Here is a 288,358-nt window from a genome sequence, read left to right as displayed (position 1 = left end):
ATTACACAAATATATAATGAGCAGGATTCACTAAGAACGAGAGGGAGAAAGGTAGAAAAGATGGGTAGGAAATGTGTCGTATAAATCAAAACAGTTGACAGGTTACAAAAGAGAACGTGCGGAGGCGATATTAACTATTTCATAATTCAAGTCATTTAAAAATATCTCGACGATGGAGAAAGTTTTACTGAATTGGATCATATTGTCTGTCTATAATTTTTTTTTCTAAATTATATCTTTTGTTTGGAATTTACCTTTTACTTCTTAATATAAGATTAGATCTGGCTTCCTTAACATCCCGAATAAGACTTCATTTTTTTTCATATATGTAACTTTTAGTTATATCAAATAATTTATTTATTTATTTATATTTTAATAAGTTTATATATTTAAGCTTATGAAGTAGTTGTTATTTTATCTTTTATTTTGTTCATATATATATATATATATATATATATATATATATATATACATTGCCAGACACACATATATGTGTGCATACATACGTACACATGCATACACGCACACATATATTATGCTTTCAATTTTTATGTAAGTAAATTTTTATATAAGTGTCAATGTATTTATTTTTATTATTATAATTTATTTATTAATTATTATAATCCATAATTATTATTTACTATTGGGCTTATACAATTTATTTATTTATGTTTTAAAATATAAAGGTTGAATTTTTATCTAAAAAAAAAGTCCAAGGTTTTTCAAAGGATTTAAGGAATTCATCTTGGTTCACCTCTAATCTTTACAGTCTTTTCTAATATTTAGTGTTTTGTTTAGGATCGCAGTTTATCTTTATAGAAACGATATTGCTTCTTAATGTTTTGAATATCTTTCCAGTATGTGCGATAAATTATATTAATATATGTAAGGGAATAAGTACAATAACTTATTAAATCGATATATCACGTGTGAGGGTAGTACTGCAAAAAATGTATTAGAGAAAGTACCAAACGGCTTTGAGTATTTATTTTATTGTGTGTATATATATATATATATATATATATATATATATATATACATATATATAAGTGCGTGTGTGTATACATAGAAAAAAGGCTAAAAATCAACTCTTTCATAAGTTTAACTATTTTTACATATAATAATATAAATTAATAAATAAATAATTGATTTGCTATAACTATATATATATATATATATATATATATATATATATATATATATATATATATATATATATATATATGAAAGAAAATAAATTAAGTCAAATCCGGGATATTAAGAAAGCCAGATATAATTTAGAAATAAATAAATCAATAAAAATTAAACAACAGACATCGAGTAGACAAATAATATGACCCAATTCAGTTCTACATCGCCCAAACATTCTTAAATGACTTGAATTATGAAATAGTTAATATCGCCTCCTGACATTCTCTTTTGTCAGTTGTCAACTGTTTTCATTTGTACGACTTCTTATCTACCCCTCCTTTCTCCTATTCTCCTCTTATTGAATTTATCTCCCCTTTTATATATGTATGTTATCCTTTCCTTCCTATCACTCTCTCTCTCTCTCATCCTCTTCCAAACTATCCTTTTACCGCTTGCCTTGTTAAAAATTTGTTTTTTTTAATAAATGTAAATCCATAAAGATCATTAACCTTGCTTAACGCCAGGCATGACAAGGCTAATTTACTCTCCTTTAAAATTGCAAATGGTATTGCACGTTTTTATTTATTTTTTTTTTTTTGCCTGATGAGATCACTTAAGATCGAAACGGCCTACATATTGGAGCATTAAAAAATAGACATTCTAATTTGCTATCATTGATTGAGCACTGCAACAAACCTTGACACTAATATTCTCTGTTGCTCGTGTTACATTTCGCAGGCACATGCAGTTTGACATGCAATAGTTAAAGAGATGTTTAACTGTAACCGTAGAGTGAAAAAAACAAAAAACAAAGCGGAAACATCTTCTATTAAGGTATAGCATCTGGATTATTACTTATCTATAAAATCAGCTCGTTGTTTCTCAATGCGCATGACTTTATTGGAAACACCTATAATTCGAAGCCGTCTAGCTGGCTAAAAAATAAGAAAATAACATATTACTATTTTTCAGTGTTAGAGTTAATTCCGTATACAGAAACAGGGAAACATAATTGTCTATATCGACCCTAAAATAACGTTCGGAACGTAACACTTCCAGCGCTTGAGATACTAAAAACATTACATAAAAATAAACTCATATAATAAACAAAGGTGATTCAGACAAACTTTTGAAACCCACTTGAGATATTCTCATTTGGCTTTGTGCCATATATTTCATAGTTAAGGCCAAGAAAGAACATAAAGACCGCGATACATATATAATTAGTTCTGAGTTGGTGATGAATGTATAATAGGACTTGGTTAAACCGTTTAATAATACAGAAAGCAACCACGAACACAAAGAAGTTTAACATATATCTATAGGCAAAAATAAAACAATCAATAGGCACCCATCATTTTTGACGTAATTAATGAAAGCTCGACGCCTCTTTTCACACATACGTTTCAGTTTAATTGTAGCCAGAAGGCAGTCATCAATATCCAAAACTAAGATATATATAGATATACATATATATATAAATATATATATGCACATATATATATATAGATACATATATATGTGTATATATATAGAGAGAGAGATAGATACATATATATACGGAGATAGAGAGAGAGAGAGAGAGAGAGAGAGAGAGGGAGAGAGATGGGGGAGATAGAGACGTAAACGTATGTTTGGTGTTTTTTAGTAGCGGCGAAATATAAATTACAATAAATCACATAAAAGTATTTTATGACATAAATCTTCAGGTTACTATGAAGAATATTTTTTAATATACATATATATATATATATATATATATATATATATATATATATATATATATATATATAGTAATTCATCAAATATATATGGCGATTAAGATACACTGAATATTCGGCGTTTCATCCACTCTAGGATTCGTTAGGCTTATGCACGAATTCTGTGGTTGTCTATCGTTTTTATATGTTCCTCTTCTGTTGAGTATTTTAGTTAGCCAATCAGCTTTCTAGTATCCACCGCGCCCCTTCCTATCAGCCAATGGGCATTCATTTTATCGAACAAAGGATCTGTTTTATAACTAGGTTAGTGGTTTTTAGGCAGACATTTTCTTTTTTTTATATAAATATACATATGTGTACATACATATATGAATATATATATATACATACATATACGTGTGATCGTTTATGTATATTCATGTTTATTTATTTGTTTATTTTCTATTGTTTTTGTTAGTTTTAAAACTATTTTGTATCGCTATCCTGGAGTAAATTTTATTTTGTGAACACAGTTATTTGCTATGTCTCTTCTACAGTGTAATAGATTTGGGGGTTTTCAAAGTACAGGATAGCACATTTTTCATGAAGGCATAATTTACATGGGTCGTCTAAATGACTACACGTGGTAGCTTGTCTTATTTTCCATTCGATTACCGGCGAATGTCCGCTTTCTTTGAGTTCCCAGTATTTATTCGCTAGTGTTGTTTTTTATACGGTGTTGTTTATTGCTGAATGTACGATTGTGGTCATAGTATCGGGATTTGAAATCTAAGGAAGTCATGCCTACATAATATTTCTTGTTATCCGGATTTTCTTTCGCAAATATTATTGCCTGATAAACTACGCTTTTTGTTAGACATTTATTTTTAACTGGGCAAAATGTGCGGTGTCTACAGTTGCATTTATTGTTCGTTATTAGTATTTTTATTTAAAGTATGGTTGTTCTTGTCCGGGGTTGGTTTGTTGTGGATGTTATTATTATTATTATTATTATTATTATTATTATTATTATTATTATTATTATTATTATTATTATTATTGTTATTATTATTATTATTTCTGCTAGTGTTAGTTTTATTTTTGTCATGGTGTCTACTTTTTTATTGTATATTTATATACACTCACAAGAATATTCGATACTACTGATATCCTCCTATATAGAGATGACGGACTAGCTATAATAAAAAAAAACTCCAAAAAAGTCAAGGGAGAAAACTTTAAGAAAATCATACACAAGGAAATGAAAACATAGGCCTAAAACAGACGTATCAGCTAACAGAAAAAAAAAACTTCCTGGACGTCACGTTAATCTTAGATAAAAACACATGTGAACCATACTTAAAGATAACGCTACTTATTGAAAAACACTTTCCCGCAACAAACCCCTTACACAAAATCTTCAATAAAAATACTTGAAATTATCCTACAGTTTTTGCGAAAATTTAGAGATGATGATTACAGCACATAATAACAAAATCCTAAATATAAACAATGTAAACAACTACAAAATAAACAATAAAAAGTAGACACCATGACAAAAATAAAACTAACAGTAGCAGAAATAATGATAATAATAATAATAATAATAATAATAATAATAATAATAATAATAATAATAATAATAATAATAATAATAATAACAAACAACCCCGGAGAAGAACAACCATACCATAAATAAAAAAATACTAATAACGAACAAGATAAATGCAACTGTAGACACCGCAGACTTTGCCCAGTTAAAAATAAATGTCTAACAAAAAGCGTACTTTATCAGGCAACAAAATTTGCGAAAGAAAACCCGAATAACAAGAAATATTACGTAGGCATGACTTCTTTAGATATAAAAACACGATACTATGACCAGAAAAGTACATTCAACAATACAAAAAACACCGTATAAAAAACACTAGCGAATTAATACTGGGAACTCAAAGAAAGTGGACATTCGCCGGTAGTTGAATGATAAATAATAAGACAAGCTACCACGTGTAGGCATTTAGACGACCCATATAAATTAGGCCTTCATGAAAAATTTGTCATCCTGTACTTTAAAGAACCCCAAAATCTATTAAACTGTAGAAGAGGAATAGCAAATAACTGTGTTCACAAAATAAAATATACTCCAGGATAGCGATACAAAATAGTTGTAAAACTAACAAAAACAATAGAAAAAGAACAAATAAATAAATAAAATAAACAGGAATATACATAAACGATCACACATATATGTAAATATATATATATGTATATATATATATATATATATATATATGCATATATGTATGTACACATATGCATATTTATATAAAAAAAGAAAAAAAACCAAAATGTCTGCCTAAAACCACTAACCTACTTGTAAAACAGATCCTTTGTTCGATAAAATGCATGCCCATTGGCTGATAGGAAGCGGCGCGATGGATACTAGAAAGCTGATTGGCTAACTAAAATCTTCAACAGAAGAGGACAATATAAAAAACGATAGACAACCACAGAATTCGCGCATAAGCCTTACAAATCCTAGAGTAGATTACACGCCGAATATTCAGTGTAGCTTAATCGCCATATATATTTTATAAATTACTAACTAGTTCTACCTACGTATTGAGCACTTTTGAAGTAAATACTTAAAGTGTTCGCATAAATCTATGATTTCGTATATTAATTTCATGTGAGTAAATGAAGTAATTATATATATACATATATGTACATGCATACATGTATATATATATATATATATATATATATATATATATATATAATTTAAAGGAGATTAGAACAATAGTCTAAAGAGCTGAGTGTATTTTAATGTAACAGTGAAATTACTAGTTTAATTAAAATACAGGAAATAGAAAGAGCTCGTTGTAATTTAGATATATCATAAGCTCGATAGTTAAATGTCCTAGAGCTAATTCAATATTAAGTAATGTGATTTATAATTTAAAATTTAAAAATCAAATTTTAATTAAATTAAAAATCAGTTTCATAAGAAGGAACAACAACAAAATCAATTATCTGTACGTTTGTTTCGGAAAACAATGCTTTTTATTGTGGTATACATCAAGTTATGTAGAATAATTATATATAGTTTTTTGGTAAGCAAGGTCTCCTCATCAGCAAATTTAGGAGGGGTTTTATTGAATTTAAAAGACACCATAAATAAACCTAGCATTAAATTTCAATAAGATAGAAAGCTATAGCAAACATCTAAATGACGACTTTAACCAAAGTTCCTGATTTCAAAAAAAGAAAAATTAAAAGATTAATCTGCCTTACGATCGTACAGATAATTGATTTTGTTGTTGTTCCTTCTTATGAAACTGATTTTTAATTTAATTAAAATTTGATTTTTAAATTTTAAATTATAAATCACATTACTTAATATATATACTTATATTTTATATATATATATATATATATATATATATATATATATATATATATATATATATATATATATATAATTAAAATATAATTTCGGGCATACGGTCTCACGTTTCCAGCGTATGTGACGTAATCTACGGTTCCAATTTAAACAAATGCTACACCTTAATAAAGCTGCAGTTCAGCAATAACGCGTCAACTGTTTTCTTGCAAGAGCATTATTATGTTTGGTCTATCTGAGTAAACATGAAAATTAAATATCTCCGAAATATAAATTAATAGTTTTATAGTTTGAGGTTTTCATTAAATGATTCAATCATCAAATGTTTCCCTTTATAAATGATCGTATCATTTGCAATTTCCAGACGTGGGTTAGGAACCAGTTACTTCATAATGTATTGCCAAACAAGCTGAACTAAATATATATGTTTTATTTAACTTGCACAGTACCGCTTTGAAATAGGAGACTACAATCAGGGACATATGTTGCAAGGATATTATAAAGGGAGATGAGTAGCAAGATGTCTGTTCGCATTATACTTAAAGTTCTGCATGCCAGTACAGTTGGGAAAGCAGAGTTCCTGGATGGATTCCAGAGCCTAGCAGTTCTGGGGAAGAAACTATTAGAGTAGAAGGCTTTCTTACACCTAGAGATCTCAACTGTGTATGGGTGGGAGTTAGCTGTTGTCTGGCTGGTCCGGGTTATTTACGTCAAGGATTTACAAGTGCTTGTAAATCGTCAGAGAGTTCACCATTTAAATACTTGTGGAACATGCAACGGTTTGGAGCATATCGTCGATGGAACGGAGGCTAAAGCTTAGAAAACAGTTCAGGATCTATCAGGAGTAAGAGATTAGTAGCAGATGCACCAGCTCAAGTGTGACAACTGTACTCCACACATGGACGCATGGTGGCCTTATAGATGTACAGGATACTGTCCAGCGTAAGTAGCTTTCTAGCACTGTAGAGAGAGAGAGAGAGAGAGAGAGAGAGATAGAGAGAGAGATAGAGACCACATTCTTAGCAGCCGCCTCTGCAATGCTCTCAATGTATCTGATTCAACTCTTGTTCCCTGTGAAAGTTAAACCGAAGAGTGTAAAAGAACCATTTTCCGGTAATATGTTTTGGTCATTGCTTTTGGTGGTAAAGAAAGGTTTTTGTAATTATTGAAGGAAACAAGGTTAGTCCTGGTAGCATTGAATGTGACCATTCGTTTTTCCCCATTCAACAAAAAATGTAAGGTCTTCCTCGTGTGTTTCTGCGATTTCCATAGATATATGTTCATTTGTATTCCCCACATGAATGTTATAGGGTATGGTGCCATTAGCTAATATACTGATCTCAGAGAAAATATTATCAGGCATATCATTTATGAATATTAGTAATAATTAAGATCTAAGAATAAACACCTGAAGTACTCCTGCATTTATATCATATTGTTTAAATGTATGACCGTCGAAGACAACCTGGATTCTTCTTTTACTTAAGTATTTAATTACTTAATGTATTCTCATATGATCTGATTTTCCTGAGAAGACCTTCGTGCTTACTCTGCCCCCTTAGGTATATCTAGGGCTACCGCTCTAGCCTCCACTAATTTGTCTAGTGAATGGTATATACGTTCAGAATTTGTCTAGTGAATGATATATACGTTCAGAATTTGTCTAGTGAATGATATATACGTTCAGAGATTACAATTATGATATTAGCTGTTGAACGTGCTTGTCTACATCCATATTGGCGTTCGGTCGGAAGTTTTACAGCTGTAAGGTGATGGACTAGAGTTTGATTAATTATGCACTAAAATATTATGAAGAAAAGCGGGAGGAGGTTAATGGGGCGATACTTTGATGGCGCAGTTATTTCGCTAGAATCCTTGAGACTTTCTACGACAAAATCCGTTTACCAGCATTCAGGAAAGCAAGATTCCTTAAACCATTTGTAGTAAAAATTGGAGGATACTAACGCAAACTTAGTGGAGCAATTTTTTATAGCACAATCGAGATGAGATCAGGTTTACATGCTTTCGAGATGGCTAATCTTTTTATGATACCATGCACCTGAAAAGAGGTGATTTTCAGATATCCATGCGTTCACACTGGAAAGTTAGAGAGAAAGCGGTTTGTCGGGTCCGATGTAGCGTTTGAGGCAAACAGACTGCCAAGCAGTTTAGCCTTCTCGGGTGCTTTGCAAACTACCTCATGATTGTTTGATAATGAGGGATATAATCGTATTTGTGAAACCCTCAATAGAAGATAATAAATGTTCAATTTCTCTTTATATATATATATATATATATATATATATATATATATATATATATATATATATATATATATATATATATATATATGAATAGGTTAGCCAAATAAATGTGGAGCTGGAAACTAGATCAATGGTTCTGAACAATTTCGTTCTTGTTATTAAGGTGATGGCGTTTGATCAACACAGCTGGGGTGCAATGATTTAATATAATATTTTGTCTTTAATCTGCATGGATTAAAATACCATAGTAAGCTTATTTCCGCCCTGACCACGTTTTGCGGTACATTTTATATTGAGTACAATATAAAAAAAAATCAATAGAGAGTTAGAACTCTAATAATATTTACGAGATCTAAAAAAAATATAATATCATATTTAAACTTAATTTCCAATCGGGCAACGTCGGGCGGTTTGCTAGTTTTATATAATTTTACGTGGTATTTGGGAACGGCGAAATGTTATTGTTGCTCATTTTGTATTTACCTAGTCTCAAATATATACAGCTTTAATATTTTATACGTTTTCACAATAGATCATATCGTGTCTATTTTCTCCTTCTGCTTTAATTTATCTAAATGCATGTCACCTTGCAAATGTAAAGCTGGGTATTTCTATGAAGAATAATTTCCCGAATTATTCAGTAGTTATATTATTTGGAAAAAATCTGAACACGTGTTGTACTTATACATAGAAACAATATATCTGATATAATATAAATTATTCTACATATTAATTTAGGAAATATAGATAGCTTTGCTGTTATTATATAGCTTATTTTGATCGATGTAGCATGGCCAATCCCCTTTAAATAATGAGAGTTAAATTTTATGTTGTAGTTGTTTTTAGAGCTACCTATTTGCGTGATATTATATGATTCAAACAAATCCCGAGCCACACAATGCAAACGCATTTTATACACACTTTAAAACTATTTAATCAACAGTGTCCTTATATCTGGATTAACACGACTGCTTTTCACAGTCTCTAGTCAGCGATCGTTGTTGAAGGATACAAATGGACATGATGGTATCTAAAGAATTGTTAATTTCAATTAATACCAATTTGCTACAATTTTGAAGTATTTGATACATTCTCCCCATTTTATTTTTATATTTCTCTTAAGCAAACAGAAAAAATATGTTACATATGTTGGTTTTAGCCCTTTGTTTATCAATGTAATCGATAGACAAAGCCCACTGTGCATCCCACAATATAGATGTCAACACCTTGCTTGCTAATATTTGCATCTTGTGGACTTATGGACATTTTCAGATGACTGCTGTCAACTTAGCTTAAAATCGAATTACATCATTAGCAAAACCTTAGATTTATATTCAATATGTTTCATATATTGGAAAAATATACAAATCAATAATGTTTGAAAGAAAACAATTGTATTTTGTATCGATTCATACTAAGAAATGTGTCCCGGTCTCCATTATCACCAAGTAATAACTCGAACTATACTCGATTATGAGGCACAGGCAATCGAATCCATATTTATTGTAAACATTAGGTATACTTGCTATAAAAATGCAGCTTAAAGTAAATGAGATAGCATAATGTTTATAAGAAAATGTTTTTGTGTGAAACCTTTATAAACTATACCTAAAATCGTCCAAGATTTTGCATATTTTACAGATTGTAAACAAACGCTGTAATATCTTGGAGCATAATTTTCCTCATTTATCATCAGTACATCTGTTTCGAAATATGTTTCTATTCTGCTATCTCAGGCATATTAAATTTACGATAAGTTAAAAGGGTTTCGAAACGTTTTAATTAATAATTTACAATAAAACTACAGAATTCGGCAATCTATGCGTTTAAAAGGATGTGTGTTCCTGCAACCACGTTTAAATTATGAAAGTGATTTGGTAATTTTTTCTTCGACAACGCAGTGGCTGATGAAAATATTTCGCACATTGCTTTGTTTAAAAAGTGTTATCTATATAGAAACGCAATGGTGTATTATTAAAACGTTTGCATTGTATAACTATTTGTAACTTTAGCTTTAGATAAATAACTCAAATTAAAAAAAATACACGCGTCATTTAATAGTGATTCATCATAGAAAATACACTGGATTATACATTAATGGCGTCATTTATATGTAACGGTTTGGTTACGCTAATGATAGATTTGAAAACTTGTGTAGGCTCCACTAACATAATCGTTGCCAGTCTATTTACGTATTTCTGATATTCGTTCGATACGATAGATACGGTTGAACTTTTTGTTTTACTTTTCTAAGTTTAAAGATGAAAAGCAGTTCACGGAATGAAAAGAAGCATCAAGTTAGAATTTCATCATTTCAAATTTTTTGAGATGAAAATATGAAACCGAACAAATACTGTTTTTCAAAATAACAAATTGATTTTCTATAAAATCCATCCTCGCACAAGAATTATATTTTAATGACGAATAGTTTATTAATGTATAGTTTATATATATATATATATATATATATATATATATATATTTATTTATACATATATATATATATACATACATATATATATATATATATATAGGCGTTGCAGAATGTGAGTGATTATATATAATGAATTCCGCAGCCAAACAACATCGCAACTCACAAGAGCCATGACAGTCAACGAACCGGAAGTCCAAGAATAATCGTGTTCGCCCTCATTTGAGCTTATCAGTTTGACACATCAGAACTCAGTATTCGAAACCGGAGCGTTTTGCATGCGAGGCAAGCCCTCTGCCAACTGCGAAAACACCCAGCACACAAAACATTCTCTTAACTAACACAGATCAAGCAAACCGCGGGAGATCCGACTATGAAATGGACCTACTTCGTCTCAACAATAGACGCGATCATCCAACCAGCTAATAACCGAAAACCGATGTCTCACAAGTACATGTTTCAACTCGAAATGACGATGCTATCCAGCAATGATAACCTACCGAATAATTAATGATAGGATTTTCAGAATGTGAGAGATTATGCATAATAAATTCTACAGCCAAACAAGATCCCTATGCCACACAAGAACAATATGGCTCTTGTGGGCTTAGACGTTGTTTGGCTGTGAAATATATATATATATATATATATATATATATATATATATATATATATATCAGATTTAAACGCATGCGTAAGGATTAAATGCACGCTGACTTGTTCATTTCAACTTTTGGGTCTTATTTACCAACTTCTTTTAGACCACATCTTAAGTTATAACATTATATAATTATAAACATACTCGCCAAGCAATTCTACAGCACGAAAAACCATAAAACTAAAAATCATAACAGCCTATGAAGCAGGCATATTACAAATATCAAGTAATCACAATAAGGAAGATTTCTAATCAAAAATATATACACCTAACGTACTATACGGCATGCATATATGTTATCAATGCTTATATTAGATACTTAGTGTTTATTGTATATTTTGGATAATATTATTATTATTATTTATAATAATAATAATAATAATAACAATAATAGTAATGATGATGATGGTGATGATGATGATGATGATGATGATAATAATAATAATAATAATAATAATAATAATAATAATGTACTTTCCTTAATACGCCTTTATAGCACAGTCCAGTTTAATACACACATTTTGGTATGTATACATTTACTTGCCGGCAAATCATGGAAGTTAATTATTGAATATACGACCCGAAAGTGTTTTATTGTATTGTTCTATTTCAAACTAAAATATCTATAATGTTCAACGATTGCATTCGATAATTATCATTTGAATTTATTTAGATTAGTTTTCATGCAGAGGTACACGTTTTCTGTAATTATGTTGTAAAAATGGGGAATAATATAACCACGTTATTTGAAATTAATTAACATAAATAAATTCACATTGATAAAATTAAAAATAAAAAGAAAGTATATGACACTTAGTATGAGTTTGTTATAGTAGTGCGCACGTCTTTCAGAAAATATGAAGAAATGTCGAGACGAATTTATTTTATTTTTGTAAATTTTGATTTGTCTATTTCTGATAAATTCCTGGTTGCCACTATTTTGACAGGCTGATTTATTTCCTACCAAACTTATTCACACAATTTACTTACCAAGCTTTGTTTGCTTTCAAGAAGATATGTCAATGCGGTACGGTTATGGCCAGTCATTTATTGGAAATATTTTCAAGTCCGTCGGCAACGTTATTTACTTAATGTTTTTAGCATTTTGATAAAATCACCATAAACTTTGATATATTTAACGATGAGAAAACATTGTTAGAACGCCATCTCCTGCCAGACAAATACAGCTTGTCAGCAAACTCTTCTAATTAGACATTTCGTTTAATTTATAGTTTATTAGAAACACGTTAATTATTGATACATCTTTTTTTAATTAACAACCATAACATATTTAATATTCTTTAAGGATGTAATTTCAATCTAAGAATTATTTCAAGATACTCTTATGAAATATACATATCTTTTTCTCTTTTCGTTTGCCTAATTTTTTAAAGTGAATCGAAATATATTATTTGTTTTACAAATCTAAGGAAATAGTAATTATACATAGTTTCATGTTCGTAATTTACAGATAAATAAGGATATGGCGGAAGAAAAATGATTTTTTTATTCGGCAACGATAATAATTAATAATCGAATTTCTTTCTTGAACGTATAATTTAAATGTGCGAAACTTACGCAACATAAGACTATAGTGAACTGCATCATCAATGCCTATTTCATCAATCTCTGTATAAGCCAGAAAAAAACTTATTATATAAAACACTAAGAGGATGGGAACCTTGTAACACTATTGCTTTTCCAGTATTGTGATATTTCACGCTATGTAATCGTTACGAACCTGAAAATAAACACGGGAATATATATATATATATATATATATATATATATATATATATATATATATATATATATATATATATATTGCGTATAGCGAGTTTTTAGATAAGATAAATCATTGGTACCGCCGGTTTCAAGCCCGATAAAAGGACCGTTTAAGGTATCCTTATCAAGCTCTCTTCAGCCAATATTCGTCTCTGAGATAAATCATTGGTACCATCGGTTTCAAGCCCGATAATAAGGACCGTTTAAGGGATCCTTATCAAGCTCTCTTCAGCGAATATTAGACGAATATTGGGTTATCTCCATGTTTAACGCACCGATTTCGTAGTTCAGAAAGAAAGTTAATCTGAAATAAAATATCTAGAGAAGTTTGAAGACTGCATCGAAAGCGGGAGTTGTTTCCATTCAAGAAGGTAGCAAATTATGTCCTGACTAATCTACGAATTCCTATTAATTTCCAAAACTGCTAAGCAAATTTCACAGAACGAGTAGAATTATCGATTTTAAGCAAGGAACGTTCGATAATTACAATCATTAGGTAAAACATATCTTGAGCTGTATATTTAGCTACATTAGACGAATTGTATGTAGAAAATGAGTGATATAAACATCCACAGTATATTAAACCCATGCTCCTTTCCAGTTTTTTCACTTACTTAAAATTGTGCTTTTTCAAAATAGTTCAGTTAGTACAATATTAGTCACTGAACGATATTATTTTAGAACATCTTAAGAAAGATTCGATTGGCCACATACCACAACTCAAGCTAGTTATGATTTCTTTCGCTATGGTCAAATAATTTTACGCGTAAGTTTCTGGATATTTGAGATAAACCCACTTCCTCCGAAGAAACTGGTCGCCACCAAAAATGTTCTACGTGATATGCACATTTCATGTACACCCCCACACACATACACACACACCCACACAAATGAATACCGTTATTAATATATTTAAAATTTACTATCGGTTATTACTGACATTGATAAAATATGCAATGATTGCCAAAATTTTATCATTGCATTACAGTGTGTAGTTTAAATAAATAACCGCATATATATATATATATATATATATATATATATATATATATATATATATATATAAGTGTTACTTTCGGATTAATTTGATTGCTTTATAGATACTATAATGTTCCATTTGTTATAGGGTTGCTTACATGGCAGAAGTGTGCAAGGAAATAGTGGAATATACCAGAAGTGTGGGGGAAAGGCAAGATTATAATATAAATAATGTATATAAATAAAAATTAAAATGAACAATAAGAGCAAAAAGTAAAGAAAGAGTAAATATAAGAAGAATATAAAAATACTATTTTCTTATAATAAATAATATCGAATGACTTGAATAATGTGCATTAGTCTAGAAAAGACCACAATGCATAGGTTGAGAGAAATCTAAAGTAGTTCTAGCCTCACAAATGCATAACATGATGAAGTTAATAAAAAAAAATGAACCGAAAAATAGAAAAGAAAATGAGAAAACTAAAGAACAAGTAAGTATACCATTCTTACGTAGCCATACTGGACTAGGTTTCTTGGAGTATTTGGTAATATTAATATTCACATATATGAGGTATAGTATGACAAATGTATGACGCGTTTATTCAGAGAAAATATTGCTCTGGTCTCATGATCAAACACCATTTATTGCCATCACCAGACACGTAGCAATTTAAGAAACATCAATTTAAATCCATATACATTTCACCCAAGCAAAATTTGAAACAAAGCGTTTTACTTCGATTCGTTTGCGATGACGATAATGCAATATTTATCGCCGGGAAGTTAAATGTAATACACATCTGTATTTAATAAAAAAATTCAAATGCATCAATTCCGGAATGGAACGCACACTGTAGTCAAGTATCCGTTTAAAATATTCGGTCATTTTTTTCGCGATTTATATTTCAGTCGAAATTTTAACTGAAACTGTGTTATCGTCCATAATTTTATTTCGCTCGATTTACTGCATGCTTTTATCCAGACTAAGTAGATATGTGAAAATCTTCGACTATGAAAGGAAATTAGAAGGAGAACGTCAGCGATTGTAATGCAAGTTTAAATACATCGTAAAATGGTGTCTTATCATTTCAATAATAAAGCTGCTGCAACGTGCGAATTTGACGATAAAACATGTTGCAGTAAAAGTAATAATTGAATAATTGTTTAAACATAAAATATTTATGTAAACTTTATTCTTGACCTAGCAGATAAGGGGCGCATATCTTTATATAAAATGCATATATTTATACATGTTGATATCGCATGAATAATAATGCTCATGTATTACTATGTTCAAATTTGAACTTCATGCTGAATATCAACACTAGTGAAAGATGTATTTGCTTTAAACTATAATTATATTCAAGTGCAACCTGCTAAATAAATCTGATTTAAAAAAGTCTAGTTTATGCGCTTCGTTAAAACACCGTGCATTAGTTTGAATATCTCTATCTCTACTATTATATAAAAATCATTTCGTTTTTATGTGAGAGCCTTCCTCATATCTCCCGACACAGCCGATCCTTTCTTTTAAAAATGTAACAAAAAGAGAAGTTATATATGGCAGTGTACATAGATATGTTTTAGTGTGGAAATCTATCCAATAAGTATCGATAATCGAGAAAAAATCGATTTAAAAATAGTTCTGTATCCGTATAGATCATGAAAGGACTTTACAGGGGCATATTTTACGTTACACGGGCTAATGCGGAAGAACACCAGCATATTATGGGAAACTTAATTCTCGGCAAATAACGCCTTTAAAACAGAACTATTATCATTAGGAAATATAGCTAAGTGTTACAGTATTCGACTTAAGTCTGAATGGACACCTGTTGACGCCCGGGTGTTACTCATTGTTTTATTTTTATTAATTTCTTATTAATGAGCAAAATTTACGATAAAAAGAAGGAATATTATTTAAAATCGCTACAAATGTTTCTTTGTTTACATATATTTAAAAACATCATTAATCAGAAGCACTTTCTCAAGTCATTCTCGTAAAACGCAAGTATCAACTGATCTAACATTTTACACACACGCAGCCGGAATTTGATGAACGACATTATCATTTTAATTTTTTTTTTTATATTTTTTGCGAATTATTCCATCGATAAAATGATCGATAAAATCGGGCCGACCTCGAATAACAACTAAGAGGTAGGATAGTCTGGAGAAGTGTCCATCAAAGACTCGAATTGCCAAAGATCTTACAAAGAAGGAAATGGATAATGTAAACTTGAAAAATTTACAGGCAATGTTTAAGGGTAAGGATGTTAATTTGGTCAAAGTCTCATTCGGGGAAATAACAGGCAGATGATTATGGTTCTAGTTGCCAGGTTGGTTGCGGTAATGTTGCGCGTAAGAAAATGAGTGACAGCGCTGGACAGTAATATCGTTTTCAAGTTGTTTCCACAGATGTCGAACGTGACCCTCGTCAAAATCACGTGAGGCCGAGATGATACCAGTCAGAGTATATGCGGACTTCGTAGAAAAAACCACCTTGAACACCGAATCAAGGAGATGAACTAATGAAACAAATGAAATTGACTTTGATTTATTTTAATGATTGCTTTTACAAGAGAATGAACCGAGAGACAGTTGTATATGAACTTCGAACCCAGATAAGACAGGTGCCGTAGTGAATTAATTTAAAGAATATAAAATGCGAATAGTCGTCCTTGGATAGGCTGACAGCATGTTTTTTTTTTGCCGGAAAATAAACGGTAAGAACTTTACCGAAAAGCAAATTTTAACTCACGAAAAAAAAAAACAAGCTCTAAGGGGACGTAATTGAAAAAAGGAGAAATACCTTCTGATAGATTGATTGTATATTTTTTACAAGAACATGAACTGAGTAATTGGATTTTAGAACTTTTGTACGAACTATGATTGAACTAAACCGTTAACCCCATATCATACAATGCAATGGTCCAAGGGGAGATAGTGTGGAAAAAAATCTAAGTAAAAGTCACTTAATCGTCCTTGATTAGACCTCTTCGCTTTAATGATGAAGTAGACAAGAATGCATATATGTAACCCTTTCTTACATGGACATATAAGAACTAGAAAAGGATAATATATAATTCCTTCTTGCCTGGAAATATAAGAATTGTTGCATGATTTTTGCATGTTGCATAAACTTTAATTCTTTTGCAGGTGGACTGATAGTCGACGAAAAAACCTGTGCAAACTTGTTGGAGTTGCTAAGCAATGAGGTATCGATTAACGTTGTCAAGCACTAAAACGCTATGAGGCTGACAAAGGATGTGTCAGTGACAAGGGTGAATTGGAGACTGGGTGAGCTAAGCGGGAGAGGATTACACAACCACATGGGATGGTGGAAATTTACATCAATAACGTGGGTAAAACAATCCCGGATAATTCTCGGTTGTCTTGCTAATTAGTTAGTTTATGACTCAAAGTAAAAGACGTAAAAAAAATCAGCTGAGCAAATTTGAGATTGATACGATTTTGATACTAATAATGTTTCTCTAATCAAACAAGCTATTTCGAGATATGGTAGTGAATTATTGTTTGGAGTTTTAATGAAGGCGGGTATGGACTCGATGTCAAGGTTTTAGAGTTTCCCCATGTGAGAAATGTCTAATCGCCGATTAAACATGATGGAAAATTATTAATCTGCACAAATGTTTTTATCAAATTGGCCAATGATGGGCGAATTCAATTTTGACGTTTCGAAAATTAATTGACTGAATGAAAACACACCCCGTCAACAAGAGTACGGAGCGTGTTTTTTGGAGTTGAATTGAGACATGTTGTAAGGAGTTGAGATGAACCGGCCTTCATCTTATGCTGAACTTCACGATCACCGAACAAAAGCGCATAGATTTTTTTTCTGGGCGAACTCTTAAAACACAGCGTTGTTGAAAAATAGAAACATTGAATATTTTTTTTTTCAGTTAACTTTTCTGTAAAATAGCATATATTGTTTTTAAGAGATAATTTAATAACGAATCTTTATAAAATCAAGAATTTACTAACTGGAGATTATTTTATTCGGAGGAGCGTGCAATAAGTTATACGAAACTTGGCACAGTTATTAGTCTTTCTCTACATAGGAAGCACCCAGAGTTATGTATTTCTCCCATCGTTTGCTGCAGCTCTGGAGACCGTTCTTGTAGAACACCCCAGGTTGGTCCTCTAACCACGACGTGACTTCAGAAATCAAGGCTGCATCATCTGGGAAACGCTTTTCTTTCAAAAACAACTTCATGGCTGGGAAGAGGTGAAAGGCAGAGGGTGTAATCAGTCTTTTGAAAAACTTTCACTCATCTTCTTGGCACATCTCCAAATTCATCCTCGAACACTCGGCGCGTTTTCGCTTCTAGAATGGTGTGAGCAACCTTGGAATCCATTTGGCAGACACCTTATGCATATGCATATGGTCATGAATGATTGTTTCCACAGACCCTGCACTAATCTTGACATATTGGGTTATTTGCCGAATAGTAATGCGCCGATCTTCCAAAATGGCAGCTTCAACTTGACGGACAGATGCCTCATCAATGGCAGAAGGGTGGGGCGATCAGGTCTTGGAGCTGTTTCCACAGACTTCCGGCCATGTTACAATTCACGATGCCAGCGTTTTACAAGGTCATATGATGGGGCATTATCACCATAAGTTTATTTCATTTCATCAAAAGTCTCCTGTGGTGTGCGTCCTTTCAAATACAAAAATACATGATCACTGCTGGACATTCAACAGGCTCCATTTCACACGTGACTCAGTTCAAACACCTGTAAAACAGAAACCACAATTAGTTCAGAGCTGTAATTTGCCACATAACCTTTAGAGATATAAATAATTGTACATGCAACATTTCGGCTGGATCAGACAGCTGGAAGTGGGTAAGGGGCATTACTTATTGCACGGCCCCCCGTAAAATAGCAAATATATTTTCTCTATTTGATTTGATTTCTTTCAGAAGAAGGGGTAACACACCTAACACCGGTCCAGACCTTGGCCGGTGCCGCTCATATTTTCCTGGAGTCTTTGAGTGGTTTTCGTTGTTATATCCTCCTATTTATTTATTTTCTTTTAATTTGCTTCTTGGTTCACTTGTAAAGCAAATGAATAGCAGGAATCGCGCGTCAAACTCCTTCATCGGCGGTTAACGATACACTACTGAACTTTCTTGAGCATTCAGAAATCGGAAACACGTAGTACCACACTTACGTACCGGTGAACACTTGGGTTTTTCACCTGTTACATTAGAGTACCGTTTGACGAGAAATTACCCCAATGTTTCCCGCATGAGAATAATAACCACCATACTCAATGTGCTTTTTCTAGAAATTCAATGCATTATCTTTGTTGTAACTCACGTCCATGACAGATGTTGTTTCGTCCACTCTCATAAATCAATATCTGCAACAAATTGATGAATGTTCCTGGTCGGTAATGCATACGCTCATGTAATATAACAATGCGATTTTCAATCCCTTCTAATCCATTCGGGCGAAATATTTCTTAAGGATAAAATGTCATTGTAACGCTACTCATGTATATATATATATATATATATATATATATATATATATATATATATATATATATATGTGTGTGTGTGTGTGTGTGTGTGTGCATAAATACACATATATGTTATATGTATATATATACACATATATGTATATACATATATATACATATATATACATATATACATATATATATATATATATATATATATCACAAATAGTAGGGGAGACTTAGAGACATCTTTAGCTCTTAATTTTCGTACCTGTAAATTCAATAATAGACATAGATCATGCATTGTAATGTAACTCGCACTCAAAACCAGAAAAGTTCTGGACTTTCAGCGAACTAAATTCATTGGACAGTTTTGTTATTGCGGCTTTAAGCGGGGCAAAACTGTCAAATGACCACAATTGTAAACAGCGAGACTTGTGTTTTCATTATATGTTATTCAATGTAGATCAGCCGTGACCTTTACAAAAATGTAGTTTCTGTGAACCACAATGCTAAAGACGTAAAACTTTTAGCCACTTGTATAGGCTTGACCATTTCCGAACAATATTATCAGTAATCAGCCCGACTTCATAGTCTCAGCGGCATCACGCGGGGGGTATCAGTTGCGATTTCCATGTACACATGAAAATCGCCCGAAATCGGTAAGAATTTTATGACCTTTTTAAAAAAAGTTCTTGTTTCCGAACTTTGTCAAACTGACCGCAAATCACGGTGTGTGTAAAGTGAAAGAAACTGTTCTAATAATAATAATAATAATGATAATAATAATAATAATAATAATAATGATAATAATAACAATAATAATAATAATAATAATAATAATGATGATAATAATAATAATAATAATGATAATAACAATAATAATAATAATAATGATAATAATAATAATAACAATAATAATAATAATAATAATAATGATAATAATAATAATAATAATGATAATAATAATAATAATAATAATAACAATAATAATAATAATGATAATAATGATAATAATAATAATGATAATAACAATAATAATAATAATAATAATAATAATAATAACAATAATAATAATAATAATAATAATAATAATAATAATAATAATAATAATAATAACAATTAGAACGAACCAAACCTGTGGAAATTCCACGATACTTGACAAATTTTAAAACACATTATCAATAGAATGAGAAAAATGAAATAAAACGAATACTGACCAATTTAAAATAATTTTTTTAGAAAATTCCTGTCTAACCTATTAGTGGTAAAAAAAAGAAATTATTTAAGAAATTAGAATTTTTACAATGAAATTTCAACAGACAATACTTCGTTTGGCTTAGATTTTCTGAACACAGTTTACATAAATTATAAAAGAACAGATATCAATTTACTTGGACATTTTTTATAAATTTTTCAAACAATAATAAAAAAAATAAACTTATAGTTTCCTCCTAATATATATTTAACATTAAAATTAATAAAGCAAATATTAACACGTAAACACCATGTTTTTCTTAGTTCTTTTGGGAAAGAAATTGTCGTAATTGTTTTCATCTGATAAGGAGCGACTATAATGGGAGATAATACGTTTCGCATTTAATGTTTTCGATTATGAGGTTTTTTGTGACACTAGACGTGCAGAGAAGTAAATTAATGTTTCGATCATATAAATAATAATAATAATAATAATAATAATAATAATAATAATAATAATAATAATAATAATATATAATATATTATTATTATGATAAATAATAATATATAATTATTATTATAAATAATGAGAAGACTAAGAATAAGAAGATGAACACGAAAAAAAAAGAGGGCCAACATATATTTGAAACGTAATCGAAGAGGGTTGTGAAAGTGGAGAAAAATATAAGTATCACCGGATATTTTAACAAAATGATATGAAAAGTAGATTGAGAATACTAGGATCAGTTACAATTTTAGTGAACTTAAGCAGACTGTTTTGTTTGGAGCCGCAAGAGTCTTACGAAAAGTGCTCGCAGATTGTAAAAAAAAAAATGCTGACAACCTATATTCATTTACCTATCAGGCAATAATTACAACCAGACAGAAAATGTACAAGAAATAATAATAATAATAATAATACTTATTATTATTGTTATTATTATTATTATTATTATTATTATTATTATTATTATTATTATTATTATCATCATAATTATGATGATTATAATTGCTGTATTAATGATAACAGCAACAACAACAACAACAACAGTAATATATATCCTAGTATGATTTAAACGCAAGGTTAAGGTAAACGAAATAATATACTAATATTTACTTAATTAAAATTAGTTAACAACGTCCAATACGAACCGATGAACAATTGGTTATTCAATATATAAAAAATGTGTCCCAAAATATGCAATTTACAAATTACTTTAAAGAAAACGATTAAGATATTGAAAAAAAAACATAAACCAAATGGAAGTCAAAATGTCTGTATTAATATGAAATAAACTTGGATTACATAAGATTTGTTGTTGCATTCCATTTACATAAGTCATATTTAAATTAATCGAGCACTTTAAAGAATTCATTTTAGTAGACGTTAAAAATGCATAAAATCCCTAAAGGGACACTAATTTGAAGTCTTACTTATAATAGCCAAATATTGAAACCTACCGCATATGAAAAAAAAGGTATGCATTAATACAGACCCTACGAGGAGATTAAACAACGTACATATCGACATATTTGACATTATATATACGGCATAATCACGTTTGCTTACCGGTTCCCGTCAGATCACCGAAGGTAAGCAACGTTGAGCGTAGTCATTACTAAAATGGGTGACCAATTTGGGAACTCCAGGTGCTGTATGTAGGAGGACGTCGACACCTCTCTGAAATAAGTTGCAAAAAGTTGCAAAAACTTAACGTCGTCATCTCCACTAACGGGGATTTTCATGCGACTGGGGACCGCTTGTGAATTTCATACTCCCAAGCCGGTTTAACCATGAATAGGGGTGGTGCTGACTGCACACACCCACACGCACATTTGCCATTATACTAAGCTAACTACATTTTTTTCAAATCAGAAATATGTAAATATTGTAATAACTTTAAGAATTTTAATATTATATATGCTCTGAAATTATATATACGTTTCTATTAGCGTAATTTAACTTGGAACAGTTTATATCTGTTCACAAAGTACGTGCATATATATACATATGTATATATATGTATATATATGTATATATATATGTATATATATATGTATATATATCTATATCTATCTATCTATCTATCTATATATATATATATATATATATATATATATATATATAGTAATTTATAAATAGTAATTTATAAAATATATATGGCGATTAAGCTACACTGAATATTCTGCGTTTCATCCAACTATAGGATTCGTCAGCCTTATGCGCGAATTCTGTCGTTGCTTCTTGTTTTTATATATGTTGAGGATTACTAGTTGGCCAATCAGCTTTCTAGTATCCACCGCGCCCCTTCCTACCAGCCAATGGGAATGCATTTTATCAAACAAAGGATCTGTTTTAGAGCAAGGTTAGTGGTTTTAGGTGGCCGTTCTGCTTGTTTTTTTTATATACATATAAAATATAAAAATCCTATAGTTGGATGAAACGCAGAATATTCAGTGTAGCTTAATCGTCATATATATTTTAAAAATTACTAACTAGCTCTACCTACGTATTGAGCACTTTTGAAGTAAATACTTAAAGTTTACGCATAAATCTATACTTTCGTATAGTAGATTTATGTGAATAAATGAAATAGTTATATATATATATATATATATATATATATATATATATATATATATATATATATATATATATATATACTTCTGTGTGTGAGAATGTGCATGTGTTTGAGGAACATTCTCCTCCTATATATTAAAGGATTATTTTTTCTACATACACGAAGTTTCATATATCTAATATTCAGATATATGTAAAACATTTTAATCCGTTTTTATCCGTAAAAAGGGCTGCTAACATTTACAAATCTGGAAAAATCGTACTTACCCCTCATCGTTTTTTTTTTCTGCTAATAAACTTTTCCAGGAATTCCCATGTGTGGTCGAGAAACATGACATCTTTTTGTGTAAAGAATACAATTTTAGAAAACACTTTGGAAATATCGTGCCAGGCTGGTGTAATAGTTATCGTAGTTTACTTTAGATTTTGGTTTGGATCTCACTTCGATTGTTTTTTCACATACAAGAAGTGGACTGTTTAGAAGAAAAAACAAAATATTCGCCTTTAGTTTCTGTATTAATTAAAATATAATATTTACTCGTATTTTACGACGGAGCAACCGCAAGCAGCCTGATAATATAATCTAATAAATTAATGATAAAAGTCTTTATTTAAAATTTCACGATGTTTACGATCTTACGGTTTATTCCTTTAATTCAGGTGACAGTTCAAATTCATGGCAGTATCTGTTTCATAGCTTAAAATAAATTCCTTGATTATTATATCAATCAAAGAGTCTGTTTTGCCATTCACTCATCAGAAGGAATAGCAACAATCGAGTCATCAAAACGGAAATAAAATGCGTTTGGACGTGATTAAAAAATCAGAAAATTAGAAGAGAAGCTGCGAATATCTTATAGTCTGCTTGCATTATGCAATTTTAAATGGCGTAATAAAAATAGAATTAGTGATTGATATAATAATTAAGTGACACATTTTGTGCAACGAAATAGATATTGTCAAGAATTTATGTGTAACCTTAATTAAAGAAATAAATTGTACGATGGTCAACATCAGGAAATTTTGAATATAGACTTTTGCCATATATATATATATATATATATATATATATATATATATATGTGTGTGGGGGGTATATATGTATATATATATATATATATATATATATGTGTGTGTGTGTGTGTGTGTGTGTGTACATTGATTTCTACGCCGTTTGCTATACTGAAAACATGCGAACTGAACTCCCTGTTATTAATTTATGACTAGAATATTGTTCTTAGCAGGAGTTATAAGAAACAGAATTACAGTCTTATTTTTAATTTTATAATGCACATCTGTATTTTTAATCGCTGCAAACCGCGTCGATGAATATAGCAAATAATTCATTTTGTTTTACCAGTAACCCAAAGTTTCTCAAGTGTAAGCATCAATTAGATACACCGAGGGAGTGTTGAAAACAGATATTATTCCACTTTTTTAGAAAAATTGTTCATGGAGGATTTTATGTTTTCTAGATCTGTTCTTAATGTTTTATTTTTTTACAAACTTTATATAGTTTAAAACATCATTAAACAAGTGCAAAATAGGCATTTATAAAATCATTTGATGTCCTTCGAGAACCTGGTTTTATAATGGTGGCGCCCATATAAATTCTATTCTAAACAAATGCTGATACAGCATGCTTTTTTTCATGCCATTTTCTATAAGTAATATTTAAGTAATAAATTATTAGTTCTTAATAATACTAATACTTATAATGTTACAATAGAGTTTATATAACTCTTTAAAAATCCCTGGAATTGAAAAAAGATATGTAATGTTAAAATTAATTGGAAACTTTTATAAATCCTTAGAGAAAACGAAGAAAAAACTTAAAGATCGGAAAAATAATTGTAATCTTTCCAAAAATTGCAATCAGCTTGTATTTCACTGTATATTCTATTTCCATAACCACATCGTGATAACCCTAAAGCTCCATCGTTTCATATATATATATATATATATATATATATATATATATATATATATATATATATATATATATATATATATATATATATATGTGGGGGGGGGTTTAATATATATATATATATATGTGTTTGTGTATGGTATATATATATATATATATATATATATATATATATATAAATATATATATATATATATATATTACCACATGCAGCTTCATGGAACACACTAGAGATAAGAATCTCGACAAATAGATCGAAAATGATTACATTCGAATAAATACTTATTTGAAAATGAAAACACTTCTATGTTATAACGAATACTACATTTCCTATACATATACACATACAAACGTCTCCAATAATTCTGGCCTTAACAGAGTTTGGAGAGAGATAGAGAGGGACAAAATAATAAAATACTAAAGAAATATGTATCGCATGACAAGAAACTAGAATCTTAATTAGGTATCCGTCATTCAAATCATTATAGAATTCACTGGGCGAATGAAAAAGCATTTTAAACATTACCTGACACGATGAAACAAGTGCAGCAGAAATACAAACAATCGCACTTAAATGGAGGGTTAGAATTTTAAAATGATCTCTCGGTTGGAGTAATTACACTAATGGGAGGATGTTTGGCATCTAGTAGAATGCTCAATCTCCATCAAGAACAAATTTATAATAAAAAAGCAAAACAGAGAAGTCAAAGATACTCACACCCTCTCTCTCTTTCTTTCTATCGCTTTCTCTCTTGCCTTCTCTCTATATATATACATATATACACTTGTCTCTCTCTCTCTACATATATATATACATATATGTATATATGTGTACATATATGTGTATATATGTATATATATATGTATATATGTATATATGTAAGTGTATATATATGTATTTACACAGACATCTCCATATTATCAAGACCAAGAGCCCACTCAAGGATAAGAGTGCACAGTAGAAATAGGACAATATAGTAACCATTAGTAATGAAAACGCGGTAAATTTGATAACTTATATGGAACGGGTCATCAAGAACTTATTTATGCTAGACTTGAACACAACCATATTGTAGTCAGCCGGAAAGCAGGTAAACGGAAGACAATTCCACAGGCGTGCAGTTCTAAGAAAGAAGTTTTGTTCATGGAATTTACGTTTAGGTTTAGGTACAGATGAAGAGTGGGAGGAATTATTGATAGCGTTTTCAGCTAGACGAGTGTTTATTGTGAAAGTTTGGCGAGGGAGACCAGAGACTGAAGCTCAGTCGAAGACTTTCCATGAAAATAACGATACATCAGAGACAAACTCGCAACATCTCTTCTGTGGGATAGAGGTTGCAGGGAAGAGAAAAGGACAACTCCTACGAGGCTACGAAATCTATTTTGACCTCTATCAAGAGAGCACAAGTCCTTTTTAGCAGCTCCTGTCCAGATGTGGCAACAGTATTCCATGCTTGGGCGTACCTGCCTCATATATAGATATATAATTGCATCAGCAGTGAGATATCTACCGGATCGATAGAAATATCTCACCATTTTTTCCAGCGGCCTTAGCAACAGATTTGATGTATGTGTTCCATTTAAGATCAGGAGTAATGGTCAAGCCCAGAAGCTCGTCAAAACTTGAGGCCTTCTGAAGACGAGAGCAATTCATTTCAATTGATGCCAGATGGGGATCAGAACGTTGATGATGTAAAGATAGAAGCTTGGTTTTAGATGCATTAAAATTAACTAGCCACTCTTTTCCCCATTGTACTATGTGCTCAAGTTCAGAGCAGAGAAAATCGGAGAGAACTTGGTCGTTTATTGTCTTAGATGTGTTACCATAGATAGTAATGTCATCAGCATAAATGTCTGCGAATGATGTAAGGATGTGATCTGGAAGATCATTAATGTAGATCAGGAAAAGCGTTGGGCCCAGGATTGACCCTTTAGGTACACTAGCATTAATACTGTGAGCTTCTGATTTTTGCCCCTCAACTACTACTTTTATGAACCTATCAGAAAGAAATGATTTAATAATTGAGAAGACATTTCCAGCTATACCATAGCTAGAGATCTTGTGAAGTAAGCCTTTATACCATACCCTATCAAAGGCCTTACATATGTCAAGAGCAATTACCCTAGAAAGGTTGGCTCCGTCGAGAGATTCGCTAAGCACATCTGCTGTAGATCTAGCAGAACGGAAACCATATTGAGTGTCAGTAAGAAGGTTATTATTTTGAGACAGTTGATTACTTCTGTATTTAACACAGATTCCAGCAAATTACTCATAACGCACAGGACACTTATTGGCCTGTACTGAGAGATGGATGAACGATCACCTGAATTCTTAAATATAGTGCATATTGATGAAATTTTCCAGTGTGGTTGGAAGCTATTCTCCTTAAGACAACGTTTACACAGTGTTGTAAGTATGGACGCTATGTCAGGTTGAAGTTTTTTTAGTACTATAATTGGAATACCGTCAGGGCCAGTTGCTTTACTGGAATCAAGGTGTTTGATTAGCTTGGAAACATCACGTACATATATACGTATATCAACTAGCGTGTGTTCTGATACAGGCGGAATTATTAGGGGTTGGCGGCCTTGGTCGCCAAGGTTAGAATTGGCTGCAAAGTTCTTGGCAAAGAGTTTGGCTTTGTCTGATTCTGACGAGATTACCTCAGGTCCATTGATGATAGTTGGGATAGAGCACACGCTTCTCTTCAGGATTCTGTTTGCTATTTGACAAAACTGGTGGGACCCAAGCCTCTGCTCAGCTACTTTGGACTTAACGGATTGAGCATACACCTCTCTTGCATTCTTTATTACTTTCTTACAATGGTTGCTGTCAGTCCTGAAAGCGGCTTTAGTTTCCATACATCTATTACGTTGGAAGCAGTGAAAGAAGTTATTTCTGTGCGCAATGGCCGCAGCACATTCTGGAGAGAACCATGGCTGGCTGTTAGGTTTTTGCTGGAACTTTTTCGAGTGTATGAAACGGTCTATACCTACCATAAACCATTCCGTCAGGTCTGATACTATAGAGGACACATCCTTTTTAAACATGAAACGGAGCTGTTGATCCGATATAAATGTACGGAAGCTATCTCAGTCAGCCTTAGTGTATCGATATACTGTACGATGGAGAGGTATGTATGGGTACTTATTACATTTCATTTTTATGTTAATTGATACAACAAAGTGGTCGGAAGATCCAAGAGGAGACAAAACAGAAACTGAACATAGTTCAGGGCAAGTTGTGAGAAAAAAGGTCTATGAGACTTGCATACTGACCGACATTGTCGGGCACACGGGTGGGTTCATGAACAATCTGAGTGAGGTCATAAGCAATGGAGAAATCATGACAGGATCTCCCCTTATCATCGGTCTTGTTTGAGTGGGTCAACCATTCGACGTTGTGAACATTGAAGTCTCCACATAAGTGATTGTTAGCTGAAGGATAAGCAGATAGGACTTGGTCAATTTTCTCAGATATGCTTTTAAAGATAGTAACTCCGCTGTTGTGGGGGCGATAGAGAGTAAATATAAATGCAGTAGTGTGAGCTAAAACAACCCGGAAACACATATAGGGTAAGTTAGGATCTTCCCTGGAGATGTCTCTACAACATGGAAAGCCATCTTTAATATAGGCACATATTCCATGCCTATGGCGATCTTGGGGGTCAGATTTAGAAGTTAAGTAAGAGGGTCCTTTAACTCCGAACTCATTTAGGGAAATAGTCTGTCCAATTCCAGTTTCGCTTAAAAAGAAAAGGTCTGATTTAGTCTCCTGTAATTGGATTTCAACCTCTAGAAGGTTATAACATAGACCCCTGATGTTGGAGACGGAGACATGGTAGTAGGGGTCTACGTTGGAAGTTGGCGAACCGGGTGTAATCGTGTATTTTTTCTTGAAACTTGTCATGATAAAATTTTGGATTTTGTTGAAAAGGTCGTCAGATTTACATAGAGCAGAACAGACAGGGAAACTAAGAGAGAAAAAGAAACGAAGAATTTTTTGTAGCATATGATAAGGTATAGCTGTAACAATTACCCACTAATATGGCTTCCAGCCGCCCCACCAGAAGCTACTGCATTGCCAAGAATCCATTCACGAAATGGCAATACAGCAGCCCCTGTTCTTTGCACCTGCTGATAGGACAGCCTCCTTAGTGATTAATCCAAGATTCGGGCCCCTGACTATCAGGCGGATAACGTCAGCCCAGATAAAACGTTTACATTCAGCACCCTTACTATTTACATGGCTACAAGGATAGACATAGAAACAGAAAATTTCCGCCATCTCTGCCAACTGTTCGCGAAAAATACTGCCAACCTAAAATACAGTTTTTTCTCCTCCCTTTGTCAGAAAAATCACTCATTAAAAAATGAGGACTGAGGGACAAATAAAGAGAAGCGAGAGTAACGGGAGCTGTCGATAACGCATCCACAATGCGTTTTCTACTCTCCATTAAAAGAAATAATAATAATTAAAAAACAACTATTAAGTAGTATACTTAATAAAAGTCCAACGGACGTGTTTAAGGGAAAGTATGGTGATAGATTCCCCTTTCACGAACTAAAAATGAGTACAATTACGTAATCTATTTTTGCAATCAACTTGGTATATAAATAAACATTTATGGACGAGAAAAAAGCTAGCTTTTAATAAAACGCAAATGCATATATTAAATACTGAAATTAAATGTAGTTATATATATATATATATATATATGTGTGTGTGTGTGTGTGTGTGTGTGTGTGTGTGTGTGTGTGTTATTTTTGTCTCAAAGGAAGGCCTTCAGGATTTGTGCCTGGAGGTGTCTCGGACATTTTTTAAACTTTGTCGAATTGGTAGGCCCTAGGTTACCTCTCCTCTTCGACGTTTTGTATGCATTTTTGACTTGCCAATCTCCTGGAGTGGTGTGATTGAGATTGCTTATGGTAGCCATTGTGTTGGGGTTGTCTTCAGACATCCTAGGATAATACTCATTGTTTCTCGTAGTTTTATTTCTTTTTTTGTCAATTAATCTTCTGCGTGTACTCTAATGCCATAATCTTCAGCACTCTATCAGAGTGTGACTGCTGTCGGTCTGAGAACCTTCCTATAACATTGTGGCTACTTTGTTTACTTGGGCCGTATTATTTGCATATTCTCTAACTTGCGTCCGATAGGACAGAGGTCTCTCAAACTGATTTCCATCCACTTGAGGAATCGATCGGGGCGTTGTTTTACCAGCTTACATCTTGAATGATAGCTTTTCTCATCTTTATTTCGATGGATAAATAATGTTACTCTCTTTTAGAGTTCATCTTTTTCTTTTTCCAAGAAGATCTTCATAAGTGTGGCATCATTCAGTAAACGTATTTTCTATTTTTTCAAGCTATCTGATTGATGAGCCAACGCCAAGTCGCCTGCTTATTCATATTTTACTGAGGTGGTTGTGAACATGTCGCATATGTAGATCTAAATAATTGTTGGCACAAGTATTGAGCTTTGGGGAAATCCATTTTTTTATTCCTTGTCTCCCTCTCATATCGTCCAAGAATGATATGGCAGAGTCTGAATGTCATTACTTTTGCAATTAAACGTAAGATATTCTTGCAGAGGATGGATCTAGTATTTAGAACAAGACTCTCAAAATGCATTTCAAGAAACGGAAAAAAATCATACCATTTCACCCCTTCGAAGTTGGCTTGAAAGTCAATACAAAAGTACAAAAGTATACCTGGATGCGCTGAACTGTGCGGTGATTCCTTGGTGCAATAAGGTTGTTGCTGGCAAACTCTGTGTGTGACAACAGGACTCGGTGCCAACCCACCAATGCTTGGCTTCAGATGGAGTGCTATGATTTTGTACCCTTCTCACACTGCCCCCTCCTTCCCTGACCTCGACCCGCTTGACTACTTCATTTGGCCATACGTCAAGAACATCACAAACATTATCTCCCAAAACAAAAATTTGTCTTGCAAATATAATAAAAATCAACTATTTCTTCCTTCTAATCCCTTTATATATACAGAGTGGCCCTAAAAACAGAGGACATTTAATTGTTTTACAGTCACCGAAGAAAAAATACCAAAGAGCCTCGCGTTTTAATGTGAGGCTTTGAATATAATAAACTAGTTATGACCAAAGTTTTATTTCATTCGGACAAAACACTAAGAAACGGGACCTAATTAGATCTGGGGTCCGTTTTTGGGGATCACCCAGTATATATATATATATATATATATATATATATATATATATATATATATATATATATATATAATAGTAGATGTATGTGTGTCTATGAAAATGTATACACAGAAAGCTTCGAAACTACTAGTCATATTACACTTAAATAACAACCGATTTGGGCTTGATTATAACTAGTAAACATTTCGTGTGAAAGAACAAATAAGGCATACAGTTAAAGTATAGGCAAATTGTTAGTAATGTGTGTAGCTTGATGCGTGCTTATTGTGAAAATTTGTAGAAGGAATCAATGGAGCTTTGTCGAGCACTTGCCGTAGAAACAACAGTAATGCAGAGACAGACTTGAAAAGAATGTATATTAGTAGGTTCCAAAGTGGTTTTCTTTACTCTGTCAAGACAAAGAAGGCTTTTTTGGGTAGCGCATTCCCAGATGTTCTGACAGTACTCAATTTAATGGCGTAGTTGATTGTCATACACGGAGAAGATTGCGGCAAGAGTTAAACACGTGGAGTGGTTAAATGTTGCAGACATTTTTACAGTAACCTAGACAATAGATTTGATGTTAATCTTTAATTACAGATCAGTAGTGAAGGTAGGTGCTACAAGCTTGCTGAAGCAGGAAGCTTCCTTGGAACGAGAGAAAATCGTAAAATCGTGACTTACGCGCGAACAGAGGCTTAGTGAGGAAACAAGGCCTGGTTTGAGATGCATTGATATAATCAACTACTTTTACCTCATTGCCCTAGGTGCTGAGGGGTAGGGGAGATAGATTCATAACGATTTTGGACACGTAAACTTTTGAAGTCTTACCATAAATAGAAGGGACATCTGCATATATATCGATAAATAAAATATTTTGGAGAATAATTGGTGAGAATAGAGGATGGATCTTTTAACAAAACAATATCTGATACTTTGAGCTGCTGTCTATTGACGACTACATGTATAAACCTGTCGCATAGGAAATATTAAACTGTTGTGGGGACATTTCCAGATATTCTATAGCTTGAAATAATATGAAGTACATATTATGCCAAACTATGTCAGATACCTTTGACATGTCGTCATCTATTACTCAAGAGAGGAATACCTCATACATCGATTTAATAATCCTATGATCGATTACAATCAGTACATGTGTCGTACATCCGCCGGTATGACAGATATATTGCTTGTCCATAACTAGGTGGTTGTACCGAGAGGGTTCAAATTACACATGTTTCAGATGAGAATATTTCACTTTACTGAGATGATACAGATCGATCTCCAGTATTTTTTTATACTGGGCCGTAAAATTCTCCTACAAGTTGGAAAGCATTTTCTTTTACGCATCGATAAAATAGCGTTGTAAGAATCAGTGTTAGTTTTAGTTATACTATTCTTTGTACAACGACTGGAATATTATTAGAACCAGTGGTTGTGTTAGCGTCAAGGTGTAGAAAAACGTGGCAACATCACGAACAGATATGGGGATGTCTCTTAGATTATATTCGGTCCTTTAAGGAAATTCAGGAGGTAGAATGCCGTGATAGCATAGTGTTTAGTATGCTCGACAAAGCGTCTGGCGTTGTCAGAGACTGATGAGATCACCCTAGGCCGGTTGATAATGGTCGGTATTGAGGACGTATCTTTCTTCAGAATCATGTTCGTTATAAGCCAACACATATAGAGATTAAATATATGTTCTTTTACTTTGGACTTGATGACTTAAGCCTCGCATTTTCCATAATTATCTATATATATATATATATATATATATATATATATATATATATATATATATATATATATATATATATATAAAAGCGAAAATGTGTGTATGTTTGTGTGTTTCTCTCTTTTTTTTTTCATTTTTCTTAAACTTTTTCTTCTAGGGGATGGGACATCCAACCAGATGTCTGACATTTACCCCTATTTTAGTTAGTCCAACCAAGAGATCTTTTCAGGATTCTAGCCGTCCCTTTCAGTGCAATCGTTTGTATTTCACTTGCACTTGGTTCACCGGGTATGCTTGCTATGTACTTTTTAAAGTTCTTTTTCATAAGCCCAGTTGCTCCTATGATGACTGGTATAATTGAAACGTCTTTTAATTTCCAATTTCGTTTCATATCATACATAAGTCCTTGATACTTTGTAATCTTTTCCCTCTCAACTCTGTTAAGCCCTGTATCATTGGGTACACTGACCTCTATTACGGTCGCTTTTTTGTTTGCTCTGTCCCAAATCACTATATCTGGTTTAACAGCTGCATTTTCAAGATATGTAGCAGTAGGGATTATGTAGTCATAGTGAATAGTGTAGTTGTCATTCCCAACTGTTCGTTCGGGTATATGTTCCCAGGAGTTTTTACTACACTGAATATTGAGTTTCTTACATATCTTCCAGTGAAGGTATTTGCAAACTCCGTTATGGCGATCTGTATAATAACCGTCTCCAAGTAGGACTTTGCAACCAGAAATCAGGTGGCCCACACTCTCAACCTCAGTGCTACAGAACCTGCATTTATTATTGTTGCTTAGACCACACATCTTTTTGAAGGCGTTTGTCATGAGGCCCTGGTCTTGTGCAGCCAATATCAACCTCTCTTGGTCGTAATGGAGGGATCCTTTTTTGAGCCAGTCCAGGGAACCATCCCTATCAATATATTCTTGGGCTAGTTCAGTCGGTAGGTATTTTGCCCGTTTATGGTTGCTCCATTCTTCTGTTTTAACACTATGGAACTGGCTAGTGTATTTTTTCCGACTTTTCTGGGCTATGTCAGTGGCAGGCTTGTTTGAGTTCTCAGTATCATTTGTAAGGCAATCTTTTCCAAAATGAGTGGCAAGTTGTGTTATAGATGTTGTGCTACTTGCTCGATTCTGATAATGGTCTTTAATTTTCATAAGCTTGGGGTTACGGGAACTTATTATGTACTGACCTATGCTGACGATTGTGGCTCTGTGTTGATGAGTGACTTCCCAGAACCCCATACCTCCTTCTCGCCTGGGTAGGTACAAACGAGGCATGCACTGATTTCGATAAATAACTCGGTACAAGGTTAGCATTTTCCTTGTCTTTGTTTCAAGCCAATTTATGTCTTCCTGAGGCCAGTCAATAATGCCAAAACTATATGTTAGTACTGGCATGGCAAGTTGGTTAATTGCCGTAATTTTGTTCTTGTTTGTGATTTCAGTTTTGCAGATTTTTATTACCCGGCGTAAATATTCTTGGCTTAGTTTCTCACTCATCTTTGAATGCTGGATGGACTCATTTTCATCAATGCCGAGGTATTTGTATGTTTCCTGTTCATCCAGTTCTCTGATTACACTATTTTCATCGTGCTGTATATTTTCAGTAGATATCTTCTTGCCTGCTTTAAGAGTACACATAGCACACTTATCCAGTCCGAGCTTCATTTTGATGTCATTAGAAAAAGTGTGGACAATTTTCAGTAGATTATCTAAATCCTTATCCGAGCTAGCATAAAGCTTAAGATCATCCATGAAAAATAAATGGTTTATTAACTTGGAGGATTCTCTTTGGCGGCTGTAGCTTCGATTATAAGCACCTTGGTAGTTCTTTAGAAGCTTACTTAGAGGATCAATTGCCAGGCAAAATAGTAGAGGAGATAAACTGTCTCCTTGGAAGATACCATTTTTTATTCTTATATTTGGGATGGATATCCTTCCCCCGTTATGGTTTAAGGTAATGGATGTTTGCCACTCCTTCATTTGGGCAGCTAAAATTTCTCGTATGGTCGGGTGGATTTTATATAATTCAAGGCATTTTAGTATCCACGAATGGGGTACACTATCAAATGCTTTCTGATAATCTATCCATGCCATATTTAGATTTCTTTTTCTTTTCCTGCAATCTTCCAAAATAGTCTTATTAATGAGCAATTGATCTTTGGTGCCCAGGCAGTTTTTCCTACATCCTGTTTGTTCCTCCTCAAGATAATCACCGGATGAAAGATGGTCATATATGCTGTCAGCTATTAATCCAGTGAACAGCTTGTAAGTCGTGGTTAGGCAGCATATTGGGCGATATTTGCTAGGGTTTTTGGTTTCTGTGCTTTTAACTATTAAGCTTGTATCGCCTTTTAATAGCCATGATGGTGTCGCTTCATAAGCTTTCAACATTCTGGTGAAACATCTGCTATAATGATCATGCAATGCTGTTAGCTGTTTTAACCAGAAGTTAGATATGTTGTCGATGCCAGGTTTCTTGTGATTTGAAGCTCGTGCCAGCTTTGATCTTATCTTATCTGGCGTTATTTCTGGCTCTGGCATTTCTCTTTTATGTATGTGTATGAATGTATGTTTGTGTGTCTGCTAAAACTTTCGACAGACACAACATAAATTCACAAACTTGGTCTCATATGAAAGCCCCACCTTCCGGACGACAAATATCGATAAATTGGCCCAAAATGACCATCAGAAGTGCGTCAACTGATCGATTTTCTGCAGGGGGGCCCCAAAAAAGTTACATTTTGATGTTAAATATTACATATTTTTAAATCGATTTAAAACTGCCCCCAAAAATACGCCCGCCAACTCTTCTACATGAAGTATACACGGGGCCGTTTATTTTGGGTCAACTTGTATTTAAAACCCGCTGAGTCAATTCACGTGATCTTGATGATCTTGACATCAGCAACCTCTAATGGCGGTCTGAATTTACAATTTAAAAATGTTGTTATCGGTAAAAAAATATTAATTAAAGCTAAACTATGAAGTTCTACGCTATAGCAACGTTACCAAAGTTATTACCACATTCAAAATAGGTAGATACGATAGTTAAACGAAAAATAAAGCCAAGCCAAACATGTGAAGTAAAAAGAAAAATACGCTTACAAAAAAAAAATCAACGATCGAAGTTTTTTTTTTTATTTTAAAATAAAAACAGCCAGACGCCATTTTCCAGTCTTTAGAGTAAGGCAGACGAAGTGAGAGAGAGAGAGATAGAGAGAGAGAGTGAGATAGAGAGTGTGAGCGTGAGAGTGAGAGAGAAAGTGAGAGAGATGTCTAGACAGAAAGCGAGAAAAACGTTCACTTTTTCACCCCGAAATCGACAATTTTCGACAGGGGGTAGGGTCAACAACGCATGCGTCAGATGACGTCATGACGTCGTGACCTGATTTACTTTAAATAGTTGATAAACCAAATAAACTTTAAAGACGTCGCTTTAGTTCAGGTAGTTAAGGCCTTGGTTCATTATCTGAACGTTTTGGGTTCGAATCGTGGTGTGAGATGGGTTTTTTGCCGATTTTTTTAAAATTTAAATATTGAACCCTGTATTATTTAAGCCATTTTTCACGTAACGTTCGTTCGTTTTTCTGTTTTAATCGTTCGTTGGCCTTACGTTATTTTCTGTGTGTTTTACCCCCCCCCACCCGCTTAATTAAAACGTTGTTTTCTTTTCTTACTTCGCTTATAACAATGCTTACATCGTCATCGTCGTCGTCGTAACGCTCGACGACTTTCAAACATCTTTCACTTCTAGCTGGCCGATTTTTTTCAAACTTGTCCTCAGGGCTTCAGGTTCGATCCTACCCCCCAGCTTCTTTTTTATTTAACACCACACCCCCCTACAAACCCCCGGGCAACGCCGGGTACCCCTCGCTTGAAATTCGTCGTCGTAACGCTCGACGACTTTCAAACATCTTTCACTTCTAGCTGGCCGATTTTTTTTCAAACTTGTCCTCAGGGCTTCGGGTTCGATCCTACCCCCGGCTTCTTTTTTTATTTAACACCACACCCCCCTACAAACCCCCGGGCAACGCCGGGTACCCATCGCTTGTATATATATATATATATATATATACATATATATATATATATATATATATATATATATATATTTCAACTGACATTTAAACTTCAATGCTCTGAACAAATGAAAACAAGTGAAGGAAATGCTAAGGCAAATAAAATTCTGAATTTATCACAAACGGGGATTTATTTTTTTCTAGAAGAACTTTATTTAAGTAATATACTTAATGTCTATAATTACTATATGCTCGATTGTATTAAAATGTAGCCTCCTTGCTACTTATACAAACCACTGCATATAGCTTATATTTTACTTGCAATCATGTTTGTAATTGACCTGTACAGTGGTCTTTGTTACGTCACTAAGATTTTTTCTGAATGGATACCCAAGACTTTGTACCTGACCTAAATGACTGACTAGACATAAGAATCCTGACTCACCACGTACTTATTTTTTCTCTCATAACTCTACAAACACCTCTGCTGGCTTGTTACATATATGCAATATGTATCTTACCTCCAGGACGACTGCCTTTGTCTAATTTGTATGTTAAATTATTTTTTTCTTTCTCGAACTAAACTTCAGCTGGAATTCTGAATTCTAATGCGTAGCTCCACTGTATTCTCGTAGTAAAACCCCCTCTCCTAAAGATCCACAATTTGCTCTACTTCCCAAGCTGCCACTAAAACCCATACATTCCACACGCATTTGAAGTGGGGGCTTTAGCTTTCAGCCCTAAAACTTCGCATGCTAGACACTTAGAAAGTCATTATCACTAAATATATATACATTCCTTCCTATTAGACACCCATTAGGCTTTATTCTTATCCACTTAGGTACTTACTAGCAATAGTCTGTACTTAGATTTAAAGCGATATACATCTAATAGCTATCCTTTATTTCCTTAGATAGTTTTGCAATCATTGCTATTAAAACCGAACCGATACTCTTTGTTATGCAAAATAGAACTTCCTTATTTTAAACGAAAGGTGAAGGTATCTTCTTTTATTAGAAGTGGAAACATACTAAATACCTACAACTTCCATATATTCGCATCTACTGAAAAATTTCCCATATATCTAGTTACTTAATTATACATACAGCATATGTCATAGCTTATAATTTACTTCAAGTTATACATGTACTGCATTGTACTTCAAATAAAAAAAAATGGCGTTACTTTTATCCATATTGAATGTACATCTTAACCCTCCTGTCATAATAAATATTCAGTTTGGGCACCAAATATTTTAGTTTAATTCTTAATATCAAGCAATATTTATATAAGCAATATTTATCAAGCAATATTTATAAATAAAAAAATAAAGGGAAAAAGCTTAAACCGTATAATAACTCCTTTCTAACAAACCTGTTGAACTTTTACTCATCACCTCTTCAAGTTACAATGAAATAGCAATGCCCTTTAATCACTTTGAGGAGAGTAACATTTCAGTAAATGTATAACTTTTGAAAACTAAACTAGTAAGATTAACTACTCACGCGGGGTCGCAGAAATACCTGGATTAAGACCCAGGCGCAAGGAAAACCCTCTTGGTGCTAATGGATCCATAGATCTTTCCAGGCCATCCGTTTAGGAGACAGAAAACTCTAAAGATAAAGCTAAGAAGAGGGAAGCCTGTCGAGTCATGGATGACAACATTCTTAGAGCTGGTGACTCAAACAAATTACCGGTTTGCAAGCCTAAACTTTCATAATCCTTTGCCTATAAACCAGACGCAGAAATAATATACAGGGATTTGAGAAAAAACACAGTGGTCGATCATGTTTCCTGACTAGGGTAATGAACACCATTTCCCTGCTCCCGACACACCCATCCCTCTTAACGGGGCACTTGACAGTGTTTGTGTGCAATATATGCCAGTACAATTAGATTGGGTCGACCTTCCTTTGATTTGCTGAGAGTACCGGATTGACAGCTGCTCATCCAACAGTTGTATAATATCGGAATGTTTGTAGTGCCATGCCGCGCATGGAAAGAGCCCTTGAACTCATCCCTGGTAGGCTTTTCTCAGAACATAACCCTAGTAAATGAAAGGTCAGCTGATGGTCTACTTATGTTGCATGTCTGGTATTTAGCATAACCACTTCATCGGCACTCCTTACTGAAACCGAAACTGTTAAAAAATGGCAGTACAATAAATAATTACGCCTAAACCAAGCTTAAACTCGAACAAAACCAACTTGCCTCTTCCCTTGCGGCTTGCATTTACGAATATCTATGGGCTTAAACCTACTTTAAATGATGTTAAAGCATATCTCCTAGCAAATACCCCGGATATGGTAGCACTTAGTAAGACTAAACTACGTTCCTCCATCCTCTCTAACTACTTTAACATGTCTGGATATCTCCCACTCTACCGTAAGGACTCTGACAGACATATGAACTGACTTGGAGTCTATATTCGAAACACCGTCCCGTTGACTACAGAAACACACCTAGAATCGGACGATCGAACATTTATGTGCTTTAGACTTACCATGCAACATGCCATTAACTACTTTATTTTCTCTACCGCTCTCCCCCGACCCAGGACTGCACCCTAACAAGCAAAGTCTCTGACAGCATAGATACAGCACTCTCCCACGACACAAGCGCACACATGCATGTATTTGGTGACTTCAATGTCCACCACAGCAACTGGCTTGGATTCTCTACGTACACAGAAGCATCTGGTAGCACAACATATAGATTCTCTATATCATATTCTCTATCACAGATCGTTACATTTACAACCCGTTTTCCAGAGCAGCTAGAACAACACAATCACCTCTGCTTCTTTTTCTGACCACAGTTCCCGATGATTGAATTCCCAGAGCCCACTTAGGAACGCTGATAATGGTTGAAATCGCCCTAAACTTAAGAGCCAAAACTAAAGAGTTATTGCTGAAAACAACAAGATATTAAAAAATTGCTGACTGTGAAGCCATCAGAAATCTCATCAGAGATGCTCCATGGGGAAATATCTTTTCTCTTTCTAGTGAACAGTGGAAAATGAAACCACTGAATGGTTCAAAACGGCGACTGAAGCACATGTTCCCATGCGGAAATTTAATAGCAAGCCCTACTCTCCCCAATAGATTACGTTTACCTGTGCAGCTTCCATTGCGCTAAGGCAGCACGAGTAACTCGGATTTAACCGACATAATCCCACTTCACACGGACAGAAGGATATAGAAGATACAAGTAACTATAAGAATAAATTGCAACAGTTAAGAGATAATTTACTGAAACCATAAAAAACGGGATCCAAGCACAGAAAGTAGAGAACCCGTGAGTTCTGGATAATCTACAACAGTGTAGTAAATAATAGGCAATCAAAAGATTCCTCAACTAACGTACAATCATGAGGTTGTTTCCACAGCAACCGAGAAGGCTAACATGCTTGCCAGTCGGTCTGCCTCCAACTCCACACTAAACGCTGCATACCACCCACTCCCTAAGGTACCCCATATCTTAGGTAATAGCAGAAACGCTAGAGGATGGTCTACAATGTGTAGTAGAATGGGGACAAAAATGGATGGTAACATTCAATGCTGCCAAGATTAAACTTGTTTCCTTCAATAATTACAAGAAACCTTCTCTACCACTAATGACCATTATCTGAAAGTATTTCTTTTAAACTCCTCGGCCTAAACATCACAGGAAACATGAGTTGGAACAAGTACATTGAGAGCATTACGAGGACCGGTGCGAAGAAGGTAGGCTCTATCTATCGTGCTAGAAAGCTAATAACACCCGAAAGTATCCTGTACCTTTATTAGGCCACCATTCTCCCATGTATGAGGCAGTGTTGTCATATTTTGACTAGTACATCTGCTACTAGTTTCTCCCTCCTAGACAAGGTTCAAAAGAGAGTCGCTAACCTGATAGGTCCTGGACTATCATCTAAGCTTCAGCTTCAGTTCCATCGACGGAATGGTGCATCCCTTTGCCTGTTCTAGAAGTATGTTAATGTTAAATGCTCCGACAAACTGCAAGCACATGCACCTCCTCGACATGAATACCCCTTACGAACCCAACAAACAGCTAAATCTAACCCCTACGCAGTAGAGATCCCTAGATGTAAGAGAGCTTTTCCTATTTCCTTATACATATTTGTGAATTATTCCATGGATTTCGGCCTTTTGGATTATTTTGGACTATCTTCCAATTACGTGATTTCCGTGGATTTTACTTGTGCGAATGGAAATTCAATTAATTTTTTTGGATTTCTATTTTTGGATTTTACCGTTATTGGATTATTTGCCTTTCACCAGACTATCCATTCACGTGTAATCACCTTTTTCTTCACCATATTCCCTCTGCTTCACTTTTTGTTATCAAGTAAGATATTTGACTTACTTGCAGTTTCATCAAATACTTTTGTATGCAAAATCCGATCCCGCACTTTGATAATTCCTACCCTCTGATGAGAAGGAAAGTATTTCTTCGAAACTCCGTGGATTAAGGACTATCCACTTATCAAGTGTTTCCATTTCAGATTAAATATGTCTTTAACTTTTTTTCAAAGAGTTTTTAACATGTTATATTAGCTGTTTGCTCTTATTATAAGCTCTATCTCCTATTTGGTTTTATCGAGCTTTTATATCTGGTTGGGATTACTTTATAAATATTAATTCTTTAATATTAATAATATACTTTAGTTTTATCATCTTGGATCATTTTGGTAAATTTAATGTGTATTTTTATTTCATATATATATATATATATATATATATATATATATATATATATATATATATATTTCTTTGCATGTATTGGTTATGCAATGTCGAATTTAGTTAACTATAGTTGACACCACTGGTCACATAATTACCTTCTCGTCCAGACTACGAATATTGGCGAAGATATATAGTCAATTTCTATCTAAATGAAAAAGGTAGTTATGCTGCCTAAGAAAAGATTTCTGGTGTACAATATTGAGTTAGATTTAACTGTTTCCTCGACCGATATGTTTCCTTTTACAAATCCTCATTGCCATCAACTAATGCCTGTTACTCCTATTTGTAAGTTTATTTCGTTTACTTTCTGTTCTGAACATCATTCTTTTACAATAGAAGTCTATATATGAAGCCAGGCGTATTTTTTTTTACTCTCACACTAATGTAAAATACTGCTGCACCACATATTGATTAGGAGGTAAATTGTTTCACAGTGGTTATTCAACATGTCTAACCGAAAGAATTGGAGTTCGTCTAACTTTTTCTCTCGTAGTATTTCGACTTGTCATTTCGAAGCATTTAATTTGCATGTTCGATTTGTAGATTAAATTTAGATTTATATTTTCACGGATTAAATTCAGATTAAGATTTTCAGGAAACTTAGAGAACCTTTGGGGCATTAAGCCACTTACAACTGTAAAGTCGATTACATTATTCTCACGTAAGCAATCAGGAATTTCTGTCTTCATTGATATTTTTACGAAATTTAATATTCGAATTTTCGTAATGTATAAAACAAATATCATTTTGACTCCAGGCTAAGACCTTGCACATAAAGCTGCCTATATAGCAATGCATATTGTATGCATGAAATTCAAATTTCGGAATTTAATTCTATTTACATCCGGGTTTTTTACCAAGTAACAACACATTTTCTTTATAAACACTATCTTCGCCTGGTTGTTATTATATAATTCCATATGTTTTTTTTTTCCAACAGCTTTCAACAACTTTAACAGATATTTTCTCGTCGGTTCTTGTTTATTCTGTTATATTAATCTACCGAGGGATGTTTCCTATGTGATGGCATCAGGTCTCATATAGAACCTGCATCTACGTTGCCAGAAATGCCAATCAAGCCATTCTTTTATTCTGTTTTGTTTTAACAATTTGGAGTTTGCGTTGTTCAATAATTGACGTTGCGCATATGTGTATATTCATAATTTGCAAGCCACAAAGACTAGCAGTTGCTATAACAATAGTTTTACCAACGTACCAAAGCGGCTTTTCTTTAAATATTATGTGTTACGCAATGTACTTCCCTACGCGTATAAGGTCTTTAGGAACAATTCAGTTGTCATGGTGTATAATTCATCCAATTAAAGCATAATATGTGCAAATGGTAATTAGTCTGTAATAAGCCTATACTTTAACTACAGTGCATTTCCTAAAAAACAGTTAATCTAATCCAATGTATTATATTTTGACATAAACTTATAATCTATAATTAAAAATATAATTTATAATTAAAATATAATTTTTATAAAAATACTTTTACTTAATCGATTTTTAAAACAGATGGGCAGTCTTCGAAGTTGATATCGTGATATTAAACTCATATTAGGGAAATCTTATGTAAATCAATAAAGTTATCGATTAGATTACCCTTGGTATAAAGAAATATCGCTACGATCAATATACACAAATGCGAGATTATTTATACCCAGTAAAGTCATTCATTTCAATAACATAAGTCTGCTATAAAATATGCTAATTTTAATAAATATTTTATTAACAAAAGGAAATGCATATAATATATTAAATTTATTAGGGCACATTTTGGTTTCTTGCATAATAACTTAGTCGTTTTAAATGAATAAGACAATTTACACTTAATAATTAATTTTCAACGTATGATTTTATGCTTTATATAAGTAAGATATAAAAATGAAACGCTTCGTCCAAATCATTTAAACTTTGTTTATCGTACTCTATTATTTATATAAATTCTTTCTTGATTGTATTTAATTTAACTTAGTTTAATAGAATAAACTCAAGCTAAAACTTTTACGATTATATATAGCAATATTTTTTGTTTCGCCAACATCATGATTCATCATATGGATCCTACGCCCGGTAGTTTGCTTAGTAACTAGAGGGGCTGCATACAACGTCTTCGTGTTGTGTATGGGAACGTGAGAGTTAGGACATTTATTCATTCATGCCTATGTCTGCAGAATTGATTAATTCTCAACAGTAGTGGGTGCACTGCAGTTATAGAAAATAAAGGCTTGTTCACTAGTTATTTAATGGGTGTCCACCAATTTTGGTATTTTGATGTTTCAGTGTTATTATTTTTAATTCTATTTTATTTGCCCCGCGATTTTAGCCACTTTTAATAAAAAAAAATGAAATACTCATAACTTTTTTGCTATCATTTATAATGAAGTGTAATTAATTCGGTGTATCAACATAAGAGATATATCTAATTTGTGCGAGTTTAGTATTAACCCCGCCCCAAATGTTCTGGAAAAATTGAAAAATAACTAAACTGTACTAGATGTTTGGCCGCTAGTGTATCTCTCTCTCTCTCTCTCTCTCTCTCTATATATATATATATATATACATATATACATATTTATATATATATATATATATATATATATATAGAGAGAGAGAGAGAGAGAGATATACATATATAGATATGGATGTATACATATACATGCGTGCATACATATATTTATACATGTACATACATATATATATGTATATATATATATACATATAATTATATATATATATATATGTATATATATATATATATCTATATATATATACATGTGTATGTGATATATTTTAAGTGTCCTCTTTTTAGTGGACTGATAAAAAACAATGAAGTTGAATGCTGCTTTTTTTACTAATAATTTATGAGAGTCGTCGCCAATGTCTCATCTTCTTCGATAGAGAAATTATTACTTTTGCAGAAGTGTTTTACAATATGAGTTATGGCACCCGAATCACTTCAAGCATGTAATTTGTCTGAATTTACCCGCCAATTTTTCTCATTCTATTAATCTTACATCAAAACACTGAAGCAATTACGCTTGTGTGAATGGAGTGTGATAGCCGTTTTCTTATTTCTTTTTTGCACGATTTCATATGTTCACACGAATTACTGATACCTTTTTGTTAGTTTTATTTTATTTGATGTCGAAATAAGTAAAAAAATTGCATAGAAATCATAACTAAACAAAGCTAGAATGTTCTTTTTGTGACTTCTCTTTTGATATGAAGAAAAAAAATATGCGGCAATTGTTCAAAACCTGACCTGATTGAGCAACATCAATGTGATCTTTTGGATTCAGCGCATCAGATTTGTCCTAAATCAGCTAAAAAACACAGACAACAAAAACGCGTATAAGATGTATCTAGTTACTATGGCATTACATCGTTCAGATAAGCCATGCACATGAGTACTTGTCTTTCTCAAGTTCCCGTGAAAGCCCCAGATGAAAATAAGTGTGTACATTTTTTTTTACACAATGGTCACCACTTATCAAGGCTCGGAAGCCACTCAGGGATAAGGGCCATTGCAAGTACATTACGTTAGTGTGGAGATTTGATGAAGTGTTTACTTAAGGGGCGGTTCATTAGGAATTTGTTTACGTTGGACTTGAAGACATCAAAGTTGTAGTCAGTAGGACAGCAGGCAGACGGAACAGAGTTCCATAGGCGCGCAGTTCTAAGAAAGAAGCTTTGTTCATGGAATCCACGTTTTGATTAAGGCACAGATAAAGAGTGTTTCCCTAGATAAATTTAAAATATATTACTCAGAGACTATTGGAGGTTTTAAATAAAAGAACAAAAACATGTACCTTAACATGTTGAATTTAATCATATACTCCCAGTAAAATAAAAGGGTACAATAGTAGCAGATGGGAATTTATCTGAGTTCTTCAGCGAGAAAAGCCAGACAACCCAGGCTGTGTTATGCTTCCTTCATTATTTAATCTCTTTTTCGATTTGATGACTCGGCATAGCACTACACGAATAGTGTTCAATTTGAAGGCAGAACAAGTGAAAGACAGTTTAATCATTAAAATGTTTAAGACAAAAATGCAACCAAAAATAAGATTATTCATGACTTTTTTGCGGATAATACTGCACTTGTCGCCCGACATTTTATGTAGTGCAATTAATAGTTAAAAGGTTAGCATTTTAATTAACAATAAGCTTAACGAGATAGAAGTCATATTCTATCAAAGTCTATCACTTATTAAACGAGGAGGCGTGAATTTGCGAAAACTGCCTATGATGAACCTTCCAACCACATTCTGATTGATGGACACCAATTGAAGTATGTGATTTTTTCCTTTTCTAATAATCTTAGTAAATGTTTCAGAATCCCTCAGTAATAAGAAAATATCATCGAAGTTGTTTCTGAAGGATTCCAGTTATTTTTAAAGCATTCAAGTTATTCTTAAAGCCATTCAATTCATCCTTGATTTCATTAAAGTCATTCTAAGGAATTTACTTTTTATTAATTTTAGTCATTTCAGCCCATTTTGCGGTTATTTTAGTTTATCTTTAAGAATTTCATGTCAATCCTACATTCACGCATTCGTTCATTACACGAGAACACGCGACTAATGGCTAACGACCTTGTTTTAATTGTAAAATAAACTGATAGTCCCTTAATTTAATAAAAGTTTGTTAACAGCCAATTAATTTTACCGAACCTTAAAAATGGATTCGAAAGGGAATAAGTCGCATGAAACGAATGTTTAATATACGGAATAAGTAAGTGAGCTTGGGAAACGACCAGGTTTGTGCGGCCGCTTTAAAATCAAAAACTACATGCTATTTATTTGTATAGCCTATCTAAATAAATATCATATAAGAAATGTTGATTACTACATGCTACATTTTGTTATGAGTTATAATTATAAAATATATGAAAATTCCTACAAGTTGTTTATTATGCGAGTAATGTAACTAATGACATGAAGTTAAATATCTACTGAAGAAAATTTTAGGGGATGTATCAAAATTACTGAGTAAGGTGTTCTATCGTATAGACTGATAATTTTAAATCCTATTCTATGCTTAGAACAATTATAATACACACTAAATTAATAACATATATTCAATTCACAAAGAGACAGAGAGAAGGAGAGTTTTACAAACACACACACACACACATATATATATATATATATATATATATTTCGAAAACACCCACCCACCTTACATAATACATAAAGTATCAGAAACAGTATTTACTGAATTGTGATCAGTTTGGAATAGACTAAACGTTAATTTGGATCAATGGGAAACGTTCCAATACGCGATGCAACATTGCAGCGTGTTTGAGTCAAATAGTTTTATATACATTTCTTCTTTTTCAGAATTGTAAACTACTTAATTAATTAAGGATTTTATTTCTCAATAGAAACTGTTGCAACAAAGGCTTTTCTTGACCACCAAGCATAAACTTTCATATATTTAATAAATATCATGTGAAGAATTTTGATTACTACATGTTATATTCTTGTCATGAATATAAGATATTAAACATATAAAAATACTTATAAGTGGATTAGTTATTTAATATCTGACAAACCTTACATAATAATTTAATCGGCATAAACAAAATTAGGATTTACTAAATACGTAGTAATTGTATCTTGGAAATAATAATAATGTATTTTCTAGAGTCCGTATCGAAATATTATGCTTTTCCTCCATTGTTCAGAAAATAATGTTCTTTTTGTCTTTGGTAATGAAATAATGCAATATGATTTCTAGGCTTGTTGGAAAAATGCCATGTTTTAGGTGGAAAATAATTGTTATGGATTAACAAGTGGTAATGCCTTGTTTTATTCATAAAGATTTTTTTCGTTTCCTTTGGTTGGCAAAAATTAATACCTATTTGCTTAGATCCGTATAAAATTATATGTAGTCTTAGCTGTGTAAGAAGAAATGTGTTATGGTGTTATGCTTATTAGAAATAATAACGTTTGAATGTTTATATGATATAAATTTCTGATCTCCGTTTAAATAAGATGCAATCTTCTAGATAAGTGAAAAGTAATTTTGTGATTCTTAGCTTTGTAGGAATTAATCGATATATAAATTAAGTCCGTTTTTACGGCGATAAGAAAATTCTGGTATTTAAATGTCAAAATTATACACACCCACCCATATATATATATATATATATATATATATATATATATATATATATATATATATATATATATATACACACACATATATATATATATATATATTTATATGGGGGTGCGTGTGCATGTATGTTTATGTGTGTGTGATAACTCCAAGATGAATTTTCCACAATATACGCTGAAAAACTAGGTACAACTATAATCCAGTATAGTTTTAAATATCTTACAAAAACGCATATATCTGTATGATTATTTCACAAGGCTCCGTTATATAATTATCAAATAAACATATTATCATAGTGACCAGGTATTTTCTCTCCCAAATAAATTGAATTATATATTGCAATAAAGATAAGTGTGCTTTTATAAAGGCCGTTTAATTTATTTAATTTAATTTATTTTCGTTATAAAAATTTCAGTTTTACATATGATATTTAAGACTTCGTTATTTGGTTTATGTATTCCATACTAAGACACTTACCGCTCATCTCTGGCTCTGGTGTTATATGGTGTTTATCGGACAGCATGTATGCTCAGATGCCCGCTTCATTCAGTAATATTGAAAATCACTTGCTTTAAGCAACACTAAAACAGCCTTGGTTTTCTCTGAGAGTTGATTTACAATAAGCCTTATTTCGAATTGTGTTACCCTCCTACCATTCCCCCGATAGAGTTCTCACCCCTCGCTCTTTCTATTTGTTGGAATATTTAACGACAAATTTTTAACATTATCCAATGTCTGTACTGATGTTATATACTGGGTGGTATGGCAGTGACGTCTATTTTATTAGCACTAAGCCTGTATTTTAACTATCCGAGATTTTTGAATATCTCGATAGATAGAGAGATAGTTCGTTTGACATTTATGTATATATGTTTGTTTTAAGTCGTCTAGTGAATGGAATGACCGCTGTTCATTTATCAATGAATAACGATAAAACAACATGGTTTATTTAATAAACATTCATATACACATAATACGGCGGTGGAGGTGGTGGTGGAGATAATACGGCGGTGGAGAGGGGGTGGTTGCGACCGTGACAGGCAGTGAAGCGTCGTCTGTCCTCCCCTCTCTGTTGTCACTCTCTGATTGACTCGTTCCTTTGTTTATCATTTGACTTTTATGAATTTTCGACCTCGTAATCCGTTAACCAATTTACGTCATCGACCCAAATTCTGACCCTCTCTGCGTTTGCTTTTGGTCTTATTTGCGGGCGAATTACGTCATCTAATTCTCGGGTTTCATTTTTGTCGATCAGTGTTTAAGTTCATTCGAATTTTGCTCCATTCAACGGTCTGACCCATAAACCGACTTGCGTCATAGGACCAGGTCATCCAATTTCAGGTTCCATTTTTGATGGCCCGGATTTCGAGTTCATTCGCACCTCTCCTCTCTCTATAACACTGAGATCTCTTCTTGCTCAAGAAGTGGTATTAGTTTTAGTGACAGTACTAATATTTGGAGTTATATCATAATTATGTATCCCTAAAATGCGTACAGTAAATGTATAAAAATGTACTTCTTAACAGATACCAATACCCTATTTACTTTATATTACATTTTCTCTTAATTCATTCTAAACTATACTTACAAAAATATGTTAATTCCTTTTTTTGTTCTCAAGGGCTATGTATACTTCTGTATTAGCTTTTTTATCAGTTTAATTCAATAGATTTATACGCTATCATAGTCTGACACTGGCAGTCCAACTAACCTTTAAACTAATCTGTAGTGTTTGAGTAATTTTTTACACTTCTCCTTCGTGAATGACAGATCTATAAGAAAAGTTTAACATTCATCATGGAATAAACGTTGGGTTTTATTATTAAAAGTAATATTGGGATCGAGGCTTGTATCCTAGGAATTTAAGAGAAAGCAACATGAATATATAAATACACTTGTTTTTCTTTTTTTTACACGGTGATCAACACTTATCAAGGCCCGGAAGCAACTCAGGGATAATGGTTATTGCATGTACAGTACGTGGACGTGGGGATTTAATAAAAGTGTATATTTAATGGGTGGTCCATCAGGAATTTGTTTACGTTGGACTTGAATACATTCAGGTTGTATTCAGGTGGGAAGCAGGCAGACGGAACAGTTCCACAGCCGTGCTGTTCTAAGAAAGAAGCTTTGTTCATGGAATCTATGTTTTAATTTAGGCATAGATAAAGAGGGGGTAAATTTTTGACAGTGGTTTCAGCTAGACGGGTGTTTTTCGTAAAAGATTGGCGAGGGGGGACTAGATATTGGATCTTAGACGAGCAGCTGCCATGGAAATAACGATACAACAAAGATAGGGTCGCAACGTCTCTTCTGTGGGAGAGAGGTTGCAGGCTAGAGAAAAGGGCATCCCCCACTAAGCCACGAACTCTATTTTGTATTCTGCCAGGGCAGGATAGGCTGTTTTTAGCAGCTCCTGCCCAGCAGTATTCCATCCTTGGACGTACTTGGCTTTTATATAGATAGAGAATTGCATCAGTAGTGACATATATTCTTGAGCGGTAGAAGGATCCCACCCTCTTTCCAGCGACCTTGGCAACATACTTGATGTACGTGTTCCATTTCAGATCAGAAGAAAAGGTGAAACCCAAAAGCTTGTCAAAACATGGGGCTTCTCCTATACGAGAGTCATCCATTTCAATTGATGCCAGATTGGGATCAGAGCGTTGATGATGTAAAGATAGGAGTTTGGTTTTAGATGCATTAAAGGTAACCAGTCACGTCTTCCCCAACTGAACCACGCGCCAGAGATCAGAGGAGAGCGAATCAGAAAGAACTTTGTCATTTACAGCCTTTGATGTGTTGCCGTAGATGGTCGTGTCATCAGCATAGTTGTCAACGATATTTTCACTCTATTAAATATGCGCATCCTCTTTTGTCCTGCACGGAATGGGGAAAAAGTAAAAAGGTTAAAATGTAATCGAACAGGGTAAAAAAAGTTAAATATCTTCCAAAATATTTTAATAACTTCCTTTCCATTGAATACGTTTGCATAAATTTGGACAGGCTATAACACGCAAACATTGTAGAAATGTAATTAGGCAATATATTTGTCTATTGAAAATACTTGTAATTTTTCACCGTTGAATTTTTTTATTTATTTCAGTGTTTTCTAGTTCAATATGATTTATTTTATTCCTATAATTTTCATACTTAATTTATTTATTGAGATCTTTATTTATGTAGTTTTATATGTGCATATCTATATATCTATAAAAGTGAACGTGTCTGTGTATCTGTGTATCTTTGTGTCTGTGTGTCTATGTAAATTTCCCTACGCAATTACTATGTCAATTTTTAGTCTACAGACTCGAATTTGATATTCATGTTACTGAGATTTGTGAAAATCGATGGGATCGGTTTTGGGCCAGAAATTTGGCGATTAAAACGTCAAAGTTCAACGATTTGACCTTTGAGAACTCTACACAACTCCTCCGATAATTTTGGGTCAACGCACTTGAAATTTTAGATGTAGGTTCCTTGGGTATGGATCTAATTAAATGATTTAATTTGAGTCCAAAACAATAAATTTTAAGGAGGCATAATAGGGGCCAAAGTTTTTAAAAAACTTGTCTTCTGCGGTCTCTTTCAAATTACTCAGACAATTTCTGATCTAAATATTTGCAATTTTACATAAAGGGTATTTAGAGATAGGACAAGCTTTTTCATCAATTTGGGTCGAAAATTTTTAGTTACAATATATAAATGTATGTATGTATGTCTGTTTGCATGTCTGCCCTAAGTTTTCAATAGCGGCGACGGATTTTACCAAGATCAGTATCGTTTTAATGTTCAACGTTTCCTACGACAAATATCGAAAAATTGGCTAAAAACATTAATATCTTCCGCTTTAACTAGGCACTTTTCTACAGGGGGGGGGTCACTTTTTTCGGCGATATTTTTTAAAGTTATCTTCTCGTTTAGATTGTCTAGCCTTAATTTAAAAGACATTGTCGCACCCGGTTTGGCGGTGGTCGTAACAGCATAAACGTTAGGTTTTACTCCGTTCTTTTTCTCCTTTGCGGTACGGGTTCGAGCCTGCCTTCCTAATACCACATTTTTTTGCTCAACATACACTTCCAAACACCCGGGCAACGCCGGGCGCTCATGCTAGTGTATCTATAAAAGTGAACGTGTCTTTGTGTGTGTGTCTGTGTGTCTGTGTATCTGTATGTATGTGTACATTTCCCTACGCCGGACTGAAATGCTAGTATTTATATATTTGTATGATAGACGTTACAGTCTGAAAAAGTAAAAATTACCGATCATTATGAATTTAGAACACCTCTGCAAGGCAATTACTAGTACAATTTAATTAAGTTTTATGGAAAAGTTTAAACGACTAAAATACATCAGTAAATTTTGAGATGAATTTAATCCGTCATAAACTAAAGAAACAGACAAAACATAAATTAATTAATTATTTAATTTGTAGTTTACATACAGTTTAGGCTGGAGCCCAATAATATTTTAAATTCACGGTCAGTTCATTCAATAGTACATTCATACCAATTAGTCAGATTCTCTTAAAGTTATTTTCTTAAACTTAACCTCTCAGTTTTAGATATTTCCTAAGATGTTAATCAACTAATCAATCGTATGAGTATTCAGTATGTAAAAAAATATAATTCTCGTAATAACACACCAAAGTTGTGTAAAAACCGTGCTGTTCTAATAATAACCTTTTCACGTTTTGAGACGGAATATTATTTTTTAGTACATATGTGTGTACGTTCATTTGGGTGTTACCCGTCATTCATTGTCCTAGAATGACTTTAAATTATATCCAGTTGTGAGGCCTCAACTTGCGGACTTTGGTGAGTGTGGAGCAACTCATTTAATTGCGCTGCTTCCAGGTTCACTCTGGCCCGGAGTGGTAGTATCTGTTAGGGTCCCAACAATAGAAACCGACTTGAAAGCACCACATATATTCTATTACACACATTTTCTTCAAAATCTTGGGATTCGGCATAAAATAACCTGAAAAGGGTTGAAATGAAGTAAAACAAAAACAACCAATCGTCTTTCCTATTTGCTGCATAATATCGAAATATTGTATACTTTTGAACCCCGTTTGTTAAACTTGTTTAAAAAAAGCCTATATTAAGAATACACAAATTGATGTGATTAGCATTAAGTGTATATGGATATAATATAATGCTTGTTTCATAAATTTTGGACTAAAAAAAAGGCCACATTTTCATTAATGTGTTAATATAACCGATGCATAGTGGGTTGAATTTAAAGATTTGTTAATTATAAAGAATGTTATATTATTTATATTTTTGTTATATTATTTATATTATTATATTTTTTAATTATATAGAATGTTAGATTATTTATATTTTGAATTTATATTAACCGGGAATAATGTTTTTTGCTGATTCAAGAAATTTCTCCGGAAGATTATCGATCTGCAAAAGATTGTTATGTAACTTTATGTTAGTTGCGCAAATGCATCGATTTCCTCACAGAAATCCACACAATGTTTTGTGGGAAGGAAGTTATGTATCTGCCTTTTATGGCGCCTGGATTGGAATCAGGATGTTTTTTTAGTTGGCCATATATTAGATTTTTGAACAAGTGTGATGTTATGTGCAAGATAAATTGCTAACAGAAGAAACACTCCATATAATGAAAACAAAAACCTTTAAAAAAAGACTTTAAGAGATAAAACGTAAATTATTGAACAGATAAACAAAAAGAAACAAATCTTTACAAATATGTGTAAGGGAGGTAACGTTCTTCGCTATTGGCTTTTGTCGCGGAATAATAGAGTTTAATAAAATAGAATCTATTTTTACTTTGGTAAGAATATGGGATCAATAAGTCAATATTTAAAAAGTGTCCGTTTATTTTGTTACAGTGTTTTCAATAGGCCTGGTCAGGAAATTCTTACAAACGGATTTTATCCCAGGAAATTTCCCGGATTCACAAACAGTTGAAAGCTCGCCTCAACTTAGCGTTCCTGCTTAAAACTGATTTTATAACTGAAGTGAGGACGTCAGTATGTTCTCTTTATAGTTATTTGGAGGGAAATCTTCTAAGATTGCTGAAAATGGACTTTGCATCTTCCTAGATCTCTCTAACACAGAACACTTTTCAGTTGTACTTTTAAATCTCCCCGGAGACGCTTGTAAATTATTTTTCCAATTGTAATATATTGTATTTTAATAGTAAAAAAGTGTTATATCATTAATAATAATAATAATAATAATAATAATAATAATAATAATAATAATCATTTATGAATATATATATAAATATATATATAAATATATATATATATATGCATATATATATGTATATTATGTTCATAGTTATGATATATTATAATACTTATTTTACATTATTATTTATTTATATATCTTTTTTATATCTATTGTATATATTATTTTATTATTATAGGGAGGTTTTATATTTTAACAGGAACACCCGTCTCATTACCCTTTACTTAAAAGCAACTGATTTAATTGTTTATTTCGAAATATTTATCATAGAAATTAGTATACAAGTTTTCCGATAATAAGTGTTATGAAAACATACATTAATTTGATACTTATGTCCTAGACAAAGCATCAGTAATAATAATGTATCTTTCTATTATGTATCCGATTATAATATTGTATTCAATTAATAAGCTTCTGATTTTTATTTATTATATTTTATAAGAAGTGGACAAGGCGGGGCGGGGGAGGGCAGAGCGGTAGCTCTAGATATATCTAAGGCTTTTGACAGGGTATGGCATGAGGGTTTCCTCAGGAAAATTAAATCATACGGTATCAATGGTTGAATACTCAACATAATTAAATCCTTCTTACGGTAAATATACAACTGGATCATTTAGATTAGAGAGGATTTCTGAGATTTGTAATTGTTATTGTGTTCTATAACTTTCTCTTCAGTAACTATATTTGTATCATTGTCTCAATGGGTTTTATTTTTATTGGTGTCTATAAAGTAGTTTATGTCGAGACTTTCCATTCAAGTTATATAATTCCTATCAATGAATGGTTTTAGCATATTAATGTGGCAACTTCTGTTTTTCTCCCTCTGATCTGGAGTGCGTATGATATAATTTATCTCATTAATCTTCTTTTCTTTTTCATATGGTCCGAAATATCTCAGCTTTGTCAAAAATACTAATACTTTATCTCCTACTTCAAAGGTACGATGTTTACTAGTAATATCGTATCCATATTCCATTTATATTTGAGAGTTTATTATATTTTCTTGTGCTATTTTGAAAGCATTGCATAATTTTCGTTAATATTTGATTTATAATCTAAGAGATGTATACCATTTCCTTTTTCACTTAACGATTTTTCTTTTAGAAGTTTTAAAGGAATTCTAAAGTTAAAAGAGACTAAATTCTGAAATGACTTCTCTCTCAGCAAAAAAAAGATAATAATAAAAAATACACCCCATCTTCTCAATTTTTTTTAACATTCAAAACAGAATTTTTATCATAGATATTATTGTTTGATGAAAACGTTCCCGAACTCTCAGTGATCCAGAGTGTCAAATAGTACATTTTTACTGCTTGATAGACATACAATCCATTACATGTTAGAAGAGACCAAATATAAACTAAAAAACCTTGGTATGATTGAATGGCTGATGGAATCTAAAATAAACAGAACAAAATTGGTATACCTTAGTTTTTCTTCTTAATGTATATTAGAGAAATAACAACTCGATAGCGAACTGATTTACTCATAATTATTAGTAGATATTATTTACCTACCTATGTTTTTAGAAAGGAACAAACACAATAAACTAACGCTCTTCAAAAAAGTTCCCGCGAATTCTGGAAGAGATTTAGTAGAATCTATTGATTTAGTTTTTCGTCCACCTGGCAAGTGTGACAAGAGTTACAAAAATTAATTACATATCGTTTTAGTTTTATCCAGTAAAAATTTTTCTAATACTTTATCTGTTTCGTTTATATCTAAATGGCCTAACATAGAAACATCATGAGCAATGCGGAAGATTTCTTGTTTGTAAACTTATGGAATCATTTTTTGGTTTACTTTTTTTAACTTCTGCTTAAGATTAGTCGCCACGGGTCTCCATTTTCTCATTAAAATGGCATTTTTCATATGCATTCATCCCCTAACCTTTTTTCTTCTTCCAAAGGAAATATTCTATATTTTGAAAGACACAGTTCCGTATATTTTTTGTCCCCCAAAAGTGTATTTTTTCATTTTCCATTGTTGTGATTAATATTTAATGTTGTACTATCTAATTTTTTATCCATATTATTAGCTTTTTCTCGATCATGTTATTAAAAGATTTCGGTTTATTTTTACAGATTTAGCTTGTTATAAAGTGTCTATGGTTCCCAAGAATGTTTCTTTGCTTTTGGTTGGGTTGATTTTAACTTCTTGTCGTCAGTTTCGTTGTTAAATTCTGCTGTACCTGTATTTAGCGGTTCTGTTATTTCTTTATCACCTTCTTAATCTTTACCTAAGTGTAAGTAGAAAAGTTTTAATGGTAAAGTGGGCCGAACACTGATTATGACGAAGTCATTTATTAACTTTGATTTTATATAGAGTTTCAAGTTGTACTTTTATATCACTTAATCTTAGCAAAACAGAATCCCTACTAAAGCACGCTTTCGATAGAGGTAATATACTTCCAAGCAATAGAATCTAAGACGCACCTGTGTCTCGTAAGATTTTTACTGGAGTACATTTCTCTAGAACATTTATGCAAACAAACCTATGAGATATAAAAGGTTCGTAGGTTTGTATGGATGGATCGAAAACATTTCTCCCCTAATCTTATCTCGGGAATGACAAGTGAGAGAAAAGCTATTTTTTGTTTTACAAGAGAATGAGGTTGTACAGTTTTATTAATTTGTTGACTAATTTTTCATATTTTGCATTCAGATATAATGCAATCATTTCTTCCACAATATGCACATTATTTTTTTGTGTATGTAAGGAAAGGATTTTCTTTTTCTGTATATAAATGTTATGGGATATTTTGTAAGGGTGAGTCTTATTTGAATGAAACCTGTTATCGGTCATTTTAGTCTTTTCATTACTCTTTATTAGTGTTATGTTGTGGGTGTTTGCGATGATAACATCATCGTTAATGGTTTGTATTTCTTTATCGTCTAAATGTACTTGCGTCTCTTTACCAACGCATCGTTTTAACTTTTCTATTAAAATGATTTGAGTTAATTTACGGTAATTGTTTTTGTTTACTTTCCGCCCCATGCCATCTATTGGAACGATCTTTTCTCTCTTGCAAATTGTACAAAATTATGATTTACATTTTCTTTAGAATTTCTGAACTTAAAGCTATACTTATCTAGTATTAATCCATTTTATAATATTTTGCGGTATATTCAATGTCAAGTGCAGCGTATTTGTAAGCTGGCCTTTCAGATAGGAAAAATTGCATAGGTGTTGGTCATATTTCATAGGACTAAATTTGTGACTACTTTCTCAAAAAGAGGAAAATATTTCTCTACTATTTTTTCATTAAATGGTGGTAAAACCTTTATGTATCTTCCTATACCGAAAACTGTATTAAAAGAAAAGTAATTTGGACTCATGTTTGTATTTTCTAGTTTTAACTTAAGTTTTTCGAACTCCGGTTTTTCTCCTATTTTTCTTGCATTTCTAATTTTTTTTTTAAGACGCAAGTTATGATGATGATCTTTTTCGACACCAAATCATTTCTCTCCTCAAATTCTTTCGTTATAATATTTTTATTTCAACTTTTTTCATAGGTGAGTTTGTATATAACTTGGAAAAATCTCCAATTTGTTAGAGCTCCGTTTGTATGAATTTAAAAAAATTTTCTACCGGTTTAGGCAAACGTAAAACGTATTCTACGTAAAAGAGCTTTTTATGTTATTATTATTTTCTATTTGAATAATTTTAATAATTATAAATATTACTTCTTACCATGTTTAGTATGGATATTGTTAACTTCGATACTTTTTATTTATTTCTTATTACTTTACAACATTAGTTACATTCATTAATTTTACTATTTATTTTATTTTTCGTATTTGTTTTGCTTCAAAGTTTTTATGCATAGAGTTTTTCCTTCTTATTGTATTTTATTTTTACAATTACAAACTCTTTTATTGTTTTTTGTAATTTACTTGGAAATTAATGTGTAATGTTTGAATAGCAAAACTATGTGTATTGTATTATGCATTGTTTTAATTTGTTTGTTTTCCAGGAGTCTGCAAAATGTTTATTTAACAAGAACAAAAAACAGGTTTGCAGTAAATGTTGGATGTTTCTAGTTTTGCTATTCTGAAGCATTCTGAAAGGGGTGCACGGAAAAATCGCACACCCCATCATTGGGAAAGCCAAAATTTTAGTGGAGCGCTTCGTCGGTCTGGCGTAAATGAGGTCGAGCTCAATTAAGTGTTTATATAAGGGAGATATTCCCTTTCTCCGCAGTCTGAAGTGGGAGACATTAATAAAGAGCTTGAAAGTCCGAATGAATCCGTAAATAGAATTATGACGTTAGCAGGTAACTTAGAAATTAGAATACTGGACACTGAGCCATAAGTAGGTCACTTTTTTCTGTTTTCGTGCCCAGAGGAAATGTATGCATGACCGTTAAAAGAAGCATGGATAGCTAGAAATTAACAACTGAAAAACGAGATCAGAAATCTATCGAACGAGTTGTGTTTTTTTTTTTTTTTTAATATAAAGGGAGGCGCCTTGATTTTGGAAATGGCGAGGTAATACTTACGGACAGCTGTTAAGAAACATGAAGTTAGTTTACCCACACCCCGAGTGGCCTCGGAGTTATTCGGCCGAATGAACTCAACAAAACGGGAGGCATACAGGAGGTATGCCTACTCTGTACATTTAGACAAAAGAAGTTAATAAAACGAAAAATGTATATTAGAGATGTTATCTGTCATTTTCGTTGCGCACAGGTGTAAAACATCAAGTGTTAGAATAGGGAGATTGAAAATGTTCCAATATACATTTGGAAAAAAACAAAGAAGTTATAAGCATTAGATAATAACAGGGATAACAGTGTAAAGTCAGTAAAGTTTATCTATCTATCTATCTTTACAGTGGTAAATGGACAACGTCAATGAACTTGCTAGGCTAGAAAGAGAAACATTGTTATTGTAAAATAAATTTAGCTGACAGTTAATTATGTAAATAGTAAAGTGATATGTTTATATATTTAGCTATACTTAGCTATAAATATAAGAATATAGAAATTTAAAAAAAAACTGATCAATGGCACTGTTCACGAAAAATTTTAGATAGGTGAACGGGTCTCACGTTAAGGATACGTGTCCTTTAATCAGCTAAGTCACCGGAACTGTCAGGTCAAAAAGATTACAGCAGAGAGTTGAATTTAGTTATCAAGGTGTGTAGACGTGCTCCAAAGGCTAGACAAACACAACCTGCAGATATGTAGCACACTCCCGTGAAAACTGAGCCATCCGAAATAAATTTATATTTATAAAATATACAGTCGTTGTTCTGTGGCTAACAAAGAAGTAATGTAAGGTATGTCTCCATCATTATGTTTATTAATATGTGGATATTTATCACATCGCCCAGCAGTAATCGAAGACAAAGGATCTCCGGACAGAAAGACATGAAGTATATTCTTCTTCCATATATGCTCCCCCACTCTGTATCATTATAATTCACTCAATAGAAGTAGTCGCACAGGCCATCAGCAAATATTTTCATAGAATCTGAGTGACACCAACTTTTTTCTGATGCGCATCACTCTCAATTTCTCTCGATAACAAAGGCAGATGGATTTGCGCTAGCGTAGAAGCCGATTACCACTGAATTATCGTTAGCAGCGACCATTGGTCTTCACTGGAATTTCTGTGGTAACTCTCTCACTAAAACCCCAGTTCTCTTTACACCTGTTCAGCGAAGATCTGCGTCGTGTTTTCTCGCCTTTCCATCCTCCATGACCCTCATTGCTTTTTTGGTGACACATAAAAAGGAACTCCAGTTTTTGTGATTCCATGTGATGCACTTTTATGTTTTACATCTGTGCCATTTTTGTATGCTTTATTTGTGGCTGTAATCTATGAGTATTTGGGCTTTATTTTCGAGGATTATTCTTTAAATTCCAGCAGTTTTCATTAGTGTTATCCGTTGTATCTTACATGCTATCCCTCTGAGTCCGATCTCTCCCATTCTCTGTTCAAAGTGTTTCGGTATTGTTCCTATTGCTCCGCTTTTGTGGAGTGGAACCTTCTAGAACTTCTGGAATTGATACACCTCGACATTAGAAAAAAAACACTTTTGTTTCCTATTTTTACATACCTCCAGAGACGCTTAAAAATGAATATTTTCATTTTTTAATTGTAATGTAGTTTAATAGTAAACGTTTTATATTATTACCTATTATACATATATATATATATTTATATATATATATATATATATATATATATATATATATATATACTCACAATTTTATATGACATATATAATATTATGATATATGATAATATTAATTTTAGATTATTATTGTTTATTTATTTATTTTTATATCTATTTTATATTTTATAGTGTTATTTATGTAGAAAATGGTAATTTCTTCTTATTTTTACAGGAACACAGTTCTTGCATGAACGTAATCCACGTATGTATGTGCCTCCACGTTATATCAGCCTGTTTATTAAAAGCGACCGCATGGGGTTATATTCAGTCAGTTGTCGCGGTGTTGAGCGCGTATTAGTTCCCCATTAAACTTCAGAAATGTCGCAACAAGATAACCTGTTGCAACTCTCTATTACTTGCCTCAAGGGCTTAACTTCTTGAAAATTCGCAACATTGTGCTAGAGGGATTTTTGCTATTTATTCGGGTTGAATATATTTCCCGAAGGGTTTTTCTCAATTTGCATCTTTGATGTAGTGCAGCAGAGTTGCAGGCACGCTGCTTATGCTCACTCCGGAGTGATTTAAGGCGTTAACGGCTCTCGAAGCAGGAGTTTTTCAATTACACAGCCGAAAATTGTTAGCCATTAAAGCGTTCTCAAAATATGTTAGCTTGGAGCGAATTATAAACTAGGCTTAGGAAATTGTTTGCGGTTATTCGGCGTGAAACAGTTTCGTCAAGCCCCGGATATAGATGATTATTTTGATAAACATTTGAGAGATATTTAAGGCTTCTTTATCTGTGAACATTAGCAGACGCTGCAATGAAATAACTTATTTAAAGTTACAAGATTAATCAGAAGTCTTTGTCTAACGCATAGCAACAAAAAGTATTTGGGTAACACGTCAAGCAGAGGTTCGCTAGTCACAAATTGATTAGAGCTCGTTGTTCACAACACAAGATACACGTCGACGTTTTCTATTCACATGTCTTAAACGCTTCTTCGACTGCTCGCAGCGGCCCGCCTTTTATAATGTTTCGGGCACACCCAATTTGTATATACCACACGATCTACACGTTACCGGAGACTTTAAAAGACAACAGCCGCCATCTTGGGCTTCTTTTTCTTATTTTTATTTTTTGTCGTTCAGCCTACTGCTGAGAGATTCTAGTCCATTTCTGAGGTAGGTCCTCTCTATATCTATCACACAAGAAAATTTAGCTATCTAGTCACCGTATAACGTAATCTGAAATAGCGGGACCGGTTCCAACGTTGTTGAAATTTAAGTAAAATACTTTTTTAAAATGTGAATGATGCTAAAGTCTTAGTGTTTGGTAATTATTTCTGCCTTAACAGTTCCACCGGCCAATCAGCTGAGTGTAACACTTGGATTTATTATCAAATATATGCAGAAGGATATCTGTATTAACCGAAAACTGTCTATCGGTTCGTGCGACTAAATTTACAATGACTAACACCGTTTACATAGTCTCTTCTCTAAATGTTACAAATAAATTTGTATTATCGTCGAAGACGTTCATCATTGTTTCCCCTCTGATAAACACCATTGGGCATTCTATAATCACATGATGATCCTTCTATGGATAACCGTACACTCCGTGTCCTTCAAGAACCGATTTAATTTGCAATTTTCCCCTGGAATAACTTAATTCATTTCACGTTTTCACTAATATTTTTATTAGGTAAATTTGGAAGTGTTTAGGAGATATGGGGTCATGCCATTGTTGAAAGTTTGAATTAAACTTGTATTGCGTCCCTTTGATATTATTCATATACTGTATGTTTATACTTCCGAGCAATAAAATATATTATTTAATTTCTTTTAATCAGTTATGTGTTCTGGATAGAGTATAACCTTTATCTGTACGGTTATTCTTCCAGATATTTAAGAATATTTTTGTGCATTTGGTAAACGTTTTAGATTTCAGCTATTTCTATGCCTCAGATGTTCTTTAAATGTTTTACCAGTATTATGCATAATTATGGCAGACACAATCATTGGAAAATTAAACCAATAATAATCTAAGCAATGCTATTCCATGTGATGATTAAAAGAAGCCTCATGACTCAGCTCCCACATCTGGATAATAAAAACTGGAGATAACAATAGCACGACAACACGTTTGTACAGATCAACATCTCAAAGCAATATTCTGTACATTGGCAACTGTTAATCAAAGGCATAATATATCTTCTCTATATTATCAGCAGATTATAAATAGAATGCACATTTACGGATATAAAAAGAAAATGTACACAACTTCAGTGCAAATAATATTAACTAATAGGATTAGAAAAGTGTTCGCATATGTACAATTATATGTTGCATCCATGATATAGCAATAGAATAAGCAATACAAAATTTGATAATTTGAAATAATAGAACGTATATAAATTAATAAATGTCCCAGCTTATTACTTAAATTAATGTGAAATAAAATTCAGTATAGTAAATGTCTAAAAAGAATAAATAGCTAATTTGTTTGCCTTTTAGAGTCATACATAAACTGAGGAACAAATAAGGACTTCACCATAGCCTATTAGAAGACTAAGAAAACGGTTAATTTCTGTCAGACCTATTGTGAGACAATCAAATGTTAGATGACGACTCGTGAATAATTTAGATTGTGTAAATCACTTGAGAAAATAATGATAAAAATATATTAACAATAATAAAGCGAGATTAAAAAATAACGGTGTAAGAAATATGTAGTAAAATAAATATTTTATCATTTGTCCGCATTCTCAAGATTTAAATGTGTTGCATGGTTTCCAGTGTGGCCTTCTCAACTTGATCTTGACTATTATATTCATTTGGGGCTAGATTGCGGAATTTACAAATTATGTTCTTTATCTTTTGTCTCCTTGTCCACAGAGTCAACATTTGCTGCTTTTCTGTGTATTGTCTATATTTGGCTTGATAAAGTTAGTAATAATCTCGTTATCTTGTTCAGCTCTTTTCAGGAATTCAATTTCTCTGTTTAGGCTATTTTGATATCATCTTTATGAATTATCTGTATAGATAGTTCTCCCATTTTCATTCCTTATTTCTTGCATCTCTGTTCACTTATTTGTTTATTTTTTCAATGTCTTTTCTTTGATTATTAGTATTTTTTTGCCTGTGTTATGTAGTTTTCAAATTTATTTTTGTGCGCCATGCACACAGTATTATATACAAAAATAGTTCTATTCATCCTTCTTTTCTTTTTCAGCTAGAGTCTGCCAGATCATTGTTTTGGTGTAGTGCACTGTACATGGACATACCTTTCCGAGTCGTGATGTCGCTGTTATTTTTATTAGGAACCAGCTAGTGTATATTACTAGTCATACTGTTCATGTGTTTATAACTGGAATTATGCTCTCACTGTATAGTTCAATGATTAAGAGTTTTCTAGTATTTTAAAAATAAGTTTAACCAATTATCTCTTGTATTTATACTTATTTTGTGATGTGCGCTTCCAAGAACTCCCAAATGTGTGTATGGCGTTCTGATTCCTTAATGTCCTCATCATCGATTGGCTGAGTAGTTTATTATTATTATTATTATCATTATTATTATTATTATTATTACTAGTAGTAGTAGCAGTAGTAGTAGTATATATTCAATTATTGTTTAAGTTACTTTATATCATTTCCATATCTAAGTTCATATTTTTCTGTTTCGTAATCTGATTTTATTCCCGCATTTTACTTCCTTCGAATCTAAAAGTAAAAATACAAGATTGTAGTTTTGTAGCTAATTATCGAGAATATTATAAATGAGTCCCTTATTTATATACTAGTATAATTAAAAACAGTATATATATATATATATATATACAGTGTGTACTTAAAAACAGTTTATATATATACATATATATATACACACATATATATATATATATATATATATACAGTGTATGCATATTTATTCATATATGGATTTCAGAAGATTTGGATAGCATTGATACAGTCGGTTTTATGTCACGAGGAAATGAATCAGACTATCGTAAGCTACTTTTTTGCAAGTTAATACGGATATATGAGCTTTCCCTAATTGAGCATTGCTATACTTTCCTTTTGTTAGGATTTGAAACTGACGATAAAGTGTTTTCTAATCTAATGTAATGCATATGAAAATAAATTTTACGCTTTCCTTTATTTTATCCATAAACGCTATCCCTACTTTCGTCATATCTCACTTATATTACATACAGAATACTATGTGTAGATATGCATAAAATCGGTATGTTTTCTTCCACAAATGCTATTGTTCGCATGAGTAATAAATTATTCTGTGAGATTGCAAATAATCGGAGAGCAGACGAAGTGTAACATGATCATGTACAGGCCTCATTATTCACTTTCTAATATTATGTGCATATATTCAGCCAGGTAGACTAAATAGTCGCGTGTTCTGTAATACTATCATCACAAACGTTGAAATTAATAGAAAAACGCAGACGTATACCTTACATGCTCTACACTGTCATAAATAATTTATAAAAAAGTAAGTAGATGCATAATATTTATTCTCTTTCCCTGCTAATTAATAAATATGATAGGGCTGCTTAGTAAAATGTCCGTCTTAATTCGTGGGATATTACGGCATTTTCACCCCAGACAGCATACAGTACAACTTTTATGTAGGGGGGGCTACAATTCGGGATATAATTACAGAAATACTTATAGGGAGTTTCGCAGCAAGATGTATGGTTGCATTACACTTGAACTTCTGTATGTCAGTGCAGTCAAGGAAGCTGAGACCGGAAGAGAAATCAAAAGTCCAACAGTTCTTGGAAAAAAATATTAGAGTTGAAAGCTGTCTGGCATCTGGATGTATCTACTGTATATTTGTGGGCTTTTGTTGCTATATTATATCTCCTAGAGAACAGTAGTCTTGTCGAGGTGTTTTCATCTTGCTTACAATGACATCTATACATTTATTTTACTTTTTTCCAATAAGCTATGTCGCTAAGTGGTCTCTATTTGAGGACGATCAGAATAAGAAGCCTTAGCTTGTAGGATTAATAATTTGTTAATCTCTTTTTCCTGAAACAAAATATTAATAATTTCCCCGGTCAATTTAACAAATAATTTCTTCTGAGAGTCACTACTTATGCTAGTTTTTAAATTGCTCAAACGATTAGCTAATCTAAGCACATGCTGGTGTCAAAAAGGGATACAAACAAGAATAGTAACGCTCTATATAGTAGTGTATGATGATTGACCGTGCTTAACTAAAATGCAATGCTGCCAGCACGATGAACTTGTGTAAACAAATCTTACCTTTTGTTTTCCCCATTTCCAGAATTGAACATGAAAATGGAAGCAAAAAAAAGAAGAAAAAAAAAGTTACGTTTCTTTGGTCAGAGGAAAAATATAATCGATAGATTCCGCCAGTTCGGGAGAGAGTAAATTCAGACTGCAAGAAAATTGATTATTCCACTCCTCGGAAGAATAAGCTACGCTTGACCGAATAACTATGGGAAGTGTGCAGTGTCCTGAAAGAAAGCAACAAATGTTATCGCTGCGGTATTTTCACTTTCTCTTTAAGTTTCTCTTCGAGTTATTTAAGAGATGTAAAATTTCGGTGCGATTATCTACCTACATGGATATACGGATAAGCTGAGTGCATTTAGACGAAGTCAACTTATAAAAAAAAAGTGAAAAAAGAGAATAGATAGTTCTATATTTTCTTAAATACATAGTTGCTACGAAATGCAGATAATCTGCACCATAAAACTTTTAATGCATTTGTTGTAACCTATATATATATATATATATATATATATATATATATATATATATATATATATATACATAAATACATATATATATATTCAATAGTCAAATATATATATATATTTGACGATTGAATATATATATATATATATATATATATATATATATATATATATATATATATGGAGGGATAAAAAAGAGAGAAAAGATGAATAGACATAGTTGTTCACAATTAAATCTATGAATATATTTACACGCGTACAAAAACTATATACGTATATATATATATATATATATATATATATATATATATATATATATATATATATACAGTTCTAGTCAAAATAATAAGACCACTTAAGAAAGTAAGCGTTTACGCATAATATCGAATTTTTAATCAAACAGATGGTTGAAACCATTGCCAAAAGGGAAAATATGATGGAAAAAAGTTAAATCTGCTTCATTCGAAACCTTAACCCTGATCTAATAATTATTTTTATGTAAAAAACAAACATCTTCACCTGGTCAAACTGATAAGACTACTTTAATAAAATCGGCTAGTTTTGAAAAAATGAATACGGAAAGCGTTCTATGTTACTTAATGCAACTTGTTAGTGGATAAAAAAAACATCTTACTAAATTATTAATGGCAAAATGGAAACCATTATCACAGTTTGAGAGAGGAAGGATCTTTGAGCGTAGTAGGAGTGTACTCTCCCATAGATCCATTGCAAAACGGTCATCACAAATTTGTTAAGAACTCCAGATCATTATGGGAAAAAAAAGAGTCAAGTTCGACCAAAAAAAAAAAAAAAAAAAAAAAAAAAACATCACTGGATCGCCGTATCTGAAGTTTAAAAAAAATCCAGGATGAGCTAATGTCGATTGAAAAGTCAAACAGCAGCAGGATGTAGTCCTAAAACCATCAGAAGGCATTTGAAAATGAAGTTTCAATCATTTAAAGCGACTGCAGAAACCACTTCTTCTTGAACAGCACAAAACTAACCGACTTAAATATTCCGCCAAATACCATACTTGGGATGAAGAGAAGTGGGAAAATGCAATTTTCTCCAATGAGAAAAGTTTAATCAAGATAGTCTATATGGATTTCAACTCTATTGGCATGATAAAAATTTGCCCAAAGAGACTTTTTCAACTCGGCATAGTGGAGGAGGGTCTTTAATGATCTGGGGTGCTTCCTCGTCAGCTGGGACCCTAAAATTGCAAGTAGTAAAAGGCCGGCAAACATCATTGAAGTACATTTCAATGCTTGAAAATGCCTCTATCAGGACTGAAGGTCCACGTCTGTGTGGAAGAAATTGGATGTTCCAGCAAGACAACGCTGTGACACACACTTTTCGACAAGCACGAAATACTTTTCTTCAAATAATATAGAATTTTTAGATCATTCAGCATGTTCTCCGGACTTCCATCCCATTGAAAATCTTTGGGGATGGATGGCAAAATAAGTGTTCAAGGATGGAACCCAGCATGATTCGATACAGGAACTTTCTGATTCAGTTTTCAATACATGGGATAACATTCCTTCGCAACTGATAAAAAAAAAACTTAGTCGCAAGCATGCCGAAGAGAATTTTTGAAGTAATTCCTAATAATGGACGCTATACTAAATACTGAGACACTTTATAGTAATTTATAATTGCCTTATGTCAGATAAATTATCAGTGGTCTTATAATTTTGACCAGGTGAAAATGTTTTTTTTTTATTAAAAAAAACTTATTAGATTAGGGTTAAGGTTTCGAATGAAGCAGATTTCATTCTCATCCCTCATACTTTCCCTTTTGGCAATGGTTGTTTGATTAAAAATCCGATAATATGCGTAAACGCTTATTTTCTTAAGTTGTCTTATGATTTTGACCAGGGCTATATATATATATATATATATATATATATATATATATATATATATATATATATATATATATATATATATATATCATGCTTCTTTGAAGTGTACAAAATTTATATAATCCGATAATGAAGGAAGACGAAAATACATGATTAAAACGCTAAAATAAAGTCAACGTTTAAATGAATTTAATGAGGTGAAAAGAATAAAAAAAGAAATCGGGTGAGTCAGCTGACCGGTTTCGCCCTCGCTTTATCAAAGGTGTATCCAGGGATTTGAGAGAAAATAAAAACACGAATGGGAATCGCAATTATGTATGGATAAAAATAACGTTGTGTTATATTATGCATGGGAAAATGAGGGAAAGAGATTGAAATACAGCAAGGCTATATTACTCGAAGATCCTAGAAACTAATCACGCTCAACCCAAAGAGGTATTCCTTCATCTTCCAGAGGGAAGGACTTCCCAGCCGAAAATGAACAGTCTCCAAGATCTTTAAATGAAATAGTAAGTGAGCACGACTGAAGATTGTAAAAGAATCCGTGCTAAAGTTCGTTGCCCAAGACAGGTTTTTATAAGGTAGTCAGTAATTGAAGTCCCGTATGAATAGGCATTTATTTCAGTTATTTGATATGCCCCACTTCCGATTTGGTAGGTGCGTGTTGGTGGACTCTTCTGTCCATTCTTAATGTTGTTCGACCAACATAGTTGACACTGCAACTGCATTCAGAATTATTTATTATGACGGGGTTGGTAGAACATCTTTTCGAGAGAATGGTATTAACGTACGCGTAGAGCATACAATAAGCTCATTTGAAGCAAAATAACTATTTTGCACTGTTGAGCGTATTTTCTTTGTAAATAAGGAAAAGTAATAATTATATATAGATAAAAAGTATAAGGAATATATATATATATATATGTGTGTGTGTGTGTGTGTGTGTGGAAGCGGTGTGACCTGTACGAATAGATGTACAATTAATTAGAATACATGTATTCCTAAGAACACAAAAAATTGTGCATGCTCGCTTGTTAAAATAATGATCGAGTCATTCTCTTTATCTAATTTATAAATGAAACAGGAAATGAACGATGCATTTTGATAAGACTATATGAACTATTCTTTGGAAATTTTACCCAACTGCGCACATTCAAGTATGTAATCTATACTTGTTATGATCATGTTAAACGCAATTCATACAGTCATGCTAATGTTGATTACAATGTAGGAAATATAGATTTAAATTTTAAAAATGGAAAGACAAACTTCATAAAAGTATTTAAATATAAAATTGCGACTGAGTGAAAGTCTTTTAGTAATCAGTCTATATATAAAATGTATGTAAATATACACACACACAGAAGCCAATAATGGGTTTCTTTGACCGTCCGTAAGTTCTGTTGTCACCCCCCATGGTCTGCCAACGGCAACCTGTTTGCACCAGGGAATCACCACACTCTTCAAGACATCCAAGTACACTTTGGTGTTGATTTTAAACACGGCATGATGTGGCCTCCACTTGAAACCACACCAAAGACCATAAGCCTGGATCGTCCGATGTGTTAAGCTTTGCTCTTAAGTGTGTGAACGTCTGAATTTTCTTTTTCATGGTGCTGGAAATGGTCTTGTTGTCATAAATTGGTAGAGAGCATGAGTTGTACAGCGGGGTATTTTGAATCTCGCTCGTTTAACATTGTCACTTTCAGACACGATAGAAGGTTCCTATATAATTTGAAATTTGTACACAAATGCCAAACTAAAAGATTTTCTGCAATGAAAAAGAAAAACGCAAAGTCAACTACGTAGTTTTCTCTGGGGCGATAATTTGCTTGTTCTAGCTTGTATGTTTTGCAATATTAACGATAGTAGCAATTTCTATTTTCATTAAACATTTAAAATGTGCGTGAGGGTGTTTCCTTTTTGTGATTCAAAGTGTCCCTGCTACTCGATCTAATTGTACTAAGAATAGAAGAAAACCACACATGCTTCTTGTTAACTAGTTCACCATCAAGACGTTTTCTTGACGTGAGGATTAAAGTTACATGTCTAAGTTCAGAGGTAAGCAATTTTGCAAAGAAATACGCATTGCCTTATTATTATTTGCATTATTTTCTTTTAGTTTTGTTTGTTTTGTTTTGTTTTGAGGGGAGTTTCCACTTGAAGGTAAATTTTAAATTCTTTATAATAAACTATCCAGATCAGTTGGAACTTTAATTAGGATTGATTCCTTTAATGTCTCTTCCGGGAATAATATTAGGTTGGTGCAAAAACAATGTCCTTACACACACACACACACACACACACACACACACACATATATGTATATATATATATATATATATATATATATATATTCTGTTTTCACAGCAAACAAGTCACAGTGCTACTTTGAAGTAAAAGGCTACTATCGGGGACATAAGTTGCAGGGGTTTTATGAAGGGGGATGAGTAGCAAGATGTATGTTCACATTACGCTTGAACGTCTGCATGTCAGTACAGTTACGAAATCACACACACATATATATATATATATATATATATATATATAGTCATCCCAATACAGTACTGTTTCGCTATTTCACAGCTCATCAGTGCGGCTAGACATATATGTATATACATATATATATATGTATATATATATATATAAATATATATATACATATAACTACTTCGTTTAGTCACATAAATTAATATATGACAGTATAAATTTACGCGTAAAATTTAACTATTTACTTCAACAGTGCTCAATACGTATGTAGAGCTAGGTAGAAAGTTGTAAAATGTATATTGCGATTAAGCTTATGCCTAAGGAATCCTAGCGTGGATGAAACGCGGAATATTCTGTGTAGCATAATCGCCATATATATTTCTTAACTTACTCTCTCTCTCTCTCTCTCTCTCTATATATATATATATATATATGTGTGTGTGTGTGTATATATATATGTATATATATATATATATATATATATATATATATATATATATATATATCTCTATATATATATATGTGTGTGTGTGTGTGTGTGTGTGTGTGTGTGTGTGTGTGGGTGTGTTGAATGTTAAAAAAACGAAATTAATTTTGCACCAAACTAATACATTACATATACCTTAATTTTGAACGTTTTCTTATTATGATTAGATTCAATCTCACCGGCCAGTGCCTTTATTGTTCGAGAGATGCTGATACGCGCACTATGCATTGAGATTCAACTAAAAGGCCATGCTCTTTGGCAGTATATATTTTTTTTTCATTTAAATTTCTTCTATTTTTCATTTTGTTAATTTTCTTTTCCCTATTATCACTCCGTCATTTTCATTTATGTATTCTAATATTTAATCTTACCAATAATCCTTTAAAAATCTATTCACGTATTAAAATATATATCCCATCCAGATTTTTAATGCATCGTTTTTACTCTTTTTCTATCAAAATTTTATTGCATATTTGCCTCATTTATAGCAAGTGACTACTTAATAAGTTGCTAGCAATTAGACGTCTACTTTCTTTTTTTCCTTTTCAATTTTAAAATCTACACGAATTTCTTTTTCATGCGTGGATAAATTCTACATATGTTAATATTTTCTTTTATTTTTACATCATTTTGATTTTTTTCTCGTCTTCCTTTTCACGCTTGATCGATTTTTCATTCTCAGCATTTGAATTTCCTTTTATGATTTTCCCCGGCAAGTTTAATGTCAAATATCAAAATGGTATTTGCCATTCCCACAGGGCATTTATTGTTCTCTTGCAATATTTTTTATGTATTTTGTCATGTAAATGACACAGCTAAAATCTAATATTAAATACCGAACCCCAACCACCTCATCCTGTTACGCGTCATCAGAAACTGATATCGTTTGATCTGGCCAGCAATTGCACACTTTGAACAATATGTTTCTATTCGAGCCTTTTTCTTTCGGTTTTCTCAGATTCATTGCATTGTTAAACAACAGAAACGAAAAGATTAAATCCTATTGACATTTTTATTCACAAAATTATGCGCGAGCTTAAAAGAAAGCCTGAATAATTTTGATATAAAATACAGATAGTAACTCTTTGCGAATACGTATAAAAATCTTAATGAATATCCTCTATGACTCTCCGTATTGTACACTTCAGATTTTAATGCATATTTTTTCGAAGACATATAGAACTTTTAATATCGTATGCTTGCCTGATATGTATATATTGTTCATCGGTTTAACAGTAACACTCGTACAAATGAATTAACTTAAGCACATATTTATTTACAGTTATAACAAAGCAATTCCAAATGTAAGCTCGTCCTCAATGTAGACAACATCATTTACAATATACTAGCAGTATTAGCCGACCTTGGTCAGGGGTTGACTTAATACCATTTTTTACGCTTATGAAGTCTAAGATAAAAAAAAAATGTAAAAATATAAACAATATCTCAATCGAAATTTATGAGATTAAATAAGAGAAAAGAGAATTTTAAGTAAGTGTTCGTAAATGCATAAGTAATGTATAATCAATGTAGTTTTATTGTTGTTATGAGGAAGGTCTTATTTTTATTTGTTAGTCAAAGACAAAAATTTTGGTAAGTTAATGAATTTGTATTTGTATGAATAAATGTTATTTAAAGTGTTATTAAAGTCAAGTTTATGAAAAAAAGAATTTACGTCGTAAAAAAAAATGACAGAGCAAACATGCTATTATGGTCGTGTGTGTGTCTTCGCGTGTGTGCGTATGTGCGTGAGCTGTGAAGTGTGAAATAGTAGTAGCAAAATTTCCATAAGATAAATCACGGTGTCAGTGTCGGTCTGGCTAGTCGTAAAGCAACGGCCTGGAAAATTGGCCAATCATTTTCATTGGCATACGTAAAATAATACATATCAAATATCTTTTGCCGATACTTGTTGGAAATATTTCGATGCTAAAACCTTGCTTAAAAGACTGCCAGGCCCACCAAGTACCTTTGTGTGAAATTTCATAAAAATTGGTCAAGCCGTTTTTGTTTATAACGAACGAACTTACACGCGCAAAGTTGTATTTCTCCAATTGTATATATATATATATATATATATATATATATATATATATATATATATAGAGAGAGAGAGAGAGATAAAACTGAAAGTGTATGTCTGTGTGTCTGTGTACATTTCCCTACGCAATGACTCTGTCAATTTTCAGTCTACAGAGTCGAAATTTGACACACAGGGCACTGAGATTTGGGAAAATCTTTCTGATCGGTTCTTGCTGAAAGTTTTGCGATTAAGTGGTCAAAGTTCAACGATTCGACCATTAAGAACTATACCAAACTCCTCCGATAATATTCGGTCTACACACTTGAAATTTTAGATATATATTGCTTGGACAGGTATCTAACTTTATAACTTGATTTGAGCCAAAATCTAGAATTTTAAAGGGGTCATAATAGGGGTCAAAGTTTAAAAAAATTACCGCTTTTTTTTCTCAACATACACCTCCAAATATCCGGGCAACGCCGGACACCCATGCTAGTATGTCTATAAAAGTGAATGTGTCTGTCTGTGTGTGCTTCTGTGTGTGTAAATTTCCCGACGCAATAACTCTGTGAATTTGTAGTCTACCGACTCGAAATTTGATATACAGGGTACTGACATTCGGGAAAATCGATGTGATTGGTTTTCCGCAAGAAATTGTGCGAGTAAGTAACGATTTGACCTTTGAGAACTCTACCAAACTCTTCCTACACACTTAAAATTTTAGATATAGGTTCCTTGGACATCGATCTAACTTAACTTGATTTGAGTCCAAAACAATACATTTTAAGGGGTCATAATAGTGGCCTAATTTTAAAGGGCCATAATAGTGGTCTAATTTTTAAAAAATTGACCGTTTTTCTCTTCTTTTTTTTTTGCTCAGCATACACCTCCAAATACCCCTGCAATACGGGCTGAAATGCAAGTAGATATATAAAAGTGAATGTGTCTATGTGTGTGTGTACATTTACTTACGCAATAACTCTGTCAATTTAAAGTCTACAGACTGGAAATTTGATAAACAGGGTACTAAAATTTGGGAAAACTTTGTGATCGGTTTTCGGACAGACATGTGGCTGTTAAGGGGTTAAAGTTCAACAATTTAGCATTTGAGAACTCTACCAAACTCCTCCATCAATTTTTGGTCTAAACACTTGAAATTTTAGATATTGGTGCCTTCAACATGGATCTAACTTTATTAAACGTATTTTACCAATATTAGTATCGTTTTGAAGTTCGACATTTCCGACGACAAATATCGAAAAAATGGCAAAAACCATTAATATCTTCACCTTTAACTGGGCACTTTTCTTCAGGTAGTCGCTTTTGCCTAGCCTTAATATAAACCTGTGTCACTTTCGGTTTAGCGGTGGTCGTAACAGCAAAGACGTCAATTTTCCTCCGTTCTTTTCCTCCTTCGCAGTACAGGTGCGAGCCGGCCTACCTATTACCACTTTTTTTCTTTTTTCTCAACTTACACCTCCAAATGCCAGGGCAACGCTGTGCTGAAATGCTAGTATATCTATAAAAGTGAACGTGTTTGTGTGGCTGTGTGTGTGCATATTTCTCTACGCAATAACTCTATCAGTTTTCAGTCTACAGACTCGAAATTTGATATATAAGATACTGAGATTTGGAAACATCTTTGGAATACGTTTTCGGCCAGAAATGTGTCGGTTAAGGGGTCAAAGTTCAACTATTTGACATTTGAGAACTCTACCAAACGCCTCCGCTAATTTTGGGTCTAAACACTTGAAATTTTAGATATAGGGTTCTGTGATATGGATCTAACTTAATAACTTGATTAGACCCCAAAACCATAAATGTTTAGGGGTCAGAATAGGGATCCAAGTTTTACAAAAATTACCGCTTTTCTTTTTTATTGCTCGGCATACACCTCCAAACACCCGAGCAACGCCGGGCTTAAATGCTAGTATATATATATATATATATATATATATATATATATATATATATATATGCTTTCAATGTGTCTTTACATAAGCAGTAATGTGTTGCTACACAGTCATGAGCATGTTTTGTTCTTCTAGTATTTAGTAACTAACTACCTCTTCAGACAACAACGCTTCTTTTGCTTTGTGATCTCGTACATTCTAATCGTTTATTATTTATACGTGCTGCTGAAGTGTCCTTAATTCATTTGTTAATTGTATGTAGCCTTGAAGTAAAATACTTGTCTACGAAGTTATTGTTGCCTTTAGACTGTGTGTGTCTTTAACGACTAGTTTTAACTGTTACTAGTAAAATGCATAAATGCGGTTGCCCATATTTATAAAACATTATGGCTATAAGCTTATAGAATTATTCAAAGTAAAACCGGCTTAAGGGAATAGTAAGAGATACGATAGATAGATAAAAACAGAAGATAAATATAAATACCCGCACACTAACACACACACACACACACACATACACACACACACACACATATATATATATATATATATATATATATATATATATATATATATATATATATATGTGATTATTTTTTCACTTTTCGCTTGTTTTCCTTCCTTGTCGTTGTGGTCATTATTGATGTAATGGTTTACTAAAGTTCTGTGTAAACCATGAAGAGGTTTAGAGACGGAGTGCTTGTTGAGATCGTCTTAAAGATACACCGAATATCCGAATGCTGTACGATTTTCCTGAAAGTGGATCTCATGTTGAACTGATGGAAGCAGGAAATGCATCGACTTTCGTGAAAATTAAACGGAAAAATAGAATTAAAAAAAAATAATCCAGAGCTTAAATAAATAAATTGCAGTTTTTAAGGTAACTAATGCAGGCTTAAAATAATTAAAAGTACATTAATTTAAATATAGATTAAATTAACAATAGACGAAATAAATCAACTTCAACTTATATTTTAATAAAAAACAATAAAGACAATTAAATTCCAATAAACAAATAATAACATGGGTCTAATTATTAAAATTGATTTTTTCATGTTATACGCAAATGTCATAATTCCTTTAATGCAGATCCCCTTGGAATAAATAGTAAAAAAAAATATGCTGGGATCTAAGTGTTTAAACACCTATTTTCAGTATGAAAAATATTTTTTTAAATCAAATGTACCGTTTTATACATAATAATTACATTTGTAACAAAGAAATAAATAGACCGAAATACGACCTTATATATATATATATATATATATATATATATATATATATATATATATATATATGTATATATATATATATATATTTAGTAATGTGATTGATAATTTAAAAATCAAATTATAATTACATTAAGAATCCGTTACATAAGAAGATACAACAACAAAATCAATTATTTGTACGGTCGTTTCGGAAAACAGTGTTTTTGTTGTGGTAGACATCAAGTTACGGACAATAAATATTACATATAGTTTTTTAATAAACAAGGTTTCCTCGTCAGGCAAATATTGTGAAGGGTTTTTATTAAATGTAAACATATATATATATATATATATATATATATATATATATATATATATATGTATATATAAGAAAGAAGATTAAAACAGTAATTTCATAAAATTAATAGTTGGTTATTATTAAGACAGATGCGCAATTGAAATTAATATTACGGGGAAGAGCACAATGTAACATACTTGACTTCTGCGTTTTAAACTTTAAATGCTTCTTATTTTTACAGATAATTTTATAGGTCAACAGCGCATTATTTACAGTGCAATATAGACTACTATGTATTGTGGACTATATCCTTCCGGTACATCGCCAGTGCGTGTTCAGAAGGAGAGCAAACAAGCAATCGATTGTATTAAAGAATAGACGATTGCTTCGATTTCGATAGATATAAAATTTTGGAAGGGCTTATCTTTATTAAATCCCGGGCAACGTAAGGTCGTCTCTTCTAATGTAATGTGTATTTCTTATATATTGTAGGGAATAGAGTATTAAACTAAGTTATCAGTTATTCAAAAATCGATCGTATTTTGAATATAAAAGTTAATATATTGAACTTTACTTGTTCTATATATTGTCAGCTCTTGAATATACATCGCATTTGGAATAAAAATATCATTATTTCATTGTTATCTTGGTATATGTTTTATCTTGTCTCTTTTATGAATAACTTCGACTTTGAAAACATGAAATCCTCAACAATTACTGCTTCAAACCCAACTCATTTTATGTCCAGCGTATGTTATTGAAATCAATGTTTTCTATTGATATTATAGCGTAATAGCAACCTGAAGAACCCTGTTCACAGTTTACATTTTTCTTTAACTTTAAAAAATGAAAATGCATATAATCTTTTATTATAAAATTACATATTCCTGTTGAATTTGTATGTGTATGAAAAGCAAACTATCATACGTGCGCGATAATATAAGGTACGAGCAAGGAGTACCCGACGTTGCCCGGGTGTTTGTAGAGGTGTGTGATGTTAAATAAAAAAGAAACCGGGGGGGTAGGATCGAAGCCGAACCCCTGAGGCGAAGTTTGAAAATACAATCGGCCAGCCAGAAGTGAAAGATGTTTGAAAGTCGTCGAGCGTTACGACGACGACGATGACGATGTAAGCATTGTTATAAGCAAAGTAAGAAAAGAAAACAACGTTTTAATTAAGCGGGGGAGGGGTAACCACTAAAAAATAACGTAAGGCAAATGAACGATTAAAACAGAAAAACGAACGAACGTTACGTGAAAAATGGCTTAAATAATACAGGGTTCAATATTGAAATTTAAAAAATCGAAAAAAAACCATCTCACACCACGATTCGAACCCAAAACGTTTAGATAATGAACCAAGGCGTTAACTACCTGCGCTAAAGCGGCGTATATTAAGATTATTCGGTTTATCAACTATTTAAAGCAAATCAGGTCATGACGTCATGACGTCATCTGACGCATGCGTTATTGACCCTCCCCCTGTCGATTTTGGGGTGAAAAAGTTAAAGTTTCTCGTTTTCTGTCTAGACATCTCTCTCTTTCTCTCTCTCTCTCACTGTTTGCGTCTCTCTCTCTCTCTCTCTGTTTCCGTCTCTCTCTCTCTCTTTATCTCTGTCACTTCGTCTTCCTTACTCTAAAGACTGGAAAATGGCGTCTGGCTGTTTTTATATTTAAAAACGTCGATCGTTAATATTTTTTGTAAGCGTATTTTTTTTACCCCACATGTTTGGCTTATTATTTTTCGTTTAACTATCGTATCTACCTATTTCGAATGTGGTAATAACTTTGGTAACGTTGCCATAGCGTAGAACTTCATAGTTTAGCTTTAATTATTTTTCTTTACCGAAAGTAACATTTTTAAATTGTAAATTAAGACCGCCATTAGAGGTTGCTGACGTCAAGATAATGTGACATGACTCATCGGGTTTTAAATACAAGTTGACCCAAAATAAACGGTCGCGTGTATACTTTATGTAGAAGAGTTGGCGGCCGTATTTTTGGGGCAGTTATAAATCGATTTAAAAATATGTAATTTTTTAACATTAAAATGTCACTTTTTGGGGGGCCCCCCTGCAGAAAATCGATCAGTTGACGCACTTATGATGGTCACTTTGGGCCAATTTTTCGATATTTGTCGTCCGGAAGGTGGGGCTTTCATACGAAACCAAGTTTGAGAATTATTGTTGTGTCTGTCGAAAGTTTTTAGCAGACACACAAACATACATACATACACACAAACATATATACACACATTTTCGCTTTTATATATATAGATTAACATATACTTCTTAATTGTGAAATATGTCAAATGTAATTAAATCTATAGGTCAATCATATAAGCAAGCCCATGCAATACCGTTCTCCCTTAAGTACATGTTGTAATATACTAGCGGAACTACTCCGCCATGCCAGGGATTAAAACAATATTTATTTTCCTTGATTTCAATCAGGCAATCAATTCCTCTGGATGCATGCAGAAACATTTGTAGGTTACTGTGGAAAGGTCAGTTCAAGAAAAATAAAGCATTGAAAACATCAGAGTCATCTCAAATTGATAAAAAACAGACTCCTAAACTGTGTCAGTTTAAGAGCAGAACATTAATAGTTTTCTCAATTGTAAACATTATGTATTCACATATAAGAACAGGCTACTTGCCGTAAATTAAGGCAAATTTAGGATTGAAAAATGAATACTTTTCTAAATTGTAAAACGAGAGTACGTCTTTTATTTTTTTTTAATTTGGGGATTAATCATTAGGATCAATCATCCGTATTGTTTATACTGTGAAGATTACTGTTCTTTTATTGTGTGTATTTTGACACCTTGTAGGCCGATGTAACATCTGACGTTTTCATGTCTATCTTCTTGAATTCTAAAATAATTCTGTCAGACTCAAACATCTGCACGAAACTTCGAACGAAAGCTTTTATTTAAATGACGACAGTAGCTTATTGCAATACTGTCAGTCAATACTTATTAAAAATCAAAAGTAATTCGTAACTCTATTTTTAGTATTTCCTGCACCGAGGATTGACCCTTCATAATCAAGAAATTAGACGATTCTAAAATTACTTTTAGCAGGCTTATTGTTTTATAGGTGTCGTATTGGAGCTTAATGTAACTTTAAGCTTAAATGTACTACTTATCAGTAAACATCACTACTTAAGGTTTCGTCCTTCTTATACAAAGCCCTGATATTTTCCCACGCATAAAAAACAGCTCTGGTAAATGTTACAAAACTTTCGTACATGAGCCCTGACCCAACAGCGCAGCTCTTTCTTTCGACGGATGTTGCTGGTGTAGCTGTTGAGCTGTTCTCAATCAGGTAGTAAACGATCAAACGCAATATTTGTCATTCTTGTCCACTAAACTAAATACAACTCAACAAAAATACAACGGTTTCGGACGAGAAATGCTTGATATGTATTTAGCTGTGAAACATTTCCACTTTATTTTGGAGGGGAGACAATTCACTATTTTCACTGATCACAAACCACCGATTGCTTCCCGTACATCGTCAATTGCTGGGACACATACAACCACAGACTACGCCAAATGGAATTTGTAACATAATATTCTGCCGGCATTCAGTACTTACCAGGCAAAGCGAATATTGTGACAGACACTCCTTAAGGTTTTTCATCCGAAGAGACTTGGATTACATCAGGATCGAACAGAAGAAGGATACGTCATTAAAAGATTTTATGTCGAATTCAACTATTCCGGTAAAAAGACACCAATTCCTTTTTCAGATAAGCTCATCTGTTGCGATAGTCTGTGCCCACTCAAGACCGCACTTTCTTGCCGAAAGAACGTTTTCCGACACTTTTACGACTTAACACAGCCTGGCAAGCGTACATCACAGCTCGTGTTTTTGGCTTAACGTGAACGTCGACATACGTTGACGAACGCAAGCATGTATTTTATGCCAAACTACAAAAATTCATCCTCATACTATTACGATGAACTTTTTTCACGTGTCCACCTTGACATCGTTGGACTAGTGCCACCTTCCGTAGGTTATCGCTACATACTCATCATGATTTATCGGGTTACTCTTTGGACAGTGGCAGTTTCCTTAATGCCATTTCTACAGATGTCGCTTGAACATTTGTAGAAACTGGATCTATAATGATAATGTATCCAAGGGGTTACACTAATAGAGGTTCACGGTTCACATAACGCACTTTCCGAAACCTTTGCCAGTCTTTCGAGATTTCTCACAGGGCGATTACCGCTTATAACCCTTGATCAAACGGGGTGAAAACCTTGCATGGTCTTAATAGACCCGCACACTGCAAACCGCATCGCTGAACCGAACATTTGCAGCTCGTTGGTACCGGACTTCGTTCCATTATTGAAGAAGACCTGAACGCTACTCCAGCAGAGATGGCTTTTAGAACCACCCTTTGGCCTTGTCGGTTGTTTTTTTTTCTGCAATCGATCGATCCCTGCCTGCAACCACGTCTGATTACGCAGAATCTTTGAAACTTGCTATGCCACACGTATTGCATACTCCACCCCTTTTCGTAACTTCCAAGCCGTACTGCCTACCTGCTCTTCATGTAAGCACATATCCGCCTGTATCGACTACATACGAAATCTCTTCTTAACGATTGACCTTATCTTGTGTTTGAAGGCTCTGACAAATATTTTCTCATCGACCACAACGGCAGACGTTACTCGATCGCAATAAACCGCGTTAAATATCTAGTACGATTCTACACTTCTTTTGGCAAACTTTTCCGATTCATGACCTATTATCGCACCCAACACTTATCCAATCGTCACGCCCGATTCAGACACTATCGGTATACCTACTTCTCTCACAACGCTTACGGAACCTGACCTGCACCTTCTAGACTCTGAATTTACGCTTGCATGTTCAATCTGAAGGGGGTACTGTGTAAATTGCATTTTCACGCATAGCGAACACACAGAAACAAAATATGCGATATTAAAATAAACATAAGTATCGCTCCTTTATTTTGGCAGTATCATTTTTCGCATCAAGAGGGCGTTAGCACCTTATGTTCGTTTTCGCTTTACATTTCTCTTTCTCTTCTTTCCTGAACAGCGCAATGTAGACGCATGACACCAACTCTTCCTTATTTACTACAAGAATTCGAATGCTACAATCGCGTTAAGAGACTCCCACGCTACACATTCTTAAGTGCTACTTTATACCTCTTACGGTATTGAACTGTTTCTTACTAATGCATCATTACCGTAAATATATGTGTTGTATAATAAGATTTCGACAATTCCGGTAATTTTGTCTTGCTTATGAAGACCAAGTGGCCATGATTTCACACCCTCTAGACGTTTAATTTTAACTACCTCCCGACTAATAATGTTTATATAGAGTTTCCAAGATTCAAGGTTGTATATGAGAAGGCGTATCTTATATTATTTTATTGGAATTCATTGACATGAGTATTATTTATTAATTTTTATTTATTACGGATAATTATCCTCATCTTTCATTAGTGGTTTCACGACGTTTTGGCCAACTATTCCTCTGGCCTTCGTCCTGTGGTTACCTCGACGGATAGGAACTCTGAATCTTCTGACTGCATTCACTGCAATTATTGCCTTTAATAACTGACGAAGCCCAGAGGAATAGTTGGCCGAAACGTCGTAAAATAACTAATAAAATATGAGAAAAACTGTCCGCAATAAATAAATAAAAAAATAATAAGGTGTATCTTGTCCGGGAAGAATAGAAAATTAAGTGACATAAAATCTGTATGAATAACAAATATTATATACAGCATAACTCATTGTATTCGGAGAGTTCTTCTATAGTTAATGTCCACTTTGACTAAAACATTATTTTAGAATTAAAACAAATAAATTGTTTGCAATACTTGCCTTAGTTGATGAGTGTTTGAATAAAATTGTATGATACAGAACCTTGGTAATATTTGAAACCTGAGTAGCTTCTCTTATTTTATTTATTTATTTTATTATATATAAAATTCTCATTATTCCGACAATAATGAATCTTTATGTTTTCAAAACAGTGTTAACAATTTCAGATGATTCGTAAGTTATTAATTGTGAATCATATTTTTTATATATTATATGTAATATTTAAAAAGGAAATGTATAAAATGCACAAATTAATTAGTTTAAAATATTTAAAGACTTACATAGTGTATAGCATTTCGTAATTGTTATGGCATACCATGTATTTATAGCAGCCAATGCACAAAAAATGTACTATATATTCATATTTCGTTACTATGTATGTATGTATATAACGTATATATATATACATATATATACTAATGTATATATATATATATATATATATATATCATATATATATACCCACATGTGTATTTGCCGATGTATAAACGGAGATAATATGATAATCTATTCAAAATAGTTTCTTTTATGATAGATAACATATTCTAATTCAATCACTTTTTTATTTTGATCTTTTTTCAGATAATCTTTGATTTTTGTCAGAAATACATTTCAATGGGCATTCATTCTAATAGAATTATCTTTTGGAATATTTTACATGATTTTAATAAAAAATACGGTTACTGGAAGCGCAACATTTCAAACGCATCTTTCTATTTATTTAAGTAAAGACTATATTTATAGATTACCTTTCCTGTTTGTTATACATCTTTCATACTCATCTATAATCCTAATAATAAAAAAATAATTATTCATAGAAGCCTAACAAGAAGCCATAGAATTACACTCGTAATTTAAGTATATATAAGTAATTTATATATTTTATGACAACATACAAAAATAATATAAGGTTTAATTTTACTTTCTTATTAATTTCGATTCATATGCGTCAATCTAGTAATTAGTGCCTGATTTATTTTTTGTATGTAATTCATTCTAAATGTTTGCTGTTGTTTGTTTATAAATAGCTTCATCGTAAGAGATTTTATACGGTATGTTTTTTTTATTTGACTTTTTTTGTCTTACAGACTTTTTTTTGTGAGAAGATGTTTACTGAAAAATTGTACAGTTTAAATTTTTAACCTAATTCAAACAAAATAGATTTGAAGATGTTTTTAACGTAGTCTTCAACTTTTTAATAGTTCCGTTCTAATTTAATGGTACATATATTTTCCCAATAAAATGTATCTCATTGCAAGATACCATACTGGCTGACCTTAATATTTTCTGCAACGTCCGTTTGTTCACTGTCTTCCACGTATATAAATTTATAATGTAAATGTCTGACACAGTATCCAACTGTAAATTCACGGTTTTCGCCTGATTTTTGCTACATTTAATCTGTCTGACTTTAATTTCTGGTTTGCGTTTTTTTCTACAATACGAAAACTTCTGGCTAAGCTTCCACAATTTTGATAAGTTTTATTCCATCTCGGCCATATTTTTCTCAGTTCATTTCTCCGCATCGATAATATGCTATTATCGTGGATGTAAGTCTTTTTGTTTTTTAATAGTTCTATACTTTTATACTATGTATGCTCATTTTTTTTTTTTTACAGAAGTGATGTTTTGCTTTATACTGAGATGGTGACTGAACGTATTTGTTTTGCTCTTTTCAAAGGCGTCATTTTAAGACAGTACTTTACTTTCATGTTGTATCCTACGGCCGAACACTCTGCTTTTACAATCGGTTCCAACGCTCGGAATACATCTGACAGTCCTTTGCAAGTTTACATAAAGTGAGATTATGTTTATATTCGAGTTTCCCTTAAAATCTCCATGAAATCGGAGTATTTTTGCCAATGACCTAAAGTGAGAAATTAAAAAAAAACATCTGCTGATTATTCTAATTCAAAGGTGTTACAGTGTTTGTTTTCGAGGAACGCGTACGTTAAATAGTATATTACTTCTCGCATACTTAATAAAACTTAGCCATCTTAATTGAAACATAGATCTATTCAGACTTAAATGTTATGAAAGTAGCTAATCTATTTTCGCGAACTCCGGGTTCGTATTATTTTTAGAGAGAATGAAGTCTGCGGAATTACTGCGTATAGCAGTTCCTAGATTTCGTAAAAGTAGATTAACATTTTCGCATCAGACAAAGTCTACCACTGCAGTAGATGTCTCACTGCCGATGCAATCCTCTACCTGCATAAGAGCTTAATACATCCATAAGCACGAGTACTGTTTACACATCTGTGCTGGGGAAGCTCAGAACCCTATGCTGTCTTGACAGAGTTCAACGCTGACTTCATAACATCGTAGGTGATTCCATTTTCACATCGCCACAGAAAAGACGTTTCAATCTTGTCTCTGCTCTATCGTTATTTCCATAGCATGTTTTCCACTGAGCTCCAATATATTGTCCCCCTTGTCAATCTTTCATAAAAGCACGTGCCTAGCCTTAACCACTATAATTACTTTCTTTCAATCTCTACCGCTGCCTAAACTTTTCAATCAACAAAACTTATCCTGTAGAACTGTCTTCATGTTTAACTCTCTTCCATTGATTGGCTTTTTAGCTGAAAATATTGTTGACTTCTAAATCAAATTAAACAAGTTATTATTGAACCGTCCTCTTAAATAATTTAATTATATATACGTCCCTCTTTACAAACAATTATTACATTATTGTCCCTGTTGTTCAACAATATTACTAATCTTGTCGGCATAGTTCTTCGACTATGAAATAGATAAAGTGAGAGAGAGAGAGAGTTGGGGGGAATATGGACAGAGAGAGAGAGAGAGAGGCAGAGAGAAAAGACATACTAACTAGGTAACTGTGCATATAACTGACACTAAATTTCAAACACGCCGGCAGGTTGTCAATTGAGGTATGGATGCAGAAAACGGATGCAGTACTTCCGCTATTTTACAAAACTGTTTACTTATATATTTGGGCAAAATATAAGACATTTTTGTTTTTACAAGCAAAGTTTGTATATTTTTAATTTACTTTATTTGCATATAAGTTATTTAAATTAGTGGAATTTATTACGACCGTCGCCGATTTCAAAATAATTTTTTCGGCAATATAATTTGAAGTCGTCCTTATTATGTTGCTTGAATTAAATGTTTTTTAACATATTAGGAATATCCACATTCTAAACCTGTTAACCATTTTTCATAAAGAAGTATATTTAGTTTAGTTTTTCACCGCATTTTCATAATTATATATTGCAATGCGTAAACTTTCTTTATCAATTGAGTGTTTTTTTTTCTATTTTAATTGCATATTTTTCAAATAAATGTGTTTCTCTAAGTTAATATGTTAGATATTTTTAAACTGTTTAGATATTTAAAATACATGTGAAGAAAATGAAAACTAAATAATGAGTGTGTCACATTTCAAAAAGGTGAATGTGTAACAGAAACTAGTTTAAAGTTTCAAAATACGAACATTTCAAATATGTTTAAATCAGCGGCGATCGTAATAGATTGCACAGGGTAAAAGGAAGTATATTTAAATAGAGTCTAATTAAAAAGTACATTTAAAAATAACTCACTATATATGACAAAGAACACGTAAATATGTTGAGACATATATTCACAAAAAATATCGTAATATTTTGTCCAAATGCATAAATACGCAGTTTTAAAGAATAGCGGACATATTTTATAAATTTCGTGATTTCATACCTCAATAGACAGAGATTCCGGCTCGGTTGAATGTTAGAGTCTGGTTTTATTCCTGATTATCAATTTGTAAACCGGTTATCTACGTTACAGTTTTACCATGATTTTTTTTTATTTATTTTTTTTTGTTTTTGCATAGCGAAACAATCATTTATTTTATACCTGTGATTTCACTAATTTTGAATTCTGTGGAGTATTTTAATTTCTTTTCAGGAGTGCGCCTTGGGATTGCGCGCACGTAAATTTGTTTTGGGGGAGGGGTAAATTCGTACATTAGGTCTACCTCAACAAAATTCTTTAGAACGACGAATTTTATAAACTTTCGACTATGTTGATTAAATATATCTCATTCAAATTTTGTGGAGACGTATACCTATATAAAGACCTGTAATATGCACTGTAATTAACTAGCTGCCAAATCCACTTCTATAATACGACAGAAACGCTATGATTGTTAAATACAAATACACTATTATTGAATATAATCAAGCTTAAGCAGTTAAAATACACTTTATTTGATGCCCAGAATTCAATGCACAGTGGCTGCCTTGGATATAATAAGAACAAATAGTTAATAAAACATGTTCAAAACACTTTGAAAAAGAGTTAAACCATATTTAATTTTTAAAAGGAAACACTAAATAATTGGATAGTCCTTAATCCGCGAAGTTTCTCATTAGATGGTACGATTTAGCAATATTCGGGATCGGATTTTGCTTGCAAAAGTATTAAATGAAACAACAAATAAGTTATAGATCTTACTTTATTAAAAAAAAAAGGTGTAGCAGATTGAATAGGGTTAATGAAAAAGTGATTTCACTTTAATGGGCAGTCTGGTGAATGGTAAAATATCCAATGATGGTAAAATCCAAAGATGCAGAATCCAAGACAATTAGTTAAATTTCCATTAGCACAAGTAAAATCCAAAGGAATCACGTAAATGGAAGATGATCCAAAGTAATCCAAAAGACATAAACCTGTGGAATAATTCTCAAATAAGTGACAGAAAAAGGGCAAGAACTACAATATTCAAAAGAAAGATAAGATCTGCGTAAAAAAAGAATTACACAGCTCGACTGTAAAGGCAAGGCTTTCTTTACTAACACCAGTGTTGCGGTTTCGATCTCCATCGTTACATATTTTTGTTACACTTTGATATTCTTGACATTTTAATGTTACGTAATAAATATGCAAGAAGATTTTGGTAAAAAAATACAAAAGCACTGTTGTTGCTGTACATAACGAAAATGCCATATTCTAAATATGTAAGATATATTGTATATCGGCTTATTTGTTACATTCCAATAATCGCGTAAATAGATCCAGTAATTAAATTTTGTAATGATTCCAATAAAACTTGAATTGATAGTAATACTAATTTTAATAATAATAAATTAGAAAACATATATATATATACATGTGTATGTGTGTGTGTGTGTGGACATATATATGCATATGTATATATATATATATATATATATATATATATATATATATATATATATATATATATATGCTTACTGTATTTTAGGGAAAGAGTTCCGACAAAGTGCTCGATTACAAAGAAAACATTTTTCGATATAAGAGCTAAATATTTATTTATTAGTTTTACAGAAGTTCAGAAAAAACTGACGAGAGCCGAACATTATTTACGTGTAACAATTAACGGTTTCCCGTTGTGTTTGGGCTTGAAACCGACGGTACCAATGTTTTTCTGAACTTCTGAAAAACTAATATACATATATATATATATATATATATATATATATATATATATATATATATATAAAGATTTGAGTAAAAAGAAATTTAAATGTAAAAAAAAATAAAAATAAAGAATGCAGTTAAGATTCCCGAAAAAAAAGAAACTGAAGTTAACCTATTGCAGACTTAGCACCTACATAACCATACTTCTAAAAGTTTATAATTTTAAAAGAGAAAGAATTCAATAATGTAATGATGAGAAAAATAAGCCTCTTCTAGAATTCTTAAATAGAAAACCTTATCAAATGTATGAGTCGATATCTCAAAAATCTTTCATTATAAAGGAGAAATTAACTATACAAAGATGAAAATAAGAAAACCTCAACTAAAATTTTCTAAATAGAAAACAGGGATCCTTAGCTGCCTACCATGTAGCTGTTTCGGAGTTATAAAAACAGGACAGCTGCAAAATACGTGGCACTCCAGTATATAATATCATTTCCCCAATAAGAAAATGTAGAATAATTCCGTTACTATATATATATATATATATATATATATATATATATATATATATATATATATATATATAAATATATAAAAATGAAAAATACACTATAAATAATATATATATATAATACGAGCAAACAGTTAATAAAACATGTTAAAAGCACTTTGAAATGAGTTAAAAGCATATATAATCTGAAAAGGAAACACTAGATAAGGGGATAGTCCTTAATCCTTCTCATCAGAGGGTAGGAATTAGCAAAATGCGGGATCGGATTTTGCGTCCAAAAGTATTTGATGAAACAACAAGTAAGTCAAAGATCTTACTTGAAATAAAAATGAAGCAGAGGGAATATGGTGAAGGAAAAGGTGATCACACATGAATGGATAGTCTGGTGAAAGATAAATAATCCAGTGACGGTAAAATCCAAATGTATATCAATATTCAAGAAAGTTAAAAGAATTTCCATTTGCACAAGTAAAATCCAAGGACCTCCCGTAATTGGAGGAAGATGGTCCATAATTTATTTTATATATATATATATATATATATATATATATATATATATAAAATACATTATGGACCATCTATGGATGTGAGAAGTAAAATGCATAAAAGCTCAAGTAACATTTGTACTCGGAAGCCAAAGAGAAAAGAGGGGGGAAACCTAGTCATACAAATCTAAAAACCAAATATATAGTCTAAAGAAGCTTTTAGTAGAAGACAATTTAAAACAATAAAAAATAAGCAATGCAGTTTAATTCCCGGAGAAAAAAAACAAAAGTTTACTTATCACAGATTTAGCACCTATATAACCCGACTTCTAAATAGTTCATAATTACAAAATAGAAATAATTCAGTTATATAAGTATTAGAAAAAAAAAGCCTTAACTAAAATTCTTAAATTCAAATAGCCTTAGCACATGCATAGGCCGATTCCTCCAAAGTTTTCAATCATAAGAGAGAAGTTAACTATATAAAGATGAACAAACACTTAACTAAAATTTTGTAAATAGAAAACGGTTATCCTCAGGTGACTGCTGTATCGGAGATTTAAAAAAGGACAACTGTTTAATACATGCCATAATAAGAAAATGTACATACTATATATATATATATATATATATATATATATATATATATATATATATATACTAGCAGAAGTACGCGTCGTAAACTGGGTTCAAAAACAGACTACAGAAAATGGACTCTAATTCATGAAAGTATGATAGTTTATGAAAATGAAGTGGTGTAAAGAGATAGCTTCTAATTTGGGGGTATCAAAACCAAAGTAAAATATGATGAAAGTAAAAATAAAATAGATAAACCCCATCATTTATTATACCATACCTGTTCACACTCAAACACTTATCACAATATTCTGTGGATCTATATTATAAAAGAAACCTTGTTAAACTTTTTGATATATTTCCATTCTATGGAGGTCATGCCCGAACGACCCCCCTCATAATATTATTATACCATATTTCTTCAAACTGAAACATAATTATCAAAGTATACTTACGCAGGTAGATATGAAAAGGTTTTATTAAAGTTTGTGCCTATTTCCTTTCTATGGAGGGCAGGCGCGAACGCAGACCCCACAAGTTTATTATACCATCCCTATTTAATTAAAAACATACTTATCAAAGTATTCTTATGTACATCTTTATCAAAAACACTTTTAAACGTTTATTTTTATTTTTAAATTTGTTATTTCAATTGGTTGTGGACCAGGCGCGAACGCAGGCCCCACAATCTTAATGAACCACCGTTCTGCCAGATCTAACCTACCGATTCCTGTGTCTCAATTCTATCATTATATGTAATCAGTTTTTTAAAATAGTCAACCATATAGGAGCCTATTCGTTACCAGACACACACAAACACACACACACATTCAGCTTTATATTTATATATATATATATATATATATATATATATATATAATCTGAGGTTGATGTTTTCCAGAAGTTAAGTAACCAATGAAGTTTAACGAGGTTAATACAAGGGCACTCAATACCGAAGTAGGTATACTCTCTGTTTGTACATAAGCTCTCTGTTTTTATATAAGCGCTAATATGATGCCACACAGTCGTGAACATGTTTCCGTCAGCTAATAACTAGTAACTTCAGGCGATGCAGCTTATACGAAAGTAAAGTTTAAATAATATTAATATTAATGATAACATATAAGTGGAATATATAATAACTGCATAATATATCTGTACTGCAATATTCATGTTCAATAGAATACATATTTCAGTTACGCATTTTGAATATTGGAAATGTTTAGCACCAATATTGAGCAATGCTGTTTTATGTTATGATATGCACCCGGTCAGAAACAAATAACTTGGCAACGGTTTATTGATATTTTATTTAATAGAATGCAGCAATTACGAATTCTTTTCAAAGTGATGTATAATTTTAAACTATAAATACAGTTTTTACTGTGATTTCTAAAGGTGACTAATACCTTAACACAACTCAAGTAAACCACTAATAGATGTGTCAATTACAGTTCAGGGAACTTTCAAGATAATATATCTGGAAACATGTTAGATTTTTCTGGCTCATGTGTTGTAACATTTCTTCGTATCAGAATAGAATAGTGAGAAATAATATGTTATTCCTATAATAAAATATTAATTGTTTACAATATTTTGTGTTTATTTTGATTAATAATTATACTGAAATTTAAAAAAAAACAGTGATCACTCTCGGTTACATTGTTATGTTCCAAGACAAAATACTTACATTAATAACATATTGCATTTTATATCATATCGATTTAAAACCTACCAAATAACAGTTTATGTATTATATACTCAGAAATATCGTTCCTTCAGATTAGACATATTGTTCTATGTGTGTATGCATTTTATTGCATTTCCTGTAGAAAATCTAATACGAGTTTTATTATATAATCCTTTGGAGTTGTCGTTTGCTAACGTTTATGCTCTTGTTTTTGTATATCTTATGGTTTATTGCTGGTATAGATATTGTTCCTTTTGTATTTTTGTCTTGGTTTTTATTTTTATCTCTTACTTGAAAACGCTTAAGCACAAACGTTCATCGCATCCAAGTCTTTTGAATTCTGTCCTTTTTTTAATATTTGCATTTTTTGTTACTTGGCATACTCTGCTAATTTTTTTTTTATTTTATTGGAACAATATCTGCGAAACTGTTTATTTTTATTCGCTTTCATACTTGTCACGCACAGAATGTCTATCAACAGTTGGTTGCGTTGCCTAGCCGAATGGCGACATTTCGACGAGGACGTGGTTGAAATAAAAAGGAAAGCACGTACATGTAACGCAGACAAGTGTTTGTAGACAATGAGGAACATCACAATCAGGTTTACGTCATCGCAATCCAGTCCTACCGGAACAAGTGATAAGTTAAATTATGGCAAAGACATAACGAATGCGGTGCAAAATAGAAATCCAGCAATGAATCATATAATGTGTTTAGTGGTTGTAAAACAAATCGCGAGCAGAATTATTAAGATGGAGATTAGTCTCTGCATAAATCCATTAAATAATTTTTGCGTGTGTATTTAAATGTGTATACCATGTATAACATTAAACAGACTAATTGTATGGAACATGATAATAATAGTTGACATTTAACCAAACATATTTGTTTTCATTTAATCTCCGTTGTTTAGAGCAATAAACGCTATAGAAATGTGAAAGAATAATTCGCAGAGTTTTATTATTAAGTAAAAAATCAGAAAGCGATCACGTTTTTGTTTTAACGGTGAATAAAAATAAATAAATAAATAAATAAGTCTTTTGGGGCGCTGATATTAAAGCTAAAAGTATTTTCAAATCAGTTTTCACTCTGGAGACGAATGCGTGTTCGAGATAAGTGTATTTTAATTTTGATGTTTAATTTATAATATTAATAACTACATTCTATTTCAGTACTAAATTTATATTTTTATCTCCTGATTGTTTTATTTAATAATAGCGTTTTCTCGTCATAAATGTTTATTGTATCTACCATGTTGACTGCATGAACAGATTAGGAAATTGTATTCATTGTTAATTTGTGAGAGGTGAATCTATCACCATACATTCCCTTTAAAAAACTCGCCAGTTAGATTTTATTAAGTACAATATTAATAGATTTTTTAAAGGAGAGTAGAGAACGTTTTGTGGAAGCGTTGTCGGCAGCTTCCGTTACTCTCGCTTCTCTTTATTTGTCACCCAGTCCTCATTTTTTGAATGAGTGATTTTTCTGAAAAATGGAGAAGAAAAAGCTGTATTCTAGGTTGGCAGTATTTTGCGTTAACAGTCGACAGAGATGGCAGACACTTTCTGTTCTGTGTCAATCCTTGTAGCCATGTCACTAGTAAGGGTGATGGAGGTAAACGTTTTATCTGGGCTGACGTTATCCGCCTGATAGTCAGGGACCCGACCCATGGATTAACCACTAAGGAGGCTGCCCTATCAGCAGGCGCAAAGTACTGGGACTGCTGTATTGCCATTTGGTGAATGGATTCTGGACAATGCAGTAGTCTCTGGTGGGGCCTCTCGATGCAATACTAGTAGGTTATTGTTACGGCTTTACCTTATCATGTGCTAGAAAAAATTCTTCGTTACTTTTCTCTCTTTGTTTCCCTCTCTGTCCTGCTCTAAGCAAGTATGACGACCTAGTCAACAAACTCTAAAATTCCATAATGGCACGTTTCAATAAAAAATACATGATTAAACCCGGATCTGAAACTTCCAACATAGACCCCCACTACCATGTCTCCTTCTCTAACATCAGGGGTCTACGTTCTAACCTTCCAGAGGTTAAATCCCAATTACAGGAGACTAAACCAGACCTTTAATTTTTAAGCGAAACTGGAATTGGACAGACTATTTCCCTAAATGAGTTCGTAATTAAAGGATATTCTAACCTAACTTCCAAATCTGACCCCCAAGATCGCCATGGGCATGGAATATGTGCCTATATTAAAGATGGCTTTCCATGTGGTAGGGACACCTTCAGAGAAGATCATAACTTACCCTATATGTGCTTCTGACTAGCACTAGCTCACACTACGGTATTTATATTTACTCTCTATCGCCCCCATAACACCGGAGTTACTATCTTTAAAAGCATATCTGAGAAAATTGACCAAGTTCTATCAGCATATCCTTCAGCTAACATTCACGTATGTGGAGATTTCAATGTTCACAATGTGGAATGGTTGACCCACTCAAACAAGACCGATCATGAGGGGAAATTCTGTCATGATTTCTCCATTGCTTATGACCTCACTCAGATTGTTCACGAACCTACCCGTGTGCCCGACAATGACGGCCAGTATTCAAGTCTCCTAAACCTTTTTCTCACAACTTGCCCTGAACTATATTCAGTTTCCGTTCTGTCTTCTCTTGGATCTTCCGACCACTCAGTTGTATTAATTAAGATAAAAATGAAATGTAATAAGTACTCAGACGTACCTCTCCATCGTACAGTATATCGATACACTATGGCTGAGTGGGATACTTTCCGTACATTTATATCGGATCTTCCTCTGCGTTCCATGTTTAAAAAGGATGTGTCGTCTATAGAATCAGACCTAACAGAATGGGTAATTGTAGGTATAGACAATTACATACCCTCGAAAAAGTTCAAGCAAAAACCTAACAGCCAGCCATGGTTCTTTCCAGAATGTGCTGCTGCTATTGCGCACAGAAATCACTTTTTCCACTGCTTCCAACGTAATAGATGTATGGAAACTAAAGCCGCTTTCAGGACTGCCAGCAACCATTGTAAGAAAGTAATAAAGAACGCAAGAGGGTGGTATGCTCAGTCCGTAAAGTCCAAAGTAGATGAGCAACGGCTTGGTTCCCACCAGTTTTGGCAAATTGCAAACAGAGTCCTGAACAGAAGCGTATGCTCTATCCCAACTATTATCAATGGACCTGAATTAATCTCGTCAGCATCAGACAAAGCCAAACTCTTTGCCAAGAACTTTGCAGCCAATTATACCCTTTGCGACCAATGCCGCCAACCCCCAATATTTCCTCCTGTATCAGAAAACACACTATGTGATATACAAATATATGCATGCGATGTTGCCAAGCTAATCAAAAACCTTGATTCCAGTAATGCAACCGGCCGTGACGGTATTCCAATTATATTACTCAAAAAACTTCAACCAGAACTAGCACCCATACTTACAAAACTGTTTAAACGTTGTCTTAAGGAGAATTGCTTCCCATCACCCTGGGAAATCTTATCAGCATGCCCTGCATTTAAGAATTCAGGTGATAGTCTATCACCCTCTCAGTACAGGCCAATAAGTCTCCTGTGCGTCATGAGTAAGTTGCTGGAATCTGTGTTAAATAGAGAAGTTATCAACCATTTCAGCAAAAATAACCTTCTTAGTGACTCACAGTATGGTTTCCGTTCTAGATCTACAGCAGATGTGCTTACAGTTATATCTCATAGAATTAGCGAATCTCTCGACAGAGGCAACCTTTGTAGGACAATTGCTCTTGACATATCAAAGGCCTTTTATAGGGAATGGCATAAATGTTTACTTCACAGGATCTCTAGCTATGGTAAAGCTGGAAATGTCTTCTCAATTATTAAATCATTTCTGCCTGATAGGTTCATAAGAGTAGTAGTTGAGGGGCAAAAATCAGAAGCTCACAGTATAAATGCTTGAGTCCCTCAGGGGTCCATCCTGGGCCCAACTCTTTTCCTGATCTACATTAATGATCTTCCAAATCACATCCTTACATCATTCGTAGACATTTTTGCTGACGACACTACCATCTATGGTAGCACATCTACGACAGTAAACGACCAAGTTCTCTCCGATTCTCTCTCTTCTGATCTTGATCACGTTGTATAATGGGGAAAGGAGTGTGATTACTTTTAATGCATCTAAAACCAAGGTTCTATCTTTACATCATGACCGTTCTGATCCCCATCTGCCATCAATTAAAATTAATGGCTCTCGTCTTGGGGAGGCCTCAAGTTTTGCTTGGCTTCTGGGTTTGACCTTTACTCCTGATCTTAAATGGAATACGTACATCAAATCTGTTGCCAAGGCCGCTGGAAAAATGGTCGGATCCTTCTATCGATCCAGTAGAAATCTCACTACTGATGAAATTGTCTATCTATATAAGAGCCAGATACGTCCAAGGATGGAATACTGTTTCCACATATGGGCAGGAGCTGTTAGAAAAGACATGTCCTGCCTTGATAGGGTTAAAAATAGACTTCGTAACCTGGTGGGAGATGTCCTTTTCTCTTCGCTGCAACCTCTATCTCACAGAAGAGATGTTGCGAGTTTGTCTCTGCTTTATCGTTATTTTCATGGAAAGAGTCCGACTGAGCTTCAATCTATGGTTCCCCCTCGCCAAACTTTCACAAGAAACACTAGAATAGCTGAAAACATTATCAATAATTTTCCCCACTCTTTATCTGTGCCTAAACCTAAACATGGATTCCATGATCAAAGCTTCTTTCTTAGAACTGCACGCCTGTGGAATTGTCTTCCGTTTTCCTGCTTTCCAGCTGTCTATAATATGGTTGTCTTCAAGCCCAACGTGAACAAGTTTCTGATGAGCCGTTCTACTTAAGGTAACAAATTTACCGAACTTCCATTACTATCGATTACTATATTGTCCTTTTGACTACTCTACACTTTTTAACCCTTATTCTTGAGTGGCATATCGGCCTTGATAAGTGGTGACGCCTATGTAAAAAAATTAGTGGATGAAGTGTTTCTATACCGTGAATACAATCCAAATGGTCGTATGTAACCCCAAAAGTGCTTCGTTGATGCTAGTAATGGATGAAAAGCTAGACAATACTCATAAGTGTGGAGTGTAAAAGTTGTTATAAGTTCTTAAAAGCAATATTAAATAAACCTTAAAAGAATATGACCTTCACTAAATATATTTTTACTTCCTTAGCCTTTGTTATAAATAAATAATAATGTTTGTATTCTCTCTCTCTCTCTCTCTCTCTCTCTCTCTCTCTCTCTCTCTCTCTCTCTCTCTAGAACGTTAGATACAAGATCAGCTATTGTTTTGAATATTCAGTGCATTGTGATATTAAAAACACCCTCTGCTTTACCTATAAATCATAAACAGACAACTGGGCACTTTCCAATAGAAGCATTTCATGTTATTAATAATAAATCTCCTCGTAAAGAGAAGACGTTACCTGAAGAATCACGCTTCTTAGATTTAAGGTACAATACTTCAACACACTAATAAGGCAATCTCTGTCAGACTGATATTCAAAACTCATCTAATAAGAAAAAAAAACTTTTGTAGTTTATTTAGTCGATTCATTAGCGGAGATATTTAGAAAATTAAGATACATTATGACCGTGTCTAAGTAAATATAGAGGTGAATTTTAACTGCAAAAGTAAGTGTAAGTGTGTGTGTGGGACCAAAGCACCAAGCTTTTGTGTGAATTTCCTCGACATGAAATTGTCGAAAAAAGACACATCTTTTCAGCCAGGTCACTCCGTGTCTGATAGCTATCTTCCTTTAAAAGAAACCTGAGTTGGTCTTCTATCTTGATTGGTTTTCCGGAACGAGGAGCGTCATTAGGGTCAAAATTACCGTGTTTTAATCTGATAAACATATCTCGGACAGTTCTCTCAGCTATAGCTTTTTCTCATTCTAAAACACAAATATCCTTGGTCACTTCACTCATTTTTGGACGGCGATTTAAGGCGAAATGAAGGTGTTGAAAAATGTGATTATTTTTATCTACATGACAATCCTTGTGCAAAACGAGAAAAAATATATGAGCTAAAAAAGAAAATTACTATTACCCTTTAGAGCAGAATTTTAAAATATCAAAACATGTTTTAGAACAAAAATATTTTAGGTAAAGGAGAGAAACTTATTCCTTATATGTATCTACACACACTCATATATATAAATACATATATATATATATATATATATATATATATATATATATATGTAAACTAACATAAAAACAAAACTCACCTAGTTTTAAAACAGATCAAGAAACCAAATAGAGCCACAGGTCAAACTAAATAGAGACCACAGGTCAACCAGAGGCCGAACTAAATAGAACACATGGTCAACGAGAGGCCAAATATGCCTTTGTCCGATATATGCATGCTCATTGTCTGATAGGAAGGGCGCTGTATACTAGAAAGCTGATTGGCTACATAAAATCTCAACAGAAGAGGATCATATAAAAACGATAAACAACCACATAATTTGCGCATAAGCCTGAAGAGTCCTAGAGTGGATGGAACGCGGAATATTCAGTGTAGCTTAATCGCCATATATATTTCATAAATTTATATATATATATATATATACATATATATATATATATATATATATATATATATATATATGCATATAATGTATAAATGTATATGCCCGCGAACACCTAGCAATCTGCTTAAAATATTTATAGGTACAAGAAAGAAAAAGAACACTACTTGGCCACAAATTCACACACACAAACGTTAACGAACATTATGCACATTAGATGACACGGACTGATACACGTTAAGAAAATCGCCATGTAGATGACTTTCTAACATTACAATAAATTACCAGCCTTCGTAATAGAGAGATAATGCATGTCCTTCTACGACATAATTACTTCAGAAAAAAAATAATGGCCAACTTACTTATTAGACAATGGAACAGGAATATTTCAAGCTTAATGAGGTATGATGTTACAAAAGGTATATACCAAGTCCTTAAGGGATTAAGATACGAGATATATTGATAATTAATACCGGTAAATCTGTGGAAGGTCAAAATTGTCGCATTAGAAACGACAATGTTACTTCATCTGTTTGATAAAACCGGTGTCCTTTTTGTTGCAGATCAGCCACTAGTTGTGTACAAATCTCAAGAGCGATAGGAGCCTTCTATCATGTCTGAAAGTTACACAATGTTCAAAGAGCGAAATCGGAGATGCGTTGCTGGACAACACACGCTCTCTACCAATCACATTTATAACAACAGGACAATTGCCAGAACCTTCAAAATACATCGCTAGATTGTCAGAAATAAACGCAATATTACTAAGTATAAAAAAAGATGACACAGCAAAAAAAAAATGATCATAACAAAAATGCAAAACATCTTCGCTGCGGAAATCTGGGAAAGTCCGGGTCGTCACAAATTATCTTCAGTTCAGGTCGTTAAAAAAGAACGAAAAAGATACAAGACACACTTATGTGAGGTTTTGTTTATAAGCAACTTCAAATTACCATTTAGTGTTTTTTCAGACGTAATCAGAATCGAATAGTTTTCCGTGCTCGACACAACGGAACTCCATTTGAAGAGCGTCTTGCATCTAATGTTAAATCCACTATTCCATAAAACAACACCCAGAATAGTGATGTTTCTGAATTTAAGATTTTAATCTAAGCTTTCTTCGTGACATGCAATATGGTTTCCGTCCCGCAAGATCGACAACAGACGTGCTTACTGTAATATCTCAGACGCTTATCGAATCTCTCCACCAAGGCTTCCTCTCTAGGACAATTGCTCTTGACATAGCAAAGACCTTTGATAAGGTATGACATAAATGTCTACTTCACAAGACCTCCAACTATTGTATAGTTGGAAATATCTTCTAAATTATTAAAATTGGAAATATCTTCTAAATGATTAAATCATTTCTCTCTGATAGGTTCCTAAGAGTAGAGGTATGATGTTACAAAAGGTATATACCAAGTCCTTAAGGGATTAACATACGAGATATATTGATAATTAATACCGGTAAATCTGTGGAAGGTCAAAATTGTCGCATTAGAAACGACAATGTTACTTCATCTGTTTGATATAACCGGTGTCCTTTTTGTTGCAGATCAGCCACTAGTTGTGTACAAATCTCAAGAGCGATAGGAGCCTTCTATCATGTCTGAAAGTTACACAATGTTCATAGAGCGAAATCGGAGATGCGTTGCTGGACAACACACGCTCTCTACCAATCACATTTATAACAACAGGACAATTGCCAGAACCTTCAAAATACATCGCTAGATTGTCAGAAATAAACGCAATATTACTAAGTATAAAAAAAGACCACACAGCAAAAAAAAAATGATCATAACAAAAATGCAAAACATCTTCGCTGCGGAAATCTGGGAAAGTCCGGGTCGTCACAAATTATCTTCAGTTCAGGTCGTTAAAAAAGAACGAAAAAGATACAAGACACACTTATGTGAGGTTTTGTTTATAAGCAACTTCAAATTACCATTTAGTGTTTTTTCAGACGTAATCAGAATCGAATAGTTTTCCGTGCTCGACACAACGGAACTCCATTTGAAGAGCGTCTTGCATCTAATGTTAAATCCACTATTCCATAAAACAAAACCCAGAATAGTGATGTTTCTGAATTTAAGATTTTAATCTAAGCTTTCTTCGTGACATGCAATATGGTTTCCGTCCCGCAAGATCGACAACAGACGTGCTTACTGTAATATCTCAGACGCTTATCGAATCTCTCCACGAAGGCTTCCTCTCTAGGACAATTGCTCTTGACATAGCAAAGACCTTTGATAAGGTATGACATAAATGTCTACTTCACAAGACCTCCAACTATTGTATAGTTGGAAATATCTTCTAAATGATTAAATCATTTCTCTCTGATAGGTTCCTAAGAGTAGTGGTTAATGGGCAGAAATCAACAGCTTTCAGTATTAATGCTGGAGTCCCTCAGGGTTCCATTTTGGCCCCAAATCTCTTCATGATCTACATTAATGATCTTCTAAATCATATTCTAACATTATTCGTAAACATGCTGACGACACGACTATCTGTGGTAGAACATCAAAGACCGTATACTCTTTCCTCTAATATTGAGCATGTGGTACAATGGGGAAAAGGGTGGCTGGTAACTTTTAATGCATCTAAAACGAAGCTTCTATCTCTACACCACTTACACTCTGATTCCAATATGGCATCGGTTGAAATGAATGGCTCTCGTTGTGGGGATGCTTCATGTTTGACAAACTTTTGTGCTTGACCTTTACGCCTGATCTGAAATGGAACACGTATATCACATCCATTGCCAAGGTGACTGAAAAATGTTGTGATCCTTCTGCCGCTCCAGTTGGTACCTCACTCCTGATTGAATTCCCTTTTGATATGGAAGCAATGTACGGCCATCAATGAAGTAAGGTTGCCACATGAGGGCAGAAGCTACGAGAAGCAGCTTATCCTGTCTTGGCAGGGTTCAAAATAGACTTCATAGCTTAGTGGGTGATGCCCTTCTCTGCCCTTCAATCTCTCTCCCACGGAAGAGACGCTGCGAGCCTTCTCTGCTTTAGCGTAATTTTCATAACAAGTGCTCAGCTGAGCTTCAATCTATGTCCCCCTTCCAAAACTTTCACGAAAAACACTCGTCTAGCCAAAACCACTATCAATAATTTCACACACACTATATCAGTGCCTAAACCTAAATGTAGATTCCATGAACAAAGCTTCTATCTTAGATCTGCACAAATTTAGATCTTCTGATTGCCTGATTTCCAGCTGACTACCATCTGATGGTCTTCAAGTCTATCGTAAACAAGTTCATGATGATCCGTCTCCCATTAGTAATCCAATAAATTCCTAAAACGTATGTTTACTATGCTATCATCACATTGACTAATGTATACCAATTAACCCTTATTCACGAGTGGCTTCCGGGCCTTGATAAGCAGTGGTTCCTGTATATAAGAACATTAATATGTAGTACATCAGCGTAGAGTTAGAATTTATTGGGCGACATGTGGCAATATATGACTTCCATCATACCCAGGTTCAAGAATCAATTGTAGGTTTTAATTTAATGGTGGGGGGAAAGAATTGTTAATATGTAGGGTTACGTATTTGAGGGGAAGTTTGATAGATAGATAGATATATAGATAGAGAGATGGAAATAGAAAGATAAACAGATAGATAGATTGATAGATAGATAGATAGATAAATTGAGAGCGTATCAAGGATGATAAATTTTCGTATGCATTACATTTTGGCAAAATGCACATATTCTTGCGTAAAAACACGCTGCATTATTTGCTGGAAATAATGAAGCGAAAGATGTGCATAGGAAGTGCCGCGTTCTGTACTCATAATAACCAGAGAATGGGCTTCTTTAATGATATATATATATATATATGTATATATATATATGTTTGCGTGTGTGACTCTCTCTATATATATATGTATGTATGTATATATATATATATATATATATATATATATGCATATATAAAGAGGGTGAGAGAGAGAGAGTTTTTTGTACTACTTGTAATATCGTTTTCCTTAAGAATAATAATTACTTCTGGAAAGTCTGATGAAGTTATTGTATCGTTGATACGATTTTGGTAACCGAAACATGTGTAATTAAGCAGATTAATGGTATATATATATATATATATATATATATATATATATATATATATATATATATATATATGTATGTATGTGGGTGTGTGTGTGTATACTTCAGAATAAAACTTCCCTTACTCTATGACATTTAAATACATAACTTTTAATGGTGATTTTCAATGTCTCACTGACTTTAGCAAAAATATTGTAACCCATTATAACTATTTGTTAATATTTTCTCATCTGAAGAGATGATAAACATCGAAATCCTATAGTATAAGGAGTTACAATATTGCAAATGTATTCTTTGTCTTACATAGAATAATAAAACTCTTTTGATTTGAATGTCAAACATTTTACGTCGTAAATTTTTAACTTTATTGAATTACTAAAATAATATATATACATATATATAGATATATACATACATATAAATATATATTTATATATTTATATATAATGTTTGGATACGTGTTGCGATTCAAATTTTGTTTTTTCTCTTAATCTATTAAAACATTAGTAAAATAGCATATTAAATAATGTAGTCTCTTTATAGTACATAACTTGCTAACAACAGCATCAAGTAACCTACTCTCAGTAATTTTATGGAAGTCGTCAGAATGCAGTTTAAGTACAACACTAGTGAATTAATAATATAAAGAGTGCGTAAATTATCTACTATAAAACCAGTTCGCATATATTAAATACACATACAACCCTAGATAGAAAATGCCATATTTATCTAACGTAAAACATTAATAATAAGTGAAACTGCTCAGTTTGGTTATTGGATTAATTAAGTACTCCAAAAATCTAACGTAGTTGTAAGTACCGTCTGTTAACTGATACGAAAGAAATTTAATACGGACAACTTTCTGAATTCCGTCGTTGAGACAACGTCTGGGAAATATTATCGACGGATTGATTATATGTACTAGTAACGGCTGTGTGTGAGTATCGTAAAGGTTAACGGAAATAATTCATGCATGATAATGAAGCTTATACGTTTAAGATAACACTTTATGCACTCTGACCAAATTGTGCTCTGAAATCCAGTCTCACTGAACATTTTTGTGTGGCATTATTTACACTGATAATGCTGAATCAGGTGATTTTGAAGAGATTTTTTCAAAAAAGAATATAGTTTTGTTTTTTTTTCAAGTCGATTTCTATTTAACCCATAGTTATGGCCCTAACAGGTTACACCACTCCGGGTCAGAGTGAACCTGGGACTAATGGAAATTAAAGGGTGTCTCCACACTCACAAAAGCCCGCAAACTGGGGCCTACTATTTAATAATTCATAGAAAATTGACTCTATAATAATACATAAGGAATGTGCATAAATTAAAATATCGTTTATATATGTTGATATATATATATATATATATATATATATGCATACATACATATATATGTATGTATATGTATATGCATATGTATGTACATATATACATACATGTATATATATATATATATGTGTGTGTGTGCGTGTGTGTGTACATATATACATATATATATATATATATATATATATATATATATATATATATATATATATATGATAAGATTTTGTTCTTGGAAGCGCCGGTTGAATTTGAATTAATTAAGATACGTATTATATACGTTTGAAGCCGGATCCCACACATTGTTAGAAAATAAAGAGATGTTTACTTAGTTTTGTTAGAAATTTATGTTAAAGTCCATAAATATATTTCGACGGAAACCGTCATCTTCAGTATGTAGTTTTTTTTTGTTTTCTTTTTGTTTTATTTTGTCATGTGGTTGTTGGAGCAAAGAACTAGCCGTTTGTTGTTTCTGCGGTAGTTTTTTTATGTTTCGAAACGATGCGTTTGGTCACGCGAGATTCGCGTTAAGATTTTGTTCCTTAGAAGCGCCGGTTGAGTTTGAATTAAATAAGATACGTATTATACACGTTTGAAACCATATCCCACGCATTGTTACAAAATATACAGATGTTTACTTAGTTAGAAATTTATGTTAAAGTCGATAAATATATTTCGACGGAAACGTCATCTTCAGTATGTCGTCATTTTTTTTTTTGCCATGTTGTTGTTGGAGCAAAGAATAAGCCGTTTGTTGTTTCCGTCGAACTATGTTTATGGACGTTCTTACTAAGTAAACATCTATTTGTTTTGTAACAATGCGTTGGGCCTTGCTTCAAACGTATATAGTACGTATCGTATTTAATATATATATATATATATATATATATATATATATATATATATATATTTATATATATGTACATATATATATATATATATGTACATATATGTATATGTGTGTATGTCTGTATAAAATAAAATGTGTTCATACCTTCTGACATAAAACAATATAGTTTAAAATGCTGAATACGTATATCTAAATCCTATTCATACATTTATACATAGAAAAATTTGATATTTTGTCACACTTGCATTGATATTAAATGCCTGGCTTCTTTTCTTTTTGAAGTCAGTAAACGTACATTTTTATATTCTCAACCATTTATTTGGGCAACTTCATATGAATTAACTAATTTGAACATCTCTTTAAAAACGAAATTTCAGAAATTATTTCTTAATTTTTCTTGGTTTCTTAGTAAACGATCTTTTTATTTAACCATTACGATTAGTTAGTATTTATGTATATTTTCTACATAGGGCATCATAGCGTTGCATTAAAAGTGCAAAGATCGCGCATATATATATATATATATATATATATATATATATATAAATTCCACAGGCAAACATCGTCGCAGCCCGCAAGAGCCATGACAGTCAACGAACCGGAAGTCCAAGACTCGAGTTTCGCCCTCATTTTGGCTCATCATTTAGAAAATCCGAACTCAGGATTCGAAACCCGAGCCTCTTGCATGCGAGGCAAACCGTGGCTATCGAGAGCAAAGAAGGCCGATGCACATGACAGTGTGACGTAATTATCAGATTCAGTTGTAGGTATATAATCTAGGCTATCAGCAGCAGTTTCCTCTAGTTTTCAGTTTGCTAATATGGTGCATTCTTGCGTTCTTCCAAATTACCGGGGAAATTATCCAAAAGGCCCCAAAGTACATACATTTCTTTTCCTAAATTTTCTCAATTTGGATACGCACCATTAGAAGGGAAATTTTTATTCCAACCAAATATAGTAAAGTAAGTAATGCTATTTGTTAATAATTGAATGTGTATTTAATTAGAACTGTATTCAAGTACTTTCATAACGTTTGATAACATTGTTAATATAAATTAAAGTACTTTCACATTATTTGAAAACATTAAAGAAGCAATACTATTTATTGCTAATACAGCAAATATTATGTTGATATTTTTAACTGTTTATTTTCTTATAAATCTAAAATGTCTATCAGGAAGGTTGAAAATTTAATTTAATTTTATTTTTGATTTTTTAAATTATGAGCAAATTATTCTTACATGAGAATAATTGTCAAAATGTCTTTTTAGTTATGATTAACACCTTTCATTGAGTATTTCCAAATTATTTTGAAGTTCTATATGTTTTTCTAAAGTCGGTTTGAAAGTATCCACCACGTGGCTATTAATGAAATTACCAGTGACTGAGCGTTATATATTAAAATTGATTGTTTCTTTTTAAAATTATAAACAAATAATTTTTCCATGAGAATAATTGTAAAAATGTGTTTTGGTACTCGTACCGTTTAGTCAAGACATTAAAAAATGAAAATACAGAAAAAAAGTTTAAATTGTATGTATCCGTTGTAGAACGAAGTTCTCCGAAAAAAAAATTAACTTAATTTCATCAAGTAGTTTGTTTTTTAAGCGGAAAAACACGTTTTTATGAGCGCGCGTTGAAGGCAGCCATCTTGGATTTTAAAAAATGTTTGAATTTTAGAAATTCCAAAGGGAGATAACTCCAGTTTAAGCGCTGACACCCCTTTCCCATCTTTAATACTAGCTTTTCTTCCTTAAAATTAGACATTTTGCTCGGTATCATAACAAATTGTTTCTTCGCTGTAAAAAAAAAAACAAAAAAAAACTACTCGATGAAATTCAGCGAAATTTTTTTCGGAGAAGTTCGTTCCATAACGGATACATACAATTTAAACGTTTTTTCGATATTTTCCTTCTTTAATGGCTTGACTAAACTGTGCAAGTACCTGTCTTTTTAATAATAAATAAAACCTTTCGTTCAGTATTTCCAAATTATTTTGAGGTTCTATTTTTTTTTTATAAAGTTGGGTTGAAAATAATTCACCACGCGACTATTAATGAAATTACCAGTGACTGAGCGTTATATATTAAATTTGATTGCTTCTGTTTAAAATTATAAACAAATAATTTTACATGAGAATGATTGTCAAAAATATTTATTTTTTAATTGATTTACATGCCTCCCCACGAGGGCACAGCAAGACAGAAGGTTGGTTTTTAATGTGGAAAAATCTAGCTCCCCAAACAGGGGCACTCTTGATAGGAACAACAATTTTAAAAAATTGAGTAAGTCATGAAGGATCTCTCCTCCACCCTTCGAGGACAGAACAAATGAAGTGTAGCATCAGAACAGATACTACACTGTGATTATTATTGTAAATGTTTGTTTACTGTCTTTTCTTATATTTTAACAATAGTTTACGTTATGGTATGAATGTTTTCTTTAATTATGTTTTTAGGAATGTGAACATCATTTTCGGCCTGAGGATGTTATTACAAGAGAAATCAAGATCCGATGATAAAACATGAAATAAACACGCAAGATGAGAACATTAGTCCGAATAATCTCTAAAGTTCCAAAAAATAACATTCAACCCATGTGATTTTTCTCTAAATTAAATTAAAATATATTTCTGTACTATTTACTTTTATTGTTTGTTTGTATTTAAATTATTTGTTTTATTTCATTTTTTGTATTTTATCGTTTGTTTTCATTCTTAAAATTATTTATCGTTTGTTTTCACTTTTAAAATTATTCATCGTTGGTGTTTAATATGTTATTTAATTCTTTGTTTCCTAAATTCATAATTCACTTTTTTCAGTATTAAATTGTATATTGCTTTAAAATTACTTAATGTTACATAGATAATATTTATATTTAATGTTGAATAAAGTTCAGTTAAAGTATTAATCGAATTGTGTTCCTTTTTCTTTTTAAAAAATGTGTATTGCTCTTTTTCGAATCGCCCTGATATAGTACTGACAGTCTAATAAATCTTACCTACATTGCATGCTGTCATTTTTTAGTTAACAGTCCTTTTTCTTACTCTCAATGGCCGTGGACAAGCACTCTACAAACTGAGCAAACGCCCTGCACACCAGAATTTTTAATAACCAACACAGATCAAGCAAACGCGCCGAAATCCGTCTGTGAAATGCGACTGCGCGGCTGTGGAATTTATTATATATAATCTCTCACATTCTGAATATATATATATATATATATATATATATATATATGTGTGTGTGTGTGTGTGTATGTGTGTGTGTGTTTGTGTGTGTGTGTGTGTGTGTGTAAACGCATAAAGTTAAGTTTTTGTCGCAGTAATTATAATATTTAAACTAGTTTTTCTAACATAGTCGTGTTGGAATTTGGGCGCGTGTCGTAAGCATTACGTCACCGACATGAATGAGTATAGGGATTAATATGGAGCATCGATATAAACATCAAGGAGAAAACAAAATGAAAGATCAGAAGAAAGAAAAAGGGAGCCAGAGACAGAGAGACAGAGAAATGCATATTATATTTTATAGTAATTGAGATAAATATGTATATCCAATGCAAAATCTTTAATCGCTGATGATGCAGAATGCTTAATACAGAATAATCTTCGTGAATTTAATGTAGTTTATTTTATGTTAAATTATACTATTATACAAGTTGAGATTGCTAATTTAAAAACAAACTATTTTTATTATTTACAACAATAAATGTCATCATCGATAAGCGAATAAAGTTTAAATATAATTACAATAACTAACAATACAGTCAGTATAACAATTTTCATTATGTGATGGGTTACTTCGTTTAGTGTCATTTGTGTATTGTTGGATGTAATTCATATCCTTAAATTAACGGCTTGTCACAGATGCTATCTGTTTTATTTCATCTGTAGCACTTTCCAGTTTCTACAGGGCGTTTTCCTTAGGTATCATGTTTTACAGGTTTTTACGCAAAAGTAAAACAACCAGTTGTTACTTTACTGTCAGAACGTAATTAGCTAGATTCTCTTACCCTAATAACACTACTTTCATAATGCTGTGAGAACCGGAGCATTGCTAATATATTGCCCGTGTCTATTAAACAAATGTATTTATATTAATCTGATACATTATTACATCTATTAAAGTATATAGTGTATCGGATCCAAATCGTATATTTTAAATATCCAGAACAAAACAAATAGAAGTAGTTTAAAAAATACGTTTATTTATGTCTAAGACGAATAAAGTAATTAAAATTGTAACGCCAATTTCCAAATATTTTAAGATAAATGACATATAGTAAAAGCTATAAAATAGTTGTTTTACGCCTAAATGCATTGATTTATGGTGTCTTAAAAATATTTTAAATATTTACGTACTGACTCCTTACAAAAATATACTCATCATATATTATATCTTGGAAATCAAGAATATATCTTTTTATGTTATATATATATATATATATATATATATATATATATATATATATATATATATAGTTAACTTAGTTATTAATAAAAAAATTAAATCGTTTTCTGAGCTACCAAAATACGGTCCATGTAGATTTCCGGTATACCTTAGGTTACCCTGGATTGGACTTGAAGGCCAACTTATTTGCGATAAGATTTCCTCTCTGGTGTCTTCTAATTTTGGTGCTCTATCGCTCCGTATTGCCTTTTCCACAAAAACCGCCTTTCCCTCATTTCGTAAGGATGTCTTGCCTATCTCCCAAACTAGTAATATTATTTATAAATTTCAATGTCGGTGTGGTGCCGTCTATATAGGCAAGACGACCCAGCGTCTTCAGGTCAGAATCGCCCAACATGTTCCCCGTTTCATCCGGGATCATCAACCTACTACCAGAAAATCTCAACTGATAGAATCGTCCATCGGCCAACACTTGGTCGATAAAAAGGAGTGCGGTCTTGTTTTCTCTCCGGAGTGTTTTTCTGTTTTGTACCGAGGACGCACAAAGTTCCACCTGTCTGTCCTCGAACCACTTGCCATCATTGTTAACCCCCCTACTTTGTGCAAGCAGAGAGACCTCCGGCTTCAGTTAGAATTATTTGGGTAGTCAGGGTTTTTTTTTTTTTTTTTTTTCTTAACCTCCTCTCCGCTCGTATTCCATATCACTACCAAATATTCTAAAAAATAATAATTTTCAGATTTATGACCCTTGAAAATGTTTGTCTGAACGAAAAGCGCTTTGGGTATATTTTAACGATCGTTTTTTAATCGACTTATTTATTTTATTTAATTGTACATATAACTTGCCCCATTATATATATATATTTTTTTTTTCTTTTCCTCACCCCGGTTTCCATTTTTTAGTTGATTGAATTTACGATATGGTTTACTTTTTTATAATTATTCTAAAATTTTGCCAATCGAATAAAGATATATATATATATATATATATATATATATATATATATATATATATATATATATATATATATATATATCTATATATATATACACTAACAAATGTACCCGTCGTTTACTGGGTTCAAAAACCGCCTACAGAAAATGGACTCTGATTTATAAAAGTATGGTAGGTAATGAAAAGGAAGGGTTGTAAAGAGATAGCTTCGAATTTGGGGGTATCAAAACCAAAGAAAAGTATGATGAAAGTAAAAATAAAATAGATAACCCCCATAATTTATGTGAATCTATATTAAAAAAAAACCTTGTTAAACTTTGTGGCATATTTCCATTCTATGGAGGGCAGGTGCGAACGAACACCCCATAATTTTATGATATCATATTTCTTCAAACTGAAACATAATAATCAAAATATACTTACGCAGAATGATATGAAAAGTCTTTATTAAAGTCTGTGTCTATTTCCATTCTATGGAGGCCAGGCGCGAACGCAGACTCTACAGTTTTATTACACCTTCCCTATTTAAGTTAAAACATACTTATCAAAGTATTCTTATGTACATCTATATCAAAAACACTTGTAAACGGTTTTTTTAATTTTAATTTTTTTATTTCCATATTTTGTGGACCAGGCGTGAACGCAGACCCCACAATTTTAATGGACCACAGTTCTGCCAGATCAAACATGCCCATTCCTGTGCCTCGATACATTTTCTATCATTATATGTAATCAGTTTTTTAAGTAGTCAACTATATAGGAGCCTATGCGTGACAACACACACACACATACTCACACATACACACACACGCACACAGACATTCAGCTTTTTATTATTGATATGACGGAAAATTACCCTAAAACAGATGTCTATTTCTTAATCTGCCTAAGGCAACGTAATATTTCGTAAAAAAATTTCTACAGATATTACAATAGTTTACGTTACTTAAGCAACGTTATAATTTCAACACATATATTTAAGATCAACTAAACATTTTCTAAACTGACAAAATAGAACTAGCCAGCAATAGAAATAAAGATAAGCCTTTGTTTTAAATTAACTTTACAGAAATAACACACACCCATACATATATAGAAAGAAAAAAAGAGAGATATGTTTATTATCATATTGCTTGATTACATATTCTACCGAAATCCAAGATATATTATGATGCATATATCATTTTCGATTGCAAAATGGCGACGATTTTGAATTGAATGTTTTTTAATTGGCAATTACTTTTTTTTTAATTTAGTATTCTCTCCAATGATATAAAGCATTTGTTTTATTTTTTATTTTATTTCTTACTAATGAAAATCTACCTGGACTTTTATTTACTATATACTGGTCAAAAACATTTGTGAATCATATGTCCTGTTTGGGTATAAATTATATTTTGTTTTACAATATAATATATAAATTTATCTATATTCTCTATTTTTTTGAAAATATTAAACATGTTGTTCTTAATTGAAATTATCTGATTGTGAGTGACCAGTAAATCTAAAATTGAATCTTCTGCATCGGGGCCATATATATCCTTATATGAGTGCAAAATTTGGGAATATTATTTGGTGATGATTCTCGCTTTCTCATCTTGACAGATTATGAATTCGACTTGTTCCTGGTTCCTTTTTCACTCTATCGTTATGTTTATCGTAATTGCTCGAGGCTCTCAATGTCTGTACAATTAAGCACCCAAAAATACAATGAACACTAACTCATGTAAGGTGTAGCAGGCAACAAAGTTTCTTTGCATTTGAATGCAACATATTGTTTTTCAAGACTTACGAAAACAAACATTTAACCCCTTCTATTGAATTAAGACAAATCATTGCTTCCTATAACTTCTCTAAATCCTTTTTCCTTCTTATCCTTGACTGACATTTTCGGACGTTGCTAAGCAGTAAGGAATTAATAAGATAGCACTGTTCGTAGCTGGGATTCTAAATTAAATGCCTAATTTATATGCAACAGTTGAACTTTCGAGCAGACGTTTAAATACTTACAAATTAGTTTAATTTATATCATAATTACACGAGCGGAATACAACGCCTTAACCTGACATTACTGATATTATGATGTAGTTGTATTGATATTGGTAATTCTGGCGAAATAAACATCTTAAATAGAAAAAGAAGGTAATAAATTTACACTTCATAACACTAAACATAACATAGCATTGCTATTTGATTAATAAACAACATATCTTGTACGTACAACAGGTTAGCATGCTAAATAGATATCCACAAAAATAAATGTCATACCAATAAATTACAACAGAAGAAAACAAAATAAAACAATAAAAAATGTAGAACAGCTAATGCAACGTTCAAAATCTTGGAAGATAAGTCCCTATAAATAATAGTTATCATTTTAAAGAACTGACCTATTAAATTATCGCCTCATTAGACTTCTGCATCTTTTCGCCTACATATTCCAGTCCTTAATAAATTAAGCTCTAGTCCATCACCCTACAGCTGCAAAACTCTTGACTGACAAACAATATGGATTTAGGCAAGCACATTCTACATAAGGAATCCTAACTGTAATATCTGAACGTATATACCGTTTCTGAGACAAAACAGGGTAGGGTAGAGCGGTAGCTCTCGATATATATAATACTTTTTACAGGGTATGGCATAATGGTCTTCTAAGAAAAATTAGATCATATGGTATCACTGGATTAATACATAATGTAATTAAATCCTTCGTACGTAAGTGAAAAATCGAGGGTGTCCTCGACGGTCGTACATCTAAACAATATAATATAAATGCGGGAGTACCTCAGGAGTCTATCCTGGGACGATTATTATTCCTGATATTCATAAATGACCTCCCTGATAAAATTGTTTCTGAGATGGGTATATTTGCTGATGACACCACTCTCTATAACAGGCAGGAGATGAAAACAAATGAACACATATCCAAGGAAATGGCAGAAACACTAGAGAACTGCATCACATCTGTAATGGAATAGGGGCAAAAATGGATGGTCACATTCGATGCTGCCAAAACGTAGCTTGTTTCCTTCCATAATTACAAGAAACCTTCACTACCACCAATAGCAATGGCCAAGAACACATTACTCGAAAGTACTTCCTTTAAACTCCTCCGCCTAACGTTTTCAGGGAGCATGAACTAAAATAGATACATTAAGAACATTGCCAAGACTGCTGAGAGGAAGGTGGGCTTTCCCTACCGTGCTAGAAAACTACTTACGCCTGAAAGTATCTTGTACCACCATTCGCCCATGTATGGGCTACTATTGTCACATTTGGGCTGGTGCATCCACTATTTGTCTCTCACTCCTGGACAGGGTTCATTGAGTGTCGCCAACCTGATAGGTTCTGAACTGTCATCTAGGCTTCAGCCTCTGTATCATCGATGAAGTGTTGAATCCCCAAGTACTTAAATGGTGAATGATCTGATGAACTAAAAACACTTGTATTCCCTCGATGTAAATACCCCCGATAAATCCGACAAGCTGCCAAATTCCACCCATTAACAGTAGAGATCCCTAGGTGTACGAAGGCTTTCTTCTCCAATAGTTTCTTCCCCAGAACTGCTAGACTTTGGAACTCCCTTGCGGGATTCTGCTTTCCTAACTGTACTGACATGCAGAGGTTCAAGTGTACTGTGAAGACATCTTGCTACTCATCTCTCTTCATAATACACCTGCAACTTATATCCCCGATAGTAGCCCCCTACTTCAAAGTGGCACTGTGCTTTGGTTGAGGTGGAAATTGAATTAAAAAAATCTGTTGTATAACATTATAATTAAATGCTGTACAGACACAAACATTTATTGAGATTGTTGGACTGACTTCCTCATCTTGGTTGTTAAAGTCACAACGTTTCGGGCGTTTTAATCTTGCGGACCGTATTTACACCTCCTCCCTCATTAGCAGTGAGAGCTGAACGGAGAAATAAAATAATTTCTCGCAATGGTTCGCCAGTTCGATACAAAACACCTGATGAAGGCCGGAGGGCAAACGGCCGAAACGTTGTAACTATAACAACCAAGATGAGGAAGTCAGTCCGACAATCTCAATAAATGAAAACAGCTCATCTAAAAAAATACAGACAATTACTAGACACAAACATTATTACAAATAATAATACTGACTGTGTACAAATAATGTCTAGCTTTTTTACAACTAACTATAAAGAAAATTATAAACAAATGTTATCACATACAACATTAAACTGGATTGTGGTGAAATGGAGATAATAGATTCGATTCAATTATAATTTGACATAGTGAAATTTAAAATTTACTATCGTATCCATTGCGAGAAATTATTTTATTTGTCCGTTCAGCTCTCACTGCTTATGAGGGAGGACTTATCAATACGATTCGCAAGTTTAAAGCTTTCATCTTCTACATCAGTTGAGATTCTCGCAATATTAAACGATCCAAACATTTTAAATAGCTTTGATAGGCAACATTAATTTGTGTCGGATTTTATAGACAATTAGGTACCCCCCGTTAAAAAAAAAAAAACGTATGCATCACTTGAGATATGAGGACTGTTTCAAAGAAAACAAAATCACCTTTGATAATGATAGGAATCAATTTTTCTTAAATAGTAAACAACACTGGCCGACTCTTAATTATTAACAATTTATGTATTTGTAATATAGTGAAAATCCAAATCAATTTATCATTTTTTTAGTCATAATGTTTCTACGGCTACAATCATGTTCTTGGCCTTCGGGACAAGATCAAAGTGTAGTATTTGTTCTTCAGATGTTGCACTTCTATTTCTTGTTCTCTTTCGGTGGAGGAAAAATCCTTCACGACTGAGACAATTTTTATTTTTGTACCTTTTCTCCACGTTAAAAAACGACCCTGGTGTCTAACTCTGTCCCGTGGGGAGGCATAGTAAATAGGTACAATCATGTAGAATTATAAAAACGTATCGCTCGCAGTTTCAGCGGTTAAACCCGGTGTGATTCAGAAGAAAACGACAACACTACTTGCGATTTACATTAACAATGGCAAACGTTTATTAATCGAACATAAATGTTTAGAAAATATCTGCCAAAAATATGTATAAGTGCAAATAACTTCTACGAGATTTTTTCAGGTCTAATTCCGTTGACATTAAAAATTAGGCATTTATTAAAATTACATAAAATAATTCTGAATGAAAACGATTAACGTATAACATATTGAAATAATTATGAATAAGATGTCGTAATAAAAATTACGTTATATGCGATTTTTATTAGCGATTATGGGTTCCTTTATAATATATCTAGCAAACACGAGAAACGATTGGGGTAAAGTCCAATGGCACTCTAAATATTAAGTTTGTGTGGAATACAATAACAAACTAATAATTAAAAGATGTGAAATGCACTGTTATACTTTGTACTTCATTAATTTTATTCCATAATAATTTAATAAGACCAATGATGTAAAGTTAACATTTGTGTTGCTCTAAGAAAATAATTGAAATATAGAAATAATGATCGGAGATTTAATTTTAACGATTGACTCAATTATTTTATTGTTTCTATATAGAACAATATCAATTGCTGACATCATAGCATTAATGCATTTAGTGTTCATTAAATTTTCAAAGGATTAGAAAATCGCATAGAATCGATAATAGAGACGATTCCCGAATTTGTTAAGTCATTCTTTAAATTTCTAGGTGGCAGTAATAAATGATCATGAAAAAATTAAATTCTCACTAAATTAAACAATGTAGGCATTTAGAAAATTTAAACCGCAATGTAACATTATGAAACAGTGTGAATAAATTATAATATATTATTGATGTGTTTTAAATGTAAATTTTATCGTGTTGAGAAACAGAAAATATATAAATAATTATACTCCCCGTTATGTGTTGGAGCAGTATCTGTTATGACTAGTAATCAATAGTTGAATAGATTAATTATTGGAAAATATGCGCTTGCATATACAACAATGGCCATCACATTAAACATAAGGAAATGCATTACTTAATATCCGTAAAATTTGTTATTTACGGAAAATAGAATTGTGATATTGATTTTCAACCTACCCTTAAACGTATAAAATGTGTAATTTTAAAGGAGAATTTTAAAGTGGGAAACATCAAAAATTTTCTGAAATTACTATTTTTAACTTTGTTTTAAAAAAGCAACATTGTATTTAGTGTTAGTCATCTGCACCTTAAGATTTAGCTGATGTCATTTTCGCCGCATGTATTTCAAACAAAGAAGTTCAATACTTAAGGAAATTATTTATCACAAGTCATTAATATAAATTTGCCGGCGCTGTTGGATATGTCTGCATTTATCTGGGTAAGAAAGCGTCATTCATGATGGCATTCTGAATGCAGGTGATGATGTGGTGATGAACAGAAATTCTGCTGCAATGCTGATACCAGTTGTCACATAACAAAATAAAAAAAAAATCGCAGAATCCGTAGGTGGTTTCAAATGTAAAAATAAAACAACCTCTATATAAATAAAACAAAATCCATCAAGCAAACTGACATTCCGCAAATTTATGCAATTTCTTACAGGGATTATTGAATAAAAGAAGATAAATATTAATTACTGAATTGATATAGCTTCAGGTTACATCACGAAATAATATTGTGTGATAAATATTCAGTATGTGAAAAAGAATACCGATTATACAATAATACAAAGTATCTGTCTCTTTTGTAAAAAAATCCAAGAGGATGGTAAAGAAATGAAAAAAAGGATGGGGTAAGGAGGGGAGTTTCAATTTTTAGGTTTTAAATTTTAACTGCCTTTTGCTTGTTCAGTAATGTATATTAAGTAGATGAGACTGAGAGAAAGAGAGCGAGAGGGAAGGAGAGGGGGAGCGAGAGGGAAAGAAAGAGGCGGAGAGAGGGAAAGGGTTAGTGTAGATGTCATGTTTTTGAGAGGTACAGGATACAGTTAAAAATTTCGTAGTCGCTATACGTCGATTATCCAATTAAGTTTACAATGGGTTGTTTTTTATAATGCATACCTTAACGCATGCGCAAATACGCATACATATGTATGTACATTTCTACACATCCATATAGAGACACATAAGCACATATATAGATATATAAACAATGTATATGTAGACATAAATGGATCGATATAAAGACATACACACATACACACACATCTATACACATATATACACTCATAAATATATATATATATATAGACTCATATACATATATCCATGTATATATATACACACACCTACCTATATACATATATGTGGAGATATAGCTATCCAGTAAGAAGTAAATGTACATATACATACATACACAAACACACGCATGTACCCCTATATACGTATATACAATTACATTACTATAGATATTAATAAAAATATAAAAATTCAGACATACATATATATATACATATACACACATACACATATATATATATATATATGCATACACAGACATGTATATATTTATTACTAAATAAAAAGGGTAAAATTAGTAAATAATAATAATAATAATAATAATAATAAATAAATAAATAAATAAGTAAATACATGGGTGTAGTTAATAATGCGAAGTGAGATATACGCATCGTTAAGTTCACATATATATATGGGGTGGGCCCCTAACATGGTGTTTTGGGCATATATATATATATATATATATATATATATATATATATACATTATACATATATGTATATACAGGTACGTATACATTTATACCAAGTAAATAAAGTAAATTTATGTTAAATAAATAAATAATAATAAAAATAATAATAATAATAATAATAATAATAATAATAATAATAATAATAATAATAATAATAATAAATCAGTAAATACATGGGTGCAGTTAATAATGCGAGGTTAGGTAGACGCATCAAAACATTAACACTTCCAAATTAGTGTACGTCAAAGCAGATAAAAGCCAAAACTTCTACGAAGTGGAGATTATCAAAAAATTAGGAAAACAATACTGATCAGCCAAAACACCCATTGGACTAAGAAGAACCAACCCGGATCATTTGACCTCTCAATGCGACCTCAGCAGAAGCAACCGACCTAGTTGGTCTCTTCGTTTTATATAATCTCACAAAAACTATAGATAACAAAAACATAGGAACATATGGAGACGATGGCCTTATCGTAGTTTATAAATCAAACAGCGCCAAATGCGAAAAATTGTAAAAAACTTTAACTAAAGAAATGAATAGAATAGTTCTAAAACTGGACATTAAATCTAACTTTCTCAATATAAGTCTCAACCTCTCAAACAACTCATATGAACCTTACACTAAAGACAATATTTACCCACTGTATATACACCAACTATCGAACCACCCAAAACATATAATTAAACATGTCCCTGATTCTATCGAAAAAGACTTAGTACTAATTCCTCTAAACTTGAAATATTCAACAAGCATAAAACATTTTATGAAAACGCACTTAAAGAAAGTGGCCACCCAAACACCATCTTTTATTACATTAAACCTAATTAATCTAATACCCTAAACAAGAAAAATAGGGCCAGAAAAATAAATTGATTCACCCCACCCTTCTATATAATGGTTAAAAAGAAACTAGGCAAACATTTATTTAAACTAATAAACAACTATTTTCCACTCAATCACACGCTACACAAAATAGTTAATAAAAACACAATCAAGCTTAGCTATAGCTGTACGGATAAGCTAGAACAAATAAGCAAGAAACACAATAGGGCAATACTTAACAAAGATGAAAACACAAATAAAACTAGCAGAGATAATTGTAACTGCACCAACAAATTCCAATGCCCACTTAATCAACAATGCCTACAAACGGTAGTAATCTATAAAGCAACCCTACTAAAACCTCGCTACCCTCCCAATATCTAGATATAATCCAAAATAACCTTACACCAACCATTAGGTGGGAAATGCTTAAAAAATCTGATGTATGTTAATCGTAAAACTCCCCATGCCTCCTCTGCCTGAACGAAAAACAGTTTTAAAGATAGACACACATTACTAAATAGAAAACATGAAATCACCAGAAACTGCCGGCATTACAAATCCCACCTCCTTAGTAATTATATACCCTTCTGAAACATCCCTCAGACAACATCCTTTTTGGACCTGCTTAATAATACACACAATACATCCATCTACCGCATACAACAAATTACTGTAATATCAACATAACTAAATGCCATTACTCAACTCACCCGTACCGTATACTACCTTACCCATCTACACATTCATCTACCCATGAATCCTACTATCCCTCACCCACTTACTAATTCCTACTAAAACTCCCCACATTTATATGGGTGTACATACGTTGCAAGTTGTATGGATATCTGTATGTATATATGTATGCTTTTTATGAATGTACCAGCAATTCTGCTATCTCTGATGCACCTACTTACTTCTCTGTATGAGTGCATGTATCTTCATGTGCGAGTATGATTGGATCTATGTATATATCTTTATATGTGTTTATGTATATCTTTCTATGTACACGTGCATGCATGTACGTGTTCATAGGTAATATGTATATACATGGATATATATTTGTATATCTATGTCAGCGTGCACATGTATGTGTATGCCTGCATCTGGATGCTAGTGGCTCTATGTATATATATATATATATATATATATATATATATATATATATATATATATATATATATGCATGGGTGAACGTATGTATACAGACGTAGCTATGTCTGGACTTATATGCATGTATGTGTTTATATGGGTATATATATATATATATACCTATATTTCCAATGCAGCTGATACTGAAAATAAAGTTAAGCATAACCACTGCCCAAAGCACCATGTTAGGAGCCCACGCCCTATAGATATATGAACTTAATATTTCACCTTTTAAACTTTATACTCAATTTAAACTTGTTTTCTAGACACTATAAATTAATCCCTATCCAATAAGTAAGATAAATCAATACAGACCCCTTAACATTATATCAGCAACATGTATTTTGAACATCACAATAACTCTACCTAACCTTCCATTATTAACTACACCGGCTTATTTAGTTATCCTTTATTAGTTTATTTATTTATCTATCCTTATTTTACTTACTTAGCATAAATATACACATCTCTATTCATGTATATATATGTGTGTGTGTGTGGGTGTGTGGGTGGGTCTATATATGTGTGTATATTTATAATTTTATAGATGCATATATTTGTATAATTGTGTATACGTGTACATGGGGGTATGTGTGTGTATGCGCATATGTATGTATGTGTATATACATATATATCTCACTGAGGATCCGTACATATATCTTCGTTTGTATATCTATAAATGGGTGTCTGTCTGTCTGTCTCTCTGTATATATATATATATATATATATATATATATATATGTATCCTTATGCGTGCTTATGCGTGCTTATGTATATGTCTCTATGCGCGCGTGTATGAATGTGTGTTCTCATGATTTGTGTGTATATGCATAAATGGGTATTCTCATATCTATATGTGTGTGCACATGTATGTGGTTGTATATATTTTGCTGATAATGTCTATACATGTGTGTGTATCTATAGGTGTGCATGGATGACGTATGTATACAGATACAGCTGTATCTGAGTTTATATGCTTATATACGTTTATATGTGTGTATGTGCCTGTATCAGCGATCCATTTCACACTGAAAATAAAGTTAAACATAATCACTGGCACAAGGACCGTGTAAGGGGTCCACCCCATATATATGTGAAATTAACGATGCCTCTACTAAACCTAGTATTATTAACTGCACACATGCATTCACTTATTTATTTATTAGTATTTATTATTATTGATTTATCCTAACTTTACTTTATTTACATGGTATAAATAAATAAATAAATATATATATATATATATATATATATATATATATACATATATGCATGTCCAAAGAACCACGTTAGGGGTCCACTCGTATATATGTGAACTTAACGATGCGTCTATATAACCTCGCGTTATTTACTACGCCCATGTATTTACTTATTTATTTATTATTAATTATTTATCCTAACTTTACTTAGCATAAAAATAATACAGGTCACCGTATGCATTTATATATATATATATATATATATATATATATACATATATATATGTATATATATATACACATATATATATGTAATATGTGCGTATATGTCTATATATGTATGCATGTTTATATGTTTATTAATGTCTATATTTATGTTATGGCATATACGTATATAGGGGTAGATGCGTGTGTATGTGTATGTGTATGTATGTATGTATGTATGTATGCATATCTATGTACATCTCTTTCTTACTGGAGATCTATATCTCCACATATATGTATATAGGTAGTTGTGTATATATATATATATACGTATATATATGTGTATATATATATTTCTGATTGTATATATGCATGAAGAGTTGTGTGTATGTGTGGGTATGTCTGCATATGGATCCATGTATTCTGCTTCTACATTGTTTATATATATGGGTGCGTAAGTGTATTTATATGGATGTGTAGAAATGTACATATATATGTGTGTATACGTATTTGCGCGTGCGTTAACATATGTATTATAAAAAAAACAACCCATTGTAAACTTAAATGGACAAGTCGACGTATAGCGACTACAAAAATTTTAAATAAACCCTGTACTCTCAAAAACATAACATTTACACTAACAATTTCCCTCTCTCTTCCCTTCTCTTTCCGTCTCGCTCTCCCTCTCTTTCACTCTCTCTCTTTCTCTTTCTCTCTCATCTACTTAATATACATTACTGAACAAGCAAAAGGCAGTTAAAATTTAAAACCTAAAAATTGAAACCCCCTCTACTTACCCACCTCTTTTTAAATTTCTTTATCATCCTCTTTCCACCTCCCCCTCCCTATATCCACATATCCACCCCCGCTTACCTGAATCTGCTACCCTCACACCCACAATACAATCTAATGTATCTTAACCCTCAAAACTGAAATATTGTCAATACCCATCTCCCTCCCCCTTATTATCTCCTACCTCAACCCATCGTTTTTCTCTTTTTTTTCTTTCGTATTTCTTCCTAATAGTAAGAATCAATTCTGTAAGATGTGACGAGGCTGTTGGATCGTAAACATGGTCCAACATCTGAAACATATGTAACCAAACAGATAAAACGGTAATAAAAAATAAAACACACACATATATATATATATATATATATATATATATATATATATATATATATATATATATATATATATATAGTCTGCTAATTATAGAAATTTTATTGGTTTCATATGTGCATAAATGAGCCGGTGTAGTCCCTATTTAAGGATACTCTCCTCGTCTTAGGATAAAAGAAAACTTACTTAAATCATTATATAACTGTTGAACAGATTGGTTTTCTAGATGTAAATCCAATGACACTCGTGATTTCAATAAGTTACCTTTTTTGGTCAGACGAGGTTGGTCTCTTTTCTTTATATGGCGAGTCAATCGAAACATGTATGCATATATGTAATCAATAATATTATACTAAGAAATGTACTCGTTGTTTACTAGGCTAAAATAGAGCCTGCAGAAAATGAACATTAATGTATGATAGTACAAAGAAATGACTTAAAATTTTCGGGTACAAAAAATGTAGCAGGAAAAAGATTTAACTTTATTGTCGAATAAATAATTCCAAATTTACGATTTGCTCTTTCCTCGTTAGTCGGAGGAGACAAATTCGTTTTCAATGAAATAATTCTTACCTCTCATAATCTTTATTTATACTTCAAAAAATCGACGCTGTGTTTTACTGTAGTATACGCTATCAACCTATTATTTCATTCTTTCATTTATTTTATAATAATGAATCTCCATCTAAAATGTAAACGGTTTTATATTTTCCTTTGATATAGCTTAATTAGAATAATTTGTTTGGAATATTTTCGAAACCAATTTAGGTAGGTGAAATAGGGTTTGACCAATATTTTTATAATTTATGATAAAAAATGGAAACGCTTAATACGTTTAGGTAAGTGTTGTATTTAAACAATCAGTTATTTAAAGGGGAGAAGAACATTGATAGAAAATAATATTACATACTTTAACCCTTCAATTTTTATCATAGCATATTTTCATATTGCTTTAATCCGATTTTGGTCACCTACATTTGTTTCGATATTACTCACAAACAACTTATTTTCCTTAAACTATATTTTAGTAAAAAAAAAAAATTAAAAAACATTCTATGAAAGCCAGATAGACTCAAAAACTTTATTATACCTCTTAACACTGAAATATGCTTATCACAATATGCTTATGCGGATCTATATTAAAACTTCTTTTTAACTTTGTCATATATTTTCAATCAATGGAAGTCAAGAAGGAATGAAATTCCCATAGTTTTTATTATACTCTCTTTCTTCAAACTGAAGCATAACTATCAAAGTATAATTACACGAATAAATGTCAAATGTTTATGGATATTTCTATACTATGGATTCCAGGCGCGAACACAGACCCTACAATTTTATTATACCACCCCTTTTCAAGTTGAAACATATTTATCAAACAGGCTTATGCACATCTATAACAAAACCCCTAGTAAAAGTGTTTTGTTTAATATATTATTTCCATACTTGAGGGGAGAAAGGCGCGTACAGAGACCACAGAATTTTAATAAACCACAACTGTTCAAAATAAAACATACCTATTTGGATACTTGATACCTCTTCTGTGAAAAAAATGTTGCCAGTTTTCTGTGATAAGCAACTGTATGGGAGCCTATTGTGCACAGCCATACAGACGTTCGTCTTTATATATATATATATATATATATATATATATATATATATATATATATATATATATGCGCCATTTAGTTACATATTAAGTCTTCATTTCCCCATGGTATATCCCTTTCTGGATGTATTGTGTATGCATGTATTTTAAAGAAACACTTAACTTAAAATATATTAGAAAATGATTATGGATTAATTCGTCGATGTTTATCTGATATGCTTGATAGCTACTTATTTTTCATTTCGAAAGTTGTTACGATATTTAATTAAAGTACCCTAGACAGAATAACAGGAGATCGCCTGATCTCGAACGAGCGAAATACCTGCCCAGCTTAACATAATTTGGAAACATTAATTATCAAGCAAAATGTATATTTTTCATGAGTTCATTCCAAAAATATAGTATTTATTTTTTTATGAATGTTCTTACTATCATTACTAAGAACGAACAAGGCATTTTTTAAACATAATTTAATCCCTAAAGATGCTCATGAGATAATTAAACATGCAAGCGATAACAGCACATTTAACTTTTCCTAACTTGTTCAAATATATAATTAAACGCCTTGGACAGAATTACAAACGAGATTATTACCCAGGCATGTGGAACATTGAATCATTAATCCTTTTAAGATAATCGGCTGGAAATTACATTTCCGATTATCAGATGGAAAATCATTATTGCTCTTACTTTTTTTATTGTTTGTTTCTTTGCAATAGAACTGCTAGAACTCTCCTCAAGTAAGAAATAACATGATGATATGAAACAAAAATTAATTTAAATAAATATTGCACGCGTCAAAGTGAGAGCGCATATGAAATTCAAATACATTAAACATTTTCATTTAACGTTGGTGTCTCATTGGAAAAAGTTTGGTTTGGGTAATCAATAAACAGTATCTTCTCGTTTCTATTTTAAAAATGTTCATTCAATACAATGTAAACTGTGCTGTTCCATTCAAAACTAAACGAACCAATCATACGTCCAGTGATATAAAACATTTAAGACGTAAATCCTATTTAAATTTTAAGCTTGTCATAAACCCAAATTATATTTTAAACTACAGCTCAACTTGTTGGCGAAAGTCATTTTCCAGACGTATATGTGACATACGTAAAGACACTTCATAAGTAACTGATAAGCGTAAAATGTTTCACTTTTTTTTTAAATGAGGACGAGGAAATTTGTAATTTAAAAAAAAATTCGAACAATATTCTTAGCTAAGATTATATTCTTAAAATATATCTAACCATATTTCGACTCATCTAACTTTCCTCCCGGAGATTTATGTCGAGTCCTGGAATGTGTATGGGTTTTTGAACATGGAGTATTTTTTGTTATTAGAAATCGATTTTTTCTGATTTCATCCATTACATTAGTTTAATTAATCAAACTATTAAACATTCACCTTCACAGACGAACAGAAAATGCATTCTAAAGTGTACCAGATGAAAGATAATAGCATCTAAAATTTAAGTTTACAAGACAAACAAAAGATTATTTCAAACTTCAGATTACATATCAAACTAAGGCATGTTACACAAATATGTGATTTGCCATGACAATACTATGTAAAACAAAGAACGAGGCATGCCAATATCTCAGTCTATCTTTTTCTACCAGAATGTTATCGACAAAGTCGAAATCTGTTAGGCAATACGTAACATCAATCACTATTTTTAGCTAAGATACTGAAGGAAAAGTATTATAATGTTAGCTCAGTGTGGGGTGTCAGGCTACATTTCTGTTGAGAGAACAATGACTTCCCTGTGTGAAATACTTTACGATAGATAGTTTTTCTTAGTCCAACCAATTACAGATGAAAAATCTGGCGTGCATATTAAAATTATCAACGATATGATATAAGCTTTGTGTTATTACTGTATTCAATTAAACAGTAATTTATAATGAAAATAAAGGAAAGCGTGAAATCTATAGATAAAACATAAACTCTATTAAATTAACAATCTATAGTAAAGATGCCTTTTCGCGTTACAGCACACTTTTATTTTAAAAGTTGTATTTTTTACTTTATATTGATATTTCATATGAATACTGACTTATTATGTAAAATAAGGTGCGATATAACAATGTTATTATACATGTCGCATGCAGTCCAATTATCCCTACCGACACTATATTCGAGTGTCTAAAGTTATTCTGTACACGGTTTGTAAAGAACACTTGGCATGATGATATATTTTCTAGAAGTAAACTCTGATTAAAATCATGTAGAATTCGAAGTTCAAATAAGACCCCATCGTTATGGTAAACCGACACTGAATATCGCGCCTTGTCCACGACCTCAATTCGTAACATGAAAATTAGATAATCGACCAAAGTAAATAACAATTATTCTTCTGGAAGTCCAGTAAAGAAAAGAAAGAAAAAATGGTATATATATTAAAATGGTCAATTTGGGGCAGGAAAATTATGTTCTCTGATTCTTCTCTAACTCAGTGTTTCAGATGTAAATAAGAACTTTAATGGAATATTCGAATACCTATGCGTCTCATATAAACATAAAGTGTTAGCCACTAGAAAGAGCCCCCTTGTTTTATGAAAACTTAAATTGTAAAAAAATAAAACTAGAAAGAATCCCAAAAGATATCATTTTAATGCCTACCAGAAACTCCTCGGGTTTCTATTCTTCCTCTGTACAAGGGTTTGTCAGGAGAATCTAGCATGTGAATACTTTTCCGCACAAGTAAACCCTGATTAAATATGAAAAAGCACATACTATTCCTAGCCAAATAAGATCCCGTTGGTATGACAAACCTGGCTTTTACGAGGAATGATGCCCCTTTTGCCAAGTGTTACCAAAAATAACAACAAGAAGCTAGATACTCAACTAGCCTAGATGTATTCTAAGAATATGAACCTCATAATATCAAGAGATTACAAGAAATATATACTATAACATGTTTAAATAGTAAATTGGGACGTGTTTGATAGGTAAAATAGAAGTTTAATGGAACAAATATCGTAATTCATGTCTTATAGAAATCAAGTTCTTGTCCAGGAAGTCCCTTTAATTCTGAGAACTTCGACTGAAGTAAAATAGAAGACACTTCATTTACCAATGTCTAGTACTGCGTGACCCCCCACCCCACACACACATAAAGACTTTTGAAAAAACACGACATTTATTTGCTGTCTCAAATTGAAAATCCCTTCCTCCTCATAATTGCAGTCTTACTTATTCAAGTAAAAAAAAATCAACTATGCTCTATACAAGCGGCGAGTTGTTACGTGTTTTGGAACGATTTCAATCGACTTTCCTAATAAATATGTCAAAAACTCATCAGAGTCGAAAACATTTGACGATATATTGAGTTCTTATTAACAACTGAGCAGAATGTTTGATCACCAGATGGATGCGATAATAAGCAAGCAAAAAAGTTAACTATAAAATATGCCAAGCTTTTAAATGCTGCACACGCACTATAGAAATAAGATCGTTTTTTAAGAAGAGACCTCTCGGGAAAATGCGAAGCTCAACAAATTGTTTTGGAGCTTATGTAGAGTATTAACAAAATAAGAAAATGACAATATAATAATATATACGGATGTATACGGATAAATCCATTTATTAAATAAAGATTTTACATAAATTGGGGGTGTAGAATAGCAAAAACTCTTCATACAATAGTAATACTAAGCCTAATGCTTCTTATGAGAAGAGGAATGAAGGTGCTTGATCACATAATAGAGTTGTAGCGTTTAGCGATATTACATGAGAGCGAAACAATTGAGCAGTGGTGGTAAAATTTTGAGGATAAAAGAGCTTCGATATCCAATGATATAAAGCGTTTTACCTATCATACACCCCTAATTGATGTAGCATCCTTATTGAAAAAAATGAATAAATCTGTATCCATCAGTATATATTTCTATAATGCCATTTTCCTTTTTACTGATACAATATATATATATATATATATATATATATATATATATATTATATAATGCGCCTTATCTTGAGTTGAGCATATTGAGAAGTGATACATGAATTACCATTAGCGTATAAAGCGATGATCTCTGTGAAACAAATCGAGCAGAGGCATTTCGGACGATGGTTAGTACAGGCGGTCTGATTTTGATTCTGGCTTGAGCTAGTTGCCTGTCTAGCCGCACTGATGAGCTGTGAAACAGTGAAATTGTACTGTGTGTGGATGAATATATATATATATATGGGGGGGTGTTGTATATATGTATGCGCATATAAATGCGTGTGTAAGTTTGTTTGTATGTGTGTGTGTTTTGTGTACTTGCTGTACATATCCGGCGTTCCAAAGTAAATAAAACATATACATGAGCGGACTGTTTAATCGAAAACTATATCATATATACCAAATATCAGAAGTACTTATGATTTTATTAAAAAGTTTATAATATTTGAGATTTTAGAAGCATAAAACATAGTAATATTTATCTATGAAACTCCAACAAGGAATTGAAATCTTATAGTTTGAACGGAAATAACTCAGAGAGTAAATCAAACTTACTTCTGTTTTTAAACCAAGCATGTGTTGATTATACTAATCTTTAAAAATAAATCAAATTAAATATAAATTAAATCAAAACAAGGTTAATAAATCAACTTTATATAATATTGATAAATAGAACAAGCCGAGCGGACTTGGCCCCGCTCTCGTGCTGTATGTGAGATGACGCTAGAAAAAATAGTGAAGATATGATGAATGTGAGAACTGTGATGGGGCTAACATTGCCTTCACATTTTCGCAAAGTTTCAGAAAAATCTAATGGATGGGACAAGAGTTATTGGGTAAAAAAGTTTTATGTTTTGTAATTTTAAGGCATTTGTGACCCCTTTTGAGCCACAGGAAATGCCGAATTAAAGTACAAAGAGGAAAACGGTGCATTTTCACGCCTAAAGACATGTATATTTGAATTCAGCACCATGAAAAGCAACTATATAGACAGGCATAATGAGTTTTTGAGTAATATGAAAAAAGCTCAAAAAGGCAGTTTTTTTAACCCTAAAATCACTGAAGGATGTGAACCAGAATTTTTCCATGGTCACTCAAACTGAATTTATATTAAGATCAATGACTTCCACATTTTGGCTAAGTTTCATGAAAATCTAATAGATGGATCAAACGCTATGGGGAGAAAGTGTCTATTTAACCATTTTGGGGCATTTTGATCTCTTTTGAGACCCTGGGGACGCTGAATACTATTGTACATTTATATCGGTGTAGTTTTAGGCCTTCAAACATGTATATCCGAGTTGATCACAGTGAAAACCCACTATATCGTTCGACATATAAAGTTTCTTGTTGAGAAATCTGAAAAAAAGATCCACAAAATGGCGTGTATAGCACTAAAAGGACGCAAACCAGAAGTTGGCTAAGGCCCTCCATACTGGATTTATATTAAGAACAATGTCCAAGTTTCAGAAAAATCTAATGGATTGATCCAAAGTTATGGAGCAAAACGTATAATTTTTGGCCATTTGGGGGAATTTTTTACGGTTTGGGGACACTGGAAATTTTCGCATTTTTGTTTTTTTAGTGTGCTCATATATTTTATAAAATACAGTTTGTGGCAAAATTTCAGGAAAAAACTAATTGACGGTTATCTGGCAATCGTCCACAATAACGAATTGACGGGAGCATGGACGGACGCACGAACGCACGGACTCTCCATGAAACATAGGTCGCTGTCCGACAAATCATGCGACCAATACTTAGAAACAATTTTAATAGTAATTTCCATTAAAAATTTAGAGCTAATTATAAAGCAATTTTTTTAAATACAACATACAAATGAGATAACGTCTTCAATGTAGATGATTTTACGGTAAATACTACATATATATGGATCATGCAGTAATAAAAAATATATAAGAGCGCCTTTCAGTATTGACATCTATTTCAAACTAGATATTCATCAATGTAGGTGTTTATCCATTGAGCCTCATCAATTTTTTCTCGTATAGTCATGCACATGAAAGTGTTAATTTATACATTGTGTTCCTATCATTATCTCATTAACTTTGGATCACTCTGTATATTCTATAATTTAGTTTTCTTTCCTATTTTCCAAATCTTTCCTGAGTCTTTTCTGTTACATCTCATTCTGCCCCGCAATGTTTTGGACATTAAAAAGATAATAATCAAATGTGCAACGGTAATACATTATACTAGGACAGACATTTTTTTCTCGCAATTCAATGAGTTTTACTCAAGTCATCATTCATTAGATGTTATCAGCCACATAAAATTTCAACATTCAATCTTAGGTGAAATGGAAAATCATAAAATCGATAACAGTTTCAGTCAAATATGTTTACTTAATTTATATGGGAATTCGTTTTGTTCTTTTATTAGAAAATATTTTGTGCCAGAAAATATTTTCTGTCTTACAGACTTTCTTTTTATTTGGAAAATATTCGATTGTCCGAGTGGATAAGAATACACATTCCAAGTGTTGTCAAGTTTAATACTATGTGAGATGCTTGGAAGGTTGGTCGGTCACTCGATTTTCCTCACTACCTAAGCCACAATATACCTATAAACACATTCGCTAATAAAATTCCAATATCCCAGGCATCATGACAATAAATGATGATGTTTTCTGGTAAGTACCACTCATTTTATTCGATTTTTACATACTCCATATACCTTCCAAACTTAGCAGCACTTCTCATAAGTAATACGTAAACTTTACTCGCGCAATACATATACTAGCACTACTGCAATTATCAACGAATCTTCTCTTTATTTGATAGATTCTCCAGGTCTTATATTCTTCTTTATTTAATTGCGTTATGCTAAACGTACATACGTATGTCTCCTTTATGTTTTCCTATATTTTTACTGGGCTCGTTACATTTATTTTCATGGATTAATAGAATAAGATATATACGCCAGACTTATACAGAAAGGCTATCATTGATTTTAAGATATCAAAAAATAATAATTAGTAGAATATTACTGATATTATTAAAATAGTTATGCATGTTTATGAGGTGCAGCGATTTATTTTACTTTAATTACTATAATATCGGTAACAAAATAGGTAGACTATTCCTAAACACTGCAATTCTGAATAAAGAGTAAAATGATTAATTCTGTAGAAGAGTAAAATTCAAAGTAAAATAAAACGAGAATGGATAAAAAAAGCACAAAAAATATTGAAATTTGTCGAAAATAAAATTAATATTCACAATTTACATGTGTACGAAAAACTATACGTATTAGTAAATTCATACTTTATCTGAGCTAAAATATGGTATTTATGATCTTAAATTAAAGGGAAAAATATTCAGTTCAGAAATTAGAGATGTCTATAACAATATAGTTGCTTAATTTATTCAAAGCATAATTTCAAATCACTGAAACTAATTAAGAACGATGCATTCGAAATAAAGTCATGGGCAAGTAAAATCAAGGTGAAATAAAATAGAATTACTGGATTAACTTTATTGGGTGTTGCCCAAATCATTTCGGCAAGTGAATCTTTTCTCAGATACAAAATATATATAAATATTTTAGTCTGTAACACGGAAGACACTTACAAAGTTGTAGACTTAGTTGAAGAGGTAGATAATAATGAACTCTCAAAATCTATTATATATATACAGGCTGACCCTCCCCCCAAACGGGGCCCAACTCTAATTAGGCCCCGTTTCTTAGAGTTTTGCCCGAATGAAATATTTTTCGGCGGATAAAAATTTGTCCTTTTTATTTTTAATAGAAATGAAAGGTTGGAGCATGGACATCTTAAAAATAATGAAACTTCTTTAAATCTTCGTGAGATCGTTTGTCTGGAATTTTTTCATCCAGTTTCTGATGTAAAATCCAGGGATATCGAACTGCAGCTTTCAAGCGATCAGAACTAGATGACTTTCCTATCCTCCTCCTTAGTTGTTAGAGTCGGGCCGATTTTTTTTCTTTTATGTCAATGGTAAGGCATTTTATCTATTTTTAATAACCCCAAAAAATACCGCTTTTAGACTTGTTCAATATTGTAGCAGTCACCCCTATGGCTTTTTTCGTAATAATGGTCATAAAGAGGCTGCTTTTTTTGCATATATAGATTTTTTTCGAATATTTGGAGTCGACATTTTCTAAAGGTGTTGTTAAAATTGCTAACGTTTGTATTAATTTCCCCCGTCCCTTTACTTTTGGACGCCTGTAATTTGATTAAAATTATTTAAATGTAAATAAATAATATGTATTCAAAATCAAAAATAAAGAAACAATGTTTTATTTAACTACAATTATTAAACATTGGAAAATTCACCACGACATTTTTCCACCTTTTCATAGATAAAGTTTAAAGCCACTCAATAAAAATGACCGATCCATAAGTTTTGGATGCTATTACTATTATATATATATATATATATATATATATATATATATATATATATATATATATAAGCTAAACGTCTCTGTGTGTGTTTGGTCCCGAATAGGCTCCTATATGGTTGACTATTTTAGAAAACTGATTATATATAATGATAGATGTATCGAGGATCAGGAATGAATAGGTATTTTGATCTGGCAGAACGCTGGTTTAAAAATTGTGGGGTCTGCATTCGCGCATGGTCCAATTAGTAAGCAAATAAAAAATAAAAAAAATTTTTTACAAGGGTTTTTGATATAGATGTACATAAGAATACTTTGATAAGTATGTTTCAACTTAAAAATGGATGGTATAATAAAATTATGGTGTCTGCGTTCGCACCTGTGCTGCATGGAAATGTGGCACAAACTTTAACAAAGACTTTTAGTACCTATTTGCGTAAATATATTTGATAATTATGTTTCAGTTTGAAAAAATATGGTATAATAAAATTATTGGGTGTTAGTTCGCGCCTGACCTACCTCCATGAATGTAAATATGTCAAAAAGTTTAACACGTTTTTTAAGGGGTGAGGGCCCCCAATAACACCTTAACTTGAATCCTTATTCACGTTAGCTTTTATTTATTTTTGAGTTGAATCATATTGTGTCGAATTAGCTCACCTCAATTCTCGACACAAATTTTGCATAACTCTGTTTTTTTTTCCTTCTCCACTTTCACGTGTCACTCTTTTGAAAATAAATAAATAGATTAAAAATAATAAATAACAACGTAACTTGTTATCGTGTCATAAGAATGGAAAATCCTGCTCACGTAATTACGTGTCTTTTTAAAAACATTTGCATAACCTTTTTATTTTTATTTGTATCTCTGTTTAATCGTTGTTTTGTCAGTGTACTAGAAGGAAATCACTTCATTACAACCCTTTCTGCGTGTTCTTTACACTGCAATAGTACAATCTTGAATCTGACGGCGCAACAGTACACCGGTCAATACTGTAGAACTGAAACGAAGCTGTTCTGCTTGAAAAGGACGACATTTTCTTCTTATTCATATTTATACCGATTCTTTGCTTTAAAAAACTAAAGTAATTACGTGTTTACTTTTTTAATATCCCATTTTGCTGTTTCGGGTTATTTTACTAAAGTAAGTAAAGCTTCAGTATTTTTCAAAACTGTTTGTTTCTTTGTTTTTCGATATTTAGCCGATATTATTTAGTAAGAGTGCTTATCAGACAAGCCAACAAGCGACTACTCGAAAAATAAATATACAAGAAATAAATGTTACTATAGTCAATAAAATTCAGGTCATTTTGTTAGTCACTCTTGACTACCAATGGAAACAAAGTTGATCTAAAAAAATATATTTTCGCAAAAATCATCTTTACTTTCATCATATTTTGGTTAGGGTAAAATTTTTGAGTTTCAAAACCTATCTCTTTACAACTCCCTCCTTTTCATAACCTATCATACTTTCACCAATGACAGTCGATTTTCTGTAGGCTGTTTTTTAACCCAGTCAACGAAGGGTACCTCTGCTAGTATGTATATATATATATATGCATATATATATATATATATATATATATATATATATATATAGGTAGATATACATATATATACATATACATATATATATATATATATATATATATATATATATATATATATATATATATATATATATATACTAGCAAAAGTATCAGTTGACACGGTTCAAAAACAGCCTATAGAAAATGAACTCTGATTTATGAAAGTATGGTAGGTTATGAAAATGAAGGGTTGTAAAGAGATAGCTTCGAATGCGGGGGTATCAAAACCAAAGCAAACTATGATGAAAGTAAAAATAAAATAGATAAACCCCATAATTTATTATGCCATACCTGTTCACACTGAAACACAATATTCTGTTGATCTATATTAAAAAAACCTTGTTAAACTTTGTGACATATTTCCATTCTATGAAGGTCAGGCGCGAACGAACACCCCATAATTTTATTATACAATATTTCTTCAAACTGAAACATAATTATCAAAGTATACTTACCCAGATAGATGTGAAAAGTCTTTATTAAAGTTTGTGCCTATTTCCATTCTATGGAGGCCAGGTTCGAACGCAGACCCCACAATTTTATTATACCATCCCTATTTAAGTTAAAACATTCTTATCAAAGTATTCTTATGTTACATCTATATCCAAAACACTTGTAAACTTTTTTTTTTGTAATTTCTAATTTTTTATTTCAATACTTTGTGGACCAGGCGCGAATGCAGACCCCACAATTTAAATGAACCACCGTTCTGCAGGATAAAACACTCCCATTCCTGTGTCTCGATACATCTTCTATCATTATATGTTATCAGTTGTTTAAAATAGTCAACCATATAGGAGACTATTCGTGACCAGACACTCCCACAAACACACACACACACATACATCCAGCTTTATATATATATATATACATATATATATATATATATATATATATATATATATAATGACTGAATGGCAAAATTTGTATTCCAAACTTGATATACCCGTGTTACTAAACTACATTTGGAAAATTTAGGTACATAGATTAACGCACAAATTTGTGGGTATATATATATATATATATATATATATATATATATATATGTGTGTGTGTGTATATATATATATATATAGATAGATATAGATGTAATGCTTGAATGACAAAATCTGTATAGCAAATTCGATAATGCTTACTGTCTTACAATTTATTCCTTTAATTCAGTTGGCACGTACAAGCATTGTCTATTATTGAGAGGATCTGTTTCGTTGCATGAAATCAACCACTTTATTATTAAATTACTCAGTGAATCTATTTTGCCCATAACTCATCAAAAGAAATGGCAAAAATCAATCCACTAAAAATAAAACAAAGTGTTTTTTGACATGGTTAAAAACTTCGAAAATTGGAAGAGCATGTCAAAAGGCATTAATAATAAGAAAAACGATGGTCAACATGATGGTAAAAATAATGGAAAAATTATGATAAAAGAATGAATGATAAAAAAATGATGGAAAAAAGATGATAAAAAATGTATGGTCACGTTCGATGCTGCCAAGACTAGACTTGTTTTATTTTAGTAACACCCTTTACCACCAATAGCAATAGCCAAAGACTCTTTATCTGAAAGGACATCTTTTAAAATCCTCGTCCTGACGTTCTAAGGAATCATGATTTGGAACAATTAAATTGAGAGACTTGCCAGGACCGCTTCGAAGAAGTTAGGTTCTCTCTACCGTGCTAGAAAACTACTAACGCCCGAAAGGATCCCGTACCTCTATAAGGCCACCATTCGCTCATATATAGAGTGTTGTTCTCATGTTTGGGCTGGTGCATCTGCTACTAGTCTCTCGCTCATAGACAAGGTTCAAAAGAGAGTCGGCAATCTTATAGGTCCTGAACTGTCATCTAAGCTTACGACTCTGTCCCATCGACGAAATTTAGCATCCCTCTGCCTGTTCTACAAGTATTTTTACGGTGAATGATCCTACAAACTGCGAGGACTTGTACCCCTCGACGTAAATAGCCCCCCACAAACCCGACAAGCAGCTTAATCACGCACCCTCACAGTAGAGATCCCTAGATGTAATAGAGCCTTCTACACCAGTAATTTCCTCCCCAGAATCGCTAGACTTTGGAATTCTCTTCCGGGTTCCTACTTTCCCAAATGTACTGACATGCAGAAGTTCAAGTGTAACGTGAACCGACATCTTGCTGCCAACTTCCCACATAGTACCCCTGTCGATTATGCCCCTGACAGTTGTCTCCCTAAATCAAAGTGGCAATATACTTATTTTAGGGTGCAAATGTAATTAAAGATATCAAATAGGTAAATCCTTCCCTGTTTTTCATAAATAGTTTAAATATTGCTTAAGTCCTATTTCGGTTACCTGTATTAATTTCGACTTTACTCGCAAACAACTGGTTTTTCTTTATCTATATTTTAGTACAAATGAAATAAACAACCATGCTAGGAAATGTTCTTGTTAAATTTTGTGACATATTTCCATTCTGTGAAAGTCAAACGCGAACAGTGTATGCATGTATACTTATGCGGATCGATATCAAAAGTCTTCGTAAAGTTTGTTGCATCATTCTATTCTATGCAGGTCAGGCGCGAAGGAAGACTTCAAATTTATATTATACCATCTCTGTTCTAGGTGAAATATACCTATAAACGGACTATTATGCGCATCAATTTCACAACCTGCGAAAAAGCTTTCGTTTTATATTTTTATTTCAATTTCTTTGAAGACCGGGCGCAAATCCTCCAATTTTAATAGCACATCCTGTTCAAAATGTTATATACTCATTTCGTCTCAAACATATTTTATCATCGTATATGTGAGTTTAGTAAAATAGTTAACCATACAGGAGTCTATTTTTGTAAAGGCATACACATAGGGGTTTAGCTTGTTTATATATATTTATTTTCTTGCTTGCCATATCAAGGTTTTTTTTTCTTGTTTCGTAAAATAAAATGTTCACGTCCAACGAAGAGAAAATGTTAAAAACTCGAGGAGAAAAATAATAAACAAATTAAAAGTACGAAATTTCAGTTTTCCAGTTTGCAAGGAATTAAATCAATGGAACTAAATTAAGTCAGCTTTTAAAACCCTAACCCTAACATAAATCATTTCTTCTGAGATTTTTTTCTAGAAATGCCCCCCCCAAAAAAAAACAAAAAAAAACAAAAAAAAAAAATACGCCCAAGATTTTAGTTTGCATTCTATATTCTTGCATTCGTTTTTTTTTTTTTGTACGTTCGAGTAAACGTCTGTTTTTTTTTTTCTCTTTTATTTAAAATGAAGACCAACCGGGTTTTGCTTGTAAATCCCAGTGCGGGCATTCCTTTTTATTTACTGTGATTTGTTCTTTTGGATTCAAATCCATTCGTAGTGAGTTTGTTGTGGGTACACAAATATATTTAAAATTTGGCTATTTACTCATGAGTTTTCGAAACTTCATTACAAGTTTGTTGTGGTGTAATGTTAAAAGAAGAACCAATAGGCCTGAGAAACAGTGAAATACAAAATTTTAACAGAAAAATATAGAAAAATATATCGGTTGAGTTAGACTCAGCTCCACTGGACGATAGCTAAATCTGGCTACTGGATACTGGAAATGGGAAATGACGTCGAGAAAAATTTATATATATATATATATATATATATATATATATATTTAAAGGGGCTAAGAACAGTAGTCATGAGAGCAGAGTGTATTTTAATGTGATAGTAAAATTACTAATTTAATTAAAATACAAGAAAGAACAGTGCTCGTTGTAATTCAGATATATAATAAGCTCAATAGGCAAATAATCTAGAGCTTCTTTAATATTTAGCAATGTGATTGATAATTCAAAATTAAAATTAGAATTAAAAATTAAAAATCTGTTTCATAAGAAGGAACAACAACAAGCTCAATAATTTGTACGATCGTTTCGGAAACGATGTTTTTATTGTGATATACATTAAGCCACGGACAATAATTTTTACAGTTTTATATTTCAAAATTATTGTCCGTGGCTTAATGTCTATCACAATAAAAACATGGTTTCCGAAACGATCGTACAAATTATTGAGTTATATAGATCCGATCCCGCATTTTGCTAAATTCTACCCTCTGCTGAGAAGGAAATATTTCTTCGAAACTCCGCCGAGTTAAGGACAAACCACTTATTTTGTGTTCTTTTTTAAAATTAAATATGCGTTGAACTCTTTTTTTTTTGCTTTATTAACTAGTTCATCTTATATATATATATATATATATATATATATATATATATATATATATATATATGTGTGTGGGGGGCGTTGTGGGTTAGGGTTAGATTATTCGTTGGCAGTAAATAAATATGTAATTATTTTTTGATGGGTGATTCAATGCAGATAATTTCGAAATCGTAAAATATTTGAAGTAAAACAATCGACTATTGTATAATAAATATAACGTACAATACAATTCTATTTATTGTTCAATTGATTTGTGCATATATAACATCCATATATAAAGAGTTACAAAAAAAAATAGAGGACATTCAATTTTTTTCTGAGCATTTTACAATCAACGGAGAAAAACAGGCCAAAAACCCAAATGTTGCAATGTGATGTTTTTGATATAAGCTAGTTATGACCAAAGTTTCATTTCATTCGGACAAACACTAAGAAATGAGGCCGAATTAGAGTTGGGGCCGTTTTTAGGGGTCAAGACGTATAAAACTCAGTGATAGCTATCAATAAAACTCGAAAGAACTATTTGTTCGTTTTTTTTTTTTTGTATAAAATTGCAAATGCAACCTGGTCTAGAGAATAAAAGATATCTAAAATGGCGGTAGGTTTTTAAAAAGAAGCCATTTTTTCTTTTTTAAATAACCCAAAAAACAACGCTTTTAGACTTGTTCAATATTTTAGCAGTCACCCCTATGGGTTTTTTTTCATAATAATAGCTAAAAAGAGGGTGTTTTTTTTTTATATACAGATTTTTTTCGAATATTTGGAGTCGACATTTTGTTAATGTGTTGTTACAATTGCTAACGATAGTATTACTTTTCCCCCTTTCTTTACTTTTGGACGCCTTTAATTTGATTAAAATTATTTAAATGTAAATAAATAAAATAAACAATAAAAAAATAATGTTTTATTTAACTACAATTATTAAACATTGGAAAATTCACCACGACATTTTTCCCCCTTTTCATAGATAAAGTTTAAAGCCACTCAATAAAAATGACCGATCCATAAAGTTTGGGCACCACTGTATACGCAATGTATATATATATATATATATATATATATATATATATATATATATATATATATATATATATGTATATAAAGCTGAACGTATGTTTGTGTGTGTCTAGTTACGAATAGTCTTCTATATAGTTGACTATTTAAAAACAAAACTGATTATATATAACGATAGACGGCGTATCGAGGATCAGGAATAGGTGTGTTTGATCTGGCAGAACAGTTGTTCATAAAAATTTTGGGTCTGCATTCGCGCCTGCCCCACAAAGTTTGGGAATAAATAATTAAAAAAAATGTTTACAAGGGTTTTTGATATAGATGTGCATAAGAATACTTTGATAAGTATGTTTCAACTTAAATAGGGATGGTATAATAAAATTATTGAATCTGCGTTCGCGCTTGTACTCCATGGAAATATTGCACAAACTTTAACAAAGACTTTTCATATCTATTTCCGTATGTATACTTTGATAATTTTGTTTCAGTGTGAAGAAATATCGTATAATAAAATTATTGGGTGTTCGTTCGCGCCTGACCTCCATGAATGTAAATATGTACCAAAGTTTAACAAGGTTTTTTAAAAGGGCTGAGGGTCCACAATAACGCCTTAACTTTAATCTTAATTCACGTTAGCTTTCATTTATGTTTTTAGTTGAATCATATTGTGTCGAATAAGCTCACTTCATAAATTCACGTTCTTATTAAAGTGAAAGCCCTCCCCAAAAAAATAATCGGAACTTAAGACAATTCTCGACACAGATTTTGCAGAACTCTGTTTTTTTTTCCTTCTCCACTTTCACGTGCCACTCTTTCGAAAATAGATAAATAATAATAAATAAGAACGTACATTGTTATCGTTTCAATAGAAGGACAAAATTCTGCTCACGTGATTACGTGTCTTTTTACAAACATTTACATAACCATTTTTATTTAATTTATGTATTTGTTTAAGCGTTGTTTTGTCAGTGTACTAGAAGGAATTCAGTTGATTACAACCCTTTCTGCGTGTTCTTTACATTACAATAGTGCAATCCTGAATCCGCCGGCGCAATACTACTCCGTTCAATACTGTAAAACTGCAATGAAGCTGTTCTGCTTGAAAAGGACGGAATTTTCTTCTTAGTCATTGCTTTAAAAAACTAAAGTATATACGTGTTTACTTTTTTAATATCCCATGTTGCTGTTACGGAATATTTTACTAAAGTAAGTAAAGCTTCATTATTTTTTAAAACTGTTTGTTTCTTTGTTTTTTGATATTTCGCCGATCATTTCCTCGTGAAATATCTACTGGTTAAAGTCAATACTTTTCCCACCTCATTTTAATAAAAGATGATTTAACATAACATAATTACATATTCATAAGCTATAACTGTAATATTACAAATTATGATGTATATGCTTTATGCAACATAAAATGTCAGAAGCGTTTTATAGTATCACATGTTAACACTAATTTTTTTTATTCCATCGTAATATTTACTGTTCTTTTTTATGAGTATTTAAAGAATACTGTCGATATGGTATTTATCATCATAACGGGGCTAAGAATATAAAAATATCTGAAAATTAAAATCATTAAAGTATATGAAATCCACTGCATATATATCTTATAAAATTGCTAAATTTTGAACGCTTAATTAATAATCCCAATAAATAAATATTGGTTATATAAAGGCAATAGTAAGAATAAAAATCAGGAATATCAATTAACGAAGCACAAAAAAAAACAGCTGAAATAAATATATGGAAGGATCGCATGTGTAACGATTTTAACACTCACAGATACAAATAGAAAAGCGAATGACAATATTTAACGAATCTACAATAGGCGGATATCTAATATCAATAAAAAGTATGGATAAGTGCCTCTCTATACACACACATATATATATATATATATATATATATATATATTCTATCTTCAATTTACTTATGTATGTATTTATCCTATTATATATATATAATTATATATATATATATAATTGAAATTCTCCTTGTGTGTTGGATACCAGAGACATTAAGACAGAGATCTATGAAACAAAGGAACTTTATGAAAATGAATTATCTGAATCAGAAAACATCGGGCAACTTTTGAACATTGAAAAAAGAAAGCTTTCATCTTTAAGGACCCAAGAGTGAAAAACTAAACGTTGAAACATAGAAAATGAACACAGTCAACCCATACATCCAAACAGATACAATTACAGACCTAAACAATACAATGTATGCAGGCGACAGGGACGGAAGTATGAAGTTTAAAATAGAAAAGAAGACGGATAATAAAAAGAGCTTACATTACCTGGATAGATATTGAGGCTGGAAACCCAGATCAACAAACATAAATAGAATAAATAACATGAAAACAACTAGAAGCTGATAGAAAAGTAAATAAGCAGAGAGAAACTCAACAAGATGCAGGGACAATTGAGGGCGGAAATAGCAGCAAAAGAAGGGATATTAAGATGATATCGATATAACTACGTACAGAACCTTTGAAAACAATGATTCCTTTTAGAATGTGAAAGGAGAAAAACACGAACAGTATAACTAAATCCGACAGAAACAAAACGCTATTGGAGCTAGATATGGGAAAAGCGACAGAATCATTAAAATATATGCCGAATATCTGAAAGATTCAGAGAAAATCAAAGAAGCGACAAAGAAAGAAATTAACAAGGAAACACTTAAGACAACCTTCAAAAAATTGCTAACTGGAGGGAACTAGGTCACGACAGAATACACAAATACTGGTTTAAACAAACTTAACAACACTACATGGAAAATTAATTCAGAACCTGAAAAATACATTTATGAAACAGACGTCCCAGATGGATGAGCAAAGGCAGAACGACACTCGTCCAAAATACCCCAAAAGATTACATCTCTATCGGTCCAATAACATGTTTACCTACGATGACAAAAATACTCACAGTAAAATTCAGTGAACGAATTTATCACTCTCTTCATAATCGCAGACTACTTCCAAAAATAGAAAGGATGCTAGAAAGTAGAAATAGGAACACATTGTCTATTATACATTGGTCCAAAGAATTCTGAAGGAGGTTAAAGTAGAAAAATAATTTAGCCATGGCATGGATAGAACATCAGAAAACGTATGACAGGATTCCACAAGCATGAATAATAGAATACATGAGAATGTGCAAATTACTATGGAATAAAATCAATTTGAAATGCAATTAGAACATGGAGACTGTAACTACCAGCAAATAAAAACGTTCTTGTCCTTTAAGCCAAGACGCAATGTGGTATATGTTATGATAATTACCTTCCCGTTTTCTGATGTCGCTGCGTGAAGGAGAAACCATTCAAGGCTACGGTAATTGCATATCTTTGTTCCTACCCAGAGTGCACATAAAACACGACCTTGTGTCTAACTTATTCACTATAGGAAGGCAAGTTAAAAGCAACTAAAATTAAAATACAAAGAAGTATTTATCAAGTAAATTCCCTTTCACCATTACTGTTTATCATAGCCTTGATGCCCCTGAGCAGCGTATTAAAAGATAACAAGTCGCATAACAGTTCATGAACACAAATGAGAGCATAAACTATTTTATGTACATGGATGACCTGGAACTGTGTGTAAAAAGAAAGACAGAACTCGAGACGCTAATAAACAAAAAAAAAACAGTATATCCGAAGGGAATTCCGTATGGAAAAGTGGGCACTGCGGACTATGAGGGAGGAAAAACTGGAAGCAACGGAATGTATGGTAATTACCACTCAAACAGTGATGAGCGCTCTAGTAATACATGATAGCTACAATCACTTTGCAGTTGTGGAAGCAGTCACAATCCTAGCAAGATAAACGAAAGAGAAAATGTGAAAGGAATAATTCAGAAGAACAAGACAATTTTCCGAAACTTAATTATACAGTAAAATACTAATTACAGAAATAACCACATGGGTCGTGTCGCTAGCAAAATGGTATGAACTAATTATGAGCTAGACCGAAGAACAACTGAAGAATCTCCACCAATGGACTATACACTCATGACAATGCATTCACTACACCAAAGGATGAACTTGACCAACTCTATGTGAAAAGGAAACACCGAGATAGTGGGCTTGTATGCATAGACGATTGTGTGAATAACAAAAAAAGAAGAAAAAATACATAATCCATAAGAGATATTGGAAAACATGCAAAATATAAAAAAGAGACAGGAATAAGACGAGTAAAGAATAGAGAGACAGCTACAAAAACGAATCATAAGACAAGATTAACGAAACCATTTGTAAATGGCTACAAAATGGAATGTTAAACTAATCCCTACAAAGAGAACACGATTACAACCATGGACATGAAAGCAAGGATCGACAAGACACAAGAAAACATCAAGTGCAGACTCTGCGGACAAACGGACAAAACAATAAAACACATAATAAGTGAATGCAGGAAAGTAGCCCCAAAATAATATAAAAATAGACACGATGAAATGGGAAAGGGAGTGCACTGACAATTATGCTGACGATTTCAAATTGAACATCCAGACAATAGGTATAAGCACAAACCGGCAAGGATACCAAGCTCCTATGGGACATGGATATAAAACGGATAAACCCATCCAAGCAAGAAGACCAGATATCGTAATAGTTAACCAGAAGAAAAAGTCCTGCCACATTGTAGATTTTGCCTTCCAGAAGACCACAGAGTGAATATCAAATAGACAGGAGCGGAGCAAATTTACGGAACTGACCACAGAACTCAAATGGATCTGAAAGATGAAGAAAGGCAAGATAACACCACTAATAGTAAGGGTGCTAGGAGTAATACTGAAAACTTTGGAAAAAAAGAATGGGAGAGATGAATGAAAGGTACAACAGATAGCAATAATGAAAACTGCAAAAATATCAAGTAAAACAATTGAATACGGAAACTGGCATCACACAAGTACTACAGATAAAGAAACGTCCAAGGATGGAATACTGTTGCCATATATGGACAGGAGCTGCTAAAAATAGCCTATCCTGCCTTGACAGAGTACAAAATAGACTTCGTGGCTTAGTGGGGGGTGCCCTTCTCTCTACCCTGCAACCTCTCTCCCACAGAAAAGACGTTGCGAGCCTATCCTTGTTTTATCGTTATTTCCATGGCAGGTGCTCGTCTGAACTCCAATCTCTGGTCCCCCCTCGCCAATCTTTCACGAAAAACACCCGTCTAGCTGAATCCACTGTGAAAAATTTCCCCCACTCTATATCTGTGCCTAAATCAAAACGTGGATTCCATGAATAAAGCTTATTTCTTAGAACTGCACGCCTGTGGAACTCTGTTCCGTCGGCCTGCTTTCCACCGGACTACAACTTGGATGTCTTCAAGTCCACTGTTAACAAATTTCTAATGAAGCGCCCCCTTAAGTAAACACTTCATCAAATCTCCACACTAACGTAATGTACTTGCAATAACCCCTATCCCTGAGTGGCTTCCGGGCCTTGATAAGCAGTGATCACTGTGTAAAAAAAACGGTTACAAATATAAAACATGTTATATGTATGTAGCTAAAACCCAGTTACGATGGGTGCAATGCAAGTACCGTAGGGAAATGTAGAATAAGTCCCAGTGTTCACTGGTAGAAGAGGGAGGACTAAATGCTTATAAAGAAAAAGCAAAAAAGGGGACCCATTTCTCTATGGATGTCGAGATAATGATAGTGATGCTCCTACGAGGAAATGTTGCATTTTATTATAACGACTTAATGTGCCTATCATTTTATTTGGAAATTACACAGGATAGTGGCTAATAGCCTAGACGTAATGAATTAGTATGTGGCATCTGTTATTGCAAACTTGCGATATTTGGATCTGAGGGGAATTTCTGCTATCAAAATAGTATATAGAAGATAAGGCTTACATATACATGCGGGCACATACACATTATTAAAGATAAAGAATCCTTCTGTGAAATTAATCCTTTTTCTTGTTTTGCATTTATTTTTCATAACCATTTCTGTGTTATAATTAAAATGTTAATTAAAGCCCCATATGTATCTATTCTAACGTTTTAACCGAGAACAAACTTCGATATTGCCAGGGTGTGAGTGGTACATGGAGAGAATTGGGGCTTTACCACTCACTTTCTGATGATGCCGGAGTCTAAGATGTGATGTAAGTAAGGAAAACATCAGATTTGACTAGCCAAATAAGGAATTTCATGCATAGAAACAGCTGTGTACTCACAGAGACAATAATTTTACAGTTTGATGTCACAGAATTTTTGGCAAGGAACTGAAGAGGCGGAAGATTTGCGCGAAGTTTGTGGCAAAAGTGATCAAGGAAGATCAGAAAGAAAGACGTTGTCCTGTGCAACAATACAGTTCCTAACCCTCTAGATAGTTTAGACCTTACTCTCGGCGACTTTTATTTATTCTTTAAGCACAAGGAAAACCTTAGAGGATGTCGTTAAGAGACAATTGAGTAATTGGCGCTCACACAAGGGAACTTCCAGAGGTTACAAGAAGTTGTTGAACCAATACAAGTAAATGGCAGTAGGAGGTGATTACTTCAGAAGGGACTAGCATTTCATACGTGCATTACCAATAACAGTATCTGTACGAAAGCAGTCTGGACAATGATTGAACCCACTTTCCAAGTTTGTTTTATGTATTTGTGCATGTGATTCTGTGGGATGTGTGTTGAATTTTAGGGTTTTATTACATTGATATGTAAACTATAATGTGCATACTATTTTTGGTTTCCCTAAATACGGCTATAAAATGTGATATATTTCTGCCTGCATAATTGCCCCTTAATAATTCAGTATTCATACTTTTTTAACGGCTTATTTGTAATCTTTTAGTTATATATATTTTTATTGGTATTAAATAAGTTATCTTTTAAACAGTTATCTTAATGATAGTATTTTTAATCTTTTCCGTCTATATTTTACATTTTAGATTGCATAATATATATATATATATATATATATATATATATATATATATATATATAAAGAATTACAATTAAATTTAGAAAGATAATCTAAAATAGCTACCTGAAAATATATTTTAAATATTAAAACTTAATATTCATAAAGTAATCAATACCAGATGTAAAACCTCATTAAAGCCAAATAAGAAACAGAACTCATAATAAAAACAAAGAATTAATAAAACATGTTAAAAACACGTTAACAAAAGTTAAATAAATATTACTTTTTTTAAAAAGGAAATAGAAATTAAGTAGATTGTCCTTAATCCGCGGAGTTTCGAAGAAATACTTACCTTCTCGTCAGAGGGTAGGAATCAACAAAATGCAGAATCATATTTTGCTTGCAAAAGTATTAAATGAAACTACAAGTAAGCCATAGAGCTTACTTGGTAAACGTTTTTTTTCTTTTTAAATAGTGAAGCAGAGAGTATTGAGAAAAAGCAAAATGATTTCAGGTAAATGGATAGTGGGGTGAAGAGCAGACTATCCAATAATTGTAAAATCCAAGAAAAGTTGGTTGATGTTCGGTATCCAGAAATAAATATCCAAAAGAATCGCGTTACTATAATAATTATTTTATTTATTAATAATATTTAACAGCCACTTTTTTTTCTTTATACGCATTTGTGAATTATTTCACTGAATTCTGCATTTTTGGTGACATCGAAATATCTTCCAGTAACGCGATTCCTTGGACGAGTTATGCCATATCAGAGATATAAAAATGAAGATGTAATTTTTCTTGCGATTATGTTTTTGTCATTATTCATTATTTCGTTCACATAAATAATACTGATACTTAAATTCGTATGTTGCTTAAATACGAATACTATGTGTACTATCATTATAGCCAGCATATCTTAATTTCAAAGACAGTTAACTATAGACGTGATTTATGTTCATACACATATAAATAACTGAAATTTGCGTATATATGTAAAACTACTATATATATATATATATATATATATATATATATATATATATATATATATATATATATATTACCTGAAAATGAAAACATTTGTGTCCATTTATATTATCAGTAACGCCTTTAAGGTTTGAATATATGAATACTTGAATCTTATTTAAAAACTGCCAGATTCAAGGTTTTGTTTCCATATTTTGTTTCCCACCATAACTGCTATTAACGAAAGCATAAACACTTATATTCAAATGAGACGCTTATTCATATCTATCAATAAACGACTGTAATAAAGTCTCATTGATAATCACAAACTGACATTTTTAAGTTCGATTGCAAATATCAAGTTAATTAATCTATATATGTTTCCCTTTTCTCCATTATATTATATGGACTAATTACTGTTGAAGAATTACTTTTGCAATAATTGTTACTGTGCGGGTTGTAGTGCTAAGTAGATATCGATTAGTGATATGGAATAAATGAATTTGAGTTTTATTATCCTTTTAATTTGTGTGATCTATTGTTCGTTTTAATAATTATGTGAATGTATATAATGCAAATTAATAGAAGGCAATAAATGCAGATAGTAACTAACCGAAGAAAATTAATAAATATAACAGTGAAATAATGTAAGCATATGAACATTCATAAATACAATATACATGTATTAAACATAAATCATACTTGCATTGTGTTCTTACTGGCGCCAGCATTGTCAGATAAAAAGTTCATATTATATACTATTTCGGAAAACCCTTCGTCAGATACGGGTTCGACTTTAATACTTACGTGCATACTGACACTATAGTAAATGTGACTGCATACAGCGAACCATAGACATGTACAATTACGAAGGAATTATTATGTTTTTATCATGTTGGTTTAAGAAATTAAAACTTTTAACCCCGAAAAATTATCAATATAAATTATTTCTTTTTAAATGATCGCTATAGTCTGTATAGATAATTCAAGATATTGACATCTTCAATCCACTTAGATACTAGATGTAGTTGTACCTTACTTTTATTTTCCTTCTGCTGGATGCATTTACTGCTATTTGTTTTATTTTCTTGTAGAATAGGGTTTGGAGATTTCATGTAATTTTCTCACATATGTGACGTTACATTCTTCAATGTTCGTAGAATTCTTTTTATGCCTATTACTAGTTGGCAATTTTAGCTAACTTTTGTAGTTGTTTTTTTTAATTTAGTTCATACACTTAGTAGAATATCAGAATTTTATCAATACTAAGCTAAATCCGAATATTATGCATTACAGTCGCTATCACTTAGTTGCACTACTGTAAGATCGTCGCAATCTTTGTGCAGTATTTTTGAATTCTTTATAATCGACACACTCGGGTAATACAACGTCTCATAAGCTCACAAATTTAAAACGAGCGCGTTTCTTTGTAGGAACTCTATGCCAATTAATGACACTTGTTTGTTATTTATTAAATTTTTTGCAATAAATCTGTTTGTCCATTGGTCAAGTAACAGTTTTAATTTTTTTCTTTTCCTTTTCTCTTGTTGGCTAATGACGTAATTTACTTTTTTTAAATTTTTAATTGTTGCTTTTGTTGCCGTATCTTATATTAGAACAATTAAACCTGTCTAGCTTTTTTCATTGTCTCTGGTGGTGTTTAACCTAATATAGGATCCATATAGTCTTACTTATACTTTGTTTTTCCAAAAGCCCGTTTAATATTTCTATCGCCGATAATATGTATTTCATAAATTATTACGTTCCTGTTTTAACCGAAGAAGAAAATATAGATGTTTTTTTTTTCTAATATTCCAGTAGCGTCTTCGAATTTTTTAATTGACAAAAATTAAAACTCTTTCTTTCCCGCAATTAAATTCTATACTTTCGTTTGCAGAAAAAAATTTAAAAACAAGTTTTTTTTTTTCACATATCTTAATTTTCATTTTTAGGGAAATAACAAAGAGGTAAAAAAGGAAACCGAGCAGTTACTGTTTAGCTCAATAAAAAATGAGCTCAAATATTTTTCGATTATAACATTTTACCGGTTTAACAAATTATTTTTTTTTATTATTTATGCCAAACTGAGAGTTGTTGTTTTCAACCTAAGTGATAGGATTACATTATATATATATATATAGTAATTTATAAAATATATATGCCGATTAAGCTACACTGAATATTCCACGTTTCATTCACTCTAAAACTCTTTAGGTTTATGCGCGAATTCTGTGGTTGTTTATCGTTTTTATATGCTCCTCTTCTACTGAGATTTTAGTTAGACAATCAGCTTTCTAGTAGCCACCGCGCCCTTCCTATGAGCCAATGGGCATGCATTTATCGGACAAACGATCTGTTGTAAAACTAGGTTAGTGTTTTTTTCGTTTTTTTTTGTTAGTTTATATATATATATATATATATATATATATATATATATATATGTGTGTGTGTACATACATATATGCACATATATACATATATATATATACATACATATATGTGTGATCGTTTATGTATATTCCTGTTTATTTAATTTATTTATTTGTTATGTTGTTGCTTTGTTAGTTTTAAAACTATTTTGTTTGTATTACGTGTAGGGACCTAGACGATCCATGTAGATTATGCCTTCATGAAAAATTTCCTATCCTGTAATTTAAGGAACCGCAACATTTATTAAACTGTAGAAGAGAAATAGCAAATAACTGTTTTCACAAGATAAAATTTACTGTGGGATAGCGATACAAAATAATTTTAAAACTAACAAAAACAATAGAAAATAAACAAATAAATAAATCAAATAAACATGAATATACATAAACTATCACACATATATGTATGTATATATATATATATATATATGTATATATATGCGTATATGTATGTACACATGCATATATTTATATATAAACTAACAAAAAAACACAACCCTAGTTTGACAACAGATCCTTTGTCCGATAAGTGCATGCCCATTGGCTTATAGGAAGGGTGCAGTGGCTACTAGAATGCTGATTGGCTAACTAAAATCTCAATAGAAGAGGAGCATATAAAAACGATAGACAACCACAGAATTCGCGCATAAGCCTGAAGAGTTCTAGAGTGGAAGAAACGCAGAATATTCAGTGTAGCTTAATCGCCATATATATTTTATAAATTACTAACTAGCTCCACCCACGTATTGAGCACTTGTCAAGTAAATACTTAAAGTTTACGCATGAATCTATACTTTCGTATATTAATTTTATGTGAGTAAATTAAGTAGCTATATATATATGTGTGTGTATGTATATATACTATATATATAGATATTTATATATAAGTAAATACACACATTATATATATGTATATATATATTATATATATATATATATATATATATATGTGTGTGTGTGTGTGTATGTGTATACATACATATATTACGGATTTTGGAAGTTAAGGCATGGATCTCAATCCACCATCAGTAGTGCTCTATCAGTCATTGGAAGATTTTTTCTTGCTCGAAAGCGGCACAGGAGGTTGGCGTCCCTAAACTATTGTGTTACAAATCTTATGAGTTGCTTAAATGCATATTTTATTTCCTTGGATATTATTTAATTTTTCTTTATTATATTTTTGGATTTTCTCATAACTTCAAGAACGGTAAAATGTCAACAAGGCCCATTCTTCCTGCTACGTGTATTTGGATTAACACACATCGTCGGACCATCACCTCACCTCTCGGAACCGCCTTCTTTCACTATTTTGGTGATCAGGACAAGTTTTGGCCTGCACACAACTGTTGTAAACCCAGCTACAATGGACTATCTGCTTTGTGTAATATCAAGAAAGTGGTTTTCAAGTTTGCAGTCCTGATTGTCTAGAGAGAGCAGTGAAACCACACAATTGATTGTTGTTTTTGTTTAATATAACTGATTCCAATGCATCTCCTAGAAAAAACATGAAATATCCCAAACTTTGATCTTCTTTGTGATCCGTTTCTCATTCAGATGATCTTCCTGTACCCACACCTTCAGTAAATAAAGACCTTATTTCCGTATCAGATGAAGTACCGCTTTCAATGGAGAATTCTACTAGTCAATATCAATGTCTACATATTCAGGAACAATTGGCAACATGCCTTATACGATCATACAAGAAAACCTGAATGATCTTGCTCGTGGGTTGTATCTGTGAAAACAGTCTTAAATAGTGGAACCTTGTCCCGGAAGATGTATGGATCACCAGTTTCATGATTTGGGACCAAGAACTTGCTTTCTTTTTTCGACATGGAAAACAAGTTGCGTAACTGCACAAATATACCTGACTTGTTTAAGTCCCTTGGTTTGCCACATACTCCTTAATAATGGCATCTTTTCGTAGACTTTTCTCACTGTTGTTTATCTATCCTGACTTATGTTTTATAAGCTGCTGCAACTCTTGAAATATACTAAAATGCAAAGTTAAAGTCAGGAAACTAGAGGTGATAGAGCAAAATTATTTATACATTTGAATTTAGCACACCCAAATAAACCAAAATAAACTATCCCCATTCTTGCTTCAGAAAAAAAAAATATTTTTGTGAACAAGTGTAATAAACAAAATAATTGTCAGTTAACTGCACTGCAGTTCCGTTACAGGTAACATCGTGTGTTAACGTCTCAATTAATTTATCCTTGTTGAATTGTAATTATTTTATCGAGAGAAAGAGAATCCAGGAATAAAATATTACAGTGGATTTCTTTTTTTGCACAAAAATACTCCGGGAAAAGAAAAGAAATATCGATTCGATTTGTTTTATTTAATAATATAAAATATCTTGTCAACAAAATATTGTTTTAAATTTCTCATTTATCTCACCTTGTTGCAAAATTGCTGTGTTCGTAAGAAATATCTCATTTGTTTCTGGTTTAAAGAATTGGCAGGAAGTCTTTGCATGAGCATGAAACTATTTATTAACAACAGAAAAAATGTGTACTTAAAACACCATATTGGTTTTCATGTGCATCCACCATACGTATTACTCTCTTTCGTCAATCCTGCGGAACAAGTTAGGTTTCTATTAAAGATATTTCTTTTTATTTTCCCATACCAAAAAAAAAATAAAATAAATAAATAAAATACATTAACGATTACTTTGTTTTTGAGCAAATAACGTCTTTGTAATAAATAATAACCTAACGGCTATTTAATATATTATATGCAAATTCAAATCCGTCAGTATGTTTACTGCTAAAACTGAAACTGCAAAAAATACACTTATTAAAGTGCAACTAGAGTGTCTATGATGCCATCTTATTATAATAAACAAGAATTATTATGTTATTACTTTCACAAATTTATATGATAGCGTAAAGATGACTATTTTTAATTCCTATTTATAATTGTTTGAAATACAACGCAGAATCTAGTCAAAAGTAAGAAAATGAGAGGCCTTATCCACCTTGCCTATATTGGTCTTTTAGCGATTTTTCCACAAAGGGAGCAACAAAATGGCTAATAAACTAGCGAATAGAACCGCTTGTGTATTTGGAGAGCGGTACATCTCATCTCTCTGTCTGTCTGTCTGTCTGTCTGTCTCTCTCTCTCTCTCTCTCTCTCTCTCTCTCTATATATATATATATATATATATATATATATATATATATATATATATATATATATTAGTCCTCGCGCGGAAGAGCAGGCCACAAAACGTATGAAATAATAATAACAATTGAAATACAATAACAACGACTTTCGCTGGCCAGGACTACTATTGGCCGTAACCAGTTATACAGTCCTTGGAAATGTTCATCTCTATTTTTCTCGTTATGTACTGAATATTTGTTAATGAACCCTATATGAAATGTGTTCGTATTAAATTTTAAAGATATTCTATTCTGAAAGAAGTTTTAAAAAATATAAAAAAAATTATTTCAAAGTTTTTGTTAAACACCTCCATTATCTCATTATTCAGACCTGTATTAAAAAGAGGAGGTTGCAAAAAATGAGTTGTCGTGTGAGGATAAATACAAACTGAAACAGAGAGAATATTCAGACCTGTAATAATACAACAAAGAGGGTTGAAAAAATGAGTTGTGGTGTGAGGAGCAATATCAACTAAAATAGAAAGACGGAGAGTTTTAAGAAATAATCTCAATAAAGATAATATATAAGTTAGAAAAGCATTTCATCCAAGGCATGACAATTGTTAAATAAAATGTTTTTACTATCGGTTTTAAAAATAAAGCTACAAGATTCAATTTGAAATTTATTAATCTTCAAAGTGAACTTTTATAAATTTTACAAAGTCAGGGATAAAAATTTAATGAAAATTGAATAAAAAAATTACCTTGGATTTATTTTATGTAATGTACATTTTGTTGCAATTTAAAAACATTGTCTTTCATTTAGCAATTAATGATATGCATATAAAAATTTCAATGATTTTTTTTTAAAGTGCAAAATAAATCCAAGGTATTTTTTTTGATTCAATGTAAATTAAATTTTTATATTTACTTTGTAAAATTTATAAAGTGCACTTTGAAGTGTCAAATTGAACCTTGCACATTTATTTTTAAAGCCTATAATACAAGCATTTTGTTAACAACTTTCATGCCTTGATTGAAATGGTTTTCTAACTTGTATATATATATATTATACATATATATGTATATATATAACATATATATATAATATATATTATTAATATATGTAATATGTATATAATATATAAATTAATAATATATATGTAATATATATGTAATATATATAAATAAAATATGCATAATATATATATAAATATAATATATAATATATATAATATATTATATATAATGTATATATAATGTACATATAATATATATACCATATATAACAATATATTTACTATATATTCCATAATATATACAATATCGTATATATAATGTATAATATATATATAATATAATACAAGTAATATATATATAATATATATAATAGATATAATATATATATATAATATATATAATAGATATAATATATATATATAATATATATAATAGATATAATATATATAATATAATATATAATCTATAATATAATATATAAATAAAATATATATATAAATGATAGATATAAATATAATATATATAATATATAAATATTATATATATTATATTTATATATATATATATATATATATATAATAAAAAGACACCCTTTAATTGTCATTTCTTCCAGGTCCACTCTGATTCGGAGTAGTAGTAACTGTTAGGTCCCAGCTATGAATTACATGTTACGTATATGTGTGTTGGTGATCATCTAGCGATTAAAAAATTGCAGTTTACCTATGGATTCGAAAAAACTTTGTTATATAAACATACTTAGTTTATTTACGATATATTTCATATATACATTTTAACACAATGACGGCGGCGGAGGAGTTGGTGGTAGGGGTTTTTGCGACACTGTGACAAAATTGGTTCCTCAGCCGTGCATCTCTTTCTCTCTCTGTCTCTCTCTGTGTCTTTGTTTATGTTTTATAGATAACTCTTTGACATATTAACCTATTTTGGTTTTTGGTATGAGCCATGACCGGCTTATGTCATAGATTCCGTTCGCTGTAATTCCGGGATTCCATTCTCCAATTTCGTCGGCCCGGACACGAGTTCATTTGCACCCTGCTTAACATTTCCCCCGGGGATTTTATTGTTTATTTTCGTTTGCCTGGTCTGATCCATAACGATATGCGTGATGGATCCAGGTCATCACAAGCCCAGTAAATCGATTGTTTATTTTCGTTTTCCTGGTCTGACCCATAACCGGTTTTACGCCATGGATCCTGGTCGTTCACACCTCTCCACAACATAATTAGAAACCAACTTGAAAAATATATATATTCTATAAAAAATTTATATATATATATATATATATATATATATATATATATATATATATATATTCTATTTACAAAGATTTCTTCAAAATAACTTGATTCGGCATTAAATAACCTGAAAAGGGTTAATATGCCGTAAAACAAAAACAACCAAATCAACCAAAACTTGGATACGAGCCGAGTACTCTGCCACTGACAGCTTAATGTATTAACTAATGCAGATCAAGCAAAACGCGGAAAATATCGACTATGAAATGTACATACTTCGTCCACGACGAAAGCTTTTGCGTCAGAGGGCGAAACTCTAATCTTGGATTTCCGGTTTGTTGACGTTTATTGACTCTGTGAATTACGATGTTTCTAGCCTATGGAAGAAATTATATCAGTTCTCACGTCTTGAAAATTTATATATATATATATATATATATATATATATATATATATATATATATATATATATATATATATATGTGTGTGTGTGTGTGTGTGGGGTGTGTGGATGTGTGTGTGTTTGTGTGTGTGTATTAAAATGTTTCTATGTTTTTTTTATTTAATTAGTCTATTATTTTCCATATACTGATGATAATGATTGTCTCTTTTGTTAGTGTCAAGCCTTTTTTGTGATGCATAACATACGCATATATATATATATATATATATATATATATATATATATATATATATACGCATTTATATATTGCCTAATAATTTTGGCATATAATTTATTCATTTCTAATTCATAAATAAAAATGTCTGATCACCTTTGAGGATGTTTTCCTAAGAAATCAAATTTACTCATTAAATTTAGGTAAGGTCTACATGATAAAATAAAATTACATTCACATTTTTATCATATAACGTTTTACATCAGTTACAAAGAAAAAAATTACATAATACTTTTGAAAGTGGTATAATTCTACATTAGATAACTTCTACAATCATGGCAGTAAGGAGAAAAAAACCCATATTTCCTGTTTTAATTCGAATATTTCTATTTTTAGAGTAAGAAGTTATTATTATCTCGACAAGGAGAGATTAGACCTAGTAATTTTTCACCTAGTCGTCCGTTACTTTGTTTTAACTTTTTCTTGGATTTAAAAAAAAAATTGCACAAACGTTAGTCATGGTAAAATATATTTTTGTAAGAACAACTTACCCGGGATAACTCTGGTTGCCTTCTACTAAGATGCAATATTGGTGTAAAATTGTGCCCAAATCATTCATTTGTTTATTTTTCTGCACTTTTCTCAATAACTACGCCTTGGATTTTTTGAAATGTTGCTCAAACATTAGTCATGGCGAAAGTAAATAAAGCTTTCGCTAATGTTCTCTAACACGTAAACAAGTTTATTCTTCGATACTACGAAATCTAAACGATGAGAATTTCTACATCAACATTAAATTACAAGATATTATTACTTATAACTGTTTATATATAATAAATGAAAGCACAAATACAAAAGATTAATAATACAAAAATAGTCCGTAATTAAGTGGTTGAGCAGGATTCATTATCAAGCAGCATGTTTTTAAAGCCAGATCTTACAATTTCTCCATTTATATTTCGCTTGATATAATTTCTGGTGGAAAATTATCTCATATAATCTAAAGCTTAGTTGATTGTTTCTAATACAGTTAAATTACCTAATATATTATCCAGTAATAATTAGATTTTGAAAGTAAATTTTGCTGACTTTTAACTGTCTGTAAGAAATGTTTATGTCTTGCTGATATTACAGTAGCAACGGCTGAATTCCGAATTGGAAAACGTGATTTACTCTGACCTGGTACTTTTAAGACAATTACATTTGCTTCGCTTGACACATTGAATGGAGAAAGACGAATAAATGAAGTGTGTGGCGGGAATGAAGCCTGAGGCAAGATCTATATACGTGACCATACAAGATGACAGCGCGAATATTTGAAATCGTACTCTGGTGCCTGGTGGCTGCTTACTATGTATTAGGGTGCGGGTAAATCATTTCGAATTTAAGGTCAGGGTAAGGGTCATCAACCATATTTCCAATTGACTAACCAGGCATTTCAAACTCGGCCTGAACTCGGTTATATGCTGACTGGTTGACTACTTCGGATGTAGAATCGTGAGAAATAAACGAGTTTTCTTTTCATCCCCGGATCTCTAAGTGTGTCTACATCTTACAACGATTAACTAATATAAGCATTTCATAATTACAGGCGCGAAATGTAAGAGATAACATCCAAACGGAATTATTTAGTGTAATAAAAACATATTTATTTCGATATTTTAATTCTTATTCATAAAGACGTAGTTCATCGGTTAAGTCCTACATGTTATATAGTTTCAGTTACCGTTTTTTTTCTTGTTAGTGTTTGTTTACTACAAACCAAAGAATAGAACCTATGTCAAAGATATTGTTTCAATAATGAGGATACATATAAATCCAACACCACATATGTGTGTGTGTTTGTTTGTGTTTGGAGGTACAGAATTTATAAATACCTTTGTAACTAAGCAGTAATCTCTCAAATGCTCTTTCGGTCATTATCTCAGCAGGATAAAATCCGTAGCAATGAAATATTACAGACAAAAAAACATTGGTAATCTTTTAGAAATTAAAGGTCCCAAGAAAGGACGGTTAAAATCAACAATGTAATTTCAAACAGCGTGAAAAAAGCGACTAAAATATCACCGTGTGGCATTACACTGCCATTTAAATTAATAAATAATGTTACTATTTTAGATGTAAAGAAAACAATCCGGGCAAATAGAAGGAAAAGTAGGTCCTGTAGTATTATTTTAGCAATCTGTTTACTTAATTTTGTACTATTATCCTTATTCCATGGCTATTTAAGTAAACGGGATATTTCAAAGGGCCAAATATTTTAGGGTGTTTAAAATCAGCAACCATTTTGTTAATAAAATCATTAATAAGGTCTTCCAGATAACCATTATTAATGAAAATATCCTTATGATTGGCCTATCTTTGTTTAATATTTGTAGCTGTTTATCTATAGTAAGAATTGACGCAACTAACATACGCATGCACTAGATTCTCATAGCCTCCATCTTAGGTCATCATTCAGTGGTCCTGTTCGCTACGCGTATTTTGGCATATATATATATATATATATATATATATATATATATATATATATATATATATATATATATATATATATATACTAGCAAAAGTGCCCGTCGATGACTGCGTTCAAAAACAGCCTACAGAAAATAGAATCTGATTTATGAAAGTATGATAGGTTATGAACAGGAAAGGTTGTAAAGAGATAGCTTCGAAATTGGGGGTCTAAAAACCAAAACAAAATATGATGAAAGTAAAAATAAAATAGATAAACCCCATAATTTATTACACCATACCTGTTCACACTGAGACACTTATCACAATATTCTGTGGATCTATATTAAAAAACTTTGTTAAAATTTGTGACATTTTTGCATTTTACGGGGGTCAGGCGTGAACGAACACCCCATAATTTTTATTATACCATATTTCTTCAAACTGGAACATAATTATCAAAGTATACTTACGCAGATAGATATGAAAAGTTTTATCAATGTTTGTGCTTATTTCCATTCTATGGAGGCACGGCGCGAACGCAGACCCCACAATGTTAATGAATCATCATTATGCCAGATCAAACATACCCATTCCTATGTCTCGATACATCTTCTGTCATTATATGTGATCAGCTTTCTATAATAGTCAACCATATAGGAGCCTATTCGTGACTAGACACACAAAGGCGTTCAGCTTTATATCATATCATATATATATATATATATATATATATATATATATATATATTATATATATTGTTATTGTTGTTTTTTCAAGCGATACATACGGTTAATATTGACTCCGCCTCGGAGCTCATTTTTTATTTACTTAGAAAGTCGCCCTTTTTAATTTGGACGTATGTTTGGATTATGGCCTTAACCGTTAGGCCATAATCCCTAGATTAATTATACTGTTTATTTTTATCGCTTATGAATTTAGATTCTGTTATTGTTGTTTTTTCAAGCGATACATACGGTTAATATTGGCTCCGCCTCGGAGCTCATTTTTTATTGAACGTATATAGCATTTTTATTTATTTTATTATTTTTAAAACACGCGTTTTTAGGTCATTACCTCTCGTCAGCGTGTTTCGAGGTCATTACCTCTCGTCAGCGTGTTTCGAGGTCATTACCTATCGTCAGCGTAGTTCAACTGTTTCTAGGGATCGAACCTCAGACCATGTTTACCACAGTCCGGTGCCTTAACCGTTAGGCCATAATCCCTAGATTAATTATACTGTTTATTTTTATCGCTTATAAATGTAGATTTTGTTATTGTTGTATTTTCAAGCGATACATACGATTAATATACATATCTCACATTCTGAAAATCATATCATAAGTTGCTCTCTTTGTTAGCATTGCTGGATGGCATCGTCCTTTTCACTTAAAACTCCTACTTGTGAGGCATCGGCTTGGGATTTTTGGTTGGTTTGATGACCGCGTCCCTTGTTGAGACAAAGTAGGTTCATTTCACAGTTGGATTTCGGTGCGGTTTGCTTGATCTGTGTTGGTTAATAGAAATGCTTGTGTGCAGGGCGTTTGTTCAGTTGGTAGAGTGTTTACCTTGCATGCAAGAGGCTCGGCTTTCGTATCCTGAGTTCGGATGTGTCTAACTGATGAGCCCACATGAGGGCGAAACTCGAATCTTGGACTTCCGGGTCTTTGACTGTCATGGCTCTTGTGGGCTGCGACGTTTTTTGGCTGTGGAATTTATTATATATGTATATATATATATATATATATATATATATATACATTTGTATGTGTGTGTGTTTGTTATATTATGTAATAATGGGTGTGTTACTTCCTATTGGTATATGAATTTTATTTGTTTTACAATTCCGTTATTTTCCTCGATTCTAATACAACATCCAATTATTTTCTTAATTCTTAATGGCAATAAAATAATTATGTCAGTTTCGATGTTATTTTTAAAATTGCCCCCAAAACGGCATGACTTTATTATATATGAAAAGTTGAATACCACATACTTCAAGCCAAAATGATGCCTGCCTATCAGATTATTAGACGAATACAAAAAACGATATTTTTTTTTATTTGGTCTCAAAGGTTGCTAGTGACAAAACAGCAAATTTTTAAAACATAACAAATTTACAAATATTTAGCATAAGAGTTGATATTTTATTTATTTTACTTTGGCATTATTTAAAAAAAAACAACAGACATAGATTGTTAGAAACGTAAAACTACACTCGCGAGAAGATGATCAATATCTTAAGTTTTTCCTGAAGTTTAAATCAATAAATATTTATCATTTTATCACTATTTCTAGCAATTTAAAATGGCGTTAGAAACAAAGCAAATAAAAAATAAAAGAAACCATTTAAAGTTTCTGGAAATACTTGTGTTTAAATTCAGTGCCTGCAAAAGGTCTGATTTTGTTCGATTCCGAGTTCAATTAATGTTCGTAAAACTAATAGAATTGTCATATTATTATTCTCTGCAAAACATTAAAGGAATATTACACCGAAATGCAGATAAAAACGCAAATGTTAAATGTTTTACATTAAGATAATATTTTTAAAAAATAATACAATACATTTTACACTTGATTAACGGAAAAAAATGCACACTGCTTTTAGAATTAATTCAAGTAAAAGTAGGAAAATATTAAATATTATTCGATAAACTAAGTTTATAATTACAAAAAAAAACGTTAACATAAAAATTATCCGCTACACATTTATTAAAATTTAATAAATCAACGATAAAAAGACAAATTATAAAACTACATTTGATATTTGTGTATTTTGTCACCAGCTTTTTTCCAAGAAAACGGACAAACATACACACACACACACACACACATATATATATATGTGTGTGTGTGTGTGTGTATATGTGTGTGCATATATATGTGTGTGTGTGTGTTTCCGTTTTCTTCTTTAAAACGTTGGGCATGGCTAGTACGAAAGTGATCATTATCTGGAAAATTTTAGCTACTGTATGTACTCCCCGTTTATCTCGGCATTGTTAAATTCCAGTAACAAGTAAACGATCAGGACGTTAAAAACAATGTCGACTAATGTAACTAATGAGGTACGTTCTGTCACATTGTTAAAATAAGAATTAGGAATTAGATTTAGTTGAATGTAAAAAAACAAACAATGTAAAGAAAAACAAGATTATGGTCTATGTTAAAATGTATGAATAAAGATGAAAAGAAAAGAAGTTTCAGAAAAAAAGAGGTATAGATAATGCATTCTTGAAAGAAAAGTATATGCATTAGTGTGTGATAGCCGCCGAAAACATAAACATTCTACTGAGTATTTGAGTCCATTAGCAAAGGCATGTTAAATTTACAACTATTTAGAAAATATCTGAAAAAGGGCATAAATTTAATCAAATTTACTCCATTATAAAATGCTTGCGAACTAACTCGAATTTCTCGGGATAAAAATGTACAAATTACGTTTCCTTCTCACACATCGCTGGCTCCCCAATATCATGTTTACATACAGTTGTAAAAAGAGTATAATATAGGAAGGAAAATAAAAGGAATTGTAAAAATTAAAGAAAGATAAAAAAACGAAAAACAGAAAAAGTCATAAAGAATTATATTGGTGGTAATTTTAAAACATTTTTCTGATCCGTTACACTTGTCTCAGTCTCCGACCTCCCCCAATTTTCTCTATAGCTTTCTTTATTTATTTCTATGCGAAACATTTAAAATTTTATATAATCATGATGAGAACCTACAAAAAATATTTAATTCATGAAACCCCCGCGTTTATATCTAATTATTTAATTATAATCGTGATATAAATAATGAATAATATATAGTAATGGGGAAATAATAGTGATGTTGATGATCATTCATAATAAGAATTTTTAATAATAATTACATCGAGTATTACTGCTGATTTATTCTATAACAACAAAGATAGTTAATAATGGTAATAATCGTGAGATAAAACTGTTCAAAGTTACAAAATTATTAAATGCGATGAGTAAATAATTCGAAAAATAAAAGATAATGGGTGAACGGTTAATAAGCTGAAATAAATTAGTGCTAACGACAATCGATATATATATATATATATACATATATATATATATATATATATATATATATATATATATATGTGTGTGTGTGTGTGTGGGTTCGTGTATATATATATATATATATATATATATATATATATATATATATATATATAAGCGAGATTAGACACTGATTAGAAATCAGATGAAAGATCCTGATAGATATTACTTGAAGTAATACTTTCAAGGAGACCCTAGCCAAAAAGGAAAACCTCATGACGTGTCTCTATCTCCACCTCATAAGCTTATCCATCCCCACAGCAAAAAAACAGCACATCCAGCCCCTCTCACGCACCCCCCCATTGAAAATCTCAAGAATATTCATTTCCCATTTGAATTTAAAATCAAGAGTTCATCCCTTTTAAAGAATATTAAAACTCAATTCCCCATTCCCCCGCCGAAAATACTCCATTAAGAACCTGTATGCTCGCCTAACTTTTACCCTCCTCCTCTCTCTTTACCCTCGCTACTTGACCCAACTTCCTCTTTCCCTCATCTAAAAAAAACTACTTCATCCAATATAAACAAGATAACGAACTATCTTTCTAATAGACTCATACCTCAAGCAAGCCGTTCCAGCGTACTCTTCCGAATATCCTCACCAGGATTATTTTGCAATCTTTGGTATTTTGATAACTACACTATTGATTCCGAGATCCATTGCACACTTAATTCAATGCTCAAATTCTATTACTCATCGGGATAATTACAATGGAATGGTATATCCGCCCAATTTACGATATACTTTGTCAACGCCGAGAAAGCATTTGGACCACAGCAATAAAATACAATCCACGCAACAACGAATAGGTCTGCCTGGTATACTTTTCGAAATATCAGTAAGGAGCAGAATGCGTTCGCTATATGGGAATATCACTTTCTCCCATCGGCCTATTTTCTGCCCACACGGATTTATAATCCCGAATGAAATTGGACTCCATCCGATAATGACCTATCCAGGTTGTATCAACTTCTCTTTTCGTATAATTTTCTCCATATAATTATCCACAACCACTCAAAAAACTATTTTCAATAATTGTGCTGAAAAACAAAATAGCGTCCATTCGCAGCTGAACATTTTGCTAACTGCATTTCATTTCCTCTGATGATATAGCCATTGTTGAAAATCCATGGATTAAGGAAATTAAAATAACCCCTTCTATATATTCCTTTGTCAAATCGAATATATGTCTCTATATGTTGTTTTTTGAAAATTTAAAATTGAACCACGAAACTTGTATATATATATATATATATATATATATATATATATATATATATATATAATTACATTCTATACAAAGTCACTTAAAGAACTTTGATCTAATAGCTTTCACACTTTACTGCCATATCTAAAACAACGTTTTCATCAGTAAGATCAAGCCAGTTTACATCTTGTTCGATATGTAAAATTAATAGACTGACATAATTTTATAATCTTTTTTTTTTCAGGATTATTTTAATTCCATCGATTGGCTGAAATTCCTCCTCGACTACGCATGACTTCGTTTACGGTATCATGTGAAAACTCACTTACGACACAACGGTATTCACCGACACATCTACACTCATTTAAGACGGAGGCTTGTTTCCTACACATTTCAACATGAATGTTTTTCGGCCTGAGCCTACCCAACACGAAGGTGATATGTGTTCTTTCCACCTCGACCGACTAGGAATGCTCCACTTTAAAAACTAATGTCAGAAAAAAATACATTTCTAGATCGCTACCGTATCGGCCATGTAGTATCATGTCTAATTAATGACAATATAATGTGACGTTTTTCCTCTGTCTCTTGGTTTTTAAAACTCCGCTGCTTCTTTCTTGCCTTATTGAATGGACATTGCAATGTGGCACAAAATGCTAACAAATCATGCGTGATAATAAATGAAAACAAATGTGAAATATATCATCTATTTGCACGATTTTCTACATCCCTCATGCTTTTACCACTCCTTTTTTGTAATCATCATATATTCTCTAATATTACTATTTTTTCATATTGTTGAATATATAATTATCAAGTTCATTCGTTTATGTATTTATTCTGAATGTGCGGTTATTAAAACAAAGTAGAAAAAATAAATTATCGAAATCACAAACAATAGAACTAATATTCCTGCTCTGTTATTATTGTCTTATTATTAAATATAATGTTCATGCTATACATACCCAATTTTTTATTTTTATTTTTCTATTTTTCCTCTTTTCACATTTGCCATTTTGTGGTCTACAAATGCAGGGTTGAACAATTAGATTGTCGCTCTAGAAAAGACGACATGATTCCACTTCTGTTTGATGAAAACGGTTTTCTTTACTTGTTGAAAACTATTTAATAGTTGAGCAGTTGTGTTCAAATTCCAAGAGCTATAGGAACCGTCTATCCTATCTGAAACTGTTCAACGAGCAATATTAGAGATGCTCCGCTGTACAATACATGTTCTCTTCCGATCTAACTTATATCAATAGGACAATTGTCAAAACATGTAAATGCAAACCCGGACGATTAAGTGCTTGAAGGCAAAGCTGAATGACGTTTCCGGTTATGGTTATGATTTTTGTCTGGTTCCAAATGAGGGCCACATCATGCCACCTCACATCTTCGAAGTCTGCTTCCATATTAACACCAAAGTGTACATGGATATGCTAAAGAGTGTGGTGATCCTCAGGCGTGACGCTGGCAGACCCTAGGTGTGGCAACAGTATTCGGCACCAGCCTAAAAGTCCAAGTAGGACCAGACTGGTCTTTAGAAGCAGTGCTACGACTTTGCATCCTTCTCTCACTGGCCGATCTACTCCTCCGACCTGGACCTGCTGGACTACTTCATTTGGTTATATATCGAGAACCTTACACACATGACTTCCCACCACACAAAAGCAATTTCCTCGCCCCCAGCATCTGTGTATTTGTTGAGCTCCTGCCGTAGCTTGTAATAAAGGCATGCTCCCATGTGCTGGCCCATATTGAGGCACTGATTGAGGTTGACTACTGGAAAATTGAATGGAGTCCAGCTCTATCCCATACTCAAGTTACCTGTATTGATATTCTTCTCAATGATTTTGAAAAATAAATCTGTAGTGTTGTTTTATTTAGGACGAAAAATGTCCACCCTGTAAAATATTTGTTTTTTACCATTTTTTCCGAGTGCTCGTTTTCAGTTTCTCTTTCCTTTGCATCGTTGTCAGCGACAGTTTGCTCTGTTGCCTTTTCGTTCATTAAAATAGCGTCATTTTTCGAATATTCCCTCTGTATCCCCTTTTTTATATGACTAGATTTACATGTTTTACTAAGACTTATATGCATCTCTCTCTTTCTCTCTCTCCCCCCTTCTCTCTCTCTCTCTCTCTCTCTCTATATATATATATATATATATATATATATAGTTTTCTATTGTTTACTTCGATTCCTGGAAAATTATACTATCGGCTACGAACCACACTCTTACGTATTCAAATCGATAATCACTTTTTAATTGTATTTTATTAGATCGCTTTAAAGCATACTCCTCTCACTTTAGTCCTTACTTTAAATAACTTTTCGTTTTATCTCTCTGTATCGATCTCTCTGCATCTTTCTTTCGCTCTGTCTCTCTCTCTCTCTCTCTCTCTCTCTTTCTTTTTAAACACATTGAATATTATGCAGTAATTCTCGGCACTTAGATTTGCTAAACGCAAATTTCATTTTAGTTATTTATTCACCTAGAATTTAATTTCTAAATAGAGATTTAAAAATGTTGATTTTCACAAATAACTGATGATGGTTTGTCGTTTTGAGCTCAAATAGAAAGAACGTATATGTGCGACATGTGAACATTTGTATGCTGTCTTTTTTTTACCTCATTTTAGTCTACAATTATTGGTATATAAATATCACCCCACACGGAAGTATTCGCCATATATCTTATCAGCTGTACATGATTGAAAGAGGAAATGGACGCCGTATAATATGTAACATGTGTACAGATCTGCAAATTTGTCACAAGCGAACCTATATTGAGTCCAGAAGGAACTAGGGTAATGTTCCATTTCAGAATAGATTAAGTACGCATGTTTCAAATATGTGGATCAGAACATTTGTTTGAAATGTCGTTTAACAGTTATATATTCTAGAATACACAATCGCTGTTGATCTTGACATCTCCTGAAATGCAATTTCTGTATAATCAGATCACATCAATGTTATTGTCCTCTACAAACATTAAGCGATTGCGATTTAACAAGAAACCATTATAGTGTGCCATTACTTTGATATTGGTTATATGTCTCCATTATAGTCTTTCTCTTTTGATCGATAGCGATATGTCAAAACCACAAAGTAGTTATTAGAACTGAAAATTTTTCATAGGAATCCGCTGAAAAATTGAGGAGCTACAAAGACCTTGTTTCTAATCAAACGCTCAGCATGTGACACTAATGATAGTAAGGTTACTTGTACAACTAAGACTAATACTGATAATCATCAGGGTGAATAATAATAATAATAATAATAATAACATGATAATAATAATAATAATAATAATAATATTAATAATAATAATAATAATAATAATAATAATAATAATAATAAAATGATAATAATAATATTAATAATAATAATAATAATAATAATAAACATAATAATAATAATAATAATAATAATAATAATAATAATAGCTGCTGCCAACGAGAAAATAGTAGCAAGCAGCGTTTGCGTTAATGCAAATTCATTTGCAAATGTTATAGAAAGTTGTGGAGAGTACTGGAAACCTGGGGAAACCTGTTGTCACTCAGCTTTCAGGGAATCCCACGTTTTTTTTTCAGTGAAAGATCTCTGAAGACCTGTGGAAAAGCTCCTTGTGAGCCAATAATAATAATAATAATAATAATAATAATAATAATAATAATAATAATAATAATGAAAACACCAGTATTTAAAAAAAAAAACGAAAAAAAAACCGTTAAAAATACAACGTAGAAAATGCGTTTAATTAAAAATATCTCATCCTTACATGTTTGATCTCATCAATTTCATTTTCTCATAGTTTGTTATTAGGATTTTGGAAAAGCATATATGATTTTAAAAATATTGACTGATAAAATTTTGCTTTTGAATATAACCTTACGGAATACGAACGATTCATTTTTTTTTTATTTTGTGCCATGACTAACAAAACAACTGCTGTGCAATATTTATTCGACACAATTATGTATAAATTAATGGTGCACATAAATGCAATGACAAAACATTATTTGTAATTTAAGTAAAACATTCTTATCTTTATTTAAGCATTTTGAAATGTACGTATCTCTCATTCTCTTATGTACATCCGTTCATATATCCTGTTGTTAGACAATAAATAAGTCAAATAATTATTAAATCCATCTATGCATATGTGGTATATTTTTCTCATAGAAAACAATATTCGGCATGGTGGTTACTTACAGCTCATCTTAAAAGAATATAAGTGGATATCAAGTCTATGAATTCCTTTTCAGAAAGTAACATTCGCACAATTGTGGCAATAAGGAATTGGAGTTTTTAAAGTAATCTCAATTATGAGTTTCTTTTATTTTATTTGCATACGGAAATTAGATAATTTAGTTGAAAATCTTTTCAAGAAAATGAATATGGAAGAAAATGTTCGGCTCAGATGAAAAATAATTACTTAAAAACTTATTAGTCTTTGCTTTTTAATTAACAATTAGAATGCCTTCTTGCAATTCTCAGTAAAAAATATGGTTTTTAACAAAATTCCTGCTTCCTATTTTTGGTTGAAAAATCTGTTTCCCTTTATATAAATTGCAAATGTTATCCTTATTAGTTACTTCACAATAAATTATATGTAGCATTTCCCGCAAAATAAAACAATAAGTAATGATATTGAAACAGTGCATTGTGGATGAAACAGTTTATGTATTTCTTAATAAAAGTAAATATATGTATATATATAAATATATGTATATATATAAATATATATATGTATATATATATATTTATATATATATATATATATATATATATATATATATATATATATATACACACACAATATCTCAAAAAGAAACAATCCATTTTTTTCAAAATCCACATGGAATACTTCACACCTTGAAATGTCTGACCGGGTTGTTGGATCGTAAACATGGTCCAACATCCGAAACATATGTAAGCAAGCAGCTAAAACGATAATAAATAAATGAATAAAACACATATTTGCTCTGCAATAGCATTAAGCACTCTCTTCAGGTTCTTAGTAATTACGTATTTTACTATATATATATTCTTATATATATATGTGTGTATATATATACATGTGGATATATGTGGGTCCTGGCGGGCATACACAGATGTTCGTGAGAACTGGCGTGCACTAGCAGACACTGTCCTGCACTGACGCGAACTCGTGGGGTATCTCAGAATCTCTCGGTTTTTTGTTTGAGGCATAAGAAAAAGAAAGTGCATACTAATTTTCATGCTCGATTTACATAATAAGTCTAAACTTCGTGGGTTAGGTGTTTCTTTGCGTTTTGTAACATATATATCAATGTATATATATATATATATATATATATATATATATATACATATATATATACACATATATACCCATATATATACATATATATATATATACATTTATATATATACTTTTATATAGACATAGATATACATATATATATATACATACATATATATATATATATATATATATATATACATATATATGCACATATATATACACATACTTGTAAATATTAACACTGTAATATTTATAATATATTTTAAGTTTACCATTTTGATTACCTTGGAAAACTTATTGTAATTTTTGTAATGTTTATTTCTATATGTATATTCATGTAATTTTTATTTCTATACACACACACATATATATATGCATATATATACATACATATATGTACATATATATACATATATGGACACATATATACATATAGGTATACATATATATATGTACATATATACATATATATACATATATATATATGTATATATTCATGTATATATATATACATATGTAAGTTGTTTTATTTACATTCTGAAAAAAAACAACATATAGACACATATTTTTGAGTGATGAATGGTGATTATATGGAAATAATTATAGGAAAATGAATTTGATACGACCTGGGCAATCCATTTATAACCCCGGAGGTCATTGTACGCCTTCCGATAATGGATTGCCCAGGTTGTATCAAATTTCTTTTCCATTATTGAAAATCTATGGATTAAGAAAATCAAAATAAACCCTTCTATATATTCCTTTTGCCAAAATAAATCCTTAATTCGAATATATGTGCCTATATGTTGTTTTTTTTTCAAAATTAAAATACATCCATTCAAATTATATATTGCTCTATGCTTAAATATTGAGCTTCTCCTTTTTAGCTAGGATCGCCCTGAAAGTATTACTTCAAGTAATATCTATCAGGATTTTTCATCTGATTTCTAATCAGTGTCTTATCTATATATATATATATATATATATATATATATATATATATATATATATATATATATATATATATATATATATACTAGCATTTCAGTCTAGCGTTGCCCGGGTGTTTGGAGGTGTATGTTGAGTAAAAAAAAAAGCGCTCATTTGTTTGTAAGTTTGCCCTTTTTACATGTAGGCTTTTAGGCTCAAGTCAAGTTATAAAGTTAGATACATGTCCAAGGAAGCAATATCCTACATTTCAAGTGTTTAGACCAAAAATTGGCGGAGGCGTTTGGTAGAGTTCTCAAAGGTCAAATAGTTGAACTTTGACCCTGTTACATGCTAATTTCTGGCCAAAAACGGATTACACTGACTTTCCCAAATCTTAGTACGCTGTATATCAAATTCCGAGTCTGTAGACTGAAAATTGACAGAGTTATTGCGTGGGAAATGTACACACACACAGACACACACAGAGACACGTTCATTTTTATATATATACATATATATATATATATATATATATATGTATATATATGTATATATATATATATATAATAGATCGTCAGATAGATAGATTGGATGCAAAATATAATAATGATTTTAAAAGTATTGAAAAAAGACTCATATGCAACCACCGAGAATCGAAATCAAAACGTTCAGCTCTCGATTTATTTTGCCTCTTCCGTCAATGACTGGGTATGGAAACATGTTTCCTGCAAGGCTAAAAATTAAAACATGTACCAGTAGCTACTACGTTATGCATTCGTAATCCCCGCGTTCAACCTTCACCTGGCAAAATTCATTTTTTTTAATTATCACACTTTTGCACCGATGTTTCCGGGTTAAAACCTAAATATAAAGTTTCGCATGGATTCAAATACCTTATATATGAAATTTGATGTATGTAGACCAAAAACTCTAGGAAGAGTTCGGTAGGCAAAATATATAAGTATACATAAATATATATGGAAACAATTTTGTGTTTACTATAAACTTTTTACGCAACTATTATGCAAGTGTAAATCCTATAGAATATCAGCATGAATATAATTACACGTAATAGTTAACTAAAGATTATTATCCCATTAGAAAACCGACGCAACTAATAGCGAATTTATTAAAATGAATGTTTAAAGAAATGTGCAAATTAGCTAGATCGTTTGCTTGTGAATGCAATTCCAGAACTCATCTATGAGAAAATTGTATTTTCTTTTTAAACAAACAGGAAAAAGGGTTTTTGGAATGAATATCAATACACACAAAAGAAAAACACGAATTTATAGGAGTATAGATAGATCGTATGATGTATATCAAATGTCTATTTGTTTTCGTATTGGGGGCTTTCGAATAAGTAACACATGTCAACTAGACGACAAAAACATGGCCCTGCTAGTATATATAATTATATATATATTAAGTTACTGCAGAGGGACATGAAACTTTCTTCACATGCACAATAGTGGGTCCGTAAGTAAAGCAGGTAATTGCCGATAATAATTCTGGTCTCGAATTTAAGCTCAATTGTTACAAGAAAGTTCCAGTGCTTTCGATACGTCTTTAGCCGTACGGTTACAAACAAACAAAAAAAATAGCAAATCCGAATCTGTCGTCCTTTGTCGGGTAACGTCATCATTGAAAAAAACAATCATTTATCGGGTTGCTATGTCCCCACTCACGGCAAGAAGAAAAATACGAAGAAAACTAAACAACTAAGCGACACTCGCTAGCGTAAAAAATAATGTAAGCCTTGCTTTGTATTTCAAACGTTGTTTGTAAAGCAAAGTACATGAATCATAGTATTTAAAACCATAACAAGTATGAGTGGAAAAATATTCGAACGAAAGTTTGTGTTACCACATTATTGATGTTAACGTCAGTGAGAGGAGCCTTCCCCTTTTTGTGGTTATATTTGTCGTTTTCTCTAACTTAGCTTTACGTCGTTAAAGATAATAAATTTTTTTCTAACGTAAGTTCCCGTTTGCTCTCTTTCTTAATGCCGGGGGATATCTTTTATTTTATTTTAAGAGGTTATACGGATGTTTGTACTTCTTTGAGATACTCTAATACTTTTTTTTTTATTTATTATTTTTTGTTTGTTTTTACAAGGCGGTCACCACTTATCAAGGCCCGGAAGCCAATCAGGGATACGGGTTATTGTAAGTACAGTACGTTAGTGTGAATATTTAATAAAGTGTCTACTTAAGGGAGCGGTTCCTCAGAAAATTTGTTTGCGTTAGACTTGAAGACATCAAAGTTGTACTCAGGAGGGAAGCAGGCAGACGGAACAGAGTAACATATGCGTGCAGTTCTAAGAAAGAAGCTTTGTTCATAGAATCTACGTTTTGATTTAGGCATAGATAAAGAGTGGGGAAAGTTTTGACAGTGGATTCCGCTAGACGGGTGTTTTTCGAAAAAGATTGGCGTGGGGGGGCCAGAGATTGGAGCTCAGACGAGAGCCTGCCATGAAAATAACGATAAAACAAAAATAGGCTTGCAACGTCTCTTGTGCGGGAGAAAGGTTGCAGGAAAGAGAAAAGGGCACGGAGTCTATTTTGTACTCTGTCAAGACAGGATATGCTGTTTTTAGCTCCTCCTGTCCAGATATGGCAGCAGTATTCCATCCTTGGACGTACTTGGCTTTTATATAGATAGATAATTGCATCAGTAGTGAGATATCTTCTGGAGCGGTAGAAGGATCCCACCATCTTTCCAGCGACCTTGGCAACAGACTTGATGTACGTGTTCCATTTCAGATCAGACGTGGAGGTCAAGCACATAAGCTTGTCAAAACATGCGGCTTCTCCTAGACGAGTGCCATCAATCATAATTGATGCCAGATGGGGATAAGAGCTTTGATGATGTAAAGATATGATTTTGGTTTTAGATGCATTAAAGGTAATCAGCCACGTCTTCCCCACTGAACCACTCGTGCGAGATCAGAGGGGAGAGAATCAGAGAGAGATTTGTCATTTACAGTCTTTGATGTGTTGCCATAGATGGTCGTGTAATAAGTATAGATGTCAGCGAATGATTTAAGTATGTGTTTAGGGAGATCATTGGTGTAGATCAGGAAGAGATTTGGGCCCAGGATTAACCCTTGAGGGGCTCTAGAATTAATACTGCTGACCTCTGGTTTTTGTTCATCAACCACTACTCTTATGAGCCTCTCAGAGAGAAATGATGTAATTATAGAGAGATCAATTCCAGCAATACCGTAGCTGGAGATCTTGTGAAGTAGGCCTTTATGTCATACCTCGTCGAAGGCCTTTGATATGTCAAGGGCAATTGCCCTAGAAAGGAAGCCTTTGTCAAGAGATTCTCTAATCCTATGAGATATAACCGTTAGCACATCTGCGGTAGATCTTGAAGAACGGGGACCATATGTCGTGTCACTAAGAAGATTATTTCTGCTGAGGTGGTTGACTATTTCTCTATTTAATATGGATTCCACCAACTTACTCATGAGACACAGGAGACTTATTGGTCTGTATTGACAGGGAGATAACTTATCACCTGATTTCTTAAATACAGGACATACTGATGAGGTGTTCCAGGGTGTAGGAAAGCACTACCTTAAGGTAGCGTTTAAAGAGTTTCGTTAGTATGGGAGCAAGTTCTGGTTGAAGCTTTTTTAACACTATAATTGGGATGCCGTCAGAGCCAGTAGCTTCACTGGAATCAAGGTTCTTGATTAGCTTGGCGACCTCATGCACAGATATGTGTATGCTACCTAGCGTGTTCTGTATTATAGGAGGGAATATGGGGAGTTGATGGCCTTCGTCGCATGTGATAGAATAAGCTGCAAAGTTCTTTGCAGATAGGTTGGCCTTGTCTGATGCTGAAGAGATGACCTCTGGTCCGTTGATACTGGTTGGGATAGAACGCACACTTCTGTTCAGGATCCTATTTATTATTTGCCAAAACTGGTGGGAACCAAGCCGCTGATCAGCTACTTTGGATTTAACAGACTGTGCATATAGCTCTCTTGCATTTTTATTACTTGTTTACAGTCCTTGCTGGCGTTCCTGAAAGCAGCTTTTGTCTCAGTGCATCTATTATGTTGGTAGCTATAGAAAAAAGTGATTTCCGTGCGCGATGGCAGCAGCACATTCTGGGAAGAACCATGGCTGGCTGTTAGGTTTTTGTTGGAATTTTTCGGTGGTATGAATTGGTCTATGCCTACAATTAATCATTCGGTCAGGTCTGATACTAAAGAGGACACATCCTTTTTAAACATAGAATGCAGAGGTGAATCAGATAAAAATGTACGGAAGCTATCCCAGCCAGACATGGAGTATCGGTATACAGTACGGTGGAGAGGCACGTCTGGGGACTTATTACATTTCATTTTTATCTTAATTGATACGACGGAGTGGTCGGAGGATCCTAGAGGAGAAAGAACGGAACATAGACATAGCTCAGGGGAAGTTGAGAAAAAAAGACTAGAAGGCTTGCATATTAACCGTAAGTATCGGGCTTACGGGTGGGCTCGCGAAAAATTTGAATGGGTCATATGCAATGGCAACATCATAACAGAACCTCCCCTCATCGTCTGGCTTATTTGAATGGGTCAGCCATTCCACGTTATGGACATTGAAGTCACCGCAGATGTGGATGTTACCCGAGGGATGCGTATACAGGATGTGGTCTATTTTCTCAGATATGCTCTTAAAGATAGTAACTCTGCTGTTGTGGGGCCGATAGAGGGCACATATAAATGCAGTGATGTAACCAAGTGCAACCCGGAAGCACATATAAGGTAAATTAGGATCTTCTCTAGAGATACCCCTGCCACATGGGAAGCCATCTTTAATGTAAGCACATATTCAATGCCCATGGCGATCTTGGGGATCAGATTTAGATGTTAAGTTAGAGTATCCTTTAATTATGATCTCATTTAGGGAAGTGGTCGGCCCTATTCCAGTTTCGCTTAGAAAGAATATGTCCGGTGTCGTCTCCTGTAATTGGGTATCTATCTCTGGAAGGTTGGAATGATGTAGACTCCTGATTTTGGAGAAGGAGACATGGTAGTAGGGGGTCTACGCTGGAAGATGGGGGGCTAAGTTTATTCGAGTTTTTTTTCCAGGAGATGATTCATGTTGAGGTTTTGGGATTTGTGGAACAGGTCGGCATACTTGGTTAAAGCAGTACAGAGAAGGAAAGTAAGAAAGAAAGAGACATGCATTTTTTGTAGCACATGAAAAGGTAAAGCCGTAACAATTACCCACCTGTATGGCATCGAGAGGCCACACCAGAAACTACTGCATGGTCCAGAGTTCGTACACCAAATGGTAATACAGCAGTCCCAGGACTTTGCACCTGCTGATAGGACAGCCTCCTTAGTGGTTAATTCAAGGTTCGTGCCCTTGACTATCAGGCGAATAACGTCAGCCCAGACTAAACGTTTACCTCCAGCACCCTTACTTATGACATGGCCACAAGGATAGACATAGAGACAGAAAAATTTCCGACATCTCAGACTACTGTTCACCAAGTACTCCGACCTTTACAGCAGCGTTTTCTTCACCCTTTGTCAGAAACATCACTCATTTGCATGAGAACTGAGGTACAAAAAGAGAAGCATGAGTTACTGGAGCTGCCGATAACACATACACTGTATTATCTACTCTCCATTAAAAAATGGGGGGGATACAAGGGGCTTATTAATATCTAATTAATTCCGGTGCTCAATTACCAATTCAGGACGCTTTTGAAGATAATCTCCCCTCCCATATTAATTGGTGGATGTTTTTGGCATTATATATCTCGAGTTTGAACCATTCGGGCTTCACCTTATAATTAAAATCCAATAATTTACTTTTATCGATTGGTGAAGTCAGCTTAATTTATATTTGAGTTTAGATAATTATTCAAGATTTTAATTTTGGAGGTTCTTTCTTATTTAGGTAACTTCTTTTTTTCCGTTTTACATGTAACAAGAAGATATTGGTTAACAGCATGTTTTACAAAGATTTCAGAACAGAACAAAAAAGCGAGACAAGATAGGTAAAATTTAGTTACGAGTTTTTAAGTCAAAACTATTATAAGAAAACAATTAGCGGGAATAAGTACAAATTAGGTTCAAAAGTTGGAAACATTTTTTTAACCTCAGCTGAAGAGTCTGGAAACAGCGACCTACCCATTTTAGAGTCATATTGGAAGTTGGGGCCTGGCAGAGTTTCATTCTAGCTACATAAGTATATGGTGGACGTTGTGTGTGTATTTTGGAGGCGGGGGGTAATGTTTTTATTTATTTTTTATTTTCTTTAATTTCTTTGTTTATTTTTATTTATTTGTTTATTATGATTAAAATCCAATAATTAACTTTTCTTAATTTGTGAAGTCGGCTTACTTTGCATTTGAGTTTAGATAATTATTCAAGATTTTCATTTGGCAGGTTCTCGTTTACATAGATGACTTTTTTCCGTTTTACATGTAACCAGACAATATTGGTTAACAGCATATTTGACAAAGATTTCAGAACAGAACAAAAAAGCGAGACAAGATAGGGAAAATTTAGTTACGAGTTTTTAAGTCAAAGCTGTAATAAGAAAACAGTTAGCGATAATTATTACAAATTACGTTAAAAAATTGGAAACATTTTTTAACCCTAGCGCTGAAGAGTCTGGAAACAGCGAACTACCCATTTTCGGGTCATATCGGAAGTGGGAACCTAGCAGACTCATTCTAGCTACATAAGTATATGGTGGACGTTGTGTGTGTGTTGGCGGCGGGGGTGTGGGGGTAATGCTTTTATTTATTTTTATTTTATTTTAATTCTTTGTCTATTTTTTTTTTTTTTTTTTTGGCTTTATCTATCGGGATTGAAATCTTAAAGCTTCACCTTATAGTTAAAATCCAATAATTAACTTTTATCAATTTGTGAACTTGGCTTAATTGACATTTGAGTAGATACTTATTCAAAATTTTAATTTGGGAGGTTCTCGTTTACATAGGTGACATTTTTCTTTTTTTATTGGACTGGTCCACTCTGCTGTCCAAGCCTCGCAACGTACGTCAGCTGTCCCTAAGACAGAACCTGGCGGGGATTTTTGACGGAACAGTTCGAGTTCAGAACTGACTTATTTCCCTGGCGACTGACGGAGACAGGCCAACTCTCTGAAACTGTTTTGCTCTGATATTTATCTCGTTTATGTGGTTAAGCACAGGCGCGATTTCTCCCCTCAAACGTCCAATAAATATATTCCAACTCTCATTATGCATGAGTCAATCGGTTAATCCGTCACTCAAGGCAACTGACGCAATTTAAAGTTTCTTTTTAATGACACACGGTGACATGCTGCTATGGGTTATAGCTAGGTCAGCGATTAATTTTCCGGTTTTGATGATTTCCTTTGTCATCAAATGAAATGTCATTAGCAATAATTTAAAAGTAATTCGTTCAATCGAATCACAATGCGACTAGCAAGACCGTTATGATTTCATGAACGCAGTCGAATGTTCTATTTTTTCCGGTTGTCATTTTCATTTTGTTCTCATCCAAAATGACATGTTTCATTTTTGCGCACGGACAAATATTTTAATTATAATTGAATAAATATCCAACCTAAATCACCACTTATCAGAGCCACGCTCGATCCTGTCAGTGTGTTCACTTCATTACGTCGCGTTCAAATCATCACCGAATAAACTTTTAAGCTTTTATGCGCAGAACAAAATCTTTATACAAGATAGTTATTTATTTGTCATTCTTTACTGGTCTGCAACCCTAAATAAACATGGAAATTCCTAAATATACAAATCGAATTTAGACCACTCCTTTGCCTGGAAATATATTTAGCCAACAATTATAATTTGTCATTTTCGTGTGAATATTGCTTTAATTAATTATTTAGCCACACACACACACACACACACACACACACACACACACACACACACACACACACACACACACACAAACGCACACACACATACACCTACACTGGCGTATTGATTATTAGTTGACAATTTGCTAATAAACTTGGTCTAGGGGGCTGAATTTCTCGGAACTAGCAAAACGCTCCTTTCAAGCGATAGCGTTACATAATCAATCGATTGTAAAATTAGAGATTTCCCCGATTCCTATGGCAATATAAGTATATACATCCTGGAACCTACGTTGACATATTAAATTACGATTAATTTCAAGTCTCCCCGAATATATATATATATATATATATATATATATATATATATATATAAATATATATGTATATTTATATACACATATAAATATATATATATATATAGTTATATATAATGATATATATATACATATTTATAGTATATATATATAGTTATATATATATAGTTATATATATAGTTATATATATATATTAATATAAATATTGATATATATGTACATATATAGTATCATATTTAATTGTTATTATTTATTTTATTTGGTTATATTTGCTTTAGTTTAGTACAATTCAAACAATCGTTTATTCTTTTTGTTGTTCACTAACTTTCGCTATGAATACCAAGGGAGAAAGAGCATGATTATAACGAGAGTTACATATAATGTATTTAAAACGAACAGTTTAGACAAAGAGGTTAAATGTGACAAGATGATTATTAGTAAGCGGCAAGTCCTTGGTTAAGGGTATGCTAATGTTTATCATGCATAAAATACCACGAAAATTGTTAAAATATTACTACGTAGGAAAATTGATATGAGGTTACAAACAGAATATAGATTTTGAAAATAGTGTTTTTTTAAATGCCAATTTATTAGATGTTCGAATTGTTTAATTGATAAAATATAATACTAAAATGTTGAGCGTGTGGTTTCGATTCGATTTTTTGTTATTTCCTTATTTGATTTTTAAATATTAAATCTAAAAATATATGTTTTTTTCACAAAATAAAATAGAAGTAAAAATATCTGTCAGATTCAATATGTGAAACCTACTTGTTAATTTACTCATCTGTCTAGAGCTTTTTAATTCCCTGCCATCTCTCATTATATATATATATATATATATATATATATATATATATATATATATATATATATATATATAATTTGCAACTGGGTATGTTTGTAAAACGTACTGTGGAAATTAGTCTAAGTGTTCCTTAATATCTAATTATACCAAAGAATGCGGATATATGTTTATACGCCTCATACATTCTTTTATATTTATGAATAACACTCGTACATATTGACTTTCTTAGGACGTGAATATTAATTACTTAACATCATAATATTGCATCCCATACCAAATTCACAGGGAGGCGAAATATTATTCAAACCTTCAAATGTGACGATTTTCTTGAAATGTATATTATAGCAAAATAACAATGTAATTGCACGCGGCCATGTACGTAACATTTATGTGCTGAATATCTACATGCCCTTACCTCAAAGGATTCACACTTCTAATACTTTTCTGGAGATTCCACACGTCATCGAGTATTCCAAAATATATAAATAGTCCGAAAGGTACCGTCCCTCGGTATGGTCTGTGTACTTTCGTAATCATCTATTTTCGTCGTGCGTGCTACAATAATTTCGTTCCCATAAATTCTGTGTTTTTTTTGTATACTAATTACGTTTCATATTCATATCTATGTTGTGTTTTCCTTAATGACCCTTCTGAGCTACAACACGTTTGCGACGAAGAACTCGAATTCACAGGAATGACACAAACTCTTGGCGGCAAATAACTCAGATTTTAAAACGACCACCAACACAAATATTCCATACAAGCAAAGAAACAATAAAGGTTAAAAGATAGACCTGTGATTACACCCATAATTTATCGGACAACGCACTAGCGCCTTCAACGAAAAAAATAATTTTAACTAGGACTATGAAAATAACACACATGTATCTTAACTTACGGTGTAATAAAAAAAGTATATAATTTTATCGGACAAAAAAAGGTTTCAAAACTGATTTTTGTATTTAATTTAAAACGATAAATGCGTTTTTCTTTAATTAAATAAGATTTTCCCTTGGAGGAGGTGTTTCTTCTCTCAAGTAGATTTTGTCTTGGAAAATGTAAACAAGATTGACGACTTAAAAATCATTCAAAGGATGTTCTGACAACAGCATAAAAACAGAAGAAAAGATCATAGAACAGTGACAATAGCAAAACTTCCTTCTAAAACAACAAATGATAGAAGAACAAAAAATCGAAGAATATTTGGTGTAACAAAGGAAATACAATAATATCAAAAATTGTTTCTCAAAAGTTTAACTAATAAAACTTACCCAGACATTAACAGAAGTTTTTTGCAAAACACGATATAGTAAACCATAGCGATGTCCATCCACGTACCTGATGATTTCCTAACGTTCGATGTATTCTTTAAAGTGTATGAATACCATTTCAACATCGATTGACAACATTGGCTTGATGCGTGAAAATTATCCGCTTGTACGAAAACTAGAAACTGCTGAATATATTAGATTCGTAAACTACCTAAACAGACAACAGATCTTATGTTCCGGAAAATCGTTAGATTACTTTCAGAATGTTTTACTCGCAATATATTTTTGTTTCATAAACGATGGGCGTGTTTTAATTTGGCTATGCTGGCCTTCAATGTTAATTTGGAGTCCTTCAGCGTAGTAGACAAGCAGTATAACAATTTTAGATTAACAGAATTATTTGCAGATTGTTTAAAAGTCCCATTTAAGCTCAAAATCTCGTATCGGCAAAAATATTGTGAATAGTCAGGGAGTGTTAGCGGAATTCGACAGCGAACACAGTACAAAAACTTTTAAATTATTGCCCAAGTGTTAAAAGCACATACAATGTAATACTTTGCTCGTATTATACTTCTGAAAAGTAAACATATGAAATTATATCTTAAAAAAAGGGAAAACATATGCATCCTAACAGTAGTATTGACCTTAAATGAAAAAAATAATGGTTACCCACATTTTCAAAATGAGCAGAATATTTTAAAAAAAAAATGAAATTACCCCATGTCAATATTACCGATGCAGAAAATTACAATATGTAAACATTCTCATCATTTCGGAATAAAACTTCATGAATGGTGGCAAACTTCGGGCACAAGCAAAATATAAAATCAGACGGACAAAATCTGACGAAAAGTCACGAAATAAATTTATGCAATTACCTAAACATCAAAGTATTTAACAAAACCATGAAATTACAGTTTAGATTCTGGGTTTGAATTTTCAATTATAAATTTGCATATGTGAAGGAAACCTTACAAACCGACTTTAATAAATAAGTATATTCAGTACCCCCCTTTCTTACGAGATTATGACTGGCTGATTAAGCCATTAATGCCAACAAGAAGATACACCCTGGATAGACGTTAAAAGTACACGGGCCACACACTAAGAACACCAGATTTGACGGGAGCACTTCGCAGCACTGCGGCTTACAAGATTTTTACTAGTAATTGTATCAATACTCGCTACTTCAATGAGTATATATATATATATATATATATATATATATATATATATATATATATATATATATATATATATCCGTTTCCCAGGACATATCAGTAACCTTCATAAATTAGCTTGATAACAGACAACTGGCATAGGCGAGGTTAAAAACAAAAAAAGTAACGCACTTCTTTTAATGAAGTTTACAACAAAATTAATTCTTTTCTTACTAATCGCATCAGATCTGTTCCCTGTATTCTATTAAAGATATTCACGTATGACCTTTACTAAATACAAGATTATGAATTTTTATATTCGTAATATATGATTATAGTAAATCATTTTATTAAAAATGCAATTTTTTTCTGTATGGACTCTTTATCAATCCTTTGTAAAACCTCCCCATTTCTGTCTGCCACCATATTTGTATCAGATATATAAGAGCAGAACTATGTAAAGACTTTCAATTTAAAAGTTTATATTTAAATATTTCAATAAGACGGATGATTGCGTTCAAGATAGAAAACGAGAAAGTATTTACCCACTGTTGATATAAACAAGAATAAAGTCAGTATATGATTGTGTTTCGGATTATCGCCATATAACATGGTTCGTTTATGTAGGTAATAATTGCATTGGTATGAGAAATCAACTTAATAGTAGTCTAGGTAAACACAATTTGCTTAAGACGACAAATTTGTACGGTGATATTTTCTTAAAAATAATACAGTGTTGAAAAGCGGGAAATTTGTCAAACAATGATTTATTTTTACAAAGAATAATTTTTACAATTTTTTTTTCAAAAACAAATGTTATAGTATATTCATAGATACTCAAAATGTCGTCCTTGCACTTCCTTGCAGCATCAAACAACGATTTACTTTTACAACACTCACACGGCACCAATAAAAAATAGCAATCATTAATTTTATTCATGGTATAAGCTGATCTTAAGCTTCCCCACTTTTCTAGCGACCGCCCTGTATTAAAAAAATACGCACCTAATGAAAAAACATAATAGATGTTTCTGTAGGCAAGTTCTATTTTACAGATGAAATGCAAAATTTACTACTTAACATTATTATGCTTTTTTAGATTTCAATCGTTTTATGTTCACATTAAAGTGCATGTAGCGATGTAAATAACACAACTGAAAGCAAACCATGGCAATGAATACTATCTTGACATTGCCGGATTTACGTATTACTTCAATATTATAGACATGGAGTGAGTATCTGCTGATGTCCATTGATCTATAGCATTCGCCGCTAATATCATACTTACTAGATAGAAGTTCTAATTAGATTATTATATTAGGCTCTGTATTTGAACTTTTTATGTATTCAGGTTTGTGCATAATTATGTTTTCTATTTTGTAATGACTACACAAAGATCACTTGCATGCTTTATCAGTTCAAGTTATCTAGAAACAATAAGTTTTTTTTTTTTAAATAGTGGATGGTATAAAAGAATGGATTAAGTTTCTATGTGACAGCAATAGTTCAATATCGCCCATCTGAAAACACTATTTATGTATCATGCGCATATCACAGAACGTCGACTCCTTAGAGATATAGATAATAATACAATTAAATCGAAATACAGGCAGCAATTGTGCTTTTGAAATCCAGAAAACAACTTCCAACTGATGTGAATCAGATCAAATCACGGAATATGCCCATTCTACAAAAAGTCAACATTATCTCAAATTATCTTTTATTGGATTTACTGTGTGAATTTTACAAAATTTAAATTATTAGAACTACGGCTTAATTCTCGTAAAGTGGGATATTCGTGAAGAGACTTATTACTGCTAGAGTCATCATTTGAAGGAAAATAATGTCAGCATGTTTATGTTTAATCTAAAGATCTTATAGTCCGAGATGAAAATTTTCCAATTTCGATAAAACGCATTTTACCAAGCTGGAAACTTTTATACGACAAAAACGTTATATAAATAGAATGGCAGGTATGAGAAGTAGATGGCATAATCACGATAGTCCACATCATCATGACAAAGTTCCAAAACCAAATACTATTACTTATGATGTCCGTTTTGTTTTTTGTTTTGTTTTCTTTTTTGCTGAATACGAATATTTTGACTGCTTAAAACATTTATATGTCAGTTGTATAGTATGCCAATCCGATTATTTTGTCTAAATGCATTTTATAACATACGTATTGTCTTTTCCAAATATAAATGAAAAATAAAAAAAAGTATTAGAGGAGGCAACGAAAAAAAAACCAACAGAAAATAATTCTATGCAATATCTGTTACAAAATATTATTATCTTCAACATGATGAAAACCAATAATAGGAGGATTAAGACATAAACCCCACAGAAAAAAAACATGCTCGATATCTTTCGGGTTGTTCTATTAACTTGCTGATCTCTGAGGAAATAACATTCTCGTAAATTACATTCACGTTTATTGTTTTTTTTTGTTTTTTTTATATATTTCTGTTAATGACGTATGCTGCGATCACTCGGGGTATGGATACATGGTGCATTAGAAATAATTCACATGCATTTTCTTTATTTGATAAAATAAATAGTTTAGTTGGTGTTGTTGAATGAAGCTACAACCATTCAATGTTACAAAATACATATTTCCTATAGAAATAAATACATTTCATTTATTTTCTATTAATACTAATCATTTACTCATCTAGTTTTGTTTAGAAAATAGAATAAACATATTTAGAAACAAAAACTTATTTCCATAAGTTATTTTATCCATGAAACAATATCGCGTTTTCGCAGACATTAAAATAAATAATGCCATTTATCGCTTTGCTTTTTACAACAAATACCAAGTTTTCGCTTTAGTGTACTGTTTAGATGAAATTGGCGTGATTTAAACAAAAAACGCGGAAGGCCTCAGTACATATAATATGGCACACTGTGCATTATATTTCTTTTTTTCACTACTTTGTATAGATAAATTTTTATTTCAGTTTTACAGCCTTACACCCTACTCTATTTTTAAATTTATAATCTGAAAGGATGTTTATATATTGAGAGTAGTGACGTCCACACCTTTGTTATTTTTTCCTCAAATGTTACTATCAATTTAACTACTACTACAACTACTACTACCACTAATAATAATAATAATTTTCAAATGGGTACACATAGATCACTTGAATATCAGTTCAAGTCATCTAGAAACAATAAGTTTTCTTTTTAATAGTGAATTGTATAAAGGAATCGATAAAGTTTCTATGTGACAGCAATAGTTAATCATCGCCCGGGTGAAAACACTATTAATGCGCATATTCCAAAAACATCGCTTCCTTAGAGATTTGGATAATAATATCCTTAAATTAAAGAACAGGTGATAATTGTGCTTTAAAAATCCAGAAAAACTTTCCTGCTTATGTGTATCAGATAATATCACGGAATATGTCCATTCTTTTTTTATTTTTTAAATTACATTTTCAACCCAACAAGACACATTGCCACTTTGGTGTAGGGGGCTACTATCAGGGGAAACAACTACTGGGGTACTATGTAGGGATTTGGGCAGCAAGATGTTGGTTCACGTTGCAATTGAACTTCTGCATGTCAGTACAGTTGGGGAAGCAGTGGCCTGGAATAGAATTCCAAAGTCTAGCGGTTCTGGGGAAGAAACTACCGGAGTAGTAAGATCTTTTACATCTAGAGATCTCTACAGTGTGGGGGTGGGATTTTGCAGCCTGTCTGTCGAGGCTGTTCACGTCGTGGGGGCACAAGTGCTTGCAGTTCATCAGAGCATTCACCATTAAAATACTTGTAGAACAGGCAGAGGGATGCAACGTTTCGTCGATGGGACAGAAGCTGAAGCTTAGATGCCAGTTTAGGGCCTATCAGATTTGCGACTCTCTTTTGAACCCTGTCAAGGAGCGAGAGACTAGTAGCCGATGCACCAACCCAAATATGACAGCAATACTCCATACATGGGCGAATGGTTGCCTTATACAGGATACTTTCGGATGTTAGTAGTTTTCTAGCACGGTAGAGAGAACCCTCCTTCCTTGCAGCGGCCCTGGCAATGCCTTCAATGTAATTGTTCCAACTCATGTTTCCTGTGAACGCTAGGCCAAGGAGCTTGAAATACATACTCTCAGATAAAGAGTAGTTGGCCATTGCTATAGGTGGTAGAGAAGGGTTCTTGTAATTATTGAATGAAACAAGTTTAGTCTTGGCAGCATTGAATGTGCCCATCCATTTTTGTCCCCATTCCACTACTGATTGGAAGTCATCCTCTAGTGTTTCTGCCATTACTTTAGATATATGTTCATTTGTTTTCCTGTCGTGCCTGCTATAGAGTGTGGTGTCATCAGCATATATACCCATCTCAGAGGCAATTTTGTCGGGGAGATCATTTATAAATATCAGGAACAGTAGAGGTCCAAGGATAGACCCCTGGGGCACTCCCGCATTTATATCATATTGTTTAGATGTACGACCGTCGAGGACAACCTGGATTTTTCTCTTATCTAAGAAGGATTTAATTGTGTTAAGTATTCTATCAGTGATACCGCATGATCTAATAATTTATAAAAATGCACTTTGAAGATAAATAAATTTCAAATTGAATCTTGTACCTTTATTTTTAAATCTATAGTAAAAACATTTTGTTTAACAATTTTCATGCCTCGGATGAAATGCTTTCTAACTTGTATATATATATATATATATATATATATATATATATATATATATATATATATATATATATATATGTGTGTATATATATACATATATATATATATATATATATGTATATATCACATTATTTTAGGTCAATATATTATTTGGGGGGGGGGATTGCTACGAAACGCAGACAAGTGATATTTAGAACACTGCTATGGCATAGCTACGTGCCTTATTTTTCTGATTTTTTATGAAATTTGACCACATATTTTAAACATTTAGCTAAGTTTTCTATTTTCTGGTAATTTTAAGCGTGTATCATTTTATTGCAGGTCCTCTCAACGTGGTAACAAATTAAAAGGAATGTGTTGTTGCAGGCCTTGTAGATTAATTATTTTTACAATCACGATGTTCAATATTCGTCGGAAGATGAACATTTTTGAAGTTTCCCAATAGCATTACATCATCTCAAGTCCACCGATTGACATCATAAGTTTACAAGAGTCTATTCGAATTGATTTTTAAGCATCGAATTTATGTTGATACATAAATATTTCCTTAAACAAAATAATGTGAAATTCGGTTTTGTTTTTGGTTGGTATTGTTACTTGATATGCTCCTTATTTCATATATCTAAATTATGAAGTGAGAATATTGCCTTATTACCGAAAGTATACATTTTTATACACTCGCAATGAAGTGATACACATAAAATTTCAAGAAAATAGAAAAATTAATATAACTTTGAAATCATGTGAAAATTCAACAATAATCAACAAAAAGGGCACCTTGTGAAGCTCTACCAGTGTACCAAATTTCACTTCTCTGCGTTTCATATCAATTTTAAAGGAAATTGACTTTCAATAAAGCGATTCACAGGATATATGGTAAGATGTCAACAGTATTTCTCTCGGATAACGGTGGCTGAGTAGATACCGTTCTTGCTAATGAAGCTAGAGTTGAAACACTGGTGTCTGTAGGTATTTAATAATTATTATAATAAATAAGTCTCCTGTGCGTCATGAGTAAGTTGCTAGAATCTGTGTTAAATACAGAAGTAATCAACCATCTCAACAAAAATAAACTTCTTAGTGACACTCAATATGGTTTCCGTTCTGCTAGATCTACAGCAGATGTCCTTACAGTTATATCGCATAGGATTAGCAAATCTCTCGACGGTGGCTATCTTTCTAGGGCAATTGCTCTTGACATATCTAAAGCCTTTGATAGGGTATGGCATAAAGGTTTACTTACTAAGATCGCTAGCTATGGTATAGCTGGAAAAGTCTTCTCAATTATTAAATCATTTCTTTCTGATAGGTTCATAAGAGTAGTAGTTGAGGGGCAAAAATCAGAAGCTCACAGTATTAATGCCGGTGTCCCTCAGGGATCCATCCTGGGCCCAACTCTTTTCCTGATCTACATTAATGATCTTCCAAATCATATCCTTACATCATTTGTATACATTTATGCTGACGACACTACCATTTATGGTACCACATCTAAGACAGTAAACGACCAAGTTCTCTCCAATTCTCTCTCTTCTGATCTTGAGCACGTAGTACAATGGGGAAAGGAGTGGCTGGTTACTTTTAATGCATCTAAAACCAAGCTTCTCTCTTTACATCATCAACATTCTAATCCACATTTGTCATCAATTGAAATGAATGGCTCTCGTCTTCAGGAGGCCTCAAGTTTTGACAAGCTTCTGGGCTTGACCATTACTCCTGATCTTAAATGGAACACGTATATCAAATCTGTTGCCAAGGCCGCTGGAAAAATGGTGGGATCTTTCTATCGATCCGGTAGATATCTCACTGCTGATGCAATTCTCTATCTATATAAGAGCCAGGTACGTCCAAGGATGGAATACTGTTGCCACATCTGGGCAGGAGCTGCTAGAAAGGACTTGTCCTGCCTTGATAGAGTTCAAAATAGACTTAGTAGCCTCGTAGGAGATGTCCTTTTCTCCTCCTTGCAACCTCTATCTCACAGAAGAGATGTTGCGAGTTTGTCTCTGATGTATCGTTATTTTCATGGAAAGTGTTCAACTGAGCTTCAATCTATGGTCCCCCCTCGCCAAACTTTCACAAGAAACACTCGTCTAGCTGTAAACACTATCAATAATTTCCCCCACCCTTTATCTGTGCCTAAACCTAAACGTAGATTCCATGAACAAAGCTTCTTTCTTAGAACTGCACGCCTGTGGAATTGTCTTCCGTTTTCCTGCTTTCCGGCTGACTACAATATGGTTGCGTTCAAGTCTAAAGTAAATAAGTTCTTGATGAGCCGTTCTATATAAGTTATCAAATTTACCAAATTTTCATTACTAATGATTACTATATTGACCAATTTCTACTGTACACTCTTTAACCCTTATCCTTGAGTGGCCTTTGGGCCTTGATAATGTGGTGATGCCTTTGTAAAAAAAAAAATAAAAATAAAAAAAATAATTATGTCAGTCTCTTTAAGAAACTAGTTTCTTATCTTTGAGCACTTTTAGTTGAAATAAATCGATTAATATTGCTCGTATGTGCAGATCATCACATAATGATTAGCTCACTCTGACAGATGTTTAGAAAACATTTGGAAAATAAATGTTTCAATTTTAACAGTATTTCTTGGGGTAAACTGTACCCGAATGAATTAGACCCTTGCTAATGAAGCTAGATCTGGTTTCTCTTGCCGGGTTCTAATCTATCGACCGGTGTAAATCGTGACAGCTGCACTGGGTATCCTAGACCGGATGAAACACTAGTATCTATAGGTATTTAATAATTATTATAATTAACAGTTATATATATATATATATATATATATATATGCTGTGTTTCAATCCCCGTGTTTACCTTATGAACACTCGCAAGAAAGGCAAAATGATTTCAAGTGAGTCTTTGCTTTCTTGGCCTTTGGACAAATATAACAATGTATAACAGTGTAGTATACTCTGTCCCTTCTCAGTGGAGGAGAAATCCTTCATGACTTAGACCATTTGTATTTTTGTTCGTATGCAGAGTGCCCCTTTTGGGGGAGGTGAAGTTTTCGCACATAAAAACTGACCTTGTGTCTAACTTTTCCCACGTGAGGAGGCAATTAAATAGCAAGGATCACATAAGAAAAGCGTGACAATTAGGCAATATTTTTTTTTGGGGGGGGGGATCGTCTTTGAAAGTCGCCAGTTACTAAACTCTCATACACAAATGTTGCAAAATGAAAAAAGAAAATATGTACATGTACATATTCTGAAGTGTAATTTACGTATTTTTTTTGTCACGTCGTTCAGGATGCTAAAACCAGCAATGGCTAATGTGTGTTAGCATATTTGCTACTGACATATCGTATAGGTTTTGTGTTGTAATTTTAGTTAGTGTGTTTATTTCCGTAAAAAGCTTACGTTAATACAACTACTGGCACTAAGATGTAACTATTTCATAAGTGTCGCCGGAACTTAATTCCAAGGGAGCGTTTTTTTTTGTTTTTTTTTTACACAGTGATCACCACCTATCAAGACCCGGAAGCCACTCAGGGATAAGGGTTATTGCAAGTACATTACGTTAGTGAGGAGATTTGCTGAAGTGTTTACCCAAGGGGGCGGTTCACCAGGAATTTGCTAACATTGGACCTGAAGACATTCAAGTTGTAGTCCGGAGGGAAGCAGGCAGACGGAACAGAGTTCCACAGGCGTGCAGTTCTATGAAAGAAGCTTTGTTCATGGAATCCGCGTTTTGATTTAGACACAGATATAGAGTGGGGGAAATTTTTCACTGTGGATTCAGCTAGACCGGTGTTTTTCGTGAAAGATTGGCGAGGGGGGACCAGAGATTGAAGTTCAGACGAGCATCTGCCATGGAAATAACGATAAAACAAGGATAGGCTCGCAACGTCTCTTCTGTGGGAGAGAGGTTGCAGGGTAGAGAAAAGGGCATCCCCCACTAAGCCACGAAGTCTATTTCGTACTCTGTCAAGGCAGGATAGACTGTTTTTATCAGCTCCTGCCCAGATATGGCAACAGTATTCCATCCTTGGACGTACTTGGCTTTTATATAGGTAGAGAATTGCATCAGTAGTGATTTGGGAGAAATGATCTCTTTTACTATCTACCTAATAACACCCACTTGGTATTGGTTTGCAAAGTCCAAGTGTTAGCCCGTTCTTGCTCGATGACGTGTGAGATTGCAGAGCACATACTTTTATGTCATTATCAATTGACGCACTTTACATGATTCATACAGTTTACCGAACATTATATTTTGTTTCGTTTATTTGCATTTGCTATTTGGTTTGATTGGTTGGTTAGTCGTTTTTGTTTTACGGCATACCAACTCTTTTCAGGTTATTCAATGCCGAATCCAGTGGTTTCATAGAAAATTATTTTAATAGAAAATATTTTTTTCAAGTCATTTTCTATTTAACACATAGTTGGGACACTAACAGGTACAACCACTCCAGTTCAGAGTGTGCAAGGGAGCAATGACAATTAAAGGGTGGCTTCACACTCCCCAAAGTAAGCAAGCTTTGGTCTCGCCATCGGATATAGTTTAAGGTCATATCCAGGACGCAAAAATGGTTTGCTATCAGTGCGAAGTTTTCCTTAACTTATAGTATTTGTCTTACTAAAACTTAAAATTAAAAATCATATTTTGCGATTAATAAATTGGAAATTTTAAAGGTACCAACTGCTGTTAAATGTAATCGCTTTAGAAAGGCTCTTAATATGCAGCTGAGTCAATTTCGTCGTTCTTTTCGTTTATTTTTCATTGATTTTCTTTTATCAGAAAGACCTGCTCGGGTTATCCGTATCCGCCATAAAATAAACTGAAGTCATCAAGATGAACCATTATTCATTTTATCAATTTAATTAAATCCCCTTGTTTGTTATCAAAGTTTATTTTTAAAAAACAAACACTGAAATGATATCAACTCAATTTAATAATATGAGAAATATAATAAACTGCGCAAATACTGTTGAATAAATAATAAATGACACGGGCGTTAAAAAATAAAAACAAAGGATGTTTTGTAACGACAGTTTCGGGTGTTGAACGACAAAATAAAGGTGATCTAAACAATTATTTCATAGGAGAAGCGAAGATATATAGCCGGCAATCAATGCCAGCTGATTATATGATTTTTCAATGCAGGCTCAATTTTAAATATCATACTTCATTGTGGCATAATGATTATAAATCAGAATATCGTCGAAAGTAGGCTGATATGGAAAACAGATATTTTACATGTGATAAAGCTGAATACAAAACAACAATAACTTATAACCAACATACCACGTCAAAACAACAGTTCGCGACTGATAGCCGAAGTTTTATCCGCGCGATACTAAGAGTGTCTCTTTTAATAATAAATACCTTTTTTCCATGTGTGTCTTAATAGTGTAAAGTTCCGTGCAGTATTTAAAAGGGAGCTCATATATTGTCAATGAAAACGTATTTTTGACGCCATAGGTAAGGCAAAATTTATTCCTGAACATAATTTAAATTTATTTTTTTTTATAGAATGTATTTACATCCTTGAATGTATTCCCGAACATAATTTAAATTTATTTGTTTTATAGAATGCATTTAAATCCTTGAAATTATTGATTGTTCGTGTGTTATCAGGCTTTCGTAGCATATTATAAAATCCAGTTTCACAAAATATTAGATTCTCATAAAATAAGTAGCGCTAATCGTTCGAAAACGTAAAATCCTAACAGAAAATATGTTAAAACACAAAAGTGATGAAAGTCGAAAATTACATCGCCAAGACGTGAGATAAACACACAAGGCAAGAACACTAGTTAAAATACTACGAATAATACACTTTCAAGCACACATATATACACATACATATACACACATACATCTAAACGTATCTATACATGTCTATACATATATACTATTCTTAGCCTGGCACCACAGACCATATGCACACCTTTATTATGATTGCTGTCTCTTTCTATGTGATCGCTGTGACTCCCCATCTCATTGTCACTTCCATCTTAGATTACACTGCAGTTCCGCCGCAGATTTTCACAAATAAAGGCAGATTTGGCATACAAATTGGGCAATTTCCACTGAGTTGACTTCTTTCTGAGGCTGAATTGTATTCCTATGATCAATCATATGTCTTCGGAAACCAGTATTACACTAGTAAACTTAGTTGATTACAGAGCGTTTGGTTCGAATAGGCTAAAATTTGAACTGAACGTAAATTTTCTGATTTAAGGCGGTCACCTAATGTCGCATTCCTAGCTCTCTGAGTGATGGTTAAGACCAGCAATAACATCTTTGTGAAATTCTTAGTTCAGATGTATGTGGGCCTGCTTTCATTTCTCAAGGGAATCACGACTTTCATGTAGCTTTCGTAGCTTCGGTCTTGTTAGTGTAACTCTTTCCATGTGTCGATGTTGATTTGCAGGACTTTCACATTGTTCTTGGTACAATCGCTGATTCTATTCCTAGGCTTCCGTTGAGGGCCCTTGCAATTTCCAGCTAATTATAAAATAAATTGTTTCGGCAGCCTACGCTCTTTCATTCAAACCACTTGGCCCGCCCAACGCATGAGCGGTGTGATTAATAGTATTTCAACACTAGAGCCACATGCTCTCACAAACACAACTGTGCCGTGTACGTGTGCTTGCCATTTAAGGTTTAAGGTACGTCGCAAGCATTTTTAGTAAATTGTTCAAACCATTTTATGTGCCTTTAATGCAATGTCCATGACTCCGATGGATACAACAATATGGTAAAGACACAGGTCTTGTAAAGGCAGATCCTTGTCTTGTGTTATTCCACGGTCAGCCCACACTCTATTCTCCAACCTTCTAAAAGCCACAGCGGCCTTCTCTATATGTCTGTAGATTTCAGTATCGACCGAGCTATTCCGACAGATAACTACAAAGGGGTCGAATGAATAGACTATTCCTAGCCTAATAGCATACACAATGATGTTCGGCTCCGCGTATGACTGGTCCGATGCACGAGTAATCATTAAGCAGGCGTCAGCAAAGCGATAAATTATATGTTACACATCAGCCTCAGTGTGCGAAAAAATACAGCATCGTCTTCATACAGTAGCTCCTTGACTAATGATGCAGCTTGGTTCTGGCATTCAACCTTCTTAGATTAGAAATGCGACCTAATGTTTGAAACTTTAAATAGACACCCTTATCGCAATAGTGAAACGCATGAAGAAGTAAAGCAACAAAATATAGAGAACATAATAGCAGCAGGAATATCACCTTGTTTCACACCATTGCAAGCTAGATTTTTTCCAGTTTTCCGTTAAAGGAGACTTAATTTTTTATGTATCTTTATAAATCCTTGAATATTCTGAAAAGACGCGAGGGACATTCTACTTTCTCTAGGATACATCAGAAAGCACCCCTGTTGACGGTGTCAATTGTTTTTGTCAGCTCCACAAACACTTGATACAGCGGCATATGTTGCTCAATGCATTATTTCAGGATTGCCGGGCCGACAAAAATCATATCCATTGTTTGTGTGCCAGGCATATAGCCACGTTGTTACTGTAGAATAGAATAAGGAACAACCCCCCCAGTAGCGCGTTTAATAGAAGTCTTACGAGAACATTCACATCAGATTCAAACAGTGTGCTACCACGAGAGTGCTCACAAATATTATTCTGCCCTTGCCTAATAAACAGGGAAACAAATACACAATTATTCTAATCCTGTGATGTTCCCAAGAAAATCTAAAGCATACATAGATATATACACGCACGCACACACACATATAAAGACATATATGCATATATACACACATATATACGTATATATACATAAACATATATGTATGAATACAAACACAAATATATACATATACTGCTGTACATTTACATATTATATATACATATACTGATACACGTATTATATATATATATATATATATATATATATATATATATATATATATATATATATATATAAGGGACATCAGGAAAAAATAAAACTAACACAAAAGAACCTATATGTAACTTGTAGAAATATTATTAATAATAATAATAACAACATTAATAATAAATCAACTCCGGACAACGACAATCACAATAGAAATAAATATAAAATACTAATAATTGACAAGATAAATGCAACTGTAGGTCTCGCACATTTTTTCCACTTCAAAATAATAGTATAACGAAAAGCATAGTTTCCCAGGCCCTAATATTTGCGAAAGAAAACCAAAATAACAATAAATATTACGTAGGTATGACTTCGACGGATTTCAAAACCCGAGATTATGACCACAATATTACGTTAAAAAAACACCGAATGAACACAACACTTACAAACAAATACTGGGAGCACAAAGAAAGCGGACTTTCGCCAATAGTCGTATAAAAAATAGAAAGACAAGCAAACACATGTAGAGACCTAGACGATCTATGTAGATTATGCCTTCATATAAACAAATTGCTATCCTATACTTTAAAGAACCCCAACATCTATTAAACTGTACAAGAGAAATAGCGAACAACTCTGTAAATAGAATAAATTTTACTCTAGGATAGCGATACCAAATAATTTCAAATTAAAAATAACAATTGAAAAAAATAAATATAATCATCATACATATATATATAGAAGTTATCATACACACATACATATATGTACATATACATAACATAATAATAAGCACACATTTAACTACACCTAGTTTTAAAATAGGTCAAATCAGGAGATATCTACGCTTCCCGCTATAAAATCACACACAAAGGAATGGGTGAACCCACTGTCAACTGGGCCTTTGTCCTGTAATTGCTTGCCTATTGGCTGATTTCGAAGGAATCGGTGTAAATTAGGAATCTGATTGGCTTACTAAAACTCAATAGAAGGTGCGTATATAAAAACGCGAGACAACCACCACTCTTCGCATAAGCGTGACGAAACATAGCGTGGATGAACGCGGAATATTCTGTGTAGCTTAACTGTCATATATATTTTTATAACTTACTATATATATATATATATATATATATATATATATATATATATATATATATATACTATTCCTTGTTTTTTCAGCTTGTTTTCATTTGAATAAATATTGAAATATTGTTTTTCAATTATTCACAATAAAAATAATAAACGAATTTTAGTCTTTGGAATCCATGATAGACTTTGAAGTTTATCTTTTATAACAAGGTGAACGCAGAACTTTAAACAATAATTTTGGTTTTTATTTTAATTATTATTGGATATATTATAATATAAGTATCAATTGTGTTCGTTGTTTTTCATATATTCACTATATTAGACTGGTGCCAAAATAATTATGTTTTTTGACGTATCTATATCTGATAAGAAACGATATTATGTTTGTACCAACCTAACAATTAATAATATTTTCATCTGTTTTTCAAAACGTTATTTATGATTGAGTACTCGACGTATCTTGTTTATTTGCCTATTACGGATGAGAACATTTTTACTTTCCCGGCTTTGTTTTGAGGGGGGTAGTGATTTAACACAAAATCTTTTGATTACAAGCTGCAATTCTTGTGCAATAACTAGTGTTGACATTTGAAAATTTACATTTTTTTCAACGGGCGAATGATCATTTACATAAGTAAAAACAATAGAAACGTTCTCCGTGTGAATATAAATTTGAAGTGACAAGTTGGAATTCACCGCGAAAAACAGAGAAAAGATTGATTTGTTGTTGTGTTAGTTTACTCCCATGAGAAAATGTGTCTTTAATAGAATACTTTATATGATTTATGAGTCAAAGCTTTGTAAGTTTTCGTTTATATTTACGACAATTGTGGTTTGGATTTCTTTTTATTTTCCGTGTCGTCCTTGTGATTTTACTGTGTGTATTTTCAACTTAAACTACAAGAAACTGTTTACGAATTGTTTCGTACTGATGATTTATGGAATTATAGCGGCTGCAAAGTTAAAAGTGAAACTCATTCCTGAACCTCAGTGCAAAATCAAATTCAACTCTGAGAGTAACTCTGTCACGAACGCAAAGCAAAGAAGATCGCATCGGCCATTCTCCTGCCATTTTAGATGTTTACGCCAGCAAAGCGAGGAGAATAAGAATAATTGAATGAGGTAGGCTCTGCATTAAGGACTCGTTTTCATTCATCTTTTTACAGTATAGAGATGTTTTCCTCAGAAAAAATTGGGAGGTTAAGTAGGGGAAAATTCCCTTGAACTATTGAAGTTGTTGGACTTTTTTTGTTTCGAGTGTCGCCTGAAGTAATTTTAGTTTCCCAAGTTCGAGACGGACTCCCAGTTCTACGAAAGCAATTGGTTATAGAATAAATAATTATAGCAAACATGTCGATGGAACAATTACTTCAGCGCATCTGCACAGCTATCAGTGATGAGGCAGACGTTCGCGGACATATTGTCATGGCGTAACAGTTGTATTTGTGTTATCAGACTGTTGCAAGGGCAGGAATCAAATGCAAATTTGAATTTTATTTTCTGTTATCGGATTGCTCCATTATAATATATTACGTGGATAGAAAACTACAACAACGAAGGTTCTTTTAGAATGGCATAATCAGGCAGACCTTCAAGCTTTATGCAAACACGAAATAAACAAGACATAAGCGCCATTCTACTCTCCATAAAAGATGTAAACGAGTCGCACTAAATCATAAGAGTTGAAATCGACAAATCGGCTTGTTCAGCGCTTTTTTTATTTCGAGAGGTGTCATAGTGTCTGAAAAACTATGGCGTATCTTACTAGAAAAATAGCAATGATTAAAATAATGACAGTGATTCCCGACACATTATTACCACTTATGAAAAAGAGCGTTACGCCGTGACTAAATATCGCTTATTAATCCTGTATCCTAACCAAGTCCATGTAAATCTAAAATCCTGATCTTTTTAGAAAATTAGTATAATATAAAACGCAAAGGATCGTCTATTTCTACACTACACACAGCTCAATCAACATGTAAAATTTATATCGACATATGTTCGTGCATATTAAGAGGTGACACGTGAATTAGTCTAATATATTATTACTTGATATAAGGAAAACCTATCAGTAAGATTGGATCGAGAAAGCCTACAGGCATTCAAGACGAAATAATTTCGAGACACGATATACTCTATAATCAGACTAGATAAAGAATTAGTCGAATATTTAACCGCATATCACGAACCCAATTGTGACTTTTGTGTTACATCACGAGAATGCTGTAAAAATGAAGACGTTTATATCACTGAATACATTACATAAGTGACACCTATTTATAAAAATTAGAGTTCTATTAGAAATGCAAAAGGCCAGAAGGAATGCGGTACTGATTTGATTATATACATTTTACATATGAACGTGTGGTAGATTGTTGAAGTTCAACAGTTTTTTAGGGTATGCTTTGTAATTCATCGATCTTCATTTACATACGACCTCATTTAAATGCATACACACATATATGTATGATGCATATATATACACACACACACATATATATATATATATATATATAATAAGAATTCTTTATTCGGCGTATACCACTTATCAGTTATTAACCTTTAAATTGAAAAAGAGCTACCATATAACACTGTCTTTTCTAGTATATATTTTGATTAACGCAACATAAAATGGATATGAACTCGCCAGGAAGGAACGATCCCTACTAAGTGGCACGGGCAAGTACAGCGTTTCAAAAACTGTTGGAGTTAAGTACAAGCTGCCGGAAATGACAGACTTCATTGGCAGAGTGTTTGTGAACGTCAAATATTTAAACTTGATATAAAACAAAAAAAATAGTTTAAATGTGTAACAGAAAAATGGAAACAACGTATCGCAGCTAAAGCGACAACAGTTGAAAGTCACAGTTACTGAATCGAGCAGTATTGACAGAGTAGACTGTTTGATCGATAACACAAAACTAAATAGGTAACGGTGTTATACTTTCTGTATTATTGAAAGGCATTTGGGGACATAAAATAAAACATCCAAATCGTTTAGAATTCATCTAATATATTGAAAGGTATGTTTCCCCGGAAGAGAAAGACAAAACTATATAACAGTCTCCATTAAGACACTTGCTAAAACTTCAAATGCTTTAAAATTAGAAAGACCTGAGAACTGACACAACAAGTAATATTTGTTTAGAACCTTCAAGGTTTTAATATATTTCCGGTTATAATTCTAAATGCCTGTTTTATTACAGGTAGTTTCATTCAGTGGCTTACATAAATGTACTACAACCTTAATAAACTAGTCATATGGGACATTTCACAAGCATATATTATGAATGTATCTAAAGTCATTCAATCAAGATGATTTGCTGCGTTGTGAACTTCTGATCAAATTACTATTCTCAGAAACTGTAAACGAAGATGTGCTAAAATTGTCACGTGCTGCTTATATGATAAAATGGCCCATTCATAGATTGACGAATGCTTAGAAATGTTTGAAATTGCATCAAATCCAAACAGTTTTAAAGAAAAACTTGCAAATTGAAAAAAAAAAAAGCTTTAGGAAATATTGCATTAAACAAAGTGAAAATAAAGAGAGAATTTCCAGGGTGATAATCTATCCACTTTTTTTGTCATCAGTTCGATCTTCTTGTTACAAAATGTGAAAATAGGATAAAAACGTAAGCACAACATCATACAGTCAAACATCTACAATTCATAGATGACCTAAGATGTTTTTTGAAACTTTTAATGATCAACTTAATACCCTAATAAATAAACCCGATTGTTTAGTAACAACAAATAAGTAGAATTTGAAATCACTAAATTTGCTTTTCTTCTGAGGAAACGTGGAAAAATCGTTGATTGTGAAGTTTATTAAATTTTAAAAAAGACAGATCTGATAAGGAATGTCGAGAGTGGAAGACGCTATAACGACTTTAGATGACTCAAGGATTATAAATTTGGAAATGAAAATCCAAGTCACAGCCGCGTACAAAAATGATTAAAACTTATTACTTAATCGCACCTAAACAGTTTAGACACAATTTAAGCCATCAATGTGATGTCAGTCACATTCATTCGATATGATGCCGGTATACTTCAGCAGACTGTAAATGAACTGACATGTTTGGATACAACGAAACGTAAAATGCTTACAATTAATAGTACATTTGGTAAGAAGGAAGATGTAGATCGTGTGTATCTTACTAGAAAAGAAAGTTGTGGAGATGTGGTCAATTTAGAAAAAATAATTTTTAAGTAAATATATTTGGAACAAAAAGAAATTCTTTATGAATGGCAATGAGATAATCTACAAATACATGAGGTAAAAAAGATGTTGCAAGAGAGAGGTGAAATCATTTACAACAACATTACACAGTGTATTTTTTAAGGATTCTAAATTTTAGAAATGACAACGTGAATATGTTGGTCAGTCATAACCTTAAAATATCTACTGACTGCACTTTTATGGCAGACCAGTAAGAAACCACTCGCACGAAGGTCAATAAATACTACATCGGCAAAACTGAAGAATTATTAATGTGCAGACTGTTTATTGAAAAAGAGGAAATATTAACACATATTATATCAGAATACACGATAGTAGCTCAATAACAGTGGGAAAATGCATACTCTCAACGTCGCTCTGGTGCTATACTGAAGTATAAGAAAATTAGATGAATTAGAATACAAGGGGAGTTGTATGAGTATAAAGCAGTAATGATACAATAAGACTACAATGACAGTGTTTTTAAGACAACTTTTCAACAAAATATATTTTCTTTTAGATATATATATATATATTTCTTTTAGGTATATACATATTTTCTTATATATATATATATATATATATATATATATATATATATATATATATATATATATATATATGTCTTTGAACACAATTTTCTCCAAGATTACGACGAAAAGTTTCTGTCTATTTCTAATATTTAAATTTAAAAAGGTTTATATTGTTTCAAATTATAAAATGTTATTTTCACATTGTTTATTATATAAACAAAATTATGTATATATTAATTAAAATAAATAATAATGGTTTATTACTTAAATAACACGTTCCTTGTATATTGCTGTTTTTTTCTGGATATTCAAACGTGTCACTTCCTGAAATACCATTTACGTTTTTACATCGTTTTTCCTTATAAGTGATAGAAGGGTTGAGAGTAATGAAAAAGGCAATCACCAAATACTGTTGTTCGTTCGTAGTTTTTGCGCGTAGGAATCCTGACAGGCATTAGCAAAGTTACATTTAAAACATTTTTTTTTTACAACACCACTCCGACTCACAAACACAGTTGTCTCTCTCGAAAGTGGCTCTAAACATAGGGAGCTTGTGGTGGCCATTCCGAAAGCCATTCTTAACATGAGGAGGATGGTGGTTGGGCAACAACAACAAAAGCAATACTTTATGTTTTTTTTACACTGACGGCGATGTTACCACCGATTAACGGGTCCTGTTAATATAATCAATTGTAAATTTTGAATATTTAAAGACTTTACTGTGAGATTATTTTAAAGTTTGAGTTTTGTTTCCTTCACCTTCTTTTGTAAACTTTTCTTTACTTGTTATGTATATATATATATATATATATATATATATATATATATATATATATATATATATCGCTGATTATTTGTTTGTTTGTAAATGAACAGGCAGCCCGAGTACTCCAAAAGCGGTGCGCAAGTGTTTTTAAATGGATATTTGATGAGGTCATTTGCGAGCTACGATCCTCTTGGCTAGGTTAGAACTGTCGACTATCAACACGGTGGTTGTAGGTTCAATCGCTGTCTAGAGAAAAGTGCTGGTCTAGCAGCACTGTGATACATCGAATCCCTACTGTATGTGGATGACTAAATATATGTATGTGTGTTCATTCGATCCAGTAATCATGACAATGTGAAATCATTATTATTTAGTAAATCACAAATATCCCAAACTTATAATTATTATCTGTATTTCTCTGCCCCTTCTCAGCTTTTTCTATACTCGTTCCTACATATATACAATTGCCTCTTTCTTCTTCTTTATTTCTCATATTGTCTACCTTTTAAATAGTTTTAATTAACGTTTTACTGCCTTTATTAATGATATGTATTTTCTTCATACAATTACGCACTTATATACTAATCTTTTGCATTTTGTTTTATTTTAATTTTTCTCACTTTTTATTTATGCATGCTTAATTCCTTCTTTAATAATTTGAGTTTAGTTTTTAATAGCTGCTCTCATATATCTAATACATAATGCTTGCAATGTTTAAAGGAAGGTCCATCTATGTTATATATTTTATATGGGGTTGTCCCTTCTATTCTAATAAGAAATTAGCTTCGAAATGATGTTGCCTAAAGAGGATTCCCTCTTTAATTTTATTTATTTTTCTAATGATATTATAATATTATTGAACTAAAACAGTAAACAAATATATATATATATATATATATATATATATATATATATATATATATATATATTTGTTTACTGTTTTTGGGGGGGAAATAGTTCCAACAAAATGCTCGATTACAAAGAAATAAAACATTTTTAATACAGGAGCTTGATATTTATTTATTTAAAATTGTAAAGAAGGTCAGAAAAACATTGATACTGTCGGTTTCAATCCTAGCATAAGAGGGACCAGTTAATGGTAGAACGATTTACCATTATTTACGATTTACCATAAACTGGTCCCCCTTATTTAAGGTTTGAAACCGACGGTAGCAATGGTTTTCTGACCTTATGTACAATTTTAAATATATATATATATACATATATATATATTTATATAAATGTGTGTATACACAAACATTCATATATATATATATATATATATATATATATATATATATGTATATATATATGCGTATGTAGGTGTGCGTAAGTGTGTGTATGGTTGTATGTGTTCCATTCGGTGACCTAGACAATGTGTAATCGAGATTATTTAGTAAATCACATATACATCACATATAATGGTGGCAAAGTACGTTTGATTGCAAGTTCAATAGTTGATTTGATATTGTCTTCAAAGAAGACATGACGCACATCTGTCTCCTTCTAAGGAATAGACGTAGTCGATCTGGCATGTCTATCAAACTGGCTATCATACAGCTTGCACATGTCGTGTCAATTAAGCTCAACATTAATTCAGCTCGGCTGAATTCGATTTGTCTGCCATAGGTGTGCGCCATCCGGTAACTACTTTCACAAACACTGAGAAGAAAAAGCATTTCCTTTGAAAAGTATGGAACGGAGTAATATCTAGGAGGAAATTAACATTGTTGAGGAGATCATGCTGTTTTCTTTATTTTTTATTTGTATGATGCTGTTTCCTTCCTAGATAAACTGACTCACTTTGATTACACTGCCATCGGCCCGTCGCCATGCCAGCAGCCACTTTCCAAACAGCAAGAAGAATAAGCTTGCACTGTATAAGGGAGTAATCTTACGGTATATGTAAGAAGAAATAATCACGACTGTCTTAATTTCGTAGCCTAAAACATCTTTCTTTCTATTTCTATTTGATTTTCTTGGTTTTTAATCTTTTTATAGGCTTCCTATTCTAGATATATAGTGTTAGTACGTTATAAAATATATATGGCGATTAAGCTACACTAAATAGTCCGCGTTTCATCCACTCTAGGATTCTTCAGGCGTATTGAGTACTGTTGAAGTAAATACTTAAAGTTTACGCATAAATTAATACTTTCGTATAGTAATTATATGTGAGTAAATGAAGTAGTTATATAGTGTTATAAATATAGTGCCTTATACTATGTGCATTAATCACGTATACCTATTCTACAGTGATTCTACATTTATTAACATTTTTGTCATATTATAAATTACCCAACGTTGTAAACTATATGATAAAGTTTGGTTTTATTGCTATATTCTTTGATAAAAGAAGCAATCATGACAATAACACGAAAGACTTGCTCATATATATTTTGACAAAAAAAAGTATTTCTCCTGTGTTAAATATTGATTTTCGTTTTATGTGGATTCGTCAGGTTACTGTTAACATCTTAAGTGCTAATTGCACGACGTGCCCATCAATGAAACCTCTGACTTTCTTCAGATGGTGTTTTTGTCAAAATTATTAATCTTTTTGTCGAACTTGAGAACCTGATAAAATTATAAACATTGTTTTTTACTCATACGGACAACTCGCTCTATATTACTATCTATCTATCTATCTATCTATCTATCTCTCTCTCTCTCTCTATATATATATATATATTTCATTTAATCACATAAATTAATATGGGAAGATATAAATTTATGCGTAAATTTAAGTATTTCCTTAAACAGTGCTCAATATAATAGAGCTTTTTAGTAAGTTATGAAAATATACATGGCAATCAAGCTGAACAAAATCCTTACGCAACCTGACAAATTCTCACGAGGATGGAACGCGAAATATTCTGTGTAGCTTAATCGACATGTATATTTTCACTAGCGAGGGGTATCCGGCGTTGCTCGGGTGTTTGGAGGTGTGTGTGTGTGTGGAAACTCCGGGGGGGGGTAAAAAAGTAAGTATGAGGATCGAACCCGAACCCTTGAGGCAAAGTTGTAAGAGATGCTAACGGAAACACGTGTTTACAATGCACATTTGAAACTTTCAGTTTTTGTATTTCTAGCTTTCAAATGATAATGCAACTTTTTATACACATAGAAAATGTATTGAAACAAAGATAGGAATAGTGGGGAAAAATATAAAAATAATAATAATTTAACACAACGCGAAAATAAAACTCAATAATTAGCAATGCAAAAGTTTACAACACATTTAAAAAATAGTATTTTGTAGCATAACCATTATTGTTGATTACAGCATGCAGGCGTTATCTACGAACTTCTTACGTTTGTCTTGTGTTATTTTATTCAATTCGTTCACACAAATATTCTTCCAATTATCGATAATTTTACGGTTCTCTTCCATGGGTCCGTAATTTAAATTCTCCCTACAAATTCTCTATAAGAGTGAGATCGGGAGATTAACTAGGCAACTTTAAAACATTCACTTTATTTGAATAAAACCAATTTTTGTGAGTTTCGCAGTTTTGTATCGTTATCATGTTGAAAGATCAAGTCTGATTTTCATTTCTTATACTTCACACTTTCTTAAAGTTTTTTTTCTCCTACATACTCCATTGATTTTTCCTTTTATTATTTCCACTTTTATTACACCTCCTTCACTAAAACAACCTCACATCATAATGGATCCTCCTCCAAATTTTTCAGTCTGAACGGTGTTATTTGACTGGTATTCAGTACCATTTTTCTCCAAGCCTTCGGTGTTTTAGAGTGCCGAATAAGTCAATTTTGGTCTTATCTGACCAATGCACGTTATGAAAAAACTCTAGAGGCTTGCTTGCATACTCATTTGCAAAATAAAGCCTAGCAAGAACATGATTTGACATAAAAAGGGGAAGTTTCCTTGCTGATATAGAGAAGATGTCATTAAAGTGAAGGGTTCTACTAATTGTGTGCTTGCTAACTTTAATTTCACTGTTTTCTAAGTCCTCCTGTAGCTCTCCGAGAGAAATTTTAGGTGAATTCATAACATTCTTTGTTAATAACCTTTCATAAAGTTTGCTTATATTTCGAGGACGACGGGATCTAGCCAAAGGAAGGGTTACTTTTTGACGCTTCCGGTGCCGAATTATTGTTCCAACAGAATCCAATGGACCTATCAACTGTTTGGATATTGTTCTATATCCCAATCCACTTCGATGAAGACTTACAATTCATTTTCTGAGCTCCTGACAAATCTGTGTATTCTTTCCCATGATGTGGTTGCTTACAATGTCAGATAAATAATGAGACAATTCTATTACTAATTGCTTCCTTCGACGTCTATTTGTTGTGGGGCTCAGTTGGGCCCACAAGAACGACACGAGATGACACTTAATATGTGGTTTACAAGTGTATTAAGGAAAGGTACAAGAATATAGAGAAAAATAAAGAGAATAGTAGTAGTTGACGGTATCAGTAAGATACCCGCTCCTAAGTATGTTATCCGTTAAGATCTCGCTCAACCGTCCCAACCTTAGGAGCTGGTTATATAGTATTTGGACGAGTCCATTAAGGGGCGAGATCCTGTCACACAACACTATTTCATATTCCTAAGCATTCTAGAAGCTTCTAAGCATGTTACCATGATAGACCGTCATAAAATTTAGAAATGTAATTAATTTGATATGTATTTTCGGGCTGATAATTATTGATTTTTTTTTCGCGTTGTGTTAAATCCTTTTTTTTTTAAATTTTTCCCATTGTTCCTATCTTAGTTTCAATAATTTTCTATGTGTATTAAAAGTTTCATTTCCATTTGGAAGCTAGAAATACCAAAACTGACATGGCACTGTATATACAGAGATTTCTTCATTTATTCAATTTCTTAGAATCGGCTTCTATATAACCAAGAGATACTCATGGAATCTAATCATACGTTACTGTTATCTTTTCGGAATACACAGCAGGATTACCTAAATCATCCGGCCAGGACCAACATGTTTTCACTCCGAACGCAGGAACATTGAAAAAAAAACAGAAGACACCCTGGAATGCATTGCCGTTACAAACTCTCTTATTCCTTTTAAGTGAGGTAATGTGCACTAATTGTGTCTAAGTCCCAGCTCTAATATCCGAAAAATTGCAAATTTCCAACAGGAAGATATTTCTGTGAATCACAGTGATAATCTTGATTGAGATTGCACTTCTCTAAGAGGAGCTCCTATTTATGTGTTTTTTTTATAAACTATTTCGATACTGCTTTGTAATACATCCTTACCCTTTACCCCTAAGAACTTCCTCATACTGTATATGTTTTATGTGGTCGTATTATTATTATTTTTTTTTAATTTTTGTTTTCATATTGTACACTTTGCTATTTAGATTCCCATATTTTTGCACTTATTGTTTACATTTATTTTTATTCATTTTCTATATCGTTTTCATTCCATTATTTTAGTTCTTTTATATTTAATAACTTTGTGTCTCTTAATTTTTTTAATTATCTATTATCACTAAATATTCTTATATCTATTCATTCTATACAACTTTGTATTTTTCTCCTCTAATTCATCCATTTGTTTATCCTCTATCTTATTAAACTAAAATATTTCTATATTGGAGTCTTTATAATCGATTCCCTCACTTTTATGATCTTAATATTATTCCTAATAATTTATATCTTTTTAAGCACTGTTATAATTTCCGATAGCCCACTCTTAAATATACAAACGTAGCATATACCTCATATTTTATGTAAACATTTTTCATAGCTATAACCTTTAACGCATATGATTAAACAAGCATCTTCCCTCGATTAATAACCTTATATTCTCCGAGAAAGACAAATTACACATTTTGTTCACATATATAAAACCCACTATGACAGATATGCCATATACCTACATGCATTATATATCAATAACTATAATTAAAACGCTTATCTTTCTATATATCATAAATTAATTTAGCTCCACCAAACAGTCTCAATATTTTATTTTGCTTCTAATGTTACTATCGCTACACGTCGCATCTCTAGTATGTTGCCTAGCATCTTTTCTCTTTTGATGAGGAGAATAAGGCTTCGAAATACCACCGTATAAAGAGTTCTCACTTATGCTACACTCCAATTGATATTTACTCTTATTGAATAAATTGACACATCTATATACACTCCCCTATAGTTTTATATTGCCATTTTCATTCATTACTGATCTCTATATAAGCTCTAATAAAATTCGTTGAACTTTGTATCATCCCAATAAGTCTCTTCTTAAAGAATTGATCTTATTCTCCTCCTATAAATATCTCATTTATATATATATATATATATATATATATATATATATATATATATACATATATATATATGTGTGTGTGTGTGTGTGTGAAGAAATATATTTAGTTAGTTATATTTCACCTTTTAGTTGCACCAGTACTTTAATTTATGTAGCTCGATTTTGAAATTGGAACTGAAGTTTCAATTATACAAAATTCTCAACTGATTCCTGATTTTTTATTATGCCTATATTTCTTTTGTACTTTTAAAGTTTATAAGTTCATTATTTTCTGATGAGTTAAAGACGGAATAATTCGAAAATAAAAATTACCTCATAATTGCATGCGCTACGAAACAAGTACTATCAAGAATTTTAACGTACTTAAAGAAATAAACGGAAAGATATTAAACATCTTGAAAATTTAGATATAGTACTTTGTCATATCATCCATTTTTGCACTGTTTCATTTCATGAGAGAGATGTTCCTTTGCTGCCACATTTCAACTCCATTTGTTTGTTGTTTTCAATTTATTTATGATGTTGAACATGTATATGAGATTTCCACATGTTCACATGAAGTCTTTTGTGCTTTTTTCGATGTCATCAAGTTTTTTTTAAGTCATATTGTGGTAACTAATGAATTATAATAACTTCCACTGTCTGTCCCTGGCATGGATTTGGAAATGATATAAAATTCCTTGAGCGTTCCTTTATTAGGATAAAATTATTCTACATCAGACACAATTGTTCTCGGACCACGTGTTAAAAACAGCCTAAATTCCTATAAACATTACATGAATTTCATCCTTTTCGTTTTTCTCTACATTCCCACAAGGACCTATAATAATGTATTATTTTCCTTTGCCAATGATTGAGTTAAAGTTTCCCATAATTTCTGTGGTCTCTTGAGATATCATTTCGTCTAATGCTTTACCGTTGGTTTCATAAAGCTCTACTTATTCTGCTGCGTCCTGGGTGATTGTTGTTAGAAGTTCTTTTGCAACGCCACTCAAAAGATATCTCCAATTAGCCTTAATTCTTAATATCCAATTAGCCTTTATATCTTTAATATCGTGAAAACGTATACGACTGTTGAGCTTATTATATTTTTTTAGAATTTAGATGAGTTTATCAAGAGAATTAATGAATCTTTCGTTTAGATATTCTGCTTTTACCATTTTCTCGATTTTTAAAATGATACATCATCATCATCATTACCATTATTATTATCATTATTATTATTATTATTAATATTATTATTATTACAACTACTACTTATATAATTATACGATAGCACGTGTGCTATTTTATGTGTCACGCTTATATCTTCTTCCTAATTTGGTTTGAATTTCCACTTTTCGCAATAAATAATCTTGTTCAGAAGTATTTTGTTTCAGTTTCGATTACAACCGGATGCAACCAAGTCATACCGATATTTTTTTTTCTGAAATTTTAACTTCATAAAAGCAAAATACGCTTAAATATCATAATTAAATTCGTCCAGATTTCGTATAAATGTTACAGGGTCGTGATTTCAAAAGTTAAAAAAAAGTACCATCAGCTAGAATCGAACCCCAAACTCTAGCATAAAAAGCTGGTGACGTTACCACTGTACAAACGTGGCACGCATATAAACCGATTAAAAATTAAAAATTAAAAATACACAAAGATTAATTTACCAAACGGTTAAGGGTTTTTTTTTTCAATTTTGACCCATTTTGACCCCTTAAAAACACTTTTAACCGACTTAAGAAGCATAAAATAAGGGTCCATAAAAAGAACAATATTTAATGTCCATAGCTCTGCTCTGCGACTATTAGTTTCGGAGGAAATGAAGTTTTAACATATGTAGACTGACAGACAGACCTAGACACAGACTGACAGACAGACATATGCACAGTTGTTTATGTATTAGATAATAATTTATATAAAATTGATTCTATAATAATATATACGAAACTTACATGAATTAAAATATCCTATTTAATCGTATTTAACAACCAAACTACGCCGGACCCCCATGCTAGCTTATATATATATATATATATATATATATATATATATATATATATATATATATATATATATATATATATATATATATATATATACCTTTGAAGTTTAAAAAAAGGGCTACAATAATAACAGGCGCTTTTTTTATTTACGCTGAATATTCGCATAATTCCAACATCAAAATATTAAATACGAAAGATTTCGGTGTGGAATTTATACAGTCACACTTATTATTATTATTATTATTATTATTATTATTATTATTATTATTATTATTATTATTATTTACTCACTATGAGTAGTGACACACGTTGTCATCAAAGATTGCTCTTTGAGAACAATTTGTGGGGTTCCCTGGAGTCTGAGTGGCAAAAGTCTCTCCAGATTTTCAGTACTCTCTACCTCTTTCGATAAACTTTGCAAAAGAATATGCGCTATTGCAACAACCGCTTACCATAGATTTTTCGTTGGCGGCAACCACTGGATTTGGGTTGCAATAAGTCTTCCCAAAGTCCCAGTCTATTTTACACTAATCCAGCGGAGGTCTGGCTAGTGCTTCCTTTTATACATTCTTTCTACGCCCCATGGGTTATGTTGACACTCACAACAACAACAACAAAAACACAAAACAAAACAAAAACAAATGTGCTGTGTTAGTCTCCACATTCAAGGGTTTTCCTTAACCTTTCTGCAGTTTTCCTTAGTGAAAATCGTATTTTCTCTAGCATCCCTTTGGTAATCAATATATACCATCTATTCTTCAAAGATTTTCAGTATCGTTTTTAGCTCTTCTACTATAAGTGGTGTTATTTTTTGTTGCTTCGCTTTCAAGATTCATTTGAACTCTCTGGCAATTGCCGTGTATTTGCTCCGCTTCTTAGGCACCTTGATCGTTACTACATACATACTGTCTTTGCATATGTACAGATTAAATTCTTAAGGTCTGTAATGGTCCCTGCGGCGATGTGTAGGAGCAGCTTGTAATCTTTTCTGTTTCAGTTTTTAGTTTTTTTTTCACTCTTGGTTTTGTTTTGAACATTCATTAAATTGAAACAAATTTATTTTTTTTAAATAATTAAACATTCTAAAATAAATTAAAAAGGGAAGTTTGGTATTTTTTTAATCAACAGTTTCTCTTCAAATAAATTATTTAAACCATTTAATAACTTCTTAAATTGTCCTCCAAATTTTTTCAGAGTTGAATTCTTCAAAACTAAAAAAAAAAAACTATTCTCCACCAAACTTAAAATATACAAGTCCGATTTTTTTGAAATTATAAGAAATATCTTTTTACGCAATCGTATTTGTTCTCTGCTTCAGCTAATTAATCCTCGTAAAGTTCCGCTGTTGCATAGTGCTTGGTCTTCACGTTTCTTGTAGCTAAGCTTTGCAGATTTTCTGTCTATGTTTGGGGCTTCCTCGAGGAGTATTTTTTCGTCTGTTTTAATATTTATCTTTGTGGCAGTTAATTCATCCTCTCTTAAGGATGCTTCGCTTGGTCTACAACTCTTTGTTCGGATGTATGATAGTCACTGGCCATGTCCAATAACTCTTTCATCTGTTTGCTATATCCTGGACCTTTGGGGTTAATTCGGTAATAGCATTCCCTCACAAGTCTATTCTCGTTTTTTGTCTATTTTTTCCTTCGGTTTTGGAGTTGGTGTTGATTACTTCGGTTCTCCTGCGTTTTCTATGGGTTTTGATACCTGGAATTAGAGAAGAAACTTATATATTCTGTGTCGGTGATATTTTGTCTGAAATAGAAGAGGAACCAACATTCACAGAATGACGACAGAGTCTCCCTATGTTGGTCACCGAGGGATAAACTGCCGTTCATTACACACATGTTTTATCTGGGTCCTACATTGCGTTTTATTTGTGTCTGCCGCAGAGAATATTATAAAAAAGAATCAACATCTATGCTAATTACACCACCTTCTATTACATTATTGCTTCACGCCCATTTTTCTCAGATCAGATAAAATATGCAGTCAATCAAGACGTCGATTTGGGGTCCTATACAGCTTGAGGTACTAAATGGCTGGATTTGTCTGATTCTGCTAAGCATCAATTATTGCGATTTAATCGCAGGCGTGTTTCATTACTTCCTCAGATTATCATGGGTTGCTCTGACCTCGAAAACTAATATACTCTAAATCTTCCTGGCTTTCCTTCTCACCAAATGTGGTTTAGGGTCTATATATTAATATTATTGCTATTTCTCCATATCTGTAAAACAGATTCTGTCTTTCGCGCTAGAAATTTTCTTACATACAAGACTATTCTGTATCTCTACAAATATACTAACAGACTGTCCAGAGTACTTTTGTTATACTTAGGCTTTTGAATCGGTGTTCCATTTGAATATTCTTGATAAATTGCAGAAAATTATCCGTAATTTAATTGATCCCGCATTTTCTTCTTCAAATCAACTCCCACATTGCAAATACTATTATTGGATGTGTCCATCAGAATTGTCTGTTCTACTCCCGTCTTTCTATGTTTCTGATCGTTTGTACTCCTTGGTCAAGATATCTCAATCAACCCGTTGCTTAAATACATCATTGTAATAAAGCTTCCTATTCCAGTAGCTTATTTCCAATAATTGCAAGGTCGTGGAAATCTTATCCTCGTTCTTGTTTTTCTTAGATCTACAGTTTGGGTCTTTTCAAGATTAAAATGTATATTTATTTTATTTATTTAAACTGGTTTACCCTGATTTTCCATATTTCCCTATTTACTCGTGTGTCTATTTTTTCTTGTATTCTGCTCCAGCATTTATTATTTTCGTTGCCCATTATTACGGGTAATCCTTGATGTTCTCACCATTAAACGTATACATTCACAGGCGAAAATCCGCAAGTACTAACTCTTTCAAAGTAGCATTGCACTTTGCGAAATATATAAGACATACACTCAAATACTTGTCTTAACTGATGTCATATGAACACTCGCTTTTTTATAGAATTGATTGTTTTTACTCACCGCCCTTATCATAAATTACCTCTTTGTTTGATGTTAAACATTGTATTGATTTAATATGCTTTACAGCGCAAAAATATCAAAACAAGTAACTTGCATTTAACAATGGATCTCTCTATACATTGGCGTGTCCTTGCAGCTGCAGACGTTACATTGATTTTCGATTGTTGAAAAGTATCTAATACATTCGTAAAATGTAATTGGTAGCACTTAATTATTTATTTATTAATGAAATCACAATTCATCTCTTTAGTAAAAGAAATATAATAATGAGCTTAGTGCGAAAAGGACAAAATTGCAAATGAATTACTTTTAGTCTTTACATTGACAGATATTTTGTCTGATTTAATGATGCCACATTTCTTTTAGTGTGTAATGTAAACCTTAATGTAATCAGTTTGTTTATTAATCAAATATTATATAAATTATACTTCCTGACGTAAGATTTTATTTTAGATATTTAAACAGCGCAGTATAATCATTTTGTTCGATCTAGGCCAACCATCAATTTAGAGAATAGTTTTTTTTTTCTTTTACGTATGTAATGCACATAAAGTAAATGAATGTACAGCAATAAGATAATCTAATTACATCATTTATTAATGTTTATGTAAACTGAGATGTGTTGCACTGGAGTAATTGCTCATCTCATTAAAGAAAATGTTTAAACGTAGAAACCAAAGCGACTAACTTTTGAATCTGTTAATACTACCTAGACAATATAGATCTCTTGATCACTGCTGGAATTAGTACAGGGTCTAGATTAAAAAAAACAACAAAAAAACAAGGAATATCTTAGAAAAGACTATATCTTTCAAATATGTTTATATATTTCTTGTATATTTAAATATTTATGCGTGTAGTTTAGTTTGATTGTATATTCGTGTATGAGGGTTACTGTTTCTGCTTTTGGCTTTGAAGAACATGATTGAGTTTTGCAAAATGGAAAAGAAGGAAATCAGCAGCGATGTTTGATATACTTAAGCTCAGAAAATCGGTGTCTTTGGACAGCCGAATCTGTTAGCACGAGGGGGTTTATTATTGATGCTTAATCACAATGTCTGTAATAGAAGGATATTTTGTCTACAGATTATTGAATAAAAGTTATTTTTTGTTTAATAGTTTTGATGTATACCTTTCCCCAACAATGCTAATGCATAACTATATATATATATATATATATATATATATATATATATATATATATATATATATATGCATACATATATATATAATACATTTACATGCATATATATATATATACATGTATATATATGTATATATGTACATGTATATATATATAAATATATATATATATATATATATATATATATATTATATAAAGAGTACTTCATTCAAGAGTGCTAAGATATTCTGGAAATAATCGACACTAAAATATATAAACCAACCGTAGGAGGTATAAAAAATAAACTTAGATATGTCTGTGCAGACTTGTATAGAAATAAACGATGTAATGATATAAACTTACGTTAACTATTACACCATCCAAAAACCATACAATCACTACCTAATAAGCTACAGACAAAAGAGCAATAACCAATGGTTACATATGTAATAAGGGCACCCATACGTAACAAGGTCTTAATTACAAAAAAAAAACGGTAGAACATGTAAATATAAATTAAAATATTATAGATATTCCAGTATGTGAATGCAATGTCTCCCCTTTATGTAATAGAGATAAAACATAATTACCGGTAATATAAAGGTTATAAAACAAGGTTCAAATTATAAAGAACCTTAATACCTTAATTATACTAAATGCGTTAAAGAAGTACCTACTTATTATCCTTGTGCAGTGTAATGAATTGTGTTGAATTAATTTAATGTATTACATCATGTGGCGAAGTATGTGACGTTTTGTTGATTAAAACCTCAATTAGACATATGTTGATAATATGCAAATTAATGATGTTCACAAGTTTTTGAACCAGAAATTTCTTTAACACACAGATTTAACCAAGCGGAATAATTTACTTGCTTGAGTATAGATCATTCATATATTGTATACTAGCGGGGGTACCCGGCGTTGCCCGAGTGTTTGTTTCCGGGACGGGGGGGGTTAAAAATGTTATGGTAGGTAAGTAGGAAGGATCAAACCCGGAGTCATGAGTAAAAGTGAAAAAAAAAAACATCTGCAACGTTAACAGTTCGGCCACCAAGAAAAGTCCATTCCAGTTGTTTAGGAAAAAAAACGACTACGGTAGGTCGGCGCGAACTTGAAAATATAATGTGAATTGTCCAGCACGCTAACCACTACGCCACAGAGCACTGCAGCTTAGTTTAGTGATTTTAAATAACTTCACATGAAAGAACTACGAAGCCAAACCGGTGTTCTCTTCTCAACTGTTCCGTGTGAACGATCCCCAAACGGTGTTAAGTGGTGGCAGGGGGAGGAGGAATTTATGAGAGAGAAAATATTTTACCACTTCCATTGATCTTAACCGATTTTGGCCGTGACTTCTAAGCAGAAAAAGTATAGAAATCTTAGATTATCGAGGAATTTGAGAAATAATAAGCCTATAACACACCTCAGATATTGTTCTGCCGTTTGTGCATATTATATTTGCATTAAATATCTTGATTTTTAATCCTATTAAGGTCAAAATCAGACGCGAAAAATGAGTTCATTTTATTTATATCGAGATTAGCAATACTAAAACAATTAATAAACAATAAAAAAAGTTATAGTTTGTAAAAACACCAACAAATATTTGAAAATTTGCTTAGCAATATACTGTTTAAGGATGCATGCGTTCTGTCACGAGATACCATGTGTAACCGCTCACAGTTCTTTCAGACGCCGTGTAATAACAAGTATTCAGAAATTGTTATTACTCTTTGCTTCTTAATTCAGAATTGAAAATCATTATGGCTTTCAGTAACATGCGTTTAACATTTACTTATCTTTCTGAGTTAGTGTAATAAAAAACAGGGTAACATTTGATTGCGCTATGTACGTTTACGTTGAATATGTGAATAAGTATTTTACATAATTTCCTGTTATTATAATGGTGTAATGGGTTTATACACACACACACACACACACACACACATATATATATATATATATCTGCAATAAAGCGATTGACGCAGTTTATATATGTATATATATATATACATATGTACGTATACATACATATATATGCATATATATACATATATATGTATATGTATATGCATATATATGTATATATACGCATATCTATATCTACAAAAGTTAAAGTATCTGTCTGTCTGTGTATCCGTGTATAAGTGTGTCTGTGTGTGTACATTTCCCTACGCAATAACTCTGTCAATAGTTAGTCGACAGACTCAAAATTGGATATACAGGGTACTGAGATTTGAGAAAATCGATGTGATCTGTTTTCGGTCAGAAATTTGGAGATTAAGGGATCAAAATTCAACGATTTGACATTTGAGAACTCTATCACGCTCCTCAGAGAATTTTTGGTCCAAACACTTTAAATTTTAGATATGGGTTCCTTAGAAATGGACCTTACATAATAACTTTATATAAACCGAAAACAATACATTTTAAGGGGTCATAATAGGTGCCAAAGTTTAAGAAATTGAGCACATTTTTTTTTTTTTTTGCTCAACATACATCTCCAAATATCCGGGCAACGCCGGGTACCCATGCTAGTATATATATATATATATATATATATATATATATATATATATATATATATATATATAAACTGCGTCAATCGCTTTATTACAGATTCGTAAAATATCAATATTTCAATGAAAATCGTATCATCGAATGACTATTTAACGGTTAGTAATTTTCCAAGATGTTATTCAAATCCATGCTATGTTCACGAAGTTATGGCATTTTATTTTTTATCGAGTAATTTATACTGTCTATCGCTTAATTGCAGGTCTTGTAAAATGCCAAAAAAAGAGTCGATTAACGGTTATCGAAAAAGAAAAGGTTGTTGCTGGAGTCGCAGAAGGATTATTAATTAAAGATTTAGCTATGGAGCTGGAAAGGGATCCATAAACATCGTCTTTAATCGTGAACACCCCCAACACCAAATTCAGAAAGGATACGGGCACCAGGAGAAACTATTCACATCGTGATATTCAGAAAATTCGAAGGGAAGTCAACCGAAACACAAACAGCAGCAGTGCTTCCACTTTTGGAAGGGCTGGAATCGCTCCAAGATCCAAACAGCCCCGATGTAATGCGTTGAATAAGATGGCAAAAAATATCAAAACTATTCCAAGGCATCCATTGAGGAAACAACATCGGGAAAAATAAATGACACAGAATTACGTGGAAATGGATTTCCAACGTGTCTTATTTACAGATGAGACTTATGCTGCTATTGACGGTCCGGATGGATGGGCAAAGTTTAAAACTTGAACAAAACTCCAACCCCTTGTAGAGTTCAAAGAGGTGGAGGCATCATGTTTGGGCGGGAATCATTGGGGATAAGTTGGTTGGCCATAGGGTGTAAAACTTACAAGCTATGCGTACACGGCCTGTTTGGATAAATATTTGTCATCATGGCTAAATGACATACAATTGTCACATGTCTCTCAGACGATTTTCATGCATGACAATACACATTCCCAGGAGCTAGGGTGATTGCAGCCTTCCTTGAATCTATGGGCTTCTTTGAAGAAACCCTCATTAGCTGCCACCATGTTCTCTGAATCTTAACCCCATTGAATATCTTTGCTCAATATTTGAAAAGAAGTGTTTATGAGACAGGATGCCAATTTATTAAAAAGAGTGCCCTGTGTAGAAAAGTAATTGATGTCGCCAGAACACTAACGTTTTTTCATATCAAACAAGTGAGGTACTCGGTGGACAAAAGGTTGTTTAAGGTTATTTAAAAAATGGTGGATATGGCGATAAATAATTCATGTATTTGAGAATTAGCACATAGGATGTGCTGTTGTTTATTATTCTTCAACAGAAACATATCATAAAAATTAAAGTTTCCATGATAAGGCGTTCCATTTTTGCCAAAATATCACAGTTTAAGAGACCTGCAATAATGCGATGGATAGTAGAACTTTTTGATAAAGAATAAAATGTGATAACCTCATAAATGTCGCTTGAATTTAAATAAAATAACTAAACATAAAGCAACAAATTGATTATTCAATTCATTATTTAGTGAAATATTGAAATTGCCATTTTACTAAACTGCAATGAAGCGGTTGACGCAGTTTATATATATATATATATATATATATATATATATATATATATATATATATATATATATATATATATACGAGCATGGGTGCTCGACATAGCTTGGATGCTTGGAGGTGTGTATTAAGCTAAAAAAAGAGTGGTAGTAGGAAGACAGGATCGAACTCGTACTGCGAAGGAGGAAAAAAACTGCGGAAAAAACGTAAAGTCTTTGCTGTTAGTATTTCTGGAATTTTAGAGTTTAGACCCAAAATTGGCGGAGGAGTTTGGTAGAGTTCTCAAAGGTCAAATCGTTTAACTTTCACTCCTTCATATAACAATTTCTGGCCGAACACCGATTATAAAGATTTTCTCAAATCTCGCTACGCTGTATATCAAATTTAGAGTCCGCAGACTGAAAGTTGACAGAGTTATTGTGTACGGAAATGTACACAGACAGAGAGACAGAGATACAGACAATTTCATTTATATATATATATATATATATCATTTTCAGAATGTGAGAGATTGTATATAATAAATTCCACAGCCAAACAAAGTCGCAGCCCACAAGAGTCATGACAGTCAACGAACCGGAAGTCAAACACTTGGGTTTCGCCCTCATTAGCCAAAATGAGGGCGAAACTCGAGTCTTGGACTTCCGGTCAGTTGGCTGCCATTGCTCTTGTGGGCTGCGACATTGTTTGGTTGTGCAATTTATTACATACAATCTCTCACATTCTGAAAATCCTATCATAAGTTGCTCGCTTGGTTAGCATTGCTGGATGGCATCGTCCTTTCGAGTTAAAACTCCTACTTGTGAGACATCAGCTTGGGGTTATAAGCAGGTTGGATGACCGCGTCCCCTGTTTAGACGAAGTAGGTTCATTTCACAGTCGGATTTCGACGCGGTTTCTTAGTTAATAGAAATTCTTGTCAGCAGGGCGTTTGCTAAGTTGGTAGAGTGCTTGCCTCGCATGCATGAGGCTCGGGTGTCGAATCCTGAGTTTGGATGGGTCTTACTAATCAGACCAAATGAGGGCGAAATTCGAGTCTCGGCTTCCGGTTCGTTGACTGTCATTTCTCTTGTGGGCTGCGACGTTGTTTGGCTGTGGAATTTATTATATATATATATATATATATATATATATATATATATATATATATATATATATATATAGTACCAAAGGTACCTTTACTGGGTTCAAAACAGCCTACAGAAAATTGACTCTGATTTATGAAACTATTATAGGTTATGAAAAGGAAGGGTTTTAAAGAGATAGCTTCGAATTTGGGGGTATCAAAACCAAAGCAAAATATGATGAAAGTAAAAATAAAATAACCCCCATAATTTATTATAACATACCTGTTCACACTGAACCACTTATCACAATATTCTGTGGGTTAAAAACACTTTGTACAACTTTGTGACATATTTCCATTCTATGAAGGTTAGGTGCGAACCCAATAATGTTATGATACCATATTTCTTCAAACTGATACATAATTAACAAAGTATACTTACGCAGATAGATATGAAAAGGCTTTAGTAAAGGTTATGCCTATTTCAATTCTATGTATACCAGGCGCGAACTTAGACCCCACAATTTTATTATACCATCCTTATTTAAGTAAAACATACTTATCAAATTATCCTTATGTACATCTATATAAAAAAAAACTTGTTTAAATTTTTTATTCCCATACTTTATGGACCAGGTGCGAACGGAGATCCCACCATTTTTATGAACCACCGTCCTGCCAGATACAAACATACCCATTCCTGTGCTCAATACATCTATCATTATATGTAATCAATTTTTTTAAAATAGTCAACCATATAAGAGCTTATTCGTGAACAGACAAACACACCCACCCACACAAACACACACACACACACACACGGCCATTCAGCTTTATAGTATATATATATATATATATATATATATATATATATATATATATATATATATATATATATATATATATATATCCTAAGGATTCTACAGGGATCGATCAACATTTGTACATTTTCATGTTTAGTTAGGATTCATGGTAAATATTTATTTTTTGTTATATATATATATATATATATATATATATATAATATATATATATATATATATATATATATATATATATATATATATATATATATATATATATATATATATATATATATATACTAGCATGGGTCTCCTGCGTAGCCCGGGTGTTTGGAGGTGTGTGTTGAGAAAACAAAAATGCTAGTAAGAATGTAGGCTCGACCCCCTACCGCGAAGGAGAAAAAGAACAAACGTGACGTCTTTGCTGTTACGACTACCGTCAAAGGCAATAAATGTTTAGGGGTACCAATAGGGAGCCAAGTTAAAAAAAATTACCTCTGCGGTCTACTAAATTACTAAAGACAATTTCTGGTCTAAACATTTGAAATTTTACATAAAGGGTATTCAGCAATAGGGCAAGCTTTTTAATCGGTTTGGGTCGAGAATTTGACCTACAAATATATAAATGTATTTATTATGTTTGCCTGCCTTAAAAATTTGGACAAAGGGGATGGATTTTCCAAAGATCAGTATCGGATTGAAGCTCGACCCTTCAAATGACAAATACCGAAAAATTGGCTTAAAAAAATCCTTTCTTCCCCTTAATTGGGCACTTTTCAACAGGAAGGAGTCGCTTTTTTGCTGATATTTTCGAAAGTCATCCCCTGTTTTCGATTGTCTAGCCTTAATTTACACCTACGAGTATTTAATGTATTTTTATGAGTGGGGTGGTTGATATTAAGTCAGTTCCAGAAGTGCCAGAAACCGTTTACGAGTTAACATTACTATATTTCATGTATATTTTTAAGAGTGGGGTGAGGGATATTAATTAGTCCCGGAAATGGCAAAACCAGTTTATGAATTAACATTACTATATTTCATGTATATTTTTAATAGTGGGGTGAGGGATAGTGGCAGGAACTGTTTACGAGTTAACATTACTATATTTAATGTATTTGTATGTATGCGGTGAGAAAATTGATGATATCTGAGTTAATTGATTAGTGCATTTTTCTTGGCTGTTTATTCCATTACAATGTATCCGAGTTGATATTTTAGTAAGATGGGATGATAATGTGAGTTTAATTATACAAAAAATGATCGTCGAAATTAGTAACATATCCAAGATTTATGAAAAATATTAAATGTGAGTTATTGGATTGGTGCGTTTGTAGCACAGACAATGTATCAAAGTTATTTTCTAGTAAGCTGGAGGGGGCGATATCCTGGGTTTAATCATAAACAATATTGTTGAAATGAGTAACATATCCAAGAATATGATAAATGATGAAATGCGAGTTATTTGATTGGGGTTTGTAAATAAATAAACAGCACAGACAATGTATCAAAGTTATTATTTTAGGGAGGCAGCGATAATATTCTTCTGTTCGAAATAGCAAATGATGCATAGACATTAAAAATTCTTCACTCCATAGAATAACAAATATATTCAAAATAAAATTCAATTTTCTCATTGTTTACACGGTTACGAGCAAAACCGGGTAGCTCCGCCTGTCATACAATAATAGATAATTAAATGACACACCATACAATAGTTGTACTAACACATAGCGCAGAAATATTTCTTTTAAATAGTGTAGAGGCCTATTCATATTAAATTCGATATTAAAATATTAATCCACTTAAGTTGTAATATATATATATATATATATATGTATATATTTATATATATATATATATATATATATATATATATATATATATGTATATATATATATATATGTATACATTAAAAAAACTTTTACTTCCAAAGCCTCATTATTATATCGTAATCGAAACATTTTTATCCAACAATTATGACATAGATGCTAAACAAAAACGTTTTACGATGTATAATATTCCGAAAACCTTTTCCGTATTTTTTTTAAATGCCCATATATTTTGTGAGTATTTAGAGGCTAGATGTGAAGTAGACGAATTCTTTTAAAGTAAGAGCAATGTATTGGCTGTATATAGATAAAATATTTGAAAACAGTTTTTTTCGAAAATTATCAAAATCTTAACAGCAGTAATCCAATACAACATAAACTCCAACAATCTCTTTGCTACAAGTGTTACTTTTTTCCTTGTCCTTATTACTGGAAAATAAGGCTTAATGAGATTTACTTTTTATTATAAAAACATGCATGAGATAACATGCAACTAAACATTTATAGAAAAATGCACATACGTGAATCATTTCTGAAAAAAATCAGTCAGGGAATATTGTCAGAATTTATTTGATTTAAATAGAAATTTTAACACTTAGCCTCGTTTTTCCCCTTAGAATTTTATATTTTACATTTCATCGATTGCATTTAAATATTCTGAAATATTCCCCTAAATGAATACAAACGATATTTAATTTTATAAGACATTAATTTCCGCCATTTTTTCTTTTGCGTTGTAAGCATCATATTCCTGCTCAGTTAGCAGTAAATCGAGAGCTATAACTGAAGAATATCTCATTTTCCTTCTAGGAAAATTACGTTGGTGATATTTTCTAATCAATATTAAATTTTATCTTTAAAATATTATGTGGAGATTTTTATTTTTTAAATTTTCAATTTCTCTACGTTTTTAGATCGAGTGTGTCATAATTACGAACACTTGACGATAAGGCAGGTTAACGAATTTCAAGTTAGGATCTGCATAATACGGCTGGACACGAGTACTGGTAGTATAAATAAACGATATAATGGGTTCTAATAAAAATATACTACTAATAGTAAGATATAGTTTCTACGAAGTTTCCATATCACCGCTATGTTCAACACAGCCATGATGCCTCTTACAAACACGCCAAAAAAATGCCAAGGCAGATACAAAGTTACTAATACAGACAAGAGAATAAACTACCTACTGGGTATGGATGAGCTAAAACGTTTCGCTAATAGGAAAACATAATTAGAGACGTTTATAAATATAACCGTAATCTAAAACCAGGACATCCGAATGGAATTCAGAATGGAAAAGTGTGCACTGCAGATTTTGAGAAGAAGAAAAGTTGTAGGCAAAGGAAATTTTGAAGCAACTAAAGAAACAGGAGATAAATACAGTAGGCGTACAGGGCAAGTATAAATCTCTAGAAGTTCTGGAAGAAGACGCCATCAAAATAACAGAAATAAAAAAGAATGTTAAAAAAGGAACACCCCAGAAAAAACAAAAAGAAACTCTAGAAAATATATTACATAATAACCTAATAAAAGTCATATATGGGTACTATCACTAATTAGATAGTCTGGGCCATTCAATATATATATGAAATATCCCGACTTTTAAACCCGGGAACTTATGTAGATGCATGGCGCATTACATTTAAAGGATAATGTTCACAAACTATGTGAAGAGGAAAAATGAAGAACAAGTATTGTCTGAACTACACAAGAAAAACGATTAGAAAAATACATAATGGAGAACACAGAAGAGAAAAAAATTACAGCAGGTGACAGTCAAAAATGTAAAAGATGGAGAACAAAAAGAAAGGGATACTAACAGAAAATATAAATGCAACAAAACAACTATACAGGCGTTTCATTAAAATGATAAAAGGGGATACCTTTTGTGACTTAATATAGCTTCGACAAGGACCCCTTAACAGAGAACCAAATCACTACAAACAGCAACATACTATCACGAAAAACTTATCAAAGCAAACGCGGACAAGACACAAGTAAATATCAAATATAACCTAGTTCGACAAAGAGACGAAACGATAAACTGCATATTAATTGAATGTAGCTAACAGGCCCAAAAAATATAAGAATAGACATGATCAAGTAGTAAAGGCCATACACTATGAGCTATGTAACAACTGCAATTTGAGCACCCATAAAAATGGTATAAGCACAAACTGACAGCGGACGTCACAAAATCCTAAGAGTCGTGGATGTACAAACAGATACACCATCAACGTAAGCAGACCGGATATTATACTGGATTAGAAAAATGCATTAGGATGGAGAAGGCAAAAATGTGCCAGATTTTAAATTTTGCCGTTCCAGCAGCACTCATGATGACTATCAAGAATACAAAGAAACAAAGTAAAGATTCGGAACTGGATAGAGAGCTTAAAGAGATATGGAAAATAAAGAGCGTCAAGATTGCACCAATAAAAGTGAGAGCACTAGGAGTAATCTCGAATAACGCTGAGAGTAAGATGGACGATACGAAAATCAGATGAATTGCTGACAAGATAAAATGGATTACATTAATGAATACGGCTGAGATAAAAAGGAAAACCCGGTAAAGCTCCGACTCATATAAACGAGGTAAAAAATTTAGTCGGGAAGGAAGAAAACGCTGCACAAGTTACACAAAAAATCACTATTTAAAATAAATCACGTTTGAAGTGTATGACTGTAAATTGACTAGCACCCCCTAAAAATGTCAGTATCAACTGGAATACCACACAATAGTCGTGGAGTACCAAAGAGAATATAAAGACCGAAGAAAGGAAAATACTTATCGAACCGTGCCAATATGTCGGAGTCCTCTAGAAAGTTTTTTTCTCGCTTAAATTCCAGTAAAGAACAAGTATTGCTGCCAACGAAATACAAACGGTAAACGACTGCTCCGATAACGCAAATTCATTTGCAATCATTATCAAAAGAAATTTATACAACTGGAAACCTGAGGTGACTTCTTTAGTGAGCGATAATAATAATAATAATAATAATAATAATAATAATAATAATAATAATAATAATAATAATAATAATAATAATAATAATAATGGCCCAAAACAGAATACACGAACAGACACGACCAAGTGGAAAGGGCAGTACACTGGAAATCATCCAAACAACTGCATCTCGAGCGTACAGACAAGTGGTACAAACATAAGCCGTCAGCAGTACTTGAAAACGTAAATCACGAAATCCTATGGGGTATGGTGCAAACTGATAAACTTATCCAAGCAAAAAAATCGGATGTCGTAATAATTAACGAGAAAGAAAGTCCTGTCAAGTCGTAGACCTGCTGTACTAGCTGACAACAGGGTAAATATCAAAGAAAAGGAGAAACGGAACTAATCCACAGAACTATCCAAAAAGCTAAAAGGGACATAGAAGATGGAGAAAATCAAAATAATATCTATAATAGTAGGAGTACTACGAACACTCCCGAAAAACATTGAAAAAAGAATTGGAGAAATTGGAATAAAAGGAATGACTAGGAAAATACAACGAACAAAAATAATGAAAACAGCTAGATTATGAAGGAAACCCCTTGAATGTCGGGACTAAAACAGCAGGGCCAGCCACACTGCTGAAGAGGCAGAACATGAAGCGCTACTGGGAACAAAGAACATTAAAGCCGCATATCTACAACTTCTCAAACCTAACCGGCCCTGTCGGTGGGGCATTAGAATACACCGACTGCCTCCTTGCAGAGGGTAAAATTCCCTCAATGGGGTCCTGGATATGACCTTAAACTATATCCAGTGGTGAGGCCCCAGCTTGCGGGCTTTGGGGAGTGTGGAGCCATCCTTTAATTACCATTGCTCCCAGGTCCACTCTGACCCGGAGTGGTAGTACCTGTTAGGGTTCCAACTATGGGTTAAATAGAAACCGACGTGAAAACAACAAATATATTCTATGAAAAAATGTTTCTTAAATCTTTGGATTCGGCATTAAATAACCCGAAAAGGGTTGATACGCCGTAAAACAAAAACAACCAACCAACCAATCAAACCTCACCCTTCCATAACCACATCACTGATTCTCCCCCAAAAGTGAAACCGAATAGTCAAATAGAGTCAAGGATGAACGAAAGACTGAGGAGAGAGCACTTATCAGACCTTCGTTGGATAAGTACGAACATAACTGAGATTTGGGGTGGGCTTTTTGCCACTCAAATTCCAGTGAAGACTAATAGCCACTGCCAATGAGAAATCAATGGCAAGCCGCTGTTGCAATAATGCAAATTTATGTGCAAAGATTATCAAAAAAAAGAGAGTACTGGAAATCTAGGAAGACATGTTGTCACTCAGCGTTCAGGGAAAACTACATGCCGTTTTCAAGGAGAGATCTTTGATGACCTGTGTGAAAGCTCCCTGATGAACCAATAATAATAAGCATACAGCATACCTTAGATAAAACGTAAATGTTATATGGAAAGTATTTCACATGTATGGTTCACAAGATAAAATAATTAATTACAATAACAATAATTATTATAAATAAGTATATTTAATAATATATGTTTAAATATGTGTGCATTTCGTGTATTATGTTTTTAAATCTATATCTTGTACTTGCAAATCTTTATAAACAATCATGAAGGTTACTTTTATATATCAGTTAATATTTAGAGAAATACTATATTTTCTATTTGTTTCAAATACATTAATACTGCTTAAGACATTGGGCGTTATTGTGTTTTTTACTCTATAAAAATCAATACAATCAGTGATTTTCTCGTGGCTAAAGTACAATTGCTTATCTCTCATCCCGTGTGACAGATTAAATCGGTGCAAAGAGTCTAATCTCTGTTACGCTTCGTCGGAGCGCAAGCGCGCTGATAAGTTGAATCTAAACAATAAAACAAAAGACAAAATTGGTTCCATTGGATTACATTTGCATGCAGAGAAATGGTCATGAGTCCACTTTAGGTTGAGATTCTTGCCGGGACTAGCATTTACGGTTTAGCTAACGAGTACTTGAATTATATTCAAGGCACTTAAAGTGAGGTAGTTCACTGTCCACGATATAGGGATCGCTGATTGCAATTGCTAGAGTCATATAAATTGCATAGCTGTATGTAATATAGATGGAATGCAGGAACACTACCCCTTGCTTTGCTGCCTGATTGCCTTGTTACTGAAAAGATCTTGAAGCTTGTCGAAGTAAAACGAGAGTCAGAAAGTTCGCTGGACAAAAAATGGCGAACATAAAAAAGAACGTCCATATGACATTATCACGTGCATGAAAAATGATTTTCAAATGTCCGTACACCCGTACGTAGTCAACAATTCTAGTCCAGGTCTCGACAAAAAAGAATGGTGTGGATTCTGAGTAGTCAGAAATCAAATTTCATTAAACTTCTGCTATTTCGGTCTATCTCTGAATTAAATTGCAATTTACTTTGTATTATACTAGATAGTGTTTGGTTTAAATATTTGATGTTTTATAATTAAATATTTATAGTTAGAATATAATCTTGAAAACTAAGACCAAATACGTTACTAACGTGTAGACAAAATCCTTTGCTCGCAATGCAGCTTGGGATACTAAGTAAACGCTTATACAATTTTCCACATAGCTTGAATAACTTTTAAAATCAACTTTCCAATGCAGTTAAAGTTATTTCGTATCTCTCTCAAATATGTTTATCCAAAACCGTTGTCGTATTCCTGCTCATCAAAAAAGATACTCGAGTCTTTAGTTTAGAAATTAATAGTAAAATTTCTTTTTTAAAAATATATTGTAAAAAATCAGGCTTACACCAACAAAAAATATTCAGAGTAAAGTCACATATTTCGAACATGTTACCACGGAACTGCTTCTTCTTTAGATTGCATAACGATTTTAAAACTCGATGTCAACAAATTCCTGCTATTATTATTTCTCATTATTTAAATCGTATTTGATCTATTACAGATATCTTTGCAGACCTTCTCATAAGTACGTTATACTCTCACGTAACAGCCTCTCCATCTAATTAGAATTGTGTTCTGATAGATTTTTGTTTTTGTTCTGATCGATATTAAACTATATGTAGAGAGCTTCATACTAAGATTGTACTTTTGTGAAACATATATCTTAACTTTAAACTTCAAGCTACATTTTAACAACTTCTATGAAAACTAAACTGAATAGGCAGTATACGAATAATAATGAACGTATATCAGAACTGCGGATTGTCAATCTTCCATGTAATGTGTTAAACCAGATTATTACTATATATTCCTTGCTACAGTACTTTGTTAATATTGTTTTGTTTTCAATTCTATCGTCTTTTTAAAATTTAAACGCTATATACACGTAGTTAAAAGGGATATTATCAAAATTACAGAAGACGCACATGTTACAATGAGCCAGTATAATATGTCGATATCAACTGCCCTAGTATACAGTATCTTTTATATCGGAGGTTAATAACTCACCGATAAAAATTATTATTATGAGAGATTAAAATTAGGATTAAAAAACGTTTTGTACACGACTTTATTACATATTAATTTCCTAGTGTCCCAGACTAAAATAGGCACGCGCATATTTTAGTTACGTACATGACACGAGTTATTTACTTATCCTAAATGCATTAAGACTATTCTGAAACTCCTTATTTTAAAATAATATTTTCTTATTTATATAACCATGTGAAAGGGTGTTTAACGTGCGATCGATAATCTATAATATTAATATCACGTGTCTGTTTTAATGTATGTATGTATGTATGCGTAAAAACTTCGACAGAAACGACGCATTCTTACGACATTGGTATCGTTTTGAAGCGCAAACTGGACGACAAATATCGAAGAATTGGTCAAAAACATAAATTACTTCACCCGTGACTTTGCACTTATCTACAAGAAAGTGTCGCTTCTTTCTCCGATATTTTAAAAAGTCACCTCTTCTTTTCGTTTGGTTAGCATTAATTTAAACCTACATCACTTCGGCTTTGGCGATAGGCGCAAAACCAAAGATGTTCCGTTGACTTTTTTTTATCTTTTGTTCCTCCTTCTAATACCAGGTTCGAACCTGGCTACCCGCTACATTTTTTTCTAAACAACACCTAAAAAAATGTAGCCATTGCCAGCCATCCAGACTAGTCTATAATATAAATCCCACCTCTCTGTTTAAATATATGTATGCATGTATATGTGTGTATGTCTCGCGGAAACATTCGACAAAGGCGACAGATTTTCAAAAGATCGGTATAATTTTGAAGCTTGGTCCATCGAGCGACAAATATCGAACAAATAGCCCCTAACATCTCCAAAAAACGGTAATAAACCTAGAACCCCATACTTTAACGTAGACCCCTACAATTATTCTCCTTCTCCAACATCAGGGGCTTACGTACCGACCTTCCAAAGGTAGAAACCCGATTGTAGGAGACGAAACCGGACATATTCTTCCTAAACGAAACTGGCAAAGGGCCGATCGCATCCCTAGATGATTTCATCATTAAAATATACTGTAACATAACATCTAAATTTGATCCCCCAAGGTCGCCATGGGCATGGTATATGTGCCTACATTAAAAATGTCTTTACGTGTGGTAAGAATATCTCCAACGAAGACCCTAATTTACCTTATATGCGCTTCCAGGTTGCACTAGCTTATACCACTGCATTTATATTTGCCCTCTATCGCCCCCACAACAGCGGAGTTACTATCTTTAAGAGTACATTGGAGAAAATTGACCACCTCCTGTCAGCTCATCCTTCGACTAAATTTCACATTTGCGATGACATCAATTTCCATAATGTGGAACGGCTGACCCACTCAAACAAGAGTAAGCTGAGGGGAGGTCCTGTCATGATTTTGGCGTTGCCTATGACCTCACTAACAGTGTTCACGAACAAACCCGTGTGCCCGATACTACCGGTCAGTATGCAAGCCTTCTTGATCTTTTTCTCACAATTTACTCTAACCTATGTTCATGTTCCGTTTCATCTCCTCTGGGATCTTCCAACCACTCAGTTGTATCAGCTGATAAAAATTAAATGTAATAAGTCTTCAAACGTGGCTTTCCACCATACTGTATATAGATACTCTATGGCTGACTACAATAGCTTCCGTATATTAATATCTGATCTACCTCTGCATTCTTTGTTTGAAAAGGATGTGCCCTTTATTGTATCATACCTAACCGAATGGTTAATTGTAAGCATAGACCAATTCCTACCATCCCAAAATTTCTAACAAAAACTAAACAGTCAGCCATAGTTCTCCCCAGAATATGCTGTTGTAAAAGAGTTATAAAAATGAGAGCTATATGCTCAGTCTGTTAAATCCAAAGTAGATAAGCATCGGCTTTGTTCCCACCAGTTTTGGCAAGTAGGAAAGATGGTCCTGAACAGAAGTGTGCGTTCTATCCCAACCATCATCAATGGACCTGAGGTCATCTCGTCAACATCAGACAAGGCCAAGAACTTTGCAGCAAATTCTACCGTATGCGACGAGAGCCATCAACTCCCCGTATTTCCTCCTACACCAGACAACACGCTATGCAACATACACATATATGTGCGTGGGGTAGCTAAGCTAATCAAGAATCTTGATTCCAGTAAAGCAACTCGCCGTGACGGCATTTAAATTATAGTGTTGTAAAAGCTTCAACCAGAACTTGCCCCCATACTTACAAAACTGTTTAAACGCTGCCTTTAGGAGAAGTGCTTACCAACACCCTGAAACCCCCCATCAGTAAGCATTCGGGTGATAAGTCATCTCCCTCTCAGTACAGACCAATAAGTCTCCAGTGTGTAATGAGTAAGTTGCTGGAATCCGTATTAAATAGAGAAGTAGTCAACCACCTCAGCAGAAATAACCTTCTTAGTGGCATGCAATATGGTTTCCGTTCTGCTATTTCTACAGCAAATATGCTAACGGTTATATCGCATAGGATTAGTTAATATCTTTACAAAGGCTTCTTTTTTAGGGCAATTGCTCTTGACATATCAACGGCCTTCGATAAGGTATGGCATAAAGTCCTACTTCACAAGATTTCCAGCTACTGTATAATTGGGGGCCCACACTAGTAATGCTGGAGTCTCTCAGTGGTCCACCCTGGGCCCAACTCTCTTCCTGATTTACATCAATGATCTCCCAAAACACATACTTAAAGCATTCGTTGGCATCTACGCTGATAACCCGAGCATTTATGGCAACACATCAAAGCCCGTAAATTACAAAGTTCTCTCTCATTCACTCTCCTTTGATCTTGAGCGCGTGGTACAGTAGGGGAAGAGGTGGCTGGTTACTTTAAATGCGTCTAAAACCAAGCTCCTATTTTTACATCATCAACTCTATGATCTTCATCTAGCATCAATTGAAATGGATGGCTCTCGTCTTGAAGAGGCTCCATGATTTAATAAGTTTCTGGGCTTGACATTTACTCCTGATCTGAAATAGAACACGTACATCGTCTTTTGCCAAGGTCACTGGAATAATGGTAGGATCTTTCTACTGCTCCAGAAGATATCTCACTGCTGATGCAATTCTCTGTCTATATAAAAGTTAAGTACGTCCAAGGATCTAGTACTGCTGCCACATATGGGCAGGAGTTGGTAAAAGCAGCCTATCCTGTTTTGAAAGTGTACAAAATAGGCTTCGTGACTTAGTGAGGGATGCCCTTTTCTCTTCCCTGCAACCTCTCTCCCACAGAAGAGACGGTGCGTGCCTGTCTTTGTTTTGTCGTTACTTCCATGGTCACCCCTCGCCAATCTTTCACGATAAACCCCCGTTTAGCTGAAACTACTGTAAAACATTTTCCCCACTCCTTATCTGTGCCTAAATCAAAAAGTAGATTCCATGAATAAAGCTTCTTTCTTAGAAGTGAAAGCCTGTGATACTTTCTTATTTTTGCTTGTTTCCCACCTGATTACACGTTGGGTGTCTTCAAGTTCAACAACAAATTTCTGATGAATCGCCCCCTTAAGTAAGACACTCTATCAAATCTCCTACGATACTTTCAAATTGATTTCTATGCAGGCAATAACCCTTATCCCCGAGTTGCTTTCGGGCTTTGATAAGTGGTGACTACCGAGTAGAATAAAACTAAACATTAATTCCTTCACTCTCAACTTGGCACTTTTTCATTTTTCTCTGATATTTTCGTAAGTCATCGCCTTTTTTCGATTGTCTATCCCTTATGTGATTTTAAGTTACTTTAGTTTTGCTGATAGGCGCAACAGTTAACGCGTCACTTTCTTTTTCGCTTTTTTCCGCCTTCGCCTCACGGGTTTGAGCTTACCTGCGACCTAAAACTTTTATTGTTTGCGTAACACATACCTCCAAACAGCCGGGAAGGCGGACATACAGGCTAATCTATGATATAAATGCCACCTGTCTGCTTAAATGTATGCATGTATTTATGTATGTTTGAATGTCTGCTTTTACATGTTACCAGATGCGCCTTAACGTGATGAAACGGGAATTGTTTTCAATCTCCCCCTTTTGGACGACAGATATCTAAAAATTAACCAAAAAGATTATTTTTTTACTCTCAAGGAGGCAGTTTTCTACAAGGAGGGCTCGCTTTTTTCGCAGAAATTTTCGAAAGCCATCCACTATTTTCGAATGATTGGCCTTAATTTTTACGTTCGTCACTTTCTGTTTTGCGGTGGACGCAACAGCAAAAACGCCACTTATTTTCCACGTTCTTTTTCTTCTTCGCGACACAGGTTCGATCATGCTTGCCTACCACCATTTTTTTTTGTTTGCTCAACACACACTTCCAAACACTCGGGCAACTCCGGACACCCAGGCTAGTCTATACTATATATCTTACCTGTGTAGTTAAATTTATGCATGTATATATGTATGCATGTCTTCCTAAATCGTTCGACAGGGGAGACGGATTTTCACGAGAAGGATATCGTTTTAAGCTCGACCCTTCACCCGACGAATATCGAACAATTGGCCAAAAAACATTAATTACTTCCCCCGCAACAGGGCCCTTTTCTACAGGGAGAGGTAGAATTTTTTCAATATGCAATTGACTAACTTTTATTTAAACGTTCGTCACATCTGGTTTAGCGATGGGGGCACCATCATCGTTTTTTTACGTTCTTTTCCTCCTTAGGGGTACGGATTAAAGCCTGCTTTCCTTCTGTCAGTTTTTTCTTATAAATCACATACGAACACACGGGCTAGTCCGCGTACTCAGGCCAGTATATTATAAATCCTATTAAACGTTGGACTTTAAACATTTCCTGTGTAAGTCTTTTTTGCATTGACATTACAAGACAGAAAAAATCCTGTCCTCGACATATATATTCTTAATAAATCATTAACGAATAATTTATCATATAAGTCTTATCTTATTGCACTAATAATCTATTTACTTATGCAAGCATCAATTCGTATTCATAGCAATAGATACAACACACTCAGTTAGCACTCTTCCGACGTACTCAACAGGTTAAACGATTTATGAAAGTTACCCACTATTAAATTTTAATCAATAAAACTACATCACTGAGTTTAACCTAACAACTCACTTACACTAAGATCTACACACTTCTCTGCAATTACTACAATTGAAAATGTATTTGCGAGACACGACATGAAGTAAAATAGCAAATTCATTCATATGAAAGGGTCAGGAATTACACTGCCAAAAGAGCACATTACACTCGGGACACACATATTTGTTTTTGCATAAGCAATAATATATGATTACACATTCATTCGCATGTTTCGGCCAGTTAGTTTAGAGTAACTAAATACCTTTTCATGTATTACAGCTTATATGAAATCAAAGTCTGCAAAGGGGCTATCAGGTCTCAAGGAGTTAATATTACGAGGTTTTGTGACTTGTACTGAAAAATAATATTTATTCGTATAAATAAGACCCAATTGGAGTGCGGATTTTAGCCTGTGTTTAGATATAATATTAGATTTTAAGAAAAACTATGATAATGCTAAAAGTGAGGGTGAATGAAGAGAGGGAATGGGGACGAGAGGGAATAGGAAAAGCATGTCTCAGGATCATCACTAACAAGTCATTTATAGTTTCCCATTTTCATTCTTCCTCTTTCTCATCTTTCATTTTTTTCTTCTTTTCTTCCTTACATCTCTTCGTTTCCCTCCTTATTTTAACCCTTACATTGTGTGTCGAAATGATAGTGGTGATTACAGAGGTGTGATTGTAATGTTTACAATTTATTAATGTTCTTTTTATTCAAGAGTTTTTCGCGTTCTTTAAATTTATTAATAAACATTTTTATTTAAGCAACAGGAACAGGATAGGAATGGGAGGAAGAAAAACATACCTTAGAATAACCACCAATAAATAACCTATAGTTTTCCCTTTTCTTCATTCCTCTTTCCTCTTTCTTTCTACCTTGTTCCCTTCTCTTTTCTCTCCCTTAGCCTTTCAATGTAACAATGATAGTGATGTGGCGGAGATATACAGGAGAGGAACGTAAATCGTACATTTTCTATCCACATAAAAATTCCAATCAAATTAAAAAGCATTTTTATAACTGAATAACACCGATTTATTCTGAAACCCCTTTTCGCATAATTATGTCAAATTTACATTCCCCTAGTAGGTTAAAAACACATACGAATCCCTTTCTTTCCAGTTTACCATTACCTCTTCCTCGACCTTTTACCTACCACTCTTTTCCATGCATTCCTATATCTAGACACAGATTCAAATCAACATTATTACTAGGTGTTATTTAGACACGAGCTAATCTTTTTTTTTCTACAACGTCTAACTAAACCTCCTGATAGTAAAGCCCTGTGACGAGGAAGACCTGATGATTTCATTGCAAGCTTTGCTTTCCTATAAGCTGTATCGCCTGAAGAGGTCTCTAGTTACTGGTTACTAGTTGACTGAAACACAATTAGGAATTCGTAATGCTTATGTAAAAACAATAAAGAGAACAACCTGTTCTACTTCGGCATTGAGTACGCTTGTATTTATCTCGTTTAACTGCATTGGTTTCTTAACCTCTATAAAACAATAACCTCAAGTTATATATATATATATATATATATATATATATATATATATATATATATATATAAGATCTTACATAAATGTGTTTACATTAGAAGTGACTCCCCATGTTATTTTCAGCTTGGGAGAAGTAGTTTTTTTATTATTTGAAACGAGGCTTAATGAAAATAGAGTAAATATTTAATTGTTCAAATAAAATAAGTTTTCATTGTCAATGTTTAAAATAGATACACTTTACAACTGTAACTATGAAGAGAACGATAGCGTAAAAAAAGACTATAAACTTCAGTAAGGAAGCAAGAAGACGATATCTTCGCAAGGTTCTAATTATGATTTAGTAGTCTCTCAAAACAGTGAAGATTTCTCATCCTCAGGGGGAGGCTTACTAAAGAGGGGAGTACTACAAAATCTGAAGAACTATACACAAATATAGAGAAGGCCAGCAGTTTTTCAGTGAGCTTAACAACAAATCAAGTGTAGTTGTTCATTATCAGTTTCGGTTGAAAGTCACTATTACATTGTTGTGAAACCAGGGTCACACTCATGTAAATTAGTGCCAAATTAAACTCGGTCTGAATTTAAAAACCTAAAACATTTCTACCACTGCACAAAGTGCTGAAGTGGCAAAAAAGATCAAGCATTTAAAGTCTTGATCTCCTCACGGTGGTCAGTTTTTCTTATCTTCTCGGTTGATGTCTTGCTCCGCATTTTAAATTTGTAGTAGAGTAAAATTACTGTAATACCTGTCCATGTGCCATTCCCCATAGCGTTTAAGCATCTCGTGTTTAGTTCCTTTTGTCCTACACATTATGGAGATAGGAAGCTATGACCTATTTTCTCATAGCTTTACTTCTGACCTTGATTAGCCTGTATTATAGTTAGATAACCACTTCCATATATAGAATTGTTTACAGCAGTTCTTACTTTTCTCGCCATGTATTTAAACGAGTTGAGGGATAATTTTCCTGTTGCCTGTATGCCTGAATGCCTGCATGTACTAAAGAATCATGTTAGGAAAAACAAGAGACACGGTGGTTACACCTAAGCAGAATGGGATGACTTAAAAGAGCGGTTACACATATCAGGCCTGGCAATTACAATGTTTTCAACTCGATAGAAGATTTTGTTTCAAACCTGTAGCTGTTGGAAAGTAAATATACTTATGAAGTGTCCTCTTCAATTCAGGTAAACAGAGAAAAAAACAAAACCATTTACTGGAGTTTTAGCCAATCTCCTTGTGCTGCGAATGTTTGACAAAGAAAGTAAACATTACTGCCGAATCAATCAGTTTCCATCTAAACAACGATAGTCTATTTGGCCACTGCGTCTTGTACTCGAAGGATACAAAACTTATCTGAACGTCCATAATTAAAGATATCATAAAGTATACGAAGTATAACTATTAACAGTAGATTTGGTCAAACTTACAGTAACCTACATATTATTTCTTGTATGTACATTTTCCTCTGGATCTGCATAGAAGTTCACATATATCACATTATTTGCTTTAACGTATATTTTCTCCATAATTACAGAAGATCATCATATGCTGTTTAAGTTTACTGTAATTATGCAGGAATTTGGGACCGTATTTATGCTCAGTAGTATTCAGGCGCTCTTCATCATATTCTTGTTTCTTGATAACCGATAATATCGGAGATTTTATTCAAATATTTCTGTCAAAATCTTGCTTAATTATAGGCTTCTTGACTTATTCTACTCAAGTTGTCTTATATATATATATTTATTATATATCCCTGCATTTATCAGTATCTAACTAATAAAAATGTGTTTAATTTTCACATATAATCTGTATTGAAATCAGGTTGGTGAATGAAATTTTCAAAATAATGTTTTTTACGCACGATTTGGGAAACAAGTAAAAATATTTTCCCAATATATATGAAGTAAGGACGCAAATCTAGGTTTCGAAAATTGACATTAAGCCACTTTAAAAGAACGACATGCAATACAATTATGATTAAGCATCGGCAAAATGCTAAAAAAACATACATTTTGCTTCAAACTGCATGTTTTGAATCATAAAAAGAGGGCATGTAGTCAGTGAGGTATGACGAGACACGTGGGAGGCGTAAAGATGTAAGATCACCAGAGCTGATTGGCTAAATATTTTAATAGATAAAAACCGTCGTATGTCTATAGAGAATAAATGCACAATTCGATGTCAGTGTGGGAACTGTACGCCCAATTATTTGCTAGGAACTGAAGATGCACGAAGTTTGCCCCAAGGATACTCCATTCTGGTCACAGACTATTTGACCAAGATTTACATTAAGACATTTCCTCGCCCTCATTATTGTTCAGAACTTACTCCGTGTTGCCATTATGAGAAAATTGAGGAGACGAAAGAGACTGGGTCGAAAATCATTGACACGCTCACGCAAGAGGATTTTTATGGGACCTTCTGAAAGTTGATTGACGCTATGGTGAGAGCATTGAATCCGTAGACGTTTACTTTGATATGGGGACCAGAGTTGCATGTATGTATTTACAATAAAGGTGCCGATACGAAAAAAGGTATATGCGTATACGGAGGTTCTGCATTTGAAGAGTTAAGAAAATCATAGTGTGCTAAGAAGAAATCAACTGTATGGTTTCGTATATTTCTCCTGATTCATTCTGTAAAACATCGTTCAACTTTTAAAGTGTTAATATGTATATAAATAAATAAATAAAACTGACAATTATGTTTCTATACTTGTTTTTAGCTTTTAGTTTCCCGTTGAGTTGCATTGATTCACGAAATTTGTTAAAGAGACCATTCATTATTGAAGCGTTTGGTTTTACTGCTGTGTTGATTAACGACTAATGGGACGGGGCAGTAGATAGAAACCATTAGCACCTTTCACATTTGATTATTAACAGCTCTTCCAACATTACCTATTCATCAGTAAGTACAAGAAAGAAAGACGCAACAAAAGATGGGAGGCGCATAAACCCATTTAAATACAATTTGCATCCTACAAGCCTGGGTCAATACCGCTTTAATGTTTTATTGAAATGTAACGAGGACAACCCGTTTCATTTCTTTTGTTCGATCTTTTCTTTATTGACTTTTCGTTTTCATCTTTATTTCATTTGATCTCTTGCGTTTTATTATCACATTAGTTTACTTCCTTAAGATTGCCTCTTCTACTATTCGACTTTTCTTATTCATTTTCTTACAACGGATGCTGGGTCCTGTCTGAAACCGAAACTACGTCATCTTAAAAATAAAAGTTGTTATATTGTTATACAATGGCAGAGGCGCCTGGCCTTTCCCGGTAATATATAATACGCTTAAATATATTAATTCCTACAGATTTCGTATTTATTATTTCAGCGCCAATTCTTTGATAAGTATGTATGTGTGTATGCATGCATGCATATATATATATATATATATATATATATATATATATATATATATACGTGTGTGTGTACGTATATATATATATATATATATATATACGTGTGTGTGTAGGTGTGTGTGGTGTGTATTACATAATAAAGTTTTAAGATGACCAGCATGCCGTCATCTAGGAAGGTAACAATACATTTTTACACCCATCCGCGCTTTGTCCCGTTTATTTATCTATAAATAAATAAGAAATGTACATTAAACTACTATAATCTATAAATGCATTTGTGCATACGCAAAAGTCTATCGAAATGTTGAAATAAACATTTTGCATTTCAACTTGCCGACATGTATCTGCACGAGTTATTCACGTCTCTAAACAAATATGTTCTCATTGTCAAACTGACGTATTTCCCAGTATTTCCAGAGTTATGCGACCTGTAGCTTAAAAGTGTTTAAGTTAAATATATTAATACATGTACACAGACGTGTATATATATATATATATATATATATATATATATATATATATATATATATATATATATATATACATTTACTGTTTTTTGGTAGATTTGGGTAGCATTGTTTCTATTACGCATGTTTCGTTGAATAGCAGTGTCAATCCATGTGTGATTCTCTTGCGCTTGTCTTTTCCAATTTATTTGTTTCATTCATATAAATATTAAAACTGTGTTCATTATTCTTTTTTTTTATTATTATTATGATATATGATATATGATTCGGTTCATTTTGCGACATTTACTTTGCAACAGTTTCGTTTATACGTCATTTATGTACATAATATCTTATCTAGTTATCTTCTTTATTCCATATTCTTTCCGAAATAATTAAAAGTACACATAGATATTAGATACTATATTCTATGACACCATAATAAATAAATATGATCGATTTTACCGTAACCCAACATAATAATCATTTTTTATTTAGAGTAGGCATCTGAATTTTAAAGTAAAAATGGTCATTATTGAAATAACATTACAAACAAACCTAAGCAATATTTATATAATTTTATTCCAATTAATTCCAATTGTGGATTACTCTTCGCGGTGATTACAATAATCTCATTTTCTATCATCGATTAAGACAGTTCATTAATAAATTTACTTCCTTAACATGTAAAGTTGCAATTATATATTATCTCTTCCAATCGGTTTCTTCATTTTCCTATATCTGTCTTTCATTTTCATTTATTTATTTTCTTTCCTTCTTCTTCTTGCTCATTAAAACACTACTTATAATTACAAATACCGCCTTATGTAAACATGAAGATTTATTCTACATAACAGTTTAATCGTATTTCAAATTATTATTTAATCTTTCTTTATTTAGATCTCTACTTTATTTCTTTTCATTTATTTATTTTTATTAACTATTATCTATAAATACTCCATCAATATACACACACATATACATGCATATAGATACTAGTATATATATATATATATATATATATATATATATATATATATATATATATATATATATATACATTCCATAAGCGTTGCCTTCGTAGTATATGTGGATTAACATGGAAAGACAAGGCCCCTAACTCAGAATTGTTTGCTAGGTGCGGCATCTTAAGTATTCAGGTCTTCCTGATGAAGTCTCAGCTTCGGTAGGCTGGTCACTTTGTTCGCATTAATGAACACCGTCTTCCTAAGCTAATAGCATACAGTCAACTAAAAGAGGGTAATCGAAATGTGGGTCGTCCATTTCTGAGGTACAGGGATAAGACAACCTTAAGCACGCAAACCTGAAGACACAACCTTTGAAGAATATGCTGCGGGTAGAAAAAGTGGGGGGAAAAGTGTTTTGCGGGCATTAACACACACATTGACACACGGCTATCGAATCAAACAAACCTTCGTAGAGACAGAGTAGGAACAGCACCTTCCCAGCCTGTATCCTGTGAATCGTGCGGTGTGTGGGAGCAGAGCTGGCTTCGTGTCACACATGCGGCGCAAGCATTGAAAGCAGAGTTAAACAGAGCGAAATTTTGGCCCTCATGCGTCGAACACGACAGGAGAGTCTATTATATACATACATGTTTCTATTAGTATGGCTTATCATTAAGTCATCTCTTCTAAACCCTAAAAACGTGATTCTAAAGAGATCACTATATTATTGTGTGCATATATATGTACACTTTCGCACACGTAGATACACATGCATATAAGAAAGCACATACACACATATAAAGAACTTTAATGGAACATTCGAATATCTATGTATCTCATATAGACTTCAAGTGTCAGCCCCAGGTCGTGGGCCCCTTGATTTCTGAGAACTTCGACTGAAGTAAAATAAAACAAAGGGAAATTTACTAACACATAGAAATACATATACGCAGAGGAAAGTGCACATATACATATATATTCATACATACACTTGAACATAACCCCATACATGTATACGTACACACATATATATGTACATATACACACCTATGCATATGTAAATATGATAACACACTGATATGATCGCCCGCACAATTAAAGACATAGTGTGACACACAGATACTATAATGTTTACACATTTTAAATTTGTTAATATATTTTACAACATTATTTTTTTTCATTTTTATGTGTTTGTAGGTTTTTCACCTATCATCAATTAAACTATTACTCTCTTTATATATATATATATATATATATATATATATATATATATATATATATACATATATATATATACTGACATAGATGTTTTTCTCATGATTTATTTCCCATCTAATCCGAAACCTACATCCATCAATTATTTGCATTATATATATATATATATATATATATATATATATATATATATATATATATACGTATTTATATATATACCCCCCTGTCAGAGTGGGGATCACCACACTATTGAGCATATACAGGCACAACTTGGTATGGATGTCAAGCCTTCGAAGATAAGAGGTGGCATGATGCGGGCCTCACTTAAAAGCCACACGTCGACGGATACTTCGTTGAGCTCTTCTCCTCTGGCTTTACCGTAGGCATTTGCTTTTTGAGGTACTGGTAATGGTCCTATTGATATAACTTGGATGAGTAGATAGCATGAGTTATAATGTAGTGCATCTCTGATTTCGCTCAGTGATCATTGCGTCACATTTCGACATGATAGAAGGCACCACTGGTCTACTAGCTGATTTGGAGCAACAAAAAAAGAACTCCGTTTTCATTACATTTCAATTAAAATCATGTTTTTACTAGAACGAGAATTGTATCGTAATATATATATATATATATATATATATATATATATATATATATATATATATATACAAAGCTAAACAACATCACAGTTTAAAGAGCCATAACAGCGAAACTTGGTTTCATTGCCTTCGTAAGCCGCGACGTTGTTTAGTTGTTTATGTTTTTGAAATTTTGAAATCAATATATATATATATATATATATATATATATATATATATATATATATATATATATATATATATATATATAAGTGAACGTGTTTGTGTATGGGGGTCTGTGTGGGGGTCTGTGTACGCAACGACTCTGTCATTTTTAAGTGTACAGACTCGAAATTTGATATACAGGGTACTGAGATTTGGGAAAATCTTTATAATCCTTTTTTCGGCCAGAAATTTGGCTGTTAAGTGGTCAAAGGTCAACGATTTGACTTTTAAGAACTATACCGAACTCCTCCGCAAATTTGGCGTCTAAACACTTGAAATTTTAGATATATGTTCTTTGCACATGGATCGAACTTGATAACTTTATTTGAGCCCCAAACAATCAATGTTAAAGGGTCATAATAATTTAAAAAGATTAAAAAATGACAGCTTTATACATCTCCAAACACCCAGGCAACGCCGGGCTGAAATGCTAGTAGTAATATTATCTCTCCCCTTCTGAAAATTACACACACGCACACACAAAAACACTCACACACTTATATATATATATATATATATATATATATATACATACATATATATATATATATATATATATATATATAAGTATGTATGTGTGCGTGGTCGTGTGTGTGTGTAATCCATAACATTTTTAGAATGGTCGATCAAATCGAAGTTACCCTGAAACGGCAAATACACATTCAGTTGCAATTATTAAATTTGTCTACACAGAAAACTCACATCCTTACTATATTAATATAATGACACTTTTGTAGCGACATTCCACGAATTAATCAGAAATCTCCTAAAAGGAAATTATATTGCACATTGACATACCAAATCATATATTAGTTACAATTTTGTTAATCTTCTACATTTTACAGCCATGTAAACACACCAGCATCACATTCTTTTATCTTTTATTTTCCTTGAGTGTAGCAGGTGTTCTCATCTTGCATTCACATCGATTTTCTTTCGATTGCAATTACTTGTTTAAACATTTTGTTCACTTTTCAGATTCAACAAATTCTTTCTTAAGAGATCTCTTTTTGTAAAAAGGATTTCGAATTGCGCGTTTTACTTTATTTTATTATATTTTGACGTTTATATTATGTTGTCACGTTTGTAACAGTTTTGTTTTGCTGTTTCATGCTTTTACCTGTTTGCTAGCATGTTTTTATTTCTAGAATAGCAATTTGTCTCCGTAATGAAGCAATTCGCCTTATGTGATTAAATTGCTTATTCTTCACTATATATTGATTATTGGTTTCTTTAATAATTACGTTTTTATAATTTAGTAGTTTCATTGCATACTTTTTAATTACTATTTTCTTACTCATATACATTTTATCATTTATTTCTAGTCCAGCAAACAAAATTTGCGCTCATTATAACATTGTATTTCTTAATCGTTTCGTTCGTTTTTTTTTTACGTTTCCTATACTGTCCAAGTCAGGTAATATTTACTATCTGAGAAAACTTTTGCAAAATCACCTCCTTAGACTTGACGATATATATTGTTGTGATAAAATTGTGAAATGTAAATATTCAAAGAAATATAAATATAAATTTTCAAAGATCAGTAATACATCAGATATGTTGCTCACAGTTCGAATAACATGAGATTAAATCCCTTTTTCTAATCAGTTAATAAGCATCCAGTATGAAAAAACGATTGGTTTCAACTGCCGACGTTACAGAACGTAAGTCGGTTGCAGCTTTTAGTGATTAGCGGCTCTAGTACTTGTTTGCACACCTGGATAGAGTCTTTTTTCTTGCAGTGCTGGAGAGGTGAAGATGTACAAAATTAGTCGAGATTCACTGCAGTATATTTCAATCAATCTTTTGTATCGAGTACTATTTGCAACAGAATTACTGAAAACGGAGAAATAGATTTAGGTATAGGGAATGTACGGCAAAGCGAGGTAGTATGTTATTTTTTCCTTACACAGGCATCACCATTTATCAATGCCCAGTGGGCACTCGAGGATAAGGGGTAAAAAGTGTACAGTAGTCGGTTAATAAGAAAAATAGTGACTGAGAAAAGGGAAATTTAAAAAGGAATAAAAATATACATTTTTGATCGTTTAATTTTTAAATAATTTTCTTATTTCAAGAATTCTTGTGCATATATGACTTATTAACCTATGAAAGGATAAGGGTTACATTACTAGATCCGTTTATTCTCAACAATATGATTCCCAACGTTTTTCGAGTATCATATGTTGCTCTCTATGCGCTTGTTCTTTTGATACATTCCGGCCGACGAAAATAAATAAGAATAATAAACTAGTGCAAACGAAAGAGTTTTTTTAAATTAATAAGATATTTAGGTAATCATATTGTGTGCTACTCAGTCATAATGTAAATATTTAATCAAGATTCAAATTCTAAAATAGATTAATGTCATTTAAACTTCGAACATAAATATTTTATTTTATTCGAAGAGAAATTACTTTCTCCGAATTAATTGTTTTTTTAGATTAGCCTACAAGTAAATTGGTAAAATGAACATTTTTATTTAACATTATGGAGTAGATACAACTTCAGTTTTTAATATGCTTTTTTTGCTGTTTGTGTGAGGAAAACAAATCCAAATTTTGTCTCGCATTATTAAATCCAAGCCACAATTTACAACGGCACTCACGGACGAATCACTGATTTACTTGACAGTGTCAATAACTATTTTCTTGGGATGATCTCTAGTCCAGATCTCTACTAGATTATGCATGCATAATACATTTTAGTAACGGGAGTTGGTTTATTGGCAATATTATTAGAGGTCCCTACTCACGAATGTCGATAGGTCCATTCGAATTTACTGTTATCCACAGTAACGCTCTTCAGGATTGTTTCCCGGGCTCATAACATATTGATTAAATTGATTACTTCTGCTGGAAACTTTACGTATTCAGTGAATACTGTTATAAAATTACAATTTCAAAAGTAACCTATTTCTTACAATGCACTGTGCTTGTTAATGAGTGCATTTTAAGTACGCATCGTGTATTGTTACAGCAACATGTACACATACAATTTCATTTAATGTCCTTTTTCTCTATCGCAGGACTTGTGTAAGAAAATAAATGTTTGTAATCGTTTATTGAATGTCACATGCCATGACCATGCATGCTTAACACATTGGGAATTGTTATTTCTGTTAGTTTAATTCGTTTTCATCGTCACTTTCCTCGGGGAAACCTTACGTTTGTTAGAATGCTTTCCTATAAACGAATATAACTGATTTCGCATACTCTGCGTAGCGATACTTGGGGTGATTCTATTTGTTTTATTGCAGATGTTTACCGAACACATGATTGGATGAATGGTGGATCATGCAGGATGACAAATGTACAAGTATATGAGAGAATGGTCGCATTTAAATCATGTTGTAATGAGTGGTATATCTCATGCACATACGCACATACATGTTCTATAACACACTTACAAACACATACATACATACACACATACGTACATAATACATAGTATACAATACATTTCAATCAAACTAAAGACATTTTCCATTCATCTTGTAAATTTTCCTCTCCTTCAAGGTCATTGTATGGCTTCTGTACGCCAATATCGATAGAAATCTACCATCTGTTGTTTTGAAATACAACCTGAAGCTGTAATGGCTAATTGAAAGGCGTATCGCTGAACATTACCGTGTCAACATTACAAATCGCTCGTGTAGAAATAACCTTGTGAATCGTTCATCCTTTAAAATATATTTTTCATATATAACGCGGATTCTGTTCATTTATTCATCGACTGAACATTAGTCATGAGTTAATAAACATTTTTTATGATTTACTTTGAACGCCAATGAGGAAACCATTAGTTAAATTATTTTAGTAATTAATAAGGCTATAACAAAAAATAGTGATTCTATTGTTTTAACTTTCAAGTATATATTCGACACAGGTAAACACAGTTATTAAATAGAGAACCACATAAATCTATATACAACATATAAGATAGAAACAGACATATACTCGAGAGTAAAAATAATGAAAAGAATATTCCCTTGTCATATCCCTAGTGATTACTTAATGGTTTAAGTTCATTGGTATGCCTAGACAACAAAATTTCAGAGATAAAACTATGATGGACCATTACCGACATGCAATTACTAACGAAATATCTGCTAGTGTATTGTTGCAGTTAAAAAGTGTTGTTGTATATTGGTTTGTATTGGAGGAGATGATATATTAAAACGCGTCATGTGTTATCTAGTGGATGTAAGATATTGTTCTTTTAACAGACAGATAATAAACGTATAAATCGTATGTATGTTGTTTAGCCAGGAGGCATGATATTGACGTGTAAACTGAATCATGTTGTATGAGACTTATCACATGGGATATTTTTACAGTTAATATGTAAGAAGAATACTATATGCTTCACACTTTTTTCTTCAAGAGTTCTTCTGTATCTAACCGCTGCTCAGTGACAACCATGAAGCAATCAGCACCATATAATTGAGACAACTGTTCTTATTTGTGAAATATAAATGTATTACAGTTGTCTCTAATGGTTTTCACAGATCTGCAGTTTCTACATTTTCTATTCTTCATTCATAATAACTGATCCACCGACCATCCGTCGCTCAAATTAATTAACAGGAATACAATAACAATAATAATAATTTTTGATTATTGCTCCCGCTTGCCACAGTTAACAGATACTTCGCTATGATCACAGCCTAAAGAGTCATATCATTACACTTCTTTTCCACCTATTTTCCAAAACGTACGGCATACATTTTTTCCTATACGCCATATTCTCACCTTATTCTTCACACCTGCGAGCCAGAAAAAATATCAGATAATATCTCCGCTATGCATTTTCAATATATTTTCATCCTTTTTTCAATAAATATACGGCGCTAACATATGTTTTCTATGTCTCCCGTCTTCAATAATTTATTCGGCCGGACCCTTTTTCACGGCCCATATGGCATCATTGATGGATGTGGGTAAAGTAACATCATGTTTGTTAACATCTGTCATTCAGCCATCCCATGCCAATTCCAATATCAAGGCGCCTCCCGCCTTATCTCAAAAAATTTTTGCCGACATCTCATCCGACTTCTTTTATATAGGCGTTATTCTTTAAACCTTTAATTCACGATACGGGAACATTTTACTTCTTAAGTTCTTACGTATCAGCGGCATCTGTTCTATCTTTTTTATTATTTCCTTATTCTTTCTCCTACTTCAGATTCACTACATAGTGGCCACGTAACCACTACACGTCCGCTCTTGTGTTGGAAGATCTGTTACTCCCAAAAGTGGGCATTTTCAATCAGCCGAAGCTCATAAACGACCGTATCTGCAAGCTTAATCTATGTGGGTGCATTCTATCGTGCACCCTCGTTGCAGCTACAACAAGCCGTTTAGCCCATAGGCCTGCAGTAATCCCGTCTTTATTGTATGCGAAGAATATGATCTTTCAACCGGTAACACCGGTCAGCTTAATCACGCTACATACAGACGGTGAAAATAGCATTTTTCATAATCGAAAAACCTTTTCTTTTTTTTTTACATGGGTGTCACCACTTATCAAGGCCCAGAGGCCACTCAAGAATAAGGGTTAATAGGTATACATTAGTCATTGTGATTTTAGCATAGTAAACAGTGGGAATTTTGTAGCTTGGATTACTTAGGGGGACGATTCAATTAGAACTTGATCACATTGGACTTTTTCTTTTTCTTTCATAGGTATCAACACATTATCAAGGCCAAGAGGCCACTCAAGGATAAGAGTTAAAGAGTGTACAGTAGAAATTGGACAATATAATAATCATTAGTAATGAAAATTTGTTAAATTTGATAACTTATATGCAACGGCTCATCAAGAACTTATTTACGTTAGACTTGAAGACAACCATATTGTAGTCAGCCGGAAAGCAGGAAAACGGAAGACAATTCCACAGGCGTGCAGTTCTAAGAAACACGCTTTGTTCATGGAATCTACGTTTAGGTTTAGGCACAGATAAAGAGTGGGGGGGAAACCCTTTCATGGTTCTGTGAATCTCTTAAAAAAGAAAATAGTTAACCGCCTACGTAATTTAATTCTGTCCTCTTTTTAAAATTCTAATTTGACTAGACGGATCATTTTATCTAAATCTAATCTTCTGACCTTCTTCTTTCTTTTTGTTTTAATTGATATTTTGCAGACTCCTGGAAAACAACAATTATACATTATATAATACAACATAAAATCATCAATACTCATTTCTTCTAACAATGAACATTAACTTCTTAGTAATTACATAAAACAACCTTCTTAAGTCCTTAAAATGTTCAAAAATGCCGTTAAAACTGGAAAAACAATGTTCACGATTTACAGAAACTGTCCATTGCTTCTGATCTGAAAAGGAGCGTCAATTCTTTTTTTCTTTTTTCTTTTCTTTTTTTTAACCAGTTCAAAACAACCGATGGTCATTTCCTATATAAACTACTGCAACGGTGTAATGATTGACAAAATTCAAAAAAAATTCATCTGTGCGTGCTCCCGTTACATTTTCTTACTATCTCTCTCGCTCTCTCTCTCTTTCTCTCTCATCGGCCCATTGTTTTAAACAGAATGACGTAATTCTTTTTTTCCTTCAAATTTTTACATTAAGTGATATTTTTCTTCTGTTCATACCGAGCTTATTTCTAATACGATAAACATTTTTTCTTTACTATTTTCTATGTATAAAGTTTTACAACTGTGTGTCTGTATGTCTTTCTTTTCTTTCTTCGTGTAAAGGTTGGGCGTGTGTATTGCTTTTTTTCTATTGTTCTTTCTTTTCTTTCTTTTTCCAGACATTTTATTGTGTTTTATGTGTTTTTCTTGTCTTTTTTTTTTCTTGACACGAAATCTCCATTCGATTTTCAGGACCTGCTGTATTTTTCACAACAGGTTCGATATCGCATCGTCGGTGGGAACTGGTCAACGAACTCCAAATGAGCGTTTATTGCATATTAGTTTATATATGAGAAGATAATATATTAAAACGTGTCATGTGTTGTCTAGTGGATGTAAGATATTGTTCTTTAAACAGACAGATAATAAACGTATAAATCGTATGTATGTTGTTTAGCTAGGAGGACATGATATTGACGTGTAAACTGAATCATGTTGTATGAGACTTATCACGTGGGATATCTTTACAGATCATATGTAAGAGAATGAATATATGCTTCATACCTTTTTCATCAAGAGTTCTTCTGTATTTTCCCGCTGCTCCGTCACAACCATGAAGCGATCAGAACCATATAATTGAGACAACTGTTATTATTTGTGAAACCATTAAACAACTCTTTATATTTTTATAATATAAATGTATTGCAGTTGTCTCAAATGGTTTTCACAGGATCTGTATTTTCTACATTCTCTATTCTTACAACCCGCTCCTAGCTGTCTGTCCACCCTTGTCTATACGTCAGTCTGCTCTGGTGGTCAATCCTCAACTCTCTGAATCTCTCCAAAACTAACTACATCACGTGTTCTCTTACGTCACCTAATTACGTGTATCATACCCATTTAATACACCTAGTTATTTGTTTATTAAAAAACCCAAAATAATGTTTACATATATCTTTTATTTTCACATTCTTTTTGCGATTCACATGCCAATCATTTCTTTCGCAATTTAATTGTTTATTCTTCTAATCATAATAACTGATCCAGCGACCATCCGTCGCTCAAATCAATTAACAAGAATACAATAACAACAATAATAATAATGTTTTGAACATTGCTCCCGCTTGCCACAGTTAACAGATGATCACAGCCTAAAGGGTCATAATATTACAGTGTTACGGTCATCCCGTATAATTTCATATACGTGGCCATTGTCAATGATAGTAGTCAATACTATTCTTATAACGCATCGGATCGTTTTATCAATATAATGATTTTAGATGATCAATTCCATTAAAGTATTCAATATATTGCAGCTTTTCTTCATGAAAAGGAACTATTTTCCTAGTTCCTACATGTATTTATACTGCTGTTCTAATGTCATATAAATGTATGAATGTATTTTTTATTTGTATTTCAATGTTTCAGCTAATGTTAAATGATTTTGTTACAATGAAAACAATGGCACAAGTTATCATCGGGTATTTCTCGCTGAAAAAAACTGAGGATGGTCCCTGAAGATTGAAAAAATATCTGCCCTGATTTCGAGTAGGTTTTATCTCTTTCTGTAATACTTAAAATAACGTTATAAATATCAAAACATCCATTTAACAGAAAGTTCTTCTAAAATGACACGTTACTCTTTACTTGTATATACGTTATTACAAGCCTCCTCAAGATCACAGTATCCCTGCGCTCTTCTAATGGAGTATTCTCTCTTTTCGGTCGCTATACACTTCGCACGTGTTGTGTGCGTACTAGCTGTACTGATGCATTTTTAAATCCATCTATTCAGTTCAGTGTTCATTTCGTTTATTTATTCTTATTTCTTGTACTCACTATCATTAGAAGTAGTGCAATCATTATCTACTGTATAATAAAATGGGGCCACCCATTTCTCTCTGGATCAAACTACGGTAGGTTTGCCATAACAAATTCTACATACAAATTCATAATGTCCAAAATATTACCAACCGTCTTAGGTAACTTTTGAACGCCGTTATTTATTCGTTCTTATAAACCCCCATCTTGCTTCCTACGAGTGACATTATCACGACCGCTACGATATTTAGATAAAATAGATCATATTTTCCCCTCTAACGCAAACGTTCTCCCACTGTTCCCAGTAAACACCGGGTAAGTATTTAATAATTATAACTATTTGCCCCTGACCCCCTTATTAACTGGATGAAACGCTCATACACATACAACTACCTTTACACCACAGTATTCTAAAAAAATGATTTCTCCTCACTAACATTCCGGCTATTATCATCGCCTGCGATCACAAAAATCTATTATTCTGAAATTAAGATTTTATTACACATACACGAATACGTCAGACCTTATTCAATAAGGCCGTTAAATCTACACGCATATTAAATCAAATTAAAACTCTACGACACTCATATCCATGACTTTCAGTGGTATTACGCCACCTTTTACCTACACATATATTATTGGCACGTATTGTTATAAATTACTTATAATTTTCTGTCGTCGATTTTCCGCGATGTTGAAGACCAATGCTTGCAAAAACTTACCATAATGTTTACGTTTAAGTTACGCAAATAAATAGTCGTAACTTTGGTACAAATCAGGCAGCGCATCTTCTTCTGGTAATATTAAATCTATTTCAAATGGCATTGATTCGTTCATTTCAACCTCGTATTTCATGCTTTTTTTCACTTTTTAGATTAGCATTATTTGTATTGGCACAATGAAAATATCACGGCAGCTTTCTATTTATTGTGATCGGTTTCACTGTCCTAAATTATCCAGGGATTACATGATCTCTTACTAAACGAATATATCTGTGCTCGATTATTAAGAGAATACTACTGAACCAACGATACTTTCATCACACACAAACATTTACACAAGAACAAGAAACAATTTTTTTAACAGTACGTGTTTTGGTCATGTTCTAAATAAATACGAACCTACAATATTTCTATAATGTGAAAACGTTTTCAAAATAGGCTGCATTAAGTTTTGTTTTATTTGTTATAAAACAGTACATGTTATGGTAGCGTTTTTTTTAATATTTGTCTTTAACATTAAAGAAAGGGAACAGTTTTTGTCTTTAATAATTGTCTGTAATAAAAAATATCGTCCGATCGTGCGTCCAACTAAAGGAAATGAAAATATGAACGGTTCTCTATTAATTAAAGAAAGTTGTAATAGCTGACTACCTCAAAGTGGAACCTTGATTGGGGCGATAAGGCAAACAAACCAATCATTTTTCGATTTTGTAGCGTCACCTAAACCCTTACATACTCGTATTTTCTTTTTTTTTCTTTAGTTTTCCTTAGGTTTTTGTGAGCGTTTTGAATTCTATTTTTCTCTCTTTTTTATATCATTTGATACTACGGATGCTCCGTTTTTTTCAAAAACTAGAAAAATATAAAACCTATGTCATTTTTATACAAAACACATTTCTACACGGAAAGCATGAATTTTATCGAGAAATATTCTCATTTTTATTAATCTTTATTCAGTTTCTATCCGAATACATTTACGCCAGTTTTAACGAAAAAAAATTTCCGTCAAATGTACAAATTTCCGCTTCATTACGTTACCTTAGGATACATATATTTGTATATATATATTTGTGTGTTTAGTTCTCTTTTATGGACTCATCTCCGGCACTGCAGATACACCAAATATTCTTTGCTCTTTTTAGTAATCATTTCATTAGCCTATTTTTACACAATTTCCTGTACACTGACGACGTCTATAGGTTATAAACTATGCTGGATAATACAATCTCTTTTAACTTAAACGGAGACAAGTAGTTTTCGAGATATAATGACGTGCATTATGCACTGTAATTCACTGTCCTATACATGTGCGATAAACAAGTTTACTTCTCCTCGTACGATACCGTCATTCCCATAATTTCTTTTTATGCTTGATAGTCTTTGCGTGTGGGTATGCTTACAACATATATAAAGGTTAAACTTGGAGCAAATACTTTTACAATCCGCCTGATAAAATGGGGCGTCTATTCCGAAAACGGTACTTACAATGCGTGTCAATTCGATATAATGTTTTTAACATTCTCCTTATATAGTAAATAGATTTCATATTTTGCAGCAGTCATCTTGGTTTTTTGAAGGGGACGTTATTATATCATTTACTAGTAATAAGAAGTAAAAAGTATAACGTCAATAATAAAAGCAATGCTTCAAATAATATACAATAAACTTATAAGCCAAAAACTGTTCCCAGGATATAACAAATGAGCAGTTATTATATTCATAACAAAAACAATAGAATGGCGAATGTATATTGATAAAAATTATACAGTGAAATGAATATATAAATAAAAAAAAATCTTTTTTACAACTGATTAACCCGGCTAAAAATTGGCAGATTAACTATTTGTAGCTATACTTGTATATTAGTCCAAAATTACATGGCCAACCCAAATACGGATCATAAGAATTGCTCTCCTACACTAACAGCTAATAATCCATGATAAAATAGCGTCTGAATGTCTACGCTTTTTCCAGACGAAAAGCAAATCCGACTAACAAAAAATGATAATTTCATGTCGAAAGATAATGGCAAAGCTATTTTAATAGACAAATAAATTTTAAACAAATAATGAATAATTTTGTTCTAATCAATTGCAATCAACATTACACCGTCTACAGATCATATCAATCTGTTTCCTACTCTTTGACCTGATAACGTGACTGGGGCAATTTGAAGTAAAATGTAAAAAAAAAAGTTTGATTTTATATATTTTATCTCATTTAATCTACCCGCTATAATTTTCAATCGAATGAAATATCTTAACGCAGAGTTGTTTTCATTATCGAAAACAGTTGTAATCTAATTATTGTGGACGGGTTGTTTCAGTATATGAAAAAATAGAAATGTACAAATAAGTAATATGCTGATTGGTAATATTGCTCTCCATTGTTTTTCCCTTTCCTCCTATCGCTATTGTTCTTCTACTCTTCTCTTTATATATATATATATATATATATATATATATATATATATATATATATATATATATATATATATATATATATATATGTTGGTAGATATAGAATGGATCATTTATTGAATAATGGAATACAAACAAAATTTGGGGGGGTAGAAATGACTCTTTATGCCAGGGTATTTCGAAGCCTAATGCTTCTCATCAGATTATTTACTTACTCCTGACCCGTGGTGTCTGTCTACATCAATCTGTAATAATACATAGCCCGAAAACATATGTTACCAGCCACATTTTAAATAAATAAATGTTGATAATTCTAGAGGGTAAGCCTAGCTTCGCTTGACATTCATAAGGCATTTAAATTTTATTGATGATCATATAACAAAAATGATAACAAACACTTCGAAGTCCTGTTTAGATTATATGTACATCACGTAACGAAGCTACTAATTTTAGATATGCTGCAAATCAGGGAGAATATATATAGTTGATAATAAGTAACTCATACGTGGATGGTCTCATGGCACTGGGAAACAAGGACGCACATTGTTTGCAAGGATATTTAAGACGTTGTTAGATTTTATGCGGAGCTAACGATCATCTATTAAGGTTGTGTTTCTGCGGTTGATGACTTTGTTTTAGCGTTTAAAATCAATATGTATGCAATAATTTAGCAACACTTATTAAATGTCCGAAATGTGTCGAATATAAGATACGAAACAAATTATACTTTTACTTTAACAAATAACAGGTGAGATGATCTTAGTTAATTAACAATATTACCTCTTGTGAATCTCTACGCATTTAGTAAAGAATAGTTTTCGAATATCATCCAGTTGTTTTACTCCTGGATCATGAAATCTGCAGTTATTTTCTAAACAAAATCCCTTCTCTTGTTGTGTGTTCTATAGTTATAATAGAACATTTTTGCTTAATTGCTCGCGCTATTCGTTAAATCGAATCTATGTTCTTAATATACATGGAAGGACGATAAAATTGTAGCTCTTGTGACTACATTATGACATTTCCGTTTGATAAAAAACGCGTTTCTTTTTATTGCAGACCGTCTACTAGTTGAACAGTTGTGTACAAATACCAAACGCGATAGTAGCCTTCTATCATGTATGAAAATGGCACAATGTTCATCGAGCGAGATTGGAGCTGCGCCCCTGAAAACTCATGCTCTCTACCGATCCAAGTTCTGAAAACACAGCAATTGCAAACACCCATGCAAATCCGGTTGGTTTTACGCTTGAGGAGACAACTCAACGAAGTTTTCGATAACAGTTATGGTCTTTGGTGTGGTTTCAAGATAGAGCCATATCATACCACTTGATATATGTGAAGTCGGCTTAAAACTAAATACCGAAATGTCTGGTTGTGCCATAGAGCGTAGTGACCCTCTGGTTCAATCAGGTGGCCGATGGCATACGCTCGGTGTAGCAGCAGAACTCGGCGACGTTCCAGAAGTCCAAACAGATCCAGGCTTGGCTTCATAAGGGGTAGTACGCTTTTGTACCCTCCTTTGTACCTCGGTAAGCTACTCCTTTTCCCACACGAACGCGCTAGACTACTTTGTTCGGTTATACGTCGAGGGCATTACCAACATGACCTCACACAACACCAAGGCAGCCTAATCACTGCCATCTTCTGTGTATTCGCCGAGATTTTGGAATAGTGTATTCCCAGTTCCGGACCCGTATCGAGGCGGTGATTAAGGCTGAAAGCAGTTACAATGAAGAGCTGTCAATATCCACAACGTTAAATACTAGGTTGCGTGAGAGCATTTACATGAAAATATAAATGATATTTTTTAATTCATATTAATTAATTTGTAATAATTATTATTGATTTTGAAAATATTAATTTTGAAAAAAACTCGAAGTTATGTAAAGACAATTGCAATGATATTTGGGCCATCCTGTGACTTGCGTATTATTGTGTATTATTGCGTATTTGTTTTTTAATTTAAGATAATTTCGTGCAATGGAAATATTTGTGGTTTTTGTCAATATTGCATACGCAAATAATGTATCGGATAACTTTCATCGTATTCCAAAAGGGCAATAATTACAAGCGTTTCTCCGGTCTCTTCCAAATTTTGTGAATTATGATTTCCAGAAAAAAGCAACATTAATGAAACTATATATGATCAGTTAGATGGAAAGGATTTCGGTCAAGATGTAGATCTCATGGGTGCTGTTTGTTAAACTCAAACTAAATATTCAAATTCACTGAAAAATGTTAAACATAGATTATACATAGCACACTGTAAATTCATTGTCATTCGGGAAGATGATTATGAGAGAATGCATACAAAACCTGATATCTTCGAACTATATCGACGTCTTAAAACGTGCTGTGATGTACTTAGTACGTTGCCTATCAGGATAGTCATTGCGAGTGCATAGAGAGAATGCATCGATGGAGCATGTTTACCACATCTTTTATTTTATTGAACATCGATTTCTAATCAGTTTTTGCAACTCAATAAGGATAAGTTTTCGCTTAATTTAAATGATGATTGTTGCAAACTTAAAGGTCTCCTTAAATTAGGAGATAACAATGTCTTCATTCTAAACTCTCATTTGATTTGTATAAGTTTCCATGTAGAAGATATTTATAAATATGTATCGACGTTTACACCTTACAAACTTTAATCGTGGACATTTACGGCATGCCAGTCTAATAAAAAATGCAAATAAACGAGTTCCCCACTAGGTTTACCATTATATTTTATCGCCATCTCGTTCTGAGATTAAATTCTGCTTGCTGTCACGCGTATGCTACTAATCTTCAGAACGGAGAGTAGCAGTTTTATAGGCTCAAATTTTACGGATGCATGCTTTTAGCAGTTTATCACTGAATTACGTTTTCCTGTTATAACCTTCAAAATAACCATGCCGCGACGCAAGAGGGCAACGTGCTAAACATTTTATTTGAAACAAGTAATTTCTAAATAAAAATTATTTTAGTCATAATATGAAATACACTTATAAGCATCTCGGTTTGTTTATAAAGCCAATTCACAAAATACTAACTTTTCTAGTTGTGATATAGAAAAAGACAATAAAAATTTAAGCGTTTTAGTGTTACATTGAATTTACTGCAGCTGCAAAATATACAGCAGACAATCCCCCGAGATATAAGCCGATCGTTTTCAAAACTGTGAATGAGTTTGTTGCGTGCCATTCATGAGGGGGTTCTAACCAAACTGATCAAGCAATGTTCAGTGTAAAACTAATGGTTCATTTTCTCTTTCATTTTCGTTTCTAAAATAAAATAAAACATATACAAGCTCTAACAATATTTTACCATGTCGTCCTTAAACTATATATATATATAAAAATCATGTTACGATTTCTAGTTTGGAGCTTATCCCTTACTAAATGTTGTATATTATTATTTATTATCGATTATTAAGCAAGCGTGCTTAATAATTTTCGTTTAATAAAACAGAAATTTGCATATACCTCGAAATAACCGTTACTTTATGTATGCGCACGAGTTTCGAAATACAACAAAGAAACAAATACAATTTTACAAATTTTGCGTAAATAATACATTTACATATTAATATAAATAAATTTGTACTTGATTAATTTCAACAATTTTAGATGTAGAACTAATTTCTAAATATCAATTAATTGCGCCATATTGTATTTTGCTTTAAACGACATAATAAAAAATCGATCTGTCAACTCTATCCTAGTCAGCATGTTTCTTTAACGTAAAATGAGCTCCACTACTCGGTCAGCTAGCGGCCAAACGTTATCTGTACTGCGGAACGTGTATTTTTAACAGATATATTTTTATTGAATGTTTACATGTAATCGCCTAAAAAAGTAGAATCTCAATAAAGTTTTAGTCCTTCACCGTACTTTGCACAAGCATTAAAATGAGTTTCGTTTCCGTATTAGTCGTTTCCTGGGGTCGCATTTTACATAAACACAAGCCATATGACATATTGATTGCAATGAAGTCTGTTAGTTTGCTTTAACGGAACAACTTTTTTTTACATGTCAGCATAAATGTTAGAATGTAGGATGTTTACACAAATATATTTGTACCAATGCTTTAGGATTTAATGTTGCATTTCGTGTGAAAACTGTTGTTAGATAATGCCGAGGTGACACCGGATTACATTGTTGATAGTCCATTTAGAAAATCAACTATAATTATTAAAAGTTTAAATGTTAGATAAAAATACATTATTATTTGTTAGTATGCAAAATTAGTTGTGTATAAAAACAAACATGTTTATAGTTTTCAGAAATTGGAACGGATAAGTCGATGGCTACTTTGTGATTGTGAATTTTCCTTGCAGCTTTCATTAATCTAGGGTCCGGGATATGACCTAAAACTGTATTCGATGGTAAGGCCCTAGCTTGCGGGCCTTGGGGAGTGTGGAGTCACCATTAAATTGTAATTGCTCCCAGGGCCACTCTGACCCGGAGTGGTAGTACCTGTTCGGGTCCCAACTATGGGTTAAATAGAATTCGGCTTAAAAAACAAATATACCCCATTAAAAATCGTTCCTCAAAATAACTAGATTCGGCATTAAATAACCCGAAAAAGGTTGATATGCCGTAAAACAAAAACAACCACACAACCAAATCATTAATCTAGTCCAACAAGATCAACCGATGGACTAGGGGTGTTTTCCTTTTTTTTTTGCCTGAATAATTTCCTAGAAAGATGTTCCCTCCCTTTGTTGTAAAAAAAAAACTGTTTGTTTATAAAACATTATATATCCTGTTGAAAATGTATCTATGTGTGTAATGTACAGATCGAGACAAAAAAAACCCTTTCCTTATTTATTATTTTATTAGTGCAATGCTGTTGCAGTTATTCATCCATTCTATCTAAATTCATGTAACTAATGACTTGCCATTTTATTTTGCAGAATAACCGGCGAATTATTGAAACTTTTGAATGCCTTGATATACTTTGGACAGGAAAACAATGTGTATTTATTTTTTAAAAGATTCTCGGAGAATGTGTAACTGCAAACTTTAAAGATTTAAGAAACCAACTGAAGAGACGCGATCTGGTTCCTGGTCGAAGGACTGTGCTGCTGTTTATCAAATACTTTAGAGCTACTTGCTCATCACCTAGGCGAACACCTCGTTATAGAACAAGAAGCGTTAGAACTCTAGAGAACATCAGATTGTTAAAGAGTCCATTTTGTGATCTACAAAGCGTTCAGCTCGTAAGCATTCTGCTTTATCGAATCTTTCTGTTCGCAGTTTAAGACGATTTTAAAAAAAAAAACTTATTTAAGATTTCATCTGCATAAACTGATTATTGCTCAGGAATTGTCGAAACGAGACCATGGAACTCGTCTTACCTGCTGTAAAGATAGGGGATAGAAAACTTTAGTATAGGCTTACAGAGAATTTCTATATAAATGCTACCTAAGATAATAATTAAAAAACTTGAGCTAAGATTAAAGTATCTGGACCAAATAGTGTAAAACTTGTGTGATGTATGAATAACACATACTGTTTTATAGAAAACATTTGTAATTAAAATATGATGTTCGCACATTATCAAATTAATTAGCATTAATTGTCAAGACTACGTTGATAACGCACACCAACGCACACCAATGGATTCGTAAACGTCGCAAAACATGGCATTAGAAATGCCAGAACATAGGCATTCCAATTCCAATTCTAATGCCTCAATTGTTCTTCAGTTGATGCGAGGCAATATGGCTGCGAGACATAGGTACAGAAAATATGCATATCAAAGGGCTGGGTTTTCGATTTCTCTAATCCATGTGTCTAGAAAAACTTCTTGGGTGGAAGCCCGCGCATGACGGAAAAAGTCGCAACTTGCCGAAAGAAAATATCACTGCCATCATCAAACATTTTTTTAAAAAATCAATTGAACGAAAAACTGCGTAAACAACTTAACGTGGCAGGTAAATTGTTCCATGATGCAAAATGCAGTTATCGCACACTATACTTTAACTCCTGATATGTGTCCATAGTATACAATTGTGTCACATGAGTGTTCATAGTATCCCAGTATGTGCAATTACGGCGATTAATAAAAATATTTAATGAAGACATATACATACAAATTTGCCACAAAAGAATTAAATTTAAATTTACTAAATTTGATTTTCAAAAATAAAAATAAAAATTCAAAGAATATTTCTCAATATCTTCTTTCCGCTATTCAAATATTTGGAATTAATTTTCGTGATGTAATAAATATACAAATAAAAATAGGGAATCTTTATATAAATAATACTGAGTAGAATAATTAAAAAGTTGAGCTATGATTAAAGAATTAACGGGTGTTTACGTGGTGTGACGTATGAACATAAATGCACAACCGAACTAATGTCTTGGAGTTGTTTTTTAATCTTTATATATTTATTTATTTTTTAAGAACAATTACAAATAAAAATCAGTAAATAAGAAATTACTACTTGTAATAACCCTGATAGGGAAAGTGTTTAATATTTCGAGAATAACTCTCTTTTTAAAAGAATGAAAACAAGAATGTCGTAAAAATGAAAACTACCGTAAATACGAAATGGGATATTGGATTATTTTCCTGTTAAAACAGTGTAGCTAATTTAAAGCCCGGTTATTAACGTATGCTAATAATTGTGCTATTTGTTATTGATGCTTAATGCTTTCTTTATTGCACCTATTATTATAATCGTCGTCATTTTCTTCTTAAACCTTTTGTTCATTTAATAGCAGTCCACCCGCATTTGGTCGATCGGCAAATACGCAAAAATATTAAATTTAATTCATGAGGAATTATAGGTTATTATTATTATTATTATTATAGAGCCAATCTTGTATTGTTTTAAACAGTATATATACAGACTTCATAAGTTATAACGTATGTGACTACAATATAATCGAAACCATAACGTTTAGAACTCAAGCCTTAGTCGTTATTTACAAATTATGCTACGTTACCGTCACAGCTACCGGCAGATGTATATAAAGTTGAAAAAGTAAGCGACTTTGAGCTTTGACTATTGAATTTAACACACGCACAAATTGAATATACCATGCCAAGGCTACTTCTTTTTCTTCTAATTTTGACCACTTAGCTACAAAATTTGCAGTCAAACAACCAAATTGAATATGTTCTACGAGACTAAATAACTTATATATTAAATTTAAATTCTCGAGACCAATTATTCAGGAAGGAATTTGTATAGACTTTTCGCACACAGATAAACTGAAATAGTCACACACACACACGTCTGTGTGTGCATATATATATATATATATAAGTATATATATATATATATATATATATATATGTATATATATATATATATGTATGTATGTATATATATTCCCATGTGCCAGAACATTCTAATCTTAAATTCTACACTATTATTCAGATTCTACAAACTATGTATGGATAAAACTCAGCGTAATAGGTAACTAAAACCAATCATATAATAGGAAAACATACAAATAGATCAATTTATTATAGCTCGTTTTCTAAAGGAAATGCAATTTTATTTTTAGCGACTCGCATATCGAAATCAAACTATATTAAGAGTCAGTTTAAATAGTTTTTTAATAGAAAAAAAGAAGGCGTTTAATAGCAATGCCAGAGCGAGAAAAAAAAATTTATAACTATACAGATTAACATATTATTTGATTCAGTTTTAGCGAACGGAGAAAATCAGTTAATGATTTTATTTGGGCCGATGGAAACAGTCAGCAACGGCGTTCGTTAAACCCACGCATGCGTTGTCCAGGAAACAGCGCGAAGCAGGAAGTATTGTAGCGTTCTAACATTTAACATTAAATATATTCCGATTCGTCTATTTTCTATTAAGATTTGTTTTGTATTACTCTTAAATCTAGTGAGTTTTGTTGTGCATTACTTTTAAATCTAAAGATCTTTATTATATACAGAGGGTTTCTTATGTATGGTGTATTATTTATTGTTTATTCATTTAAATATTTATTCATAAATTTTAAAAATATTATTATCATGGTTTTAAATTTTTATTTTTGTGGTCTTACCGGTAACTATACGGAGCAAACTTTAATCAGTGTAGGTGATATAATAAACACGCAACTAGATACTGTTGTAGTCTAATTATATTTATGCTTTTTATTGGATTTGTTTATATATATATATATATATATATATATATATATATATATATATATATATATATACATACATATATATATTAATGATTTTGATTTATATAATTAATTATTATCTAATAATTGTTATGTTAGTGTAAGGGTTTTGTTGTAAATATTGTTATTTCGTTTATTAATATGCCGTTTCTCTTTTATCTTTCAGCTTTTCATCCTACTTTTATATTCGTTTGGTTTATTTTATTTTATTTATATTTAATGCCTTTTCATACATTAATAAATATATTATATATATTTTTATACATTAATAAAATATGTTTAGAATTAATCACCTTCACTATAGTCGAATATTAATGTTAATCATAGCTCATCTACTATTTTGTGTTGATAATATTTTGTGTATATTTGTGATATATTTATTCATATTTATTTAGCTATAATAAATTATATTAAATTAATTAATTTTGTAATGATAATCCATATACTTCTCTTTTAGATTATTATTTGATTATTTAATTGGATTTTTCCTGAAATAATATGAGTTTCTACTGAGTGACCAATCGAACAAAAGTTGATCATAGCTCATCTACTATTTTGTGTTGATAATATTTTGTTTATATTTATGATATATTTATTCACATTTATTTAGTTATAATAAATTATTGATATATATATATATATATATATATATATATATATATATATATATGCGTGTGTGTGTATATATATGTATGTATGTGTGTATTTATATATGGTTAAATTTATATATATATATATATAATTATAACAAACACATATAATTAAAAACACACGGATATATATATATATATATATATATATATACATACATACATACATATGTATATATAAAAGTGAACGTGACTGTGTATCTGTCTGTCTGTGGGTCTGTACATTTTCCTCCGCAGTAACTGTGTCAACTTTAAGTCTACAGATTGATATTTGATATACAGTACTGAGATTCGCGGAAATCGATGCGATCGGTTTTCGGCAGGAAATGTGACGATTAAGAGGTCAATATTCAACGATTTTACCGTTGAGAACTTTACCAAACTCCTCCGACAATTTTGGGTATAAAAACTTGAAATTTTAGATATAGGTTCCTTGGACATGGATCTAACTGAATAACTTAATTTGAGCCAAAAACAATAAATTTCAAAGGGTCATAATAGGGTCAAATTTACAAAAAAATTGATCTCTTTTTTTTCTCAACATATACCTCCAAATACCCCGGCAACGCCAGAGCCCATTGGTATGTATATATATATATATATATATATATATATATATATATATATATATATATATATATATATATATATATATATATATATATATACATATATATATATAAATATGTATGTATATATATATAAAGACTTATATGTAATATACTGAATTCGTGTAATTCAATATTATACCAATGAGTTTTAAGCCAAAAGAGTTGACTTAAGGAGTAAGCTACAAAATTATCATATTTCATAATGGAGCATTAATATACTGTAAAAGTAAAATCAAGACTTCAAAAAGGGTGTTGACGGCAACAAAAAGTGTATTTCATTTTACGTTACAATTGTTCCCATGTCCAGTTGAACAATTTCAAATATTATATCGTTTGACAATTTTCCAAATCCAGCATTTCTTCAGACTTTATGAAATAAACACACATTTGACAATAGAGCATTTTCTGACGAGAAAGAAAAAAAAAACATTCCCTATACGAGAAAAGCTTTGTTATAGATATGTAAAATCCCATTTATATATTAATATATCGCCTAATTTTCGTATCCTTATTCAAGAAGAGAATAATGAGAAGTTTTCACAGAAACCCTTAGCATTTAATTTTTTTTTATATAGAAGACAATTATGTTGTTAATTGCTGCTTATTCATTTTAATGGAAACTGGGTAGATTTTTATTTCCTATAACAGATAAAGGGAGATATCTCAGACCGTTTGATGTTTTCGGTTCAGTGATTACAAGAAGGCGTCTATGATTTAATAATTAATTTAATCAGACAGATCCAGAACGTGCTACGATGGCTTATTATACAAATTAAGGATATAGGTTATGTTTTTAATCTTAAAAATTGGTTTTTACTCATGAGTTCAATCCATATCTGTTAGTAATCACTTATGCTGCTCACGTCTTATAATTCGTGTGTTGTATTATATATATATATATATATATATATATATATATATATATATATATATATATATATATATATATATATATACCATAATTCCAGGTATAGTAGTAAAACAGAATGATTAATTGTGTGAAGGAATTATATATAACACAATCCCAGCTAGAAAACTTATATATATATGCATATATATATATATATATGTATATATATATATATATATATATATATATTCTTTTCTACTCTTGTTTATTATTATTATTTTATAAAGCATAATTGAAATGTTCTTTTTCTAGCAAGTGTTTGGTGTTTTATCGGATATATATTCCATAATTTGAAATTGCACAAGGTATATATTAAGCCTGACCAGATTATAATCTTGGTCCCGTTGACTTAAAGAAAATTAATTAAGAGGGTTTATTAAGAAATTAATATTCAATTATTTATATGATTTGAAATTCTGCACTAATGTCAATATGAAATGGTAAAAAGTTTTAGTGAACACTTTTCATTTGAATTTATATATTTTTAATCTATGTGTATACATATATATGCATATATATGAAGGCATATATATGATATATATATGATTTTCGTACATTTATAAGCTACAATTAACATCCACATGTATGCATTGACGATAAAGACGGTTTTCAAAAGGCGAACAATTAAAAGATACATCTGCCTGCCTTAAAAATTACTAGGTTTATTTATGGTGTATTTTACATATAAAAAAAAAACACCCAATACTTTTGCTGATGAGGAGACTTGTTTAAAAAACCTATATGTCAAAATTATGGTCCGTGGCATAATGTCTATCACAATAAAAACATCGTTTCCGAAACGATCGTACAAATTATTGACTTTGTTGTTGTTCCTTTCCATGAAACAGATTTTTAATTTTTAATTATAATTTGAATTTCTTTTCAATTTCGCTTTTTTAGCATTATTAAATCATTTTTAATGTCCCTGTTCGAATAAAGAATAGCACATATTCTGGTAAAATTTTGTCGTTGAAGAGGATATACGTGTGAAATAAAATAAAAACTTGGATAATAGTGAGATTCTTGCAACGGCTAGCAATAATACAAATTGCAACACTCTCGATGAGCCAAGGACGGTCATATATCATGTTCATGAATGCAAAAACAGACCTTTTACAGCAAAAGCAGATAATCAGATTCACATACAAAACAATCCTTTATAAAATTGGTCAGATTTGGCAGACAAAAAAAGAATTATACACATGTGCACACATCTTCACATGCATTCAACCAAATACTTGCAAGAAAAAACACAGTGACACACGTATAGATGCTCAAATGCATATAAATGAAAATGTTTTTCCTCAAATGTTGTAATATACAATTATAAATCTATGTAAATATAAACCTCCGTTGACCGTTCAACCACATCCGCTTGCATCTTGCCTATCTAAAATATCGCTGTTATTGATTTTAAACATTATATAGTATTGAGTTCAGAAGTTATAATGTAGGTGACTACGGTAATATCCAATATAATCGAAACCATAACGCTTAGGACTCAAGGTCGTTATTTACATATTAAGCATCGTTATCGTCACAGCTACCAGCAGATGTATACGGAGTTGAACAAGTACGCGACTTTGGGCTTTGAAAAATTAAATGTTAAGATATATATATATATATATATATATATATATATATACATATATATTTATATATATATGCATATATATATATATATGTATGTATATATACGGGTGGGTGGGTGGTTGGGTGGTTGTATTATATATGTTTTTATTTATACACACACACACCTATATATATATATATATATATATATAAATACATATATAGTACATCAATTTAGCTCCTATATGGAGATCATCATACAATAATTAGATCACTCTGACAGGCGTTAAAGCATTTAAAAAACAACTGCTTAAAATTCAACAGGATTTTTCAGGGAAAACAGTAGCCGAATAGGTTAGAGTTTTGCGAATGAAGCCATGGATGGTTTCGGTCACCGGGTTACCAATATTTTCTATATTTTATTTTATGATCTATTTTATTTTAAATTTATATGTATTTTTTTTAATTTTTATTAATAGTATTACTTTAACTATCATAATAATTATTATGAATATTATTATTAAATTACAATCACAAAGATTAATACTACTATTTTAAAGGAACTTATTCATCTTACTATGTTTAAAAAATTACAATAATTAAATAATTCACTTAATAAATAATTAGCGATTATCTGACCGATACACTTTTATTATTTGAAGTTTATTTTTCTAGAAACGCAGTTATCTCCCTTTCTAAATAAATTATAATTTTAAATTCAAAATATAGCGTTCCAACATTAATAAACTGGCAATCTTACATTTATCAGCGTTTCCTTTAAATAATATATATAATAATTTCAACCATTCAGAGACAACATTTAACAACACGCCAATGATAGATGGACTGAAACATTAACAAGTTTTAAGAGCTGGCGGAAAAAGGGTATATATACTTTATTAGAAATATTAAAAATATTTTCTTTGGATCTTACTTTTACACCCTATTTTATTTTTTATTGTATTTGGCAACATGAAAAATTAGTAACCTCTATTTCTATATATTTTTTTAAATATTTCCTGAATATCTGCCTTACTACAAAAAAATGCTAGTTTTTTGTGTCTTTACCCCCTCCACCACCACCATAACCCCATTTTTGCTGATGAGGAGATTTGCTCTGAGAAATTCTTTTTTGCAAATTATTGTTCAAGATGTATTGTATATTTCAATAAAAACATCGTTTCCGAAACTATCCTGCAATCTATTGATGTCGTTTTTTTCCTTGGGAAATTCCAAATTATTAATCCAAATTATTAATCATCTTAGTCAATATATATATATATATATATATATATATATATATATATATATATATATATATATATATATATACACACACACATATATATATAAATATATATATATATATATATATATATATATATACAAATGGAAATTTATAAAAATGAATACGAAAATTATAAGAGCTTATAACTTTTATGTATCTGTTTTCAATGTGTGACGTACAAGAATACAAAATAATATTATGAAAAAATATTTTAAAAAAATCGGTGTAGTGATGGTAATGAGCATACACGGGGAAAAGGGAAAGGAAAAAGAAAGGAGCAGAAGGAAGTATAGCCAATGAGAAGGCGCCACGTTAGTTTTAATAAATACACCTATAAGTGCGCGCATATGCACATGTACACAGTACATATACACATATAAACGACAACTTGAAAATTAAACAGTAAATAAAAATGAAAATAAATATAAATATTATATATATATATATATATATATATATATATATATATATATATATATATATATATATATATATATATATACGTTTTATTTTTTATCACCGTATCTTTCTGTTAAGTTACATTATTGTTTCCGCTACCCGGACGTTTATTTTTGCCGTCCGTAGCTGAAACAATAATGTAACTTAACATAAAGATACGGTAATAAAAAATAAAACGCATATTTGCTCTACAACAGTATTGAGCACTTTTTTCAGTTTTTATTAATTACCATTTCTAATATATATATATATATATATATATATATATATATATATATATATATATATATATATATATATATATATATATAAAGACACAGAAACGTATTGTGGTATCATTAACATAAATGAAATTATCTAATAAGTCACACAATGGCTTTTTATTGTCGCGTTAAGATATTATTTCACATAAAAACTATAGATGGTATTATAATGTTTAGGGGTTCGAATACAGAAACATACACGTGCCACAAAAATGCAGTAAAACAAATATATTTTTCACTATGGAATGAAATGTATGTATAATAAAATGTGTCTTACCCGAATATACATTGGTCCTGGTTATGACCTTAAACTATATCTGATGGTGAGGCGCCAGCTTGCGGGCTTTGGGGAGTGTGAACCCAACCTTTAATTGCTATTGCTCCCAGGTCCACTCTGACTCGAAGTGGTAGTACCTGTTAAGGTCCCAACTATGGGTTAAATAGAAACGGACTTGAAAAAAAAATATTCTATGAAAAAATTGTTCTCCAAAATCACTGGATTCGGCATTAAATGACCTGCAAAGCGTTGATATGCCGTAAAACAAAAACAAAAAACCAAGTGAATATACATTAAAACCAATTGAGTATACGTTTTATAAATTTAAACTTCTATTTTATCTTTATTTTTAATAGATTAAAAACCAAGATTTTTTTATAGGTTTAGTAAACGAGTCAGATAACAATGTTACATTGGGTTTGAAAGAATCCTTGTTAAACGATTATTTATTTATTTAATACGACACTGAAAAATAATAAGCACTGAGGAACAGATAAACAAAGGTTCAATTTGATGAGGCATACCGAGAGAGAAGAGCATAAAGAGGGATACGGAAATCACAGCTCTCAAAGAAATACAGTACGCATATATATGCACCATCTTCTATTTTGTTGTTTACGAATCGTAACGAGTAGATGGCGCAACTGTTACAAATATATTAGATCAATTTCAAAGATAAATTTTGGTAATTTATAGTAGAGGAAATGTAAGTGATTTTTTTTAATATTTGAACTTACTTTTGTGAGCTGTCAAATATGATCTTCGATTTTCTATTTAAAGTACAGTAGAACGCCGGTATACGGCATTAAAGATTACTGACACAATTTAGTAAATTATATAATACACACGTGTCTAATCAAATAACATTATAGATAACACCGTAAGATTGGATCAATACCACAATCAGTGGCTTGAACAACATCGTATTCCACATCGTAACCTGGAAAACCGTATCCTAAGGACACCGCATCCCCGGCTTACACTGTGTGCGTATAAATGCATATACTTTTAGGCTTTTGCTTAAATATAAATTATGTATCTAATAGGGTAATAATATTTGATTATTGTAATACTTGTATGCCTTTTACTGCATGTGAATTCTCTTTGGTTTTACATGTGTAATATGTTTGCAATTATAGTTAATTATTCAAAGATTTCTACATATTCCCTTTGATTTTTTGTCCTGAGTTTAGATGATGTATATACTAAGTAACCCGGAGAATTTTTATCTGTGTTTCTTTAAATAATAATAATAATAATAATAATAATAATAATAATAATAATAATAATAATAATAATAATAATAATAAAATAATAATAATAAAAACAGAAAAAGAGAAGGTTAACAAGCTCCTCCCACACATTCCAACAAATACAATCACAGACTTAAACAACCTCCGTTATGCAAGCGCCAAAATGGTAAGTATGAATCTTAAATCAGAAAAACAACCGAGGACAAGCGGGCCGACAAAACCTGAATGGGAAATATGACTAGAAATTCTAATACCCAAACATAAAAAAGAAACCAAAATGATCAACAGGAAGAAAGCAATGTGAAGAAAACTGAATATTGGAAATGTAACTGGCAGGGAGAGGCTAAACAAGAAACATGAAGAACTGGACCAAAAAATAAAAGAAAAAGAAGCGAAATTGAGACGATATAGATATAAATCTGGACAATGCAAACAAAATAGATAATTTGAAACTAATGAAAGCCAATTCTACCAGAATGTGAACGGAGGAAAAACAAAAACTGAACAACCAAATCCGACAGAAACAAAACTCTACTGGAGTAATATATGGGAAGAGCGACGAGATTACAATAGAAATGTGGAATGGCTTAAAGACATGAAAGAAGAGTTACAACAAATAGAAGAAGGAGCAACGACCGAACTCAGCAAGGAAACCCTAGGGAAAACCATAAGAAAAATGGCAAACTGGAAGGCACCAGGTCATGACGGGATACATGCATACTGTACGGTACGGGCCCGACTATGGAAGATCAGATAATAAATAAACGTGGATTTATAAGATGAAAGAATCCAACCTTGATCGCCCTTCGGGGCCCGTGGCGCAGTTGATAGAGACGTTGAATCTCTACAGTTCCAGATCAACATTGTCTGAAGATAGCGGTTTCAATCCCACCCAAAGCGTGCCAGTTGTTAATTGGTCAAAATGTGGTGAGACGACAACAACTACGGATGGTAGTGATGACTGAGAATGCAGTTAGGAGATTCGAAGTTCCTATCCGTCGCGGTTACCACCTGACGAAGGCCAGAGGAATAGTTGGCCGAAACGTTGTGAATAAACAAAAACCAATAAAAGATAAGAGCACAACAACTAATAAAGATGAGAATAATAGTCAGAAATAAAAATAAATTAATATATAATGCTCATCTCAAAAATGAACTCCAATTAAGGAATAATATATATATATATATATATATATATATATATATATATATATATATATATATATATATATACACACACATGCATACTGGTTCAAAAAATGCACAACATTACACGAAAGACTAGCCCAAAACCTGAGAAGATGTATACAGGAAGCAAGCGTACCAGACTGGATGGCAAAAGGTAGAACTGCACTGCTACAGAAGGACAACTATAGGCAAATCACGTGCTTACCAACTATGTGGAAGATACTGACAACACAACTGAGGGAACAAATCTACCACTCCCTGAGTAACCGTGGACTCATCCCCGAGGAGCAGAAGGATCCCAAAAAGGAAAGAGGAACACATGACCTGCTATATATATATATATATATATATATATATATATATATATATCGAGAGAGAGAGAGAGATAGATAGATAGATAAATTTAGCCATGGCAGGGATCGACTACAAAAAGGCGTACGGAAGGATCCCCCAAGCATGGATAATAGAATGCCGAAAAATGTATAAAATACCAAGCGGGATCATCAATGTAATAGAAAATGCAATGTAAACATGGAGATTGGAATTAACAGTTGATGGACAACACATAACAGAAATTATAATACAAAGAAGCATCTTCCAAGGAGACTCACTATAACCACTACTGTGCACCATAGCCATGATGCCCTTGAACAGTATTCTGAGAACGTGCTAAGCGGGATACACGTTCTCCAATAGAGAGGAAAAAATTAACCACCTGATGTACATGGACGATCTGAAACTTTTTGCAAGGACCGAAAAGGAGTTAGAGACACTAATTAACACTACCAGGATCTTCAGCCAAGATATCCAAATGGAATTTGAAATGAAAAAGTGCGAACAACTAGTTATAAGAAAGGGAAAATTGGAAACGACAGAAGGCATGGAACTACCCAACCAAACAGAAATAAAGACACTCGGGGAACAAGACGACTATAAATACTTGGGGATTCTGGAAGCGGACACCATCAGAGCAACAGAAATGAAAGAGAAAATTGGAAAGGAATACCTCAGGAGAACAAGAAACCTCCTTGAAACGAAATTATATAGCAGAAACCTAAGAAAAGGTATAAATACATGGGCAGTATCACTAGTAAGATACTCTGGACCATTTATACGGTGGACAAAAGAAGAACAGAGAAAACTCGACCAGAAAACTAGGAAACTCATGACTATGCATAATGCACTACACCCAAAGGATGATATTGACAGGCTCTAGGTGAAAAGGAACGACGGCGGGAGAGGACTGATCTGTATAGAAGACTGTGTGAAGGATACGAAAAAAGAACTAGAAAAATACATAATGCTAAACACTGAAAGGATAATTACGGCAGCGAAATACACAGAAAAAACAACAAAGCAGAAAACACAGAGACACACGACAAAACGAGAAAAGAGAAATGGGAAGAGAAATAACTCTACGGAAGATTCATAAGAATGACAAAAGATGAGAATAAAGAAAACATCTGGACATCGATGCAAAAAGGATATATAAACCGAGAAATGAATCTCTAATAACTGCAGCACAAGATAACTCGATAAGAACCAACCATACCAAAGCAAGAATCGATAAAACACAAGAAAACAGCAAATGCAGACTCTGTGGACGAAGAGACGAAACGATAAACCATATAGTAAGGGAATGCAGCAAACTGGCCCAAAAGGAATACAAAGACAGGCATGGCCAAGTGGGGAGGGGGGTGCACTGGGAATTGTGCAAACGACTGCATGAGTGTACAGACAAATGGCACAATCATAAACTCGCAACAGCACTAGAAAACGAGAACCACAAAATCCTATGGGACAGGGGCATACAGACGGACAAACTCATCCAAGCAAGAAGACCAGATGTCGTAATAATTAACAAGAAAGAAAAATCCTGTCAAATCGTAGACTTTGCTGTCCCAGCTGACCACAGGGTGATTATGAAAGAAAAGGAGAAACGAAGCAAATAAACAGAGCTAGTGAGAAAATTAAAAGGGATTTGGATGATGAAGAAAATCAAAATAGTACCGATAATAGTAGGAACACTAGGAACAATTCCGAAAAACTTCGAAAAAATAATGTCAGAAATTTGAATCAGAGGAATAACTGCAAAAGTACAACGCCTAACGATAATGAAAACGACTGAAATATTAAGGAACCCCCTTGAATGCGGAGAATAATACAAGAAGACAATATAACGAATAAGTGTTGCAGCAAGTGAAGAACACCGAAGCTGCATATCTACAAGTTCTACACCCCATCATCATGCACGCCCATAGTTTCACCACCGCTACTCCCAATAAAAAAGTGACACCAAAGAGCTGAGAAGGGTCAAGAAGGACTGAAAGACCGAGGAGAGAGCGCCAACCAGACCGCAGTTGGACAAGAGCAAAGAGAACTGGGACTTTGGCGAGGCTTAGTGCAACTCACATTACAGTATAAACCAATGGCCACTGCCGGCGAGAAATTAATGTAAGCGGCTGTTGCGATGATGCAAATTCATTTGCAAATGCTATCGACGGAGGTGGAGAGAACTGGACGTCTGGGGAGACTTGTTGTCACTCAGCCTCCAAAGAACACCACAGGTTTCCAATCAGAGCGTTTGTTGACTTGTGTGAAAGCTCCATATGAGCCGCCAATAATAATAATAATAATAATAATAATAATAATAATAATAATAATAATAATAATAAACATAATAATAATAATAATAATAATAATAATAATAATGATGATGATGATTATGATGATGATGATGGTGGTGGTGGTGGTGGTGGTGGTGGTGATGATGATGATAATGATGATGATGATGATGATGATAACAATGACAATGACAATGACGATGACGATGACGATGATGATGGTGATGATGATAATGGTGATGATGATGATGATGATGATGATGATGATGATGATGATGATGATGATGATAGCAGCAGCAGCAACTGTAGTTGGTACGTTAGGAGTAGTGTAAAGTCGTCTGAAAGGACAATTAAAAAAAATACAGATCCCCAATGTTTAAGGCGGTTTTCAGACCTCTGCTAATGTAGATATCACCAGAATCCTTTGAAAAATCCTTGATCGTTGAAGCTCTTGTTTGGAGGAGCTCCTCTTGAAATGAATCCAATCTCTTTTCAGAGAGACGTTGGTAAACGAAATTAGAATTATTATTATTATGAAGACGTAGGCATTCATTGGGAGCGGGCTCGTCTATTTATTCTAAAAAAAAATCGGAGACTAGAGATAGTCTAAGTGTTGTGCTTTGACAAGGAAACCACTCTAAATCACTTGTAAAATATGCCCCCCCCCAAACAGACCAAATTTAGTCTCGAATTAATACAGATTTCGAAGAACAACTGGGGGATCGCTATTACGTAAGTGTAGTTTACAGCTACACAAAATATCCCGAAGTGTTCAAATGTAAAAGACATACTACAAGTTATTAATTTATTTGAATTGTTGGTGTGTTTGCAGTTGTAAATTGCTCTTTAAGTGACACCCATTCTGGAATTACAGCCACGACCTTCAAGTTCTTCTGTGAGATGTTACATATAAAAATATCACAATTCTTTGAACGCTTCGTCGACACTAAAAAGAGGATAGAGAACACCTACAGAAACGACACTAAAACAGTTCTTACAGGTGTATATGATAATACAAAACCTTAATAGACGAATAGCCGTATCGCCGGTGGAGACTCTATATTGTAAAAATTGTTGCAAAAGAAAAAAACAAACGAAATTGAAAATGTCGATTATTGCGCTTCAGGAAAGCTATGATCCAGAAAAATATACTACAAAATTTGGAAAAAAAAAAAAACAAAAAAAAAACGCATTTTGGAAAATAATCACAAAAGACACAATATTTGAAAATATATTGTGTAACATTCAGATCCTAAATTCACGCAAAATTCACCTTAACCACATAAGAAACCGTCCGTTGTATGATCCCAAATATGGACCTCATAAAAAAGAGACCATTGATACGGTATTTGGAACTTTCCACATCAAACCACCCAAGCAGCTCAAGAACGTCGCCAGTCTGGAAGTGAAACGAAAGTCACGCACCCTTTAACTATCGATCCAAAAAGAAGAGTACAGAATAAGAGAGGGCGTTATAGTTACAACAATTGTTATATTTGTCATTGTTGTTGTTGTTGTTATTCTTCTTCTTCTTCTTCTTCTACTTCTTTTTCTTCTTATTATTATTGTTATTATTATTGTTAGTATTAGTAATAGTAGTAGTAGTAGTAGTAGTAGTAGTAGTAGTAGTAGTAAAAGAAGTGTGTGAAGTACACAATGAAATGAGGACAATAAGAAAATGAAACTTGTTCGTGTTTTTTTGTGTCAGGTTGACAATAAAGGTTATGCGGTTTTTTTTTTACTTTTAAATTTAAGTAAACCTACCTCCGCTCAACCAAAATCTTTTGATCGAAATAAGCACCATCAGAAGCAACGCATTTTTGCCAACGCAAAACAAGTATATTTACGACAGTAACGTAAAAAGCTTTTGTTCCCGTGGCGACGAAGTCGCCGGAGGCGTTTTTGATATCGCTAAGGTTATTGAAGCATTGGTCTCTCAGAAAGTTGTCGAGATGCTTGAAAATTATTAGTCGGTAGGCGAGAGGTCGGGAGATTATGGCGGATGAGGCAGAGTTTCGTAGCCCAATTCCTCCAACTTCTGCTGCGTCGGCTTAGCAACGTACGGCAGGGCATTGTTTTAAAGGATGATTGGGAATTTTCTGTTGAGCAATGCTGTGTGTTGTCCAAGTTTCTAATAGATTTTATCTATTTATTGAGAGTAATTCTCCGACATAACAGTTTCGTCTGCATTAAAAAAAAGCTGTAAAGGATTAGCCTGGTTGAAGACCACAACACTCTGTATGACCTTCTTTTGGTGCAACTCTGGCTTCGAACACGGTTTCATAATGAACCCACTTTTCATCGCAAGTCACAACCCGGTTGAGCAAAGGTTCGTTCTTGGTTTTCGCTCAATTCGTGAGGTTCGAATTGATCAAGTTATTCCGTCTTTCCAATCTCTCTCAAGTAGTTGGAAAGCCTCGCATGCGTTTCGATTAAATCAGATACAAATTCCTGAAGAGTTGTGCGTAAAGTGGCCTCGAATAATGAACTTAATTGATCATTGTTTACATCCTGTAACCGGCCACTATGTTCATCATCTTAAAGACACTCCTCGCCGACACGAAATTTCTTAAACCCCGATGATTCCTGGATCAAATGCATCATTGATGTCACGAGCTGTTTCGGCAGCTTTTCAGCATAGCTTGAATTGAAATAAGACATTTGTGCGAAAATTCTGTTCTTTCTATCTAATATTCTACGAGCTAAAAAAGTAGACATAATTGATATCGTAGGATGATTATCCCATATATATATATGTATATATATATATATATATATATATATATAATGAACAAATGATTAATAAAACATGTTAAAAGGCATCTTGAAAAAGAGTTAAAAACATATTTAATTTTAAAAAGGAAGCACAAGATAAGTGGCTAGTCCTTAATCCGCGGAGTTTCGAATAAATACTCTCCTTCTCATCAGAGGGCAGGAATTAGCAAAATGCGGGATCGGATTTTGCATGTAAAAGTATTTAATGAAACTACAAGTAAGTCACAGATCTTACTTGGTTAAAAAAAAAAAACGTGAGGTAAGGGGAATGGGAGGTAAAATAAAAATGATAAAAAGATTTCACATGAATGGATAGTCCGGTGAAGGGTGAAAAATCCAAGAATGGTAAAATCCAAAACGGTCGAATTAAATGAAAAATCCAAGAATGGTAAATTCCATACATACACACACACACACACACATATATATATATATATATATATATATATATATATATATATATATATATATATACAGGACTGTATATAGATATATATATATACATATATATATATACATACATACATATATATATATATATATATATATATGTATATACAGTCCTGATCAAAATCATGAGACCACTTAGTAAGCGTTTACGCATAATATCGAATTTTTAATCAACCAAATGGTTGAAACCATTGTCAAAAGGGAAAAGATGATGGAAAAAATGAAATCTGCTTTATTAGAAACCTAAACCCTGATCTAATAATTATTTAAAAAAAGACACAAACATTTTCACCTGGTCAAAATGATAAGACCACTTTAATAAAATCGGCTAGTTTTGAAAAAAATGAATACGAAACGTTTTCTGTTACTAAAAGCAACTTCTTAGTGGATAAAAACATCTTACTAAATTATAAATGGCAAAAGGGAAACCATTTTCACAGTTTGAGAGAGGAAGGATCTTTGAGCTTAATAGGGGTAGGCTCTCCCATAGATACATTGCAAACGAAGTGAATCGGAGAAAAACGGTCATCACACATTTTTTAAAGAAATTCAGATCAATATGGGCACAAAAAGAGTCCAAATTGACCAAAAATTAAAAACAAAAAAAGTAAATAACCCCATCACTGGATCGCCGTATCAGAAGAAGTTTAAGAAAAACTCCAGTATAAGCTCAAGTCGATTGAACAGCCAAATAGCAGCAGAATGTAGTCCTAAAACCATCACAAGTCATCTGAAAATGAAGGGATTCAACCATTTAAAGCGACTGCAGAAAACACTTCTTCTTGAACAGCACAAAATAAACCGACTTAAATATGTCACCAAATATAAATTTTGGATGACGAGAAATGGGAAAATGTAATTTTCTCCGATGAGACAACGTTTAATCTAGATGGGCCAGATGGATTTCAACACTATTGGTATGATAAAAATTTACCCAAAGAGGCGTTTTCAACTCGGCATAGTGGATGAGGGTATTTAATGATGCGAGGTGCTTTCTCGTCAGCTGGGACCCTAAAGTTGTAAGTAGTGAAAGGCAAGCAAACGTCATTGAAATACATTTCAATGCTTGAAAATGCTTCTATCAGGACTGAAGGTCCACGTCTGTGTGGAAGAAATTGGATTTTCCAGCAAGACTACGCTGCGATACACACTTCTCGACCAGCACGAGAATACTTTTTTTCGAATAATATAGAATTGTTAGATCATCCAGCATGTTCTCCGGACCTCAATCCCATTGAAAAATTTTGGGGTGGATGGCAAAAGAAATATTCAAGGATGTAACCCAGTATAAATCGATAAAGGAACTTTCTGATTCAGTTTTCAGTACATGGGATAAAATTCCTTCGCAACTGATAAAAAAACTTGGTCGCAAGCATGCCGAAAATAATTTTTGAAGTAATTAATAATAATGGAGGCTATACTAAATACTGAGGCCCTTTTTAGTAATTTATAATTGTCTTTTGTTGGATAAATTATCAGTGGTCTTATCAGGTGAAAATTTGTGTTTTTAAAAAAATAATTATTAGATTAAGGTTTCGAATGAAGCAGATTTCATTTTTTTCATCATATTGTCAATTTTGGCAATGATTTAAAACATTTGTATGAGGAAAAATTCGATAATATGCGTAAACGCTTACTTTGTTAAGTGGTCATTATTTTGACAAAGACTATATATATAAATATAAATGTATTTATATATATATATGTAACGTTTTGTAGTCAGTTCTGTCAACCTCTCTTCTAGCGGTGACATATATATCGGGTCTGACTGTTCGCATGATACTATTACGAAAATAACTCGCTAATTACTAATGTGCACATTTTAGAAGTTTTTCAAGGCTCTTTCCTTTTTGATTAACGCCAACTCATCAAACTTTCTTATGTTCTCTATGCCTCGTACAAGTTACTATCGTATAATATAACGATATATCTCATAGACTTAAACACGGGCGATCCATCGGAGCAATACCTGTGTTAAAGAACAAGACACTCTGCATTGATGATTCCCGGAACGATGAAACACTAATGTCTGTATGTATTTAACAATTATTATGATAATTATATATATATATATATATATATATATATATATATATATATATATATATATATATATATATATAGTGGAAATTGCTCAATTTGCATGCTACATCTGCTTCAACATGTGAGAATCTGCAGCGCGAGTGCAGAGTCATCTGAGATAGCATGGACGACGAGATTGGGAGAACTCAATGTGACGGCGATCATCTGGAAAGATGCAGCAATCATCATATATATATATATATATATATATATATATATATATATATATATACATACATACATATATGTGTGTGTGTGTGTATAAACAAGACCTTCCAAAGGGCGAATGTACCCTTTTTCGGGGGCAATGGCCAACTAGCACCGTGTGTGTTTGTGTGTATGTATGTGTGTGTTGGGGAGGAGAGTGCTCCCGTAAATCATACACAGGAGACCAGTACCCGAATTAAGCTGGTATGCAGTTTAACTTGTTGCTGGCTATCTTGCTCTTGCTTGTTGCCGGATCTCAGCATTTTGATCCGGGAGAGATACTTAGCTGTCGTACAAAGCTAAGACTCTGTAACATCATCTGTGTATAGATACTCCCTCAAGCATTAGTCTATAAAAATGGTCCTGTGGCGATGGAAGTCATTTTTGGGCTCATGGACTATAAGTGTCTGAGGGAGTGCCACTCGTCCGACGAGACAATGACTAAATTGTTTTCAACGAAGGATTACAAAGTATAACATTAAATAAGTTGTTTATATAGTTTTAAATGTTATAAAACTTCCAAGAATATATATATATATATATATATATATATATATATATTATGCATATATATATATATATATATTATGCATATATATATATATATATATATATATATATATATATATATATATATATATATATACGTCCTATCACACAAAGTATAACCAGGAAGAATATAGCTGGATAAATTATTTCGAACATTGTAAGGAATTGAGAAAACCAAAAGCGTTTCAAACAGACTTTGTTTCACTCTATGTCTATAATAATTATATTTTTTCTCTTTATATTTTAAAGTTTTCTAGTTTGAGAAATGTTCATTTAGTCTTACCTGTATTTAAAAATTACTAATTCAGAAAATATTATAAATTTGTAAATAGTAATATGAACACAAAAGATTTCCTTCTTTTTTAATGAGAGTTTCGTAGAAACTATTATAAAAGAAAATTAATTGTTTATTGCTTAACTCGAATTCGCTTAAAATAGATAAATATTGGCGAGTATAAATGCCAAAAAAGGTGCAGGTACTTATTTTGGAGAGTCAATTCATACAGCGATAATGTAATAAATATTGAAAAAGACTTAAGGAATATACAAAAGTTTAGCATAGTGATTGCCGGAATAGATTATTATATAAAAGTTTTATTAAATGAAGAGTATGTTTGTATGCGGATGAAAAACATATTCACTTAATTACAAACAATTATTCATTCAATGAATGTAAAAATATTTGTGAAGAATTATTCACCATATGAACGTGTGCGTACATACACTTCGGGAAGAGCTTGATAATTACTATACGAAATGTCTTGTATATCCTTATAAAATGAGAGTATTACATTTTATTTAAATACATCAAGTTGTGAGATGCATTTTTATGTACCTTACCAAGTGAGGTATAAAAATTAGTTCGATCTCCATCTAAAATTATCTAAAATTTATATTAGGTTCCGTAAATTTACTTGAAGCTTAAAAAATATTTTATCTATTATTTAGCTATTCATTATATACTTTTCACGTAATTCTTTCGAAAAAAACTTCATCAAAATATACATAAGAAAACGGACTTTCAAAGTAATTTTTAGATGGAATTTAAATAAAATTTCATTCTTCATTTGGTAAAATATATAAATCGTCTATTTTGTACAATGATTAATTTTTAAGTGAATTCTGTACATTACATTTTAATTTGTTTCACTATTTTATGATTCGTAAGAACATTTTTTAACATGTTTTTTTTTATTTTTAATAATAATCTTTTACTTTATTTTTAATTTCAAAAACATTATTACGCAAAGTTTAACAAGTATTTCGTCAATTATTCTGCATTGGTAAAAAGTAGCATAATTTCAAATCCAAATGATTAAAATGTGATTTTAAACACGAACATTTAAGAAAGCATATGCAACTAAATGTATTATGTTGTCTTCGCACTCTTTTCTTTATTTCTATTTCTACTTTTGTATTTTGATTTTTGTATTCCTCAACTCTCATATATATTCTATCTTGTGTGTTGAATAATATTCAATTTAGATAGACGTTATAAAAGTTTAAAATATTATAACGCTTACCGGCCCAATTCAGAGAATTGAGTGAATTTGGATTCGTTAACTATCACGTCCAAAGTAACCAACTGCATTATTGCGCACACGTTTATATCTAGGCTATTTATCACTATTTTATGTAGCGTATACTATTTACTTAGTGCCTGAATACATTAATAGTTTCTTGCTCCAGATTTTGTTTCAAATTATTGATAAATAATATGCGTGTAGTTTATATATTTTATTCAAACTATTTTATATCCTACATTATCCTGCAATTCAATTTTTTTGACCAAGATTAATTCCATATTAAGCAAATACATTGGGCGCTAGAGAGTATAACCATGAAAATGACATCCTGATATCTAAAAAAACTTAGCCTTTATCCTCTCTCGATTAAAAATTATTTTAAATGTTCAGTTGAGAAAAAAATCATCACCCTTTCAGAACGGTACTAAACTTAAGAGGGAATGCAGTGATGCACTTAAAATATTTTCAGTACATTTAAAAAAAAAAGCTGATCGATATTATACGTGATTATTTTTACTCTTGACTATATATGTATAAATATCTTATATGTTATTATATAGATTGATGTTGTTATCGGTTGATTGACTGTGTCTTTCTGTGTAAGTCAAAAGAACGAAAAGAATATTCTGTTGTCACAGCCCTAATCATGACAAGTACAAAGACATGGTATTAAAGAGCAAAGGTAAGGAAGGCATGATACGCGAAATAAAACCATTGTTTACATTAGACATATATTTTTAATATGCATACACACACACGCACACACACACGCACGCGCGTATTTAATAAAATATTTACAAAATTAATGTTTTCCGCCATGAAAAGATTTTGTTTGTTTTTCCATATGAGTAGGATTATGTATAAGTACTTATTTCTCATTTAAAAATAAAACTACTCGATGCTATTACCTGAATTTTTGCGTAGAATGTTTCCTCCGTCATATTTTGTTTTTCATGTGAGTAGAATTCCGTATATTACCTTATTTTTTTATTTCAAATTTAAACTACTCCACTATTTTATGTGATTTAATTTCTGTAGCACTTTTCTTTATCTGTCACAATAAAGATTTTGTTTATTTTTCCTTAGGTGGAAAATTCTGAACAAGTATATTATTTAAATTTTTAAGAGTAAGATTTTTACATACTTTAAGAAAAGGATGTTGTACACGTATCTAATTTGTGAGATAAAATTATTGAATTAAGGTAAAACACAAACAATATCGATGTAATTGAAAAGCAGCTTCAATTTCTTTGGACACGTAAGTATATAACATTATATTAATATGAAATGAAGTCGTTTAAGTAATCAGCAACGTACACAAAGAGGACTCTAAAGCACTAATAAAAATAGCTTTACTATTTAGAATAGGGGATAACTTTCCTATATAAATTTGATGGAAAATCAGCACCCATTTCTTGGCCACTTAGAGGTAAACAAGACGTGGTCATTAAATTTTTTAAAATTTAGTGAAGGACAAAAAAGAAAAAAACGGGGTGGGATCTGTGTTGTCATAAGTTAAAAAAATTAAATATACGAAGAATATTTTTAAAGAGTTTGTGTGAGGGGATTTTTTGAAAGATTTATTGAAAAAAGTTAACCGTTTAATATTACGTAAGTATTCCAGGCTGTTCACACACACAGAGGAAGAAAAAGATAGTGTAGGTTTGTATTTTTTCGTATCTTAAATGTTTTTCAATGGATTACATCCTTCTTATATGAAGTCATGTATTATCCAAGGTATTACGTATTATTTTCACTGGTCGCCACATCAATATATATATATATATACATATATATATATATATATATATATACATTTTAAAAATACTGATTCCATATAATGAGAGAAGATCTACCGAGACACAGGAATCGGTACGTATTGTCTGTTAGAAAAGCGGTTCATTAAAATTGTGGGGTGTGCGTTCGCGCCTAGTTCACAAAGGATGGAATAAAAAATTTAAAAAATTTAAAAAAAGGTTTACAAGTGTTTTTGATAAAGATGTACATAAGAATACTTTGATAAGTATGATTTCACTTAAATATAGGGTATAATACAATTGATGGGTCTGCGTTCGCGCCTGGCCTCCATGGAATGGAAATAGGCGCAAAATAAAGACTTTTCATATCTGTCTGCGTAAGTATACTTTGATAATTCTGGTTCAGTTTTAAAAAATATGTTATAATAAAATTATAGGGGTGTTCGTTCGCACCTGAACTCCATAGGATAGAAATATGTCGCAAAATTTAACAAGGTTCTTTAATATAGATCCACAGAGTATTGTGATAAATGTGTCAGTGTGAACAGATATGGTGTAATAAATAATTGGGTTTATCTATTTTATTTTTACTTTCATCATATTTTGCTTTGGTTTTTATACCTCCAAATTCAACCCAAATTTACAACCCTTCCTTTTCATAACCTATCATACTTTCATAAATCAGAGTCCATTTTCTGTAGGCTGTTTTTGATCCCAGCCAACGACGGGTACTTTTGCTAGTACACCCACATACATACACACACACACACACACCCATATATATATATATATATACTATTATAGGTGTGGGTCATTAAATGTAGTCCACCTAGTCTTCTGATATGACTAACAATCATTGACTAAAACATTAGTTTGTGATTAAATTAACCTATATTTAGTAATATCAACTTGAGTACAGTAGGTAACACCAAAATTAACGATAGGACATTCAAGACTGAAACGAAGTTACAATCTCGCTTCCTACAATTTCGAAAAGTGGATTGGTTGACAAAGGAAACTTATGATAAAATCCGACCCGTAGGATCCCAACGTCCTAGGATGTATGGTTTGCCAAAAGTTCACAAAGAATATATATATATATATATATATATATATATTTATGCATATACATGTATGTATATGTGTGTGTCTGTCTATCGCTTTGTGTATTTGCTACGAGTGTGTATATACTTTTGCAATGCATGCTATGTTAAATTTATGCAATTTCATGGCCAACTGTGTGCATATAAGGAAAACAGCGTAAATGCGTGAAGGTAATATATTATAGCTTTGACGGAGAATAGAAATAAAAATAGGATGGACAAAATTTACACATTACGGGATCCATCGCAAGTCATGCTTACTGCGCTGAATCCTTCGTCCAAGCAAATATTTTTTTTTATCATCTTTACACTCAATATTTCAATTAAGTAAGCAATAAAATAAGCAATTTACGATTTAGAATATTATATAATATTCATTTTTTGACCCGTCATAAATATCTATCTATCTATCTATCTATCTATCTATCTATCTATTTGATATATATATATATATACATACATATATATATATATATATATATATATATATATATATATATATATATATATATATATATATATATAACAACGATCGGATATCGTATTTTAGATTAATTTTGATCGAATATCTATTTTGCAAGGAATAATCTTCCGGTTATGCTGATTGCTCCAAAACCGTTGACACCATAAAACGTTTATCAATATTTATTCAATGTGAGCTCTGTCACACTATTCTATTAAAAAAACTACCTATTTTGCCAACTTCTTGATGAAATTCAAATATATATTAACTGTGCATTAATGAGATATTTAAAGACAGATTTTAGGTGTATGCAAAAATATGTCGTAATATCGTTTGCATTATTCTTAGCTTAAATGCACGTATTAGGTAGAAACAAATATTCTACAAATTCCTATCATTCATCTATGACAAAATTGACCTGGTGTATAGCAGTTTATATTGTGAATGCTCTATAGCACGGCGAAATCATATCAATTGTGATTATTTCTTAACTTTATCTAGGTCCGTCTTAAATTAATAGCCTATTCTACAAATGTATAAACTATTTGATTCTTCCCTTTGCTAAAAATTCGCTAAAAATCAGAAGTAACCAATTTTAACGAAATTTACAGTATTTATTAAATAATGATAACGGTGTGAAGTGAAGTAAACCAATGATTTTATTTGGGTTTTAGTAGAATTATCCCTTTTATTTTATGAAAAAAAAAACAACTAGATGAATTGATTGTTGCTTGTTTTTGAAAAAAAAAACATTATACTTTGTAACAATGGAAAAGAAAACTTTTATTTTCACTGACATTATCAGAAATGCGTCTTAAGCTCAGTTTAATTAATTGCCTAATGCTGGAAGAAAAATTAATTTCTCGAACTACCGATATAATTATTAAATTAAGCATTGCTTATCTAATATTTATATCCGAGAAATAAAATCGCAACAAATATTTCCTCTTTCTTTTTAGATAATATTTTTGTATAATTTTTAAAGTGGGATTATAATATTTCATTAAACGCTAGATAAATTCTATATAATCCTGAAAAATAAAACCAAAAATTTTAAAATTTAAAAGCAGGAACACAGAAAAATAATCAAATAAAACATCGTATAACTTGTACAAACGTTCTACGATAGTATTATAGGACAATGGCTGTCCCCTTTTCATGTAAGTAAATAAAGTACGGAATTAGTTAAATGTAAATATGAAATAAGATAGTCAATGATTCGAACTTGAAAAGATAGACTTGGAATTGAGAATTTCAATCATAAGTTAAAATAAACACAAGATGTTATTATAGATGGAATGTCCAGTAAATTGTGGGTTCTGCTAAAATATTTAATAAATACAAATTTGGCAGGAAAATATTCACATTCTTAGAAAGAATGTATAATAAAAATATTGGTTACAGAATAAAACAAGTAGGTTAAATTCCTTTGTAAAACAACAAAGAGAATAGGAAATTTCCTGGTCGTAAGAAATGATTTCAAAACGTGCATATCGCGAACGTGTGAACCAAGTGAGTTGTAGTCACATTGACCAGACATACATGTGATTTCTCAATATAGGAAAGAGTTCGAAGTTAGTTAGGAGGAATCAGGTCAGTCAGATCAGAGAAGCAGAGAGGTTTAGACCGATAGTCGGTAAGAGTCAATACATCTTCTGGAAGAGGGTTTAGAGATAACCATTTTGGAATCGGCCGTGTTTTTGTTGAGATAAGTGTTTTATATTTTAATCATACTTTTTATTTTTAGATTCAAATATTAATAACTCCATTTTATTTCAGTATTAAATTTATGTAATTTTCGGAAGAACCCCCCATACGCTTTTCTTTTTTATCGTTAATTTCAGATAACGTGACTAGCTAAAGTTCAGAATAAAATCACGCTTTCTTTTAACGGTTAATTTAATAAAAACATCTTTTTGAACGCTGTTAACTTAAATTTCCTCATTTCAGTTTACATTTTGGAATCGGCCGTGTTTTTGTTGGGATAAGTGTTTTCAATTTTAATCATACTTTTTATTTTTAGATTCAAATATTAATAACTCCATTTTATTTCAGTATTTAATTTATGTAATTTTCGGAAGAACCCCCCTCCCATACGCTTTTCTTCTTTATCGTAAATTTCAGATAACGTGACTAGCGTAAGTTCAGAATAAAATCACGCTTTCTTTTAACGGTTAATTTAAAAAAAAATCTTTTTGAACGCTGTTAACTAAAATTTCATCATTTCAGTTTACATTTAGGAATCGGTCGTGTTTTTGTTGAGATAAGTGTTTTCAGTTTTAATCATACTTTTTATTTTTAGATTCAAATATTAATAACTCCATTTTATTTCAGTATTTAATTTATGTAACTTTCTGAAGACCCCCCCATACGCTTTTCTTTTTTATCGTAAATAAATATAACGTGACTAGCTTAAGTTCAGAATAAAATCACGCTTTCTTTTAACGGTTAATTTAAAAAAAAAATATTTTTGAACGCTGTTAACTTACATTTCCTCATTTTAGTTTACAGTTTGGAATCGGACGTGTTTTTCTTGAGATAAGTGTTTTCAATTTTAATCATACTTTTTTATTTTTAGATTCAAATATTAATAACTCCATTTTATTTCAGTATTTAATTTATGTAATTTTCGGAAGAACCCCGCCCCCCATACGTTTTTCTTCTTTATCGTAAATTTCAGATAACGTGACTAGCGTAAGTTCAGAATAAAATCACGATTTCTTTTAACGGTTAATTTAAAAAAGAAAAATCTTTTTGAACGCTGTTAACTTAAATTTCTTCATTTCAGTTTACATTTTGGAATCGGCCGTGTTTTTCTTGAGATAAGTGTTTTCAATTTTAATCATACTTTTTATTTTTAGATTCAAATATTAATAACTCCATTTGATTTCAGTATTTAATTTATGTAATTTTCGGAAGAACCCCTCCCCCATACGCTTTTCTTCTTTATCGTAAATTTCTTATAACGTGACTAGCTAAAGTTCAGAATAAAATCACGCTTTCTTTTAACGGTTAATTTAATAAAAACATCTTTTTGAACGCTGTAAATTTAAATTCCCTCATTTCAGTTTACATTTTGGAATCGGACGTGTTTTTCTTGAGATAAGTATTTTAAATTTTTATCATACTTTTTATTTTTAGATTCAAATATTAATAACTCCATTTTATTTCAGTATTTAATTTATGTAATTTTCGGAAGAACCCCTCCCCCATACGCTTTTCTTCTTTATCGTAAATTTCAGATAACGTGACTAGCGTAAGTTCAGAATAAAATCTCGCTTTCTTTTAACGGTCAATTTAAAAAAGAAAAATCTTTTTGAACGCTGTTAACTTAAATTTCCTCATTTCAGTTTACATTTTGGAATCGGCCGTGTTTTTGTTGAGATAAATGTTTTCAATTTTAATCATACTTTTTTATCTTTAGATTCAAATATTAATAACTCCATTTTATTTCAGTATTTAATTTATGTAATTTTCGGAAGACCCCCCCCCATACGCTTTTCTTTTTTATCCTAAATTTCTTATAACGTGACTAGCTAAAGTTCAGAATAAAATCACGCTTTCTTTTAACGGTTAATTTAAAAAAAATCTTTTTGAACGCTGTTAACTTACATTTCCTCATTTCAGTTTACATTTTGGAATCGGCCGTGTTTTTCTTGAGATAAGTGTTTTCAATTTTAATCATACTTTTTATTTTTAGATGCAAATATTAATAACTCCATTTTATTTCAGTATTTAATTTATGTAATTTTCGAAAGAACCCCCCTACGCTTTTTATTTTTTTTGTAAATTTCTTATAAAGTGACTAGCTAAAGTTCAGAATAATATCACGCTTTCTTTTAACGGTTAATTTAAAAAAAAATCTTTTTGAACGCTGTTAACTTAAATTTCCTCATATCAGTTTACATTTTGGAATCGGCCGTGTTTTTGTTGAGAAAAGTGTTTTCAATTTTAATCATACATTTTATTTTTGGATTCAAATATTAATAACTCAATTTTATTTCAGTATTTCATTTATGTATTTCTGTTTTATTAAATGCTAGCTTTTTTCTCGTCCATAAATGTTTATTTATCTACCAAGTTGATTGCAAAAATAGATTGCGAATTTGTACTCATTCTTAGTTCGTGAGAGGGGAATCTATCACCATACTTTCCCTTAAACTCGTCCGTTGACTTTTATTAAGTAGAATACTTAATAGATTTTTTTTAATGGAGAGTAGAAAACGCATGGTGGATGTTTTATAGGCAGCTCCTGTTACTCTCGCTTCTTCTTATTTGTCCCCCAGTCCTCATTTTTAATGAGTGATTTTTCTGACAAAGGGAAAAGAAAAAGCTGTTTTCTAGGTTGGCAGTATTTTGCGCGAACAGTTGGCCGAGATGGCGGAAATTTTCTGTTTCTATGTCTATCCTTGTAGCCATGTCACTAGTAAGGGTGCTGGAGGTAAACGTTTTGTCAGGGCTGACGTTATCCGCCTGATAGTCAGGGACCCGAACCTTGGATTAACCACCAAGGAGGCTGTCCTATCAGCAGGTGCAAAGTACTGGAGCTGCTGTATTGCCATTTGGTGAATGGATTCTGGACCATGCAGTAGCTTCTGGTGGGGCCTCTCTATGCCATACTAGTGGGTTATTGTTACGGCTTTACCTTTTCATTAGCTACAAAAAAAAATTTCTTCGTTTCTTTTTCTCTCTTAGTTTCCCCTCTCTGTCCTGCTCTAAGTAAATCGGACGACCTAGTCCACAAATTCCAAAAATTCATCATGACAAGTTTTAAGAAAAATACACGATTAAACCCGGTTCTCCAACTTCCAACGTAGACCCCTACTACCATGTCTCCTTCTCCAACATCAGGGGTCTACGTTCTAACCTTCCAGAGGTTGAAACCCAATTACAGGAGACTAAACCAGACCTTTTATTTTTAAGTGAAACTGGTATTGGACAGGCTATTTCCCTAGAAGACTTCGCAATTAAAGGATACTCTAACTTAACTTCTAAATCTGACCCCCAAGATCGCCATGGGCGTGGAATTTGTGCCTATATTAGGGAGAACTTTCCATGTGGTAGGGACATCTCCCGGGAAGATACTAAATTACCCTATATGTGCTTCCGGGTTGCTTTAGCTCACACTACGGCATTTATATTCACTCTATCTCCCCCATAACAGCGGAGTTACTATCTTTCAAAGCATATCTAAGAAAATTGACCAAGTCTTATCTGCTTATCCTTCAGCTAACATCCACGTATGTGGTGACTTCAATGTTCACAACGTCGAATGGTTGACCCACTCTAACAAGACCGATGATGAGGGAAGGTTCTGTCATGGTTTCTCCATTGCCTATGACTCACTCAGATTGTTCAGGAACCCACCCGTGTGCCCCACAATGAGGCCAGTATGCGAGCCTACTGGACCTTTTTCTCACAACTTGCCCTGAACTATGTTAAGTTTCTGTTCTGTCGCCTCTTGGATCTTCCGACCACTCTGTTGTATCAATTAAGATAAAAATGAAATGTAATAAGTCCCCAGACGTACCTCTCCATCGTACAGTATATCGATACACTAAGGCTGACTAGGATAGCTTCCGTACATTTATATCGGATCTTTCTCTGCATTCCATGTTTAAAAAGGATGTGTCCTCTATAGTAATAGATCTGACGGAATGGTTAATTGTAGGTATTGACCGTTTCATACCCTCGAAAAAGTTTCAGCAAAAACCTAACAGCCAGCCATGGTTCTCTCCAGAATGTGCTGCTGCCATTGCGCACAGAAATCACTTTTTCCACTGTTTCCAACGTAATAGATGTATGAAAACTAAAGCCGCTTTCAGGACTGTCAGCAACCATTGTAAGAAAGTAATAAAGAATGCAAGAGAATTGTATGTTCAATCTGTTAAGTCCAAAGTAGCTGAGCAGCGGCTTGGTTCCCACCAGTTTTGGCAAATAGCAAGCAGAATCATGAACAGAAGCGTGTGCTCCATCCCAACTATTATCAATGGACCTGAGGTAATCTTGTCAGCATCAGACAAAGCCAAACTCTTTGTCAAGAACTTCGCAGCTAATTCTACCCTTTGCGATCAAGGCTGCCAACCCCCAATATTTCCCTCTGTATCAGAAAACACGCTATGTGATATACGTATATCTGTACGTGATGTTGCCAAGCTCATCAAAACCCTTGATTCCAGTAAAGCAACTGGCCCTGACGGTATTCCAATTATAGTACTCAAAAAACGTCAACCTGAACTAGCGCCCATACTTACAAAACTGTTTAAACGTTGTCTTAAGGAGAATAGTTTCCCATCTCCCTGGAAAATTTCATCAGTATGCCTTGTATTTAAGAATTCAGGTGATCGCTCATCACCCTCTCAGTACAGGGCAATAAGTCTCCTGTGCGTCATGAGTAAGTTGGTGGAATCTGTGTTAAATACAGAAGTAATCAACCATCTCAACAAAAATAACCTTCTTAGTGACACTCAATATAGTTTCCGTTCTGCTAGATCTACATCAGATGTGCTTACAGTAATATCTCATAGGATTAGCAAATCTCTCGACGGAGGCAACCTTTCTAGGGCAATTGCTCTTGACATATCTAAGGCCTTTGATAGGGTATCTCATAAAGGTTTACTTCATAAGATCTCTAGCTATGGTATTGCTGAAAATGACTTCTCAATTATTAAATCATTTCTTTCTGATAGGTTCATAAGAGTAGTAGTTGAGGGGCAAAAATCAGAAGCTCACAGTATTAATGCCGGTGTCCCTCAGGGGTCCATCCTGGGCCCAACTCTTTTCCTGATCTACATTAATGATCTTCCAAATCACATACTTACATCATTTGTAGACATCTATGCTGACGACACTACCATTTATGGTAGCACATCTAAGACAGTAAACGACCAAGTTCTCTCCAATTCTCTCTCCTCTGATCTTGAGCACGTAGTACAATAGGGAAAAGAATGGCTGGTTACTTTTAATGCATCTAAAACCAAGCTTCTATCTTTACATCATCAACATTCTGATCCACATCTGACATCAATTGAAATGAATGGCTCTCGTCTTCAGGAGGCCTCAAGTTTTGACAAACTTCTTGGCTTGACCATTACTCCTGATCTTAAATGGAACACGTACATCAAATCTGTTGCCAGGGCCGCTGGAAAAATGGTGGGATCTTTCTATCGATCCTGTAGATATCCCGCTGCTGATGCTATTCTCTATCTATATAAGAGCCAGGTACGCCCAAGGATGGAATACTGTTGCCACATCTGGGCAGGAGCTGCTAGAAAGGACTTGGCCTGCCTTGATAGAGTTCAAAATAGACTTCGTAGCCTCGTAGGAGATGTCCTTTTCTCTTCCTTGCAACCTTTATCTCACAGAAGAGATGTTGCGAGTTTGTCTCTGATGTATCGTTATTTTCATGGAAAGTGTTCGACTCAGCTTCTATCTATCCCCCTCGCCAAACTTTCACAAGAAACACTCGTCTAGCTGTAAACACTATGAATAATTCCCCCCACTTTTTATCTGTGCCTAAACCTAAACGTAGATTCCATGAAGAAAGCTTTTTTTTCTTAGAACTGCACGCCTGTGGAATTGTCTTCCGTTTTCCTGCTTTCCGGCTGAC

This window comes from Euprymna scolopes, chromosome 4 (assembly GCF_053919585.1).
Source record: "Euprymna scolopes isolate OS-2025 chromosome 4, ASM5391958v1, whole genome shotgun sequence".
Classification (NCBI taxonomy): Eukaryota; Metazoa; Mollusca; class Cephalopoda; order Sepiida; family Sepiolidae; genus Euprymna; species Euprymna scolopes.
The sequence above is the reverse complement of the archived record's forward strand: the minus strand, read 5'-3'. Positions refer to the sequence as shown.